The sequence below is a fragment of the Rhipicephalus microplus genome, chromosome X, assembly GCF_043290135.1.
Source record: "Rhipicephalus microplus isolate Deutch F79 chromosome X, USDA_Rmic, whole genome shotgun sequence".
Classification (NCBI taxonomy): Eukaryota; Metazoa; Arthropoda; class Arachnida; order Ixodida; family Ixodidae; genus Rhipicephalus; species Rhipicephalus microplus.
Window position 1 is genome coordinate 189,211,613 of NC_134710.1, and position 272,500 is coordinate 189,484,112.

The 272,500-nt window shown below is 44.8% G+C and overlaps 5 protein-coding genes, 2 long non-coding RNA genes, 3 other non-coding genes and 2 pseudogenes across 28 annotated transcripts in view; 7 read left to right on the plus strand and 5 right to left on the minus strand.

The window, feature by feature from the left end:
- The window catches only part of LOC119177317 (uncharacterized), a 37,511-nt gene extending 16,380 nt beyond the window's left edge, over positions 1-21,131 (plus strand). The window contains exons 2-4 of one of the 2 annotated variants that reach the window (XR_012887137.1): positions 15,563-15,793; positions 17,393-17,705; positions 20,463-21,131. This is a non-coding gene — a long non-coding RNA (uncharacterized LOC119177317). The remainder of the gene's footprint in view (positions 1-15,562; positions 15,794-17,392; positions 17,706-20,462) is intronic. The other variant, XR_012887136.1, reaches the window with a different exon arrangement.
- The window catches only part of LOC119177316 (uncharacterized), a 298,601-nt gene extending 239,540 nt beyond the window's left edge, over positions 1-59,061 (minus strand). For 2 of the 6 annotated variants that reach the window (XM_075878379.1, XM_037428777.2), the window contains exons 1-3: positions 58,881-59,058; positions 30,165-30,353; positions 720-878 (exon numbers count right to left, since the gene is read on the minus strand). In XM_075878379.1, coding sequence (XP_075734494.1) covers positions 720-878; positions 30,165-30,287 — 282 coding nt within the window. In that variant the 5' untranslated portion in view covers positions 30,288-30,353; positions 58,881-59,058. Of the gene's footprint in view, positions 1-719; positions 879-30,164; positions 30,354-58,880 lie in introns of all 6 variants that reach the window. The other 4 variants (XM_075878380.1, XM_037428781.2, XM_037428779.2 and 1 more) reach the window with 4 other exon arrangements.
- Positions 5,256-6,605, minus strand: LOC142775902 (alanine--tRNA ligase, cytoplasmic-like; annotated as a pseudogene).
- Positions 12,358-14,500, plus strand: LOC142776928 (splicing factor 3A subunit 3 pseudogene; annotated as a pseudogene).
- Positions 59,062-62,463: 3,402 nt separating the features above from the next.
- Positions 62,464-62,534, plus strand: TRNAT-UGU (transfer RNA threonine (anticodon UGU)). Its single transcript has one exon. It is a non-coding gene; the product is annotated as a tRNA-Thr (tRNA).
- Positions 62,535-74,380: 11,846 nt separating this feature from the next.
- LOC119177318 (uncharacterized) lies at positions 74,381-113,474 on the minus strand. The gene is made up of 5 exons (XM_037428784.2): positions 113,335-113,474; positions 102,915-103,055; positions 89,758-89,919; positions 80,374-80,517; positions 74,381-76,780 (listed from the first exon to the last, which is right to left on the minus strand). The coding sequence occupies exons 2-5, from the start codon at positions 103,050-103,052 to the stop codon at positions 76,709-76,711; spliced, it is 516 nt and encodes a 171-aa protein (XP_037284681.2). The 5' UTR covers positions 103,053-103,055; positions 113,335-113,474; the 3' UTR covers positions 74,381-76,708.
- Positions 113,370-190,612, plus strand: LOC142775903 (uncharacterized). 7 transcript variants are annotated; one of them, XR_012887138.1, is made up of 5 exons: positions 113,522-113,669; positions 159,148-159,252; positions 165,727-165,891; positions 189,326-189,490; positions 190,467-190,612. XR_012887138.1 is itself a non-coding variant. In XM_075878392.1 (4 exons), exons 1-3 carry the CDS (start codon positions 113,597-113,599, stop codon positions 189,394-189,396), a joined length of 249 nt encoding a protein of 82 aa, XP_075734507.1. In that variant the 5' UTR covers positions 113,522-113,596; the 3' UTR covers positions 189,397-189,441; positions 190,467-190,612. The 7 variants fall into 7 exon arrangements, 3 of the variants coding, with proteins under 3 accessions (XP_075734505.1, XP_075734507.1, XP_075734506.1); XR_012887139.1 differs by lacking the exon at positions 165,727-165,891; XR_012887140.1 differs by lacking the exon at positions 165,727-165,891 and having other exon boundaries at positions 190,470-190,612.
- On the plus strand, positions 115,375-115,447 carry TRNAE-UUC (transfer RNA glutamic acid (anticodon UUC)). Its single transcript has one exon. It is a non-coding gene; the product is annotated as a tRNA-Glu (tRNA).
- On the minus strand, positions 160,438-201,748 carry LOC119177319 (uncharacterized). 3 transcript variants are annotated; one of them, XM_075878387.1, is made up of 9 exons: positions 201,451-201,747; positions 194,796-195,152; positions 191,174-191,524; positions 185,944-186,303; positions 172,416-172,769; positions 170,466-170,692; positions 169,729-169,847; positions 169,279-169,452; positions 160,438-161,035 (listed from the first exon to the last, which is right to left on the minus strand). In XM_075878387.1, coding segments are annotated over exons 2-9 (1,929 nt in total). In that variant the 5' UTR covers positions 195,138-195,152; positions 201,451-201,747; the 3' UTR covers positions 160,438-161,033. The 3 variants fall into 3 exon arrangements, with proteins under 3 accessions (XP_075734502.1, XP_075734503.1, XP_075734504.1); XM_075878388.1 differs by lacking the exon at positions 201,451-201,747 and adding an exon at positions 200,415-200,530; XM_075878389.1 differs by lacking the exon at positions 185,944-186,303 and having other exon boundaries at positions 201,451-201,748.
- An 18,921-nt stretch (positions 201,749-220,669) lies between these two features.
- TRNAK-UUU (transfer RNA lysine (anticodon UUU)) lies at positions 220,670-220,742 on the plus strand. The gene has a single exon. It is a non-coding gene; the product is annotated as a tRNA-Lys (tRNA).
- Positions 220,743-233,230: 12,488 nt separating this feature from the next.
- On the plus strand, positions 233,231-260,703 carry LOC142775904 (uncharacterized). Its single transcript, XR_012887142.1, has 2 exons — positions 233,231-233,398; positions 260,558-260,703. It is a non-coding gene; the product is annotated as an uncharacterized LOC142775904 (long non-coding RNA).
- Positions 233,917-270,311, minus strand: LOC119182890 (serine/threonine-protein kinase tousled-like 2). Of its 5 annotated transcripts, none has more exons than XM_075878382.1 (15): positions 269,987-270,311; positions 263,847-264,203; positions 261,277-261,627; positions 256,173-256,376; positions 255,195-255,305; positions 254,338-254,474; positions 252,656-253,024; positions 251,899-251,980; positions 251,708-251,799; positions 251,493-251,582; positions 249,476-249,708; positions 247,725-247,975; positions 239,675-240,031; positions 234,367-234,485; positions 233,917-234,090 (listed from the first exon to the last, which is right to left on the minus strand). In XM_075878382.1, the coding sequence occupies exons 2-14, from the start codon at positions 264,186-264,188 to the stop codon at positions 234,438-234,440; spliced, it is 2,667 nt and encodes an 888-aa protein (XP_075734497.1). In that variant the 5' UTR covers positions 264,189-264,203; positions 269,987-270,311; the 3' UTR covers positions 233,917-234,090; positions 234,367-234,437. The 5 variants fall into 5 exon arrangements, with proteins under 5 accessions (XP_075734497.1, XP_075734498.1, XP_075734496.1 ...); XM_075878383.1 differs by lacking the exon at positions 269,987-270,311 and adding an exon at positions 268,753-269,194 and having other exon boundaries at positions 252,665-253,024; XM_075878381.1 differs by lacking the exon at positions 269,987-270,311 and adding an exon at positions 268,753-269,194.
- Between the last annotated feature and the right edge of the window lie 2,189 nt (positions 270,312-272,500).

Below are 272,500 nucleotides of genomic sequence, written 5' to 3' on the forward strand. Positions count from 1 at the left end.
GATTATTCAAAGCGCCAAATTAACTTTTGGGAGCTGCAAGCACACTTTGGGTGATATGTTTTGGCAGCACACGTACCAACACTCATGGCTGCAACGTCAGCAGACATTCATAATTTGGCTCAAATCTAGGGGACAAGAATGAGCCAAAAAGGACCCAAGTAGACAATACGTTGTTTTTTTCTGCCGCCTATTGCCTGAAAATGTAGCCCAAATTGGTGCAAATTAGCCAAACAAAGCAACCATGCCTTCGCCTCCCCCCAGGCTCCTTCGAAGTGGAACGTTATTTCAAATTGCGGGAGCAGACGCGCAGGCAATATTACTAGTAGACTCGCCACAGCCAAGCTGCGGAAGACCTCCGATTTGATCGAGTTAGGGCGCAAAAACTAGAAGTGTATTGGTCGTCTTGTTACTGGAGGAAAACAATAAAAGCAAAATTTTGGGAAAGAAAATAAAGATGAGTAAAACCGGAAAACCTGTAGTAAGTTCAAAGGCTTGTGACACGGACTGAGATACGAGTAAATGAGGAGACAACACAAAGCACTGTGTGCCTTTTCTTCCCTGCCTAAAGCGCGAACCCCTATCAACCTAGACGATCTTTTTGTTTTCAGGCTCGTATTGCACTTATCGTCTCTCTATAACGAGCCGTTCAAGTGGATTTCCGTGACGATTAAGCAGTTGTGCGCTGTGCACGATGCTAGAAGATTTACAAATATACTCACTAGTAAAAGGCCTCGTATACGGGCGCCCGTCGCGCAGAATGCGATCGTGGCATGTATGTAGAGACCGGTCATCCACTGCAGAAAGGCCACCGTCACCAGGAACTTGTCCAACTCATTTGCAGAATCCCAGAGCAGCGCATAGATGGCCATCCCAAGGATCTGGGAGAAAACAGAGTGAGCCCACTAAATAATAATAATAATAATAATAATAATAATAATAATAATAATAATCCTTCATTTGCCTGCCAAAGCCTCATTTGGCTTGAAGGGAAGAGCCGACAGACAGCAGACCACAGGAATTGATTTGTTTAAGACTACACAGACGCAGACATTTATTTCTGTCTATATACAAAATGACAACGTGCGTGCACAGCAGTGCATGAGCCCCGCCACTGTGGTCTAGTGAGTACTCAGCTGCTGATCTGCAGGTCGCGGGATCGAATCCCGGCTGCACCGGCTGCACCGGCTGCGTTTTCGATGGAGGCGAAAATGCTGTACACCCGTGTGCTTAAATTTGGGCGCACGTTAAAGAACCCCAGGTGGTCGAAATTACCGCAGCCCTCTACTATGGCGTCTCTCATATTCATATGGTGGTTTCGGTACGTTAAACACCATATATCAATCAGTCTGCAGTGTATGAAGAGATAAAATTCGATGGAGTCTAAAATGCTGTAGGCCCGTGTGCTCTGAATCGGTTGCACGTAAAGAACCCAGGTGTTGGAAATTTTCGGAGTTTTCCACTATGGCGTCCCTCATTATTATATGGTGGTTTTGGCACCTTAAACCCGATATATTATTTAGACATAAAACTGACGCTTATGCGCGTGGCGTCACCTAGTTTTAGATTCACTGATGCATTACACACACACAAGTGCGTTGTTTGTGTCAGTGCATCTCCAGCGCAACTGCTACAGTGGAGACTCTATAACCGCTATAACATCCTTGTTATCGTGGGCAAGGGGGTGTAGGCTAAGCGAGCACGTCTTTAGCTTCTAGATTCATTTTGCACACCGAAGCGTCCTGACCGAATGATCACATGAGTCAGTAGAACACTGAATTAAAACGTACTTCACAGAAGTAGTTTATAGTTTAATGTATACATTTATATCAGAAAGCTTCCACAATTTGTATTGCGTCTTGTCAATTATAGCACAGTCTAAAGCTTCACGGGGCTTCAGGGCGCTTGGAGGCACATCTCCAACCGGACAAAACGTCTGTGGTGAATCAATCAAGACACCTTCGTGAAAGTGGCAGTAGTTACCCGTAGGAGCGTCATGAGAGAAAACAGCCACTGAACGCGGAATTTGAGCTAAAGTCACCATCCCGTGGTAAATATCAGAGTTATTTAACACCCCGGCCAGTCTAGAGGGAAACACAGCGCGCGTCATGTGTCCCCTTCATCTTGACCATGGTTTTGCTCCGAAGCGTGGAACATGGTTGACAAAATTGCCCTTCTATCGAAACGTGCTGACCGGGACGAACGCTTAGCATCGCCGCTTAGCATCGCCGCTTAGCAGCTACTTATCGCGTAGTCCACAGCCCTGATGCATTTCATGACTTTACTGCTCTCAGGCAGCGATACCACTCCGCCGACCTGGAGTACACTCTACCAAGATAGTGCAAGCACGCTGGGAGAGGAAAGTGTGTTATATAAAAGGCATTTAACAAGGGTGTATATGCGGGCTAGTTGGTACTTCCTTGCAATATTGGTTGTAGCGCCGCGTACAAAATTGTAAAAACTGGTTGACAGGAAAGAGGCCTCTTTTCTATTAGCTGCTTCTTTGTACAATTTTGTACGCGGTGCTACACCCAATATTGCAATAAAAGGCACATTAGTAGACCCTCTACAGTGAGTGAACGTGGAATTCGACAGCGTGCCCGGCACCCACTTTTGCAGAGCAAAATTTTGTAAATTTGGCTCCCATTGGCCAGACTTTTTTTTTTTACCGTTTGATCCTGCGCTTATTTGACATCAGTTCCGTGACAAAAACACGTCACTGAAACGTTGATGGACCCCGCTATAAAACACTTTCGTGTTAGAAAATGCAACTCTAAAAATTTCTTCCTTAACGCGGGAGTCTATAGTTAAAATGAGACCTCCTTGTCATGCAATTGGCCTCGAGATCTCGAAACGGCTTCCTCTCGCGCGTGACATCATTTCGCAGACTCCGCTTTCAACCACGCTGCAGCAGCCTTGTGCGCGGATCGTCTCCATCTGGCGAGAACTTTCTCGAACTAACAGCCTCTCAAGGGTCAACTAACACCTACAATGAATGTTTTGGAGTGCAATTATGAATTTGTTTTAGTAGCGGCCCATTTGACAGGGCCAAGAAAGTGACACTATGTGTGAATTTTCTCGCTCGTAATCTGCAGTTTTCGCCGTGCGATACTAATTAGTTGGGTTGTTTCTTTTGAAGTTTCAATAAGCGTGCATTTTTCCAGCATCTACAAGCATGTAGATACAGCTTGCGAAAGCTTGCAGTATCTCATCGACAGCGGGGTGGTGTACGACGCAGACTACGTTGTTGAATGCGTAGTCGAGGTCGTCACTGGAGATCGCATTACCGTCGCGGCTATTGTCCAGCAAACACAAGGACTTGCGAGCCCACAACACAGTGCCTCCGTGGTACAGTACTGCTCTATGCTTCACTGTGCTTCGTCTTCCACTGAAAGGGACGTTGGCTTTCACAACAATCCTTAAGAGGAAGGCACGCCTGCCCTTCTCCTTATAATATGTTTTCTGCAGTGCAACGATAGTGACAGTTAACACGAAGACATGAGTGAAAATCGCTGATTTATGCCATTCTGGCATTAGGAAACACAGCACACCATATTTACTGCATAGCAGCTGTTTAAACTGCTGCTTCAGCAGTCAATCAACGATTCGTGGCATTTATTAAAACTGCAAAGCAGCATCAAATTACCGAATTGGAGACAATCATGCTTGGATTGTAACTATGGGCGTCGGAAGGGCGCAAGCCCGTGTTGTAACGCAGCAAGAAGAGCCTTGAGGGGCAAGTTCTGGTGTGACTTGGAGAGGGGGCAATTTCCGCCTTATTGTACCCCGGCTAATTCAAATAACCCTAGTTTGTCACAATAATGATTGTTCAGCTAGAGCGATGTCACGAAGTAGTTCACATTAATAGGGTACAGAACCGTCGCTTGGGTATCAGAATATAACAAATAATTATCGCTTATAATATATACCGTGCACAGGTACAGAAATTAACGTGGCAAAGGCAAGCTTGGTGAGTTTGTATTCATGCATGTAGCGTAATAAAAAGCTTAAGGAGCCTGACAAAGCGTAAAGGAAAAACGCGTCCAGGACTTTCACCACACCAAGCGCCTCCACTGCCTCCAGCACTTCCACCGCTCTAAGCGCCTCCACTGCGTTCAGCACTTCCACCGCTTCAAGCGCCTCCACTGCCTTCAGGGCTACCGCCGCTCCAAGCGCCTCCACTGCCTAAAGGGCTTCTATGGCTCCGACCACCTCCACTGCCTCCAGGGCTTCTACGACTCCGACCGCCTCCACTGCCTCCAGGATTTTCACCATGCCAAGGGCCTTCAATGTCTTCAGTTCGTCTAGGACGTGCCGCTGCACAGCGCACAGTGCCGCTGTCTGTCTCCTTCTTTCTCTTGTCCCTCGTTATTGGCGCTGTTTTTATGTGAATTAAAGTGTCTGCACTGCCTTAGGTGACAAACTTTAGTGAATGCGCACTAAAGAGTGACAGCAAGTTTTGCTTACAAATTTATGGTAAGCAGTGCGCCAGTAATGCGCTTGCTTTCATCAGTAAACTACGTATATATGTTCGTACACCAACCAAATAAAGCCGTAGTCTCAGATGTCCTGCACTACTCAGCTGCGCTCACGAAGCGTGCTTAGCCGAGGCGATTCGGAGGCCGCGTCGTCGACACCCTGAGGCCTTCGCAGTAGGTTTTGGGACGACACGTCAGTTGGTGTAAGTCGCCGATGCTCGTAGCCTACGTGCAATGAATGGCTGAAGTACTGGCGAGGCGCTCAAACACGGGTGAAAGCTTACCGAAAAGTGGAGCATAGGACGGCTATAGCAAAAGTCGCTGTCAGCGAAGTGCTTGCTAAACACGATCGATGAAGTCGTGGGTCGCTTTCTCTTTCTGAGTTTGACTGCCCACTTCTTCCGCAGCTTCGGATCCTTACGATAGTTGTGAAAGCTAACGCGCTTTTCACAAGTGAGTGATCATATAGAGGCACAGAGCTCTACTCCACCATTGCGCAGTACTCGCCGCGGAGACAAGCGGCCGCAGTTTTGAGAAAAAAAAAGTGCTGTGCTTTTAATAATATAAGCGTTAGGAACGGCCATCCTTGGTTGTTAGAACAACGTCGGTAGTCGTCACACACAAGATACCCAATGAAATTGCGACTTCGTTTTGCACAGAGCATGGTTTGTCACCCCAACGCTGGGTTGTTTTTATTTACGTTGGTCCAATCTTGATTATCATTTTATTGCTTCGGTATGCTTTTCAGCCCAAGATCTACTTTGTTTTCTCCATCTTGGAATGACAACTCAGCTGCTTGCTTGGCCTTCTCAGAACACTCCATATCAACAGCAAGGCCTTTCTCTTCAACCATCAGCTGAGTCAGATCAATGGGAAATTCATATGTGTCATACAACCTCCAAGCCACATCACCTGGCAGAAACTTCTGGTCCCCTACTTTGCCCATGGTCTTCTCAAAAAGGCTCCAGCCAAGAGAAAGTGTCTTGAGAAACTGGCTTTCTTCTTCATTAATTATGTCCATCACACCTTCTGGGTCTTTCTTCAGCTCGGGAAAAGCATCACCTAGAATTTCAACCACCACAGGAACTAGGCTAGCAAATTTTCCAGGAGCAGCATTCATTTTCTCAGTAGCATATCACACAGCTCGCCTCAAAATTCTCCGAAGAACGTATCCACGACCAATGTTGTCAGGTCGTCCATTATCGGAAAGAGCAATGGTCAGAGTGCGTGAATGGTCTGCCAGCACACGATAAGCAATGTCCATACCATCAACATCATCCTTTCCAACTTTTCTACTGTATGGTCTCACGCCTTTAGCCTTCTGAATGGCCTCAAAGATTGGCGCAAAAATGTCAGTGTCATAGTTTGAAGGCTTGTCTTGAATAACAGACACCAATCGTTCAAATCCCATACCAGAGTCCACATGCTGTTTGGGCAGCAGTCTCAATGTGCCATCTACTTCCCTGTTGTACTAAATAAACACTAAGTTCCAGATTTCCAGGACACCAGGAACATCAGCGTTTACGAGATGGGCAACATTGCGACCCCCAATACGGTCATAGTGAATTTCAGAGCATGGTCCACAAGGGCCAGTCTCACCCATTTCTCAGAAGTTATCTTTCATGCTCCCAGGCATAATAAGATCCTCTGGAATACCAAGCTTCTTCCAGATTTCTTTGCATTCCAAGTCTGAATTCAGACCAGCAGCTTCATTTCCACCAAAGTAGGTGACATAGAGGCGATCTGGCTGTAGCTTGAACACATCTGTGAGCAACTCCCATGTCCATGCACATATTTCCTTCTTGAAGAAGTCGCCAAATGACCAGTTGCCAATCATCTCGAAGAATGTATGATGGTAGACATCCTTTCCCACGTCATATAAGTCATTGTGCTTTCCACCAGCACGAATACACTTCTGTGTGTCCACAACCCGTTTGTACCTGCTTCACTGTTGGAGTCAACTGTTCCCCAAAAGACAGGCTTGAACTGATTCATTCCAGCATTAGTGAAAAGCAGTGTAGGATCATCGTGATGAATCACTGACGATGATTTAACATACACATGGTCATATTTCTGGACAAAAAAGTCTATAAACTTTTGACGTATTTCAGCTGCTGAGGTCCTTGCGATAGTTCTGGAGCGACCAGACCGTCCATGTAGATGCGCTCTACAAATAACAAACTGCCACCAGCGGCGGAACACGACGTAATATATATATATATATATATATATATATATATATATATATATATATATATATATATATATATATATATATATATATATATATATATATATATATATATATACATTGTCGCTAGGTGAAAATAACAGAATACAGGACGACGGTGCGACCAGAAAAAACGAGGTCTGTATTAACAGAACAGAAGAGCAGCCGCTTCGACTTCTTCTTCCTCGGAGGAACCGTGGGTGCTGTCCACGCTCATCACTTCATCGTCCTCTGTCTTCTTTCCCGGCGTTTAGCCGTGACATTAGCCTCCCATTCAAGAAAGCATCGTCCCGATGCTTTATAATCAAAGCGGTTTGTACTCGTTGGAAACGCATGAGTTCATTCGGAGAAATAAGGCTTCATGCGTACCACGTGCACAACTTCTGGAGCATACCTTCGACGCCTTGAAGAGTGCGCAGTATCAGGAACAACCTCATAATTAATGTCACTCAGGCGTCGCAGAACTTTATAGGGACCGAAGTACCGTCTTAACAGTTTTTCTGAGAGGCCACGGCGCCGAATAGGTGTCCATATCCAAACTTTCTCTCCTGGCTCGTAGGAGACTGGTCGGTGACGAAGGTTGTACCGTCTTGAATCGTAGTCCTGCTGGCGACTAATACGTAGGCATGCAAGTTGTCGGGCTTCTTCGGCCAGCTGAGTGATATAATCAGCATGCGTTTCAGCGTCTTTGCACTCGTGCGGCAGCATAGCATCCAGCATAGTGGTGACTTCACGACCATGAAAAAGGCGGAATGGCGTTGTTCTTGTTGTTTCTTGATGAGCCGTGTTATAGGCGAACGTGACATACGGCAAGATCTCGTCCCAGTTTTTATGCTCCACATCGACGTATATGCAGAGCATATCCGCTAGTGTCTCGTTGAGACGCTCCGTAAGACCATTCGCTTGCGGATGATACGCCGTTGCTCGCCGGTGGGATGTGCCACTAAGTTTTCAAACTGTCTGTAATAGTTCGGCTGCGAATGCAGTTCCCCTGTCAGTTATTACCACTGATGGAGCACCATGCCTCAGCACCACATTCTCTACGAAAAATCGGGCTGCTTCACTTGCCGTGCCCCTCTCCAAAGCCTTGGTTTCGGCGTAACGAGTGAGGTAGTCGGTGGCTACTAAAATCCATCTGCGACCTGCTGATGAGGTTGGAAATGGGCCCAAAAGATCCATTCCGACATGAGCGAATGGAGTAACAGGCACGTCAATAGGATGGAGGAGGCCTGCTGGTTTTACGGGTGGAACTTTTCTGCGCTGGCAATCAAGGCACGTCCGAACATAGTGTTGAACGGTCGCCGTCAGTCTTGGTCAGTTGTATTTCTGCCTCACTCTGCACAACGTACGCGTGTAACCCAGGTGGCCGGATGTTGGTTCATCGTGGCATGCCTGTAATACTTCGCTCCTTAGAGATGTTGGGACGACGAGTAAGTAGTCGTTTCCGGGTGGCGTGAAGTTCATCTTATACAGGACGTCGTTGCACAAGCAAAATGACGAAAGCCCTCTCGCAAACAGTCTAGGTACAGCTGAAGTGCGACCCTCTAAAAAACGTATTATGGGTTCTAGTTCGGGGTCGTCTCGTTGCAGCTGTGCGACAGTTGCCGTGTTTACAACTCCGACAAAGGCTGTATCGCCATCTTCTGCCGTCGCAGGTTCGTATGGCGCACGAGAAAGGCAATCAGCGTCTGAATGTCGCTTCCCCGATCTGTAGACCACCGTCATGTCAAATTCTTGAAGCTTCAGGCTCCAGCGCGCCAACCATCCTGAAAGGTCTCTTAAATTCGTCAGCCAGCAGAGGGAGTGGTGATCGCTGACAACATTAAAAGGACGACCATACAGGTATGGGCGGAATTTTATAACCGCCCACACCACCGCAAGGCACTCTTTTTCCGTAGTGGAACAATTTTCTTCCGCACGTGAAAGAGTTCTGCTCGCGTAAGCAATTACTCGTTCGGCACCATCCTGCCACTGCACGAGTACAGCTCCTCAGCCGACATTGCTAGCGTCGGTGTGCACTGTTGTCGGTGCGTGATCATCAAAGTGTGCGAGGACTGGTGGCTTCTGAAGGCGTTGCCGCAGCTCGTCGAATGATTTTTGCTGCTCTTCATACCATACGAATGCGACGTCTTCTCTGGTAAGGCGGGTCAACGGCGAGGCAATGCGCGAGAAGTTCTCAATGAAGCGTCGCTAGTAAGCACACAGTCCTAAAAACCGTCTGACCGCCTTTTTGTCAGTTGGCGCTGGAAAATTCGTAACGGCAGCTATTTTCTCAGGGTCAGGCTGCACACCTTCACTACTGACAAGATGCCCCAGGAACAGAAGCTCTTCGAAGCCGAAATGGCATTTTTCCGGCTTAAGTGTTAGTCCGGCGGAACGGATAGCTTCAAATCCTGAGTGCAGTCGCCTGACGTGTTCGTCGAATGTGGCAGAAAATACGATGACGTCATCTAAATACACTAAGCACGTCTGCCACTTGAGGCCTGATAGTACGGTGTCCATTAGCCGCTGAAACGTTGCCAGTGCTGAGCACAAGCCAAATGGAAGTACCTTAAATTCAAAAAGGCCATCAGGTGTCACGAAGCTGTTTTCTCCCGGTCTCTTTCATCGACTTCTATCTGCCAATACCCACTCCTTAGATCCATCGACGAGAAATAATAACGCGCGTGGCGTAGTCGATCGAGTGAATCGTCGATACTTGGAAGTGGGTAGACGTCTTTTTTTGTCACCTGATTCAGCTTGCGGTAATCCACGCAGAAACGTAAGGTGCCGTCTTTTTTCTTCACTAATACAACCGGCGAAGCCCAAGGGCTTTTCGACGGCTGAATAACGTCGTCTTCAAGCATCTGTCGCACCTGTTTTTTGATGGCTTCACGCTCTCGCGGAGCTACCCGGTACGGGGTTTGCCTGATGGGTCTGGTCATGTCGTCCGTTATAATTCGATGTTTCGTCAGCGGCGTTTGACGGACCCTGGAAATCGTAGAGAAACAATCTTCAAACTTGTTAATAAGCTGCATGATACTTTGCTTCTGCGCCGGCAGCAAACTTGGGCCAATATCAACAGATAGAGGTGTGGGGGTCAGATCAGTTGAATTATCTTTTTCAAGAGTTAGGCAGTCTGTCATTTCGGCGAGCTCTTCCACGTACGCGACTGCCATGCCCCTCGTTAGATGTCGGCGTTCACAGCTGAAGTTCGTAACAAGTACGTGCGTGTGTCCACATTTTATGCTTACGACGCCTCTTGCGATAGATAAATCATGGCTGAATAGCAGTGTTGGAATTTGCTCGGCGATGTTTTCAGAATCGCTCGACGTGTCACATGTCACAGCCACGAGTGCACTCGACCGCGGTGGGATGGTCACGTCGTCTTCGAAGACGCGCAAAGGCTGACGTCGCTGGTCTGTACAAGGCACATCCGAAACTTGATCTGGGGCCGTCCAAAACGTAACTGATCTCTCAGGAATGTTGATAATGGCACCGTATTCACGCAAGAAGTCCATGCCCAAGATCAGGTCTTTCCAGCACTCCGGTAAAATTACGAAAGTAGCGACAAAATCTGAACTGCCGATATTAATTCGAGCTGTACATTTGCCCGTCGGCGTCACCAATTGACCTTCTGTGGTTCTTATGTTTGGGCCCGTCCATATTGTTCTTACTTTCTTTAGGCAGTCGGCGAGTTTACGGCTGATAATAGAGAAGTCCGCACCAGTATCTACCAGTGCTGTTATTAGGCGTCCGTCTATACAAATGTCTAGATTGGCGCTTACGATTTCCGTTGATGTCGGTGACGTCGTATTGTCTTTGGTATCGTGCGTCGTACGATCCGCGGTATCATTCGTCGTATCGCGTCGTAGAGAAGATGTTGGGGGTGTGATAGCATCTCGACGGGCGGCAACCTTCCCCCCAAAGGTCGCAGCTGTTAGTTTCCCCGACGAGGATTAGGAGATCTGCCCCGGACCACCTCGGAGTAACAGCGCTGCGGCGGCGAGTTCGGTGCAGGTGAAGGAGAACGGGGTCGACGATACGGCTTTTCGGGTTGCTGTGCTTGCGGGCCTGTACTGCTGTCATGGCGGTTATCGAAATAGGCATGAGGGGAGGTTTGTAGAAAGTTGTGATGTCTACGGTCACGGTACGGGCAATTGCGGAAAATATGGCCGGCTTCTCCGCAATGAAAGCAAAGTGGTCGACGGTCGACGGTGTGCCACAAGTCCGTCTTACGGATGAATGGTCGACTGGTGGGCATACCTTGCGAACAAGATGCAGATGTCAGCGGAGTGTACATCGGCGCCGTTCGCATAGGCACGTTGGACTGTGGATACGGCTGCGGCGGATTGGGAGCTGGGGCCCACGGCTCGTTGTAAGGCCCTTGGCTCACGTCACGATAAGCCAATGGTGACGAGTTGTACGACACGGGAGTGGGTCGACGGACAGCTGATGCGTAGCTGACAGACCGCTGGTCTGAGAGCGATTTGGGCAACGAAAATGCCTGGCGGAGTTCTTGCCGCACAACTTCTGCAACGCAAGCCATGGTATTTTCTTGCGGAGTCACAAGGAGGTTTTGGATCTCCTCCCGAACGACCTCACGAATGAGTTCGCGCAGAGAACACTCCCTACCAGCACTCAAAGCAGAGAGGCTGGGAGATGTTTTGTTTGGTTGGTCATGGTATCGGCGCCGTTGCTGTAGTGCTCGCTCGATTGTTGTAGCCTCTTTGACGAATTCCACTACGCTTGTTGGTGGGTTGCGTAGGAGACCGGCAAACAGCTTTTCTTCGACGCCCCTCATCAGATGTCGGAGTTTTTTACCTTCAGGCATCTCGGGGTCGGCCCGCTGAAATAGGCGGGCCATGTCTTCCGCAAACATGGCGACGCTCTCGTTTGGTTTTTGTATGCATGCCTCGATGAGCTACAGAGCAGAATCACGGCGGTCAATGTTTGCGAATGTCCCGAGAATTTGCTGTCGAAATTCCTCCCACGAAGACAGCGTTGACACGTGGTTCTCGTACCACGTACGAGCGCTGTCTGCCAAAGCAAAGTAGACGCGCGATAGCTTTTGTTCAGTGGGCCAGCGGTTGGCTTTGGCGACTCGCTCATACTGGCCTAACCAGTCCTCGACGTCTTAATAAGCCTCACCGTGGAAGGTCTCAGGAATTAGAGGCTGATCAACAGTAAGCTGTGAAGGCCCTCCGGTAGCCATTTCTCCTGGTACGGTGTGTTGCTGGAGGAGTTCGAGCGGGATCACCTCGGGACTAAGGCCTCGCTGTCGGCGACTGTAGCGGTGGACAGGAGTATCCACTGCAGGAACGGATCGCGGTGGTGGACTCGATGTGCTAGGGCGCGGAGTTGTCCCAAGCATCAGTTGGAGAAGTCCAGCACCTCCACCAATGTCGCTAGGTGAAAATAACAGAATACAGGACGACGGTGCGACCAGAAAAAACGAGGTCTGTATTAACAGAACAAAAGAGCAGCCGCTTAGACTTCTTCTTCCTCGGAGGAACCGTGGGCGCTGTCCACGCTCATCACTTCATCGCCCTCTGTCTTCTTTCCCGGCCTTTAGCCGTGACAATATATATATATATATATATATATATATTGTTACGACCTCAGTAGGCGTCTGGGGGTTTATTGATACACGGTTCGAGGGACGTGCGTGGTAGTCGTGCGTGCGTTGCGTAGTCGTCGTTGTGTTGAACCCTTCCGCGCTGGGTTCGACATGGAGACTATTTTGGAGCAGCAGCGCCGGTATCACGAAGAAAGAGAGCGCCTAATCGATGCCCAGGCAAAGGAAATGCTTCACCGAAAGTCCACCAACAGAGAACAGATAAATTCTGATCATCGTCTAAAGATTCTGCTTGATAGGTATATGGAATGCACGTCGCATTTGAAAGAGCTTTATGAAGATAAAGACGGGCTTCGGAAAGAAGAAATAGCAGCTCTCTCTGGGCCGAATGAGTTCGCCGAATTCTACTCCAGGCTCAGGAATATTAAGGAATTCCACAGAAAACACCCAAATGAGATACAAGTGCCCATGTCAGTGGAATTTGACGAGCTAAACAAGGCTAGGGAAAATCCGTCAGAAGAAATGATGAACCTTGTAGACTTTACAGATGAGGAAGGATATGGCAAGTACCTCGACCTTCATGAGTGCTATGAAAAGTATGTCAATTTGAAAGGCATTGAGAAAGTGGACTATCTCTCATACCTGTCGTCGTTCGACCAATTGTTCGATATTCCCAAGGACAAGAAGAACTCAGAGTACAAAAAGTATCTTGACTGTCTGCTTGATTACTTGCAAGACTATGCACTTCGAGTGAAGCCCCTTCTCGACATTAACCAGGAAATGGAAAATGTGATGAATGACTTTGAGAAGCAGTGGGAAGCAGGGACTTTCCCAGGATGGCAGAAAGAGGCAGGAAGTGCCTTAGCACATGCTGGAGCTCACTTGGACCTTTCTGCGTTCTCTTCTTGGGAGGAGTTGGCTTCCCTTGGTTTGGATCGACTGAAATCTGCGCTAATGGCATTAGGATTGAAATGTGGAGGCACACTGGAGGAGCGTACCCAGCACCTCCACCACTCTGTTACGACCTCAGTAGGCGTCTGGGGGTTTATTGATACACGGTTCGAGGGACGAGCCGTATCGGCCCAGGCAGATGATGATGATCTTCTTCTTCCACACCCCTTGCTTCTTTTTCCTTCTTCGTCCGGCACATACGTGGCGTAACATTATATATATATATATATATATATATATATATATATATATATATATATATATATATATATATATATATATATATATATATATATATATATATATATATATATTCGCGGGTTCGAATCCCGGCTGCGGCGGCTGCATTTCCGATGGAGGCGGAAATGTTGTAGGCCCGTGTGCTCAGATTTGGGTGCACGTTAAAGAACCCCAGGTGGTCTAAATTTCCGGAGCCCTCCACTACGGCGTCTCTCATAATCATATAGTGGTTTTGGGACGTTAAACCCCACATATCAATCAATCAATCAATCATATATATATATATATATATATATATATATATATATATATATATATATATATATATGAAACAATACATTTATTTTGGTTTCTTGAAGCCCTTTGGAAATGCTGGTGAAGTGCACGTGCTATCGCAGCCAGAAAAAAGACTTCAAAATCTTACACTGGTAAAACTAACATAGATGCTTCTAGAACTGTGAGATCTGCTGCATGCCAGTGTGAAACAGGCTTTAGTGGTACATGCAGTCACACTGTTGCAACATTTAAGCGGCTCGTAATGTTTTAAGAAAGCAACTGCAAAAAGTTTCCGTTTGAAGTTACTTGCACAGAGCTTCCACAGCAATGGTGACGTCCCCGGTGCAGCTCGCTTATGCCTCTGCCACTCAACTTTGTGGACTGGAGAAGTTTGTGGCCAGGTGGGCTTTCAGAGCCCATAAGCGCGCGTACATACCACGCAAGACACAATATGCCTTCATTTGAAGACATTGTCTAGAAAACAAAAACTCTTGGTGATGAACTTGTTGAGGTGATGTCGTCAGCTTTTTCAAGTATGCAGCAAAAACCAATATAAAAGTATGTAGGACCAGTGTTGGGCCGACTGCTGTTATAGCCCCCTACAATACCCAAGGTCCCGGGTTCCGCATGGGTATGAATTACTTTTACCCCCAGAAATACCATGTGTATTGGTGGCATCACCAGTGCCATCTCCACCTGAACTGCTCAAAGGGTCACAACCTTGGCTTCATGATCCCCAGAGCTTTGATGCCGGCCAGGCGACCATTCTGAAGGTACATATTCTTGTGGGCATGCTTATACAACCTTGATGTTTGTTTATTTCAGTACCTATCTATAGTAGTCCAAATGTATTACAGTAACCAGGTATGTAACACAAAAAAGCAAGCAAATGCTAAAAGAAAAGAACGTGTGTTGAATCAGCAAAATTCTATAATACAAAAGAGCAGAATACCGGAAGTATAGAAAATGTGTAATAATGTAGTGGATCTGTCCGAAACTAAAGATTGCGTACTACAGAAAAGCCTCTAAGAAAAAATACAGGCTGTTTTTTACAGGGAGCTGATTATGCCGGCAAAGCTTTATGCATTCAAGATACGGTTGCTGAAAGGTGGAAGGGAACACTTTTCACAGACCATGGTAATAACATAACATAGAAGGCGATTTAAATGCTTGACAATAAATAGGAAATAAAAAGAAATGAAAAGACACGTCGGGAGGGTTATTTATTCATCTTATAACTCTCCAACGCTCATGTCGGTCTTGTTTTCTGTTGGTGCCTTTTGTTTCAATTTTATTTTAACAATCTTCTTTGTGTGTACTTTGTTTGTTCATTATTTATGCTTTACATCTTATTTACACCACTTAGAAGATTTCATTTGTATTTCTATGTTGATTAAAATTACCCAAGTAAAACTCAACATGATAGTTTGCATCCGCGATAACTTAGATCTGCTACCATAACTGCAACTTGTAGGGAAAGCATCAGGGAGCACTGAATGCATGCATGGTGGGTTAAGCGGTTAATTCTAAATGTCTATATAGCTGTCACCTGAATTTAATGAATATTTAGAAGTTAGTGGTGTGTGCGCAGGTTTCCTCATTCTTGATCATTTTCTGCACCTTTAAGCTTGCAGATTTTACCTAAAAACTGTGCTTATATTTAGGCTTAAATGCAACATTACTATGGGTTGCACGTGAGAATGTTTGCTAGATAATTCTTGGTGTGTACAAAATAACACGAAACTTGCATATGTACCTAAAAGAAAATGGTTGCGCACGAGATCAATGTCTTGATGCACAAATGATTCACTACTTCAATGTTTATCTGTTCAGGGTTCGGAGGTTTCATGCGATGAAGCCATTGAGCTCGAGAAAATCACAAGGCGAAAGAGTGAGAGTGACACCTGGAAGAAGACCCGCCTTCATCATGTGACGGCTTCCTCATATGGAGTTTTGGTGAAAAGATTCCTGATATGGAGTTGCGGTGAAAATATTTACATGGACTGAGAAAGGCCTGCGCAATCTCTCCACACACAAAGACTTGTCCCGTGTGCGGGCTATTCAGTAAGTGATTATCTTGAGTTTATTCTCGCACATTAGGTAAAGCTTTAATGTGAAATAGAGTACAAATGAAACAACTGCATGAGATGAACATATTTGGCTTTTATGGTAGATAACAACGACCAATGGGCCATTGCTTGAAGTTTCACAGCATCCTGATTTGGGCTAAATGCTTAAAATGCCGACACGTTACACCAGTCGCAGAAGCATAAAATATGAGTAAAATTGCAACACCATGATGTAAAAAAGTTGGGGCGTTCACCGGGTTCTGCATAGCTTGGAATCAATAAAAAGGAAGTACATTGTAATCTGTGGAGGCCGTCGACATAGCATACAAAGTTCAGATAATTTCATCTATATAACGTCACAAAAATAGCGAAAATAAATTTAGAAATTTCTTGCGTTACGCACGGAAGTTTGGGTGCGAAATTTAAAAATGAATATTTATCCTTGATTTTCTCCGCTAACAATGAACTCATGATAGTGAAATATGCGGCATTGAGAGCTCTCTGATTGCAGTTTGTCAATATAAACCATATGTTGGCTTAAATTCTGCAGATCACTCATACTCATTCATGAATTATACTTTACTCTTAGACTAACTCGGACTCAGTCTCAATAAAATTTTTTTGAGCCGTACTCATTAGGACTCAATCACAGGGAAGTTTTCTTCAAACGGGCTCATCCGGAGTCAAACTCAACAAAATAATAATAGATTCATTGCTCAATATGAGCCTGAGTGAGTAGACTCATGAGTTCATAACTCTAAAATTAGCGATTTCTATCATGGTGTCGATGCTATTTAACACCAATATCTCACGTAATCGGTGCTCTTCTTAGCACCTTTTGATATAGTACGTTCAAATACGAGTTATGAGTGCATGGTTGTAAACCAGCAAGGACAATTTTATTGAAAGAGATTGCAACATAAGACACATTTATCAAGAACTTCCTCAGCAGGCTGGTTGAAGGTTAGTAGAAAGCATCCATTTATGTAATTCACGCCTGTAAAAATAAAAGGAATATTCATGAGTAGATGTGAGTATAAATATGAAACCAGGTAAGGCTTTGAGTGCATGGTAAAGAACCCCTGGTGGTCGAAATTTCCGGAGCCCTCCTCTACGGCGTCTCGCCTAATCATACGGTGGTTTTGGAACGTTAAACTCCCCATATCAATCAATCCAGGTAAAGCTCACAGTAATGCTGAAGATGGGTAGAAAGAGGTATAAGTCAGCAAACATAAGTGGAACTCACTCAGACTCACTCAAGAAATATATTATCTTGTGCACAACTGACTGGGAATCAGACTTGCCAAAATTTTCCCCGAGTCAGATTCAGTTTGACTTGCACTCGCTAAAATTTTCTTCCACCAAACTCACTCGGACTCAAACTCACCAAAATATTACTCACCTGAACTCACTCAGACTCACGGATTTATCTGAGTCTGAGCGAGCCCAAGTGAGCCGACTCACGAGTGAGTTCGCCGACCTATGATCTAAACTAAGTCATTGATTCTCTTTTGTGCCCCTTTAAAAAAGTTAGCCAAAAAGTCAGCTGAATATAATTTTTTATTCAGAGCATGGCACTAACTTTTTTGTGCAGGTACACCATCGCTAACGAGCAAGGAGCTGTGCAACGTAACGTCTCAACGTTGCGCGCAAGGGGCCACAACATAAAAGTATTTCGCAATGGCCCATCATCGTGGAGCCCTCATGCCCAAGGCTAGGAGCATCGCCGGATGGTCTAGTTTTTGACCCAGCTGAAACGCCTCCTCACGGCATTGTTGAAGTGAAATGTCCCTACAGTTTAAAGGATAAATTCGTTGATGAAGTGGGGGACCTAGAGTACATGAAAAAAGACAGCCGCAGCATACTCAGGCTCAACCGTAGCCATGACTACTATTACCAGATGTTAGGTAAAATGGCTTTGTCGCAGGTCCAGTGGGTCGATTTTGTCATATTTTCTGAGAGGTTCGTTATCATTGACGGAATTCGGTTTTGTGAAACTGACTGGACTGTTACTAAGGGCAAGCTTGACAGCTTTTTAAAGACGATAGCCTTTCTTGGGAACCTTCGACGCCAAAATTTTGGTTTGTCTGTCTGTCTGTCTGTCTGTCTGTCTGTCTGTCTGTCTGTCTGTCTGTCTGTCTGTCTGTCTGTCTGTCTGTCTGTCTGTCAGTCTGTCTGTCTGTCTGTCTGTCTGTCTGTCTGTCTGTCTGTCTCTCCGTCCGTCCGTCCGTCCGTCCGTCGATTTGTCTGTACCTAAACTGACCAAATGATACCTCAAACGGCAAACCCCATCCGAAGCGCCCACCAATATTGCTCAAGTTTCAGCGTTCATACTTGTGCGATTGTCAATTAAAAAAGCAATTATTGTGTATATTTGAGACACCATAACAACACGTCGATGTTTTGTATATGTGCCTTTATTCTAGAGAAGGCACGCACTAGTTTTTCTACGGACAGTAGCGTGTATCACACTGCGCTGACAGTGCAATACGATGCTCAAAAAGGCAAGTGTTTCCAACGCTTTGCTAAGAGGACAAGGTGGTGGCACCTGCCCGTCACTAGCGTTCTGCTCCCTATCGCCTCCGAGACAGGCATCTTTCTCCGCTGGCGCGCACGCCTTCCTTCGTTTTCGAAGATAACTGCCAGTTGGCACTCGCGTCTAACGTGCCTTGTTGCGCTCACTAACCTTCGCTGCATGGATCAAGACTCTCTAACGCAGCGCTTCGAGAATACAATTCACCATTTTCTCGTGCAGAACATCAAACAAACGTTTCATTCAGTCTCTTCACTCGCAAGATATTCGTCTTTCGGCGAAATTTGCAGTAAAATACCCAGATACGGGGCCATTATTTTTTCACAGCTTTATTGCCATTTAGAAGTGTGGCAGCTTGGGCTAGTTGGTATGGCATGACGATAGTTAAAGCGCGAAAACGAAACGACGACACAGAGACAAGAGAACACGTCTTTCGTGTCCTTCTTGTTGTCTCTGTGTCGTCGTTTTGTTTTCGCACTATAACTATCGTCTATTGCCATATTTGGCTTCGTAGAAAGGTGACATTTAGTGTAATGTACAGTACTCATGGATTGAAACAAGACACTCGGGGCGTGTGGCGGACGATACATGTGCCGCCGCTCGTGGGTGCGCGTAGAACCAATGTGTTGCATTTTAGTATAGAGCGAGGGGAAGAACACCTACGGAGCAGGATTAGTCCTTCAAGTCGCCAATGTATCGGCCTGTAATTCATCATGTGTACACTGCCAGCGTGGCGCAGCAAGGCTCACGCACATTCGCATGTCGACCGCACTAGGTCGCCGCTGCGCACCACTTTATAGAGGCACCAGCAGACAACCCTCTCGTTCTGCGCGCTTAGGCGATGTGGTACGCATACTAGTGGGCAAGAAAGACGCAAGATGGAGTTAGGATATTGTGCCTGGCGTGCGTTCGTATACCTAATAAACATTTGCATAAAACATTGAAAGTTTTCTTCATGCTTTCTGCCTCGACAAGAAAGAAAATGAGTGGCAGGCTTGTCTTCAGTCAACGTGGAAATAATATCATGTATTAGTGTCGCTAGGTCAAACTGTGGTCTATTTGTTGAATAAATACGGCGGAAGCTCACTCGTTACCGGCAGCTTTACAAATAATACCATGCAGAATAGCCGCTATATTGGCTGCACGAGGCGAAACAACTAAATACCAAGTGATTGTTTTAATACTGCGCGTAAACAGGCCCGTGGCTGCTGCTTTTCCCTTTCGTCGCGACAAAAAGCTTGACAAACTGCTTTTGTGCAGCTGTTATAACGTCTACGAGCATATGTCAGGCGCAATATCTTAGCTGTATCCCATATCTTACTTGCGCAGCCTACCTGCCTCATCGTTGAAGGGCGCGGATCGAGAGCGTCGTCTTTTTAAATAGTGCCCACCGTCCCCTCACTTCGAGCTCCATGCTTGCGAAAGCACGCGGACCTTGCACACCCACGCTGACAGTGCGCGCTTCGTGCCAACTCTTTAGCGACCGGAAGGAGTAATCCTGCTCTGTCGGTGCTCTCTCCCTCACTCTATACCACAATGCAACACCCTGGTTCCGTGAACGCCCACGAAGGGCGCCACATGACCTGGAGGCCACGCGCTACGAGTTTTCTGTTTCAATCCGTGAGTACTGTACTTATTTGTGTTAACTATGTTGTGTTATCGGTGATACCCGCTGAAATTGCGGGTATCACCGATAACCAACTGTTCCGTGCTGCCTTAGCCAATATTGTATATGCAGAAATATCTGATGTTTAATCTGTGTTTGTGTGACCACATTGTTGCGATAATACTAATTTGTTTTGTCTTTCCTTTTCCTTTTTATGTACACAACGTTTTTTGTAACCATGCTACCTCATGTTATGCCTTTGTTCTGTACCACTCCCCTCTGTAATGCCTCTGGCCCTGAGGGTGTAATAAAAAAAAACTGGCTGAAACTTCGACTATAGCCAAAAAAAAATAATTTGAGATGTGTGTAGCATAAAATGTTGACGTCTACGTTGCAAAAGTTTTTGTACATGTTTAGTCGCAAATTTAGCATGTCCTAGTTTGCACATTTTCTTTGCAAAAATATTTCGCCGGAAGACTTCTTACTTTAAATGAATAGTCCTGAATTTTTCTGGTTAATTTGCAGATGGTCAAGCACCACGGCGACGCTAGGCATGGAATGACCCATATTTCTTCAGCGAGACTGAATGACCTGAGTGAATAGACTTTACTTCATGATACGGCAGGTTTATGGTCTGTGCTAAAACACGCAGGAAAGTACCAGCAGACCTTGTCTTCATACAGCCTCCTGGCCTGCTGGATAGCCCATTTTTGGTCTTGGACCTCCGAGCTGAGCAGCACTAGTGGCTACCACTCCTGGAGGGCCTCAGGAGAACACGTTGATATTTTGGGTCATTCCCACAATATATGCTTATAAGGCGCTCTGATATGCATAGCTTGCACTTATTGTCGGGTATGAGTGTGGGTAGCTCGTGTTACCGTGCACAGGGTCAGGGTAGGGGTAGGTAGGCGTTTGTCAGAAGCTTTCTGTAATTCAGATGATTGTTGCCTGTCTAGACTCGGATGAGGTGCGGGAAAAGACGTGCCTTGCTTCTGTCGAATTATTTCACAAACACGTGGTGTTATGTATTGAACATCAGCCCTATGTAGGCTCGCGTTTACACTCGTGCTTGCTCGCACTTCAAAACACTAGAGTTCACAGACTAGCTAAATATTTATTGGTCAGAGGTTTGAGTTTTGAAGGGGGTGTGCTATGAGCACTCTGCTCCCTAAACACTTTCATGGAAATTGGTCAATAAAAATATATTCTGTGAGTCGTCTTTCAATAAAATGTTCTAAATTAATAGCAACCACTTACAGCTTGTATCTGAAAAAAACGTGATCAAATGATACTATATAGAGCGCTGAATATGTGAGATATTAAGGTTGAAGAGCATTGACAGATATCATAATAGGAAAAGCAAAATTTTTGGGAGTAAGCACTGTGAAAGACATGGACAGAGACACATAGCCTGTGTGGCTCTTCACTCTGTACTCGAAAAAGTTTGATTATAAACCAACTCACCCAAACTAAACTTCTGCAAAAAGGCTAAGTATGCCTTAGCATGAACATAGATCGACTAACTCGGATCGGGCAGAGTCTAAGTTTGAGTTCATGTCTGTGCGGTCAAGAAAATATTGGCCAGTTCAAGCTCAAGAGAGCTCTAAATGCAGAATCTTTTTGAGCGAGTCTCAGTGAGCCCCACATTTTGTGCTGACCTATGCTTTTGTGCACACCATGTGCAGCGATGAAAATTTATTATTGTGGTCACAGCAGCTTACGCTGTTCGTTGACTGTATGTTTGTGCTAAGCCAAAGAGGTAATTAGGGCCCCTTTAATAAGGCGCACCAAATAGATCAAGAGTTCAACAATAATGCAGGAATTTTAGGTACTTTCATGTCACTTAGGAAAACTCATCACACAATGCTGAGTGCTCAGCTTGAAATGTGAAATTGTTCTCTTGCCTTCAGTCAAAATCTTGAGACAAAAAAACACCTTAACTCAGTTCACTCATCTAGTGGACGCACGATCGGAGAATGGAAGTTGGTCAGCAATGCACACTATACTCACTTCATTGATGATTGGACCCAAAGACAATGGAACGGGTCGGTCAAGTATATGGAAGTTCTTAATTCACTGTATACGCCTCTCGACGTCAACTCGCAGTGATGCAATTTCTTCTGTTTCTCTCGCCTCGTCCTCATTAAATTGGCCTCTTGCAAAGCGTGTTCAGCCTAACGTTGATGTCATTTAGCATATCTTGAATCTTGAATCCCTTATCTGCCATCACATTGTCCCCTTCATCAAACGCAAGTGTCAGGAAATCACTGCAGCCTCACACATTCCTTGTCGGATATGGAGCCTGGAAAAAGATCTGAAACAAGTGTTAGTGTGCCATCAGAAGATATGCCAATCAATTCCTTGAAAGGGTTTGCCGACTTGTAGGTCGAGAATGTTGCAGATTGCAATGCCAGTGAACTAGACACTCTACATTTAATTTACGTGGCATCTAAGACGACTTTCATTGAAGGATACTTTTGTTTGAATGCAGCTGGTATTTCTTCTCGGACCTGTTCTTTTGACATTCATAGTGATGGTTGAGCCAAATGGAGGAATGTGCCATTTGTCCCCGTGATGCATATCTCTGAAAGTGTGGCAATGGTCATGCAAAACCTGTCTGCAAGATCTTTTTCAACAACCCAAGGCGCAATCGAACAAGAAAAACGATCATTTTCTACTGCTAGGCTTCGAGGCCTATCTGCATGGGATGTATCCGTTCGAAGCCCCGTGGGCAGAACTTTCACGTTTTCTCCTTTATCTCCGGGATTCATAAACTTCAACAGGTATTGGAACACTTCATATGATGACAAGCCCGTGTAAACGAGCATTTCCTCGCTGCTGTGCCTAAAGCACTGAACTGAAAAGTGCCCTTCAACTTTCTTCTGCAGCTCTTTTTTTATTTCCTCTTTTGCCAATCAAGTTCTCTTTGTACACGAAGGAGCTCTTGCTTGGCATGATTTAGTTCTTCTATTTGCTGTCTAGCTTGTTCCAGTTCGAGCTCCTTGTACACAAGCTTTCCTTCAGTGGACTCCAGCTTTGTCAATATCTTCCCCAATCATCCTCCTTTTGCCTCGGCTTCTACTTGTTGGTGGCTTTGGCTGCACGTGGGTGATGGCAATTCTACAGCACTGCTCATCTCGATAGTTTGATGTGAACCTTCACTTGTTTCGTCTTGGAAGCGTATATGTAAAGAAGTAGCCACAGTGTCTGCAGCCTGCACTTGACATACTGCGGAAGGTGCACCACATTCCTTGGGTGGCTTTCTTTTTGTTCGTGCTTGCTTAAATAAAAAAGTAAATATACTTGGCACAGTGTCTTGTTTCAGACCCCTTTTCCTAGAAGCGTAGCTGGGTGAAAGTTAGATTTAGTGAAATGCTTCAACATACTTTTGTGTGGGAAGCAACAGTAAAATGTTTGTTTTCATCCCTTCACACAGCAACAATCCACTCCTTTCGCGGCAATGGATCTCGTGGAAACCCCAAAAATTAGACCTGCGAAAAATTGCATGTCATTAGTAAAATGATCATGAGAGGCCACATGGCTCAGTCGGGGACATTACGTGAGGAGTAGGTCTGTAATGCTCAAAATATCTCGTAGCAAATAGATCACAATAACTATTCTGATGGACATAGGCGTGCTCATGGGGAAGAGTGGGGGGGACAACCACCCCTTGGTCACCTAAGAAGAGAGGATGCAAAGGTGGCCTTACTCAATTGCTTAATGCGGGGAGGGCACTGCGAAAAAACGTCGCTCCCCGCCCTCCCAACTCAAGGGGAAGCTTGCGTACGCTTATGCAAATGAACGAGACTAAACGCGCTTCCAAATACGCATATAGGTATGCCACTGATAGAGGTGCTACTTTATTCTGCGTTTCCGCGCGGCACAACCAAAGTGTTGTTTATAAGGTTGTTGCTTACGTGGGCAACAGCTAAAAGTACAGCATACTTCCCATTCATACCTGTCCAGAGAGACTATATCTTAACCATTAAAGAATACACCACGTGGATACTGGAGTAACTACATGCATTGCTCGAAGCCTCGCCACGGTGGTCTAGTGGCTAAGGTACTCGGCTGCTGACCCGCAGGTCGCGGGTTCGAATCCCGGCTGCGGCGGCTGCATTTCCGATGGAGGCGGAAATGTTGTAGGCCCGTGTGCTCAGATTTGGGTGCACGTTAAAGAACCCCAGGTGGTCGAAATTTCCGGAGCCCTTCACTACGGCGTCTCTCATAATCATATAGTGGTTTTGGGACGTTAAACCCCACATATCAATCAATCATGCATTGCTCGAAAGTAAACTTGTAATTCTAAGCTCAAAGTTCAACACGAGGTTCAGATTTCTGCTCCACAGGAGTTCCGAAACATTTTTCGTCCCTCTGCCAGCAAACACAAAAAACTGGCGACACATTTTGTCGCACGGGTGTCACGACTGATCGCGATGAAAACTGATTTAGATCTCACTTTTTGATCATAGTTTAGTCCTTTGCGTAAGCTGCAAAAGGTAGCTAATCGCTTTGCAGAAGTTTCATCCGTATTCGCTCCTCAGAATAAGTAGCGCACAGGCTCAGCATTCGAAGAGGTGACAAATAACAGCACGGCATATTAATCAATACGGACGCAGATACGAGTCCTACCACATGCATCACTACACTGTCCAAAGTAAGCACGAGCTAGTACACGTTTGTGTTTATGACGGTAAGCTCCTAACGCATTTTCACTATTTCATTCACTATTCAAACATTCACTATTTCGTTGCATCAATAGACTTACGCGCGTGTACGAACCTTCTTTCCGTGCTCCTCTCTGACGCGCCGTTGACTGCGGAAGAGAACATGGCAACACGATGGCTTTGCCAAGGCTCGCCTGCTGATCATAATTGTGCATAGAAAACTGAGCAAGAGGGATTGCAGCGAGTCAGAGCATGCTTGCAGCGATAACCGCGTGCTGGTATCAGCATACCGCGCATCATCGTGGGTGAACAAGACATGACAGAAAATTATTATTTTAGTTTTGTTTGATAGGTGGCGCTGAATTTATCAAACGTTATTTTAAAACTTCCTACTATGTACATAAAGATGACGCAAGGATGACAACAACAAATAGTGGCAGCCTTAGTGAACAGATATTAATTTTGAAATTCCTTGGCAGCTGTCAAGGCTGCTTGAAACTCCGTTGCAAACTGCCCTTAGGCGGGCTTGTTGTCGGGAAAGAAATGACATTAATATCAGTAATAAAGTGTTTTAGAACATCAAGGAAACGATCAGGTGTCGCATAATGCAAATTGCGCAAAGAGTAGATCGCGGAACGCCGCAATAGTTTACAAAAGCTCGATCTTGATGACATATTAACAGTGGCGCTTGCCCACTTTGGGGGATTGTGGGGATGACGAAAGCTTCTGCCATAATTATTCATCGTCGTCAAGCACAACACAAAAAAGTTGCACTAAGTTCCTTGCGAGTGTGCAGCATGTACCACGCTTCTCCGAAGAATGCTCATCAGACTTAATTGTTTCATTCTACTTCTACGAACTCGTGCGTTTGTGTGGATCTATGCAGGAAGTTTACCTCGCAGTCCAGTTGGCTACCGCTCGCTTTTCCATAGAATACTTGTACACAGTATCGCGCGAGGTATACTGTATAAGGGTCTACTGAGCATGCTCTTCCCGCCTTCGATGTAGCGTTCATTGGACCCCAATATTTCAGAACACGTTGTGTTGAAACGAGTGAACAAAATGTACAGTGTCAGTTTTTATGAAAGGGAACATGGCGACGCGTGGCCTGCGCGCTCCAGCGGCTGCTGGCAGCGCGTTCAAGCGGGAGCAATAGCAACCACATTCTTTTCTCGCGTCATCTCACGGCGAGCCAAACAAGATGTCAGTGGTGATGTAGAACCGCTGGCAGATTGCAACTCCCTCCTCCTTCAAGGCGATTACCGGCTTTCGTGTAATCGCCGTCAATGGGGAGGGGGTCCAAATCTTGCTGCTGGTTCCATATCAGCAACGAATGGTTGTTTTTCTCGCCGCGAGAGGACGCAAAAGAAACTGTGGTTGCTCTCGTTGCCACTTGAACGCGCTGCCAGCAGCCGCCGGAGCGCACAGGCCACGCGCTCCAGCGTTGCCTTACATAAAAATTGACACTGTACATTCCACCGAATTCAGAAACATTATTTTATAATCTCTATTGTGAAATATTTTCTGTTATCACATGGTTAAAACGAAAAGTTATTTTTGTTCCTTCTGTTAACTGTCGTGAACGTAATGTGCCGGAAAAGACAGAAAATGGCTTTTTTAGCAGCAATGACGCTATTCTGTTTAGGGATGTCCTTCAAAGAGTACTGAAAAAAAGTGTTTCATCCTTAATTCTCACACCATACGTTATCTTCTCTTACAGCATCGCTTGATGAAGTACCATATAACATGTTTTTTCTCATGGGCATGCACAGCTTACGGAAGACGCGTATGCAGAAATGTAATTCAGAACCCACCATCTCTTCAAGCAAACACTTCAATCAAATTGCTATTCACCTCAGGGATATTTATGACGACCTAGACAGTGGAAAGCAACAGAATAACAATGAAGAAGGGTGTAAGGCAGGGGAATACAATCTCCCCAATGCTATTTACCGCGTGCTTACAGTAGGTTTTCGGAGGCCTAGAATAGGTACAGTTCGGGATAAAAGTTAATAGAGAGTACCTTAGTAACCTGCGCTTCGCCGATGACATTGCATTGTTGAGTAACTCAGGGGACGAATTAAAACTCATGATGACGGAGTTATACAAGGAGAGCAGAAAGTTGGGTCTTAAAATTAATCCGCAGAAAACGAAAGTAATGTACAACAAACTCGGAAAAGAGCAGCGCTTCAAGATAGGTAATAGTGCACTTCAAGTTCTGAAAGACTATGTCTACATATGACAGGTAATAACCGCGGAGTCGAACCAAGATATTGAAATAACTAGAATATTAACAATGGGGTGTAGCACATTTGGCAAGCACTCTCAAATTATGACAGGCAAATTGCCACTATCCCTCAAAAAGAAGGTATATATCAGCTGTATTTTGCCAGTACTTAGCTGCGAAGGAAAAACCTGGAGACTTACATAGAGGGTTCAGCTTAAGTTGAGGACGACGCAGCAAGCAATGGAAAAAAAATGGTAGGTGTAACCTTAAGAGACAAGAAGAAAGTAGAGTGGATTAGAAAACAAACGGGGGTTAAGGATATTATAGTTGAAATCAAGAAGAAGAAATGGACATGGGCTGGGCATGTAGCACGTAGACAGGACAACCGCTGGTCATTAAGGGTAACTAACGGGATTCTCAGAGAAGGCAACTAAGTTAGGGGGAGACAGAAAGAAGGTTATGTGGGCAGATGAAATTAAGAAGTTTGCGCGTTTAAATTGGCAGCAGCAAGCAAAGGACCGGGTTAACCGGCGGAAAATGGGAGAGGCCTTTGTCGTGCAGTGGACGTAGTGAGGCTGATGATGATGATGATGATGATGATGATGACAGTGTACTGGTACTCCATCTTGCTGAGTTGCATGGCTTCACCTCTTTTCTTGTAGAACACGATGTGAAAAAACCTCGCTCTTGTACTACAAGCGGTGTTATCGAGTGAGTGTTTCTCAGTAACGCTTGAGCGGTTACTGTCGCCATATGATTGTATTTTTGTTTCATTTATTTTTCTCTGGCGCTTTCTAATGCTTTATAAAATATTGTGAAAAAGAAGCCCGGGTAGCTCAGTCGGTAGAGCGTTAGGCTTTTTAACCTAACGGTCTAAGGTTCGAGCCCCTGTTCGGGCGGTTTTTTGCCATGTTTTATTTTTCCTAGGGCCATGGTATTTATCTATAGTCGGATACAACCTTAGAAGTCTGTGACATTTTCCACTAAAAGGCGGATGCATGCAATGCTTGCGCAAATAGGCACGCACTGCTGACACCTTGCTATTGCCCTTGTTCAGGGACACCAGAATACCGTAGTCGGATACAACTTCAGAAGTCCTGAGGCGCCCCGCTCAGATGACCGACTAAAGCACGGCAGCTGGTCACGTCCACCGCGACAGAAGAAGTCCCACTTAAATTCATTGTATATGCTTCCTCTATACAGGAGCCGTATACAGCATTTCCGGTCCCGGTAATGTAGGCTGCATCCGAAGGTGGAATCACCGGCCGTGCGGCTCGTGACGTTATTCAGGAGTGCCCGTTCATTTGTGAAGGCTTGAGTGCATCCGTCTTTGAGGAGGAAATGCCGTGGACTTCTATAGCTGTTTACCAATATAGCTATATGCCACATTCTTATAAAAGGAAATCATACAAAGATGGCTAACGAAATAAAAAAGACATGCTCGAGCATCGAGCAGGGGCTAGATCCCTATAGACCGTTAGGTTAAAAGCCTAACGCTCTACCGACTGAGCTACCGAGGCTGCAATGATGGGCGTCGTTATACCTCCGGAAATAAAAAATAAGGCAAAAAAGAATGGTTGAGCTTGCGTTTTATTATTATTATTATTATTATTATTATTATTATTATTATTATTATTATTATTATTATTATTATTATTATTATTATTATTATTATTATTATTATTATTATTATTATTATACCCCTCTATGGTGGTCTAGTGGCTAAGGTACTCGGCGGCTGACCCGCAGGTCGCGGGATCGAATGCTGGCTGCGACGGCTGTATTTTCGATGGAGGCCAAAAAGGCTGTAGGTGCGTGTGCTCACATTTGAGTTCACGTCAAAGAACCCCAGGTGGTCGAAAGTTTTGGTGCCCTCCACTACAGTGTCTCTCATAATCATATGGTGGTTCTGGGACGTTAAACCATACATATCAATCAAATTTTCATTATTATTAGTGTTCTTGGTGCTACTGTTGCTGCTGTTATCTTATATACTATTGACTGCATGGTTGTGTCTTTCGTTAACATTTATTTGAAAGTATCAATACATATATTGAAAGAATATTTATATATTGAAAGAATATTTTAAAGAAGAAAATGGCCCGCATTGCAAGATGTGCGTTCCACTTGTGTATTATTTTTATTTACACTACTATTGGCTACAAATTCACTCTCGCAGGCAAAACTTCAAGTATCAAAATTGCAATTAATACTGCACAGTTAAGTCTCGCGTAGCTATAGCTATGCAAAATCTACCTCTCAGCGGAGCCAGCAACAGAGACACAGTAAGTATATTCACTGCTACACAAAACCCACTTAACATTTGCAACAGAGGAAAAAAGCGAAGCCAGGGTCCGCGAATATGCCTAGAGTGGAAGAACACGAAACGAAACAATATCGCTATCATTCGCAACGAACCTGCGAACACTCGTGGTTGGCGTCTTGTCAATATGCCGGTGCGTCCTCTTATTTATAATGCAACTGTGCAGGAGAAAGTGCTGTACTCGTTATCAAAATAGCAAATCCTAGCACGAGCGAGAAACCCGGCACGAAATGCAATTCTAGGTAATATATAGCCCATCACAGAATAAAGAGGCAGTTTGATTATGATATCGTTTGGTTGGTTCGAACATCGCAACAGGTAAATTAACGTTCAATACCGACTAACGAAGTCATTCCATATCGCTCATCACCTTATAAACACGTGCACGTTAGTTTTGGTGATCGACATTTGTTTTCCTTTTTGAAGTAGGACTCAGAACGACAGAGTTAAACATTTGAGGCTGTTGTGTGTAGTTGTATGATAAGTACCAAGGGACTTGCCCAATTCGCCGCCCTGCCCCGCCGCGGTGGTCTAGTGGCTAAGGTACTCGGCTGCTGACCCGCAGGTCGCGGGTTCGATTCCCGGCTGCGGCGGCTGCATTTCCGATGGAGGCGGAAATGTTGTAGGCCCGTGTGCTCAGATTTGGGTGCACGTTAAAGAACCCCAGGTGGTCTAAATTTCCGGAGCCCTCCACTACGGCGTCTCTCATAATCATATAGTGGTTTTGGGACGTTAAACCCCACATATCAATCAATCAATCAATTCGCCGCCCTGCTTTAGAATATTTATTCGGGAACTATTATGACAAGCGCACTTTAACTCTCCTTTCGTGGTAATTACATAACCCTGTCTAGCTTCCTGCTCATCTGCGCCTTGCTTTCTCTCTATAACCTCTTCTAAAACTCTATACAATGTACTATCTACAGCGCGATGGGCCAAGGTCACTGTGAAGCCAGACGATGCACCTTAATCAGATGCTCATGGGATCATTATGTTCCCCGGGAACTCACAATTTCGCAGAGTGCCATGAGTCCGCTGAGCGAGAAGAAGTAGCCGAGGTTGTAAAAGCGGAAGCGCGAACATGGCTTGCGACCTCCGTGAGCCGCGTTGCCGACCACCGGCCGCTCGCTCATGGTGGCCACCACGGCCGCCAATCACGGGCCAGACACAGCTTGCTGGTATACAGGCACTCGACGTGTCTGCGATAGAGAAAGCGATCGAGAAATGGCTTTCAAAATATACAGCACTCTATCTCAGCGTCGCTGCCACAACTACTGCTATCTTAGAGTCCCTGTCAGCTTGACAACGTCAGTGAAGCCTTCACATTTTGACAAGATGAGAGGGAGGGCAAGGAGCCTTTTTATTTTGACACTATTTGCTGAGAAAGAAAAGAGAGAGAAAGAAGTAAGTGAGAAAAGGACAAAGTACGAGGCTAGCTGAGTGCTGGGCACTTCAAGCAAGCGAAAGAAACATGACACACACTTCTTCGCATGCTACGGCTAATGTCCATGTCTATTAGGCACAGGTAAATTTTTACATGCACAATGAGCTCACGGACCTCACATTGTTCAACATTTCTAATCACCTGTAACCGCTCCTCTTGACCTTATTTCAAAACCCAGTCTAGCCTATATTTGACTCACAATTTGTCCTCCGGCGGGGTGCTAGTATTCTCACCCCCCCCCCCTCTCCATGAATTATAGGCACTTACGCTACACTTGTTCCTGTAGTCAGCAATATGAATACAAGCACTGGCTTAAAATAGTGGGAGGATAAGGGGGCTCTGACTCCCTTTGTTTTCAAGCATGAAGGAACCCCCTTTGTTAGTTGCCCCTTGGACTTTATTTTTCAAACATTAAATTTATTTCTTGAATCTTTAAGGGGTACAGACACCACAATTTCTAACTCCACTTAGTCGCGTTCCGCAGGACCCAATGAAATTGCTTTCTATTCCATACGCTTTTCGCTTTTCATTCATTCGCTTTTTTTCACAATGTGTTGAGTTGCGAGGGGGGGGGGCATGTTAGTCGTAACACGACAAATAATTTGCTGCAGTGTGACAGATAATTACAGGCTCTTCATTACCCACCAGCCTCAGTTCCGGTTTGAGAAAGCCCCTACCCTCCAACAACCAGCCTCCGTTTGCAACTATCACCACCTATAGCATATACAGCGCTAGACCGCGTCAGTACACAGAGCTGTGACGCACTTCCACACGGTCTGCATGAAGAATTTATTTCAAACAGGAAAGCAGTGTCGCGGGACATAAAACTTTCAACGCGTGCGCCGTGGGCACAGACTCGCTAGCAGCCGCAGAGAAGTCTGTTGGCGCAAGCGCGGCAAAAGTATTTACGACTATGACGTCATCGTAAGTTATATCGGCTGGAGTGGGGTGACGTGACGGAAGTAGGGAGGTCATCAGCGAGTCGCTTTTGAGGATGTCAATGCTGTGAGGTGCAGCGTACAATTCTCTATCACGCACGCAATCATCAAAATTCATACAAAATACCTTCCAAGCCACATTTTCTGTTGATACATATACGCACGTTCACAGGAATCTATCCCATAGGCTCTTTCACCTGAAACATTTTGTTTTAGCATCCCTAGGATAGCAAACTCTCCGTATAACCAGCCCTGAAATCGGAAGTCCTTGAATGTAGAGTACAGGCTTTATGAAATGCTCATCCTTTTTTCTTGTTTCGTCTTTGTCCAGTGGCACTTTACGTTACATTGAACATATACCATCTCACCAAATTCGCTATCAATTTCAAGTTTTAGATGCTAAGCAGCTTAAGGCAGGGGCATTGTCCATCTCTTTCATGGCGTTCACACTCCCCCTGCACACGCGCGTCCCTTCGACTTCTCTCTTCTCTTTCACGTTCCCTCTCTTTCTCCTCTAAGAATCATCTACTCTACAGAGCAAGGCGCACGACAGGTGGTGCAACAGATGCATGCTCCGCTGGGGCACTGCGGTATATTTTGTGGTGTAAAACGATGGAGCACACCTCATTTTCTCCTGTACAACGCCGCGATGAGTGCCAGCGTCAACTCCGCCCTTTACGATAGGACGCCGAGAGCAGCGGCACTTGTAATCGCACATTATCTCTAAATAAAGACGTAAAAACTACATACATACAAAACATCTTTCCCTGTTCTCTTCAACATCCTCATTACATTTTCATTCGTCCTTTTTATGATGATGTGTAGGGCTTAATGGCGCAAGGGCCAACTGATGGCCAAATAGCGCCATTTCAGTAAACAGGAAATGTGAACAATGATATGGTATGCAGCTGTATAGGGGCCTTAAAATTCCTCGCGCTTACACGGGTAAAAACATAGAAGTATTAAAAGCATGGCAGTGGCGTGAAACATGTACAGTGAAACTTAAAAGAGAATTGTCGTGACAGTAAAACTACGCTGAAGATGTAACCACTGCAGCCGCAACATCAGTAGTGAGGTCGTGCTACGGATCAGCTCAGCATATGGGTTGAAAGCTATGTATAATGTTACGAGGCAGTGGGCATGGCTCCGCCATCGTAGACGCATCGATGAAGAAGAAGCGGATTCGGCGCGTGAGATCCTAGGAGACCTGGGGTGTCACACCTACCTGTAAATATTGCAAATACACTCGTTTCCCTCTTCCGCGTATTTGTGATCCACGTAAAAAATTGGTGGACGTGCAGAGTAACGAAACGCCTTACAACAAAGCTCCGCAGTGGTCGCCAAATCAGAGTTTCCGTGATGGAACACGAGACTGATCTCACGGCCACCTCTCCATCGGCCTCGGCGACGCATGTACCATCCACTGCAACTCCTCCACTGGCCTCACCCCGACCCACGTGCGTGCTGACGCATCCAAACACCCAGGAACGTTCTGCGGTACACACGAAATTGATGTTGACAACTGGATAGCTGACTACGAAAGTACCAGTGCGCTCAACCGGTATGACCCGACTCTCATGCTGGCCAACGTGCTGTTTTACCTGAAAGGCATGGCTAAAGTCTGGTATGAGAACTATGAGGAGAAGTTCGGCAGTTGGGACACATTCAAGAAGAAGCATCACGACTTATTTGGGAAGCCCATCGGTCGAAAGGCAGCTGCAAAGAACGAGTTGTCTATACGTGCTCAGACGTCCACAGAGCCGTATATCTCGTATATACAGGACGTGCTGGCTCTCTGTCTTCAAGTCGACACTCATGTCGGAGTCTGATAAGGTTGGCCACGTCCTCAAGGCAATAGCGGACGATGCGTTCAACCTGCTAATGGTTCGGAACTGCACGACCATCGAGGAAATCATTCAGGAATGCCGGCGTTTTGAACAGGCCAAAAGCAGGCGTATTTCAAGATCATTCACTCGACTGCCGAACACCCCTGCGACGTCCTCCTGCGAAGATGGACTGACCTCTCATCGGCAGTCTTCACCGGTGTCGGAAATTACGCGAATCATCCGGCGGGAAATCGAAGCAATTACACCTGCTCTTCCCACCAACGGCCACGTCGATTCTCAAGTACCTCAGGTTTGCTTGGTACACTCGATTGTGCGGGAAGAACTCAGAAATTTGGGCTTCGATATCTGCGCCGTTGCTCACTCTCGACCAATTGGCTTCCGTTCAAGATCACCACCTCGCCCCAGGTCACCGCCCCTAGGAACGGTCTTTTCCACGCTCTCGCAATCCGGCCGAATGGTGAACGGCGCATGATCGGCCGATCTGCTTTAACTGCCGCCGCATAGGGCACGTCACACCGTATTGCCGCAACAATTCGTCTTCGTCCCGAACACAGTATAACACTGCTCGCCGTGCCGACAGGTACCGCCTTTTCCAGCCTCCTGCGCCGATCCCCTACAGCTACCGCCGCCTTCCACCCTTCGATGTCCCTGATACGCAGCACAGCCGCTCTCCGTCGCCTCGACGTCATCAGTCTCGCTCACCGCCTGGACGTCGCCCGTCGTCCCCTTCTCCTCTACGACGACACACGACCTCCCTGCTCAATTTTCATCAGGGAAACTAAGCGGTGCAACTCTTAGAGGTGAAGCTGCATCCTCGATACCGACCTCAAATCCTCTGCTTGTACTGCCTACACGACGACATTTGATCGACGTAGACGCTGACGGCCTGACTGTTTCCGAACTTATTGAAACCCGGACGTATATTTCTGTGACGAGTGCCCGACTTCGTCGCCGCCTGAAGAAAGTTCTCACACCGGCTGCTTCTGGCATTATTCGTGTCGCCGACGGAAGAAGTCTCGCCATCAGAGGAATGTGCACAGAACGCATCACAATTGCCGATATCCCCCCATATCTGTTCTCTTTGCAGTTATTGAGCAGTACCCCAATGACCTGAATATTGGATTGGATTTCTTGTCCACTCATGCCGCTCTCATCGACTGTGCAACCGGCATTCTCTAACTTGAACTGCCTCGACTTGGGGCTGTGCCACCCTCACCGTCACATCGCTTGTGCGCTGTTGATTATGTTCGGCTGTCACCACAAGCCACCACGTTTGTGGCCTTAACGATATCACCAGCTCCTGACGGTGACTACATAGTGTCTCCATTAGTGGATGTGCTCTTGGCGCGAAGTGTTGCTGTGCCACATGCCATCGTGACTATCGTGGACAACTACGTTCAGCTTCCACTACACAACTTTAGTAATTCGACCCAAGTTCTCCCGCAAGGCATTTCATTAGGCCATGTTTCCCCACTTGATGCATGTAACATCATGGTATTAGACCCTGAAGACTGCTCGGGCCCTATTGCGGCTAGCCGAGCAAACGCTCCTACCAATGAAATTACGATGATGATTGCCCCTGATCTTCTGCCCTGTCAGGCTGCGCAACTTCACCACATTTTGACCACCTACCGACATATTTTCGACATAGATGACCGCCCTTTAGGTCAAACGTCCGTCGTGCATCATCAAATACATACCGGCGATGCTAGTTCTGTTAGACGGCGACCATACCGTGTTTCCCAGTCCGAACGCCAGGTCATACAACGAGAAGTCGAGAAGATGCTCTTCAAAGGAGTTATAGAGGCCTCTTCAAGTCTATGGGCGTCACCTGTTGTTTTAGTCTGTGGTAAAAAAATGCTGCCCTGGAGAGTGTGCGTCATGCTTTGACGTAGAAAATCGGTGTGCGGGGCCGATTTAGTATTTCAGGGTGCGCGGGAATAATCATGATGGTGATAGCGATAAAACTATGAGCTCGCCTATGTGCGTGCTCGTGCGCGTACCACGTGGAAAAGCTCTCGAGCCACGGGGACAGCTCGGCTAACCCCAGAGAGCAAGGACTAGTTCGGGCCACGCCCCGGCTACTCGTTCTGACCCTCCGTGTCCGGGCCTCGTCTCGGCGTTGAAGTCCTCGGGTGCGTCCTGGACTGGGCGTCGCCCCACCTCACCCCCACGTTGGTCTGAAGCAACGTTCGTCACGGCCAGCTGCTGTTCTGGTCTCGGAGCGAGACGCTGTCCCAGGTCTGTTCGCGGCAGTCGGCGATACGCTGTTCTCGGTGGTGTACAGGCAAGCCCAGGCGTTGACCACCGTACTGGGATGCCCCTGGCGGTTATCTTCTAGACCGGGCCCCGCCTCGGTACGAACTCCGCAAGCCCAAGGCACACCGCCTCCTGACTACCAGAGAGCTCAAGGTCAAGCACAACGTTCACGCCCCAAGAGTAGAATGTGAGTGGACGAACAAGAACATTAACTCCCTTTCGCTTAGGACCGTGAACGCGTGTATATATGTGTGAGTTTATGTTGTGTGTATCCCTTTGTCCGTCTTCGTGTATATAAAAGTCTCTCGTTGTCCTCGAACGTCCTCTGTCTTCATCTGGCTAACCTGTGCCCACAGTTGCCCACAAATTTTGGCGAGCCTGCCTACAACTGCCTACCATCCCTAGACCAACTGTTTCACAGAGTGCCTCAACCGAACTCTTACAGACATGCTGTCCATGTACGTCTCTGCTGATCACCGTGACTGGGACGCAATGCTCCCCTATGTTACGTTTGGGTACAATTCATCAAGGCATGACACCGCCGGCTATTCTCCGTTCTTTCTTCTGTACGGCCACAACCCTGCGTTGCCATTCGACACACTCCTTCCTTCTGATACTACCAAACCAACGGTGTGTGCTCAGGACGTCTTCTTGAGCCCGCGTAGCTCGCCAAATCGCGCACCCTAGACTCACTGCTTTTCAGGCCTCACAAAAAGTCCGCTACGATGACTATCACCACTATATTGACTACCCTGCTGACTCTCTCGACCTACTTTGAACGCCGCATCGGCGTGAAGGCGAGTGCGAGAAGCTCCTTCCACGATACACCGGGCCCTACAAAGTTCTCCGCAAGGTCACCGATGTCGACTACCTCATCCCTCCCGTTGAACCACACTCATCTTCTGCCGCACTACCTACTTATGTTGTTCATGTGTCGCGACTTAAACGCTGCTACACTGCCAGTCCTGATTGACTTAGCGGCACCATGGCGGCGCTTCGTCCGCCGGGGGTGATGTTATGAGGCAGTGGGCATGGCTCCGCCATCGTAGACGCATCGATGAAGAAGAAGCGGATTCGGCGCGCGTGATCCTAGTAGCCCTGGGGTGTCACACCTACCTGTAAATCTTGCAAATACACTCGTTTCCCTCTTCCGCGTATTTGTGATCCACGTAACAATATCTTTTAAAAATGCATACAGTAATTAGACTTTAAAAAGCGGATTCCTCCCGATGAGCATGGCCGGATGTAGCGGCAGCTGCTGTTGGTAGGGAAGCAAAAAGTGTTTGTTTCTCAGAGAATCTAGCTTATTGCACTGCACAAGGACGTGGAGAACCGTAAGTTGTTCTCCACATCTCTCAGACAATAGCGGATTGCCACACGACGAAAAGTGTGAATGTGTTGAGTGAGTATGTTCTATTTGTAACCTTGTAAAAGTTACTTGTGTGTAGCGGGATCTGGATACTGTTGGCCAATTTTTAAGTCTTCATTTGATACCGAGCAATTTATTATGCGTTTGCCTATCCCACAGGCGTTACCAGAACGCCCTGAGCTCCCGTCGTAGGAAAGATTTCATGTCCATTGCAGGGACGGCCAGGGATGTATTGGCGGGTGCGTGGTCATGCGCAGACCCAGCCAGCTGGTCCGCCACTACGTTTCCAGCGATCTCGCGGTGCCCTGGCACCCAGCACACCACAACCTGTTGTTTGAGGGCGTAAATTATGCATAAGAGAGAGTAAAGTGATAGAAAGACAAACTTTTTTCAGCATTTTAAAAGCTGTTGCGACACCCAGCGAATCTGTGTTCACAACCGCATGTTTCAGTTGTAGTTCCTTGATATGCTTGATGGCCACAGATATTGCATGGGCTTATGCAGCGAAGGTACTTGTTTGCGGGTGCAGAATACAGTGTTTTGAGAAGCATGGACAAACAGCTGCATTGGGCACATTAGTACGAGACTTTGACGCATCTGTGGAAAATTCCGGGCAAGTGTGTGCGGATGTTTGCAGTAGGTGCATGTTTAGTAACGTCCACGAAAAATACGTCACAGTCAATTATCTGCCACTGCCACGGCGAAGGATATGCTGCGGGAGCCATCAACCGGCGCTCTAGAAGTGGCACGCCTGTTTCCTCAGCGAGCGTCCTGACACGGAGTGAGTAGGGCGGTCTCAGTGAAGGACGGTTGTGGCATAATGTAGAATTAGACAGATCAATAAATGTGGAGTGATTGGGATGTTCCTCCTCTGCGTTCACCCTGAGATAGTATGTAAAAGACGTTTAGCATCTCTGTAGATGGAGCGTCCACTCGTTTGACGCTGCATAGAGGCTATCTATGGGGCTAGTTCGAAAAGCACCCGTAGAAAGGCGGATGTCTAGGTGGTGGACAAGGTCAAGCATCTTTAAAGCTTATGGTGTCACAGACCGGTAAGTCGTAGCACCATAATCTAGGCGCGTGCGCACAAGACTTCTCTACAGATTCTAAAGGAATTTCCTGTCACTACCCCACGTTGTGCGTCACAACACTTTCAAAATATTCATTGTTTTTAAGCAACTTTTCTTTAAATACTTGATATATGGTATGGAGGTTAGTTTTTTGTCTAATATCAGACCTATACGCTTGGCATGGCAGTTCGTATGGGCAGACGCCGTTGTGTGTAAGCCGATCTGCTAGGATGCTTTCAACCCCTTCGGCGCCCATCCAGCTAGAAGTTGTCGTAGGGGTTCCAGGTGGTGGTCGAGTCTGAACGATAGCTTCGTGAGGCAACACTTTTGTTGAATGAGCTCGAACAGCATGGGACGGCGCCACTGTGGCTGTTCTTATAAAGTCAATCTCTCTACTCGGCTATTGTCATCTACACGAGGCCATTACAACATTGCATGTTCGGAAGTGTGGGAAGGTGTCGAAGAAGCCGTTCTCAGGTATCAAGCGTTTGGACTGCCATGTTTGAGAGAGTTCTGGAAGTATGTAGCTGAAAGCAGCAGCCATGGTCCGCTGCTGACGTTTTTGTCAGCGGCCATCTCCCCAGAGGAGCTCAACTTTTCCTCTCCGGACTCTACCTCCTCGCCCTGCGGTGCCTTCAAGGCGTGGGCCGAGTGCGTCATTGTGTGGGGCACTCGTCATGACCATTGAACATTCTCACCCACGTTCTTCTTCTCACAAGTGGCCCAACTTTCGCACCTTTTCTGTTAGGTGGACCACTGAGACATCACGTCACCTGATTCGCGGCTACAGTGGTCACTGCCTTCTTCGGACTGCCGTGTAAAAAATCAACGGGTTATAAAAAGCCGAAGCATTTTGTATATAAGAGCTGCCTCATAGGCTTAACCTCTTTACATAGCATAGTCTTCTCTACAGTTCCCATCTTTCAACTATCGTGTAAATAAATCGTTGTTCTATCTCTCTTACGAACGCATTTCCTCACTGGCGAAGATCGGCTATGTGGACGACGGAGGGGAGCCAGCTACTTTGAAGAAGCCCGCCATGCCATTATCAACCTCTTACCCTTTACAACTGGTGGCAGCGGTGAGATTTAGAGCTTTGTGAGGACGAGAGTGTCGACGTGGTCCTAGAAAAAAAGCCACAGTAGCTAAGCGCCGCGCGGGTGCAATCTCAATGGGGACATCGCCACTCTTTCCCGCGCGTTTGTCGGATCTCCTCCGCCAAACTGTCGTAGACATGCTGAAATCGCGAACGAGGCGTGACTGCGCAGTTCAGCTCGTAGCTCATGCACGTTGTAGTCAGGGGCATTTTCGAAATCTGCCAAGACCACGACCGCCGCGTGTGTGATTGAAGAGCGAGGGTCAGCTGCAAGCTGGAGAGCGGGACACAGGCATTTTCTTGTAAGCATGTTTGTTTGCTCATTTTTGGTTTTAAAGTAACATTCCTATGTGATCTTCACGGCTAGTCTGTTAAGATACAGTTTTTCTCTTCTCGATTTTTGAAGCATTGTAAGAGTTTTTAGTTAAGCTGTTAAGCATTATGTGGTAGCAGTGACCCGCATCGTTCAACCGAATGCGTGAAATTAAGTTTTTTTTAGAGATACGAGCACGTAGGTCGTAATTGAAGATTTAGTACGCCCGCTAGTTTTGAAAGCGTGGTACCGTTGTCGAGCGGAGCCGAAGCTTGAGAGCTTCGTGCCCTTTTGGTGTATCGCAAAGGTTAGATCAGCTTAAGAGAGTAAATGAACACTTTAGATTAAAACTACAGGTGATATTCGCACAGGGTTTTTACCGCAAAACTTACGCAAGTTTTGTTTGGTGCTCATGACGTACACGGCATCTAGCGTTATTTTTCATTGCGTTTTGTTCTTTCTAAACATTTACGTTCAGATGCGTGTTTAGTGGTGCCTAGGTTATAGGGTTATCGCCTATGGTTATGTGCGTATTGGTATGCTAGCGCTCTATGTATGAGAGTATGATGTCTTGCTATAGCGCACAGCAAAGTCCTGTGCGCTCTTTAAAAGCATGGGCTGACATGAGGCTACATTCATCAAATGAGCGTGTTCGTATATGAGGTTTATTACCTTTTGTTATTTCAGTGAATGCTCACGGATCATGTGATCTCTTGAGCTTAGCGTTGCTTTATCGAATGTCGAGGCTTGGGATACATTTGTAGGATTTGCAAGGCGCAGTTCGATCTGTTGCAAGAGTTTGCGTTTGCTTCAGGGTGTCCCACAAGTACGTATAAGTGGCTACGTTCTGAGAGAATAGAGAATGCACAGATACCTTGTGTTGACAGCATTCGTGTGAAAATCGTGTAGTTGGTTGTATTTTATTAAGTTAGTGTTGAGTTATCAGATGTGTTACAAAATAGTAGTGAGGATAGTGGGAGAAAGTTATTTTTGAAAGAGGTTGTTTATGGTTATCTGGGGACAAATTGTAATTTTCTTTGTGTGTTTTTTTGCACGGCAAATTGATCCATTTTTAATAAGCATCTCCACGTCCAAGACTGTTGAAACTTTGGCGGCACGAAATTCTGTCAAAATTTTTGCGTACGGGTTTTTCATTTGTTTGTGATTGTTGAGAAGTCTGGAGGGTTTTAAGCGAGTCCAGTGCACTTGACTGCAGCATGCTATTGAGTTGTGTGGTTTGTTTCGCTGTTGTCAATTGTTGTGAGGTGGTTTGGGAGTTGGTTGCAAGTTCGCAGCTGGAGGCTCCAAGCCAGGCCATCGACTTCGTCACCAGCCATTCTTTTCGTGCTCAGTGGTTGGGAGCGCTGGCCAGCCAAGATTTTCCGGGTGGCGGAAGAGCTGTTATGTTTGGCCAAGAAGTCTTTGCAAGACCCAGAAACTAATGCTCAGAATGTACAGAAAGACGTTCACCATGCAGGTCTATCTCGGGATTGGGATGAACGCCCCTCTTCCGGCAGAACAAGACGCATGTGCTCTTTTGCGCGTTCGGTTTAAAACCATTCTCATCTGCTCATTGAGAAACCTTTTTCAAACCTAATTAATTGATTTGTGGGGTTTAACATCCCAAAACCAGCATATGATTATGAGAGACGCCGTAGTGGAGGGCTCCGGAAATTTTCACCACCTGGGGTTCTTTAACGTGCACCCAAATCTGAGTACACGGGCCTACAACATTTCCGCCTCCATCAGAAATGCAGCCGCTACAGCCGGGATTTGATCCCGCGACCTGCGGGTCAGCAGCCGAGTACCTTCGCCACTAGACCACTGTGGCGGGGCCTTTTTCAAACCTAATTGAACCTGTTGTTCACATATTGAAAGGCTGCATGATTTAAAACCAACCTGTACATTATCAACATATGTGCAGTAAAACATATTGCGAGGGATAGCAAGGCCCAATGAGTTCATTTTACCTAGGAAGAGTGTGCAACTTAATACACATCCTTGTGGCACCCTGTTTCCTGGACAAATGTTCACGACAAAACAGTGCCTAATCGAGCACAGAATGTGCGATTGGTTAAGTAGCTTTCCAATATGTTCAACATTCCACCCCGTACACCAAAGTGTGAGAGGTCTCTCAGTATGCCAAAGCGCCACGTAGTATCATAGGCCTTCTCCTTATCGAGGAATACAAAGAGAAAAAAATTTATTATGAACGAAGGCATCATAAATTAGAGCCTCGATATGGACAAAGTGGTCAGTGGTGGACCTGGCCTCTCGAAACCCACACTGGTATGGGTCAAGTAGGCTATTAGTCTGAAGGAAGTGCATAAGTCACCCTTTTATCATTTTTTCAAAGAGCTTGCAAAGACAACTGGTTAATGCTATTGGCCTGTAGCTGGAAACTAAGGACGGGTCCTTGCCTTGTTTTAAAATAGGAATAACTAAGGCTTCCTTCTAGGTCGAGGGCACCTCGCCGGAAAACCATACAGCATTATACAGGCATAGAAGGGCTTTTTGAGTTTCGATGGACAGGTGTTTCAGCATTTCATATAACACATGGTCACAGCCTGGGGCAGACTTATTGCAGCAATTTAGCGAGGCCTGTAGCTCAGCCAAACAGAAAGGTGCATTGTATGCCTCGTGGGTTGTGGGTTTACACTGTAGTTTTGCTTATTCTATTCTCACTTTGCATCTTTCAAACTCTGCGGCATAGTGCGATGAGCTGGAAGTGTGCGGCGATGGAGTTTACCTGGTCTTCCAAACTGTCACCCTGCGTGTTTACAAAAGGGAGTGAATGTGCTTGTCTTCCTGCTACTACCAACCATGCTTCAAACTTTAGCTTCATCCGTATAGGAATTATTGCCTGTTAAAAATTTTTGCCAGCTCCCCCACCTAGCCTGTCGGAGCACTATTCTACCTTGAGGTTAATCGTTTTGAAACTATCAAGGTTTGCGGCAGTTGGCGAGTTCCGAAGCAACTTCCGTGCTTTGTTTTGTCTTTTACATGCATCTCGACACTCACTATTTCAGCAAGAGACGCGACGTCTTCTGCCAAGTCCTATTTGTGGGATGCATTTTGTCGCAGTATCAATTCGAAAAGTTGTAAGGTAGTCTACAGCTGCATCTACGCTTAAGCCGCACATATCAGACCAACCTAGGTTGCTAGCATTCCGAAACTTTTCCCAATCTGCCTTGTCAATGTGCCATGTGGGAGCCTGTGAAGGACCTGTTTTATCTATTTTTTGTACTCAAAATTAAAGGAAAATGGTCACTTCCGTATGGATTATTTATAACTTTCCATGTGAGTACAGGTGAGAGCGATGGAGAGACAATTCTGAGATCTATCGAAGAGTAGGTGTTGTTAGCGAGGCTATACTATGTTTGATCCTTTCGATTTAGGAGACACGCACCAAAAGAGAAAAGGAACTGTTCATTAGGCGGCCTCGCGCATCGCAACGAGATTCACCCAATAAGCTACTATGAGCATCAAAGTCCCCTAGGAAAAGATATGGTTCTGGAAGTTCATCGATTAGTGACTGTTCATGTCTGTTCAGTTGATGATGTGTAGGTATGTAAATACTGCAAATTGTTACCAGTTCATTGAATATGACAGCTCGAACAGCTACTGCTTCCAGAGAAGTTGGAAGTGGTAAATGTGTGCAGGCTGTTCCTCGACCAGCTATTATGGCAACACCACCAGATGGCAACACCAACATCATCTCGGTCCATACGAAAGATAACGTAATTGCGTAGAAAGTTAGTGTGTTTTGGTTTCAAGTGTGTTTCTTGCACGCACAGCACTTTTGGTGTATGTTCGTATAAGAGCTCCTGGCTATCGTAGAGATTTCTTAGCAGTCCTGTTACGTTCCAATGTAGTATTTGGGTCATTTTAATGTTGCGTGGTACTGTGTGTACAAAAGTGTTGCCTTATATGGCCTTTTGGGGGCCTTGTAACTCGGGTTCTTTCTTTCTTGGCGCGCGTCAAAGAGTTGCGCCTATCCTTCGGCGTCTGAGGCGCCAGAGGAGGCGTACTTGTATCCATCACCTCTTGTGAGATGGTGGATGGTGCCTGCTAGGCAGGCATGGTCACAGAACTTTCGGACCTAACTGTGCTTGCAGTGGTTCGAGGTTCAGCAGACACGGGGGTCTGCCAGCCCTGTTTGTCAGGTGGCGGAGCAGTACAGGCATATCCAGCTGGGGGCGCTTGTGGCACGACCGCGGCCACACACTGCGTGACATTCGCAGGTGCAGAAACATGTGGCGCGGCACCCCGGCACGTTACATCGTCGAAGGAGGGATAAGATGGGTTGTGTAGTGTGAAACGTTGACGTGCTTCTTGGAATGACAGATTCAATTTGACCTTAAGTTCTACTATTTGTTAATCTTTTTTTCCATGTGGGGCATGATCGTGAGTACGCAGCGCGATCTCCTTCACAGTTCGAACAATGAGTTGTTTCTGAGGTGCAGTTGTCGGATACGTGTTGAATGGATGCACACTATGCGCAACTGGCACGCCCTCTGCAACTCTGCGATCCATGACCAAAACGTTGACACATGAAACATCGACGAGGGTCGGGATGTATGGTCTTACACGGAGCTTACAATAGTCGGTTTCAATTGATTCTGGTAGGTCACTTGTTCCGAAGGTAATTATCGCGTATTGTAGGGGTCAGATTGTTGTTGCACCTTACTGTTGTTCGTTGAACTTTGACCACGTTCTGGTCCTGCCATCCTTCGAGCAGCTCACTTTAAGAAAGCTCAGTAAGATCATCATCAGAAATTACGCCACAGACAGTGTTCATAGACCTGTGTGGACCCACCGCAACAGGAGTTTCCCCAAACGCTACAAGTTTAGACAGCTTCTCGTACTGAGCTTTGTCATGAACCTCCAGAAGAAGATCGCCACTTCCTTTTTTTTGTCACTTTATAACCTGGGCCTGTTGGTTTCGTGAAAGTTTTAGACACGAGGAAAGGGGAAATCGCTCGAACTGCCTTCTTTCAGTTCTGGCTGTGGATAACATGGTACTTTGCAAATGTCGGCTTTGGTGTTTTAAGCAGGAAAGTGTCTTCGGTGCGCCACCTTTTCAGGGAGTGATCAGGAAGTGGAGGGGGGGGGGTAGCTTTTGCCATAAAAATACTATAAAATTTGGTGGCGATGGTGGCCACCCACCACCGAGCCCAACATGGGGACGCTACAAGGTTGAAAGCAAACACTTAAAGACGCCAACCATACGTCGCCGCTACCACCTGTTATAATTATCCTAGGTTGGATAGCTACACCAGGTTAACCATCGCCACCGGGAAATTCGGAAGGAAATGAAAGAGAGAAGATGACAGATAAAAAGTGAGAGATAAACACGAAGATTAGGGGGAGAGAGATAGAGAAAGGCGACTGCCGATTTTCCCTGGGTGGGTCAGCCCAGGGGTGTGGTCTACGTGAAGCCGGGGCCAAAGGGGTGTGTTGCCTCTGCCGGGGGGACTTAAAGGTACAATCACCCAGCGTCAGCTCCACCCCCCGGATCCCCCTTTCCCCGGACATGGCTCAGCCACGCACGGCTAGGCGTGCGAGAGGTCGAAACCCCCCGTTAGCTCGGGTCCGTGGTGTCACTGCACACTAAACGCCTGCTTGCATAGACGCCCCTGCTGGGCCCATTCATCCTCTCAATGAATTACCTTATCTCCCGCTCAAGCAAACCATCTCCCCGCTGCTTCGCAATCACACACGGTTTCCTTTAGCGGGAGTTGGTGTAATTTTTTCCCAAACACTACGTGTGATTTCTCACGAACAGCAAATGCTCATTGTGCTATGCCTTGAAATTCAAAGTGAGAAATAAAAAATGCCTTATCATGCACCATTATCTTCGTTCACGAAGCCAATAACAATGGAGCTGAAGTGAAAGAGAAGTCGTACTTTCGAGCGTTATCACACAAAGCTGCTACCATTTTTATTTCGTATTTTAAGCCGAATGGCATAGCTCGAAATATTCTAAAGCTCGTCCACGAGTTGCACGTGAAAACCAACTTCGCCATGCATGTTAACATGCCGCACTCTTGGTATCATTATAGCATTAAAGTGAACTGAAAAAAATAGTAGCCTATACCACGGTCGGGCCGGAAAAGCAGTGTACGCTTCTTTCCTCTATCTCAGCCGTGATTATGCAAACCTCAAAGCATGCTGTAAAGGCGTGTTCTTGGATGACAATTCTTGAACGTTTATAGCAGAATGATCACAACGACTGCACAACAAAACAACAACAATATAATAATAATAATAATAATAATAATAATAATAATAATAATAATAATAATACAATTGAGCATTCATCCGTACCATTCGTAGCTATTGCGCAAAGCAGCGACGACAAATTTGACACAAGGCGTACAAAAAGTCCGGCCTAAATATCGGATTAGAATCACACACACAACGTACTTTCTTCATTTCTCTCAGTCGATTCTCTTTTTTTGCCTGTTTTTCTCTCTCTTTGATCAAACTGATCCTCACTGCCCAGGTATCTCAGTCAGTAGAGCGGTAAGCTTTTGCCGTAACAGTTCAGGGTTTCTGTTTCTGCTCGGCCGTAGCTTTTCTTTTTTCATTTGCCATGAATCTTATTTATTGCGGAAGGTGGTGTGTAGTCGGTGACAGCTTCACAATTGCGCGGCATTTTTTCTTCTAAGACTCACTCACGCCTGCCTGCACCAGTAAGCTCACACTACAGACTGATGTGATGCCTTCACATGCAAAGTGTATACATGAGCGGGACTGAAGTAACTGTATATACAGTTACTCTAAGAGAGACTATTTCTTAAGTAGCGCAGACTATCAGCTGCCTTGCTTTGCTCGGTCTTCTGTGTGTGTGTGGGGGGGGGGGGCGCCTTCGCAATATTTAGGTTGTACCCGACTACGGTATCCTAGTGTCCCTGAATGAGGCCAATAGCAAGTTGTTAGTAGTGCGCACCCGTTGGTGCAGGCTTGTGTGCATCCGCCCCTGAGGAGGTAATGACGTGGTTTTATAAAGCTGTATCCATCCAATAACAATTTATATGCACAAAAGAACAACGAAAAGGAGAGACAGGATTGGCACCAACTAATTTGATGGAAAGAACATTGCACCCCAGGTAACTTCAAACAAAGGGCGCTTCACACTGATGATCACCGTTACACTATGGAAAACGACCTTCAGTTATCACCAGTACTCGTCTAAAAAGTGCAGTTTGTTGCGTTAGAAGTTCAAAGATGCCACGTAACACACTGGGCACCCTTCTTATTTATGAGAAAAGCCTCCGAAAATTATCTCACCACCTGGTTTTGAAAAAAGGGGCGCACATGCCCACGACATGTAGTGCGAAGCCAAGTAAAGTCTACATACCTTAGTAAAAGACCCTTAATCACACCAAGTTCAGAGGCACAATAATTATTTATTTCTCGCCTTCACTACCCTTCCTACAGCGCTATCTCCTCCTCCGATTTTTATTTCTTCAGAAAACACGTGGAATGTCATCACTAAGCATTGAGCCCTTGGGCGTTTTGTGCTCTTCGAATACACGCTGTTATCACGGTTTGCGCAGTTGCGAACGCAGAAAACGAAGGAAAATATGCTTATCGCGTATCATAGTCATGCGAGACAAGGCGGAATGGTCATGCGATTGCATGTTAAAGCAGGGTAGGTGACAATTCACAACAGATAAGTATCTGATAACGTCCAACCCAGAGCTTATTCTATTCTGACGTCACGTGAACAAACAGCTCACAAATTGTGCCGAAAAACTGGAAACGCCATGGAGGAGAGAACAACGCGCTCATTCTTGGTATTTTCAGGGTTTGTTTGGGAGTTCTTTGCCATAATACCTGCGATTTAATGCTCCCGAACCACCATATACTTATGAAGGACACCGTAGTGGGGAACTCCAAAAATTTCGACCATCTGCCATCTGGAGTTCTTTAACGTGCACTGGCATCGCATGTTACACGGGCCGCTTCCTTTCGCCTCCATCGAAACGTGACCGCCGCGGCTGGAACCAAACCCACGACCTTCGGCTCAGCAGTCGAGCACCCTCTAGTCACTGTTCCACCGAGGCTGATGTTTAGGAGAACTGTAAAAGAGACTTCAATATTCCATTACACAGATTTTTAAACATTGACCAGTCTAGCCGATCTATGTCCACTACAGCGGAGGGACGTTTATACAACTTCCCGACTATCTAGATAGACCATACGGTTATACGTGCTGTGTATCACTGGTGGCATTATAATTTTTTTTCTCGGAAACACGGGTGCATAACCGGGAGGGCCTGTTAGGGGCGGTGAATTTCTCGAGAACATCGTGTCTGCTTGGACCTCCTTCAGGTTGTGGGTGACTTTCCACATATAAGGTATAATTTCCGGCATTTTTATGCTGTGTGGGTTCCACCCTTCTGCGCGTCTTTAAATTCCTTGAGCAAACTTTCAAAAACACTACTAATGACTGAGCAACAAAAACCCGCCTATTGGAGACGCGACACCAGGTATTCCCATAACTGTCAACCATCATAAGTTCGCAAGATCTGCTTAACGTCCTATGCAAGCGCATTTCGAAAGCGATGCCTCTCAACATTTTTAGTGTGCAGACTCAATTATACGCAACTATTTATAGCACGTGATCGATATGACCAGCGCTCCGCCATGGTGGTCTAGTGGCCAATGTACTCGGCTGCTGACCTGCTGGTCGCGGGATAGAATCCCAGCTTAAGCAGCTGCAGTTTTGATGGAGGTGATAATGCTATAGGCCCATGTGCTCAGATTTGAGTGCCCATTAAAAAACCCCAGGTGGTCCAAATTTTCGGAGCCCTCCACTGCAGCGTCTCTCATAATCATGTGGTGGTTTTGGGACGTTAGCCTTCACGTACCAATCAATCAATTGACAGGAACAGCACATAAGGCTCGCTTTAAATGTTATTCCACAAAATCTGAAAACTTTTAAAATTTTTTTCGAGACAGTGCTGCAACTCTACTGGTAAACCGTGGTCAAAATCACCAGGAAGTCACCAGCACATACAAATGTATTAGGATCTTTGGAGTCAATAACTTTATTTAAGTCTCAGTCAAAGAACGACAAGGAAACTTCACGCAGCACCGGCACCACACATGAGTCGATGCATATGACCTTCTTCTGAACAGAAAGGTTGTCATTATAAGACACCATGGTACTATTAAAATGAAATTGCAAAAGTGACATGAAATCTTCTACAGAAACTCTGTAATCATAGTGAAATGATAGAACTCCACTCCTCTCAAGGCAACTTCTGACATCAGTTAATGACGTACTTCCTATTATAAAACAGGTCGACTACAATCAACCGAGAAACCATGCCATTTAGGGGAATTTTTCTGAAAAACTTCGACCAATTCCCCAAAAGGAACCCTAATGGGATGCGAGCAGCAGCGTTGCGAACGGGTGGCGTCAAAGGTTGAACGGCGCTAACGTGAGCGTGGCGGTCAGAGCTGGAAGATTCGTTTGAGGCTATGGCTGGCGAAGGTCTTGTAGGTGACACGTAAAGACACGTTTGAGCGCATACGTTAGGCGCGTGCCAGGTTTATTGCGTGTGAACCGCCGAGCAGGTAGTATAGCGAGATGCGGTCGCGGAAGGTGTTGCGGGCGAATGGATGAGGCGGCAGCTGCGGGTGCCGCGACAAGCATGCGGCAGGTGAGGGAGAGAGTGACGTCAGCGCACACTGCGAGGGGAGCGTGACGTCGACGCGCGGCAGTGACTTACTTGGCACATCGCCAACACCTGTGACCTGCGGTGCATTCGTACGGATGACAGCGTTACGCAGGCTAGTCAAAAAGCTGCTTCGCATCTATAAATGTGATTCCATCTAGTGAGTGCTGATCCCATGATCAGCTCCTGATTTCGTTGGCTTGCTCGACTGAGGTATACTTGCCCCACCGTTGTGGTATAGTGGCTAATGTACTCGGCGGCTGCCCCGCAGGTTGCGGGATTGGATCCCGGCTGCGGCGGCTGCATTTTCTATGGAGGTGAATATGCTGTATGCCCGTGTGCTCGGAGTCGAGTGCACGTTAAAGAGGCCCTGGTGGTCGAAATTTTCGGAACCTCCTACTTCAGCGTCTCTCATAGTCATATTCATAGTCAGTTCAGCGACGTTAAACCTCACATATCTATCTAGCTAAGCTATACCTAAATACGTGTAGCAAGAAAAAGCTGCGTTCGCGTTAACTGCGGTTAATGCTGTGAACCACGGTTAAGCATAACCACAGTTAGAGCTATCTGTGTGACACGGGTATTAGACAAGTTTTGATGATAAGTGTAGGTATTTTGCCATTCTATTACGGTGAGTATCAATGTGACTCGCACACTTGAAGTTACCTGGGACTCAATGTTCTTTCCATCAAATTATTTCTTAGTTGGCATCAGTCTTCTCTTTTCTTGTCATCATATCTTTGTGCCTTCAAACTTTCATCAGACAATGCACTGACTAGCCCCAGGAACGCGTTTTACGAAAGTTGTATCCCACTGTGATGAAGAGCGTGATAAACGTGAGAGAAGAAGATGACAGCGTTGCCTTGTTCTAGAAGAAGATGAGAAAGAAGACAGATTTCGAGCCCATGCATCGAAAAAAGAAGCGTTCATGGAGAAGGCTGTAGCGAACAACTCCGAATCCATCTGATTGTATGAGCGTTTGCTCGTTCAGCATTTCCATTCATTATTCATGATTTAATTTTTAGTCGATATTTTGATTGGTTATTTATAGATTCATAGCCCTCTACCTTGAAGATCTTTCCTCGTGGTTCTTACACCCATCTCCCTTTGTGAGTGAGTGCAACAAGAGAGAGAGAGAGAGAAACATCACCATTTTCATAACCATACTCATTATCCAGAACAACAAGATCGGCTGGTTGAAACTATGGTAAGACTAGGCCAGAACACCTACGGCGAACCCGAAACAATACGCAAGAGGTTCACGAGGCCTCGCGCTTGTTTTCTAGCTGTTGAGCTTCTCGGGCCATGGCGTGACGTGACACGGGTTCTTGGGGAACCCTGCTTCGGTCATCTCCGGGACAGCGAGCGTCTTCCAGAAAACCTGAGTCACCAACTGCCACATCCAGCAGGCTGTAGTCGCTTGCTGTTGGTGGCTGCGTCTAGGCCTCGGGGTTCCTACTGCCGCGGGACGCTGACCTGTGCACCCGACTGCACCACAAGCACGCAACGAGCCTGACCTCACGAGGCCCCGGACACTGTCACAGACTGTGACACTACCCATTCGTGTTTTTGTCGTTCTCGGCTGCTGACCCGCAGGTCGCAGGATAGAATCCCAGCTGCGGCAGCTGCATTTCGGATAGAGGCGGAACTGTTGTAGGCCCGGGTGCTCAGATTTAGGTGCTCGTTAAAGAACTCGAGGTAGTCGAAATTTGCAGAGCCCACCACTAAGGCGTCTCTTATAACCATATAGTGGTTTTGGGATGTTAAAGCCCACATATCGATCAATCACTGTTTGGTTCGTTGTTTGTCGCGTGCATGGGCCGTGGTTTTGTGCTTGCTGTAATGTGACGTGTCGTCGTATATAACTGCCTCTTTTGTCCACTCTTGCCGCCATCCACCTCGTGACACGTCGAACATAACAATTCATTGTGAACTTATTTACAGTGCAACGCCAGAAAAACACAGGACAGGGAAGGAGCAAAAGAGATATAAAAGACAGTGCCGTCTTTTATTTCTCTTTTGCTCCTGTCCTGTCCTGTCTTGTGTTTTTCTGGTGTTGTGCTGTAAATAAGGTCACGATGGATCCTAACCAACTGGCACAACTTTCCGTCTTACTGCATAACAAGTACCCCGACGAAAGGCATACACCACGTTTCAAAGAAAACATGAAAGAGCAAATGAAAAAAAAGAATAAAACGCCCGCCCAGGGGCTTGAATGCAGGACCATCATGTTAAAAATCTCACTCTCTAACTACTAAGCAATCCGGGCAGCGAAGAGTGTCGTTATACTATGGTAAATACAAAAATAGAGGGGAAAAGTCACCGCTTTGACGCAAGGGCGAAGCAATGAACGCGATGGCAACAAATTGGAAGGTCACGCGCAAGATAGCAAGCAGATCAAAGTGTGCCCCGCGTTTCTCACGCACAAATGACGAACAAAACGTACTCACAGCTACAGATTAACGCGAATTAAGGTCTAGGTTGTTATTTCACTCTGTCTGAAAATTGTGCTCTTTTCGCAAACGGAGACTGTGCAACGATTGCAGGGACCTTTGTGCGCCCGATAATGACAACAGAATAGTCCGGTAAGAGTCCAAAGCCAGAGAATTCGGACAATCCTCCCCACCACGAGATAAGGACGCGCGAGTGAGTGTAAACGCAGCTCCTCTCCACGGAGCAAAGTAAGCGTGGGATGAGAGCGCACGCCACCGTGTCGTGACGATGTGGCGAAGTGCGCTCATTGCGCCATCTTGCTGGTAATGCCGAAAACATGAAAGTACCCCCCCCCCCCACCAGTCACCAGTGGTTAGCGGTAGATATCATAGTTCAAATCAAGAAGAGGAAATGGACATGGGCCGGGCATGTAGCGCGTAGACAGGATAACCACTGGTCATTAAGGGTAACTAACTCGATTCCCAGAGAAGGCAAGCGGGTTAGGGGGAGACAGAAGGTTAGGGAGGGAGATGAGATTAAGAAGTTTGCGGGTATAAATTGGCAGCAGCAAGCACAGGACCGAGTTAACTGGCGAAACATGGGAGAGGCCTTTGTCCTGCAATGAACGTTGTCAGGCTGCTGCTGCTGCTGCTGCTGCTGCTGCTGCTGCTGCTGCTGCTGCTGCTGCTGCTGCTGCTGCTGCTGATGATGATGATGATGATGATGATGATGATGATGATGATGATGATGATGATGATGATGATGATGATGATGATGATGATGATGATGAATGCCGTTTGAACGTTGAAGGAGAGCTTCTTGGTGGCTCAGTGGTTAACGCCTAGCCCTCACGTCTCAGGGGTCCCGCGTTCCATTCCACGCGCCGGAGTCTTTTTGCATTACTTTTAAAGACGATAGTCTTTTTTGGGGACCTTCGACGCAAAAACTTTGGTCTGTCTGTCTGTCTGTCTGTCTGTCTGTCTGTCTGTCTGTCTGTCTGTTTGTTCGTCCTTAACGGTACCTTAAACAGCACCAAAGCGGCCAAACGATACTCCAAACGGCCGACCCCATCCGCAGCGCCCACCAATATTGCTCAAGATTCAGTGTTCATACTTGTGCGATTGTCAATTAAAAAGAAATTATTGCGCTTATCTGAGGCACCATAACAACGCGTCATTATTCTGTATGTGTCTCTATTACTAGAAAAGGCATACGCAGGTATTATAAGGACCATAGCGTTTATCACGTTGCAATGACCAGGCAGCGCTTGCACGAAAATACAAGTGTTACCAACGCTTTGCTAAGACGACACGGTGGTGGCACCTACCCGTCGCCTCACTTTCTATACGTTATCACCTCCGAGACGGGCGCGCACGGCGTGCGCGCTTCATTTGATGCACTCGTTCGCCTCCACTGCATGCTCGAGGCACTCTAATACAGTGCCTCCAGTATACCATTAAACAATTTTCTTGCGCAAAACATCAAATAAATGTTTTGTTCACTCTCTGCAGGCGCAAGGCTATTGTCTTTCGACGGCATTTGCTGTGTAACACGCAGATACAGGGCCAATTGTTTTCTTGCGTTTTCATATATATAGATACGTATACATTTACTGTCAATGACGACGGTTGCGAAATACAATTGAGAGTGGCCATATGTTGCTATCACAATAAAAGAAAAAAACAAGAGAGAAAAGCACATTGTTGCGCGTGGGTTTCGAGCATGAAACTTAGGCATGACTTTTCATAGGCCTTGTGTCAGTTTGTCGTCGCTGCTTTGCACGATAGCTAGGACTGGTTGATACAAATATTTGAATGGTTGCTGATGTGTTAATGTTATCAGAACTATTACTGTATTTATTATTATTATTATTATTATTATTATTATTATTATTATTATTATTATTATTATTATTATTATTATTATTATTATTATTATTATTATTATTATTATTATTATTATTATTATTATTATTATTATTATTCGCGTACGTAAATGATGGTATGAGGCCGTGATTGGCAAAGCGTCTTATTTGTACAAAGTAACTAGTGGAGTCCTTCAGAAAATGGTATTACGCCTACTCTTATTTTTAATTTACGTCAACAATGTTTATTTTGGGATTCGTTAGTCTCCTCTTTTATTGTATTTCCAACGACATCAAGATATTTAAGGAAAGTCATTCAGCTAACGACTGTCGCTTTCGGCAGTCAGATTTGTGTTCTTTCTCCAAATGGTGTGACTACAATAACCTTTCTCTTAATATACCTCAAAAACCACTTTCGTGAGTATAGCTCGCAAAACATACAGCGTGCCATTTCCATACTTTGTCAATACAATGTCTTTATGTAAGATTTATGAATTTCGTGATCATGGTGTTCCTTTTGATAGCATGCTAAATATTTCCGCTCACACTAAACGTGCTGCCAAGCGTGGCCTTCGTTCTCTGGATGTATGTGCAGAATCTCTCGCGAATTCAGTTGTCCTATAACCTTCCACAAATTGTACACCGCAATTTGTCTTCCTCCACTTGAATATGCATCTGTGATCTGAAATGGCATTGTGAAATCTGGTAGTGACGCCATTTATCGAGTCGAGAAAAAAATTCATAAGCATGTACAACCAACGTTTCACAAGAAATGACTGTGGATTTCGTTCCAACACTGCCAGACTATTATCATTGTCATCACTTCACTGCCGACGAAATCAAGCTGACCTGTTGTTTTTAACAAACTAGTTAACGTTATGATATCCTGCATTTTGCTGATTAGTTGTGTAAATTTTTTGATTCCGCGTAAATTAACCAAAGAAAATCCACCATTTTGTCTACCTGCACACTTTTTTCAACTCTCTACCACTCCCAGAATACAAAATCTATATAACTCAAACTTTCGTGTTCTAAGTGTTTTTCACAGTTCATTTTCATTGTTTCATCTTAGCTTTGCACTGTCTTAAGATATTTTTTTCATAATTTACAGATTCTTCCCTTTTCCGTGTTTCAGGAAGCCTTCCACGTACTCATGCATATTTCCCTTTATTTTTCACTGCTGTTCTATGATTCTCGTCTTGTCTTTTAATTTTTCCATTTTGCATAAGATTTTTTTGGCTGCGTCTATGCTCTCTTTATTTAATTTCTTTATGTATATTTTATTGTGTTGTTTATCTTTATTATTTTATTTTTGTGTGTGCCTGCACAAAGACCTTATGCTATTACTTGGACACGTGGAATAAATCATTGATTGATTAAATTATAATATTTTTTCGGCTGCTAATGATCGTTTCTTTTTTTATATTTTTTGTGGGTTCTCGGCGGCTAACCCACTGGTTGCAGGATTTAATACCGGCCGCGGCAGCCACATTTTCGATGGAGGCGAAAATGCTTGAGACCCATGTACCTATAGACTTAGGTTCATATTAAGGAAACCCAGGTGGTCGAAATTGGCGGAGTCCTCCTCTATGGTGCATGTTATAATCATAGGGTGGTCTTATGACGTTACAACGCATCAATTACATTTCATCTGCGTATGAGTTTTGTTTGTAAATAACTAAAACAAAGCAAATTTATACACAACAAAATAGCCCGAATTGCAATATGTGCATCTCCTTCCCCCAGTCCTTGATGATCTTTTTTAAACTACCGGATAAAAACACATTGTCTATGTGTTTGCTGTAGATGCTTTCCATCTGCTGTGAATCCGTCCCGAGAAGAAGCCAGTTTAGGAGAGTGCACTTAGGAATGTCCGAAGTGACGACTATCAGTGAGGCTTATGCTTGGACAACATACTTTATGAGTCGCATTGAAGCATTGCCAAAAAACTTGCCTCTACGCTTATAGTAACATCGTGTGGTCGTGAAAACGTTGGCGTATATTGACTATGCAGCATGATAACATTATCTGTTGCAGTAGCTTATACCCATGAATACAACGGTAGCGCATTTTCTGTTGCAGGACCATTTTATCAATGACAGAAAGTCTTGCGCTACGTATGCTGCACTGCGCGGCTCGTGTTCACAGTACAGGGGTGCGGCTTTCAACAGCGAAGCCACTGCATATTTTATCCACAGGTTAAGATTTAAAAAAAACAAAAGGGGGAGGGAACACACGGCAAAAGCTCGTGTGTTGTCCCGAGCACAGCTTTGGTGTGATGTGCTGTCGCCACTACACGAGTTTACTGAAACCAATTATTACAGGTTTCAGAACAAGTACCATGTTGAACGCTTTGCACCAGAAGAAAAACGACAACAAGAAAAACTACTGCTGTAAAGACAAATGATCATCTTAGGGTGCTTTGATGTATACCGGTAGCGTTCTATGTCAGAGTGCGGCGAAGTTCGCGCACGTGACCTCGTGCGCTATAGTGCAATCACGTATCCATTTAGTCATCGCGGAGCTTTTATTCAATCAAAAGAAGCTGATGCGCGACAAAGACGCGATGCAATAGCGATCCTTCGGTAGAAAACGTCGGGCGAATGAGCATTTCAAACGCGGCCACTGATCTGCCACTGCACGGTTCACCCACCACCTCTCTTGTCCATGTCCTGAACTTCCACACACTTGAAAAAGCGTTCGTTTGCCGCCGTGGTGGAGAAGTGGTTAAGATGCTCGGCTGCTAAACCATAAGTCGCCGATTCGATCCCGGCCGTGGCGGTCGCATTTCGGTGGAGGCGAAATGGTAAAGGCTCATGTACAGCTGTCAGTGCACGTTATGGAACACCAGTTGATCGAAGTTTTCGGAGCCCTCCACTACGGAGTTTCTTATAGGTATATCGTAATTTTTGGACGTCAAACCCCAGATATTATTAGGAAATGTTCGTTATGTTCGGGTAATACCATACGAACAGAACAAACCCTCTCCCACTCACATAAACATATCTCTTCGCCCTTGAATGCAACAGTAACCATGTTCTTACACGATGGGGCAGACCGTTCTCTGATTCACGACCTGTATAGCCGGACATGATAAGGCTCAACTGCAAGAAATCGGGCCACTCGGAATAAATCTATGGCACACTTATACACCGCATAATTTGGCTGCAGCCATATCACTTTCATAGGCTGTCTGAATCAGTGGTTTCATAACGCAATGCCTCGTGTATGCCTGTACAGCGCCTGAAGAATCCAATCAATAAACTATAGTTCAATAAGAAATGATGGCATAAGTAATTATGACAAGATATGAGTAGATTTCCATAATAACATGCAAAAATATATCAGATCTCAAAGACCCATCGCAATGGTGCGGGATCCCAGCCACGGTGGCTGCATTTTGATGTCGTCGAAACGGTAGAGGCCTATGTGGTGTCATTTCATGTTAAAGAACACCAAATGGTAGAAATTTTGGTAACCCACCACCATGGCGTCTGTCATATTCATATCGTGATTTTGGGACGTAAAAGCGTAGATATCATCATTATAAACAACAGTGCGTGTAGCAAACCGTCAATTCTTTATCTTACTCGCTCTTTACCACGTTCTTATATCGGCGTCACCGAATGTGGGCGTTCACGTCACCAAGATTTCCTACATTTGGGCCACGTATCACGGTTCACCTTAATGAGAGTCACAAATAATCGATTGCATAACACCGCCTGCCACACATCGAAACTACTGGCGGCTTGCTGCTGCGTACGCAGCAATGCATGCAGCGTTGGCACGGGACCAATGGTTTAGCGAAATTTGATCTATGCTAAGGCCAGGATATTGTCTGCATTCGAGCAACCCACCCCCAGTTTTCTTATGATGTTTTTTTTTTCCTGAGCCGTGCTTTTGAACTAGGGCTGCAGAAGTAGAGTCTTTTCCTTTCCTCAACCTCCCCTACTCGTTACAAAAAACGGCCTCGTTGACCATGGGGCTCACTGCGTGTGGACCGTAACGCATAGTTATTGTACGCTTAGAGGGGATAAACTTGCAACAATTCAATTCATCCTCCTCACAAACATTATGTACAACGGATGTCGTCGATACTCGGTATGTACAAGAGAAGACATCAATAGGTGGTGTCAGGCTTATAAAGCATTGTTATGTCTGTGTATATACCATAAACATGACATTGGTAATATCACTACCTCAGCTACCATTAAGAGAGAATAATGTAGTCGAGGAATTTAGCCGACTGCGTAAACCGAGGGGAAGCGTTACGTAACAGGGGGGTTAACAGTACTTTATATATATATATATATATATATATATATATATATATATATATATATATATATATATATATATATATATATATATATATATATATATATATATATATATATATATATATATATATATATACCAGCTGTGAGCAGGCAACCTGCTCACAGCTTGTAATTTTTTCATCCACTTTTCTTTCCGCTTTCTTCTTATTTACATTCCATTGGTTCTAATAACTTCCCCTGTACATTCCTTGGCATTACTGTCTGTTATATCTCATATATATATATATATATATATATATATATATATATATATATATATATATATATATATATATATATATATTCTAGTGTGCGTATGCATACGTGTACATATATGCAAACAAATTCGAAATGCTTCAGAGGGGAGGGGGCGGTGGTTGAACCCCCAATCCTGTTACAATATTATCGCATCCAGGTTAGGTGTATTATCCTTATATCCAAGCGTATACACTTTGATAAAGGGTTCTCCAGTGTTACGGGATTCCAGCCCAATGCACGTGCGTTTTCGCAATCGTATTTATATACTTCGACAAACAGTCGTCGGTACTCATTTCCTGCAAATTCACTAATAATCGGTAAAAAGTCTGTCCCGATGACATACTAAAAAAGCGTCAAGAGTACACACAGATTGTCAAGAATGCTGGAGCACTTAGGCGCACGTAAAATGTTTGCGGGAATATCGATACAATCAGTTTTTTATTGTACAAAACTGCTTGTATATTTATAAAATAAGTTCATATAAATAAAAATAGCAAGTCGTTGGGGTTATAGTTGATTCAATATCTCGCGTTGTGGAGGGCACAAGCGGTTTCCCGAAAAGCGTTTTTCTTGTCCCATGCATCCAAACCACTTGTGAGCTCCCATACCCAAGAAGAAGAAAAGAAAACGAATATAATATATTTGTGCTTTTGTAAAGGAATCTCTCAAAAGGCGCAACTGATTACATTGTGGAATTCAGGACCGATATAGCGTTAACACGTTGCTTGTTTCAATCTGCAAAGCTCGTACATGTATTCATTTACAAATACTAGTATTACATTATGTTTCAACTGCACAAACCTGAAAAAGAGTTCACTCACAATTTTCCACGGCGATGTAGGGACAGCCTATACGGCTATCCACAACGTCGTCGTCTTTCGTCGGTCGTCTAGCGTGGCGTGGATCCGTTCTGTGTTCTTCGCAGTGGCGAACCCGGCACAGACCAACGCAGGCCGCGAGTGTTACCCATCAGGACCGGAGGCGACGCGGTGGTAACTCGACTCGCGCGGCGGCAGAAAGTCGCAGCCTGCACCCGTCCGCGTTGCACGTCGACCGAGCTTTGTTTTTGTTCTCGATTTTTGTTCACTTTAAAGCGCGGAGGCGTTGAGAGCAGCGATATAAACACTTTTTTCATAACATTATCGGAAACAGTTCTCTATCTGCCAGGGGATGAGTTAAACTTGGCCCCAAAGTTCTGCCGCCCGTGTAAGTGTTAGAAATATTGATGTTTTCTTGGTCGCACAGCCAAATATCATTATGGTTTGCAGAAATCATCGCTCAGAGTTATAATGGGTTTTTACAATGATAGTGCTGGTAATTTTGTGATCAAAAAGTTTCTCGAATAAGCGCAGTGTACATTTCATGCATTTGTAACGACTCCACGGTTTCCGTCGGCGCGTTATACGCATTTACCGTCGTCATAAATTGGTCGTTGGTACAGCCGCCGTATACGCTGAGATTGCCATAAAAGGCCGTGGCTCGGGTATAGAAGCATCGTGTCGGCAACAACAGCAACAAGTGCTGGCGCGCCATAACGACTGGAGAGGCAAATCTGCAAACAGAAATTGCGTGCGTGCCAATTTCCAGGGCATTCCCATTCTGACGCAATTCGTTCTGTCGCCAAACAGACAGCTCACCGTTTTTGATGGTGTCAGCTATGATGCATCGTCTGGAGCAGAGGCGTCAACTACTGCTTAATGTTAACATAATTGAGTTGCTATATAGGTTTAAGGTGACATTTATCACCACACTTTTCGCGGACGATGAAATTATGTCAAGTTATAAAATTATAACTTTGGGCGGCAAAGACTTGGTAGAGTTCGCAAGGATAAAATGATATCAGCTTACACAAAATTGGATAAATTTAAATCTTATTAAAGGCATCTGTTCTACGAAGGAACTAGATTATGAGCTGATAAATATAATGACAATGACTTGATTAGAAATGAAATCTACGGTAATAAAGAGGGCACCGTTAGTCTTACTCGCTTTCATTCCTGCAACATGCATGCGCTTTTCTTTGTTCCCTCTTTCGTTACATAAGTAAACGTGCCACTTCTTAAATAAATAATGCCTATCATTTTATTTTGATAAAACTTAAACATATTCGACGCCAAAATCTTTAAAAAATGCGCTGAACTCAAAATACGAAAATACGGCTAACCATACGTAAAGTTATTCAGAAATATGTCTTAATTGGCGTGAAACGACGTGTATGTTTTGATGGACCTATGATGAGTGATACTGACAAGCGTCAACCAACCAATCTAAGCAAAAGAAACAAATCTAACGTACCCACATGACCTCATTTACCAATATACACCGATTGAACAAGTAATTAATTTACATTTATTGAACAGGTAATGTGCATGCACATCGTGAACATGTATTCACATGATCAGATAAATGCATTTACATGGTGCACTGTGGACTTCTATCAGGTTCACTCAGCTCCCCATTGTCAGACCACGCATCTTTCTTTCCTACATGTCGATAGTTTGCGGTTGCAAAGTGTGTATGGTGTTTGCATGAATATGCACATTTTCTTTCTCTCGTGTGCAGAGACAAGGCGGCCCCACTGGCAATACCGTGGCAGAACACTGCAGCAGCTCATGTGGCTGGCATGAAGCAAGCATTGGCAAGACGAAAAAAAAAGCCCCACTTTATCCCAAGCATCGACGGGTGACAGGTGAGGGGACGGCGCCGAATACAAACACCTACCCTCAAACAAATAGACTTCACAGTAGATCTATCGCAAAACACCGTGAAAAATATCCGCGGTGCAACTGGACCTCGACACCAGAACGCATCATTTAGCAGTAGAGCTAGCTTCCGGCAGACGCCGCTGCATAGAGACAGGCTCGTAAGTGGGTTCTGCGAGAGGCAACTCTCCGAAGTGCCCTTGGCGAGCCCATCGGCCACCCTTGACCATGCAGGCTGGGTGGTAGTCAGTGACGGGCTCCACTCGCTCTAACCAGGAAGCCTTATTTTATTATTGTTGTTTCACGCTAGTGGACGCGGAGGTTCATTGCTTACTTACTTTCAGTGCGCGAGAACGTGAACACTCCCAAATGACTAGGAGAAAAAAGGTAGGCAAAAGATACAGGTACGTATAGTTTCAGGTCGTCAAATTGTAATGTGCGTAACAGGTAGTTTTGATAAGGATGTCTTTGTACAAGCGCTACCGGTGGAATTTGGGTTTTACCCGGTGACAAAGTATCCGGAGAATTATTTTAATGGTGATGAAAGGAAGAGCAGGGACGATTATTTCCCTCACAACAGACCACGTGCAAAGCGTCTGAAAGTAATTACGTGACAAGCCGTATACGCAGAAGAACACGTTAGCGCTCGTGATCCTCTTGTTGATCACCTGCAGGACTTGCTCTCTTTATCTTTCCTTGTTTCTTTGTTTTTCGAATCACCCGAAAACACCATATAAGAGACGAAACAGCGCGGCGACGGCCAGCGGTGCGCCTCCGCACACCACGGAGGCGCTGCCCCGCAGCAGGACGCCCCAATGACGCGCCGAGCCTTGATGGCTATTGTGCAAGCGCTTGCAACCTGTCTGCGTCAACGGTGGCCTTCTGTCGCGCCCATCGTCTCTTAACGTAGAATTCCATTTGCACCGGTATGCGGCTGCCGATCTATGTATGCAAGTACAAGCGTACGAGTTTCTGCTTCGAGAAAAAATGTCATACACCTCTTATGTTTGGACGGAATCAGGACGCTTTCCCGTTCACTCACAGCACTCAGTCATCACGTAAATGAGTTTTGTTCAAAGCAGTGAGCAGTTTGGCTACCACGTAGCTCATATATTGGCAGCGCCCAAATGGTTACGACAATGGTGTTTAATACCTGGTGTTTCTGATGAACAGTTCTTTTCCTTTCTTTCCCCCTCTTTCTCTCTTTTCAGAGAAACCGTCACGCTTTGGCCATTGTCGCTCTTCCAGATAGGCGGAGGGGATGACAGACAGGAGAGTGGCCAAAAATTTGTTTCGGGGGAGAAAGGGGTTACCACCCTTTATTTAACTTATTGGGTGCATTTATGCGCATGCGTGTATTACAAAACGTGTGAAATCAAAATAATATGGGGGGGTAGACGTGAAGGGGGGCACAAATGTCACCTTCTAGCTTCGCCGATGGTAGCATACATTGCCATCCGGAAAAAAATGGCTCGAAAAAAATACATCTCGGATCCACTCGCGCGATTGGTGTTTGTTCCTGCCACTTCTAAGTAGCTTTCCACTCGGCCAGCATACTTAACTGCCGCGCGCGAACAGAACTAGCGCTTTATTTTTATTTTTCAAGTGGGGCGGACATATTCTTCTCTCATTGAAGGAACCAATAGAGAGGAAGGGAAACCTGCATGTTTGTTTCCGCACGCAATATTTCATGGCCACCTGCGCCGCTGTAGCTCAGTGGTAGAGCACTGGTCTTGTAAAGCAGGGGCGTGAGTTCAAACCTCACTGGCGGCAAGATGTTTTTTTTTTCTTGAGAATTAGTTTGTTTCTAGAAACGGTCTGTGAGAGAACATTTACCAAAGAGCGAAAACATAACGGTATGCACGTAGCTCAAGTCAAGTTTTACATGGGATGCATCTTGCGTTATCATCGTATAACCTGTACAATAAATTCATTTAAATATGTTACATTTAACTGGCCATTGAATCTTTCACATTTTTTCTGAGGTTATTAGAAACAATATTCAACATTCATTCAAAGGTTTTGGTAAACGTGCCTTACCAATTTATTTTAGATTTAGTACTAAATATGACTTTGTAAATGAAAAGCATGATATCAAGTGTGTTTTCAACAAGAACGCAACGTTGATAAAGTCAGTAAAAATACAAACAAATTACTGCGTATCTCCGGCATCGGTCCACCTGCCCTCAGTGCAAAAAAGAAAAAAAAAATCTGCACGCCGACTTTGAACCCCTTCCTCTCAGCTCTCGTCCTTCAGCTTCTTCCTTTACTTCACATTAGATGTAAAATTGCATTAATAATACAAAATAATGAAGTTGGTGAGCTAACCAGCGAATCCTGCATAGTCGCAAAATGCATGTCAAGGGAGTGAAATATTACAAAGTCCGAAGCTCTGTCCACTCATGATGGTGCACATTTACCACATCATTTGATGTCACTTCAATGCGAGCCCCGTTTTAATAATTTATTCTTCTATCAATTTCAAACTCTATTTTGTAGCACTCAACTTAATTATTTCAGTAGGCATTTATGCCAGGAAGAGCATGACGGGCAATACTTGTTTTGAATTCTACTACAGTATTTATCACATGAATTGAATGAACTATTGTTGACGAAAAGCACCCTTTCTGTTGGTATAGTGCCCGAATCCACAACCTACGAATAACGCAACCGATGCTTTACCGATTGGTCTAGCACGAATCGTCACTATGTAGTGCTGTTATTCTTTATTCGTGCCGGAAGCATCTTAGTGAGACGGGGGCAATGGCTTTGATATTAAACTTTCTTCTTCAATGATGAGACTTCCTTTGCAAGAGGTATAATGTGGTTCAAAGTAGTTAGGGCACTCTGCACCTTAGAGGCCGACTAGCCATAGGCATGAATTGCTAGCACACCAAGGCTTCATGAATTTTCCACAGTGCAATAATCTTGGTACAAAAAAATGAGCGACGTAATTAGCCAATCTTGACGTCTATCGTATAGTCAGGTGTCGTTAATCATTACAATCTTCTAAAACAGCCCTACTGACGAACTCGTAAGATGCGACATCACAAGCGCTGACATCTAACTGGTTTATTTTTCATAGGTGCACAATTTTCAGCACTGACATCACACAGAACACAAATTTACTTCGTGCGCTATTTTTTTGTTTACAGCATAGCTGTTAAGGTCTATGTTGACCGTGTGCCGTGGATAAAAAATGATCATCTTTATGAACTGGCACGCGCTATGTCCGTCTTCCATTTGATCCCCTTCGGCTTCGCTATGACAAGACGTGCGCCGAGCATGATGCACTCATTTCAGAGAACGAGCACCCCGGGGGAGACAAACAGAATAGAATAGCAAGCAAGAAAAATTTTTCATGTCTTTTTAGCCGCTGCGAGGTTCGAACCTCGTGTACACATGATCCGAGGATGAGCATCCTAACCACACAGCTTGCCGCACAGAGCATAGTCTTGTAGTATAGCAAAATGGTGGGAAAGAAAAAGTAGCATAAGGGAAAAAGATTTTAGGGTTACAAGAAGTGAAAGAGGGTCGGGAGAGTGGGTGTGGAGAGACAGAGAAAGATAGAAACGAATAGAAACAAAGAAATGTATGAAGAAAAATTGAGTAACGAGAGAACAAAATAGAAGGCGAGAGATTGACTACAGAAAAGAAGAGATAGAGGCAAATAAAAAAAGGAAAAAATCAGAGAAAAATATAAAAGATAGACAGAAGGAGTTAGATTGACTACAGATAGAGAGAGAGAGAGAGGGGGGGGGAAACAGGCCTAGAAAGATATTGCGGAAAAAAGAAGAGACATAATTGAAATAGAGAAAAAGACCGAAAGACAGAGAAAGAGATGAAAAGCAATAAATGCGAAAAAATAGAAGAAAAAGAAGAAAGCTTGGTCCTGTACATTACAGTATAGAAAGTGTACCTTGCCGTGTGGCATAAGTAAAACTATCATTTTCATGAACGGCACAGGCTCTCATCACCACCTTCCACATAATCCTCTTCTGCTTCACTCCCAGAACACGTGCGCCAATTCGTCAACAATGGGATGCAATAACAACGATTAGTGAGGGATTCTACATTAACATAAAAAATATACCTAATACATGCACTGCACAAGTCTTTCAGCTCTGCAGTGGCGGAAGCCTTGCACGACTTAGTGCAACCTCTGCAAACTTTTTTCTTAAGGTCTTCCATCATTCGTACCAGTGTATTAACATTATCATGCCACCGAAATATCCTTAATCTCTAACTGGCAATAAACACAAGGTCAAAAACAATTTCTGCGAAATAAGCCACTCTCATTGCTTCTTACCGCTCACATTTAACGATGGGAACCGCATAGCTGCCGGCACCCTTGCTGTCTGTGACCATTCGCTTTCCTTCTCTCAACATTTCGATCTGCGCCTTTTCAGCGTGACAAGCCTATCTTATGACCTCATGCATCTCTTCCCCACCCATTTATTGCTACGCGCGTGTTTGGGTTGATACTTACTTTGCGCTTACAATTGTCCGCTAATATTGAACCAAACACACCATATTTTGTTATGTCTTTATTTGCACAATTTGCTTTTATATTGTTTACACTTTTCCCTGCGTTTATAATTTGGTGCTGCCGTTATTATTATGTGTTATTGCACGCTCCACTTTGTTTACTTTTTTATTACTTAACTAATTCATCAAATGCTAAACTACGCAGGGCTTCGGTGATTGAAAGTTTGTCAAGTGAATAAATACACCAACTCCACTTGGTTAAGTACTGTCAACGTTTTGCGATACTAATACTGTACTCGCTAATTCATGTGTAAGCTTACTCAACTTTTAGGTAAAAGAACCTGATCAACCATATATCCGCTGTGGTTAAATAAAAATAATAACGATCAACAAATGTTCGTCGAAAACTGCAGTGTTTCTGTTGGAGCCTTCCTGGAGGCAGGAAAGTGTAAATTCAATGGCTCGTTTTATCTGTGAGAGACAGTATTAAGTTCTCGTTATTATTGCTTCCTGGAGGTGTTATTTACCTAATATCATCAACTGTTATTGGATGGAGGGGTGTTCGCACATGAAATTTGTGAGTGTTATGTCACATCAGGGGTACACATGAGCTTATCATGACATTCATAGGCTTGCGCTTCACGCAGGGGAGGGGGTGAAGGTTCGTCGCAGTGCCTCCCTCTCTAATAGGTCAATACATGAGGCACAGTTTATGCCCCTCTCCCTTCTCAAATGACTAGGAGGGGAGGCCGTCCCCTCGTTCCCGCTACCCTGAGCGTACACCTGTGTTGGCATTATCTTTGAGCAAGGTAGATCGTGAGCTTAATTCTTTTGTACCATGACTGGATGCGCACGATTGGCAAATCTGTCCTACGCCTCAAGTCATTATACTAAAAGCGAGTTCCATCAAATGTGGCCATGTGTCCCCTCCTTTATCTTACGCAATTAGGCCGAAGTAGCGTCCTTTAAAAGGCGCCAACTCACTCGCTCATAGCTCTATCAATGATGTTGCCTTGAATACGTTCAATCACGGCCGCGTTTATATGTGTGTACAAATAAATTGTTCTGGTGGGTGCCAACAGGTCTATGGTCAGTCGCGTTTCTTGATGATCCAAGGAAAATGTGCCTGAGTGAAACTTCATGTTCTAAGTTTATTGATGATTGATATGCGGGGCTTAACGTCCCAAAATCACCATATGATTGTGAAAGAGGCCATAGTGGTTGGCTTCGGAAATTTCGATCTCCTGGAATTGTTTAACGCGTGCACTCAAATGAAAGCACACGCGCCTACAGCATTTTTGCCTACATCAAAAATACAGCCACCGCTTCCAAGATTCGATCCCGCGACCTGCGGGTCATCAGCCTATAGTACCTTAGCCACTAGACCACCACGGCGGAGATCAATTCTAAGTCCCCAAAGACGGTATCCTCTATTTTCGTATGAGCGTCCAGCTCATGGGACGTCTCGAATAAAGTTTTGAATAACAACCAAATAAAAGCCTTATCCAAAATCTCCCTGTTTGTTTGTTCTTTCGCTTACGATCGCAAGTCTCACCAAGTAATTATGCACCACTGTCATGCATTCAAGCGCATTGATTCTTTCACACTTACCCATGCAATGCACTACACGGATTCTCACAGACATCGGTGCTGAGGCAGTTATCGCGATTGTATACGTGTGTCGCGATTTCTACATTCCGACTGAAGCTCTTTCTGCTGCCTTTTTTCTTTGTTCTATAGACATTGCACAATCTACAAGCAGGCTGTAGACGCAAAAAGATTCCATCATTTTCTTCTTATATCACCTTTTTTGTTTTGGCTGCGTGCGCCACCTGTAGGCATTAGCTATAGCTTCTACTACAACGACCGCACGCGACATAACCGCATGTACAGTGTATACTTAGAGCTGTGCTACCGCAGGACCGCTAGCATCTTGGCGCAAATCAGATTGCCAGGATGCTTTTCTGGAGATTATTAAATTTCGCCACATAGTTGAATTCATCACCATGTCAGCCCTGATTTAGCTAGGGTCGCTCTTATTGGCTCGTCACGTATGTATGCTGTGCATAGCTTCAGTGACTTGCTCAAAACGCCAAAACAACGCAACTTGCCAATGAAAAGCGTGCCTCAAAAGATACCTCACGACTTCACTTATTCAGTAGGCTCCGCATGTACTCTTGGTGCATCGAGCACATGACAAAGTTGGCCCTGTATGCATGCGCGCGCGCCGCGTTCTTCATTGCGGCAAGGGGGTGGGGGAAGTATCTCTGCAGAACTCCTTACCTGCTGTAGAGATAATATTTGCTCTCCTCCGCCTCCCATGCAAACAAAAAACGACAATGAAGATATAGAAACATTCTGCTCATGAAGACGCTTTGTACCTCGGCTTTTCACTCATAACGGGCTAAAGTGAACTGTTTTTTGAATGCAGCATCGTGGGTCCTCGGTGGCTGTTATCGTCAGAAACCTGCAGGTCCATGACACTGCAATTTTAACAATGACAAGACAGATGTGGCAAATTTCGCGTCCTCATTATATTAATAAGGGGAAAGGGGCACTGCTCCACCTCTGCCTGTCTTCCCCACTGAGCAAGCCTATGCCTGCATGTGTCAGCATAACTGGCTGTCAAATCTTTATTTCCGCTACGCATACTTTCGTAGATAGAGGACAATAGAAAACAAGCTGTCAATCATCATCATCATCAGCCTGACTACGTCCACTGCAGGACAAAGGCCTCTCCCATGTTCCGCCAGTTAACCCGGTCTTGTGCTTGCTGCTACCAATTTATACCCGCAAACGTCTTAATCTCAGCTGCCCACCTAATCTTCTGTCTCCCCCTAACCCGCTTGTCGTCTCTGGGAATCCAGTTAGTTACCCTTAAGGACCAGGGGTTATTCTGTCTACGCGCTGCATGCCCAGTCCCTGTCCATTTCATCTTCTTGATTTTAACTATGATATCCTTAACCCCCGTTTGTTCCCTAATCCACTCTGCCCTCTTCTTGTCTCTTATGGTTACACCTATCATTTTCTTTCCATTGCTCGCTGCGTCGTCCTCAATTTAAGCTGAATCCTCTTTGTAAGTCTCTAGGTTTCTCCTCCGTAGCTAAGTGCCGGCAAGATACAGCTGTTATAAACCTTCCTCTTGAGGGATAGTGGCAATCTACCTGTCATAATTTGAGAGTGCTTGCCAAATGTGCTCCACCCCATTCTTATTCTTCTAGTTACATCAATCTCGTGGTTCGGCTCCGAGGTTATTACCTGCCCTAAGTAGACGTAGTCTTTTATAACTTGAAGCGCACTATTACCTATCTCGAAGCACTGCTCTCTTCTGAGGTTGTTGTACATTACTTTCGTTTTCTGCAAATAAATTTTAAGACTCACCTTTCTGCTCTCCTTGTCTAACTCCGTAATCATGAGTTGCAATTCGTCCCCTGAGTTACTCAGCAATGCAATGTCATCGGTGAAGCGCAGGTTACTGAGGTACTCTCCATGAACTCTCATCCCTAACTGTTCCCATTCCAGGCCTTTGAAAACTTTCTGTAAGCAGGAGGAAAATAGCATTGGGGAGATTGTGTCCCCCTGCCCTACACCCTTCTTTATTGGTGTTCTGTTGCTTTTTTTATGAAGCACTATGGTAGCAGTTGATCCCCTGTAGTTTTCTTCCAGGATGTTTATATACACTTCATCGACGCCCAGATTCCGCAGTGTCTGCATGACGGCTGATATTTCTACTGAATCAAAGGCCTTCTCGTAATCTCTGAAGGCTATGTATAGTGGTTGGTTATATTCTGAGCATTTCTCTATTACCTGATTGATAGTATGAATGTGGTCGATTGTTGAGTAGCCTGTTCGAAATTCTGCTTGTTCCTTTGGTTGATTGAATTCTAATGTTTTCTTTACTGTGTTAGCAATTACTTTTGTAAATAGCTTGTATACTACAGAAAGCAAGCTAATCGGCGTGTAATTCTTCAAGTCCTTGTCATCTCCTTTCTTATGTATTAAGATGATGTTAGCGTTCTTCCAAGAACCTGGTACTCTTCCCGTCAGGAGACACCTCGAAAACAGGGTGACTAGTTTTTCTAACACAATCTGTCCTCCATCTTTCAGCAGATCTGATGTTACCTGATCCTCACCATCAGCTTTGCCTCTTCTCTTTGCATGCTCTCCAAAGCTTTTCTAACTTCTTCCATTATTACTGCTGGGGTTTCATCTGGGTTACTGCTAGTTCATAAAGTATTACGATCGTGGTTGTCCCGGCTATGGTACAGATCTCTGTAAGAGTCCTCCGCTATTTTAACTATCCTATACATATTGGTAGTTACTTTGCCTTCTTTTTCCCTTAGTGCATACATCCGATTTTTGCCTATCCCAAGTTTCCTCTTCACTGCTTTGACGCTTCGTCTGTTTTTTAGAGCGTGTTCAATGCACTCCATGTTGTACTTTCTTACATCGCATACCTTACGCCTATCAATCAATTTGGCTGTCAATAGGCGGCTTGTATAGTTACCATTAGCACATAATAATCAGCCTGGGGAAAGCAGCAATAAATAACATTCAATAAGCGAAACGAATGAAAACGTGGGACCATTACAGAATTAAAGTAAAACGCAATAGCCTAAAAAAAGATAGAAAGAAGTAAAAACACGATGCCAGGAAAAGTGGAATAAATTTTCTTCTACGATCATAGATTTAACTTTAGCAAAGGAACACGTAAACAGATCAAAATAATAAATTGAACATGGTTTAGCAATGATGGTAAGAAATAATGTTCAAAAGTGTTCCGCACCAGTAATAAAACAATGTGTGACAGCTATCGATTGCTCTGCGTGTGTCATTGCATAGCACTGCTCAGAAGTATCCAGACATGCTACTCTATCCAAGTTGTTTATATTGTTCACGACAAGCTCGTAATTAATGGTACAATGTACACGTGGGACAAGCAGTCGAATGCTCGGGCCAGAATTCGCAGTAATAATGGAACTGCTTCGCGGGATCGGGACTGACAGCAGGCGAGCAATGGAATTAAGCTACTAAACATAAACGCCCGAAGTGTCGTAAACAAGCTTGAAGAATTGGAGTGCGTATCGTTACAGCACGATCCACATTTAATTGCCATAACTGAGACATGGTTAAACGAAGACATTACGAATGACGAAGTATTTCCCAGTTCATACAGCGTAATCCGTAAAGATAGGGCAACGAGAGGGGGTGGTGTGGCATTGCTGATTAAAGGTTCCATCAAGTATGAGCAGTTACCCCTTTTAGATGACCACGAAAGTGTTTGGTGCAAGATATTCCTTGACGAAATAGCTGTAATAATTGGCGTTATTTATGGACCCCCGGGAAGCCCGGTCGAATTCATTAAAAAAATAGATGATCACTTAGCAGCCCTCACTAGTACCAAAAGCCGGATAATTATGGTTGGGGATTTCAACTTGGCTGGAATAGATTGGGAGGCGCGCATTCCTGGGCCCTTAGAGAAGCCTCACGCGGAATGCATATTGGAAACTATGGTAACACACAGTCTTATTCAGGTAGTTGACAGCCCCACGCGAATACAAGGACAGTGCCAGAGTTTGCTGGACCTCGTATTTTTGTCAGAGGAAACGTTTCATTACACAGTCGAAATTGAGGAAGGGATCTCTGACCATAAGATTGTCGTGGCCACAGTTCAAATTGCGAATAAGGGCGTAGTAAAGAATCCGATCGTGAAGGTTTACAATTTCAAACGCGCTGATGACACATCCATTCTTGATCTACTAGAAACTGCTCTTGATAAGATGCCCAGAGGAAATAACGTTCATGAACTTTGGGAATACTTTACACTTACTGTGAGTGAATGCTTATCTCGTTTTGTGCCGAAAAGAAAGAAATGCTTACAAAAAACAAACCCGTGGGTTAATCGACATATAATTCATTTGAAACGACGACTGCGCCGGGCACGACAAAAAAGACCGAGAAACCCCGTTGCAATCGCTACGCTTAGTACCGACGTGCGGAAGGAGTTAAAAACTGCTAAAAAGCATTTTGTTTCAACAACGTTGGCTGATTATTTGAAAAATTCACCTCAGAAGTTCTGGAGATACTTGGTTGGGTCAAAGCCGGCTACAACCAGTGTACTTTTAAATGGAAACATTTGCAGTGATCCAGTTTCAGTTGCTGAAGCTTTTAACAATTTCTTTAACAGTACATATACTAGCCCGACGGATATGGCCTCGATAAGTCAAGAACATGGTAGCCCATAATTGAATTCAGGAACAGCGCAACCTACAAGTAGTTACTTCGTAACTACGGAAGCGAAAAAACAAGGACAGAAAAGAGCGCTGTCCAATTCAATTATGTCCTACCAACTTGCCCAAGCTTCCACGCTTCATAACATGGTAGCCATTGTGAAGATGACATTGTTATCTCTAAGGAAGGTATAATTGAATTGCTTTTAAAATTAGATGTCAAGAAGTCTTCAGGGCCTGATAAAATACCGAACGAGTTTTTAAAGCGCTATTGCGAATTGGTTGCATTATTTTTAGTCAAAATTTTTGCCTCCTCATTGGAAACTGGTGTTGTACCGAGTGATTGGCTGCTAGCAAGGGTTGTGCCTGTGCCCAAAGTTGGAGACAAGCTGATGGTTGAAAACTATCGCCCCATTTCCATTACATGTACAGTGTGTAAACGTTTAGAGCATATAACTGGTAAACATCTTGTTGCGTACTTTGAAAATAACAACCTCTTTTACAACAAACAACATGGTTTTCGCCGACGCCTTTCAACTGTGACACAGTTATTTGAAACCATTCATCACTTTGCTGCAGCTATGAATTCGAAAGAACAAATAGATGTTATTTCATTAGATTTATCAAAGGCTTTCGACAGGGTATGTCATGCGAAACTTCTAAATAAATTACATGGTTACGGTGTTAATTTACAAATAATTAGGTGGATTCAAGCTTACCTGACGAATCGTCAACATTTTGTGGAAATAGCCGGCGAACTTTCATCTTTTTTGCCCATTCCTTCTAGTGTGCCGCAAGGGTCGGTTTTAGGCCCAATTTTGTTTCTGCTGTACATTAATGACATTGCAAGTGGTGTACATCCCAACATTGAAGTGCGATTGTTTGCCGACGATTGACTATTGTTTACACGCGTCAAGACTGTCTCTGACCAAACTTGTTTAAATGATGCCTTAAACATTATTCACAATTGGTGTGCAAAATGGGATATGGAAATCAACCCTAAGAAGTCTGCCTGCATGACAGTCTCAAACAAGAAAACGCCTTTAATGTTTGACTATACAGTGAATACTAACCAAATCAAAAGATCCACCCAAATTAAATATCTTGGTATGACAATTAGAAATACACTAAATTGGAATGCACATATTGACAATATCTGCGGATCAGCGCAGCGGAAACTTGGACTACTGAGACGTAAATTAATAGGTGCCTTCCTGAGGTTAAACTTCAGGCGTACAAAACTATTGTTCGGCCTACCTTAGCATACGCTAGTATGATCTGGGACCCGCATCACCAATATCAAATAGATAAACTGGAGCGTGTTCAGAGGCTAGCAGCACGATTTATTTTTTCCGTTTATGAGAAAAGGCAGTCAATAACAACCCTGCTCACTGAGGTTAAACTTCCTCAACTTGCCATTCGCCGAAAAATCACTCGACTAAAGTTTTTATATCAGCTTTACAACAATAAGCTCAATTGAAACCCTTCTCTCTATTTGCGTCCCCCAGGAAGAGTCTCATCAAGAACCAATCACCCACACGTAATTATGCCCTACACACCGAAAATTGACACATTTAAAAACACTTTTCTTGTCAAAACGATTGTCGACTGGAACTGTCTTGCCGCCGATTTCTTTGAGAATGTAGACACAGTTGAATCTTTTGTTGGTAAATTAGAATTGTCATTGTATGATGTAGTTCCCACTCTGTAACAGCCCGACAGGGCTTACAGTATTGTGAATAAATAAATAAATAAATAAACAAAAAATAAGTAAATAAATAAATAAATAAATAAATAAATAAATAAATAAATTATATCTGACTTTATTCGTAGTACGTAGAGTGATGTGAATGCCTGCCCTTAATAAGGACTCGGAAATAATGTCGATTGTTTTAACAATACTCAAGTGCCACGAAAATTTAATTGTTGTAAACGATAATTGCTACAAACGAGTTGTATGAATAGAAATGGAGTGATGGCAGGCTGCTACGAGAAAACTATTTATCGAATAGGTACGGCAACAGACATCAGTGATGAGAATGACAAAGCCGCGGCTTTTCGAACATGCTTGATAATTTGGGTGCTTTTACGGGACTGCCACAAGCCACATGGAGCCAATGTATGACAACTTCTGAAGTTTAGGACACGGAAACTCTTCCATGTTTTGGTGTGTTGCTCAGTTTGCATGTCGGAAAGTGTATTAACCGAGGCCATCACCATTTCTGCACTTTAGTGAATGTTGAGAGTCAGCTTTGCTGCAGTACCAAACCATTCTGCAGTAAAGCTTACCAAAATTTTGAAAGGAGCCGTGAGACGTCGTGGTTTAAAGCGAGGGTTCAGCAGCTTGAATTTCTCGTTTTATACTTCCTGCTCGAGAATTTCACACTCTATTTCCCCTCGGAGTGATAAAAAGACAGCTATAACTCATCGTTGTAACGTATAATGCGGCGTACGGGCACTGCTGCAGGCGGGTTATTTCACCATAACCATACATTGTTAAAACCGGTATTGTTATAAGTGGGTTCGACTGTAATACAGATGATCTCAGTTGCAGTGTAAGCCTAGAGGGACCCAAGGTGTCGGCCTGCTTCTGCGGACTAGTTGAGTGATCTGCCTAGTTGGAATTAGAAGCACCCTCGAACTACAGTCTTCGTGCATAGCTTCTGGTTGGAGACCAAGGCGGACTTTTTTAAGCAATCAGCCAAAATATAATGTTTAGCGAGAATTTCTGGAGTTAGGCACAACTAACGCGCTCTCCCGTCAAAGCACAGAAGTTGCGAAAAATATTTGATACACTATAGTAACAAAGAAAACAAAGTTTCTATCAGTAAGCTCGTCTCGGCAAAACATGCCAGAGATCAAACGAAGCTTCATCATAAAAGAAGACCTGCAAACAGGATATAGCTTTGTTCTCTTGTTTTATTTTTCGTTTGTCTTGTTTTAACGCAATAGCATTAGAGAACTCGTTTTGCGCAAATTTAGGGGTCACTCCCCTAATGTGACTTATTCGTGGTTCTCGGGTAGGCTTACAGACAAGTACATTCTCTAATCACTTTTCGCTTTAGGTGTCGACGCTTGACGGTGTCTTCTTTTCTCAGTTCATCGCCTGCTGAGGCACTCATTCTTTTTTGCTTGTTTGTTTTTGCGATGGATGACTAAGCGTCACACATTGCTGTAAGTTACGAACTAGCTTGTGCATATATTACTAGCTTCTTAGTATCGGTAGCGAATACATAACTATTAGAACATAGAGTAGCCGTACTTAATAGATTGAATTTCTCAACATAACAACGTAGAAACTAGTCCGATACCAGCTATTGGATGGAAGCTACCATGACCAGTAAGTGTAGCCTAGTGCCGATACGTATACACACGCGCAAACTTTTACATCCATAATCATGCTCCTTTTATTCTATAACAAACGCGGGGATGGAGGCAATATGTAAAGAAAACTGAACAGCCACATTTTATTCATCCTAATTTCTGCAGCGTGTCAATCAGTGGCGAAAATGGTCATTGAGGATACTTTCAATTGGCAACCTCAATTTAATGAGCATATAACAAATTATCGGTTATAACGAATAAAATACAAAATGACAATATCAGTGCGTGAAGGTATTCTTAGAACAATAACTTATAATGAATGGATTTAAGCACTTGATACCACTGCGTTATATAAGGTTTTATGTGAACACCTATGTATTTGAATAAATAAATATAGCCAAAATATGGAATGAAGAGCGATAATTGACTCAACATGCCTAAACTTGTAATTGGACTTAACTCTACATAATGAAATTGACTTAGGATAACTTGGTGATTTCGGAACAAAAACGAATATATGAGAAAAAATAAAGTATTTTCTCTCAGTAATGCATTTTGGGATATTATCGTAAGAAACAGAACGTACTTCACTATTGTAGCTGCTAATGACTCCTTCACACAACAACGCAAGAGTTCACGACACTGGCGTTATGTAATTGATTTGATTAATATGAGAAGTTTACCATCCCAAAACCAACATTATTATCAGAAACCTGCATGGCCACAGCCCTGCAATTTTAACAATGACGATACAAATGGGGCAGACTCCGTAGTAGAGAGACGCTGTAGTGGAGGGCTCCAGAAATTTCGACCACCTGGGGTTCTTTAACGTGCACACAAATCTAAGCACACAGGCCTACATCATTATTCGCCTCCATCAAAAACGCAGCCACTATCATCACCACCGGGATTCGATCCCGCGACTTGCGGGTCAGCAGCTGAGTACCTTAACCATGAGACCATCGCGGCCGGGCGACGTTCTGTAGTGCACGTGGATGCGGCACGACTTCAGCAGACTTAGGTTAGATTTGGTAATGTTTTGTGAGCTTTAAATCTTCATAAACACAATCGACAGCTCTTTCTGATGTTTGGTAGTGAGTCATGAAAATAAGTGAAAGAGTGTTGCATATGTCTAACCAGATTGAGTTGTTCCTTCTTGTGTCTCCCCGGCGTATTATCAAATGAATAGTCAGATGCATAGGAAGAGATAAGGGAATAAATTACTGCTTGAATTAACTCAAGTGAAGTACTATTTTCGAGACGTTACTCTACATGCATGGTGTCGACAATACTGCCAGAATGTACAACTCATCTGGACGGGACGCCAGCTCCATCGGCGTGAGTGACAGCGTCGCGCACAAAAGCCAATGTCAGAGTGGACGATTCACGACATCTATAGGTGGATGCACGACACGCATAAAACCTATCATGCCCTCCGAGACAGGTGGCCACCGCACGAACGCCCATTTTTCAGCCACCAATTCAAAACGGGATTGAGCAGAACCTGAACAACCCGTGTTCCAAGACATGCATCCGCAGGTCACATTATTCAAGAACTAAGACAAAATGGTGAGCTTGTGTTGCATTTACGACCACCACTTGCATCACTAAGAGGGTGATGGTGTAATAATACACTAACTGCGCTGTTCACGTCGGTACGCGTTCATTGGAAAGCCCATTACGTTGCCTCATACAAATAGCCCCCACACAGCTCACCAAACAAATGCTCATCTCTATCGATCAAGCAAGGGGGACTCGTTTACACTCGAGAAACCGATGTCGCCACAGCCACATAGTCCCCACCTTATCAAGGCCTATAAGCACCGCCTGCAAACAAACATTGCCTTATTGTGTTTCGGTGACAAGATATATCAGCGCACTCGGAATTCAGTTCTTCAATCCTTCCTACGAAATCATTTTCTTGATGATTAACGCAGTGTGGAAGAGGTGCGCAGCTCCCGCGATGAGTCCCATTGCCTGCGAAAAAAAAAAGAATGCACGCCAATGAAATATGTTTGACAATGTTGCAAGAATGACCTTTCGCACATGTTGTGCTTTTGCTAAAAAAAATCTAGTTACGAGATATGAGAAAGTGCGATTTGAGATACTCTTTCTCTACTGTCTCTGAGATCAAGTTTCAAAGAAACATTGCAAGCAAAATGACTCGATTGAATGATCGGATTGATATGTGGTGTTTAACGTCCCAAAACCAGTTGCAATTTTGATGGAAGCGAAATTGATGTTGGCCCGTGTGCTCAGATTTGGGTCACGTTTAAGAACCGCAGGTGGTCGAAATTTCCGGTGCTCTCCAATACGTAGTCTCTCATACTCATACGGTGTTTTTTGGACGTTTAACCCCATAAATGATTAATATGATGCATATGTGTATTGAATGTGTGCTGTAAAGCCTGTGTTGTGTATGATTTGAAGTAGCGTCTTCCGGAATATGTTATTTTGTATCTAGTGGTCATATGGCTGTTCGTAACACCTCAACTTAGGTCGATTGCAGTAAGTGACGGGTGCGTTACAATTGTGAACCTTGACAAGTCAAAATTAGCCGACACGCATCTGCTTCTATCACTAGGACTGAACAGAACTTAAGTGCGACCAGTTCCACGTTGAGATGACAGCCGGTGTAAGGGCAACCCGCTCCGAAGCATCTTAAGTACGACTTCCTCTGCGCCAGTAAGGTGCAGTAAGGGGCAGAAAGCTGACGCAGGGTGGGATAAGCACGCGTGTGGTCTGCCGGAGAAAATTTTTCCGAGCTTAGAGTGAGCTGTGGGGTCGAGGTGGTATGTGAATTCATGAATGACTTGGTTAGGACGTCATTGTTCCCACTGATCGGCAGCTATATTGAGGTTTCGCAACATGGCCTTGAGTACCCCGTATACCCTGACGCATGTAGCCATTTTAGAATTAGTTGTGTGTACCGCTTCATATATTTCCATCACCTTGTGAACCCTGTTGAGTTTTTGAATAGCTGCTAACAAATCACAGAAGATGTCAAGTTGTTTTATTGTTGGCAGCTTATACAGGTTCACAGCATCGTTGATGGCATGAAGTTCCTCGGCGACAACAAACATATGAGCCTCGCTTCATTGTGCACCATTGCCTCAGCATTCTACTCTCATGGCCAGCTGCCCATAAACTTCAAGTAAAAGACTCAAGATTCATGTCTCATGCATTTTTAAATATTCGCACGTTTCTGTTATTTTATATAGAGTTCAAACTCAATTTAATGAAGTGATAACCGCGAGGGAATAGATTCTTTAAAGTGAAAAGTTTGTAATATCGAGAAAGGAAACTTCGGATCTTTCGAAATGCCGATACTCGGTGACATTTTATCTGCCACGAACACACGCCTGCGTGAGTGGGAAGTCCATGACGGCAGCCTGGGCATGGAACATTCCACGTGAAGCCTCCCAAGTCCGCGCCATATGGGTGAGGTCGACTGTCATGTCAAGCTACCTGCGATACAGTAGTGGCGCAGGTGGAAATCTTACTCCTTCTCGCATTCTGTCGCGAGAAGCTATGGCAAGCTGTCCATATGCAAGGAAACAGAAAATGAACGCAGTGATTGTGCCAACAGGAAAAGCAAGAAAGTTGCAAGGACACAATCAGTGCCATCTGTCGGATAAACCATTGAATAACGAGAGATGTCACCATGTTCCTGCAGGGGGTTTTCAGATTTACAGGCACGACAAGCCCCCATTGCCCCAGCGCCATTTATGCTACATCTTCACCGCATGCATTCTCGTTAAAGTAAGGCTAAAGGCGTAACTAGAGTGGCTTGATGTTTTAACGCAGTAGCGTTACAGCGCATGCTCAAAGAAAACTTGCTTTTGTGAAGATTAGGAACACATCATTCCATGTTTTACCTATTGATTTCCAGAAAAGCGTCGTTTATTCGGACTCGTCGCCATAAAATATTCGTTAATTCGAGTTGATGAACAACTGAAACTAATTACTATCATCCGGGAAGTATAAATTCATTCGTTATATCTGGGAATTTATGAAATCATGTATCCTTAGATCTACTTTTTACTGTAATTTGTTCCCCCGTGACCAATTCTACCGATTGCAAGGTCGTTTTATCGTGTAGGCCTAGGGCAAAATTAAAAAAAATATTGCAAAATTGAAAGAAATCTAAATGGCGCAAAATACAGGATGATTTGGTTTAAAAAGCAGAAAAGTATCTTTTCTAGCAAACAACCTGAATAGTTGCATGTGAGACGTTTTTGATATTATTTAGAATGACAATTCATTGATATGGTATGTATCTTGCATGAATTGCGCATAGATATTGCTCCATATGAGTTCAGTAGAAGCTGCCGCAGAATATCTTAGAGAAAGTTATAAATGAAGAAGAAAACCACCTCTTCCTTATAGATCATTAGCGAGACTAGCAACGTAGGTATACAGTCTAGCGCAATTTGAAGTTCATCGTGCGAGCATCGACCGGCCTAGCAGCGTACGGGCAAGGTGCAAGAATATATTTTTACACAGTGGCCTAGCGGCACGTTTCGAAAAAGTGAAAAGTTAGATAATGCAATCTCCTCTCCCTCATTGACTTTCCTGTGTTACAACAATCACCCCTGCAACGAACTCTGCATCCTTACTCTCTCGTGTAAGATTTTAATTCGTTGCTATCAAGCGTAGACTTTGTCGGCTTTTATCTACGGAGACGATAAGAAAACTGATGGGAAAGATATGATGAAGCTGGTGCTTGACACTGTTTTGTTTGAATGACTCACTAAGTCGCGCAAAATACATGACATATTGATTTTTCAAAATTGAAAAATGGCATCCCGAGGCAGGGGGGATCGCAGCCTAAGGAACAGCAAAAATAATAAGGGAAGTTTACCTGATACCTGAGATTCTAGGCCACTCTGCTGTTGTAGTTTTTCATTGACGCTCACGCGATAACCTTGAAATCTCACCCTTTTGTATACATAGATGCAAACATCGTGAAAATGCGATGGTGTACAGTGTTTGTTTTTGTTCTCAGAAGCCGGAATGAGAAAAGGGTTATATTTCTGGAAGCAACAAATGTAATACCACTCGTTTCATGGCTGATTCCTCAGGCTGGGTTGCGCCAGGTTAAAAAGGTCAAATAATCAATCAATCGATCAATCATGGGGAATGAATGGGCTTACTAGTAAGTGTCGCTTTTTAAAGTTTAGATATATCAGGATATGAAATAACTATGGCAGCGTTTTCACACTCTTATTGGGTCATTTATTCAGGCAAAGTACTTAAAGCTTGGTGCTCTTACCCTCAACTTCTTTAATCAACTAGGAATGTTAGTAAAATGCATGCAGTGGGCAATACTTATGCTACACATTTTATATATGCGAAGGAAGCCCGCCAGTTGCAAGCGCATAGAAACTAAAGTTTTGTGCATTCCACACCAGGTCCTTTGATAGGAGTGAGAACCGCGGGCTTGCGATCAGTACGACACTAGTGTTTCTGCTTTTCCTATAAGCTCGACGTCCACGTTGCGTCATCTATGTCAAATATAAAAATGAAGTATGGAAACAACACGGTTTAAAACAAAACTTATACTTCACCCCAGCTGCGTTCACTGCGTCAGCGTTGTAAACAGCCTTGACCAAAACCGCTCCCACCATCGCAGCGGAAGAGCTGAAGATGGCCAGGTGGGCGATAGAGATGAAGACGTACAGGACAGATCCAAACGAATGGAATATGAGAAACTGCAAATAACACGTTCGAAACGCCCGAACAACATAATTAAACACATTAACATTCATTCAATGTTTTGTTTTGTTTTTATTACACAACACTTAATAGAGCCATGGCGCAACCCACTGGTCAAGTGGTGTATCATGTATATACCCCTCTCCTAAGTGTCTGTCTCTACTGCATGCAGATCGGTTTTGAGAAAAACCCGAATATATGGATGAATGGATGAATGCTCATGAAGGATAAAGATGGAACAGTATAGTGAGTGCACTGAAAATTCGTTGGTCCTGTGTTTGAATACCGGCCCAGGAAAGACTTCACTTCAGCAGCGTATATTTCTGAGAAGCCTCTACACTGGGTTTAATTGTAGCTTGATGAAGCATACGGGTGGACGGCAATTATTTTACCACTTACACGGTCCTATTGCGTGTTTAAATGCTCTACCTGTACGTGAGATAGTGCCATTTGCCATACACAGGAAAAAAAACATAAAATATGGTATTAATCTAGCTGTCGCACGTGCAGGCCGTGACAATCGTTCCAAGCAGACACGTATACAATGGAATTTCGAACTGACGGGTGCTGTGTTGGTCACCGCAGTTCAATGGTTTTTCAATTCTGCTACTGCCGCGCAGCCCACTGGGAAGGTGTACGCCATATTCTGAAGCATTGCGAGTTGGCGAATTCAACACGGTGCGCACAAATAAACTAAGCTAGGCGTACGCTATTATGCCAGGTTTTGTACAACACATTTCGTCATGAAGAATTCACGTGCAGCGCACTCAAATCATTGAAGTAATACGCAACGCAATCACGTGCAGTGCCAGTACATGTAAAAGTAAATTTTTGTAAATAGCTTGAAAACCAATAAGAAACGCCACTTTCAAGCCACTCGTTGGCCTCACTGGCGGTCATAAACGCATTTAAAATCTGGTTTCAAAACAGCGAAAGTTATTAGCCAGACACAGTATTAATGAGAACTGAAGCACAATGATGCCAAGAAAAGTATAAGTGATGTTACATAAATAATTGTAATGTATGTGGGAAGAAAAAAAGTGAGCGAAAAGATAACATGACACCAGCAGCATGCTAACCTGCGACCATCGAATTAGGAGGTCGATGGAGCTTCACTCAGTATCTAGTAGAGATGAGACCGAAGTTGTAGCAGCACAAACTGAGCTATTGCATCCAGATAACGCACCAAATCACAACGCTCTCAGCAATCAGAATCGCGCCTTCATTTATCAACATGAATTTCATTATCCTATATAAAACAATCATTGTCTGCGTAGCACTTTGTCATGTATACTCTCTGTTTTGTTTATAAATTGAGTGTAATTTTTTTATTACTTGTACATATTTGCATGTTCAGTTTTATATTTCTGTATGTAATTTACATATGCATATTTGTATATTGACTGAAATTATTATTAAGAAACTTGCATTGTACACTTTTCGAATTACAGCCCTGGATCCATGTTCTTTGTACCTGCATATCCAAGTTGCATGGCCACATCCTATGGTCTCGCAAGAAACTTACAGTATTCAAAATATTTAAGTGGATAGATAAATAAATAAACCTCTTTACTTTCCTTATCTGGTCTCCTGCGACTTTTTCCATTTCTTAGGCACAAAGAATTAATTGATCGATATATGTGGAGCTGAACGTTCCAAAATCACCATTTGATTTTGAGAGACGCCGTAACACAGGACTCCGAAAATTTTGACCACCTGGAGTTCTTTAACGCGCACCCAAATCTCAGCACATGGGCCTACAGCACTTTCGCCTCCATCGAAAATGCAGTCGCTGCCCCCAGGATTCAATACCGCAACCTGCAGGTCAGTAACCGAGTAGCTTATCCACTAGACCACCGCGGTGGAGCCCGAGCACAAAGGAAGTGTAAGTCGTTTTGACGGTAAGGATTTCCTCAAGAGGATTGTAACCATGAGTCTGGAAATAAATGGCGGAAGAATAATACCAGCCAAGCATGCGTGTAGGTGCGACGGAGATGGACAGAAAATACGTGTTACACCGAAGAACAATTACTTTAAAGAGTACATCAAAAAGCTTTCAGTTTGGCACATGAACAAACTGTCCGCGCCTCAGCTCGCTGTATTTGAGACAGATCTGCCTTGTATGCACACCTGCGTTGAAGGTTACACATTTAAACTGGTTAGTTGAGTCCGTGTTTGCCTTGAGTATTTCATCCGATGAGATGGCTTCCATGAAGTCGAATTCCGGGAGAGGCTTCGAAAATAACTTATTTTTATGGTATTACATATATACGAATTTTCATGGACGGCCTGACATGCCAATCGACTGCGTGAGTAATAGTTTTCATAGCAAATCAAATGAAGTAATACATGTGTACTTAGTGGATGAAACACTGCTGCACAATTCTGTTCTTCGAGGCAGTTCATTTTATAGGTCGGTGAACTAACTTATTAGTCGACTCACTCGGACTCACTCAAACTCAGAATGACCCGTGAGTCTGAGTCCGAGTGAATCCTGTCGAATAAAAGCTTCGTGAGTGTGAGTCCTAGTGAGTTCGGATCAAGAAAGTTTTAGTGAGTCTGAGTCAGAGTGAGTCCAAAGCGCAAAAAAAATGGCAGCATATCCACGGAGTGAATGATGGAGAGTGGGGCGAAGCATTCGTCCGTCCATGCGTCCGTCTGTGTCACCGTCCATGCGTCTGTTTGTGCGCCCGTCCCTGCGTTCTTTCATGCATCCGCCCCTGCGTCCGTTCATGCGTCCATCCATGCATCTGTTTGTGTGTCCGTTCGTTCATCTATTCAACACTCCAAGTCCCACCATCTCGCATCTTTTTATCATATATTCCCCATATAGAAGCACCGCCATCCAGCGGACATTCCAAGGACTAAACGAGAGGTGGCACACGCACACTTTCTTACGGCCTGCGCTTTGGGTCCACTTCCCACCTTTAACCACCTCGAGTTCATGGTATATTCTAGTTCACTGTATTCATGGCACTGCGACCAAACGCTCGCTAAACCTTTCGAAAACCAAGGAGGTTACGCCCAGCGAGTATAACGTAGCAACCTTTCCCTGTCAGATAGGGCTCAATTTACATGCCAATGGCTGCTAATGAGAAATGAGAGACAGGAGAATTCGGCTTTTACTTTCTTACGGCTTGCGCTCCGTATCTACTTCTCATTTTTAACCACCTTGAGTTCATTCATGGTATATACAAGTTCATTGTATTCATGGCACTGCGGCTCAACGCTCGCTAAACCTTTCTAAAGCTAAGGAGGTTACACCCAGCGAGTATAATGTAGCATCCCTTTCTTGTCCGATAGTGCTCAATGTACATGCCAATGGCTGCTAATGGGGATTGCAGCGTGCGCGTTGACTAAAAGCCGAATGCTCATGTCTCTCATTCCCCATTAGCAGCCATTGGCATGTACATTGAGCACTATTTTTTATTGTTAAACAACGCACAGAAGAAATCTCTCACTGGCACCACCTTGGAGGTCAAGTGTTATACCTATTTCGGGTATGTGCCACTGGTGGTTACATACGAGGGACGCCCAAGCCACGCCATAAGGAGCTTCGCCCCTAAAACATTTCTTCAGTGAGTCTCAGCGAAGTTTCACTTTCTTTTATTGACATATGGTCCCATCATCATATTCAGCATTACTATCAGCCTTACCTCGATTCACGTTTATACGCACGCCTACTCACAAGTATTCCGAAGGACTGTTCTATACACCAGTTATATATTTATAATTAGAGACGTGAATTACTTAGGAGGATGTCTTGAGCTCTCACTACGTAATTATTCATAAAATTTCTTGTTTTTTTATATGTTATACTCTCATCTATTCCAAGAAAAATCACCTTACTGGTTTGGAAGCACTAAGAGTTAGTTTTAGAAGATACTATGTCCAGCATCAGCAAGAAGAGCACTGATTACGTGAGATATTAGCGTTAGGAAGCGTTCACACCACAGTCGAAGAAGCTAATTTTAGGCTTACGGACTTATGAGTCGACTCAGTCGGACTCACGCAGACTCACATCGAGCCGTGAGTCCAAGTCCGCGTTAATAATGGTTTGTTGAGTTTGAGTCCGAGTGAGTCCGCCTGACGAAAATTTTCGTGAGTGTGAGTCTGAGGAAGTCCGGCTCAGGAAGATTTTCGTGAGTCTGAGTCCGAGCGAGTACAAAGCATGAAATATCTTTCATGTGTGAGTTCTAGTGAGCTGCACAAGTTTTTCCGATCTGTGGTTCACTCTGCTCAACCAATGAACACTTTTGTATAGAAAGTGAAAACAAATAATTATGTAGTCAACGGTGGCAGCCCCGCCGCGGTGGTCAAGCGCCTGAAGTACTCGGCTGCTGACCCCAGGTTGCGAGATCCCAGCCTCGACGGCTGCATTTTTAATGAAGGTGAAAATTATGTAGGCCCGTGTGCTCAGATTTGGGAGCACGTTAAACAACCTCAGGTGGTCGAAATTTCCGGAGCCCTCCACTACGGCATTTCTTATAATCATATGGTGGTTTTGGGATGTTAAATCCCTCATATCCATCATCAGTCAAATGCGGCATGTCATGTATGGCTGCGTTTGACTCCAGTAAGTTGTCTTTCAGAAATCGAGACCCATGTGGCTGAAATGAAAACTAAAAATTCAAAATTAGATGACCTGGACAACCTTCTTAAGGTCTACACAAACTCAATGAATTTCCAGGCCCGAAAGCTAACGGATCTTGAAGATCGAGGCAGACGTTCAAACTTGATTGTTTTTGGTATCCCAGAACAGCCGGAAGAAACTGAATCTGATCTTAAAAAGAAAGTCGTCTCTGAAACATTTCACAGCAAGCTCGGCGTTAAATGCACTTCTGTTGCCCGGATTCATAGGCTTGGAAGATCAGGCTCGAATGGGCCGATTATCTTGTATCTTCAAGACTTCACCGAAAAGCTAGCTGTGCTGAAAAAGGCGAGCAACCTAAAGGGAACTAACATCTTTGTTCAGAACGACTACTCAAAGCAGACGTTGGCAAAACGTAAATTACTGTGGGAAAGTGCAAAAGCCGACAAAGAACAAGACAAGAAGGCATTTTTGGTGCATGATAAGTTGCGTGTAGGTGATGATCTGTTTATTTGGAATGACGTAACAAACAAACGTCAGTTAATTGGAAGCCGTCGGTGTGCCACGGCATCGCCTCAGTCTATCGGCAGTGCACCCGATAACGAAAGTACGGGTAGCAAGTGTTGACCAGCCGCGCAGAAGCAAGTTAGACTGATTAATATGAATGCTCGAAGCATTGGAAATAAAACCGAACAACTTGAGGCTGTACTTTTAGCATACAACCCTCATGTTGTTGTAATAACGGAAACGTGGCTCCACAGCGAAATGTGTGACCAAGACTTAGTGCCTCCAGCTTATGAAATGTACCGCAGAGATAGGGCCTCAAGAGGTGGTGGAGTTGCAGTACTTGTTAAAACAGGAATCACTGTCACCCGTTTACCGGACGTTGAAAGTACAGAAAGCATATGCCTGAGGCTTTCACTCTTCAATAAGTCTTTTGTATTGTATGCAGTGTACAGGCCGCCGAATTCGTCGCCGGATTATTTGTTTAACTTGAAAACCCATATGGAAAATTACAGTAATCAAAAGCTAATTGTCATCGGCGACTTCAATCTGCCTAATATTGACTGGAACCAAATGCAGTCGACATCAGATTTGATTAATGCAAATATACTGTTCGATATAATGCTTTCCCACAATCTCGCCCAAATTGTTCAGCAACCAACACGTGTTGGTAATGCTTCGTCCACGTTACTAGATCTTGTGTTCATGCATCGCACTATTCTTGATTGCTGTGTTTGTGTTGAACCCGGCTTATCTGATCACGACATGGTCACAGTTTCTTTTCCCTTGCATTGTAATCGCTCCAATAGCCCACCTAACTCTAAACAGGTCAAAACTTTTTCCCGTGCTAACGATACGAGCATCCAAGATTATCTTGAATGTGAATTGGTGCATTTTGATGGGGACGACGCTTCTGTTCTCTGGGATAAGTTTAAAAAACTATGCTTCCACTGCATTGAACGGTTTGTACCAAACAAAACGAAAAAAACCCCAAAGTTCACACCATGGATCACAAGGCCAATAATACAAATGAAGCGTAAAGCCAAGCGTTATCGGAAAAAAGGTGCTCCCGCTAACATTCTCAGGGAAATTCGTAACTCCCTCTCCGAAGCTATTAAAAGTGCCAAGAATTTTTATTTTACTGTCAAGTTGCAAAACTTCATCAAAGAGGACCCTAAAAAATTCGTGTATTTTATTAGGGACCGTAAAAGCTCTGTAAATCGAATCAAGTTTAACGGCACTATAATTGACAATCCCCAAACTATCGCGAAAAATTTCAACGACTATTTTCATAGTGTTTTTTCAACTTCTACCCTGCCTGTCTCAATTAGCATTGACGCTTCTGATTCAGATCCTAACCTCATTTCTTTCGATGGTGTCCTTAATTTACTGCTGCGATTAAAAGTTAAATCAACCCCTGGACCAGACAACATACCCAATGCATTTCTCCGGCGATATGCCGAAATATTGGCCAAGTACATTGTTGTGATCTTCCGAGCCTCAATAAGTTCAGCAACTTTACCCATCGATTGGAAATTGGCACGTGTTCTGCCCTTTGTGAAAAAGGGGGACCCAGAGTGCATACCAAACTACCGTCCCATTTCTATGACTTCCGCATGTTGCGAAATGCTAGAACATATAATTGCCACTCGTATAAACAGCTTCTTAGATGATAACCACATTTTATCTCCCTTTCAGCATGGATTTAGAAAACGGTTTTCCACAGTCACCCAGTTGGTCTCAGTTATTCATCACATTGCTTCTATTTCAGACAAAGCTGGTCAGGTCGATGTACTGTTTTTAGATTTCAGTAAAGCATTCGACCGTGTTCCCCATAACAAGCTCATCGAGAAATTGCAGACTATAGGGCTTCCAAACTACCTAGTATCCTGGGTGTCTGCTTACCTGAACGGCCGGAAACAGTATGTCGACGTCTGTGGACAGACATCACCTCATCTCCCAGTAGATTCCGGCGTACCGCAGGGTAGTGTTCTAGGTCCGCTGCTGTTTATAATTTATTGCAATGATATTGTTAATGCTATTACTGATCCGGTTAAAATAAGACTTTTAGCAGACGACTGCATTATTTTCACAGATGTACAATCGCCAGATGACCAGGTTGCTCTCGACACTGCCCTGAACAATATTCTTTCGTGGTGTAACAAATGGGGCATGGTGCTCAATTTCGATAAATCTCTTTGCCTTCGAATTACTAACAAGAAAAATCCCCTTCAGTTTTCCTATTCCTCCAAAAGCCAACCCTTAAAAGAAGTCAGTCAATACAAATACCTAGGTATAACGATAACGAATAAGTTGTCCTGGAATGCACACATTGCCGATGTTTCGTCATCGGCTTTCCGTAAACTGTGTCTTTTAAGGCACAAACTCAGAGACGCCCCGTCGCAAGTGAAACTATTAGCTTATAACACTTTAATACGTCCAAAGCTTGAATACGCTTGTATTGTATGGGATCCGCATACTAAGTCTAACATATATTCCCTCGAAAAGATTCAAAGACGAGCAGTGCGTTTTATTTACTCAAAGTATGGTCGTGGTACATCAGTTACGGAACTAATGCGAGATAACGAATTCCAGACGCTACAATCGCGGCGCCAGCTTCTCCGTCTAAAATTCTTGGACTCACTAATTAACAATAAACTTGAGCTAGACCCATCACATTATGTTACCCCAGTTTCGACCAGGCAAACTCGTCATTCTCAAGTCCGATCTTTAACTCCGTATTTTGCGCGGACAGATTTATTTAAGTTTTCCTTTTTTCCGAGAACTGTAACAGAATGGAATAACTTGCCTTCTGATTTCCTCCAAACCTTCGATCTTGATGAACCCAATGTTTAATTCTGTGAATCTTGACCCCCCCCCCCTCCCAATATCGCTTGATTTTTTTTTTTTATGTTTCTCTTCTACTCGCTCTTCTCCTACACAGATGTATTTTAGTCAAGCTGTGTTACTCATGTACTGATCGCGTGCTTTCTTTGTTTTGATGTTTATCTTCTACTCGCTCTCCTCTTACACAGATGTATTTTAGTGAAGCTGTGTCACTCATGTACTGATATTGTGTTTGTGTTTGTGCCCCTCCTGCTTGGGCCTTTTGGCCTGCAGTATTTCACAAATAAAAAAATAAAAATATATAAATCCACCTCGCAACATATCGAACGGCAGTGCCACATATGGCCATATTTACAGCCATATACGACAACGGATAGCAACATGTGCAAGCATATATTCTGATACATGACTGAATAAAATTTACACCCATTGCAAAATACATAAGGTACCTAAGGATCGTCTCAAACAATGTTCGCGCCAAAATGAATTTTAGGCGGTTGGGAATGACGTACATGCTTGTGATGTATTTATTAGTGTTAGCTTCGAAATGAAATTTTCAGTTGCTAGTAAGCGCTTGTCTGTGTCCTCTCTGAGTGTGTGTATTTTTGCGCTTGTTTCTTCATGGGTGAAAAGAAGTTCTAGAAAAAAAATCCCAGATGATTTCTGGATCAGGAGGTTGTTCTCAAAAAAAAAAAACAGAAAGCGAAAGTTGAAGCCCCATTGCCCCCCCCCCCCCCGTCGCTTTCTCTGCTATGCCTCTAATCATCTTGAGAACAGCACAGCAACATAGAGATGAAGGAACATACACCGATACGGTTTTTTTTTCTTTGTCCTCGTATTGCTGCGCTCTTTCAGGATGAATAGCAACAGACTTGCTCGAATCTAAGTTCTGCTATACGTCCCTGATGTCAAACAGACAACCAGATGATCGAAGACGAAAGTTCTTGATGAGGTGCACTCGGAATTCATAGTCAAACAATCTAGCAAGTAGGCAAGTGTGAAAAGTAGCGTAAAGGTGCTGTAGAATGTCTCGCTTGAAAGAGATAAATATGTGATTGAATGATTGTTATGTGGGCTCTAATGTCCGAAAACCAGCATATGATGATGAGAGACGCCGTAGTACAGGGCTCAGGAAATTTCGTCCACCTTGGGCTCTTTAACGTCCGCCCAAATCTGAGCACACATGGGTCTACAACATTTTCGCCTTCATTGAAAATGCAGCTCCAATAGATTAATAAGTGTACAAAGAGCAAAATGGAATGAATCGCTGAAAAGATAATGAAGCAAAACTTACGAAGGTGGTCGTAGGCAGGACAGGCTTCGTCAGCATGCTTTCCGACAGTAGAATGAAAAAACACAGCAGCCAGTAGCAGAAGCTCAATGACATCAGGAGATTCAGAGAGGCAATGCCCACAGCTGAAGAGACCGTCAATGCATAGACGATGATTGACAACACCTGCAGAAGAAAAAAATCAAGATGCCACGCACTCTCACTACCTTAAGATGCTGTGCTAGTTTATGTAGAAAAAAGGCAATGATAACATTGCGCTTCCTGCTGCTATTGGGCATGTTCCAAAAAACCCCAGAGCCTTATCTGGCAGTGCCACGACAACGTGTGAGCATACGTTTGTGGCCAAAATTGTAATTAACAATTTACTACGTAACTGATTTTGCTGAAGAGCATGTTGCCAGACGCTACTTAGACGACAACTGAATACTCATTCCAAAAAAAAGCCCTAAAGAAGCGAAAACATAGTTTCCATTCTTGAAAGTACTTTTAACTATGATGCAAAAATGCCAAACAAATTGAAAAAAGACTTTTAAAAAACGCTCAATTGTTTTCTAAAGCGAAAATATGCTCAAATATCAACAAAATCATGGGGCAACGTTTTAGAATTGTCTCCAGGACAGTCTCCATCCGGTAGATGACACGTTTGCCAATGCTTGATTAATGTTCTTGTTTTATTACGAATTTTCGACTTCAACACTAAACTATAGATGTGCACACGGGGGAGGGGCGTTGGGGGGGGGGCGATATCTGCACCATACATTGACTTAACAGAACGGGGAAGGAGGGGGGGGCTGCGATTAACATTCGCGGGGATGGGAGACTTTGCGTATACCTATGCACTAACTACGCCAAATCAAGCACGCTATTGGGAAGAGTCAACGAGCGCTGGTGAGTGCCATGATCTTTAAGATAGCTATATTTGCTGGGAAAAATGTGAATCAACTCAAAGAGAGGCGACAAGTGACCAGACAGCTCTACAAGCGACTCAGCGAAAAAAGAGGCCCAAATCCGCCTATTACAAGAAGAACTGGCAACTCTGCTAAAGAGCCACATGTGCAGCAAGGCTGGACAAGAACCTAATTCAAAGTGTCTGGTATGAAGCAAAATAGGTTCCGGAATAAAAATCAACACTACAGTTAAAGGGGTCATAAACCATCGAACCTCGAACTTGGCGAAAAAAGAAATCCCGTAGAGAGCAGATACTGCTATGAACAGCTTAGTCAAATTTTTGCAGTCATGCGCGGGAAGCAGAGTTTCGAAGTGGACGTGAAGTTGTCATTTTCTCAGACAACCTCTTGTCACGTACAGTCCTGCGCTCAGTCTCTACAAGCTGCCGGCACCTGCTGCTTGACATCGAAGGACATAATTCAAGCTATTGGCCAACAGCGGAGAAGAGCATCGTTTAGATAAGACGTGCTTCTGGCCATGGAGTGACACGTTCCATAGTCCGCTAAAATTAGACAATAGCCCCACTATGGCGTGCACAGGAATAAAACAGGGTGATCGCGTTTTATCAAGCGTGCACAAGGTCATCACGCGCACTCATGACTTCTTTCTCTCGTGCCATCCCATCATGTGTATATCCAGCACACTCGTCGGGAAGCTCTTTGACGCCGCTCAGTTTTGACGGAATCAAGAATTTTTTACGGCAACCGATTTATGAGATAATTAGTCCTTATACTGTGGGTATTCTATGATGACTTGGAAAAGTTATTCAGGGTTTTGTTTGCAGTCAAATTTCACTTCAAATCTGGTGCTAGAACCAGTCGGGATACCGATATCCAGCACTTGTCACCACCAAGTTTTTTATGAGCAACATATCTTGGCATTCAACTTTGGTTTTTTAAAAGACGATAGTCTGTGTTGGGGACTTTTGACGCAAAAATGTTGGTCGGTGTGTCTGTCTGTCTGAACACGTGTCAGTTGGTACGCCCTAACGGTACCCTAAAAGGCACCAGACGATGCCCCAGACGGCCGACCCCATCCGAAGCACCCAACAATACTGCTAAAGGTTCAGCGTTCATACTTGCGCGAATGTCATTTAAAAAGCAAATATTGCACATGTTTAAGGCACCATAACAACACGTCAATAATCTGTATGTGTATTTTACTGGAAAAGGCATACATAGGTAATTCTAAGAACCATAGCGTTTATCACGCTGCACTGACCATGCAACGCTTGCACGAAATGGCAATTGGTTCCAATGCTTCGCTAAGACGACACGGTGGTGGCACCTACCCGTTGCCATGCGTTCTACGCCTTATCGCCTCCAAGACGGGCGCACACGCCGCGCACTTCGTTTTCCAAGATAACTCCCAGATAGCGGTCATATGTCTCACGTGTGACGTGACTTGATGTGCTCGTTCGACTCCGCTGCACGCTCGAGGAACTCTAATGCAGTGCCTCCAGAATACCATGCACTAATTTTCTTGCGCAGAACATCAAATAAACGTTTTGTTCGCAATCTCCAGACGCAAGACTATCGTCTTTCGACGACATTTGCAGTGTAACATGCACATACGGGGACAATTTTTTTATTTTATTTCATTTCGATAACAATTATACGGACACTTTCGGCTGGATTTCGCTGCCGGCGTCGGCGTCGATGTCATGCATAGTATAAGTACACGTATCTATATTGCCGCATTCCACCAGCAGAGGAGACCTCGCGCAGCCAGAAAGGAAGACGAAGCTCTTGCCCGGTCCTCTTTACGAGCGCCTTTCATTTTAATAAAAGTGAGCTCTTCTATATCGGACTCCTGCTGTGTCTGCGTCGTGACACTGGTCAAGGTGCTGGGTACTTGTCCAGGACACCTTCCAACAGCCCGGGATCTAGTCCACAAAGCCTTCCGCTCGTCAAAACACCCGTTCACCGCGCCAGCCACCGCCTGTTAGGCCTGAGCCTAGAGTTCGGTCCTTAGACGAAAAACATGACCGCGTCCGGAAGCAGTTGCCCCACCATGACTATCCCAAGCACGACACTGGGTGACTGTTTTCACCCCTGAAATTTCTGTGGACTTCCAAGGCAACACATATGAGGATGCAGATGACTGGCTTGAGGAGTTCGAGCGCACAGCCAACGTTAATGGGTGGAACGCCGCACAGAAGTCGGGGTACGTGTATTTCCCTCTTCATGATGGGGCTCACACATGGTTCACGTATCGCGTGTGGTCAACCTGGAATGAGTTCCGGTGGAAGTTCATGGACACCTTCGCAAACACCGAAAGGCGGGAGCATGCACAACGACTCCTCGATTCAGGGATTCAAAAGCCAAACGAATTTGTTGCTATGTTTGTTGAGGACACGGCTTGTCTCTTCAATCGAGCCGATCCCGATATGTCTGAGAGCAGAAAGATTAGCCACTTCTTGCGCGGTGTTAAAGAGCAGCTCTTTGCTGGTCTCGTGCGGAACCCACCTTCTAGCGTCAACGAATTTTCGAAGACGACCGCCATCGAACGCGCACTACAGCTACGCTGCCACCAGTACGACCGCCCAAACGACAGCGGACAAATCAGCGCAACCACCTTGATCACTGGGACACCTGACGAGCGTTCTTTGCGTGAGCTGATACGTGAATATGTGCAAGAAGAGGTGAAGAAGCTCGCCACCACACTGAAAGACTGCGCGATTGCATTGGTCACAGAAGTTGTTCGCCAATAAATAAGGCAAGCGCTTTCACTTCCCGAGCCGAACACTGAAATAGTTAGCCCAACATATGCGGCTATTCTCCGTCGACAGCCTAGATCTAACGTGCCGCCACCTCAAAAGTACCACCAGCAACAGCCGCCGACAGTGCCTTGGTACTACAGGGAAACGTCGACGCCGATACGACCCCCACTCCGCAAAAGCGACATATGGCGTACCCCTGACTACAGGCCCCTGTGCTTCCATTGTGGGGAAGCAGGCCACATCGTGCGGTATTGTCCTCATCGCGTTGCCGGATATCAAGGATTTCCGTCCACTACCCCTCGGCGCTATTTCGACGGACGACGCAACGTTGATACGAGCACGACGATCCCGCGGGACGTTTCTCCTGGGTTCCGGTCACGCTCGCCCTGCCCTTGTCATTTTACCCAATCTAACATAGGTAGCACCACGGACATGGCGAGAAGATCTCCCAGTCCACGCCGGGGAAACTAAAAGCAGCGACCTTAGGGGGGAAGGTTGCGAATTGCCGAAGAGTTCGAAATCCCTCATTACCGCCGCATGAAGTGCCGCACATTTCGAATGAACCGACGAAAGACGAGATTGTCACCGCCGACATTACACTTTCAATTGACGGTCACGACGGGACCGCGCTGGTCGACACTGGTGCGGACTTTTCAATAATGAGTGCGAATCTGGCCGACAAACTCAAGAAGGTAAAAATGGAATGGACGGGGCGGCAAATTAGAGGAGCCGGAGGCCAGCTGCTGACGCCTACCGGAAAGTGCACCGCACGAATCAAGATCGGGGATTCATCATTTGTCGCCACTTTCGTTATTCTTTCTGAGTGTTGTAAACAGGCCATCTTGGGTATAGATTTTTTGCGAGAGTACGGTGCTATCATAAATATACCGGACGGTGTACTGACCTTCTCAGCGGACCATAGCGCAGCGCTGCAGCGCAAGCCCATGCACGTGATTGACGACGTGACCATGCCACCGTTGTCATGCCGCCTCGTCTCTGTCACGTGTAACACGCAGCATACTGGAAAAGGTGTCGCGGAACAAATATCGACGCCTTTACTCTCTCGAGGAATCGCTATTGCCAAAAGTCTCGTCACTGTAGTGTCTGAGCAAGCAGAGTTCCTGTTGACAAACTTCAGCAATGAGCGTCGACACATTACAGAGGGTACCACAGTTGCATACTTCGAAGAAATTGTAGAATTCCACGAGTGCTTCGCAGTACAACAGGCAGAGACGCCGGCTGCTTCAACACCACTGCCTGTCGACGTGAGCACAGATTTATCGCCAGCGCAGAGACAGAGTCTTCTAGATATTCTCGGCCAGTTTGAAGATTGTTTTTCATCGACCTCGACGGTAAATCAAACGCCACTGACAAAGCACCAAATTATAACAGAAGAGACGGCAAGACCAATTCGACAAAACCCATACCGCGTGGCACCGAAAGAACGCGAAGCAATTCAAGAACAAGTCCAGAAAATACTCAATGATGATATCATTCAGCCGTCAAAAAGCCCTTGGGCATCACCGGTAGTGCTAGTTAAGAAGAAAGACGGCAGCTTACGCTTTGTGTGGACAACCGCAAGCTGAACCGCGTGACAAAGAATGACGTATACCCACTACCGCGTATTGACGATTCACTTGACAGGCTGAGGCATTCACGCTTCTTTTCGTCGATGGACCTGAAAAGTGGTTATTGTCAAATCGAGGTCGATGAGCGGGACGGAGAAAAGACTGCTTTTGTTACGCTTGACGGGCTTTACGAGTTTAAAGTCTTGCTCTTCGGATTGTGCTCAGCCCCAGCAACATTTCAGAGACTGATGAATACCGTCCTATCGAATGAACCGACGAAAGACGAAAGTGGCAGACGTGTCTGGTATACCTCGACGACGTCGTTGTTTTCTCACCAACATTCGAGGAACATCTAAGACGGCTGCTATTAGTATTTCGAGCAATACGGTCTACTGGCTTAACGCTGAAACCCGAGAAATGTCATTTCGGTTTCAAGGAACTCCGATTCTTAAGACATGTGGGGAGCCACGAAGGTGTTCGTCCGGACCCCGACAAGATCGACGCCGTCCAAAAATTTCCGGTGCCAACAGACAAGAAGGCCGTAAGACGTTTTCTTGGCATTTGCGCCTACTACCGCAGGTTCATTGCCAATTTCTCTCACATAGCGTCGCCCTTAACACGCATAACGAGAGACGATGTTCCATTTTTATGAGGCGAAGATGAACAAGCAGCATTTGACGGTCTACGACAGCGCCTGCAGACACCACCTGTGCTTGCTCACTTTGACGAGAACGCTCCAACCTTGATCCACACCGATGCCGGCATCGTAGGTTTAGGCGCTGTACTCGCCCAGTGGCAAGACTCAGCCGAGAGAGCGATTGCATATGCAAGTAGGACGCTTTTCCGTGCCGAGTGCCATTATTCCACAACAGAAAAAGAATGTCTAGCTGCAGTATGGGCAGTTCTGAAGTTTCGCCCATACCCCTACGGCTGTCCCTTCCACGTAGTCAGCGACCACCACTCCCTTTGCTGGCGGACCAACTTGAAGGACCCATCCGGTCGGCTAGCGCGCTGGAGCTTACGCCTACAAGAATTCAATATGACGGTCGTCTATAAGTTGGGGCGGCAGCACTTCGATGCTGATTGCTTATTCAGATCGCCTATAAAGCAAGATGATGTCTCAGAAAATGATGACATGGCATTTTTAGGAGTGGTCGACACAGTCACCATTTCGTCTAAGCAGAAAGAAGACAGTGAGTTGCTTCCTCTCATTAATTTTTTTAACGGCCAGTCTACAAGCGTTCCCAAGATATTTGCAAGGGGCCTGACATCATTCTGCTTGCGCGGTGGTGTCCAAGAAGAACTTTGCCCCCAGCGGAAATGCCCACGTACTGGTCGTCCCGACATCCATTCGCAATGAGATCCTCAGCGCTTGCCATGATGAGCCAACCTCCGGCCACCTCGGATACACGCGCACATTGGCCAGAATCCAACAGAAGTACTACTGGCCGAAGCTTCCAGGCACTGTAAAGCATTACGTCCGCACGTGCCTCGATTGTCAACAACGAAAATCACCACCTTTAAAATTAGCCGGATTGTTGCAACCAGTTCAAGTGCCCACCGTGCCTTTTGCACAAATCTGAATGGATCTCCTTGGACCATTTCCGACTTCGCATACTGAAAACAAGTGGGTAATTTTCGCTATGGACTATCTTACTCGCTACGCAGAAACAAAGGCTTTAGCAAGTGGAACCGCAGTAGAAGCGCCACGATTTTTTATTGAAAATATCGTTCTGAGGCAAGGTGCTCCTAGAATTATAATCACGGACAGAAGTACCGCTTTCACGGCCATGCTCCTCAAGTCAGTGCTTGAGTTGAGTGGAACAGCGCATCGAAAAACTACCTCCTACCGCCCACAAACCAACGGCTTAACAGAACGCCTCCACAAGACAATTGCTGATATGCTCAGTATGTACATCGACGTGGATCATAAAAATTGAGACGACGTTCTACTATACGTGGCATTTGCCTATAATACGGTGCAGAAGGAAATTACACGGAGCACGCCATTTATTCTTCTCTATGGCCGTGAAGTGACGACAATGCTTGATGCCATGTTGGTGCACAGGTGCGACGATGCAGACACGGATGTTCAAGCCTTTACACAACGAGCATAAGAGGCGCGACAGCTAGCACGCGTGCGAATCGCCCGACAGCAGAGTTACGACGCACAACGTTATAACCTGCGACACCGATACGTCACTTATCAACCAGGCAAGAAAGTGTGGATCTGGAGCCCTATTCGCCGACACGGCCTCTCTGAAAAGTTACCGAAGAAGTACTTTGGTCGCTACAATGTTGTACGGCGCCTAAGTGACGTGAATTATGAGGTCATCTCTGACAGTTCTTCCCGAGCTCAAAAATCTAAAATCGTACACGTTGTGTGGATGAAGACATAGTGCAGTGAGCCAGTTACGTAATACGTCAAATACATACACCGTGTAATCTATAGCCGAGCATCGGGTCGATGCTCTTCCTGGAGGGAGGCGAATGCCGCATTCAACCTGCAGAGAAGAGCTCGCGCACCCAGAAAGGAAGACGAAGCTCTTGCCCGGTCCTCTTTACGAGCGCCTTTCATTTCAATTAAAGTGAGCTCTTCTATATCGGACTCCTGCTGTGTATGCGTCGTGACAATATTGTCACGTCGCTCCAGGGGGTGTCGGCAAGGTTTATTAACGTCTCAGCAACAGGGCTCTAACCAAGCGCGTCGGTTGGGCTTGTTTGCCAGAGCAGGGGGGGGGGGGGGGGCACGCGCATTTCTCGAACTTGCGTATGAATGGCTTCTCGTTCCTTCGCTGACACACGGTAAGGTTGTTGGTGTACTGGGCGGGCGTCGTCGTAAGTGATGATTCTGTGCCTAGTGATCGAAGTCTGGCGCACCTTAGAGGAAGCAGCGAAGCATGACTTGAATTCAAGCAAGAGTTTTCGCAGTGCTGTCTGGTTTTCTGGTGTGAGGTTAGAATTAATATTGATATGGTTTAGAGACGTATCGGCGGCTTCCACTGCGTCCGACTAGAAGCAGATGGGAATGGTTCCTAATTCATCTGCAAGTGCTAACGAAGTGCCACGGAAAAGGTGTCGGTGTTCGTTGCTAAAATTTGTAACGAGCAGTTGAGATCGGCCATCACGTAGCTGTATGATACTCCTAGCTACACAAACACCTTGAGTCGGCAGGGGTTCAAAATAACTTTCTGCAATCGCTTCACCATTTCACAATCCACAGCATATGATGTCGACAATATCACTGGCTCTTGGAGGAAGCGTTATACTTTCAGCAGAAACGCGAAGAACGTCGGCACGTTGTTGGTCGTCCCGCTTGTCGATTGCTCGGTCGGCTGAGAAGGTGATGCGATTCTCTTGAAGATCAATGACAGCTTCATACTCCTGCAGGAAGTCAACACCAAGAATAACGTCGCGTGAACATTCACGGAGCACAAGGAAACTTCGTACAAAAGTATAACCGCAGACCCGAACTCTACTCGTGCAGGTTACAAGCGGAGAGACGGTGTGGCCACCAGCCGTTCGAATCACGGAGCCATGCCAGGCCGTAATTACCTTCTTTAGTAGTCTGGTCGTTTTCCCGCTTAGTATTGAATAGTCAGCCCCGGTATCAACTAAAGCACCTACTGCATAGCCGTCTATCAGCACTGGTATATCCAGAGAAAGCCGCACATATCGCTCAGTCGAATCTACACCCTTTACTGTTAGCGTCGATCGGAGGTCTTCAGCACGTCGACTGCCAGCGACCTCGCCTCCAAGGGTCGCTTGCGTTAGTTTTCCCGGCGGGGACTGGGGGACCGTGCGCCAGCATGGCGCTGTGGCAAAGATGAAAAGCGCCTCGGCGACGGTGAGCGCGGCTGCCGTCCAGAAGGCGGTGGCATGCGCTGTTGAGCCAGGTAGTCCTCAATGTCCCGGGGTCGCTGGCCATACCGAGGAGGCGCTGAACATACTGAAAAGCCGCGCAGCCCGAGGCGGCGGTATGGACAGTGGTGGTACAAATGGTCCGCTTCACTGCAGTGGAAGCACAAAGGTCGGCGATCAGGAGTGCGCCAAACATCAGATTTCCGAGGCGAAGCACGTCTGCCGTCAACGTAGTGTGCTGGTTGTTCCGCAAGATGCACAGGGCTGGTGTAAACGAGGGGTGGGGGCGTGCGTGTGTTCTCGTAGTACCGTAGAGGCTGTGCCGACTGAAGTGAAACCGTAGGAGGTGCTTGAACAAACAGCGAGGAAGAGGAAGCTGGGCGCTTCAAGGCTTCCGCATAGGTCGCACGGTGGTAGTCAGCCGGGGCGGGTGTGGCGTTATCCAGACTCACAGGGTCACGAAGGGCATGATGCAGCTCGTCCTTGACGATGCTTGCAATGGAACTCACCGTAGGAAGTGGTGGTGTGTCAGCCTTTTGCAGCTCCTCGCGTACAATAGAGCGGATAAGGTCGCGCAGACACTCGGTGTTGCTCCCAAAAGCCGTGAGAAGTTGAGCAGTGGGCGTGTTCACTTGCCGCTCATACTGGGTGGATCGATGCTGAAGCATCTTTTCCATTGTGACGGCTTCGGACAAAAACTCGGCGAACGTGTTCGGAGGGCTCCGTACAAGGCCAGCGAAAAGCTGCTCCTTAACTCCCCGCATCAAGTGACGCACCTTCTTTTCTTCTGTCATACTCGGATCAGCCCGTCGGAAAGGGCGCGTCATATCTTCCACATAGGTCATGACAGTTTCATTGGGCATCTGGATGCGGGCCTGGATCGCTCGCTCCGCTCGTTCGTGGCGATCAGCACTTTTGTAAGTATCCAACAGCTGGCGGCGGAATTCGGGCCACGATGTCATCTGTTCCTCGTGATTCATGTACCAGGTACGTGCACCATCCTCCAAATAGAAATACACACGCCGCAGTTTGGCCACGTCGTTCCAGTCGTTCAAAGCAGCCACGCGTTCGAAGTTGACCAACCAGTCCTCGACGTCTTCGAGCTCGGTGCCATGAAACGATGTCGGAACCTGTGGACTTTCGAGGGTGTACCGAGTCACCGGGGGGTTTTCCGTACCTGTTAAAGTGGTTTGAACGGACGTGCTCATCATACTAGGGTGAACTGTAGGGTCAGCTTCAGGTGACAACCCCCTGATCCTGCGGCTTGTCCGATGAACGGGAGTGTTGACTCGCACTGGGCTTGTTGTGCCGCTTCCAGGAGGGGCCTGAAACATCCGTGAGGGGCTACCCAGCACCTCCACCAATTGTCACGTCGCTCCAGGGGGTGTCGGCAAGGTTTATTGACGTCTCAGCAACAGGGCTCTAACCAAGCGCGTCGGTTGGGCTTGTTTGCCAGAGCCGGGGGGGGGGGGGGGGGGCACGCACACTTTTTTCTTCTCTGTGGTGTGAGCCTTCACCTTGGCATACGACCCACTACTAGAAGTAGGTGGCAATATATATCAAAACGCAAGAAAGAGAAAAAAACAGAAAAAAAGACTCCGGCGCGCTGAATCATATGTGGGACCTCCGCGTCGTGAATGCAAGGCGCTAAAGTTACTGTATATGCTACCTAAAGGTATCATATACAGTAACTCTACGGATGGATGGATGGATGGATATGGCTGTACCCTTTAGATCGGGCGGTGGCTAGCGCCACCAAGCCGTAATACCTAATGAACCAAAAACTATATATTTTTTTTTCCTTAAAAAGTGAGTTTGAGGATTCGTACTTTGCAGTGAAGAGTTTAATTTTCACTCATGCCTTGACTTTAGCCACCAATCAGATAACCTCCTTCTAGTTAAGTCTACCCGCTTAAAGTTTATTTTGCCCTCCCGGTCCCTAAACCCCAGTGCTTTGAAAAACTCTGCGCCATCATCCTGAACTATAGGGTGAAGCCCTTTACAGAACATTATCAAGTGTTCGGCAGTTTCTTCTTCCTCTCCACACGCACTGCATACTGTGTCTACCCCTTCGTATTTGGCCCGATATGTCTTGGTTCGCAGTACTCCCGTCCTGGCCTCAAACAGTAGAGAACTACCCCGAGTATTATCATAGATCCTTTCCTTGGCAATTTCCTGCTTAAAAGTTCGATAGATCTCTAGTGCGGACTTCTTAATCGTGCCCATTCTCCACATGTCAGTCTCCGTTTCCTTCACTTTCTTCTTAACCGATAGTTCTTTTTGGTTTGGCCACCTGCTGTTTTCTAAGTATTTACCAGTCAACTTCCTGGTTCACTTCCTCCATTTTGTATCGACATTCTTCATGTACAAGTAGCTGAAAACCTTCCTAGCCCAACGCTCTTCCCCCATTTCTCTCAATCGCTTCTCAAATTTTATCTTGCTGCTAGCTTCCCTGCCCTCAAATGATGTCCATCCCATATCACCTTGTACTCCCTGATTTGGTGTATTCCCGTGAGCTCCTAAAGCAATCCTACCTATTCCACGTTGCTTAATTTCTAATCTTGCTTGAACTTCTGATCTCATGCACAAGACCGCATTGCCGAACGTCAGCCCAGGAACCATGACCCCTTTCCATATTCCTCTTACAACATCATACCTATTGTAATTCCACAGTGCCCTATTTTTCATGACTGCTGCATTCCTGTTACCTTTAGTCGTCACGTATATTTCGTGTTCCCTCAGATACTCGGTCCCATTGCTTATCCATACGCCCAGATATTTGTATTTATCTGTTATCTCTAGCGTGACCTCCTGTATTCTAAGCTCACTACCTTCGTTGTCATTGAAAATCATGACTGCTGATTTTTCCCTACTGAATCTAAAATCTGACCTATCTCCCTCATTACCGCAGATGTCCATCAATCTCTGCAAATCTTCCTTGTTGTTGGCCATTAGCACTATATCATCTGCGTACATTAATGCTGGTAGTGCCTGATCAATAAGTTTTCCTTGTTTGACTAAAGAGAGGTTGAAGCCCAGTCCACTTCCCTCTAATTTTGCCTCTATTCCTTGTAGGTACATCATGAATAATAAGGGTGACAGGGGGCAACCCTGCCTAAGCCCTCGTTTTACCTCTGCAGGCTTGGATACCTGTTTTTCCCACTTTATAACTACCTTGTTACCTTTATAGACACCCTTTAAAAGATTAGTGACTACATGTTCCACGCCTAGTGTGTCCAGTATTCCCCACAATTCCTCTTGAACCACGCTATCGTACGCTCCCTTGATATCCAAAAATGCTAGCCACAGGGGCCTGTGTTCTTTTTCTGCTATTTCGATGCACTGCGTCAGTGAGAACAGATTGTCTTCCAACCTCCTGTGTTTCCGAAACCCATTCTGCAGTTGCCCCAGCACCCCCTCATCCTCTATCCACGCCTGCAGTCTTTCCTTTATAATCTGCATCTACGAGGCGCTAACTACTGTGCCACCTAGCGGTAGCTCCTTCAACGTTTGAATGACAAGCTATTCGTATCTACCACTTACCACTGTCGGCGCGCGTCTATCCAGTTTTCAGCATGAGCAAAATGATGCAGTGAGCACGCGGCGGCTCTCATTTCTCACGCGTAGTTTGGCCCGCGTAGAGAATAAGGGGGTGTACGCTCGATCGCGCGCCCTTATCTTGCAGTGCGGAGAATCGTACGTTTTAGATAGCCTTTGAGTTCCATCGGAACGATTCTGTTGTAGTTACTGGACCCACAAAAATCACTGCAATCATTGCGTAGATTTTGTTTGCGAAAAAGGCGCTTTTCAGACACAGCGAAGTAACAACTGAGACGCTTATTCGTGTTAATATGTACCTGTGAGTACGTTTCACACGTTCTTTGTGCGTGAGAAACATGGGGCACGTTTCAATCTGCTTGCCATTTTACGCGTGACCTTCCAATTTGTTGCTATCGCGTTCGTAGCTTTGCCATTGCGGCAAAGCTGTGACTTTTTTGTTGGAGACAGCCGTGGTCATAGTGATCTATCTGCTGCTCATTCTTGATCTTAACGAGGCTCACCATTTCGGATACCGTGAGCAGGCCATCCAGGCTTGTAACAAACGACACGTTGAGGTGGAATCGCAAGCCTGGAGATGACGGAGGAACACTAGGCCCAGTAGTGATGGTCACCTGTGTAGGGCTCAGAGCCATGGACATCTTCTGGCAGGGAAAAAAACGAAAAAAAAATATTCAAAGTATGAATTCGTTTACACAGCGGGATTTTATGGGAACAGAATTTTAACCCCAAAATGGTTCATGTCGAGGACTACCAAGATTTTACTAGCATCATTTCTGTCCCGGAAGTCACGCAGGTAAAACGTACTCGAAGTGATGACAAATAAAAACCAAAACAAATAATTTTGTTGATTTGAGGGACCTGAAAATTGAACCCACCACGTCTCGGTCCATGAAGACAGCTTCCCGGTACTCTATCTAATGCACCGCCGAGAAACATTCATGAGATGTTCGTCGGCGGGGTGATGTCACCATCTAAAGTGGCCAAGTACTGCGTCACTGCACTAACGAGTGCAGACAGGTAGCGCTTCGGCAGTTTTAGCGCAACGCTCTCAACACAATATTTTAAAAAATCCTATGCCATTGATTCTCAAATAGGTGTCCATGAATCAATTTTTGTGTGGCAAGCCCATCCTCGAAAAAAAAATAACTTGAACTATTCCCATGATTGAGGCCCCTTTTGGTTTTTTTTATTGCTATTTCACATAACATTTCTGCATCGCGACTGAACTGATGTTTGTTTTTTCAAAGGTTATATTGCAGTTTTCTACGACTTATACCCGCCAGCATGCTTTTTTCCAGGCTTGTATACTTAAAAAGCAAACTTAGTGGAAAATAAGTTGAATGTGACTGCAAACTGCACAATCTTAAGACATACTGTCCAGATCGAATTGGCGTGGCACTTCGGCTTGGTCATTCTATACCAGACAAATATATGAGGCATCTATTTCACTCTGCATGTTGTGTTAAATTATTATTCCCCTTCCTTTCTCTCCCTACAAGAAATTTCTCATCTCTTCCTCTTGATCACAAAGAGTCCGCGAAGCATCCATGGCTGAGAACCCCTGCTCTATACGGTCGGTACAATGTGCCATACGCGATGATTAGGTTTGGTGAGGACGCAGTGCATGCTTTTGTTTTCGTGTCACGTTAGCGTGGTGACTCGTCGACAAACCAGTTAAGCTCCCGCATGCACCAATGGCATTTCTCTACCACCTGCTGCTTCAAGTGCGATAGTACCGCCTAGTAAAACTGCTGCAATAGCGGTGCAGAAAGCCAATGACATTGACGGGCGAATGTTGACCGGTGGGTTCTAAATGTTCGGAGTTCAGCATGCATGGTGCGCTTTTGGCAGAGTCTGCTGAGTTATTCTAATACACGCCTACTACTTCAGAAAAAAAAATTATGCGTGAATCCGACTTGCCATTGTACAATCCTGACATTTCATGGCGGTAGCTTGGATGACGAACAAGTTGCGGCTAACCTGGTTCAACGTGATAACGACGTGGCAGAAAGGCTTCTGTGAGTGAATAACAAAATAACCTGCAATGGATGTTTTCGTAACAATGATTTCACATCGCAAACATTGCCCCCCCCCCCCCTCAGCTGGTGCTCCAACAAGACACTATTGAGGACATCAGTGCAAGTCATTTATGAAAATCCTCTGATGTGTGTTCTCCGTGTGTTTTGAGAGCATTCTTCTCTGTGGTGACGTGGCGCGCTGTAAATATGAAAGCAGGTTTCCCGTCCAAGCGTCCGCTACGCACAGTCAGTTAGGAATCATAATAAAAATCATTAAGAGAAACCAACGAGAAAAAAATATCAAGTTGAGCTGGAATGAAACAGTGGCGTTGAATGCGTGCAGTTTTATCAGCGTAGCTTTTTAAGCTTAAGTTGCACCCGTGCCATGCGACCGCTAAAATTTATCAGCATCACGCAGTGACGAATAGGATAAAGCATGGCATAGCCATGTATAACAAGTGTAGGGTAGCAAGGGGGTGGAAAAGGGACGTGAGGGTGAGGAGTGGAGAGGGTGGAGTGGAGGAGGGAGGCGAGTTGCAGGTTGGAGGCAAGCAGGCGCTCAAGCAGAGAGGAGGTCACTCGTATGCTAACACATGCCTGCCCTCAACCATATTTTTTCATCACTTTGTATAACTATATTTCATGGCAAAGGCTTTTTCTTAGCCCCCCCATACATTGGCTTTTACGACGTTGAACCTTTCAAAGCCACGCATAACTTTTTGCTTGGTGAACGTATTTGTGAGAGACAAAGTATCTCTTACTCAATTTCTCTCGCCTTAGACTCGTTGTTAGGCGATGTCGCCACGGTTCTCATCGCTCTCAGCGAATTAGAATGCGCCATGATAAGTCACCTCCTGTGGTAATGGCCGCTGTATGATCGCGGCTTTTGTGCTTGCCAAGACGGATGTGGTTGCAAGTGTTTACCCACGCAGTGAAGATTGCGCGCTACTTCAGTGAGGGCGAAACCATCCCCTGTGCTCTCGCGGCAGTGCAACCAACGGAAAGTGAAGCCTTCTTTTCGTTGAGATCATTCGAGGCACTTTGGAATACTGTTTGGTGCAGGTGGATTAAAGACAATAGTCTTTCTTGGGGACCTTCGACAGAAAAATTCTGGTCTGTCTGTCTGTCTGTCTGTCTGTCTGTCTGTCTGTCTGTCTGTCTGTCTGTCTGTCTGTCTGTCTGTCTGTCTGTCCGGCCGCCCTAACGATTCCTCAGACGGCACCAAACGGCCAGCCCCATCCGCACTGCCCACCAATATTTCTCAAGGTTTCGCGTTCATTGTTGTGCAATTGTCAATTAAAAAAGCAAATATTGCGCATATCTGAGGTGATATAACAACACGTCTAAATCTTGTAAGTCTGCCTTTATACTAGAAGAGGCACACACAAGTAACTCTAAGGACGCGCTGCGCTGGCAGTGCAACGCGATGCTCAAGAAGGTGTTCCCAACGCTTTGCTACGACGGCACGGTGGTGGCACCTGCCCGTCGCTTTGCATTCTACACCTTATCACCTCCGTGACCGGCACGCATCTTTCTCCACGATCGCGCACGCCTTCGTTTTTGAAAATAAACTGCCCGACGGCGCTCGTGCTTATCGTGCCTAGATGCGCTTGTTCGCCTCCGTTACACGCTCGAAACACTCTAACGCAGCACCTTCAGAATACCATTCACCTATTTTCTTGCGCAGAACATCAAATAAACGTTTTGTTCACTCTCTCCAGATTCAAGACTATCGTCTTTCGACGACATTTGCAGTGTAACATGTAGATTTGGGCCAATTTTTTTTATTCTGCGTTTTTGTTAATAGGGATTCGCTCTGCGAGAGCAGAAGTAGCAACGTCTTGCAGTGAGAGGAGAGGTGGTTGAGCCGAGAATTCAGGGCCACTCAACCTGCCCGTGGAAAGTGGCAGGTTTGGAACCTGTAGGCGTGGTGGAACTTTGGAACCTGTAGGCGTGATGGTTCCGCTCCTCTCCGTTCGCGGAGCCTCTGAGCGAGATAGAAGCCGGTGGTTAGTGAAACGCCTTGCCGCGTTCACGGCTCAAGCTACCAGCTCTTCCTCTCGCGTTCCTGAAGCGCTGTGTGGTAGTGTACGCAGGCGTAGGCTACCCCTTATCTGGGAGCGCACACGTTGCGCTTCGTCTCACCATAATACGACGCTTTTAATTGGTGCATGTCGAGTACCAGTGTTTATTACGCGCTTCTTGATGTCATATTTACGCGGGATTTACATTATGTTGTGTCCGGATTTATGTTAACTATGATCATGAAGCCTGATTTTTTTTCGGGGGGGGGGGGGAGGGAATTCTATTATATTTTGCGCACTGCCAGCGGTAATGCGTTACAACTACTTCAGCTACCACGGAAGATCACAGACATGAGTCGTCGGGATGGAGATGTGCCCCTAGGCGTCAACGAGGGTGCATCTACGTCTAACGGTGCCATAGCTGCCATACAATTAACAATAGATTTCGTGCGGGCTCTCGTAAACTATTGTGCAAGAAATACCCTTACAAAAATGGGTTTGACCATCTTGTCACCCACCAGTCACCTATCAGGCACCCCAGTCACCTTCCTGTAGAGTCGACCTTTCGGTAGACCTAATCTGCAGATTTTCTGCAGACGCCGAGCAGACGACAAGCATACTTTTCTGATAGTGTGCATCCCGAGTGCGTGCATGTATACGCATGTAACATATTTGTATGTATCTACACATCTTCAAAGGTGGCACAATTAATGATAATGACTTGGGTTTCACTTTTCACTCACCTATCAGTCACCCACCATTTACTCCCATACATACCTCTTCTGCAGATTTTCTGCAGATGCCGAACAGAGCGCAAGCAGACTTGTCTGTTAATCTGGGCCCTTCGAGCGTGTGCGTGGATGCATATAGTATATACGTATATATCCATACATTCTGGGTCATGACACAACTGGTAAAACTAACTAAATGAACTTCACCTATCAGTTACCCAGCGGTCACCTCCCTTCCGACCTGGCCTGCAGATTTTCTGCAGACGCCGCACAACCGGCAAGCAGACCTCTCTGTTTATGTGGGCCATGTGAGTTCATGTGTGGATTTATGTAATATGTACAAATATATGCTTTACGGGTCATGCAACATTCCATATCAATAACTTAATGGGCTTCACCTTTCAGTCAACCACCATTCACCCTAGCGACCCTAGTCTGCAGTCTGTCTGAAGAAAGGCTGCAGCTTTTCTGCATTCATGTGACAGCCTGTCAGCTGGTCATTAAATTTCACTCATTAAATGTCAAATTAAAAGAACGTTGCACATTTTACAAGTGTAGACTAAAGATCTGTGTGTTTTATTCTTCCCTAATGGCCGCCTTGATTTTGCACGTATTCTGTGTACATATTTATGTGAAATTTTGAAGCATAGGAATTTTCCTACCGGTGCTGAATGGCCAGTCAAAATACCATGGCTATATATACCGGGTAGTCGATGTTAGGTTGTGAAGTGGGAACAGTTATGCTTCTCGTATTTACTTTGCTGTTGTTGCTTTCATGTGTTGGGCACATGTTTGGTGGGTGTATGGGCGGTATTATACCTTTCGGTGCTGCAGCTTCCTTAAATGTTTGTGCTAATACAAATGGTAGCTATTAATTACTTTTTTTCACCGGTACAAAACACTGCGGATATTCCGTAGAAATGCTGCACAATTTCTGTAGAATTTCTGTAGACTTTCTGTAGATATTCTGCAGGCATGCTGCATCCTGTGCGACTACAAATGCTCTGCAGAATTCATGCAGAAAAGGTGTATTAATTGCCTACTCGGAGGTGACAGGGGGTGACAGAAAGTTTGTCACTTGTCTTCATATATTCCGTATTGAGGGTGACTGTTGGTATGTAGAATTTCTGCAGATAGGAGGCAAGTTTCTTAAAGACGATACTCTTTTTGGGGGACCTTCGACGCAAAAAAATTTTGGTCTGTCTGTCTGTACATTTGTCTGTTTATCTACTCTTAACAGGATCGGGTATTTGAAACGGCCGACCCCATCCGCAGCGCCCACCTATGTTCCTCAAGATTCAGCGTTCATACTTGTGCAATTCTCGATTAAAAAAGCAATTATATCACGTGTATGGGGCACCATAACAACACGTATATATTCTGCATGTGAGCCTTTTACTAGAAAAGGCATACATAAATAATTTTAAGGACCGTAGCGCTTATCAGGCTGCGCTGACCATCCAACGCTTGCACGGAAAGGCGAGTGTTTCCAACGCTTTGCTAAAACGAGACGGTGGTGGCATCTACCCGTCGCCTTGCGTTCTACACCTGATCACCTCTGAGGCAGGCGTGCACACCCGTCTCAGAGCCACGCGCTTTGTTCATGAAAAAAACTGCCATATGGCGGTCGTGTCTCACGTGTGACGTGACTTTATGCGCTCGTTCACTTCCGCTGCACGCTCGAGGCACTCTAACGCAGCGGCCCCAGAATACCATTCACCTATTTTCTCGAGCAGAACATCAAACAAATGTTTTGTTCACTCTCTCTACACGCAAAACTATAGACTTTCGACGACATTTGCAGATTAAATGCAGATACGGGGCCAGTTTTTTGTGAGGGCAGTCAACTCACTCTAGCGAACGCATGGTTTACTTTCGTGATATACCGCTTCTTGTGACAACTGCCATGCTTCCCCCCCCCCTTAATTGACGGTATTGTACATGTAGCGTAATTGTGATTCTTACGCTTGTTCATTCTTGCGGGCCGATATTGGCATTCCCTATTGAGATCGAAATGTGTTCTTTATTAGTAAATCGCCAAATTGATGATAATATACTTTTTCTTTTACTTTTGCGACACATGCTGTAAACAAGTTCTGTACGGAGAGTTAATGATGCATATTCATTCGGAACTAACTGTGAGCTCAAGTAGAACCATACAATAACCTCTTCTACCAGTCAGATAGAAGAGCATCACCAGGTGTGCTTATACTGGCTTTCACTTCTAAAACTCGTAGAACTACAACTTCATTCAAGGCAAAAAGAGAGATCAACCCTGAATAACCAATTTGCTCGTTTGAGAATTTTAATTCAAGATATGTGAAATGGATGGTAGCCACAAATCACTTGGGCGGCTTATAATGGGGGGCACTGGTCCAATTCAAATAAGGGTGGATTGCAAAACCATGTTAGTGTCATGCTTCGAGTGCACGTTACAGAGGCCAAACTTATCATACCTATTTCGGAACTTTTGTCAATGCTGTAATAAATTAGCCGCTCGGCACTTTCGGGACGTTAAATTACATAGCTTGTTTTTAATGGCAGCAACATCCCAGCGTGACATTCAGTAGCATGTTGGAGAATGCACGAGTCACTGAATCAATACGAAGTTTGTCGCCTACCTGGTAACCGCCACGCCGTGCGCAGTTCAATATAGATTGAAGAATCTGCTTCCTTCTAAGAAGGGGCCACCTCATACCACAGTTCAGAGCTATTTATTTCAACAGCACCCTCTCTTCATCATGTCGAATATACTTATGTAGCCACGACATACAATAGACATCAACTTGTACCAGTTCGTGGCCACCAAAACGCTTTGGGTGGGAGAGGTGGTCAGATTTCTCTGTATCTATGTTTGTGCACGTGTGCGCGTATGTTTTAGTACAAGTGTGTGCCTGCGTGAGCGTGTGTGTAGTTTTCGCGTGAGTTTGGCCCTCTCCTCCGGCTGTGCAAAGGACAACACCATCTATAGAGGTTGTGCAGCGCTAAAACCACTCGTCAATTTATACATGTCCAAGCTCCGTTAAAATTCTGTTTTATTTCATGAAGCAGCACACAAATGGAAATAATTACGGACACACAAAATGATCGAAACACAATCCCTGGTGGTACCCAAATATTATGCCTCACAAACTAGCCAATCACTACATATTAAGTAAATATCTATAGCTATGAAACGTTCTCGCAGTCATTAAGTTATTCAGAAAAATAAAGCGAGTGTTTCAGGCAAGTTTAACTTTTCTTTTCATTTTTGTAGTGAAATTGTGAGAGAGAAAATTGGCATCCATTCGATCGTAGTTTGGTGCTACAAACTGGTGAAAGCCTCTTCCTCCTTTCATATTATAAATATTCCTCTGACTTGTGGGATTCTATAGAATTTGCCATGAGAGGAATTTGAATCAATTCAGGAAACTGATTAATTTTAAGTGTAATGATTGATTGATTGATTGATTGATTGATATGTGGGGTTTAACGTCCCAAAACCACCATATGATTATGAGAGACGCCGTAGTGGAGGACTCCGGAAATTTCGACCACCTGGGGTTCTTGCACGTGCACCCAAATCAGAGCACACGGGCCTACAACATTTCCGCCTCCATCGGAAATGCAGCCGCCGCAGCCGGGATTCGAACCCGCGACCTGCGGGTCAGCAGCCGAGTACCTTAACCACTAGATCACCACGGCGGGGCAATTTTAAGTGTAACAAACATCATGTCCGAGAAAACGTACCTTGGAGAAACAGGATATACATTGTATCATAAAAGTAAAGTTAGAGAAACAAAGTAGTGCCATTAATACTTATAATGCGTAGCAAAAAGAAAAGACAAAGTATGCCAAAAATAACGCAATAAGGCGAGCTATGGTCTTATAACGTGTATCACGTGTCTTTTGGATACAAAATGCGCTACATGTTCCTGAGCAAACAATAATAATGGTGCACTTAAGGTTGCATATGAATATTCGATATTAATGAACTTGATGCGGGGGCACAAACATTTATGTTAATAGCAGGCGTGACAGTGCAAGACTGCACATAATATTGTTACGGTAGGAAACTCAGTAGAATAAATTCAAAACTCTGTTTACTTTATAAGAAGCGCAGATATTCTAAATAACAGGGAGACAAAACTATATTATACAACATAGGCAGTTGTCTGTGTTGTAGTTGTTTCTGTCCCTTTATCAGTATTAATTTCCACTCTGCTTGCTACTTCTGATTCGTAATTCCAACATGTTCAGCTTATAACTCCACTGGAACACTGTAAAATAAACATGTAATAGGTAGCGCTACGACTTGCGCTGTATGCTCTGCATAAATGGTTCAAAATCCCCAACAAGGCTATAACAGTGCGACACAAGGTGGCATAACATTAAGGAAGACTTTAAAGGGTAAAGCAGTGTAATCCTTGTCAACCATCATTTCTCGTAAAAAAACATAGCAAGAAGACACCAAAAAGATTAAATGCGTATGACATTTTTTTTAGAACATTGTGGTCCGAATTTGTATGTAGAGCATTTAGTTCGGGCAATTAATGAGTAATAATTTTTAGGCTTTTAAGTCCCAGAACCAGGATATTATTATGAGTGACGCCGTCATCGAGGGCTTCGCACATTTCGGCCATCCGCTGCACTTTACCATGCGTCTAAATCTAAGTACACGAGCCTCGAGCATTTTCGCCTCCATCGCAAATGCGACCGCCGCGGCTGGGATTCGAGCCTGCGGCTTTCCGATCAGCAGTCAAGCCCGACAACTAATAGACATCCGTGGTGGGAGAGCTCATAGTTTGAATATTCGTTCAGGATTAGAAGTGCTGAAGAATAAGTTCATTTTGTTGCTACTGGCGGCGTGCCATCAGCAGATTGCTTTCACTGGCTTGAATACAAATCTTGCCATTAAGGGTGCTTGATTTGTCCCATGACCAATGCCTTCAAATCAGAATCACTGATATGGCCAAATGATTTTTTGCACGTTTTTTTAGTAAATGCGAACATAGCTGCAATAGATGAAACTAAACATTCATGACATATATTTTAAGGCCTCCCGTGTCAACTATCCACCCTTCAGCTAAACGATTAGATCGGTGTACACTACGTCATCAGTATTCATACATAACTTCAACTACTGCACCTGAAAAGCGTTTAGGTACTATAGCTCGTAATTTACAATGTCAAATTTTCGCCACCTTAAAAAAGCGGTTCACATCTGCGGAATAAGAAATGTGTTATTGTATTGCTGTTCCCCATGTGATAAGTCAACGTTCATGACGGTGTCACCATTTTCACTGTTTAACGCGGTTAAACTGGTGATTAGGGGAAGGGTAAGGATACAAAGTAATCGTGACTGCATTACAGCGGCTGGACGCCTCGACTATTCCCATTCAAGAGTAGTCATTCTTCGGCTCACACAGTATCTCAATGCCCTCTTATCGTTCTCGTGCAATATAGTCGATTGTATGTATGTGCTTACGTATCACTTCCTCTGCGTCTATTGCTTTTTTTTCGAACGCGATGGCTCATGTCGATATGATCGCGGCGTTTCCTCCTACAAGAACTTCACCTGTCATTTCTAATATCAAAACGTGACATGAAACAAATAAACCATCGCTTTCTTACGGAGAAATGTAAGAGTGCATTTCCAAAGAAGAAATAAACCATAGCAACCTGACCACATATGAAGGCGCCGTTCCCCCCAAGCAGTTTTCACGCTAGAATCACAGAACGCCCTTTTCTGTCGAGCCCAACTGCGGAACCCTTTGCATAGTTTGTAACGTTACGGTATTTAAAGCAATATTTGCGCGCTTGCTGACGACTTCGCTATTTCTGAACACTGGGCGATTGCTGAAGGTTATATATTTATTCACAGAGCACATCCATCACTTCGCGGCATCAGAGCGCGTCAGCACTGCACGGTCCCAGTTAGCCTAGGGTCAGCATGTCTTCTTATTCTCCACTATACAAAATTATCAGCCAATGCACCCTTAGAACATACGAAGAGCCTTCTCCGCAAGCAGTTTAGTTAGTGCTCGCTCAGTGCTTTCAATTCAAGAAAGAAAGAAGCGCATCGTCTAGATCACACCTTTAAGACAAAAAAAACAGCACATGCTAATGAATGAACGTTGTGAATAAGCAGGATTATTCACGAATTACCTTTGTTTAAGGTAGATACCCCCACGAGTCTACGTTACTGGCAAACTGTTCACAAAGGAGCAGCGTATTGACGAGAGAAAATACGTGCCGCAAGCCTCGCACAAGTAAGATGCCCAATATGCCGATCGAAGGACCGAGAAGATAACGAAGAAGGTTACACTTCGGCACGAGAGATAGTCGCCATGACGACGGATATACATCTAACAAGAGGCGCTTACACCGAGCATGCAGGCATTGAAAATACAAGCAAGGAACAAGGTGGATGTCTGTGCGCAAACGGAAAAGAGCGGGGCGGGGGGAAAACTATGGACGTCACAATCGTTTGCTACTACCAGGTGAGACGTGCTGACATCTAAACGCTGTCACCATTTAGCCAAAATCAGCTTCACGCTGAAGCAATGAGGCACTTCTTGCAATGAACACGGCCACGATGGACGACAAAGTCGCAGTTACATTGAATCCAGACTGCACGTATTCGAGCCTATTGGCCGCCTAACGTAGAGATAAAAAAACGCTGGATTGCGTGGGATATAATCTTCAGGGTTTTCTATTTTGTTTGATGAGGCGTGCGCCTGTCTCATACTGTTTAGTGCATCGAATTTTGGTATAGCTCAAATTCAGATCCAGCCGCCCTTCGTTGTCGACAGGGCATTCGCTATTTCATATCGCTCCTGGGCGCTTAAACACAGATGTTTTTCAAGAGCAGTAGCCATGAAAATCTTGCGCATAAAATTCTTTTATCTAGCACGTTCTTTAACTTCAGACTTGTGCATGATGCGGAAGGAAATTTCGAAAAAAATTGCAATTCGAATGACTTACACGAATATCCCACTGGTTACACTGATCAAATTCACTACCCGAAAGGAATGGCTGAAGATTTGTTATTACTTTTGCGTTACTTTCCTCGAAAGATATAACAAAATCATACAAATACACCAGATAAAACCAGCTAATTATTTCTCGGCTTCCTTTGTGGAACTTCAAAACATTTTTAATACATTCAGTAACATTTGATTCTTCAGTTTTACGTGAGTCGTCCTCTCGTGTTTTATTTCAATAACATGAATTGAACCCATATTAAATTTCACTCAATACGTAGCCATTGAGACAAAATGATAACGCTGTAAGGTGGAAACTGTTTATGAATAAAACTTTTGTGACACTAACCCGATTCTCGAGCATGGGTAAACGCTTGAAAGTTGCTTGGAGGCGACGCCTGTGCTACATAGGGGCAAAGCAAAGCTAAAACAATCTCATCGCGGATCACTCATGCTTTGCTTCAATTATGCTAAACTTAAAAACCATGGTGTAAATGAATAGAAAACTCACAAGGTGGGGTTCACATATTGCAATGATTGTTTTTGTAAGTCCTTTATTTGAACTACATAAAAATAAAAAATTATGCTTTCAACCTTGCCCAACCTTTAATCGTGTAGCATTCATTCATTGAAATAAAATGTAAAGAAATAGAAACTAGCATATGGATGAACAGCCACTATAATAATAATAATAGAAACAAGAACAAGAATAAGAAGAGGAAAAAGAGGAGGACGAAAAAGAGAAAGGAACCCAATCAAATCTGTTTTTGAAAGAAAAGAGTTTATTTCTCTGCACCGTCCAAAGCTATCGCGGAAATCAGCGACGACGAATGGGCGCAAGGTGTCCCAAAAGTACTGCCTAAAGTTCCAACTAAAAGCACACACACAATCATTTTTCTGTTTAGCCCCATTATTATTATTATTATTATTATTATTATTATTATTATTATTATTATTATTATTATTATTATTATTATTATTATTATTATTATTATTATTATTTCCCAGAGCACAATGACACTGATCCTTGCAGCCAGGGTATCTAAATTTGTAAAAGGAGCTCTATGCGATATAACCATTCGGAAACGTGCCCTCATTAGTCGCCGTCTGGCCCTGACATTTTGTCTCTTGATCTGTTGTTTTTTTAGACAACCTATGCTTGTATTCTAAATTGATTACTCTATTCTTTCTTACATATGTTCCATTTGGGCATTCAAAAGAAGCCCGGGTAGCTCAGTCGGTGGAGCGTTAGGCTTTCAACCTAACGGTCCAGGGTTCAAGCCCCTGCTCGGGCGCACCTTTTTGTTTTCTACTTCTCTCTTTTTTTAGGAACGGAGTGTATACCTATAGTCGGGTATAACTGTACAAGTCCGTGTCATTATCATCTCCCAGGCGGATGCAAACTCTGTAAAAAAAAAATTACTCCGAGGTCGAAGTAAAACGTTAGCCCTCTAACGACCCCCCTGTTCGGAGGAAGTTTTGCTCCGGACCTGCGGAGCAAAGTGTTTACTCCGGCTGACCAAAGCTATTGCGTGGTACATCCGAAGCATTTCTCATTGATATTTCACTCCGACAAGCTGGAGTAATTTTTTGGCATTTTTTTACCGGCCTTTCGCTCCGGCTAGTCGGAGTGATTACGTGGAACCCCCGGAGGATTTTTTGCAGATTTTTCACTCCCACTATGCAGAGCTGTTGCGGGGCGCTTCCAGATTATTTTACGAATGTGTTTACTTCGTCTGAACGGAATTTCAGTGAGATGTATCAGAATTTTTTTTTAAGTGTTTGCTCCTCTGTTTATTTATTCTATGCCGATCGTGTCAGCCTCGGTTATATGAAAAAGTTCTCTATTTTGATCTAAGCACTGCAGAGTTACTCTGTATTTTTTTCACAGAGCTTTAGCAAATAAAATTCAAAAAAGCACTTGAGTTCTTATTCTTTGATTTGTTCAAAATAAGCTGCCATTTCTGGTTTATTGTCCATCATTTGGGAAAAGAAGACAAAAAGAAACAAACACGCAAAAAGCCACCAAAAATATAAAAATAAGAAAGATCACATGAAATCAACAGCACTCAAGTTGGAAGCACAGCGCTTCAAAAATGAAGCCCAGAATTCTCTAAAAAGATGCACGACAAACGAAAAAACCATGGCCATCGAGAACAACTGTTAAACATCCCCGAAGGACCATTCATCAGCTTCATTAATAACCTAAGGGTTAAGCTGATTGCTTCCTGCATAATTCATTCAGCAAAAAAATATTTACACATGGGAACTGCAATTAATGTGAGCGCCATGAAATTTGAGGACACCGAAGCCACGGCTACTGGTTAAATTCCTTACAGTCTTCGAGTACACGAGAATAACTAGCCTCGTAAACCGACCACACAAACACAAAAACACAGGAACAGCGTTCAATATCAGGAAGTCGATTCTATGTACCTCGGTATCAGACAGCCGGTACGCCATAAAAAACACACCTCCATGACGCGAACAAAGTTTAAGACAGATGTATTCTTCCCATATATTTCTAAATCGATAGGCCTATTCTAACTAAATGTTCGAAAGCATTTTTTTTTCAGTCAGTGAGAACAAAAATGCTTTCGAACGTTTCGAACAGTGGTACTTGCCGTCCATCAAGTGGAAACGAGGCCCTAGTTGCACATGTATGTATTTTTCTCGTCAGAGCGTAAGCAAACAACGCAACACGCTATTTACTAATTATTAGCTGGCTTTGCCGTAATGCAAGACGTATTGCAGAAAAGCCAACTTTATATTTAAGAAAAGGGTTTATAAGGTTGACAAAAACGACTCAGGAAGCTACATAGCTTTGGCTACACAATAACACATTGTATCAATCAAAAACTCGTCTATCGTCCAATCTAAAACAGGGAGTTGTTTTTGAAATCTCCTCTCTAAGATTTGTAATCGGTGTTTAAAGAAGCCAAAGTGTGTCAAAATTGTGGCCGCTCCCATTGGCTATGCAGAAAGATATTCAGATTGTCTGGGAAAAAAGGCACTACGTGGCACGTTATTGAAACTAGGTCTCAAATGTTCTGGTGTTCGCCTAGTATGAAAAACCGGGAATCGTTTTTAATATCGTGTCTGGTTCATGATATAGGATTTTTTTTTCTTGCGCTTTTCATTCAGTTATGGTGGGGTGACCGACCGCCGCCGAGAGGTGGCATGACATGTTATGTCTAGAATTCCTGGGGATGAAAATGAACGAATTTTGGTACCACCGAAGACAAAATTGGGAGTGCCTCTCCAGATAATTTCCTAATTTGGTGAGATGATACTGTTGATATTACACGCGCATTTTAGTAGGCGCTCATCTTCATACTTCAAGCAAATGACACCCTTACAGCGTGTACGTTTGCGGCCTGTCTTTAAAAAAAGCGTACCTTCACTCTGCTTTGCAAAGTAATCTTCGAGAGAAGTGTGCACTGTTTTTGTTTTCCTTTTTAAAATAGTACTGCCCACTCTGTTTTGCGTACTGTCGTAGTGAACATTTTTCAAGGCATAGTTATTGCATGAGCATGCATTGCTTCAAAACAAGCAACCTCAATGACAAAATAAACCAAAGTTCACCACTACATAACGAAGTAACTTAGCAATAAAAGGTACTAACATCACGCAGCCTATACCAACTGCATTTTCATTATATACTGGCAGAGATGAGGGAAGGTCGACTAGTTAACCCAACTTAAAGGTCCGTGCAAACGTCGGAGGTCATAGAAGGTGACTCATAGAGGTGTCAGGGCGAGATCACCAGGATTCGAGGAGTTCTCTTTTCCCCTGCCCTGTTAACCGGCCAGCGTTTTTGCTTCTGGTATTCGAGCCCTGTTTGTAAGAAAGAGATAAAAGCAAGCATTTGCTTTTTGAGAGTGAAGGTGGACAGGACAGCAAAAATTTTGAGTTTTACCTGTTTGGTCGGGAAAACTTTCTTCCCCCCTCCCGAAAAAACTGCATTCCCGGCCATGCTAGCGGGACTGAAAAGAGCAAAAAACCCTGCAGTGTTGCACTACTTTCTCCCACGATAAACACAGAAAATACGGCTAGCTTGTCGAGATGGAGCCCTCTCTTTTCCCTCTTACTCTCATAACCATGCTCCTTCGTTCTACGTTGAGCTGTGAAGTCAAATGAACTGCAGAAATAAGTCTTTACCCCCCCCCCCTTCCTCTTCAACAGAAATGTCGGCTATCTCGCAACCCTTCTGGACGGTATTTCGCGCAAAATATGGACAAAAAAAAGAGCACAGGCTGTGTCTGTCTTTGCTCTCTTCCTTCTTGTCCTTTTTTTTTGCGTGAAACTTCTTCTGCAATAGAATACAGACTCGCCCAACACTCGGTTTCTCTAAGCTTGACAACCTCTTTTGCCTAGTGACCCGACCATCTCTTCTTCACGCATTACTCATCACTGGTCTCATCAGCTGCTTTCCTCCCTATCTTGTTATGAATGCAGGACGACCCCATAAGGTTAATATTTCAGATAACACGTATACAATAAAAAAATTCACCGAAATGAGTTCTAAAATTCTGCACCAAACCAATTGCCATAGCTCCATTCACTACATTTAAAAAGAATTAAAACTGACTGAAGTTATTCATGTTTTACAAGTACAGCTTACGGGTGCGTCCATCCTCTGTTGTTGTCGTACGTAGCCACCGGGATGCGATATGGGAGATGGCGGTACTTGGAGTGTTTACCAGATGGACGCACGGATGGACGCATGGACGGACAGACGGACAGGCTAACAAGCTTCGCGCCCTCCCCCCCCCCCCCCCAATATAACAGGGCTTTTTAAAGCTATGCTAGCAAATAAATATGTTGCCAATTGAGTATACAATACTAAACCACATATTGGTTGCTTGGCTTAGCAACCAATTGATATAAAAAACAGCCTTGCTGTATGTTTCCGTTTCGGTCCTGAGTTCTTCGGGCAATTGCGCATTGCCATCGTCAACAGGCAGACTTTCAATTCGGTGGCAATGTCCTTGGCCTTTGACTGGAACAATTCTGTTGTAAACACCATGCGCGCAAAAGTCACTGCAATAATTGAAGTCTCGATTTGCAAAAAGCGCACGAATTTCACGCACAGCAAAATAGTTGAGACGCTTATTTGCGTGTATCTAGTCCTGGGAGTAGGTTTCTTGCATCATTTATGAGTGAGAAACGCGGGACACGTTTAGATTTGCTTTCCATTCTGTGCATGACGTTCCAACATCTTGCTATCGCGTTCATTACTTTGCTTTTGCGGCAACGCTGTGACTTTTTTCTCATGAAAAGCTTATATCAACGCCCTCTCATATATATTAAAAGTTTGTCGCGAAACCAGAGGGCGTCCTCACTGTGTAGCTAAACAAGGACACATGTGGCACCATATGTAAATATATGAGAGAATGAAAAAAACTGCCATGATACTTTTGTAGCCATTATTTCTTTTAAAAAGACAATAAATCTGGCCAAATTTAATAAATCAGACACTTAAATTTGTAACATACCAGTTGTCACAAATGAGAAATTTATAATTACCAATTCATGAAAAACGGTTGTCACTATCATAAGAAAAACCTCTACATTTTCATCACAACACCTATACGTCCTTGCGATTCAAGGCCGATCTTGATTATTAGGCTAAGCCGTGCTTCCTGCCCCACCCTGGACCCGACCCACCAACCATTCGTCCATATTTGCAATTGTTTGTCCACTCGTTGTATGGAAACGCATCAAAGAAGGTACCCTGTACTTCTCGATATAGTGTAACTGGCAGAATAAGTTTTTTGATTGATTTTATTGACTGATTTATATGTGGGGTTTAAGGTCCCAAAACAACCATACGATTTTGAGAGATGCCGTATTGGAGGGCTCTGAAAATTTCGATCCCCTGGGGTTCTTTAACGTGCACCGAAATCTGAGCACGCGGGCCTACAACATTTCCGCCTCCATCGGAAATGCAGCAGCCGGGATTCGAACCCGCGACCTGCAGGTCAGCAGCCGAGTATCTTAGCCACTAGACCACCGCGGCGAGGCGGCGTAAGTTTATTAAAGATGGAATTGTTTTTTTTTTTCGCCACGCAAAGCACAATACTTTGCACATAAGATGCGGACGTAAAAGAGGGGGAAATTAGGCAACCCTATAGGGTGGTTTTTACGAGTAAACAAGATAGCGATATTGTATTCCAGTGCGTATACACTTTAAACACTTAGTGCAACAAACCTTTTTTCGGAATTGCTATGCACCCAATACGTGGCCTTAAGGGAATAGGCACAGCGCAGTGTGTGCCTTCTGTAGTGGGTGATTAGCTTCATAAGGCCGAAACCTAGTGCATTGTGTAAACAATGAAACAAAACGCCAGATGATAACAAGTATTATGAATTGAGCATGGACAACCCTTCGCTCAAAAGCTCACGGAATTTCTTAATTATTAGGTGAAACCTAATTAGAATTGGAAGAACTCAATTATCTGCAAATCGTAGGTGTGCGTAATTGTGGTACATGTCAAAACTCCGTAATCTTAATTCAAGAAACGTAAAAAAGTGTTGTACTGCAACTTTGAAACCATTCTCAGTGCATGAGTGTTCTAACGCACTTGAAATACAACGGTCGATAAGAGCTTGGGTTGTATAAACTGTCTAACCATAAAAATTCTGGGTTGAGCAAACAACAATGTTTGCGCAACCCACGGAATCTCCGTAATCGCTAGTACAGCGTTTGACGTCCATTATATTAAGCTTATACCGAGTTTTCTCAGAAAAATTACGCAGGCAAGATGAAAGTTAACACAAGTGCACTTTTAACAAAGATATTGTTGCACACATGCACGAAGACAAAGAAGCGTATATGGAGAACGCACTTGTCACCCGGAGCGAGAAAGGAAGAAGAGGATAAGGAGGATCTCTAACCAGTCGGCCGCTTCTGAGCTGCCCCTCACGACCTAATAAACTGCCCCTTTCAACCTCTACCAGTCTCTTTCAAACGTAACAGAGTGGTGTAGGAGCTGGGTAAGCGCTTCAACTACGGAACGATCACTGCCACAGCTTCGACGAAGCCGTCGACTTGCCGGTCTCCCACCATCTGCCGTAAGTGACTTCGACATGCCCGAAGAAGCAGGAGTTTCCAGGACGGCACCGTCTGGTCCGTTTCCGTACTACCGTGTTCCACCGCCCTTTTGGAGGAAAAGCCGAAGAAGATGTCGACGCCTGGCTCACCAAGTACAAATGTGTGGGTACGTCCAACGGTTGGGATGCAGCCGCTATGCTAGCCAACGTAGTGTTCTCCCTGACCGACACCGCACTGGTATGGTACGAGTACCACGAGGACGCACTCACGACGTGGGATCTTTTTGTTGAAGAGCTCAGGGCGTGTTTCGGCGACTCGGTTGCTAGAAAGAAGCAGGCTGAGCAAACACTGTCGCAACGGGCACAGCTAACAGGTGAGACATGCACCATTTATATAGAAGTGTTAAGGCTGTGCAAGGTGGTCTGTGCTACTATGTCGGAAGAGAACAAAGCTGGGCATCTGCTCAAATGGATTCCTGAGGACGTGTATAATTTTCTAATTGGAAAAGAAAGTTTTAGTTCTGTGTCCAACGTCATTCAGCATTGGCGAACGTTTGAAACGCTCAAGATGCGTCTAATTGCGTCTAAGTTTGGTCAGCTGGCTAACGTTACAACTGTGGCCAGTGTGCACACGAATCCTGCCCTCGACCTCTTTTCTACCATTCGACAGATTGTTCGTGAGGAACTGTCCCACCGAGAAATGTCGTGTTCGACAGCTGACCATCGCGAGTTGTGTCTGCCACGTGAGGCTATGGATGTGCCTCCTTTGACCCCATGCCAACCGACGATGAGCGCGGCAACTGTGGAGTACAGCCCAGCCCCACAGTCAAGGATGACAACCAGATTTCCCGCGTTGCGGTATGACCAACGATCTCTCTGCATGCCTCCTCGACACCCGACGTCTCGGTACGACGTACCCGACCAGTACATCCGTCACACAACAGCAAATGATGACGCTCCATTCATCGACGAGCGACCAACGTTTTGACCTCGGCCGGTGTGCTATTCCTGCGGTGTGCCAGGCCACATATCGCGGTTTTGCAACCGTCGGGTGACTCCTCGGTATCACCAGCCATCCTACTTTTCACGACCCTGTGAACAGTCTCATGGTGTCTGGCGGCCGGCCCACATACCACCTGATGACAACTATTGGCCCAGCAACATCCGCAACCACTCCCCGGTCTCTGACAGGAGTTTAACGCCCCCACCACTACCTCCTGCTCATTGTTCTCCTTCACTGCTGTTTCGCAAAGCGCCTTCTTCGCCACCGGAAAACTAGCCAGCGTGGCCAATAGGGGTGAGGTCGCTGGAAACGTGCTACTGACAGAAATACCTCCTGTGTGTACGTTTAAAAACAAAGTGTGTGTTTTGGTGGATTATGTGCCTGTGATGGCCTTGGTGGACACAGGCACAACGATTTCCGTGATGAGTGCTTCCTTAAAAACGTGTTAGGGCGGAAAGTTGTTTTTACCTGGGATGAAACTTCGACGTTCTGTGGAGTGAGTGGAGAGCCGTTGCGCCCTATTGGTGTGTAGTGCGGAAGTATTTTTGGGAGGCCTTATGATAACGACAGAGTTTCCTATTATTCTTCGGTAGAAACATGACGTCATTCTCGGCATAGACATTTTGCGAGAATGTGGTGGCACTGTAGACTGTCGCACGGGGAAAGTCTTTGTGAGTGGCCAGATGCCGTCAGAACTTCTGGAAACTCCAGCGGATGACCAAACTACGCTGTGTGTCTGTGGCGATAAGCTCACACCTGCGTTGTCTACCGTACGTGTTCCTTTTGTTTGTCGCTGCGCGGATTCTGACAGCATCGATGCGAGCATAGAACCAATGCACATAAACTGCGTGATGAAGAATGTGTTGGTTCCTCATTGTGTGGTGTCGATTGATGGCGGACGAACTGGCCTATGGACTGTAAACTATTCCTCTGAGCCCATGACACTACCCAATTGTTTGAAATTAGCTTCGGTCAGCAAAGAACACGCCCCCTTATCAGTGGTCGAGCTCACAGACCTGCCGGAAGAACGTGACTGAATTGGTTGTCACAATTTGGACGGGGTGCTCATGGCAACGATAAATAAGTCGCTTAGCTCAAGCGAGCGCCGAACTTTAATGAATGTGCTGTTGAAGCACGTTTCGGTATTTGACTTTGCGCAGAAGGGCAAAGTAATCCCTATCCTCCTATCTCGAACGTGCCATACCATCAACACTGGCGCGGTAAGTCCGATTCGCCAAAAACCATATCGTGTTTCCCCGTCATAAAGACAAATTATCAACGACCAAGTGCAGGAAATGATGCAAAAGGAAGTGGTACAAGGGTAAGCCAGTCCGTGGGCAGCACCAGTAATCCTTGTTAAGAAGAAATATGGATCTTGGAGATTTTGCGTTGACTATCGCCAACTGAATGCCGTGACTAAAAAGGACGTATACCCGCTGCCCCGAATAGAGGATGCAATAAACTGCTTACATGCGACCTCTTATTTTTCCTCCGTAGACTTACGATCCGGTTATTGGCAAATTCCGATGTGCCCAGAGGACAAGGAAAAGACTGCCTTGTAACCCCTGATGGGCTATTTGAATTTAACGTGATGCCATTTGGACTGTGCAATGCACCGGCAACGTTCGAGAGGTTTATGGACACCATTGTGCGTGGGTTGAAGTGGAACATCTGCATGTGCTATCTCGACGACGTCGTTATCATTGGCCGCACGTTCAGTGAACACAACTCTCGTCTGGATACTGTTTTGAACTGCATCCAAAACGCTGGCTAGTTTTAAACTCGAAGAAATGCCACTTCGGAGACCACCAGACGCTTATGCTCGGGCATCTCATTGACAAGGATGGCAGCCACCCTGACCCCCAGAAGACAGCAGCAGTTGAGGCGTTCAATGCGCCGCGTTCCGTCAAGGACCTTCGTAGTTTCCTGGGGCTTTGTTCGTACTTCCGCTGCTTTATTCCGAAGTTTGCTGACGTTGCGTATCCTCTCACATGCCTCTTACGAAAGTACAATTCCTTTGAGTGGACTCCAGAGTGCGATTCTTCATTCCGTCTATTGAAGTTTTTGCTGACGTCACGACCCGTCCCTCAGCACTTCAGTCCTTCTGCTCCGACAGAGCTTCATACGAATGTTAGCGGTATAGGTATTGGAGCCATCCTAGTACAACGTTACGGTGACCGCGAACATGTCATCGCATAAGCAAGTCGCTCCCTAAGCAGGCCGAAACAAAACTACACTGTTACGGAACAAGAATGCCTGGCGGTAATATTTGCAATTCAGTGGTTTAGATCTTACCTGTACGGACGCCCATTCACAGTCGTAACCGACCACCACTCGTTGTGTTGGCTTGTCAACCTTCGTGACCCTCGTGGCCGCCTTGCACGCTGGGCACTCCGGCTACAAGAATACAGTTTTACCATCGCTTACAAGAGTGGTCGTTGACATGCTGACGCGGACTGTCTTTCACGTATGCCACTTAGCACAACTAACTGTGAATCCGATGACCTTGTCCAGCTTGTAGCGTCTGTGTCACCTACGTTCCCGGACTACCCCAGTTTTAGAGCAGAACAGCGGAAGGACGCTAAACTAGCACCACTATTCGCCACTGCATCCGCTTCCACTATTGCACGCTGTTTTTGTGTGTGTGATGGACTGTTGTTCAAAAGGAATCTCTCCAGCAGTGGCATGCGTTTCCTTCTAGTGGTCCTGGAGAGCCTGGGAACAGTTATTATGAGTGTCATGCACGACGACCCTACATCTGGACATATATGTTTGGCGCGGATGCTTCACCGGACTAAAGAGCGCTTTTATTGGCCTGGTATGCAGAAGTCCGTTGAGAGTTATGTGGCAAGCTGCATGCAATGTCAGCGTCACAAACGTCCATCAACTGGTCCAGCTGGTCTTCTACAGCCGATGCCTACTCCAAGCGCACCTTTCGAACAAGTGGGGATTGGCTCTGGGCCCCTTTTCAAAATCGGCTAAGGGCAACCGATGGATAATTGTTTGTGCCGACTAGCACACGCGCTACTGCGAGACAGCGGCGGTCCTCTCCGCAACTGCCAGTGAAGTCTCTACGTTTTTGTTACAGTACGTCATCCTCCGACACGGCCCACCTCGCCTTATTATCAGCGATCATGGACGACAATTCACAGCGGATGTCGTGGAGGAGCTACTCTGTTTATGCGAATCCCACCGGCGCCACTCGACACCACACTACCCCCAAACTAATGGGCTGACGGAGCGTACCAACCGCACCATTATCAACATGTTGTCTATGTATGTCTCATGCGACCACAAGAACTGGGATGACGTACTCCCGTTCATTACTTACGCGTTCAACACCGTGAAGCATAAGATTACAGGTTATAGTCCTTTCTTTTTGCTTTATGCACGTTCACCCTGGCCCACAATCGACACAATATTACCTGTCTGTGATCACGACAACGTCACTGTTGCCGAGACTCTCTGCCTCACCGAAGAGGCGCGTCGCATAGCTCGACTACGCACATTGGCATCGCAACACAAAGCGAAGGCACGCTATGACATTCACCATCGGCCAGTGATTCATCGGCGTGGTGATCTGGTGTGGTTGTGGACTCCGATGCGCAAGCGCGGGTTATGCCAAAAGTTTTTGGTCACTTACGATAGACCTTTTGTCATTGTCGACAGACTTACAGAGGTCAACTATGTAATAGCTCATCTCATGGCGAGTGGTCGACGAGCTGCCAAAACTCAAGTGGTTCATGTTGCCCGTCTGAAACTGTACACACCACGACAACTCGACTGACTCGTCCGGTGGCCTTCGTCTGCGCGGAGAGGAATGGTCCGCACATGCACGAAGACAAAGAAGCTTATACGGTGAACGCACTTGTCGCCCGGAGCGAGAAAGGAAGAAGAGGATCAGGAGGATCTCTTACCAGTCGGCCGCATCTGAGCTGCCCCTCAGGACCTAATAAACGGCCCCTTTCAACCTCTACTAGTCTCTTTCAAACGTAACAATATGTATGCTACACAATTCAGATAAACTGGGCCAAAATGCAAACGCTTCCTTAGCATGCCTAGAGCTTTCGAAAGTTCAGTGCACAGTAGTCAGTATGGTGCTCCCAAAGAATAAGTTTGTCAAATATTACATTTTTAATGATTTACCTACAGGAATATTTCAATGACAGAGTGATTTGAGTGCAAGACATAATCAAGATTACGTAGCATACGAATTTCGGGGGAACAATATTTTCAAAACAGGCCGTTATAGTGAGCTTTCAACAGATGGAGCATTCAGTCTATGCAGCATACGATTTCATCGTTTTATGCGATTTTAATCTATTCTTTTCAGAAAGATGCTAATGCCGCCTGCTATTGTTATTTTCAAATTTTTGTGTTTACAAATAATATAAGTAAATACACACGTGCAGGTTCAGATATTGCCTTGGCCAACGTGCTAAGGTTAAAATTATGTTCTGTCCCCATTAAACTGGCAAATAGTACGTATAGTGTAAATGAGGAATCATTCGCACACCATTATCGATAGCGCTCGCTTTCACATGGTGTAATCATATGGTCTTATCAACGACCGACTACGTGAGCACGCTAGCAATAATAGGAAAATGGCTCGTTGGCAATCCACTGCAGAAATTACAGGTTTTAGCAGTTTACAATAATACCTACGACCACAAATGAAAGGACGTGTTGGACAGAAGTGCATCTCCAGATTACAAGACAGGGGCATACACTGATTGTTTGTTACTCCTTTTGTGAAAAAAACATGGCGCGTTTGAGTGGTAGTATAGGGGTGTATTGACATTGCTCGGGACATGCGTAGTGTATTCATGGCATGAGTATAAAAGTTCACAAATTTCGAAATAAAAATGTAAGTCTTTGCATGGTTATGTTGAAATCAAGTCTCCTCTATCTTTGCCTAATTCGCAAAACATGGTGCATTTTATAGCAAAACAAATGAAACCGAATTGCAAACCCAGTGAAATATATTTCTGACCACAGGGGTATTCCTTCTGTTCCTTGCGACCACAACGGGACTGGGCACTACTTTTTGCAACAACATGCATAGCTAGAATTTTTTGTTTGCACAAGGAATGAAAATTCGCCAACAAAAGTAACGCACTCTTTGGTGGGTTCTAGATATAATAGGGACAGGGGAAGAAACTTTAGAAGACGCTAAAGGCAGAAACATTTCGGTGAACCAGTAGCAATTCAGTGAACTCCCGGCTGTTCAAATACACCAAATGACAAATAAATGCAAGATACAAGTTTAATAGGCGCTGCATCAAGCTCCCTACCATGTGCCAAAATTACGCGCCTTGTTCTTACTTCTACCACCACCACAAGGTGAACGTGAACCCACTCGCATTGTTGACTCCACTAGAAAGTCTCTGTGGCGGGTACAACTGCATTGCTCGTTATCTGGATCGCCTGACCACGTCCAGTAAAAGCTCGAAACGTGGTCTGCTAGAAATATCAATATTTGTAGTTTCTCGTCCAAGCACTTCAACAATTCATGCATTATTGCAGACAGTGCGGTATTGTACTGCACAGGACCGTAAGATCACAATACAATAGAGCACCGTCAACAAGTAAGATATTTCAACATGAGGCTTTTTGGCTATGCATCTCACAATGCAAATAAAAGAGAATATAAATATTTTAATGATGTCAATATAGACACATGCGAATTACCATGCCAAAATTCAGCATTATAAGGCTTACAATAACGCTCCTGAAATACTGAATACTGAATCATTTTGAAAAGAAGTATATTTTATAGAAATTAAAACAATTATTGCATTTACGTAAAATTAGAGGTCGAATAAGAATTGCACTTGGCATGACGGTCAGCTCAGGTGCTTGCCAGTGAGGCGTTTCTGATAAACTCTGACGTATGCTGTCGTGGTAACGTATGCGCCGGTCTCCCTGTGTGCGTCGTCCTGGGCCAGAACAGGACTCAGCTCTTAGTTCGGAGGTCGAAACATGGCCTTCTTAGGTTGCCGATTGAGAACCTTTAGTAACCTCCTGCATTTTCCAGCGCCACAGATGAAGTAAAAACAGTCAGTGTACCAAGATCTCTCGAAGGTGTCCCGGTGAGGCTGGAGAAGGTCGTCTGGATGAGATGCTGCTGGTGCTCTCGCTTTGATTGCAGCAGGCGACCAGCGCAATGCCCTTGCCGAGGCGTAACCCTAGGGTCCGTAACTTTTGCCGGCTTGGGCGTGGCGACCTTGCCAGGTGCTAGCGCTCCGGAGGAACACATTACCGTAGTCTTGGTCGGCTTGACCTGCAGTGTGGAAGTCGCACCACCCACCAGACCTACAACAAAGGCGGCATTTTTGTGCCAGGTTCTTGAAACCTGTGGTGACAAAATATGTGTTAATTTAGAGCTCTGAACGAGATGCTGAAATTATGGCAAAATTCGATATACCAGCGAGATTCAGACGGCACCTACGCATCGTAGTATCGTGCGTCGGACGCCACGCACCAAGAACATGAGGCACGGCGCCGAAGCGCCGTGCCCCATGTTCAAGAAGCTTGCAGCATGCAGCATGCGACAAGAAGCATGCAGCAACGAAGCAGAAACCCCCTTTACGTGCACAAGCCTGCTATTATATACCTATGTGACAGACCTTAAGGGCCAGAGAACCGGTTCTAGAACCGGTACCGAAACTCTACCACATTTTTCGTCACGTTAAATCCCCGAAGACGTAACGCCACAGAGGAATATGGGCACCTTTACTGTGGAAATAATTTAAAATTTCTTACTCAATTGTTGAGCGAAACTTGCGCTGAGAAAAACAATGTGACTGCACAAGTTTTTTTATCGAATACGAGGCCTAGGATTGAGTCAAAAGAAAAAGAATTCGTCAAGTCAATGCTCTCACCATCAGGTGGCGTTACCACGGCCAGGAGTAGGTTGCCTGGCTGTTGCGGGCTAGTGGACGTCTGCGAGGGCATGAGGCAGTGACAGCTGCAGTGATGTTGGCGTCGAAGGCGCGTGCATGGTACCCCGACCGGGTTGTCTGGCTGTAGTCCCAGGGACCCGTCATTTCGGAACACAGCCGCTCTCGGTCGTGGCCATATGTTCTCTGTTCTCCCGGAAGACTAGGCATACCAAGTTGTCACTGCTTTCGTAGCCTTAGAGGACCTCTCATCGAAGCTAGCTGGCTTTGGGTGGTCGATTGTACGTGGCTCCTGCGGATACACTGGTCAGACAATCCCAGTGTTCTTGGTCCTGCGCTTCGTGTGCGTAGGCCAATAAAAGCGCACCCCGAGGGCACTGCTTAGGGGACCAACAGGACATCTAGTGGGCCAATGGCGAATTTCCCTGTTGGTTTCTTGGTTCAAATTTATGACAAATACCCATTATGGGAAATTGAGAAAGACTGCCAGTGGTAACCTTCAATGATAACTTCCAAAATACGTTGCGATGAACAAAACCTACGGGACGTCGCCACACTTCGTCATCCTTGTTTTCTTCTTCTTTTGACTGACGACTCTACGCTGCTTGTGTTTGCACATTTTTTTCTTCACTTTACTTCCCATGGTGGCCAACTTATTATGTTGCTCCACTTCTGGCCCGAAGGCCACGGGATCAAATCAAGGCCACGGTGGCCGCACTTCTCCAGGGAGGCAAAATGCTTGAGCCCCGCGTTTTCTGATTTAGGTGCACGTTAATGAACCACAGTTCATCGAAATTTCCAGAGCCCTCGACTTCGGCATCTCTCAGAATCATCATGGTTTTTCAACGTTGAACCCCAGCCGTTATTATAATTATCTTTCATCACTTAGCACACCATTTTAGTTATCCGTATCCCCATTTCGTGGTAAAGCATCTGTAATGATATCTTGGTAATGGCGCACAAGGACATTGCATGAATATTTGTGTAATAGCACTGTTTTTAAATGTCCGAACCACAGGCTTTATTTCAGCTCTGCATAATCATCACCACGGATACACCGACGCTGTCATAGGCTGCTACACCGACAATGAAATCACGATAATATATACAGCTCGGCGCAAAAACAATAATTCACAAACTTTATCGACGAAATGCTCTTAAAGTGAACTTTCTACTAGCGGTATGTTATGGAGACTTTTGTTCTGGCAGCGGTGATAATAGCTGAAATGCCTTGCCTGAATCATCGTGTATTCATACTTTTGTCAGGTTGGTGAAAATTGTTTTGGTGTCTTCCAAGCAGCACTCGCCTGCATGTGTGACTGTAGGGTTTGATTAAAGATCAGGGGGGTCTCAGTTCCCCTTTCGGACCACCTTGCAGGGTCTCATGATCGATTGCATTCTCATTGCTGCCCATTTGGGTCCACTGAATTTTTTTTGATGATTATTGATATGTGGGGTTTAACGTCTTAAAACCACCATACGATTATGAGAGACGCCGTAGTGAAGGGCTCCGGTAATTTCGACCACCTGGGGTTCTTTAAAGTGCACCCATATCTCAGCATACCGGCCTACAACATTTCCGCCTCCATCAAAAATGCGGCCGCCGCAGCCGGGATTCAATCCCGCGACCCACTGCATTTGTTTAAATTTCGATATTGACCTGTCAAGGTGAATTCTTAAAGCGATTGATTGATTGATATGTGGAGTTTAACATCTCAAAACTACCATATGATTATGAGAGACGCTGTAGTGAAGGGCTCCGGAAATTTCGACCACCTGGGGTTCTTTAACGTGCACCTAAATCTGAGCACACGGGCCTACAACATTTACGCCTCCATCGGAAATGCAGCCGCCGCAGCCAGGATTTGAACCCGCGACCTGCGGGTCAGCAGCCGAGTACCTTAGCCACTAGACCACCGCGGCGGGGCAATTCTGAAAGTGACGTTTTAATATTGCTTCTCAAGAAAGTAATGTATGCTTGACCTGCAGCGAATTAATACCTGTTATCGGGTTCGAGTAGTGCACGGAGCGTAATCATTGTTACGACACGTGTAAATGGTGCTACTGGACTGAGGCAATGTTGAAGTCAAGGAAGCCTTCGTTAAAAAAGGCGTGGTAATACCTCCTTGCAGCACAGGAAGGCTACACTGAGGCATCTCTGAAAAATCTAGCCACGAGCTTAACGTGAAACCTCCCTTGCCAGCATTATCACAAAGCTTGAAGGCAGGACATAGTGAACATTCAATCGTCATGGTGTCATCGACGAAATTCTCACAGCTATAAAGCGGCAAGACCTTATCAAAGGCGAGCAGTAGCATAAATTTAAAGAAAAAGCAGTACCACAGATTTTTTGGAGCTTCGTGCGACTGCTGAGAAGCTAAGAAAGCGAGGGAGATGCTTGAATCTTGAATTCATGGTAAACCTACCACAAACAATAAGGAACTAATAAAAAGGAATAGTGAAATCATCAAGGCAAATATTTTACCGGAACTGACCCTTATTCGTTTAAGAGAAGTGCATAGGTTTCCCGTGAAGAATGGCAAGGATGCTAGTATTGTATTGGGTTTCCTAAATCAGTCGGCACGTGTTAAATAACTTAAAAAAGGACACCTACGCATAAATATTATTTTCTGTTCATGGCGAGAACTGGTAACTGGTCGTATACTACCAGGAAACGTCTTTTTGCAATGAAGCAGTGGGCGGAACAAAAATATTTATGACTATACGTCTGGCGTATAAATGGCCAGCTTCTCATCTATGAAACAGATGGGTGTTCTGCTTGTGTGATCAAACAGGTGTATAACCTTACGGCTCCAATGCTGCTACTCGATGATTGGTAAGATCTCCATCCACGTAAGAAATAGCGACATGACTGGCCAACCAAGTGCTCGCGTATTTCTCGTCTTTTGGAACTGTCATGAAGTTTTTTTTTTTTCTTTCCCTGCGTCAGGTTTAACCTGATGGTCCCCGAGTGGGCCTAGCCAGGTGACGCTGAGTTTACTCGCGTCTATTGTGGACCGAATAAAGTTGTTTCACTCACTCACTCTTTCCCTGCATGACTATTATAATTCACTGATGTATATATCTCTTTTGTCTCTAACGTTTGTGCACTTGATTATGCAGTCAACGCAGAACAAATCTACCTGTTTTCTGCTTTTATCAATCAATTAAATACTGAATTTACCGCCATCATGGTGACAGAAACATAGTTTTCAAATTATGTTTGTCATCTGGACGGATAGATTGTTGCCGAGCAGCAAATTATAAATTATTGTCCCTAGTGACGTGTTTTCGCGCCACGATATCCGAGCATAATGATGGAATCTTATGCACCTATTTTAGGTAAAAAACAGCATCTTTTAAACCAGCGAGAGTATAGGCAACGCCTTTCTACCCCAGCGAAGGTAATGTAAACGATGAACGGCTTTTGCGGTGATTGAAAGAGCAACAAAGCACAGCTTTTTTTTATATTTGCCGCAAAGGCGAAGCTTTGAATGCGACAGCAACAAATTGGAAGGTCCCGCGTAGAAATGGCGAGAAGATCGAAGCTTGCCCCGCATTTCTCACGTACAAATGACGCGCGAAACGCCCTCACAGGTGGAGATTATCGCGAATAAGCTTCTGAGCTATTACTTTGCTGTGCCTGAAAAGCGCACCCTTTTTGCAAACGAAGAATTGCAACGATTGTAGTGACTTTTGTACGACCAGTAACTACAACAGAATCGTTTCGGTGAAAGCAAAAGGTTAGCCAAGGCATACGATTGTCCCAACCGCGAGGTAAAGCAAGCGCACGAGTGAGCGTCCACTCTGCCCCCTTTCCATTGTGCAAAGTACGCGCTGGTATGAGAGCGCGCGCCCCTATGTAGTGACAATGTGGCGAGGCATGCTCATTGCGCCATCTTGCTGGTAATGCAGAAAACACGATAGTTCCCCCTGAGATGCGCATTACCAGCAGTAAGTAGTAGATGTATATTGCTTGCCCTTTGAACGTTCAAGTAAATGCTCCTTCGTGGCTAAGTGGCTAGTGCCGCGCATTCACAATTCAGAAGTCCGACGTTCGAGGCCACGTGCTGAGCCTTTCTTAGGATTATTCTTTTCTTTCTTTTGTTTTCATATATATAGATACGTATACACATACGGTAAGTGATGGCGACGCCGGCGGCAAAATCTAGCCGAGAGTGTTCATATCATTGTTATCGCAATAAAAAAGATTCAGCAAAATATGATGAAGCAAAGAAAGCGACAACCGGGTTTTCGTTTTGGCTAGGAGTGCCATAACTACGTAAGAAATAGCGACATCACTGGCAAACCAATATGGCGAGACACGCATGCACACCGCAGCAGGCGTCTTCTCGCTAAATTGCGCGTGGATACCTTTGGCCATAGAGTTACTGTATCTGCTACTTTTATGTAGCAGATTTTTGCGAATGTACGCTAGCTTGAGTTGAAGTGTCTTGCGGGAAAGCCAGTCATCACTCGCGTAGGAGCAGCGCATGGCTTCAGAGTACTTGATAGATTGATATGTGGGGTTCAACGTCCAAAAACCGCTATATGATTATGAGAGACGCCGTAGTGGAGGGCTCCGGAAATTTCGACCACCCGGGGTTCTTTAACGTGCACCCAAATCTGAACACACGGGCCTGCAACATTTCCGCCTCCATCGGAAATGCAGCCGTCGCAGCCGGGATTAGAGACCGCGACCTGCGGGTCAGCAGCCGAGTACCTTAGCCACTAGACCACCGCGGCGGGGCCGCTTCAGAGTACTTGGGTTACTTTATTTGTTGATTCGCTTTTTTCTATTTTAGGAAGATATGAGCCAAACTCAGGTTCTTCGCTCACACCTAGAAGCCTTGACTTTATGGTTACGCTCTTCGTATGTAATAATGAAACAAAGTGCGTCGGCTTGTTGAATCGTTGAGATATAAATTTATAGTTGATCACACATTAGCTTCATGATGATTAATTGAAATTTGGGGTTTAACGTCCAAAAACCGCCATATGGTTATGAGAGACGCCGTAGTGGAGGGCTCCGAAAATTTAGACCACCAGTGGTTTTTTACCGTGCACCCAAATTTGAGCCACGGGCCTACAACATTTCCGCCTCCATCAGAAATGCAGCCGCCGCAGCCTGGATTCTATCCCGCGACCTGTGGGTCAGCAGCCGAGTACCTTAGCCACTAGACCATTGCGGTGGGACACACATTAGCTTCGTCTTTACCGCTGTTGTTCACCTTTACAGATATGAAATTTTTGTTGCACTTTTGATCGTGATCGAACCAGTTTTGATTATTTTTTGTCGCGTTTGACTCATTCGTTAACTGTGTGAGAAAGCGAGCTATAGTTTATCGTCTTCTACTCAAACAAGCCGGATAGCAATCGAGAGTGGCCGTGCGATGACCATGTTACGCACGGCTCTCGTATTACGCTCATATTACAATCTTGACTCACGACAGCTCATATGAATCTTTGTTCAACAACGGTGTTGCATTCAACATTCTTTGCTCTTAAGACTTGAAAGCTGAATTAAGTTCACGTCCTAGGTGCAACACCTTGCCCATTTGGATAACTCTTGTTTGATCTATGCTCTCTTTATTTTTAAGATTTTAACCGTGAGACCAATTTGGACGTATGCAGCCAACCCATGCTGACCAGTTCTGCCTGTATGACGTATTTACTGCATCTGTGGGTAACACAAATTGAGCAAGTTTTGCAGTGCCGTTAATGGATAAAAAGAAGCCAAGCGTCTATTCCTCCTTCATCGAACACTAATCTAAAGCAACACCCGGTGCACCCGCGCCTAATCATGGGGGTTGTACGTAGCACAATTCAACACAGAATGCACTTGATATCATATAGTTGCACTGCCCAAGAAGCGGGCTGAGAATAAAAACAATAGCCGATGTCAACCACGCTTGAGCTGCCCGGAATCTGTGAAGCATATGCGTTGTTTGCGTAAAGTTGGCTTCTCTGCTGTGCAAATGATCTACCTAAGACCATTTGATGGCGCTTGCTGAATAGGGGCACTGAACTCCTGCAGGTGGAGTGAGCGGCGCGCGGGAAACAGTGGTGCAACTCTGCTACCTAAAGGTGGCATATACAGTAACTCTATTCGGATCCCGTGGTCTGCACACTTTTGCTCTCGCCTGTATATCTTTTCGTTTTCGTTTGCGTGCCGTGTCACACGTTAGAGCATTAAATTGATGGTGGACAGACAAGTGCCAGCCTCACTTAAAAGTCTAGTAGTTGAAGTTCTAAATCTCTCTTGATGTTGCTACGTAGCTCTCATATCTGCGATCTGAAGAGGACAACAAAGAAGTGGACAGTCTTTCCCGTCGTGTGTGCTGTGCTCCGTCTTGATAGGTGTTAATACACTCGCCAATAGTCACGCCTCCTTTCAGTTTACTGCATATTTTTGTTGGAGCTGCTGGCTCTTCCCTATACCCATCACGAAGCTCCACATTGGACGTATCGTTACGGGTTCAACCATGTCACAGGTTCAAGGAACATCGTCTTCACCACCCGCCTTTTCTGTGACTCCTACCTACGTTTCCAACCTCCTGCTTGTGACCCTGGCGTATCTTCCGGACAGGGTGGCTTCGATGATGAAAAGTGGCTTAACGTGTATGAACGGATCAGCGCCGGCTATAGATGGAACCCAAAACTCATGCTCGCCAACATGTTTTTTTTATTATGATGGCCCACCGCGGGTGTGGTTCGAGTCGCACGAAGCCGAAATTACCAGCAGGGACACTTTCAAGGAGAAGATCCGAAACCTTTTTTCTACAACACCGCAGCACGGCAGACGACTGTGCGAAATCAGTTGGCTACTAGGGCACAGACGTCTACCGAATTGTACTTGGCTTATATACACGAAGTCATTTCCCTTTGACACCAGGTTGACGAACACATGGCCGAGACTGAAAAGGTATCGCATGTGCTCAAAGGCATTGCAGACGATGCCTTCAAACTACTTGTTTACACTAACGTTGCCACCGTCGATGAAATCATCGAGGAGTGGCGGCGGTTAACACGCCAAGAGCCGCCGTATCACGCAGAGATTCACACGACTGCCCAACACGGCTGCAACTTCGTCGTGTGAAGCCTCTCGCCAGCCGCCACCCATCACCACGTCACCCGAGTCGTTAGTCGGTAACTTGAAGCTACCTGTTGAGCTCCCATTTAACAGCCTGTTTTCGCAACACAAGCCACTCAACCATCTCAGCCATCGGTAGCCTTTATTCAAGCCGTGGTGAGGCAAGAGTTTGCTAATCACAGTCTACCATCAGCGTGTCTCCTGGCTGACCCTGAAGTACGCCCTTGTTCCTCAGGTAACGCGAGCCGATCTCCTCCAACAATGCCTTTCCGGAACCCTACGGAATGGCGAGCCCCTGACGTTCAACCTATCTGCTTTTCCTGTCATCAACCTAGGCATGTTATTGCCATCGCCGCTGGTTCAACCCACCACGCACAAGCTACTCTACTTATATGTGCCCTACCACTTTTCGACGTCCAGCCGCGGCACGGTTCAACTTCTACTCGCCGCCTTCTGATGAGCCTCTCCCCACCCACTCGCCTTCGTCGCCGCTACTCCCGTTCCCCGTCACTCGCCTTCTGGGTGTAGCTCGCACGTGCGACCATGTTCGTCGCCGCCTCTTTTGGCGCGGTCTCGCTAGATCCGTTCGCCGTTACAACTCATCCTGCGATAAATGCCAACGTAGGAAGCGAGCTACTGCGCCCTCAGCTGGACTTCTTCAATCAATCTCTATCCCCACCAAACCTTTCTACCGTGTTGGTATAGATATTCTTGGTCCCTTTTTGTGCCAAGCTCCAACAACAAGTAGGTTGCTGTTGCTGTAGACTATGCGAATAAGTATACCATTATTCGAGCGCTCCCCACCAGCTCCACTGCTGGCGTAGCGGACTTTTAGCTCCACGAAGTCATCCTGCACCATGGAGCTCCTCGCAAATTGCTCACAGATTTTGTCACGAGTAGTCGACGATCTCCTGCGCTCTTTCTCGACGCAGCACAAGTAGACTACTTCGCATGATCCAGAGATAAACGGCCTCACCGAGAGCCTAAATCGCACCCTCACGGACATGCCCGCGATGTATGTGTCCTTCGATCACCATGACTGGGATCTGGCACTAACTCATCAACCTTCGCGAACAATTCTTCGCTTCATGACATTACTGGTTATTCACCCTTTTATTTGCTTTATGGCCGCGATCCGACATTACCATTGAACACCCTACATCTGACCACTACCACTCCGTCAACTAAATATGCACGCGACGTTATTGCACGTGCCGACCACGTACGTCAAATCAAGGCCACCGTGGCCTTGATTAGATCCCGCGACCTTTGGGTCAGAAGTCGACCATCATAACCAGTTGATCACCATGGCAAGCAAAGTAAAGAAAAAAATGTGCAAACAATTCAGTAGTTAGTAAAATGAAGAAGAAAACAAGGACGATGAAGAGTTGCGACGTCATGTATGTTTTGTTCATCAGAACGTATTTTTGAAGTTATCATTGAAGGTTACCACTGGCAGTCTTTCTCAATTTCCCAGAGTCGGCATTTGTCATTAACTTGAACAAAGAAACCAACGGGCAATTTCGCGATTGGCCCACTAGGTGTCCTGTTGGTCCCCTAAGTGGTGCTTTCGTGGTGCGCTTTTATTGGCCTACGGGCACGAAGCGCATGACCAAGAACGCTGGGATTGCCTGACCATGTATACGCAGAAGGCACGTAAAATCGCCCTCCCAAAGCCAGCTAGCACCGATGAGAGGTCCTCTAAGGCTACGGAAGCAGTGACAACGTGGTACGCCCTGCCTTCCGGGAGAACCAAGAACATGTGGTCACGATCGAAGGCGGCTGTGTTCCGAAATGACGGGTCCCTGGAACTACAGCCAGACAACCCCGTCAGGGTACCATGCACGCGCCTTCGACGCCAACATCACTGCAGCTGTCACTGCCTCATGCCGTCGCAGACGTCCACTGGCCCGCAACGGCCAGGCAACATACTCCTGGCCGTGGCAACGCCACCTGATGGTGAGAGCATTGACTTGACGAATTATCTTTCTTTTGACTCAATCGTAGGCCTAGCATTTCAGAAAAACTTGTGCAGTCGCAATGTTTCTCTGCGCAAGCTTCGCTTAATATTTCAGTAAGCAATTTTAAGCTATTTCCACAGTAAATGTGCTCATATCCCTCTGTGGCGTTACGTCTTCGGGGATTTCACGTGACGAGAACTGTGGTAAAGTTTCGGTTCAGGTTGCAGAGCCGGTTCTCTGGCCGCCAGGGGGCGTCACATATGTATATATTACCATGCTTGTGCACGTAAAGGGGTTTTCTGTTTGGTTACCGGCTGCTGCATGCTTCTTGACGACCGGCGCTTCGGTGCCGTGCCCCGTGTTCTAGGTACATCGCATCTGAAAAACGATACTACGACGCGTTGATGTCATCCGTATCCCGCTGGTATATCGCATTTTGCTATGAAATAAGCATCTCGTTCAAAGCTCTAAATCACCGCATTCCTTGTCACCACAGATTTCAAGATGCTGGCACAACTATGCCGCCTTGGTTGTAGGCCTGATGGATGGTGCGACTTACACACTGGAGGTCAAGCCTACCAAGACTACGGTAATGTCTTCCTCCGGAGCGCTAAAACCTGGCAAGGTCTTCACGCCCAAGCCGGCAAAAGCTATGGACCCAAAGGTTGCGCCTCGGCATGGGCATTGCACAGATCGCCTGCCGCAATCAAAGCGAGTGCACCTGCAGGATCCCATCCAGACGACCTTCTCCATCGTAACCGGGACACCTTAGAGATCTTGGTACACTGAGTATTCTTACGTCATCTGTGGCACTGGGAAATGCAGGAGGTTACTAAAGGTTCTCAATCGGAAACCTAAGAAGGCCCCGTTTCGACCTCCGAACCGAGAGCCGAGTCCTGTGCTGGCCCAGGACGACGCACCCGGAGCGACCGGCAGTTACCGTACCATGACAGCATACGTTAAAGTTCATTAGAAACGCCTCACTGGCAAGCGCCTGAGCTGACCGACCTGCCAAGTGCGACGCTTCTTATTCAGCCTCTAGTTTTACGTAAATGCACTAATTGTTTTGATTTGTATGAAATATACCCGCTTTTCAAAATGATTCAGTATTTTCGAGTTTCTAGGAGCGTTATTGTTAGCCTTATAATGCTGAATTTTTGCCACGGTAGTTCGCATGTGTTAATATTTATTTCAGTATAATATTTATGGTCTTCTTTTATTTGCATTGTGAGATGCATAGCCAAAAAGTCTCATGTTGAAATATCTTAATTGTTGACGGTGCTCTACTGTATTGTGATCTTACGGTCCTGGGCAGTACAATAGTTTCACTGCACTGTCTGCATTAAGAAACGCGATGTTGAAGTGCTTGGACGAGAAACTAAATATATTAACATATCTAGCGGAATATTTTTCCAGCTTTCAATGGCCGTGGTCACGCGATCCAGATAACAAGCAATGCAGTTGTACCCACCACAGAGACTCAGTGAGCTCTCGTTCACCTTGTGGTGATGGTAACGGTAAGAACAAGGCACGTAGTTTCTGCACTCGGTAGGGAGCATGGTGACGCGCCTAATGAACCTGTATCTTGCATTTATTTGTCGTTTGGTGTATTTGAAGAGCCGGGAGTTCACTGTATTGCTACGGGTTCACCGGAATGTTTCCGTCTTTATCGTCTTCCAAACTCTCTTTCGCTGTCCTAATTATATCTAGAACCCACCAAACAGTGCCATTACTTTTGTTGGAAAAACTTTATTCCTTGTGCAAACACAATATTCTAGCTATGCATGCTGTTGCAGGAAGTAGTAGCCTGCGCCGTGGTGGTCGCAAGGAACAGAAGGAATATCCCTATGGTCAAAAATATATTTCACAGAGTTTGCATGCAATTTGGGTCCGTTTTTTTTTATATCAAATGCACCATGTTGTGCGAATGAGGCAAAGACAGAGGAGACTTGATTTCAACATAACCGTGCAAAGACTTACATTTTTATTTCGAAATTTTGTGAACTTTTATACTCATGCCATCAATACATTACATATGTCTCGAGCTGTCACATTACACGTCTGCTCTGCCACTCAAACACGCCACCTCTTTCCCAAAAGGAGTACCAAACAAATAGCTTATGCACCTGTCATGTAATCCGCAGATGCACTTCTGTAAAAAACGTCATTTCATTTCTGGTCGTAGGTATTATCGTAAACTGTTAAAACCTGTAATTTCTGCAGTGGATTGCCAACGAGCCATTTTCCTATAATTGCTAGCGTGCTCACGTAGTCCGTCGTTGACACGACCATATGATTACCCCATGTAAAAGCGATCGCATCGCAAATATGGTGTGCAAATGATTGCTCATTTACACTATACGTATTTTTGCTGGGATTCCGCTTATTGTTTGCCCTCTTTTTATGCTTTTTGCATTAATTATTTCGCGCATATTTGCCAGTTTAATGGGGACAGAACATAATTTTAACCTTAGCACGTTGGCCAAGGCAATATCTGAACCTGCACGTGTGTATTTACTTATATTATTTGTAAACACAAAAATTTGAAAATAACAATAGCAGGCGGCATTAGCATCTTTCTGAAAAGAATAGATTATATCGCATAAAACGATGAAATCGTATGCTGCATAGACTGAATGCTCCATCTGTTGAAAGCTCACTATAACGGCCTGTTCCGAAAATATTGTTCCCCCGAAATTCGTATGCTACGTAATCTTGATGATGTCTTGCACTCAAATCACTCTGTCATTGAAATATTCCTGTAGGTAAATCATTAAAAATATAATATTTGACAAACTTATTCTTTGGGAGCACCATACTGACTGCTGTGCACTGAACTTTCGAAAGCTCTAGGCATGCTAAGGAAGCGTTTGCATTTTGGCCCAGTTTATCAGAACCGTGTAGCATACATTGCTTTGTTCAAGGTGCACTTGTGTTAATTTTTATCTCGCATGCGTAATTTTTTTTTTTGAGAAAGCTCAGTATAAGCTTAATATGATGAATGATAAACGCTGTACAAGTGATTGCGAAGATTCCGTGGGTTGCGCAAACATTCTTGGTGGCTCAACTCAGAATTTATATGATTAAACAGTTTGTATAACTCAAGCTATTATCAACCTTTGTATTTCAAGTGCGTTAGAACACGCATACCATGAGAATAATTTCAAAGTTGCAGTACAACACTTTTTTACATTCCTTGAATTAAGCTCACGGAGTTTTAACATGTACCGCAATTGCGCACACCTACGGTTTACAGATAATTGAGTCCCTTCGATTCTAAATAAGTTTCACCTAATAATTAAGAGCTTCCGTGAGCTTTTGAGCAAAGGGTTGTCCATGCTCATTTTGTATTGCTTGTTATCATCTGGCGTTTTCCTTCATTGTTTACACAATGCATGTAGTTTCGGCCTTATGAGGCTAATCACCCACTATAGTAGGCACAAGATGCGCTGTGCTTATTCCATAAGGCCACGTAATGGGTGCATAGCAAGTCCGAAATAGTTTTTTGTACTAAGTGTTTAAAGTGTATACGCACTGGAACACTATATCGCTATCTTGTTTACTCGTAAAAACGACCCTATAGGGTTGCGTAGTTTCCCTCTCTTTTACTTCCGCATCTTACGTGCAATGTATTGTGCTTTGCGTGGTGAAAAAACCAACTTCATCTTTAATAAACTTATGCTGCCAGTTGAACTATACCGAGAAGTACATTGTACCTTCTTTGATGCGTTTCCATACAACGAGTGGACAAACAATTGCACAGATGGACGCATGGTTGGTGAGTTGGGTCCAGGGTGGGGCAGGGAGAATGGCTTAACCTAAAAATCAAAATTGGCTATGAATCGCAAGGAAGTATAGGCGTTGTGATGAAAACGTAGAGGTTTTTCTTATAACCGTAATAACCGTTTTTCTTGGAATGTTAGTTATAAATTTCTCATTTGTGACAACTGATATGTTACAAATTGAAGTGTCGGACTTAATAAATTTTGCCAGAATTATTGTCTTTTTTAAAGGAATAACGGCTACAATAGTATCATGGCAGTTTCTTTCAATCTCTCATACACTTACAGATGGTGCCACATGTGTCCTTGTTTAGCTACACAGTGCCGACGCCCTCTGGTTTCGCGAACAACTTTTCAAATAAATCAGAGGACGTTGTTATTAGCTTTTCATGAGAAAAAAGCCACAGCGTTGCCACAAAGGCAAAGTAATCAACGCGATAGCAACAGGTTGGAACGTCACGCACAGAATAGACAGCAGATCCAAACGTATCCCGTGGTTCTAACTCGCAAATGACGCAAGAAACCTATTCTCAGGACCAGATTCACGCAAATAAGCGTCTCAATTATTTCGCTGTGCGTGAAAATCGCGCGCTTTTCGCAAATGGAGACTTCAATGATTGCAGTAACCTTTGCGCACACGGTATTTACAACAGAACTGTTCCAGGTAAAGCCCGAGCCCATTGAGGATACCATTGGGGTATTCCTTAATTTCCTTGCGACCACCACGGCGCAGGGTACTACTTCCTGCAACAGAATGCATAGCTAGAATATTTTGTTTGCGCAAGAAATGAAATTTTGCCAACAAAAGTAATCGCACTCTTTGGTGGGTTCTAGATATAATTGGGACAGGGAAAGAGGGTTTGGAAGGCGCTAAAGACGGAAACATTCCGGTGAACCCGTAGATATACAGTGAACTCCCGGCTGTTCAAATACACCAAACGACAAATAAATACAAGATACAGGTTCAATAGGCGCTGCGCCATGCTCCCTACCGGGTGCAGAAAGTAGGAGCCTTTTTTTTACCGGTCATCATCATCATTAGACTGACTACGTTCACTGCAGGACAAAGACCTCTCCCATGTTCCGCCATTGAACCCGGTCCTGTGCTTGCTGCTGACAATTTATACCCGCAAACTTCTTAATCTCATCTGCCCACCTAACTTTCTGTCTCCCCGTAACCCGCTTGCCTTCTCTAGGAATCCAGTTAGTTGCCCTTAATGACCAGCGGTTATCCTGTCTACGCGCTACATGCCCGGCCGAAGTCCATTTCCTCTCCTTGATTTCAACTATGATATCCTTAACCACTGTTACGGTTACAACTACCTCCTAAGGTTACCCCTACCTTTCCATTAATCGCTTCGTCGTCCTCAATTTAAGCTGAAACCTCCTTGTAAGTCTTAAGGTTTCTGCTCCGTAGCTAAGTACCGGCAAGATGCTGCTGTTATATACCTTTTTCCTGAGGGATAGTGGCAATCTACCTGTCAAGATTTGAGAGTTCTTTCAAACGTGCCTTACCCCATTCTTATACTTCTAGTTACTTCAATCTCATGGTTCGGCTCCGTGGTTATTACCTGTCCTAAGTAGACATAGTCTTTCACAACTTCAAGTGCACTATTACCAATCTCGAAGCGCTGCTCTCTTCCGAGGTTGTTGTACATTACTTTCGTATTCTGCAGATTAATTTTAAGACCCACTTTTCTGCTCTCCTTGTCTAACTCCGTAATCATGAGTTGCGATTCGTCCCCTGAGTTACTCAGCAATTCAATTCATCGGCGAAGCGCAGGTTACTAAGGTACTCTCCAATCACTCTTATCACTAACTGTTCCCATTCTAGGCTTCTGAAAACCTCCTGTAAGCACGCGGTAGACAGCATTGGGGAGATTGTATCCCCCTGCCTTACACCCTTCTTGATCGGTATTCTGTTGCTTTCTTTATGAAGCACTATGGTAGCAGTGGATCCCCTGTAGATTTCTTGCAGGAAGTTTTTATATACTTCATCGACGCCCTGATTCCGCAGTGTCTGCATGACGGCTGATATTTCTACTGAATCAAACGCCTTCTCGTAATCTATGAAGGCTATGCATAATGGTTGGTTATATTCTGAGCATTTCTATATTACCTGATTGATAGTATTAATGTGGTCGATTGTTGAGTAGCCTGTTCGAAATCCTGCTTGTTTGTTTGGTTGATTGAATTCTAACGTTTTCATTGCTCTGTTAGCAATTATCTTTGTAAATAGCTTGTATACTACAGAGAGCAAGCTTATCGGCCTGTAATTCTTCAACTCCTTGTCATCTCCTTTCTTATGTATTATGATGATATTAGCATTCTTCCGGTCATGAGACACCTCGTAAACAGGGTGGCTAGTTTGTCTAACACAATCTGTCCTCCATCTTTCAGCAGATATGATGTTACCTGATCCTCACCAGCAGCTTTGCTCTTTGCATGCTCTCTAAAGCTTTTCGGACTTCTTCTATCATTACTGGTGGGGTTTCATCTGGGTTACTGCTAGCTCTTATAGTATTAGGGTAGAGGTTGTCCCGGCTACTGTACAGATCTCTGTAAAGCTCTTCCGCTATTTTAACAATCCTACCCATATTGGTAGTTATTTTGCCTTCTTTGTCTCTTAGTGCATACATCCTATTTTTGCCTATACTAAGTTTCCTCTTCACTGTTTTGGCTCTTCCTCCGTTTTTCAGAGCGTGTTCAATTCTCTCCATATTACACCTTCTTACATCGCATACCTTACGCCCATTAATCAACTTCGAAAGCTCTACCAACTCTATTTTGTCTGTTGTACTCAAGGCTTTCATGCTTTGACGCTTCTTAATGAGATTCTTTGTTTCCTGGGACAGCTTTTTGGAGTTCTGTCTAACTACAATACCTTAAACTTCCTCTGCACAGTCCCTTATGATACTCGTCAGATCATCATTCATTGCGTCAACGCTAAGGCTCGTTTTCTCAATAAGAGCCGAGCACCTGTTCTGAAGCGAAACTCTGAATTCCTGTACTTTCCCTCTCAGTGCTAGCTTCTTATGTATCACTATGTATCAGTTTCTGTCGTTCCTTCTTCAAGTCTGGGTGAATTCAGAACTGTTCCACTCTATGGTCGCTTCATCGTACCTTGCCAAGCACTTCCACATCCTGCAAGATGCCAGGGAGTGCACTCAGTATAAAGCCTATTTCGTTCTTCTTTTCGTCATTCAGGCTCCATGTCCATTTACGGTTCCCTCGCTTTAGGTTGAAGGTATTGAAAATTCGCAAATAATTGCGCTCTGTGAATTCTACTAGTAGCTCCCCTCTGGTATTTTTAGTACCAATGCCATAATCTCCTACTGCTTGATCTCCAGCCTGTTTCTTCCCTACTTTTGCATTGAAATTTGTCATGAGTATAGTATACTGTGTTTTTACCTTACTCATTGCCGATATTCTACGTCTTCATAGAAGCTTTCAACTGACACATCATCATAGCTGGACGTAGGCTCATAAGCCTGTGCCACCTTCATCTTGTATCTCCTATTGAGTTTAATTAGGATGACAACCACCCTTTCATTAATGCTATAGAGTGTCTTTATGTTGCCAGCTATGGTTCTGTGGATAAAGAACCCCACTCCCTGTTCTCTTCTGTCAGCCAAGCCCCGATAGCAAATGACGTGCCCATTCTGTAGCACTGTATAGAGCTCATCTGTCCTCCTAACCTCACTGAGCCCTATGACAACCCTTTTAATGCCATCTAGCTCCTAGAATAGTTAGACTTGCCTCACTAGATAATGTTTTAGCGATAAATGATGCCTGGTTCAGGTTCCAATTGCGGGCTTTCCGGATCCAGAGATTTTTAGCACCCTCTGCTGCGTTGCACAGCTCAACGCAGCCATGTTCAGTTGCTTCGCAGCCGCTGGGGACGCAGGGCCGTGAGTTGATTGACGTATGAATGTGGGAGGTACTTGCCACAAACGGCACCAGACTGGTCAATCCTTCTCTGGAGAGGGAGTGCATTACCGGGGGCAGTCACCGGTAAGGCCACACCCCAGGCCTCTTTAATGCAGTTCCGTCACTACGCTGGCTTTTTCTTAATCCGTTTGGGAACAGCACGGCCCCGTGATTCGAGCCACGAACCTCTTGCATACGAGACCTATGTTCTAACCACTACTCTATCGCTACTTCTCTTGTGATTGGGCCTTAACATTTATATGGTATCCCAGCCAGTGTCTCATCGTTTTCGCGAATGGTGGAATTCGACCACTGCGTGCAAGACAAAGCGGCCAAGTCGCAGTAAGTACTCAACGGTGCTGTTGTGCGTTGGTGTGCACTCTATCGTATCTGTGTCTTGTTTGTGCAACAATCACTCACGTTGTTTTACTGAAACACATCGTGAACAGAAGGGCGGAACAGTTAAAGGATTTGTCGAAATTTCCGTGAGCAATCGGTCTCAAGCCCACCTTTTCAAAGAAGCAAACGAGAAGTAATACAAATAATCAGTACTCAGCAATAAACCATCGTAGTACGAAATTGCAAGCACCACCTTCGATAAAATAAAACTTGACGCTTTGACCCGGCTTTGATTACGCCTTTCAAGAGAAAAAACAGCTGACAGCGGCGGCGGCCGCCGTTCAAGCCAAGGCCATTTATTGAGGCGACAATTTCAGTGTTGCGTACGGCGCTGAGCAGCCTAAAAAAAGCGCACTCACAAGTGGCGATACAGTGTTTTGTATATACGCTCCGAGATGGCGTGACGATCTGCTCACTCCCGTTAGGTCGGCCAATGGCGTGTCCAGGTTTAGGAATGCAAGCTTGCAACTCATAAGATCGAATAACTACGAACCAAAAGATTGTAGTGAAGAAGAGGAGCTTCAGCGGCATTTCTCGGCGCCTCAGGGGCATCGCCATCAGCATAAGCTCGTGCTTGCTGCGCTTGGCCGGACGCTGCTGACTGCTTCACTTTCTGCGTTCTGCTCTGCAAATAAACCCCGTTACAAGTGGTGGAGTCTGCTGGGTTTCGATCACCCTAGAGCTTCGGAATCGCATTTTACCATCCATTATGCCTACTGACGCAAGCGCCACTCCAACTCCTCCACCGGCACCGCCTACTGTTCTCTGCGCCGGTTGTCTGCGTCTGCGAGATCCCCCTGTTTTCTCAAGCACAGAAGACAATGACGTTGACGACTGGATTTCAATGTACGAGCGAGTGAGTACTCACAACAAATGGGATGACGCTGCCAAGTTGGCCTACGTCTTCTTCTACCTGTCGGACGTGGCCAAGCTGTGGTTATAAACCACGAAGCGGAACTCCCTACATGGTCGGTCTTCAAAACGAGCCTCACACAAGTTTTCGGACGGCCTGAGGTACGCAAACGCCGTGCCGAACAGTGCTTACATACTCGGTCCCAGCAGCTTGGTGAGAATTTCACAAGCTATATTGAGGACGTTCTAGACCTTTGCAAGCGAGTCAACGAGTCGATGTCCGAAGAGCTTAAGATCAAGCACATCATGAAGGGCATTGAAGACGACGCTTTCCAAATGTTGCTTTCTAAGAGTCCTCGCACTGTCCTAGAACTGACCGAGTTATGCCAGAGTTTTGACGAGTTGCGCAGGCAACGTCTTTCGACCCGACGCCCCTCTGTGCTCGACGACTCTTTGTCCAGCCTTTCCACCCTTGGCATAGGAGAAGACCATGCCCCTCTTCTCTCCAAGATCCAAGAGTTCCTCCGCGCTGAGGTCGCTCGTCAGCTCTCTTTGATGTCCTGCGTACCTGATCAACCACGCAGATTGACGACTACACTCCGCGACTACATTCAAGACCAAGTCGCACAAGTTCTTCCTTCCGCCCGTGAACCGCCCCCAGTCGCCGCACCTCTCACGTACGCCGAGGCAGTTGCTCGACCTCGACAGCCTGCGTTCCAGCCAGCGCCTATGTATTCGCCGCCGCCCTTTTCGCCGCCGACCTATTCACCACCGCCTATGCCGATACCACCTCGGCTGCAGTTTTCTGCCCCCCAGCCGCAAGTCGAAGTCTACTCCGACCAATGGCGGACCTACGACAACCGTCCCATATGTTTTGCTTGTGGCGGTGTTGGCCACGTGGCACGTTATTCTCGTCGTCGCCAGGCTGCTCAGAACATTCGACGAATGCCCTCTTTTGACCCTCAGTTTTCTTCTACGCCTTCAAGCCCTCCTTCCTCTTCCTTTCCTTCTGATCATCCACACGGCCCGACCCGCCGCTCCCCATCTCCACGTCGACGTTCGCTTTGCCCTATGCGTCGCCGTTCCGGACCCACTGACCAGGAAAACTAACGGCCGCAGTTGCCGAGGCACGAATTGCGTCCCCGTCGCCATGCACAAGTCCTCGCCCCTGTCCAGCTAACGTCATTGAAGTGTCAGTCGATGGTATCGTCGTCATGGCGCTTGTCGACACCGGAGCCGCTCCATCCGTCCTTTCCATCAACCTGTGCCGCAAACTCCGCAAAGTTCTGACGCTATTATCTGACCTCTCTCTTAGAATGGCTAACGCACAAAGTGTAACACCTCTCGCAGCCTGTACCACACGAGTCGTCATCGAAGGGATTGTGTATATCGTCGAATTCGTAGTGCTGCCCTCGTGTTCCCCTGACATGATACTCGGCTGGGACTTCCTTGCGAATAATAATGCTGTCATTGACTGCTGTCGCGCTAAACTTGAGCTATCTGCACTTCCTGATGTTGACGCTGTCGAAGCCTCCCTGCCGTGTTATAAACTGTTTGTTTCCGACGACACCACCGTACCACCGCGCTCTTCTCTGCTGGTGACTGTGTCATGTGACGCTATTTCCGACAGTGATGTTTTATTTACGCCCTCTGCACTGTTCACTCAACGCAAATGTTCTCCACTGCCTGTTGCTCTCCTTACTCTCCACCATGGCGTCACGAAGACGCTCGTGTACAATACGCTAGAAGGGCCTTTACTTTTATTCTATGGTGAATGTCTCGGTCACGTGCATCCGATCGACGCCCGTCACATTTTTGACGCTCCATCTAGTTTATTTTCTACGGACCTCAGCGCACTCATTTCTGACTCTGTTGTTGACCAGTCCCTTCTTGACGCTTTCCACCACTCCATCGATGTCGCAACGTCTTCTTCAGAACGAAGTTATAGTTAGTGAACCTGCTGAAAAAGTTCGTACTTCTTTTGACAGCCACGCTTCTGGCCTCAGTTGCACATCGAACATATCTCACAGGATTGACTCAGGAAGCCATATGCCTCTACGGCAGCGCCCCTACCGAGTCTCAGCGTCGGAGCACCGTGTTATTGGCGACCAGGTTGCTGACATGCTCCAGCGGGGTATTGTACAGCCTTCTAACAGTCCCTGGGCGTCACCGGTCGTTCTTGTTAAGAAGAAGGACGGTTCCATTCGGTTCTGTGTGGACTAGACGTTTAAACAAGATCACCCGTAAGGACGTTTACCCGTTACCGCGAATAGACGACGCCCTTGACTGTTTGCAGGGAGCAGAATACTTCTCTTCGCTGGATTTACGGTCTGGATACAGGCAAGTTTCTATGGAAGCATCTGACCGACCGAAAACAGCATTTGTCACACCTGATGGATTATACGAATTTACCGTTATGCCTTTCGGCCTTTGTAACGCTCCAGCCACTTTTGAAAGAATGATGGACACTATTTTACGAGGCCTCAAGTGGAACACATGTTTATGCTACCTCGATGACGTAGTTGTCTTTTCCACCGATTTCGACACCCATTTAAATCGTCTCGAGCACGTCCTCACACGTCTCACCGATGCCGGCCTTCAACTCAACCTCAAGAAGTGTCGTTTTGGTGCCCGGCAGCTCACCATTCTTGGCCACGTCGTATCGCGGGACGGCATACTTCCCGACCCCGCCAAGCTTCGAGCAATCGCCGATTTTTCGAAGCCAAAGAACTTGAAGGAACTTAGAAGTTTTGTCGGTTTGTAGTCATACTTCCGACGCTTTATTAGAAACAATTGCTTCCGTATGTGTGCCCCTTACGGACCTTCTCAGCGGCGACAAGAACCTTTCCACCTGGTCACCTGCATGCGACGCTGCATTCACCAAATTACGCCACCTGCTGACTTCACCACCCATCCTCCGCCACTACGATCCTGCCGCTCCCACGGAGGTTCATACTGATGCCAGCGGTGTTGGACTTGGCGCTGTGCTCGCGCAACGAAAGGCAGGGTTTGATGAATATGTCGTCACCTACGCAAGCCGAACTTTGACGAAAGCCGAGGCTAACTACTCCATGACCGAGAAAGAGTGCTTAGCTATTATTTGGGCCCTTGGAAAATTTCGCCCCTACCTGTATGGTCACGCATTCGACGTCGTCACTGACCACCACGCCCTTTTTTGGCTATCCACACTTAAAGACCCTTCCGGACGACTTGCTCGCTGGGTGCTCTAACTTCAGGAATACGACATCCGCGTTATTTACAGATCCGGTCATAAGCACACGGACGCCGACGCCCTTTCTCGCTCACCCATGTCGGATGAAGGTGTTTGCCTCTCTTCCCTCGAGCCTGCACTTGCGTCATATGCCTTGCGCAACATGACGGTGGAACAACGAAACGATCCCTGGATCAGTGGCCTCATAAGCATTCTTTCTGATCCTCTCACTTCTTCACCGTCTCGCGCTCTCCGCCGCCAGGCTAGCAACTTTTGCCTAAGGGATGATCTTCTTTATCGACACAACTACCTTTCTGACGGTCGCAAGTGTCTCCTTGTGATACCCCGCCATCTTCGAGCTGCTATCTGCGAAGCTTTTCACGCGGACCTACAGTGCTCCCACGCAGGCCTCTTCAAGACACGCTAGGCTTCGACTCAGATTTTATTGGCGTGGCATGTATAACTACGTGCGGAAATTCATTCGCTCGTGTGCTCAGTGCCAACGACAAAAGTTACCTCCAAGGCAAGTCTACCCGCCACAACCTCTTCCTTGTTTTAGTCGACCTTTTGATCGCGTCGGCATTGACATTTACGGACCACTACCATCAACTCTAGCTGGTAATCGCTGGATTATTGTTGCGATAGACCATCTGACACGCTATGCCGAAACAGCCGCGCTGCCGACTGCCACAGCCCGTGACGTTGGAACGTTTCTGTTGCAACGTTTCATTCTGCGTCATGGTGCCCCTCGTGAGCTCTTAAGTGACAGAGGCCGCGCCTTCCTTTCTGACGCCTTGAAGGCATTACTAAACGAATGCCGAATCGTGCACCACACAAGTACAGCGTACCACCCTCAAACGAATGGCATGACAGAGCGCTTCAACCCTACTCTTGGCAATATGCTGTCGATGTACGTCGCCTCTGATTATTCAAATTGGGACCAAGTTCTCCCGTTCGTCACCTACACGTATAATACTGCCGTACAAGCTACTACTGGGTTTTCGCCATACTTTCTTCTGTACGGACGAGAACCTTCAAATACTGTAGGCACTATTCTTCCATATAAACCTTTTGCTGAAGAATGCCGCCAGCTTGCCCGCTCTTTTTCTACCGAGGACCAGTGGCAGCAGCAATCCCGCCAGACTGGGGACCATTCGGCTCCAAACTTTCCACCTGGTTCATTGGTATGGCTTCGGGCACCTGCTACCGCACCTGGCCGCTCCGCAAAACTTCTTCCCAAATACATCGGGCCATACCGCGTTGTAGAGCAAACGTCACTCGTCAACTATATCGTGAAGCCCATCATCCCATCCACAGACTTACGCTACCGCGGCCGCGACACTGTCCACGTCTCTCGTCTCAAGCCATATTATGACCTATTAGTCGTTTCTTCTCCCTAATCCACCAGAATGGCGTCTTTTTTTGTGTGGAGGGCGATTGTAGTGAAGAAGAGGAGCTTCAGCGGCATTTCTCGGCGCCTCAGGGGCATCGCCATCAGCATAAGCTCGTGCTTGCTGCGCTTGGCCGGACGCTGCTGACTGCTTCGCTTTCTGCGTTCTGCTCTGCAAATAAACCCCGTTACAATATGTACTCAGAAACTCTGACCAATAAAACAAGGGTTGGTGAGAGAAATCTGAAAGGCCAAGCGTGAGCGAAGCAATACATGCGGATGTGGCTATCTTAGTTGCAAAAAGTACATATCCAGGGAGTCCTTGTGTTGCCTAGGTTCAACATTATGGGCGTATTCCGCGTATAGGGGGTAATCAACTAAAACAAAGCTTTTATTGATGTCTGAGCGAAAAATAACAGGACAATGGTATTTCTAATTGAACTGTATGATTTGTGACATCTCTATACAAGTGTATTGCTATTGCGGAAGTATTACCTATTAACGCGCATATTTGAATGCCTAACAGTCACAGCACCACATGATACACATCGATGTATCAGAAACAACAACGTTGGTCCTTCGTGTTAATGTTACAGACACTTGTTAATTTCAGTCTTCTTAATTGTAGATCCGACTTCAACTAGCACCGATTTCAAATAATGCTAGGCTGTTGCAGCATAACTTCCTTGAAATGAACGTGCATGCACGTTTTATTTATTTATTTAAATGTTTAGTGATTTATTTATTTTGACATGCTGTCAATTTCATTAGAGGTTATTCCAAAAAGAACGCCAAATAAAAGTATGTGAATTTCAAAAATCAAAGGCAAAATAATGCGGAACAACAAAACACTTTTTTTAATGGCAATGTGAAAGTGAATACGAAATTCATACATGTGAGATATCTATGTATATATATGTACACACAACTATACCACATCATATTGCCACTTGGCCGCTAGTTGCGGCGAGCGCAAGCCACGGCTGCCCGCGAGAATGGAAGACGATGTTCTGGGGCAGCGCGTGCTCTTGCTAGTTGATTATTATTGAAGCAGCCATCTTGCCAGTTTTCGGTGCGTCTCCCCGCCGGCTCAGTTCTTTCTAGTTGAAGACCTTTTGTAGCACGTGACAACTGGTGGAGGTGCTGGATAACCCCCAGCCGATGTTCCGAACGCCTCCAGGTAGCCCTGTACCTGCAGTGACAACACCTGTCCACCGCTCAAGCCGAAGACTCCGAGGACTACCTCCTGAGTGTGGACCTCTTCCCGAGATGACGTCTGTCACACCCCCGAACGCTACGGAAGGCGCTGCAGCCTCCAACGCACAGGAAAGCGCTGCAGCCACGCATCATACGCTGTGGACGCCACGTGTGCTGAAGGTGTTCCACGGTTCCGTCTTGGAGGATGTCGAAGACTGGCTGGCCCAGTTCGAACGGGTTTCGGATTACAATGGTTGGACCGACTTCGACAAAATGAGGAACGTGTATTTCAGCTTGGAGGACGGCACTCGTACTTGGTACGAAAACCGTGAGCCTTTTCCCTCATGGAGCGTCTTTCGTTGATTCTTGCTGGCAAGTTGGGCCAATCCCAATCGCCGTGAACGAGCCGAGCGAGCGATTCAGTCACGCCTCCAAATGCCGAATGAAAGTGTCATGATGTACGTCGAGGACATGACGAGTCTCTTTCATGGAGCCGACCCCGACATGGGGGAAGAAAAGAAGGTCCGTCATTTAAAGCGAGGAGTGAAAGAGCAGCTTTTCGCTGGCCTCGTTCGCTGTCCCCCAAAGACCGTGGCAGAATTTTTGACCGAAGCCACAACCATGGAGCAAGTGCTGCAGCAGCGCTCTACTGTGTACGACCGGCAAGTGAGTGCCGCTTCGTCAATAGGTCAGATCGGCGCTGCGGCATGCAACATCAACATCGAGTCTCTCTGCAATCTCATTCGATCGGTCGTGCGCACGAACTACAAAAGATTCAGTGCCAGTCCCAACCTACTGCAGGGTCTATTTGCAGCCTTGTCATAAACGAAGTACGACAGGCTCTACAAGGGCCACCTTCCAGCTATGTCCCGCTTGTCCCGGCGGAGCCACATCGTGCATCATACGCAGAAGCTGTAAGCCGATATATCCCTGCTTCACCGCGCTTCGTTAATCCTATGCATAAGGATGCACTTCCTTCGTTGCAGCCAATTCAGCACTTGGAAAATCGACAGCCGCTTCCCAGAAAATCCAACGTATGGCGCACACCGTGGGTAGTCGGTAAATACAATAAATACAATACATAGTCAACACCACTTCTATTGTCCATAACACATCTATTTCGTTCTAACGGCGAAAAACCCATACGTTTAGTTGAGGGCAATGTTTTAGAAATGGCCCCAAAAAAACTTTTTGAATAATTGTAGTTTATTACACTACATGATTTTTACAGTATTATTTCTTTCATATGCAATCAGTCAATCACTACTAATAATGCACATAGAACCGTCCCTCCCATGTTTACACAGCAACGATCTGGTTTCATGCACATAAACATTTTCATCAATGATGATGATATATGGTGTTTTTTGGCGCAAGGGCCATTTGATGGCCAAAGAGAGCCAGTTCATGGGACAACGAATGTGGACAATGATTGTGATTAGCGGCTGTATAAGGGCCATAAAATTCCTCGCGGTAAGGCGGGTAAAAACATACAAGTAATAAAATCATGACCATGCCGTGAAATGTGTGTGTGGTGTGAATAGATGACAAAAGTTGGTGATAATGTAAAACGATGGTGGACATGTATGGCATTTAGCACAAGTACCTCACTCGTTCATACCCTTGCGTCCAAGGGCCGTGAGGCAAGTGCTTTCCTGTGTAGCCATCGCAGCAAAAACCACCCTGGAGAGGTCGTGCTACGGGATGCCCGGGTATATGATATGAAAATTATGAATTTTTTTTAAAAACGCTAACAATGATTTATGACTAAAAAGCGGTTCCCAACGAATATTGCAGGGTGTAAAGGTATATGTTGTCGGTAGGGTAATAGAAAATGCTGTTTTCTTAGAGTTTCTAATTGTTTACATTGGATTAAAACGTGAAGGACTGTTCATGCCTCACCACATTTGTCACACAATGGTGGATCGCCACCGGACAAAAGATGTCTGTGTCGTGTATGTGTGTCCTATCCCGAGTCTCGTTAGTATTACCTCTGTATGACACGATTTTGATATTGGCAGCCAATGACCAAGGTGTGGCTTAATAATGTGTAGTTTGTTTTGTGTATGTGTATCCCACTTGCTCTGCCAGTAGTCCCCGAGGTTTCGTTTGAGAGACGGCTTAAGATCAAAGGCCGGGATTAATATGGGTGTAGGGGCAGTGCACTTGTGGACGGATGCAGCGAGCTGATCCGCCCTCACGTTGCCTTGGATCTCACGGTGCCCTGGCACCCAGCACACTACAACATGTTTGAGTGTGTAGAGTGTGCACAAAATGGAGTAAAGTGAGACAAGGACCGGGTTTTTTTCGTTTTTTTAAGACTGTGCAGAGCCGTTACCACACTGAGGGAGTCTGTATAAATTACTGCTATTTGTATTTGTAATTGTTTGATGTGTTTAGCTGCCACAAGTATCGCGTAAGCTTCCGCTGTGAAGATACTTGTGCCTGGATGTAGAGGGCCAGCATCCGAAAAGAATGGGCCGACAGCAGCGTAGAACACAGAGGAGTTAGACTTGGAGGCATCTGTAAAGAACTCGGGACGTGTGTATTTGTGTTGAAGATCCAGGAAGTATGTTCGGATATGGGCTATAGGTGCATGTTTTGTTACTTCTAGGAAAGACACATCGCAGTCTATAGTCTGCCATTGCCACGGTGGCGGGTATGCTACAGGAGCCATTAAACTGTGTTCAAGTGACACTCCAGTTTCTTCAGCTAGACCCTTCAGGCGAACTGAGAGGGGCTGCCTCATCGAAGGCCTGTTTTGAAACCGAATGTAGCTCGACAGATCATTAATAGTAGAGTATGAGGGGTGCTTCTTGTCTGCTTTCACCTTAACAAAATGTACAAAGGACATGTAAGTTGATCGATTTGTGTGGTTTAACGTCCCAAAACCACCATTTGATTATGAGAGACGCCGTAGTGGAGGGCTCCAGAAATTTTGACCACCTGGGGTTCTTTAACGTGCACCCAAATCTGAGTACACGGGCCTACAACATTTCCGCCTCCATCGGAGGGGACATGTAAGTTCCCTGTAGATGAAGCGACCATTCATTTGACTCAACGTAAAGGCTTTCTACAGGGCTGGTGCGAAAAGCACCCGTAGAAAGGCGGATGCCCAAATGGTGCACGAGATCCAGCATCTTCAAAGCACTTTGAGTTGCAGACTGATAAACAACAGCCCCATAACCTAAGCGGGTGCGAATGAGGCTTCGATACAGATTCATGAGGCATTGCCTATCACTACCCCAAGTAGTACGTGACAACACTTTTGTAACATTCATGGCTTTTAAACATTTTGTTTTCAAATACTTCATGTGCGGTACGAAGTTCATCTTGTTGTCCAAGATTAAGCCTAAGAATTTATGCTCCGCTTTGACAGAAAGACGTTGCCCATTCAGTCGAATGTCAGGTTCCGAGTGCATGCCTCTCTTTCGAGAGAACAAGACACACGTGCTTTTTTGTGGGTTAAGTCGAATCCGTTTTTATCTGCCCATTTAGAGACCTTGTTTAAACCCAACTGAACCTGCCGCTCACACATTGCCAAGTTGCATGACTTGAAGCCAAGCCGGACGTCGTCGACATATGTACAATAGAACATATTGCGGGGGATGGACAAGTGCAAGGAATTCATTTTGATGAGAAAAAGTGTGCAACTAAGCACGCCACCTTGTGGCACGCCTGTTTCCTGGACAAATGTTTGAGAGAGCACACTGCCCAGACGGACACGGAATTTCCGGTTTGACAGGCAACTTTCGATTATATGAAACATTCTTCCGCGCACACCAAGGTGGGACAGGTCTCTTAGAATTCCAAAACGCCATGTTGCATCATAAGCTTTTTCAATATCGAGGAACACAGAGAAAATATTGTTTATGGACGAAGGAGTCTCTGATCTGTGCCTCGATACGAACAAGGTGGTCTGTGGTGGATCTACTTTCTCGAAACCCGCACTGAAATGGGTCGAGCAAATTGTTTGTTTCAAGGATATGTACAAGTCGGCAGTTTATCATTTTTTCGAAGACTTTGTAAAGCAGCTTGTAAGTGCAATAGGTCTATAGCTTCAAAGCTAAAGAAGGGTCCTTCCCCTCTTTCAAAATGGGAATAATAATAGCCTCTTTCCAGGAGGTAGGGATAGTGCCAGAAAACCAGATAGCATTGTATAAACAAAGTAAAGTTTTTCGTGTTTCGGCTGGTAGGTTTTTTAACATTTCATACACCACACGGTCAGAACCTGGGGCAGAAGTACTGCAGGAGTTTAGAGATGTTCGAAGCTCAGCTAGACTGAAAGCTTGGTTATACGCCTCGTATCTAGTGGATTTGTGTTCTAGTTTCTGCTTTTCTATTCTTGTTCTGTATTTTTGGAAAGTGTCGGTATAGTGGGACGAGCTGGATATCCGTTCAAAGTGTGCACCGAGGAAGTTTGCCTGATCTTCCAAGGTATCACTCTGAGTGTTTACGAGAGGAAGTGTGTGTACTTGTTTTCCTGCTATCCTACCGACCATGTTCCAGACTTTAGCCTCCTGTGTGTATGAATTGATCCCTGACAAAAACTTCTGCCAGCTTTCTCTGCTGGCCTGCCGACGCATTCTCCTGCCTTGAGACTTTATTTTCCTGAAGGTGTCAAGATTTTCGGCTGTCGGTGAGTTCCGAAGCAACCTTCACACCTTATTCTGCTCCTTTTGCGCATTACGACACTCAGTGTTGCACCATGGGACGTGTCGCTTGCCAGGCTGTCCAGATGTTTGTGGGATGCATTTGGCTGCTGCGTTAATAAGGAGAGCTGTAAAGTACTGCACAGCTTCATCTATGCTTAGCCCACATATGTCAGTCCAACATAACTGAGCATTGTTATGAAACTGTTCCCAGTCGGCTTTGTGTATAAGCCATTTGGGAACTCGTGGAGGACATTCGTATGATGTTTGTGTACTCAAAACAACAGGAAAATGGTCACTTCCGTAGGGATTATTTAGAACTTTCCATTGGAGTAATGGTACAAGTGAAGGAGATGCGATGCTGAGATCTATGGAAGAGTAGATTTTGTTGGCAAGGTTATAATATGTTGCCTCTTTCCTAAACAACAGACAGGCACCGGAGGAAAAAAGGAACTGTTCAATGAGACGACCTCGTGCATCACAGCGAGAATCACCCTATACACTGCTATGAGCATTCAGGTCACCAAGGACCAGATAAGGTTCGGGTAGTTGATCTATTAAAGACTCGAATTCTAGTTTTCCAAGATGGTGGTGTGGGGGTATGTACAGAGAGCAGATGGTGACGAGCTTGTTGAAAAGAACTGCTCGAACAGCCACTGCCTCTAGTGTTGTTTGCAGTGGTAAATGTGTGCATGCTACTTTTTGATTAACAATAATGGCTACACCGCCGGATGATGCCGCAGCATCATCTTTGTCCTTTCGGAAGAAAACATACCAACGCAAAAAATTCGTGTTTTTAGATTTTAAATGAGTTTCCTGTACACACAGCACTTTCGGCAAATGTTTGCAAAAGAGCTCTTGAACATCATAGAGGTTTCTAAGGAGTCCTCTGATGTGCCAATGTATTATTTGTGTTGCCATATTGGAGGTAACGTAGTGCTGTGTGCAAGGAAAAATGGGTGTGTCTGCTTCTTAAGCTAAGCGTTAAGACTCGAAGAACAGGGCCGTCGCTGGGCCCCGTTATTGGCTTTTTATTTCTTTTGGCGCGCTCCAAGGAGCTACGCCGATCTTTCGGCACCAGGGGTACCATGGTGTCCATTGCCTCCTCAGAGGCACTGCATGCCCGCATTTGCGAGCTGATGTTTTGGGCTTGGGACCTCGCCGGGTGAGACCAGGCCTTCATATCGGCCGACCCTGGTGTCTCCTTCACCTCGGGGCGCGAAACCTTCGGTCCTCTTGGGCTAGAGGTCGAAGAAACCTCCTTTGGTGCTGGGATACCCTGGCCGCTGCAAGAGCTTGCAGCAGCCGTGGTTGTCGCCGTGGGGACAAGTGGCAGGGCAGCCTTGGCTGTTCCCGCCGTGGGTGGGGGCATTGGCGACCGCCTGGGCACACTGTGCCTGGCATGGGCAATTACCGCAGGCCGTTTTAGTGCTGCCCCCTGTTGCACTACATCGGCGAATGATGGTTTGTGAAAAGACCAGATACTTGTTGACAGGCTTCTCGGAAAGTAATGTTTTGTGTGATTTTGATTGTAACAATTTCTTTTTCCTTTTTCCATGTTGGACAGGTTCGGGAGTATGCGGGATGGGCACCATCCCAGTTTGCGCAGTGGGCCCCATCCTCCACCTTACACTCGTCCGTAGCGTGTCCTGTGGTGGCACACTTTTCGCAGGTGAGTTGGCCGCGGCAACTATGAGAGCCGTGACCAAAACGCTGGCATTTGAAGCAACGTCCTGGGTTGGGGATGTAGGGTCTCACATTCAACTTCAAGTATCTTGTTTCGAGATGTTCAGGCAGGGTACTGGTGCAAAATGTCACAATTATGTGTTTTGTTGGGATTTCCTTATCACGCCTAATTTTGATTCTTTGTACTTGTGTCACCTGCTGGTCCTTCCAGCCCTCGAGGAGCTCTCCTTCAGTCAGGTCAAGGAAGTCTTGATCAGATACAACGCCTCGGGAAGTGTTGAGTGAGCGGTGTGGTGTAATTGAGATAGGTATGTTTCCAAACGATTCTAGTTTTGAGAGGTTTTCATACTGGCTCAGACTTTTTACCTCGAGGAGTAGATCCCCACTGGCCATTCTTGTAGCCTGGTAACCTGGTCCAAGTGTAGTGGTGAGGCATTTGGAAACAACGAAAGGCGAAATAGTACTGGCGTTCTTTTCAGTGGTTTCACAATGGATTACATGGTAGCAGGGAAAGGTTTCTTTCGGTTTGCTGAAATAATTGCAAAAGTTTTCGGTGCGCCCTCTCTTCGAGAGAGGACGATCGTGCAATGAAGGGAGAGAAGAAAAAGCCATAAACTAAATACGAGTTCGACAACCATGCCAGCCGCCCACCATGGAGCCCAACACGGGGACGTGACAAGTCCTAAATTTATATGAGGCATGTCAACGTCAGCTGTACACAGCCGCTATAACCAAATATATTGTGCCCAAGACAGAGCACATACACAAGGTTAACCCTTGCCGCCAGGAAAAATCGGAAGTAAATGGAAGAGAGAAGAAGACAGGATAGATTTAAAGACGAGAAAAGACTAAGATGTAGAGAGAGAGAGAGAGAAATAGGAAAAGGCGACTACCGATTTTCCCTGGGTGGGTCAGCCCAGGGGTGCCATCTACGTGAAGCCGGGCCAAAGGGGTGTGTTGCCTCTGCCGGGGGGCCTTAAAGGTCCAATCACCCAGCATTGCCTCAACCCCCAGGATCCCCTTTTCCCCAGACACGGCAAAGCCACGCACGGCTAGGCGTGGGAGGGAGCCGAAACTCCCACGTTAGCTCGGGACCGTGGTGTCGCTACACACCAAACGCCTACTTGCGCAGGCGCCCCTGCAGGGAAACATTTTCATCAAAGTGAGGCTGTTTCAACGCTCGAACATATGATTTATACAATTATGAACATATTGGTAAATAACAAATTCACATATCAGTATGGATTAACTTACAAAAAGTTTCTAAGGTACCAAGGCTCATTCACACATCAAATTCGTAAAGATAAACTTGTAAACAGGAGCACCCGAATTCGAATGAAAGAATTAATACGTAACCATACGAATCAAACAAATATCACAACTAATATGCAACTGAATATTACGCAATAAAACATAAACGTCCTGGCCAAACAGGTGCCACTCGGTGTCACTACCACCGTTCACGTCGCAGGCCGGGAACACCGAAGATAGCAGGCGGGCCTTTTCGACTATTCTTCTGTCAAGAAACACGGCGTGACTTTTTTAATACACAGCCAGTCCAACGACGCACAGACCATCTCGAACATCGGTCACTTGGTGCTGGCATCCACTAGTTGCCGCTGGGAGCTGCCCGCGAAACGCCAACTGCGTTTTCGTCAGCGTCAGCACAGCCGCCGTGTCCGTGGTTCGGTTCGCGATGTTGATCTCGATCTCCATAGAGACCATGGCACCACTGGCTGAAGCCCCACCTCGTGAAAACGCAGCGTGCTCTGCGAGAGTTAAAAGAACAAGAATGGAGCAAGGAAATGACAACAGCTTTTGCGCGTCGTCAAATGTGAAGATGATGCCCGACAGAACACATGCACAGGGCGATGGATTGACCGCAGAAAAAAATGGTGAAATATTAGAAAAGCAGCTGCTGCTAAGAGCACAATTCCCACTAAATGAAGCAAATAGATTTTTTTCTTTTTATCACACATTTGTTTTGGGTACGACTTACCAGGTCTTAATTTTTTAAAACAAAAGCCGTCTGCGTGCCAATTACTATTATTGATGATAATATTTGTTCGCCTGTTACGTCACAAAAGCATAATTTCTAGTCAGTATTACCTATGGAGACCCTGTTAAGTGAAAAATATCCTAGACACTTCGTACTCAATACCTTACAGCTCTATCTTATTTTGGTACTGTGCAAACCTATCCCCCAATGAGCGAGTTCATTATACCACTCACTAAGTGTAAGTAAACTATCGTTATAAATACATACATACTAACTGTACTTTCCTGCGACTCACTTTTCCTATGAAAACTGTGGCTACATATACTTATATGCTATGGTCATTTACCATGATAAGTGAGTTTATAGCTAAACTTGTTGGACATTTATACTCTCTCTGGTTCTAAAGGTGGATAACACAAGTTGGGGAATACCAACTTGACGATACCCCCTCTGTCTCTGCACTCCGTCATTCCATCACACTGAAGCAAAAGGGAAAATTCAAAGACTCTGCACCACACACCGAAAACAAGTGTTCAGGATCCAAGCCATGTAATATAAAACATGGATACTAGAACAAGAACACTGCATGGGAAAGCTTACTCCTTCCTCTCACCTGCTCCCCCTTCCCTTAAATATACTGAATTACTAAAGATACGTGGGCCGCTTTTTTTTTTATAGCGCTCCTTTCCTATTTACATCACACCAACTAGATAGCATGTCCGCTTTTAAGCACTTAGAAAGATATAACTCGGAACCTAAATATTTCCAGATGACTCGGCCTTTTTCAAATGTTCGGCAGAGATCAGGGTAGGATAATCCCTGTAATTGAAAATGCAAGAGAGGATTTCACACAACATTAAATCACATTGATAAAGACAGCCGCAAATAGTGGCTAGAAATATGGGGGCAGATTCGGTGTGCACAACCTGTACAGTATAACCAGGGCTAATTGTTTTGTTTAAGTAAAAAAGACCTTAATATCTTTAAAGTACCTTGCTGCAAGAGCATATTTCAATTGATTGAGTTTTTCGTTCTTTTTCTTTTTTTTTTTTTCAATGGTAGCAGCGAGGTTTGTCGTTCCCCGTGTTTGCGGCGAAATGAGGACGAGGTATGGCAAGAAAACATACCCTTGGAGTTGCAAACTAGCCGGCAGATGAAACTACCAGCTCTGATTACTTCAAATTATTCTAAGTTCCTAGCATACCACTTTTTTGTATTTTGTATGTTCCGTTAATTCCAAAACCTGCTTAATTGAAAGATTTCTCACGACCCCAGTGACCTCGAATTGATGAAGTTTCACTATAATGACATAAAACTTGTACGGACTGCGTGGCAGAGAAAGATGGCAACAGCAAGGCTGAGACATTGCACCAGGAGCAGGGTAACCGAGTACGTGTTCATGGAGACGTGTTGTGCGCACTGCCTCCCTGGATAATTTAAGGATAGAATTCGAAAAAAAAAAGTTCAATATGTAGCTTAGGGCAATGAAATATTCAGCTGTAAACAAGGTTTATTGTAATTTCAAAATAAGTAATTTTATAATGAATTGCAGATTTTATTTGTGCCATGACAATGTGTAAAGCATAGTTCGTTTAGGACAAACTTTTTGTGCCACCAAACTTTTAGGGTTCTGCACCATTAATGGCTCATATTGATCTACATTAATGGTAGAATGAAAATAAGTACCAAGAGAGTGAGTATAAGACAGTTTAGTGGAGTAGAAAAAGTCACAGCTTTGCCACAAAGGCGAAGCAATGAACGCGATAGCAACAAATTGGAAGGTCACGCGCAGAATGGCAAGCAAATCGAAACGTTCCCCGTGTTTCTCATGCACAAATGATGCACAACGTACTCACAGGTACAGATGAACGCAAATAAGTGCCTCTGTTGTTACTTTGCTGTGTCTGAAAAGTCCGCCCTTTCCGCAAGCGGAGGCTGTGCAAAGATTGCAGTAACTTTTGTGCGCCCCGTAACTCCAACAATCGTTCCATGCATGCCACACGTAGGCCATGATCCTCCGCATCAGGAGATAAGGGTACACAAGACATCTACTCCCCTCATCTCCACAGGCCAATGTACGCGCTCATTGCACCATCTTGCTGATAATGCTGAAAAACACAATAGTCCCCCCCCCCCCCCCAAAGATGCCAGCCAACGGCTGGTAAATGATAGATACAAATAGCTTGCCACTCAAACATTGAAGGAAGTACCCCTCAGTGGCTTAGTGGTTAACGCCTCGCATTCATGACGTGGAGGTCCCACATTCGATTTCGCACGCCAGAGTATTTTTGCTGGATTCTTATTTTTTGCATTTTCATTTATTAGATACAAATACATATACGGTACATGACATCGACACCGGAGGCGAAATCAAGCGGAGAGTGTCCACATGAATTCTATCGCAATAAAATTGTAATGTGAGAGTTCTTGGAATCCTCAGAACGTACCAATCGCTTGCTTTAGGTTTGTAATAATTATACAGATGATATCAAGTGTTAAATGAGATACTTGCACACTTCACATGTTAAGGAATATGTGGACTATAACTCATCATCATTTGACTATTAGAAGTACCTAAAACATGTCTAAACTCAGGAGTCTAAACTCAGGAAGTTTCCCAAATGTGGATCCAGAGAAAAACTAATTTTCAAGGTATAAGTCAAAGCTCATCAATGCGACAAGAATATGTATTTTAGAATCATTTCTTCCATCGGGAGAGCTTGAAAATCAATTATTTCGAGCATGTGGCCTCAGTGAACTGCTCATGCAAATTGCAATGGCAAGCAACCAGGTGACAATTTTTAGGAGACTAGACAGTGAGCTATTTATAGTTTTTAGTAGCCACCTTACACTCTTAAAAAAAAGTGATTTTAACCCTGTGCGGTCCTCTCAGAGCACGACAACGCAACACGGCTGCAGTCGTGTGCTGTCTGGCACCGCCTGACAAATGTGTTCGTGGTTTATATTTCGTTTTTTTTTTTTTTTTGTTCACTGAAAGTCGCACGTATCTTTATAATACATGAAGAGCCTTCTCTTGAAGAATGAGGGAGCTTACTTTGTTGAGGTTTACTTGTCTTTACACTACGGTGCAGCACAATGTTCAGCACGGAGCCTAGAGCGTACCCACTCAAGCATGGTTCGCCGAGAAGCATGATCACGCTTTTACTGCGTGCAATTTACGGTGGTGCTTTTTGCGAAAGCGAGGACGACTGTATTGAAGGAAAGAATTACGTGCCTCCACCAGACAGTGATGACATTGATTCGACAGAAATGAGTGACGGAAATGACGACGACGGCAGTTGAGAAAACATTTTCGTTCTGCAAAACCTGAAGTAAAAACCCCAGCCAGTAACCAGAGAATGCTGTGAGTGGTATCATAACCAGCCGAAATATCGCCAAAAGAGTTGCCACCTGAATGCAGGAGCGAAAAATATCGGGTCAGTTTTCCTTCCACAGTTCATGTTCCTTTTTTCGATGCCAGAAACTGGCAAAATAGTTTTGGACCGGTAGAGGCGGAAAGTGGGTAAGAGTTTTGGACCGCAAAGGGTTAAACTACTTTCTGTTTCATTACAATTTTCAGTTTTTTTGTTGTGAAACAAGAGAAACCAAACCTACAAAAGCAAATAAAAATGTAAAATATGTAATTTTAAAAAAAAAATTGCGTTAAGACTCGCATCTCCCTTTATCAAGAGATGTGCCACACTTGCATCTTTTTAACATCAGGATAACTCAAACAAAGTAAGTGAAGAATGGCTCTGTCATTAATACAGTGCCACAAATTTAATTTTTTAATGAATTTTCAAATATAATGAAGTATTTTCATGACTGGTGCAATTGTAATACTGAGATTTGAGTGTATTTACGAAAGCAGGTTCTGAGAGCCTATTAAGCCATGCCGAACACAATCATAACTCTTCTTTTCCTTTTCCGGTCACTTTTACTGTATGTATGTATGTATATATGTATGTATGCCTAACAACAACGAGAACTGCCACGACAACCATCCTAATAATAAATGCAATATTATTCCATTAAAGGGCTATTAAAGAAGCTTTTGTAGGGACATCCAAATGAACTATACTTTGTAAAATTCCCATCTGAAATTAGCCACAGTTAAGCATATCCATTACGCTTGTCTATGTAACAAGCACCAGACCACGCAATGAGAAAAGTATTCAGCAATTCCAAGGCAATAGTCTGGAGATTACAATGTCTTCACAAGGCATTGTTAAATATACTTGCAATTGGGCCTCTTAAACAATGAACATGCTGCTTTGTGTTTTAGAGAAATGAACTTGTAAGTGGAAATCTGAATTCTTGGTACCAATTTTACTGCATCATTGCGTAGTCTATTAATGTAGCTCGTTCCCAGAACTTGTGGCCAGCAGATATTCAAGGCAGTCAAGTGATGGCTTGTCAAGTATGGTAGACATGAAACTTTTCGTTTTTATATTTCTGCAAATATCTTTGATGAGTTAAGTGCACAAGACCAGTGGATCGACTCCTTTAGAGGCCTCCGACTCCGTCACTGAAAGAATTTCCAGAGCACCCATTGTGGTTCACACCTCAATGCCAAGGTGCGTTGAGTGGAACCCTGTGCCACACTCACAGCTGCCGTGCCTCAAGGTAATGGGGCTTGCCGAGTGCAACGACCTGCCTCGACAGCAGCTTGCTTTTTATGCTGGTAGAGTGCTCGCTCATTTGTTGTACACTTGGCAGATTTGGTAGGCTTTTGCGATGCACTTACGGTGCGCACTTGAAATGCTTTTATGGTAGCACATCGCAAAAGCCAACACGAACCAAGTAGTACCTTTCATTTGGTAATTGGTCGTAAATTCGAATTCAGTTATTTCAAAATACCATTTATTTCAAAGTATTTTGGCGGTCTCATATTTTGAAATGCAAGTTTGAGCAGATAATTTGAAGCGGTGGTCAGAACAAGTACGGTCAATTCGAAAAATTCTGGTGAAGTGTGCTGATTCCCGATCCCGATTTCGCCACGAATTCGCGAAAACAGCGACCTTATAGAGCCACCAGGCAATGTACTTAAGCATTGCTAATGGGTGGTAGCTGAAGCACCCCTGCCTCGCTACTTCCAGCACAAAAAATAAAATTACTGTCTAGTGATCTTTCTACTGTGACACAATTGGCTGAAACGCTCCATGATTTCAATAAAAACAGCGATGTCCTTCTGCAGACTGATGTAATTTGTGTCGATTTTAGGAAAGCTTTTGATAAAGTCTCTCATCGTAAATTACTTTTCAAGCTTGAAAGATTAGGAATAAGCTAAGAAGTATTAAAATGAATAGAGGCCTATTTATCCGCACGTCAACAGGCTGTAAAAATTGAAAATTACACTTCAAGACCACTGGCCGTGTACTCGGGCATTCCCCAGAGATCTATCTGCTTTAGAACCAATTCTGACCAATTCTTTTTCTGATATTTGTGAATGATCTATGTTCAATAGTTGATGCTCCTATTAAAACGAAACTTTTTGCAGATGAATGCTTGATTTATTCCCCAGTTACTTGCGAAGGCAACCAAATTATTCTGAACAGGCACTTACATGCATTAGATCAGTGGTGTATAATATGGGACATGGAAATAACCTATAGCAAGATGACATTTACGCATATTCACTCTAGTGGGCAGGAATTGTCATTCATGTATCACATCGGAAGTCGCCCTTTAAACAATGCTACTTGTTTCAAATACCTAGGAGTTAGTATAATGCACGTATTGAAATGGCACTCACATATCAATAACATCTGTTCTAAGGCAAACAAAAAACTGTATTTCCTAAAGAAAAAACTGGAACATGCCACACCGGATGTAAAACTAGCTCCTCACAAATCATTCATACGTCCTGTCTTAGAGTGCGCTAGTATTGTGTGGTCGCCTCACCAGAAGGTGTTATGGACAAAAATTGAAAGAATACAAAAATTAGCAGTCCGTTTCATATGCGGTAGATACCGACGCACACACTCAGTCATAGCTTTGTTAAAGTCCTGTGAGCTTGAGTCTTTGGAATATCACAGGCGCAAACATCCCATGTGGAATAGTTTACCCAATGCGGTTGTGCAACAAACAACATCAGTGAATTCGGAAAATGCATTAGACAGTTTTCTTTGTAGTGATGTGTGCTGAATTCTGTTGTGAGCATTTATTCGTTGATTTTTATGTTTATAGTCACTGTTGTTTGTTTCTTATTTTTCTGTAAGTTATTCATCTCGTATTTCTATGTGCTTTTGAATTTTTTTTTTATGCGAACGTTATGTACTTTGTGACACCCTCCCTGTAATGACCCCAAGCACGGGATTGACAGTATCAAATAAACAAAAAAATAAAATAATAATTGTTGGTTTTTATGCCCCAAAACCAACACGATAATGAAAGATGCCATAACGGAGGGTCCCAGAAATTTTCATCATCTCGTGTTCCTTAAAGGGCCCCTGCCACCAAAAATTGAAACCTCAAGACATTTTGTGTTGCAAGATTCACCAGTATACGTGAGCAGAATCTTCTGGCCATTTGTTAGTGGTGAACAATGGCACTTTAATTTGGCTTTAAAGCGAGCGTGAGTGCTCATATGAATTGACAGCACCTCGTGACATCACCGCGTATATGAAGAAGACAAAGGCACAGTGATTGTTTACAAGAAAAAAGTATTGTCAATGTTGCACATGATTCAAGAGGTGCACACAATGATTTGTCGACTGGAACACCCTCAACTTCTGTTGTCGTACTGCTCTCAAGGTAGCTTCCACCGCTTACAGAGAATCGCTGTTCTTTTTCCATAGGGGACATGCCCTTAACAGCTTAACTCGTATCAAAGACCCGCCAACATTTCATTCTTTACTGCGTGCAGGGCCGCCCTTATTTGAGAAGTGCGCTGTCAATGTCATCAGAGCATGAGCACATGTGCTCTTGGGCACTAATGCTTGAGGAAGCAGTAGTTTCTTACACTAGTTCAGCAAGCATTTCAAAGTGATGCTAAGACTGGTCACAATTAACAATCTAGCACTAATGAGTTAGATCGTTTATGATACATTGAAGTATTTACAATTAGATTTGGCATTACTTGACCCGAGGCTATATGTAAATTACAGTAACGAATTTGCAAATAAAACTCGCTGTCAGGGCTCCTTCATGACATGTTTGCATCCGAGTGAATGGGCCACTAGCATTTTGCTTTCATGGAAATGTGGCCATTACAAACGGGATTTGAACCAACAGCCTTCGGGCCAGCAGTTAAACAAAACAACCACCAAACTACTATGGCGTGTTGTCTTTTAGCAGCAAAGCTGTTTAAGCAGGATGTAGCAACTTCGGTGTGCGCAAAAAATCACAAGTGGGTATTTACCACAGGTATTGCACAAGCCCTGCTATTGAGCACTGCAGGTAAAAGCATTAAACAAAAACTTTTGATCAGCAAAGTGGTACACATAAAACACATGAAAGAGAGAGGGAAAAGAAAGAGAAGGAAAGAGAAATTGAGAGAGAGGAAGGGATAGAAAAAAACGGTGAGAAACAGAATAAAGACAAAAATATTGCAAGAAAGAAATACACAGAAAAAGAGAAAGAAACAGACACAAAAAAGAATAAAAAGCATACAAAAAATAAAAAAGTAAAGAGGAAAATGAGAAACAAACAAATAGAAAGAAGCGAATAGAGAAAGCAAGGAAAGAGAGAGCAAGAAAAATAGATGGGAAAGAAATCTAAAGCAACGGGTAAAAAATCATATACAAGAAAGAGCAAAAATAGAACAGATACAAGAAACGATGTGAAGCGAAAAGAAAGAGAACGAACAGGAAAGTCAAGAGAAAGAAAGAAACTCAGCGCAACTTTTTTTCCGAGGCTTGGCACCACTCATGTGAACCTGGCATAAGTTTCTTCTACCAATTACTACTATTTCTCGAGAGACACTGTTTTCCATTACTTCTTTCTTTTTTTCCCATTCCGCACACTAGGAGCTTTCGCATGTTGCATAAATAAGAAAGTGGGTGTGCTCACAAAAGGTGGCCTTGTGAAGACCGCGTCCATTAGGGTCAAATACCATAACCCTGTCCTGAGAAGTATCAGCAATGATTATGTTCCCAGATGCTGTGGCTGTAACGCCGATTGGGAAGGCCAGCTTTGAGTTTTTGTAGGCATCGAATTCAAGTGACAACTTGGCACCGATTGTTCCTGAAATGAGAAAAACCAAGGGGGCATTAGTAGTAGTAGTATAATAGTAGTAGAAGTACATGAGCAAGTAGATGATTAGCTAATAGAAAAAAAAACTCCAATTTAAAAGAATCTGATAGTATCGTATACATGACATCCTGTATTATGATTGAATTTTCAATATACCTGCAGAACAAGGCAATAACAGGGAATAGAGCTATGTAGGAAAAGATGCTGCAGACACAGTAGAAAGAAGAATAAACAAACTTTTGTTCTGGATAACAATGCAATGCTTACCTGAAAAACTAACAGGCTTTTTCTTGCAAGTTGAAAGTGGTGAAACCTTTGCACTCTGCCTTGTGGTTGAGTCAGAAGCAATGGCTGTCACAACGTACGTTGGCTTCAGGAGCTCTCTCCTGAAAGAAAAAAGGCCGGTACAATTTTCGGGTTTTCAAGGGATGGAAGGAGTGTTAGTACCACTCGCAGCATAGACAGCTCACGTCATGCGGGACATGATCGAGAGAATAAGAATGGGGTGGAAAACATTTGGCAAGCACTCTCAAATTATGACAGGTAGATTGCCACTATCCCTCAAGAGAAAGGTATATAACAGTTTTATCTTGCCGGTACTTAGCTACGGAGCAGAAACCTGGAGACTTACAAAGAGGGTTCAGCCCTCGCATACAACTACCTGAAGTTTGCCGGAACGAAATTCTCGCTACAAATCAGTGGAGAGGATTTTGAAAGCTCATGTCTTCGTTTAACACAATGTCAGTGAATACTGGCAGAAATCGAAGCCAAGACCAAGAAAGTACACGAGATGTTAATATATCCAAACCTTATTATAACAAAGTTGCATCTTACATGAAAATAGGTTTGCTATATCAAAAAATCCGTTATAAAGGTCTATTCCTAGCAATATATCTATTCCAACTTTTCTCCTTTTACTTCGTTATAACTGGCTTTTCATTATATCTGAGTCCTCGCGTTTCCTTGCACTAAACACAAGTTGTGATGTTCTCATTCAATCGTACCCGTGGTCACGAAGCTGACAAGTAGAAGGTGCCAGAAACTTGAACTCTCTGGTGCCAACTTGCAGCCCATCGTGCAGGAAGCGGGCAACGACGGCATTCAGGATCGCATCCCGTGACGAGTGCAGGTTGAGTGAGAAGGAGAGTTTGTCCAGGTTGTCGTCCCTGAACGACACTCGTATGGCGAATTCCGCGTTAAACTCACTCAGAATCCTGTTCTCAAAGTGAACCTGCAGCAAAATGCAATTTCAGTAAATAGTCTTACCACAGCACATGTAAAAAGATACCTACGCACAAACTGAAATGCACTCAAACCTTAATGTAACAGACATGAATATAACAAATTATTGGTTATAACACAGTAAACAAAAGATAGTCTTGCAATACAGTGTTAAGATGAACCTTTTTAAGAAATTTTCAGAAACAACAAACTTGTCTTCTTGTAAGATGCAACCTTGTTATGATGAGGTTTGAGTGTACATAATGGGTGCAACGTAAGCACATGTGAAATTGTTCAAAATATATTTTTTGAATTTCTTCTCATCGCTTCCACAGGCAGTGTTAATGACAGCACAACTCCACCCAGGCCGCCTGCTGTAAGAGAAGGAGGAGGAATAAATAAGGAAGGACAGGCCGCCTGCTGTAGGAAAATTTGCTTTTACAAAGGACCTGCGAATGGCACAACAGCTTCTGCATACAAATAATGCTTAGTGTCCCTATAGAGAACAGTGGCACATTTCGAAACGGAAAGTCGGACTAATGCATTCGAGTTGAAACAGCAATTTTACTACATGCATTTCATACAAGGTGTGCCACCACAATCAGGCGCTGTGCTGGCATGATCGTGCATGGCAAGTACAAGCTGACCGACCGCGCTTGCGCATATACCCCAGGGGGCTATTGAAGAATGGTGACAGCCGAAGAGGTGGAAGTTCACCCCTCAGCTCCGCAGGTCACACACTTTCAAAGAATGAATTTGTCTTATGTTTTTTTCCAACTGCTGCTTATTACAGCAGCAAGACAAAAAAGAAAATCCTCTTTTAAGCTTAGATTTATTCCGCCACGCACCAGCAGTAAACATGTGCCTGCAAAGCGTAAGAAAAGGCGGGCTCACAGCTCCGAAAGTGCATAGCCTTCCATCAACATGTGTTAAAATAGCATGCTGTAATACCATTCAAAGGCTTCCTACATGCAGCTGAGCTGTTTCATCCATCCATGTAAGTTGTCAAAACATACTGAGACTGCTTTACACCGAAGGAATCCATTTCTGAAGTTGGTTAATGAGCATTTCAAATTTTTACAAATCACATGCGTTCATGCACAATGTGTAGTGGCAGTGCTTGCAATGGACATCTTCGAAGGGGCTACCCACAAAGCACAATGACACTTACCTTACTAGTTAACAGCGTGCTCTAGCAGTGAAGCAGCATTCTATACCAATACGCCATAGGTAGCCAGAGCTCACGCCTTGCATGCCTTGCTTGCACTTTGTTAAAATCATGTACACTCAAAACTCAATATAACACAAACATAACAAAATATATGCTATAATGAAGTAAATGAAAAATAGCCTAGAAATAGATACAGTGTAAGATTAACCTTTTTTCAAATTTTCAGATATAACAAACTTATTTTCTTACAAGATGCAACTTTGTTATAATGAGGATTGAGTGTATTCAGAAAAAAATACCACATTTCGTCGCATAAAACCCGCACAAAATATACGGAAAAGTCAAAGCCAAAGTAACGTGGCGAGCTTGTTTCATGCTGCTACTTCATGGTAATACAAGAAAATCTACGTCACTGTAATAAACTAAAGCTATTTTCCCTATATTAATTTTTTTTGTGTATGGTTGTCAGGGGTGTGCATAACAGGTAGGGACGTGTCATGTGTGAGAAAATACAGTACCACTACAGTCCCTACTTTTGATTTTAAAAACTCTCTTCGCATACCTGCGGAGGACGAAAAATGAGCCGGCCAGGCGTGACAAACACGCTCCGCACGAGGCACGTGCCACGGGCCAGCTGCGGCGGCTTCTCGTCCTTAAACAGGCTGCAGGCCACGTAGAAGGCGGGCCCAAACATCACGACGTTGCCCGCGTCAATGCTGGACACAATGTGGCTCAGCGCCCGCTCGACGACCAATGACTCCTTCGATCGTTTCTTGATGTCCCGCATAAGCTTCTCAAATGTGGTCCTCGACATAAGCGCCATCTGATCGAGAACGTCAAATGTGATGTGCAGGGCTGCCTTCAATGCATAGGCACAGGGAAACGGCAAAGTCCTCTCCATTTCCTCGCAGCGTGCCTGGGAAGTTTGCGCAGAGAATCGCGTTGCGTACACAGCCTCCCCTGAACAGGCACGCCAAGAGTGACAGGTCTATGACAGCACATTGCAATGTCATCAGATGCTACCGGCATTTACCATATCTCTCAAACAAATATCAGAAACAGGGTATTGATTACGGCAACAACGATAAAAAAATGTTTCACGATTTTTCTTACATTTTAACTTCTCTGAACATAACTATCAGTTCCTTCTACAACGCATTCATTTCGCTACATAATGTAATTAGTTCTTTTAAACACTGGTACAATAAATTTTTGTAGTAATTAAAAATGTTAAAAGCCAGCAGGCTTAAACATGCTCAAACCTCGATATAATGAATTCGAATAGAACGAATTATTGATTATAACAAAATGACTAACAGCTTTGCCATAGATAGTGCTACAAATATTCATTTATAATGAACTTTTAAATGTAACAATGTTTTTGTGTCAGATGAGTGTATATGATTCAACAAAATTTTTTCAGCACAGTTAATTATCTCTTTTTGCATCTTTAAAGTATGTTTACCAGTACTTCTGACATTTGTTTGGTATGCTAGTCAAAATATCTCTTGATTACTATGAAAGTATGTAGACAAGAATATTATGTCAACACTGCCTTGTGTACGGGTGCTCAAGCTGCATTTTCCCCACTTTTCGACAGGGGTGACCTCTAATAGCTACCGCACCTGGCCACAGCAGATGCAACTTTCATACTGTATTTACTCACATAGAACCCACCCCCCACCTTGGTCCTTGAAAAAAAGAAAAAAAAAACTTCTTCGATCTATATGATCATTTTATTTTGGTATGATAGCCAGTGCGGTTAATTATTGAAACAATGTTAAATCAAACCATTATATGACAAAATAACTGCACAATAGAAATCAAAACAGATTTGCAACCATGCCAAACAGTTCGGAGCGTTGACGATGCAAGTCGAAATTTGACAATCGCGCCTTTTACAGCAAAGCGCCATCTGTCGAATGCTGGAGAAACCTCTTTGCTGAAAACACCACGAAAGCACAGTGGCACAAAAACAAAGAGCGTGGCCTCCAAAATAGCCCACACACGGTGTAGAAACGCGCCGCGCACTTGATATTGGCCGCGAGATCGAGCAGAGTCACCGCCTGGTGGCAACTGGGCGAAATGGTGAAGTGTGGATTGCTCCTTGCATCGTCTGCTAGCCACGTCGTATTTCTGTGTGTGCGTACGTCATGCAAGTTCTCAAAGTGTGGTTTGTTCGGTCATGTCAGCGTGAGTGTAACTGTTTGTACGTATGCCCGAAAGGACGTAGGAAAGCATTTGATCTTGCTCAGCTGCTGATGCATTGTAACAAGATCGACAAGTGCAACTTTCTAAAGTGTTGTTTATTGTCGTCGGTACTCTCCATTCACCAGAAAAACTTCAGAGTGAATGCCGCTTTCTGTTACAAGCACATCGCAAAATGCTCTTTAAATCCTCCCACACATGATTATTAAATGCTTTGTGAATGCAGCGTTTTATGGTGACTCGGTTGTAAAAAAAAAAAGCTCTAGGTCATGCACTTGAGCGCCATTTGTTGGTAGGTGTACAACTATGGCATGGCACTGTAGTTTATGAATCATGCGAGGAGCCTTAGTTGTGTTTATCTGGCCGTGGTATCATTACATAGAAATATTACTATAATTCTATGTAGATATTACTCTCACATAATCTGTGAGACTTCGTTACTCACACTCTAATTAAGACAGAGTTACCGTGCGCAACTGTGTGCATAGATTTAAAAATGCTTTGAAAAGCCCAGACGTTAAAAATTAATTCAGACGGCATGCTTTATATATAATGTGTCATTTCACTGATATTTCATCTTTTGTACATTATTGACAGCATTTGTGTAGCATTGTTTGTGACCGACGAAAGGCAGCCGTAACTTTTTGTCAGAATAAAAACATGCTTGCCCATTATCCAGGCCTTTGTTGTAGCACCGTCATGCACGTAATCCGTCGATGAAACCTTTCTGCTGAGCTCTTATATAAGATTTTTACTAGTGCAAGAACATGTGCGTACACGTTGTAAACGCAGTGTAGCGTGAAGCACCGTCAGCCACTAAGCTTTCCTTACTAGACTTATCGACTGTCACACAATTCATTGTGAACAGAATGAGAGAAAAAAAATATACGCGTATAAGGTGCAAACAGTGGTACTGAATGAATCGCAGTTTCAGTCACGCTATAGCAGTGCATAGCAGGCAGAACGCAAGCTAAACACGTACAAACAACACAGCAAAGGCATGATTTAGTGAGAAAGCGGGAAGAGTCACCCAGGGCGAGCATCCCTATGAACGACAGAATACGATTTACTTGCGGGTAATGTTAAAGTTGCTTATGCATCACACACCAATTCTATAGAGAAGAGCGTAGATATTAACAGTAAACTGCAGTCAACACATTTTATCTGCCGAGAATCTTCTCAGACCGCACGCAACAAAGCGCTGATGCGTGTATTTGTATACGCGCCGCCGACCGCCTATCCACACTTGGGACGGTGCTGCCATTTATAGCCAGAATCTCGCAGCGAATCTCGCACCTATGCAAAGCACAACCACACCCACCACATCGACCGCTTATTGTGCAGCCGCAATGGCTACCTCAATGTTTGTGCACCGCCGTCCGACACTGTGTTTTTGTTGTTTGTCATTGTGAACTTATTTGGGACACCTTCCACTTGGGGTGCAATCGGCAGGTACGCTAGCTACACACGGCTGATTACTAAAAGCATGCGCTGGAGTGATGGACCAAGCGGCTGAATGACACTTCGGCATCGACCCATGCGTTTTCATTACGAGAGAAAACAAAAAGAGCTTTGGGCTACAAAAAAAATTCGTCACACATTTCACGGGCCAAAACAAGCAAAGCCGTCATGCGAAACTTTCGCTGTTGTAATTTTCGTGACTTTTTCTCCAGCGTAATGAACCCTCCCCTCTAATTGGCGTGAACTTGTCTTAAAGAAAGAATGTGGGTTCATTACGCGAGTAAATACGGTATATTGCTCGACCTCTAATAAACGAGTGCCAACACTTGTACTGGCAGTAACTTAAAAGCAAACTGAGCAGTGAGAATGCACCACACAGAAAGTCATCAGCCTTCATTGAGAGTTCATACTTGTCTATATTGATGAGCAGCATGAATGTGCTCGTGGCCAAAATATCTAAGGTGTCTCGCCGCGGAGCGAAGGATCGGTGGTTTAATTTTATAGTCACGTGTTTCAGGAGTCTTTTCTGAAGAACCATTTTTCTCAATATAAGATTGTTAGGGTTTCAAGCACCAAAACCACGGTATGGTTACAAGGAAGGCCATAGTGGAAGGCTCCATAAATTTTGACCACCTGGTGTTCAACTTCTTAACCACTTTGGATGAATGTCACTCGTCCCCCCCCCCCCCCCTCCCCACAGAGCGTTTTCAAAGAGACTTGTTTCCAAGCTACTTCGCCAGTCCCTTCACAGATGACAGCGCTAGCTTGGCAAGTTTTTATCTTGACCACCATTTCCCATTTTATAGTGACCTGCATTTAGAAAATGTCCGACGAGCTGCCAAAAAAAAGGAGGGGGGGGGGGGGGCCTTTTGTCATCATTAGAGACAGGATTACAGGCAAATGCCTACTGTGTTCCTTGGATTTCTATCGTGCCATCTTGATATATGAGCATGAATTAGAGGTTAAGAAGGGCTTTTATGATATTTTTATAGTGCCTATAAATGCCTAATTTGGGTGTTCACGCCTAAACGCCTATAAATGCCTATTTTCCAAATTAGCACCTATATGAGCGCTATTCAAGCTCAAATTTTGTTTTCCAGCGTGATGTGAAGCCGTTATTCATGTAAAAAAGGCAACATTGATATTTCCAAACACAATAAGGTTCAACAAAGAAAAAGCTGACATGCTGTGAGTGATTAGAAGAGGAGCATGAGGAGTGCGAAAGACGCTATTTCTGCAGCCCTAAGTGCAAGCATGTCTCGGCGTCTGCTGGAAAAGGAGGAGGGAGAATTAAAGATATGGTAAGAAAATAAAAGTAACATCTATGGCTGTGGGTGCGGCAACCGCATTCTACAGACAGCTGTCCAGTGCCCTGAAGGAACTGAAGAACCACCCCGAAAACCTGGTATTGCGGTGGGAAAGGAAGAGCAGATTTTTCTGGGCAGCCGCGGGTAGCTGGAGAACGAATAAAAAACCATGAAGGACCGGCCACTCGTGGAATGCTCTTGTTAATTCAGTGGTGGCGAAGGTCGCCAAATCATTATACATTATACAGAGAAGCCCGAGACAGGCGCGGGGATGTTTACTCAATGGTGTATTTAGCATACATTCACCGGATGCTTTAATACGGTTGTTCCGTATGAGTTCCTTTGTCATATGATTTTAAGTGACAAACATGACAAAATACAGAACACAGCTTCTAGGTTTGTCCTAAGCCATTACTCAAAATGATAGCTGTAACAATAAGAAAAATGAACAAGGTTGAGAATTATCATTATCGCGTCGAATTAAACTGTGGTTAAAGCTCCCATGTCAAGCATTCCATGGTAAAACTCGCATTCGATAATGAATGTACCTAAACAGTCCTCTTCGCGCAATGGTAATGAAGACTGTAGAATGTGGTATCAGATATAATATTTGTATTAATTCGTTTTTTGTTTGTTCCATGACAGAACCAAATGGCTTATAAAGAGAGCAAAGTGTGTTGTGCCAATGAAGGAGTGTTTTCTTTAGCAATGTAACCCATCTGCTGCAGTGCCTTCAGGAAAAAAATGTGATGTGCACGTCTTTTTATTCTTTGTAATTTATTTTTTAAGCACCCCTCTCTAGGTGACATAATAAGATCTAGTTAGAAACACATTCTATTATGGTGATTTTTCAAATTGGTTCGCTACGAGCCACCAAAGCACGATGCGAAGAAGAGAGCTTGAATCCCTAGCCTCTCGTCCCATGTAGTCATCGTGAGCCTTATTCCTTCCCTGTTTTATTCGGTATCGGGGCTGGAGAATCATATGACGCATATGCACCAAGAACAACACGCGTAAGCAAGGTCACGCACGCATGACGTGCCCCAGCCGACTTGTGCACATACGCCATCGATGTTGTGTTGTTTCGGTGTTCTCTGTTGTGTATTACATGTTTCTGTGGGATGTATCAGTCAGTGCATGACTTTGCATGACTTAAGGAGAGGCTGGCAAGGATCATGTATTGTGACAGCGATACACCACGTCACTCCGCTGAAACTGCAGTCAGAGACGACGCACCATGATTGATTGATTTGTGGGTTTTAACGTCCCAAAACCACCATTTGATTATGAGAGACGCCGTAGTGGAGGGCTCCGGAAATTTGGCCACCTGGGGTTCTTTAACGTGCACCCAAATCTGAGTACACGGGCCTGCAACATTTCCGCCTCCATCGGAAATGCAGCCGCCGCAGCCGGGAATCGAACCCGCGACCTGCGGGTCAGCAGCCGAGTAACCTTAGCCACTAGACCACCGCGGCGGGGCAAGAGAGACGACGCACCATTCACAAGCTAAGCGTTGCCAGGGTTGGCGAAGGAACAGACTTGAAAAACAGTTAACATGATCGCGCTTGTTCAGTACTAGCGTGGCTAAAGGGTTTCATAGTTCGAGTGTAACCCTTTTTAAAGGCACTGTCTACCGTCCTTTGTCGCTCTCCTGTTTTGTGTTGCAATAAAAAGCGTACCATGCGAAGTGTAACCTTGCACCGGTTTCTCTGGAAAGTGCGTACAAATTTTTAAAACAGAATTTTTCTGTCCCCGTTATGTCTCCTTCCATCAGTGGGATGAATGCCCGCAACACTGGTCGGTACTGGTGAAAGTCGAAAGCTGAAACTGCGTGTGGTTTTTGCAGGCTTCAAGTTTGTTTATTAAAAAACCAAACATCTTAGTGGTCATTTTAGGCACACATACTTTTTTCTTGCTTTCATGAGTGGCAGCGGATGCCGTGATCGCGTTTCTCCACCGTTCGCAGGCAGGCATGAAGGCAAGCAAACATACTGCTGGCAGCGCCATCCGGCATCCCTCTGAGCACGCGAGAAAAAAAAAGCTACATTTGGTCTCTGGTGTAACTTAAAGCTGCCTCAAGTGCATAAAATACAATTTCAAGTTCAACGTAAGTTTTTAAGCAAAATAAGTTTACTTGCGAGGATTTCTTGTCCTACCCATAGATTGTCAAGATTGACCACATTTACTGTTGGGTGATGCTAGTGGTCACTTTTTATTGGCTTTCAACACCAAGTAAAAATTATATTTCCTTGTTTCTGGCCTGAAAGTATTGTCACGAGGTTGTGATACACGCAGCACTTGAGAGGAAGCACGCAGGAGTCAGGGCGGTGTCAGGCGAACTGTTTATTGGGCGAACTTGTGCCCAGCAAAACAGGGCCAAACACAACTCACAGCAACAGCGGCGTGAACAGTCGTCGGCCGACGGAAAAAAAAAAAGACCCCCAGTGGCGCACTGCGCCGGCTTTTTATACACGCGTCGTAACGCGTTCCAAAGTGGCATGCAAGATAAACGCGGCCTGCGTTGCGCTTAACAGAAAGTGATAGCGTCTTCCTTCGCAAACGAAAAGAACCGAACGTGTCAGTTTTTTATACACGCGTCGTAACGCGTTCCAGAGTGGCATACAAGATAAACGCGGCCTGCGTTGCGCTCAACAGAAAGTGATAGCGTCTTCCTTCGTAAACCAAAAGAACCGCACGTGTCACTACCCCCCTCTGAAAAAGCATCGTCCCGATGCTAAAGACAGAACATAAGAGAGAGTACATGCAATAAATTACATTAACAATGCGTCACAGCTAATCAGCGCGCGTAATAAGGTTTAAGTCGCACCACGTGTACGACTTCGGGTCGTGCACGGCGTCGTTGGGATGACGTTAAGCCATCGGGCACGACCTCATAGTCCAGTTCACCACGACGTCGGACTACCTTGTAGGGTCCAAAGTAGCGTCGCAGGAGCTTCTCAGACAATCCCCGTCGTCGTATCGGCGTCCAGACCCAGACAAGGTCACCTGGTTGGTATTCGGTGTGGTGTCGTCGAAGGTTGTAGTGGCGCCTGTCGACCGTCTGTTGGCTCTTGATACGCAGGCGGGCTAGCTGTCGAGCTTCTTCAGCGCGATCCAGGTAGCTGGCGACGTCGAGGTCTTCTTCGTCGGTGCCGACCGGTAGCATGGCGTCAAGCGTCGTTGTTGGGCTCCGTCCGTAGACGAGCTTGTATGGAGCAAACTGCGTCGTTTCCTGCACGGCCGTGTTGTACGCGAAAGTTACATACGGGAGTATGGCGTCCCACGTCTTGTGCTCGACGTCCACGTACATGGCCAGCATGTCGGCGATGGTCTTATTTAGACGCTCGGTGAGGCCATTCGTCTGTGGGTGGTACGCGGTGGTTCGGCGGTGGCTTGTCTGACTGTACCTCAAGATCGCTTGCGTTAGGTCAGCCGTAAAGGCCGTACCTCTGTCGGTGATGAGGACCTCGGGGGCTCCGTGGCGGAGGACGATGTTCTCAATGAAGAACATGGCGACCTCGGCGGCAGTGCCCTTGGGCAAGGCCCTTGTTTCGGCATAGCGGGTGAGGTAGTCAGTCGCTACGACAATCCATTTGTTGCCAGAAGTTGACGTCGGGAACGGCCCCAGTAAGTCCATGCCGATTTGTTGGAATGGCCGTTGAGGTGGTTCGACGGGTTGCAGAAGTCCGGCTGGCCTAGTTGTCGGCGTCTTGCGTCGCTGACAGTCTCTGCATGTTTTTACGTAGTGGGCGACGTCGGCAGCGAGGTGAGGCCAATAGTACTTCTCTTGTATTCGTGACAGTGTGCGGGAAACACCAAGATGTCCGGCTGTCGGGTCGTCGTGTAATGCTTCCAGAACCTCTGGACGTAACGCTGAAGGTACCACGAGGAGGTGGTCGGCGCGGAGCGGCGAGAAGTTTTTCTTCAGGAGGACGTTGTTTCGCAGGAAAAACGAAGCCAGTCCTCGGCGGAATACTTTCGGCACGTCGGCGGTCTTGCCTTGCAGGTAGTCCATGAGGATCTTGAGCTCCGGGTCAGCTCGTTGGCGTTCCGCGTAGTCGTCGGTACTTATGGGTCCCAGGAAAGAGTCGTCGTCCTGGTCATCCTGGGGCGGCGGATCGACAGGGGCGCGAGACAAGCAGTCGGCGTCGGAGTGCTTTCGTCCGCTCTTGTAGACGACGGTGATATCAAATTCTTGTAGTCTGAGACTCCACCGTGCGAGGCGCCCTGATGGATCCTTCAAGTTAGCTAGCCAACACAAGGCGTGGTGGTCACTCACGACTTTGAAAGGCCTGCCGTACAGGTAGGGGCGGAACTTTGATGTAGCCCAGATGATGGCAAGGCATTCCTTTTCTGTCGTGGAATAATTGGCTTCTGCCTTCGAAAGTGACCGGCTAGCGTAACTGATGACCCTTTCAAGTCCGTCGGTCCTCTGCACGATCACGGCGCCGAGCCCTGTGCTGCTTGCGTCCGTGTGAATTTCGGTGTCAGCTTCTTCGTCGAAGTGCGCCAGTATTGGCGGCGTTTGCAGGCGTCGCTTTAATTCTTGAAATGCCTCGACTTGCGGCGTTAACCATTTGAAGTCGACGTCGGCCTTCGTGAGGTACGTCAGTGGCTCGGCGATCCGCGAAAAGTTCTTCACGAAGCGCCTGTAATAAGCGCAGAGGCCAAGAAATCGGCGTACTGCTTTCTTGTCGGTGGGTGCAGGAAAGTCGGCGATCGCAGCTGTTTTCTGTGGATCAGGGAGCACTCCCGACTTGCTGATAACGTGGCCAAGGAACAATAGTTCCTCGTAGGCGAAGCGGCACTTTTCTGGCTTCAGGGTAAGTCCCGAGGCTTTGATTACCCGAAGAACAGCTTCAAGGCGCCGGAGGTGCTCGTCGAAGTTGGAAGAAAATACGACTACGTCGTCCAAGTAGACGAGGCAAGTCTGCCACTTCAAGCCTGCGAGTACTGTGTCCATAACCCGTTGGAACGTCGCAGGCGCCGAGCAAAGACCAAAGGGCATGACCTTAAACTCGAATAGGCCGTCTGGTGTTATGAAGGCAGTCTTCTCTCGGTCTCTCTCGTCTACTTCGATTTGCCAGTAGCCGGTTTTGAGATCCATCGACGAAAAATACTTGGCGTTGTAGAGTCTGTCCAGAGCATCGTCTATCCGTGGGAGGGGATACACGTCTTTCTTCGTGATGTTGTTCAGGCGACGATAATCGACGCAAAAACGTAGGGTTCCGTCCTTCTTCTTCACCAACACCACGGGTGATGCCCACGGACTCGTAGACGGCTGAATGATGTCGTCACGCAGCATTTCGTCGACTTGTTGCTTGATGGCCTCGCGTTCCCGTGCAGAAACTCGGTAGGGGCTCTGACGGAGCGGACGGGCATATTCGTCAGTTATGACGCGATGTTTCGCGAGAGGGGTCTGACGAAGCCTCGACGACGACGAGAAGCAGTCCTTGTATTGGTGGAGTAAGGCTTTGAGCTCCTTTTGTTGCTGCCTGGAAAGGCTTTGATTGACGTCGAAGGTGGGCGCGGACACTGCTGTCGACGTTGCGGCTCCCTGAGAATCAGTGAGGGCGAAGGCATTGCTCGCTTCCACAAATTCGCTTAGATGTGCTACCGTCGTGCCCCTATTTAAGTGCCTATATTCGTTGCTGAAGTTCGTCACCATTACCTTGGCTTCGCCGTTATGAAGCTTGGCTATGCCTCTTGCGACGCACATCTGACGGTTTAGGAGTAGGTGCTGGTCGCCTTCGATGACACCTTGTAAGTTGGTAGACGCTTTGGTGCCGACGGAAATGATGACGCTCGACAGTGGCGGGATGGTTACCTGCTCTTCTGTCACATTCAAGGCATTGTCAGTGACGTTGCAGTCTGATGCCGTTGCATTATCCGTGGACAGCGTGATTGACCTGGATCTTAGGTCGATTACTGCGCCTTGCTGGTCCAGGAAATCCATGCCTAAAATGACGTCTCGCGAGCATTGCTGCAGGACCACAAAATTCACAGAATACGTCTGGCTGTGAATCGTGACTCTTGCCGTGCAGGTTCCAGTCGGTGTTATAAGGTGGCCCCCTGCTGTTCGGATATCCGGTCCTTCCCATGCAGTCTTTACCTTCTTGAGCTTAGCGGCGAAGAGACCACTGATGATAGAGTAGTCGGCGCCGGTATCGACTAGGGCGGTGATGCTGTGGCCGTCGATGATCACGTCGAGGTCAGTGGTTCGTCGTCTGGCGTTCTGGTTAGGTCGGGGCGTCGGATCACGGCTGCGTCGGCTTGGTCCGGTGCTGCTATGTCGCGTCGGCGGCGAGGCTTTGTCGTAAAGACTCTGCTCAGGCGGTGTACTGCGACTACGTCGGGAAAGTTCGTGCGTCGTGGTCGTCGTCATCGGCAGCGGCGGCGGCGGCGGAGGAGGATCTTCGGCATTGCGTCGTGCAGCAACCGCACCTCCATCGGTTGCTGCCTTTAGTTTCCCGGGTAGGGGCTTGGGGATCGGCCCCGGTTAGGGCCGGTGTACTGGCGGCGATCCGGGGAGACGTGGCGGCCAGGCGAAGGTGAACGGGATGGTCGTCGTTGTTGCCACTGCGATCCGGCGATGTAGTCGGCGATGTCGCGAGGTCACTCACCTGGGCGCGGACGCGGCGCGTTCACGTCGAAGCCACGCAGTCCGATCTCACGGTACTGGCAGTAGCGGTAGGTGTGCCCGGCTTCGCCGCAGTGGTAGCATAGTGGGCGGTGGCTCGGGGTGCGCCAAACGTCAGTTTTCCTCGGCGAGCGCTGAAGTACTGGCGAGCGGGAAGGCGTCGGGGGTGGCGGCGGTGGCTGGCGACGAAACTGCGGAGACGTTGGGTCCTGGTGTTGGCGAGGAGCGGCGACAGGTCGTCGTGCAGTATCGGCGTAGGTCATCGCCTCCGGTTGGGGCTGTGGCCGTTCAGGAACGCTCAGTGAGCGCTGTAGTTCCTCGCGGACTACGTCTTCGAGAGAGGCGACTAGGGGCTGAGACGATGGCAACATGCGGCGCAGTTCTTCACGAACAATAGCGCGTATGGTCTCGCGCAGGTCGTCGGGGCAGAGTCCTCGGACTTCTGCGACGTCTGGCGACATGCGCCGATCGTATTGGCTGGTCCGCATTTCAAGAGTCTTCTCGATGGTGGTAGCCTCGGAGAGGAACTCTTGTACCGTCTTTGGCGGGGTTCCGATCAGTCCGGCGAAGAGCTCCTGCTTCACTCCTCGCATAAGCAGGCGAACCTTCTTGTCCTCAGACATGTCGGCGTCGGCGTGGCGGAAAAGTCGCGTCATCTCCTCCGTGAAGATCGTTACGTTTTCGTTGGGGAGCTGCACCCGAGTTTCAAGCAGTGATGCGGCTCTTTCCTTCCGCACGACGCTTGCAAAGGTGCGCAGGAAAGCAACGCGGAAGTCGTCCCAGGTTCGAAGCGTTGACTCGCGGTTCTCGAACCAAGTCCTTGCGGCGTCTTCCAGGTAAAAATACACATGACGCAGCTTGTCGTCCGGGTCCCACTTATTGAGGGCTGCGACGCGGTCGTAAATGTCAAGCCAGCTTTCCGGGTCTTCGTAGGTCGATCCGCGGAAGGTAGGCGGCTCTTTGGGCTGGTTGACGACCACGGCTGCCGAAGACCTTGCTTCCGTCATCGTGGATGCCGGCTTCGTAGCAGCCTTTGTTTTCTTGTCCTTGTCGGGGAGCGGCAGGTATTCGGGCGGTAGTCCTTGTTGTCTTCGGCTCACTCGAACGACCGGGTCGGCGTCGTCCTCTTGGCGGCTTGGGCTTGGCTCACGGCTGGACGGGGGCGTACGGTACATGGACAGAGAAGCACCTCCACCAGATGTCACGAGGTTGTGATACACGCAGCACTTGAGAGGAAGCACGCAGGAGTCAGGGCGGTGTCAGGCGAACTGTTTATTGGGCGAACTTGTGCCCAGCAAAACAGGGCCAAACACAACTCACAGCAACAGCGGCGTGAACAGTCGTCGGCCGACGGAAAAAAAAAAAAGACCCCCAGTGGCGCACTGCGCCGGCTTTTTATACACGCGTCGTAACGCGTTCCAGAGTGGCATACAAGATAAACGCGGCCTGCGTTGCGCTCAACAGAAAGTGATAGCGTCTTCCTTCGTAAACCAAAAGAACCGCACGTGTCAGTATGCTCGTTGCCACCGATGTGATGAATAAACTTTTCATTTGCGCCACAATCAAAAAATTTTTCCGAGCGGTAGACAGTCCCCATAAAGTGGCTTTGCAACACTTTTCGAAGCAAACGTCGAATGGCTTCACTACCAGAGCTTATTGCCCCGTGAATCAACTGCGACAAAAATTTTTTAGAATCTATGAACTACGAGTGAAGTTACAGGAATTTGGCGTACCCTTCAAAGCGCTTTCTTCTTTTGCACCAGCGAATACGCTGAAAGCTACACGTGGAGAGGGTTAATTTTATAAACATTTACACATGTACTCCAATGATGTGGCCATCAGGTCAGGTTAACAGTAATTGTGGTCAAGCACCATCCACTAAAGTTGATTTATGTAGCAGTGTCTAGGCCTACAATCCTCACTAGCACCAGCGCTTTATATCAGCTTTCTACCTCTGGTGTTGCTAATGTAGACTATGTTAATGTTGACATCGTTAAGAAACTGTAAATAACTGGTTACATAAAACAGACGGTTGCTTAACGTGCGTGTGTGTATGTACACTTGTGCATATCTTTAGCGCAACTTCATAATATTTCGCACTATAAAAAATTATAACGGTCACCTTTTATCGCCTACTTCATAACATCGATTCCTAAGGCACATGGGTTCTGCCAAATTTTCTATTTTTGGGCACGCTCCTGAATATCACTGTGCAGCCACAGTACGTATGCAGCCCACGACTCTCATATCGGCCAATTGTCTTCAGGTTTATGACGAGCTCATCCGAGTTTGTAGCACCATTTCAGAAAAAAGAGGGAACAATATCCAACCAAGTTTGAGAATCTCAAATTCCAGGATATACGTTCCACACTTGCAAGTTTTGTTTTCTGGAGCCACGACTACTTATCGCGCTTTCTCATCATGCTGAACAAGTGTTGAAGAGCCCCTGTAAAAGAAATGCAGAGCATCCCTACCAAAACCTCGACGGTCCAACGGCCCACCACGACATCTGGACAGTAGGTCCGGACGGGGGCGTAGCAAAACAGGGTACCCTGGGTGCAACGCTGTGAGAGCCGGCCAATCATGCGCCTCGCGAGGGAGTGATCTGTCAAGACCAGCTTGAGGAAGAGACCTCCACAGAGTGAAGCCATGCGCACGGTATCGCCGATGCAGTCGCAGCCAATGGCAAGGTGGCGCTCCCAGCGCAGTGGCGTGGCAGCCGCTGCGCTGCCGGGCCGCGAAAGATTGTCCATGATCACTTGGCCCATAACCATCGCTGGGGTCTTGAGGTGCAGGTAGATCTCAACGTGGCGATTCCTGTCATTTATCATCACCTGCGGCACACCAAACATGGCATTACTACAGGACCCAAGCAAGGGCCCTCCTACCTTATTCGTGGGATTTGAAATATACATCAGTGACTGACTGAGCAAATGCCCCCCCCCCCCCCCAACCCTCTATTGATTTTAACTTTACATTTGCCGTTTTTACGCACCCTACAAACTATCTCGCTCGAAGCACAAGTTCACATCCTTTATATTCTTGACAGTTCTCCCCCGCCATATAAAATTTTCACCCGCAACTGAGCAAGAGCCCACAACTGAGCAAGAGCCCGCCCTCCGAACCCTGTCAGATTTTTTTTTAACCGTAGACGAACGATTTCACAATACAATAGAACTTGCTCGCGATTTCACAGTAGCTTCTTCAAGAGTGTTTGCAAGCTACTTTATCAATTCGGTTCACCATCTGTGGGCAATGTCTCAACGTTGTAGGACATACCAGTCATCGAGAAAAATGGAGCACACTATTCTCAAGTAGAAAAGTGACGCTAATGACCAACCGAAAAAATTCTCGACTGAAGTAGATGTACAAGGCTTTCCCCGACATTTCACTAAATGTCGCTAAACCACAGAGGTCCGAGAGATGCATGGTTGCTGCCCAGTGCCTCAGGTGACGGCAGCTATGGTGATGACCACTTCAACCTGCTTATACAAATCAGTAAAAGCTCATTTATCCTAATCTCGTTAACTCGAACACGTGGTGCGGTCCCGGCAAAACTGTATATTTTAATGATGTCAAATGCTCGTTAAATCAGAGATTTCGACGTGCACCAGTTAACTCAGTTATTACAGAGAAGGCTATCGGGGCTTCGTGTTTTCGGTAACTGAATCCGGTTACTGAAGGCATGAAGTCCCAGCTCCGTCGCCGTAACCGGCGGCGGAACCGAAGTTTTGGAGAAACTGAAACCATGTGAACAGCAGCAGATAGTGAATGAGGGGGAAAGTGGCCAGGCGGCGCTAGTCACCACCTGGCAGGAGCGCTTGGGCCGTCGGTGCATCCAGTGTCTGCGAAATGCACTGCACATGACGCCGTATGGGACAGTTTGCGCAGCCACCGCTACCCCAGCTGCTTGCGACGCCTACGCTTCTGGTTTCTTTGCACTACGTAGTGACTTCGCACATAGTGTTTGCAGCTCGGGCACATCAAAAGAGTTGACTGTTGGGCGAGTTGGCGCTTTGACATAGAAACCGTCGTTACGTTTTCGGGCTGTGTTTGTGAGTAATGATGATAGTGTCGCTGTTGCTGGTTTGCCGACTGATGATGACATATTATCGCAAGTGCTTGAAGAGGATCGTAATCACTGTTCTGAAGATGACATTAAAGATGAGCCGACGCGACATCACACCGTGAGAGGCCGCTAAAGCTCTTGCTGTCCTGACCTCTTGGAGTTCTGCATCAGTTCTCCGGACAGCGAGCGTGCCCACCACCACCACCACCACATGGAGTTGAATATTATAATATCGTTCTAGCACTAATTCCAATGACGAAGCCGACTAAGTTGACGCAGCTTTTCATGAAGTAAAGGTTTGTCTCTGCAGAGTACGTTTTTCTTTTGTTTTGATGGTTCAATCAATGCGGAATTCAGTTAACTCAGACATTTTCATCGGTCCCGTGAGAACCGGGTTAACGAGCTTTTACGGTAACAGTTAAACCTGTTCAAATCGAACTGTTTCTTTTTAATCCTGCTTACCTCGAAGTATTTCCACGGTCCCTTATTTGAAAATGCAAGTCTGGGCAGATTATTTAAAGCTCCTTCTCTTGAAGAATGAGGGAGCTTACTTTGTTGAGGTTTACTTGTCTTTACACTAGGGTGCAGCACAATGTTCAGCACGCAGCCTAGAGCGTACCCACTCAAGCGTGGTTCACCCAGAAGCATGGTCACGCTTTTACTGCGTGCAATTTACGGTGGTGCTTTTTGCGAAAGCGAGGACGATGTATTGAGGGAAAGAATTACGTGCCTCTAACAGACAGTGATGACAGTGATTCGACAGAAATGAGTGACGGAGACGACGACGACGGCAGTAGGAAAACATTCTCGTTCTGCAAAACCTGAAGTAATAACCCAGCCGGTACCCAGAAAATCCTGTGAGTGGTATCATACGCTGCCCAAATATCGCCAAAGGAGTTGCCACCTGAATGCAGAAGCGAAAAATATCGGGTCAGTTTTTCTTACACAGTTCATGTTACTCTTTTTGATGCCAGAAACTGGTGAAATAGTTTTGGACCGGTAGAAGCGGAAAGTGTGTAAGAGTTTTGGACTGCAAAGGGTTAACCTACTTTCAGTTTCATTACAATTTTCGTTTTTTTTGTTGTGAAATTAGAAAAACCAAACTTACAAAAGCAAATAAATATGAAAAATATGTAATTTTGAAAAAAACTTGTGTTAAGACACGCATCTCCCCTTAACAAGATATGTGCCACACTTGCATCTTTTTAACATCAGGATAACTCAAACCTCGATATAACGAACCCAGATATAATGAATTATTGGTTATAAGAAAGTAAAGAATGGCTCTGTCATTGATACAGTGCCACAGATATAATTTTTTAATGAATTTTCAGATATAATGAAGTATTTTCATGGCTGGTGTGATTGTTATATTGAGGTTTGAGTGTATTCCCGAAAGCAGATTCGGAGAGCCTATAAAGCCATGCCGAACAGAATCATCACTCTTCTTTTTCTTTTTCGGTCGTATTTAATATATGTATGTCTGTATGCATGTATATGTGTATGTATGTATGTATGTATGTATGCATGTATGTATGTATGTATGTATGCATGTATGTGTGTATGCATGTATATGTGTATGCATGTATGTATGTATGCATGTATGCATGTATGTATGCATGTATGCATGTATGTATGCCTAACAAAAATGAGAACTGCCACGACCACCATCCTAATGATAAATGCAATATTAATGCCATAAAAGGGCTATTAGGGAAGCTATTGTAGGGACATCCAAATGAATTGACATGAAAGACATGAAACTTTTCGTTTTTATATTTCTGCAGATATCTTTGATGAGTTAAGTGCACAAGACCAGTGGATCGACTCCTTTAGAGGCCTCCGACTCCGTCACTGAAAGAATTTCCAGAGCACCCATTGTGGTTCACACCTCAATGCCAAGGTGCGTTGAGTGGAACCCTGTGCCACACTCACAGCTGCCGTGCCTCAAGGTAATGGTGCTTGCCGAGTGCACAGACCTGCCTGGACAGCAGCTTACTTTTATGCTGGTAGCATGCACGCTTACTTGTTGTACTCTTGGCAGATTTGGTAGGCTCTTGCGATGCCCTTACGGTGCGCACTTGAAATGCTCTTACGATAGCACATCGCAAAAGCCAACTTGAACCAAATAGTACCTTTCATTCGGTAATTGGTCGTTAATTCTAATTTGGTTATTTCAAAATCCCACTTAATTATAAGTATTTCGGCGGTGTCATATTTTTCAATCCAAGTTTGAGCGGACAATATGAAGCAGTGGTCCGCACAAGTACGGTCAATTCTAAAAATTTGGGTGCAGTGTGCTCATTCCCGATTCCAATTTCGCCACAAATTCAATAAAACGGCGGCCTTCAAGAGCCACCAGGCAATGTACTTAAGCAATGCTAATGGGTGGTAGCTGAAGCACCCCTGCCTTGCTACTTCCAGCACAAAAAATAATATTACTGTCTCGTGATCAGCTAGAATATGCCCCTGTGGAAAACAAAACGCGCTTCATTGCAATACAGATGCGACGTGCGGCCAGCATGTCGCATGCTTCTCGCAACGATCGCAACATCAGCGCGTCAAGATTTATCCATTTATCCAGGACAGTCTGGAGAAATCCGCGATGTATGCGAACCTCCGAGTGCCAGTTGCTCCAATCATTCGCGCACTTGCACAGCTGGCAGAGGTTTTGCCTGCAACGCCTACTTCGAAAACTCTGGTGGAAAGTTTCAATGACGTTTTCCAGCGAAAACACATCGTAAATTTCTTCACACTGTCGGTTATTAAATTCTTCATTTTACAAGAAAGAATAGGAGAATGGTCGCATTATGACGTGCATGCTGACACAGCTTGGAGCAAGCGACATGCTGCCAGGGCGTCACTACTACTGTGTTGCACGCATTTTAGTTGATCACTTTTTTTTTGTTTTGTTTTTTTTTCTGACAGCAGTTAGGCCCGGAATTCCCCCTTGTTTGCAGCAAAGCTGTGACCAGGCGGTGTTGAAAAACATAACCCTTGGAGCCACAAACTAGCCGGCGCAACAAACGACCAGCCCTGATTAATTTGAATAAATTTATGTTCCTTGCATTGCACTTTTTGTATGTTCGGTTACTTCACAAAACCCGCTTAATTTGTTCCTCACTGTTCCAGTGACTTTGAATTAACAAGGTTTTACTGTACTTTGCCGTATGCAGCAACGTGATCTGTGCATCATTTTGTTGTGCAATGCTTCAAGCTGTCTTATGGTATGCATTACATGTGCCTTGCAAGTGCCCTTAGGGCAATGTTTTGGGTACCTTAATTCTTTAAATTTCAGTCACATAAGATACTGTTTCAACAAGCACACTTCGAAACTTAAGGTAATTATAATATGCTGCACTTCTTTCCAAGCCAAGATGTCATGTTTAAAGAGAACAACACAAGATAACTTGCCAACATGGAAAAGTGATACAGTGATGCTGGCAAAAAATTTATTCTGAATTCACTTCTTCGTTCCTGATATCTTGTATCATTTGTATGCATTATGTATATTTATATCCTACTCCACCTAATTCACCATGCATTTCAGCATCGTATCTAGATAAAACAAGCAGGCCGGAGTAACTCGCAGCCTAATGCGTAACAGTGCAATGCCACTGGGAGTGTGTACACACCTTTGTGATGTCTAGGTATGGGACGATAAACCGGTACTCGGCGATCAGCCCTGCACAGGCCTCGCGATGGTTGAGGTGCAGATCGACATGCAGCACGTGCTGATCATGATGGAATGTCGCGTTGATCCAGTAGTCGCTGTGGTCGTCGATGATGGACGACGAGGACAGCTTGTGCTGCACGAACACACCCAACTGCACCAGCGTGCCAAACGAGATCGACGACAGCTTCACATCTCGGTCAAACGGGTGCGAGGCCAACTGGAAGGCCTCCAGGGGACTGGGGACCAGCCACTGAAAAAGAGCCTTCTCGCGGGCCTTGTCGCGACTGGCACTGCACCACGCATGACCAAGCTGGAAAGAAAAAAGGCCGGTACATTTTTCGGGTTTTGAAAGGCTGGACAGCAGGCCAGAATGCAAATTTAAATCCTGGTGGGAATGGAAAGACCGTGAATAACAGCGGCAGATTCGGGCGTTCTTTTCACGATCCATGTAGAATATATATCCTCAAATCCAGTTTAAAGGTCGCAAAAAGCCCACATGTCGCGCAGCTTAGCGGAAAAGCCTTGAAGCTGGATTACAGAGTCATTCACATTGCTTTAGTTAGTCCGATACTTTTGAGCACACCACAGTTAGTGCTCAAAATTATTGTATACTATTATCCATCCTTGCTTCATTCCGAGCTCCTTACAAGGCAGAACACACTCCGAACTGGCGCTGCCTTCATGGTAACTAGAGGAACAGGTCGAGCTACGGCTCGTGTGCAGAGTACACACATGTGCAGCAAATTACTGCACAAAAATACAAACTTATCCATCTTAGCTTCCATAATTTCCTGCATCTGTTGTGCGAATATAATTTAGAGTCGCCACAGATTAAAACTTGATTCTAATTGTTTCGTGCAGTTTTTCACGTTACCACTCCATGACTGAAAACTCCGCCTGGCAAGCATTCCGTGGCGCGAAAGAAACAGGTGTCACAAAAACTTGCTTTTGGTCTCTTTTAATGTTGGGATATCGAGTTTTTTTTTATAATGTGCCCCCCGAATTGAAAGATATGATGCAGACCTTTGCGCAACTAGAAACACTCTTCTACCAAGCACCGATTATCTAAATTGATTGATTTGTGGGGTTTAACGTCCCAAAACCACCATTTGATTATGAGAGACGCCGCAGTGGAGGGCTCCGGAAATTTTGACCACCTGGGGTTCTTTAACGTGCACCCAAATCTGAGTACACGGGCCTACAACATTTCCGCCTCCATCGGAAATGCAGCCACCGCAGCCGGGAATCGAACCCGCGACCTGCGGGTCTGCAGCCGAGTACCTTAGCCACTAGACCACCGCGGCGGGGCGACCGATTATCTAAAAGCATTACTGTATCACCTATTTACTATTCAAACTTCCCAAAGACAAATGGAGTCATTGTCCAACTGAAACTTAACCCTTCGAACCTTTATTATGCTTCACCTCATTACATTCTCATATTGCGGCAAAACTGCCTTTAGCCTGAGCTACGGTTGAACTTTTCCAAGACCAATAAAGCCGTCCAATCATTGAAAGGAGCCCTTTCAGATTTTTAGACGATTCAACTCATCCGAACCACATTGCAGCGAAGCTGCCTTTTAGGCTTGGTGACAGTCGCAAATGTATTGACTCAAAAAAAACGCCGTTTCCAACATGGGGATGATAGATATGGCAGTGGTGAGGGGGGGGGGGGGGGGGCTCAATTCTGCTTTGGACCTGAAGTTTGGGCAGGAAGTCTGAAAAATCGAATGCCAAAGATTTTCAGCCTCCAAAAATTCAAATGTTCATGTATGACGATGAGGCAGATTCGAAACTTCTAACTTGAAGGAAGCAACTCTTCGTCTGCCATATCAGCTGAGTTTTTACTGAAGTTGAAAGAGGAGGAGAGGATGAGGAAGTAGCATCTCTGCCTTTCAGTTCTAAAGTGTTCTCGGTGACACTTTGGTTGCACAAAATCATCCACACAAATACAATTCAGCCTCTGCATTGCCTCATTCTTGATAAGACAACTATGGATACCACCCCACCAGCGCTTCATCAACTTGGCGAAAAGAAACACTTTCATGTTGCTATATACCATAAGCAAGTACTTAGGCATCCTTTGTAATTTTCTTTCCTCAAAAATCCGATTCAAACTACTCGAAAAAGATTCGAGAAATATTCAAATTAGGAAACCTTTCCAATTTTCCCCTGCAATTTCACATTAAACTATCCAAAAAAGATTTCAGAAATATACAAGAAATATTTTTAAAACATTCCATTCCATTTGCACTCACACTTCAACATTCGAATTCGCTTTGCACCCAAAATTTGGTGTTCACATAGCTCTAGTGTAATGTTGTCATTGTGATACAGATGTGAAGGGAATGAAAAGACAACTTGCCGCTGGCGGGAATCAAACCTGCAACGTACGAATTATGCGCTCGATGCTCTTGCCAAATGAGCTACAATGGTAGTGGTCCCTTCATCCAATTTGTGGGGTATTTTATGTGCATGAAAGGAGTGTTAGTACCACTCGCAGCATAGACAGCTCACGTCATGCGGACATGATCGAGTAAGCCCTCGCATACAACTACCTGAAGTTTGCCGGAACAAGATTCTCGCTACAAATGATTGGAGAGGATTTTGAAAGCTCATGTCTTTGTTTAACACAATGTTAGTGAATAGCTAACGTGGTTGCTTGGGCGAGTTGGTACGACATGATTCACATAAAAAACAGCGCCAATAACGAGAGACTAGAAAAAGAAGGAGACAGACAAGGAGAGACAGAAAAAGAAGAAGGGCAGTGCATGTGTCAGCAGGCCTTCGATTGCGCTATCATTAAAAGAAATAGATTTCCTTCGGCACGTTAGCACACGTGCTGCTCATGGTGCGTTGTGAGGATGACTAAGTGGTTGTTAGGTGGATTCTGTTTTGTTTGTTTTGTGTTTTCTTTTTTTGTTAGATACTGACCAAGTATATATTGTGCGGTTCTGGCAAATAAATCTTGTTGTAAGTTCAGTGCCGCTGTCTGTCTCCTCCTTTTTCTAGTCTCTCGTTATTGGCGCTGTTTTTTATGTGAGTTAGTGAATACTGGCAGAAATCGAAGCCAAGACCAAGAAAATACACGAGATGTTAATACATCCAAACCTTATGATAACAAAGTTTCCTCTCACATGAAGATAGGTTTGCTATATCAAAAAATCCGTTATAAAGGTCTATTCTTAGCACTATACCTATTCCAGCTTTTCTTTTACTTCGTTATAACTGGCTTTTCATTATATCTGGGTTCGTTATATCGATATTTAAGTGTTGTACTGTTTAAACTCTTTCAGCAAACTGATTCAGAAAAAAATACCACATTTCGTCGCATAAAACCCGCACAAAATATACGGAAAAGTCAAAGCCAAAGTAAGGTGGCGAGTTTGTTTCATGCTGCTACTTCATGGTAATGCAAGAAAATCTACGTCACTGTAATACACTAAAGCTATTTTCCCTATATTAATTTTTTTTGTGTATGGTTGTCAGGGGTGTGCATAACAGGTAGGGACGTGTCATGTGTGAGAAAATACAGTACCACTACAGTCCCTACTTTCGATTTTAAAAACTCTCTTCGCATACCTGCGGAGGACGAAAAATGAGCCGGCCAGGCGTGACAAACACGCTCCGCACGAGGCACGTGCCACGGGCCAGCTGCGGCGGCTTCTCGTCCTTAAACAGGCTGCAGGCCACGTAGAAGGCGGGCCCAAACATCACAACGTTGCCCGCGTCAATGCTGGACACAATGTGGCTCAGCGCCCGCTCGACGACCAACGGCTCCTCCTTCGATCGTTTCTTGATGCCCCGCATAAGCTTCTCAAATGTGGTCCTCGACATAAGCGCCATCTGATCGAGAACGTCAAATGTGATGTGCAGGGCCACCTTGAATGCATAGGCACAGGGAAACGGCAAAGTCCTCTCCATTTCCTCGCAGCGTGCCTGGGAAGTTTGCGCAGAGAATCACGTTGCGTACACAGCCTCCCCTGAACAGGCACGCCAAGAGTGACAGGTCTATGACAGCACATTGCAATGTCATCAGATGCTACCGGCATTTACCATATCTCCCAAAAAAATATCAGAAACAGGGTATTGATTATGGCAACAACGGTAAAAAAATGTTTCACGATTTTTCTTACGTTTTAACTTCTCTAAACATAACTATCAGTTCCTACTATAATGCATTTATTTCGCTACATAATGTAATTAGTTCTATAAACACTGGTACAATAAATTTTTGTAGTAATTAAGAATGTTAAAAGCCAGCACGCTTAAACATGCTCAAACCTCGATATAATGAATTCGAATAGAACGAATTATCGATTATAACAAAATGACCAACAGCTTTGCCATAGATAGTGTTACAAATATTCATTTATAATGAACTTTTAAATATAATGTTTTTGTGTCAGATTAGTGTATTATGACCTTTGAGTGTATATGATTCAACATAATTTTTTCAGCAGTTACTTATCTCTTTTTGCATCTTTAAAGTATGTTTACCAGTAGTTCTGACATTTGTTTGTTATGCTAGTTAAAATATCTCTTGATTACTATGAAAGTATGTAGACAAGAATGTTATGTCAACACTGCCTTGTGTACGGGTGCTCAAGCTGCATTTTCCCCACTTTGCGCCAGGGGCGACCTCTAATAACTACCGCAACTGGCCACAGCAGATTCAACTTTCATACCGTATTTACTCGCATAGAAACCACCCCCCACCTTGGTCCTTGAAAAAAAGAAAAAAAACTTCTTTGATCTATATGGTCATCTTATTTTGGTATGATAGCCAGTGCCGTTAATTATTGAAACAATGTTAAATCAAACCATTATATGACAAAATAACTGCACAATAGAAGTCAAAACAGATTTGCAACCATGCCAAACAGTTGCGAGCGTTGACGATGCAAGTCAAAGTTTGAAAATCGCGCCTTTTACAGCAAAGCGCCATCTGTCGAATGCTGGAGAAACCTCTTTGCTGAAAGAGCCACGAAAGCACAGTGGCACAAAAACAAAGAGCGTGGCCTCCAAAATAGCCCACACACGGTGTAAAAACGCGCCGCGCACTTGATATTGGCCGCGAGATCGAGCAGAGTCACCGCCTGGTGGCAACTGGGCGAAATGGTGAAGTGTGGATTGCTCCTTGCATCGTCTGCTAGCCACGTCGTATTTCTGTGTGTGCGTACGTCACGCACGTTCTCAAAGTGTGGTTTGTTCGGTCATGTCAGCGTGAGTGTAACTGTTTCTACGTATGCCTGAAAGGACGTACGAAAGCATTTGATCTTGCTCAGCTGCTGATGCATTGTAATAAGATCGACAAATGCAACTTTCTTAAGTGTTGTTTATTGTCGTCGTACTCTCCATTCACCAGAAAAACTTCAGAGTGAATGCCGCTTTCTGTTACAAGCACATCGCAAAATGCTCTTTAAATCCTCCCACACGATTATTAAATGCTTTGTGAATGCAGCGTTTTATGATGACTCGGTTGTAAAAAAAAAGCTCTAGGTCATGCACTTGAGCACCATTTGTTGGGAGGTGTACAACTATGGCATGGCACTGTAGTTTATGAATCATGCGAGGAGCCTTAGTTGTGTTTATCTGGCCGTGGTACCACTACATAAAAATAATACTGTATTTCTATGTAGATATTACTCTCACATAATCTGCGAGACTTCGTTACTTACACTCTAATTAAGACAGAGTTAGCGTGCGCAACTGTGTGCATAGATTTAAAAACGCTTTGAAGAGCCCAGACGCTAAAAATTAATTCAGACGGCATGCTTTATATATAATTTGTCTTTCACAGATATTTCATCTTTTGTACATTATTGACAGCATCTGTGTAGCATTGTTAGTGACCGACGAAAGGCAGCCGTAACTTTTTGTCAGAAAAAAAACATGCTTGTCCCATTATCCAGGCCTTTGTTGTAGCACCGTCATGCACGTAATCCGTCGATGAAACCTTTCTGCTGAGCTCTTATATAAGATTTTTACTGGTGCAAGAACATGTGCGTACGCGTGGTAAACGCAGTGTAGCGTGAAGCACCGTCGGCCACTAAGCTTTCCTTACTAGACTTTTCGACTGTCACACAATTTATGGTGAACAGAATGAGAGAAAAAAAATATATGCGTATAAGGTGCGAACAGTGAGAATGAATTATTCACAGTTTCAGTCACACTACAGCAGTGCATAGCAGGCATAACGCAAGCTAACCACGTACAAACAACACAGCAAAGGAATGATTTAGTGAGAAAGCGTGCAAAGTCACGAGGAATACAAAGCAACATTTCAAGAGAGCGACATTCATGAAAGCTGGTCTCTAAGCTGTCATCATTTACTGGTTTCGATGAAATCACATTAGGTTTCTGAAGAACACCAAATTCATTTCTGCGGCATATCTAACGCTGTTGTTTACCATGTCACTGTCACCTGGAAACCTACCAAAAGAGTGGAAAAAGGCCAAGGTCATTCCCAGTCTACAAATCGGGCAACAAGAGTTCACCCCTAAACTACCGCCCCATTTTCATCACATAAGTGCCTTGTACGATCACGGAGCATGTCACATACACTCTTATAATTTGCTTCCTTGATTATAAACATTTTTTTCGCCATTCTCAGCATGGGCTCCACAAGAGACTGCCTTATAAAACGCAATGATTGCCTTTCTCTATGACCTCCACCTAAATCTAGATGCCAACAATCAAACTGATGCAATTTTTCTTAATTTTGCGAAATCATTCCACAAAGTTGCTCATTAACGCTTACTACTAAAACTCTCCCGACTAAATCTCTGCAGCACTCTAAAGCACTCTGCAGCATGTCAAATCAATAGCTTAAAAACACTAATACAGCCCAAATGCATCAGCCACTTGGAATCCTTGCCAGATATTCCTCACAAACGCCCTTAAGGCCTTTAAGAATAGTGCCATTAGTTTCATTCGTTTTGCCTCTTCATACAATTTCAGCTTAACATCTTTGAAAGCGGAATCTGGCTTACTAACATTTCATCATCGACGCTTCATTACTAGTTTATCTTTATTTCATAATTTCTACCACACCACGCTACATCAAGCACCGTATATTTCATCACCATCACACATATCCTATCACAATGGTCACCCTTTAAATGTTGCCTGTCCTTATGCTCGCATAGTCACCTTCGCCTCTTCATTTTTTCCTCGAGCAGCGAAGGACTGGAACGACCTTGCACAAGACATTGCCAACTCAAGCCCTACTGCTTTCATTGAAGCGATCCCATCACAATATACAATGTGATAGTGTGTTCAAACTCGTCCATATCAAAACCCACCCCTTATGTAACACCCCCTAGTGGGGTCTCATGTATCAATGTTAATTTAGGAACAGGTCACAATAATATCAGAAATTTTGCATCCCAAAACCATGATACCATTATGAGAGAAGCTGTAGTGGGGAACTCCAAAAACTTCGACCCTCTAGTATTCGTTAACAAGGACTGACCTTTCACTTCCATCGAAACATGACCACAACAGTTGAGATTGAAGTATACGACCTACGAGTAACCAACCAAACACCACAGGAACCGTTCCACCACGAAAGACTTTTGGAACAGCTGTTATAAAATATAAAGGTGCTGTAATGAATAGATGCCAGCTAAAATATTTGGGCAAAATTGTTCTAAAAATAAGTATTTTGCATACTGGTGAATCCGTTTTTACAAAACCCAAAGGGCTGGCAAAATTTACTAACTTTTTTTAATTAACAGCTACTAAATGGATTTGAATGGCCATACATCTGGTAGTCACTGGGATGACAGTTTCAAGGGTATATCTGCAGAATTCACCCCCCCCTCCCCTCTTGAAGATGCAAGAGAGGAGGGGGGCAGTCAGTAGTGGTATCTTTTCCTTCAATGCAGTGGCATGACCGACAATAGTAGAAGGAATGGATTCAGCCACTCATTTCAGGGGGCAAGTTGAAGTAACACCGGGTAGGTGGCATGGTAGTTAAATTTTTATTAGCACAAAATCTCAGTCATAGCATAAATACCGTTAATGTGTGGTCAAAGTTGTCCCGCTCATTTGTCTTGATTAGTGACAGCAGGTGAACGGCAAGCACTAAAGAGAGGGGGAGGGGGTGCCAAGAGGCTTCGGAGAAGGGCTATAGCCCCTACTGCCCGCCCTCTGGATCCCCCAGCGAATAGTAGTGAATAGTGTGTTACATGCGAAATTGGCTGCAATCCTGAAAGCTGCGACTCGAGTGTGCCAATCAAAGCTGCGTAGCCCCCCCCCCCCCCCCACTTGTATCACTCTCCTAACGCCTATGGGTGAAACAAATCTCAGACCACAAGTTTTGTCCTAACACTGTTGGCGCCAGACCATTGGCGTGATCAGGGCCGGGTTAGACCACCTGAAAATTCTGCCTGTGACACACAACCTTGCACTATCATGCTGGAGATGCAAGGCATGCTTTTAACATATTCCCGGTTTTGCACAGTTTCCAGCAAAAAGTAGCGATGCAATGCAATGGCAAAGCCAGATTTTTTTTTTTTCCGAGGAGGAAGGGCTCAGTACTTTTTTATGTTCGTGCGTGCGTTTGTATAGTAATACAAAAATATAGTGGGAGGGGGTATTTTCATGCTTCTAGGCATTAAATACGAACCCATTTTTTCGTTTGAAGCCTGCACTGTTTCGTGAGGCAACACATGCAATGTCTCGCACCAGTTTTGTACATTCAGGTCTTTACACCTACTGAAAATTTAACTCGTTTCAAGCAGGCTAGCTTGCAGATATTACCCCTAATAGGGCTACGGTAACACAGAATCGACTCATGTCATTTCTTTCTAAAATGACTCAACCGCGTTATGGCATCACACACTGATAGACCGCTCGTGCACAGATACACAACTTGTTGAGTTACCGAGTATGCATACGTGCTGCTTTTCATTTTCTCTGCTACCTGCATTAGCACAGTTACACCATTACGCAATAAACGTCAACCGACTAGCCCGACTTGGCGCTGTTCTGCCATACTTCATGCTTCACAGCGAACCACCGCAGCCGCTTGTAAGTTTCCACAGCGTAAATACACCTGTCACAGCCGAAGCGCTGCATACGGCCAAGGACGGAGCATCGAGTTTCGCAGAACCGCGCCGCATGACGTTGCAGCACATGGCACCAACGCCATCGAGGCAACAACGCGGCTAACGTAAGGCACAGAACACCTACCAGTTTTGCGCCAGAAAGCACCTATGTCATGTAGGAAGCATTTTTCCTTCCTCCATGAACTATGCCTATGTGACGCCGACGGCCCGTGGCGACGTCGCTTTGAAATGCCCCGCGCGGTTGAAGTGCGAACAAAAACACACACGCACGCACACGAAGTGTTTTCACTCGGGAGATGACGCTAGTTGTTTTCACGCCCAGACGCGGGTTTTTAATGGCCTTCGAGATGGTAAGCGCAAACAAGCCGTGCCATAAAGCTTCTTACCATACAACACTAAAAAACTCTTATACAATATTATTGTATGAACTATTATACAATACTATTGAATAAAATTTTATGTGCCTTGCATTCCTTGTCATCTCAAAGCCTCAAAGGGCTTAGTGTCTTTGAAGCCTCAGAGATAACAAACGCAGCGTGTTTTTCTGGTTTTTTTGCGCTCCCCAACAAAATGATCGAGTGTAGTATCACTACAGTGCACTAGATACAGTGCACTAGATATTAGGATGTTGAAATAAATCTAAAGTTAGGAAAGAGCGGTAATTAAGTAAACTGGGAGTCAGCAGTAATTTTTCTAGTGTTATCGAATTTTAACCAATTAACAGGCGCATCCAAAACCTCAGCACCGTTGTCACGTGCAACCGACCAACTCCAGGAGACGTATCCCCAATTAACAGGTCATAAGAACGATTGCAGTGGCGTTAGTTATGCATAATATTTATCATTTTCCGTTGGCGACGTGTGTTGTCATGGTGTGACGCAGGTTCTTGTTGCAAATTTGTTTCTCCTGTCCTTAGCCTCGGAGATTTCTACTGATAAGGACAAAGCCGTTCGTTCCACAAACAAAACCTAAACCTTTACTGCAGAACTAAAGCAAAAACTTAACAGAAACTACAAAAATGAGTATCTGGCTAAAAGCTGGCTTCACAAGGAAAACAAACGTCTAAAGTCCCGAAAATGTCGGCTGAAAGTCACAGCTACATGTTACAGTTCTGACGCGGTGATTCGGCGGAGCAGGTAAGACAGCAAGTTCGATCTCACCAGAACGTTGCTGCTGAAATGGTGGCGATGGCGTGTACCGATGCTTCAGCTCCCAGCAGCAGCCTTTCTCTAGCCTGGTTAGCCTCGAACTGCTAACTCTCTTGCCCTTCGGGATTGGCTTGCCCTGGGGCACACTTGTCTCGTCCTAATTGGCCCTTAAAAACTTCGTGGTGACCAGCCATTGGCCCTTGTTTCTTTTATGACTTGGATACATGCGCTCCGCGCTCTCACGCGCACCGGTCCTCGACGTCGTCGTTGTTGTTCAGGTGACGCGGCACGTGCACTCGGTCATCTTTTGATTGCGCGCACTTTTCAAGCATTCAAAATAACGCGCACCAGTCGCATCACCATCGCATCACACATAGCAAGCGCAACTTATATGGAAAATCTATGGGGCGCACCTCCACTCCAGAAGACAGGTGGCGCTACCTATAACCTGTTCGTCTGCTACTTTATCGCTGTTTTGACGGCGCTTAAGTAAGAATGCATTCTGTGATGAACCGCCGGCATATAGAAAGCTGATCGAGTAATCTGTTCAGTTTGGTCAAGTGTTTATTGCACACTGGTTGACCAACATGGGAATCCATACACGTATGTGATGTCGGCCTATGTGGTGTCGCCTCCGTTGAATTGCAAACCATTTCTTAATATCTTTCAATATGTTTATTTCAAAATTAATTTGATTTGTTCACATTAATCTCTCACTATGAGTGTTTTGTTGGTCGAAGTATGAACACAAACATTGAAAGTGGCTTCAGCGAACAGGTCTTGACTAGTTTCCCAATGACTAGTGCACGGCCGGGCTAGACTACACCTTTCGGTTTGGTTGCGCTGATGGCGCAACAAGCTTCCGCTAGCAGACAAAAATGCGCAGTCGCCGTGGCAAGACGTCGTGGCGGCCGTTCTGAAAGAGCTTTGCACACAATATATTATAGGGATTTCTTGTTGTGCTGCCGCAGAAACTTGATACTGCCTAATATTTTAGCGGTGTAAAGCAAGTACAGCATAATTACGGCTTTCTGAGCTTCCCACGATAAACGACGCTTGATAGCATAACATACGAGTCTGTCCGTTAGTTGCTCGTTGGTGTACGTTCACAATTAATTTTTAGGGGCAAAAAAACACAATGTCTTGTATCTTCGCTTGTGACTGTGTTTTTCGTGCATTGAAATAAATTACAACCATGTGGTGCAATCCTGTGGCTTTTTTCTGGTTCTGTAGTCAGTTTTTTTTTTCATGTCAATTACATTCTTTAGCAACTTAGGCCATCTAAAAACTGCACGTGTGGCGCTTTTCTTAAGCATGTCTTCCCTCTGCTTCTTCTTGAGTTCCTCTAATGAAACCTGTTAACACAGCTGAAGCCAAAGCTTCAAGCAGGGACCGCACTTTGGGGTATCGGTAAGCACTTCGTATTCATTACTCACGAGACTTTCTGCTGACGCATTGGGACACCATGAACAGAAGTTCGGCCAATTGGGCGATACCTGCATTGCCAGGCGACATGGTTAAGCGATGGTGACGGCTTCTAATGGTGACTGTCATTTCTTCTGTGACGGCTACACATTTCTCCACAAATAGCGCTCTTTTTTCTTTTTTGAGCACTATAAACACCCCAAGACGTCTTTTCTCGCCATTCTCAACTACTTTCCGCCAACATGCAGCAGGCAAACAAACGTTTGCTGTGTACAAAGCGAAATTATGACATCGCTCGTTGACAGCACGTCGGAATTTATTTCACCGCCTTCAAGCTCAGGGCTCGGAGATAATTCTTTTTCGCCGATCATATTCTGCAAAGTACCCCACTCCTATTGGGCAGCTTTCGCTTTTTTCTCGCGGGTTTCTAAAGGTAATAGGGCAAATTTGCGACATCCGTGGAACGCATATCTTCCAATAAGGTCCCCCTTTCCTCTGGTGATTTGTACCTTCTTATTATCGATGACGTGAGTGAAAGTCTTCGGCATGTCCTCGTCATGAACGTGCATATCACGCACACGTGATGAGCTAGGCAGTTTTTTATCAGCACGAGGAATAGCGTGGTTCCATACATCTCGCCGCTCAGGTACACACGGGGCACAAAAATGCCGTGGTGTCTCTCATTTCCTCTAGCCACCCGTACAGCTGGGAAAGCAACATGTGGGCATGATGAAAACACGCAACACATACAAAGCAGAACAGGGCACGCTGAAGCACAAAACTGTTCACGCAGAAAGAAGACTCCACGGAAAAAGAACGCACTGCAACATGCAGAGCCGACGGAGGTTACGGGAGTGACATGAGCGAGCATGCAGACAGTGAATTCGGATGCGACAGCAGCGCCACATTTGCCTCTGGAAGCGGCGGTACCGCGCAACATCGCTCAGTTTTGCAACTTACCTAGTTCTAGAAACGTAACTTTATACGGCCTTCGCATCGGGTAGTACATGCCTCTCGCCGCTGCTCCAAGGAAAACGCTACGACCCTGACCTTCCTTAAGCAAGTTTAGAAATTAAGCAACGTAAGCTTGCTTTAGGAGGTTACGGGAATACACCAAATTAGGGAGTACAAGGTGATATGGGATACACATCATTCGAGGGCAGGGAAACTAACAGCAAGATAAAATTTGAGAAGGGATTGAGACAAATGGGAGAGGAGCATTGGGCTAGGAAGATGTTCAGCTACTTGTACATGAGGAATGCTGATACAAAATGGAGGTAGCGAACCAAAAAAAAAAAAATGACGGGCAAATATTTAAAAAGAAGGGGGCCGAACCAATAACCACTATCGGTTAAGAGGAGGGTGAAGGAAACGTGGACCGACATGGGGAGAATTTGCATGATTAAGAAGTCCGCACTAGATCTAGATCTATCGAATTGTTAAGCAGGAAATTGCCAAGGAAAGTATCTATGATACTTCTCGGGGTATTTGCTCTACTGTTTGAGGCCAGGACGGGAGTATTGCAAACCAAGACCTATCGGGCCAAATACGAAGGGGTAGACATGGTATGCAGTGCGTGTGGAGAGGAGGAGGAAGCTGCTGAACACTTCATAGTGTCCTGTAAAGAGCGGGACGGGAGTATTGCAAACCATGACTAATCAGGCCAAATACGAAGGGGTAGACATGGTATGCAGTGCGTGTGGAGAGGAGAAGGAAACAGTCGAACACTTGATAATGTTTTGCAAAGGGCCCTTTACCCCCTTTAGGATGATGGCGCAGAGCTTTTCAAAGCACTGGCGTTTAGGGACAGGGAGGGCAAAATAGACTAGTGCGGGTCAACTTAACAAGAAGGAGGTTATCTGATTGGTGGCTAACATCAAGGCACGAGTGAAAATCCTTCACTGCAAAGTAGTACCACTCCTCAACTTCACTATTTAAAAGAAAAAAAATCTAGTTGTGGGTTCACTGTGTATTACGGCTAAGGGGCGTTAACCACCGCCCGATCTAAAGTGTACAGCCATATCAATTAATCCATCCTCCGCCGCTCCATGCAGCGCGCTCAACGCCAGCACATGAGTTAGGGCGCGCTTGTCCACTCACCACGAGTTGAAAAATAATTTGCTTAATCGTTGAGGACGCACAAATGGTTTGTAGCATTTGTTACGACCGGCCCTAGGGAACCAAGCAAGAGGAGTTGCGGGGAGAACCGGTTCTTGACCGAATGTGTCGTCGACCCCCACCTCCCCATTCAGGCTCCTCCTCTCACCGGGAGAATTACGGAATCTGCTGTGCGTTCGTGACCATGTTTGGGCATTTTTTAGGGCGCCGTGACCATATATGGACATCGTGTTAGGTTGTGCCACTCCATGTGTTGTGAGGTGTGTTTCCCCCTCCCTCGTGGCCGAGGTGCCGGGGACACCGTATTGGCTGACGATGCGGACAACGCGCCCAGTGTCGGCCACGCGGCGCTATAAAATGCCGAAGACGTTTTGTATCACTCACTCTTCTCTCTTTGGATCAGTTGATCACTTCTCCACATGTAAATAAATCTCTGTCGTTCGTTCGGGCGCTTCTTCTCGCTGAATTGTTGGACGATGGATCCTGCGACGGGGCCAGCTACCGAAATCGAGACCGGCAGGACCCTGAGTCCCAACAACTGGATGGCAGCGGCGGGATGCCGATAACCCCGAAAGCGACCACTGGACGGAGTGAGCCCGAAGTCCAACAACGGGACGACAAGAGAAGGATGACACGAGCCCATCGACTTCCAGAGGGAATCGAACGGCACTTCTGAGAGAGGCACGACGCCGGAGACATGACTGCGAACTGGGTGAGTGCCGGCTTTCTCTGTTGAATTTTACCAGGCATTTACTCTATGTGTTAAGTAAAAGCTGGTAGAGAGGGGCTGTCTTGGTCATTGGGTTAACAGGTAACTTGCGTCAGGCAGAAATTGTGTGATAGCTTGGTTAAGCTCTTTCTGTCAGTGGCGTCAAGGTTAACAGTGGCAGGGCAGGATTCCGTATAAGAGCTTTTGAAGCTTTATTTGTAGACTAAGTTAACGGAAAACTTGAGGCAAGGCAGGAACCTAGAGCTGTCGTTGCCGTCAAGGTTAATTAGTTGCAGGACAGAAATCTTTGTGGAACAGAGACAGCGGTACTGGAGGCAGCCATGAATCTGAAATCCATCGAAAGTCCATGTTGTTGCTACTTGCAAGGGAGTTGAATCTAGAGGTGTCGGACTCTCAAAGAAAGCCAGAGCTGATAGAGGCGATTCTCGCATTGGGGGCGGAGGACGACGAGTTTTCAGAATGTGTCGAGGAGATTCAGGAGAGGCAAGCGGCAGAGGCCGAAAGAAAGGCGGCCGCGGCCGAGGCCGAAGGAAAGGCGGCGGAGGCCGAAAGGAAAGCGGCAGAAGCCGAGGCAGATAAGATGCGAAAGCACGAGCTTGAAATGAAGCGCCTCGAGCTAGAGATTAGCCATAATAGTAGAGCAGGAGGCAGCGAGGCATCCGGTACCGCAGAGCGGGGCAGGTTCAAAATGACGGACCTAATGAGATCGTACAAGCTAGGGGAGGACATTGGGCTGTTCCTCGTCAACTTTGAGAGAACTTGTGAAAGGCAAGGTTTCAGCCAGGATACATGGCCTCAACGCTTGTTGTCCTCCTTACTTCCGGGGGAGGCCTCAGAAGTAATCGCGCACCTCACGAAACAGGAGGCTGACGAGTACAGTGAGGTAAAGTCGAGCCTTCTCAAGAAATACAGGTGGTCAGCGGAAGGTTTCAGACAAAAATTTCGCAACGCCGTAAAAGAGAGCAATGATTCATACCCGGAGTTTGCTTACAAGTTAATGGCCAACATGGGGGAGTGGCTGAAAAAGGCAAAGGCGTATGGGAATCATGACAAGGTGCTCGAGTGTATCGGTCTGGAACAATTCTATCAAAGGTTACCACAAAAGGTGAGGTTCTGGGTGCAGGATAGACCAGACGTGAACACCGTAACAAAAGCCGCAGAGCTCGCTGAAGAATTCGTTACGCGCCGCGCCCTCGGGGCAAGCAGCGAGCCAAAAGGGGAAAAATTCCTAAGACCGAATAAGGCGCCGTTTAGAAAACAACCGACAAGTCTCGCACAAAAGGGTGAGGAAAACAAGGCATCTAACCATGAGGCGTCGGCAGAGGCAAGCAAAAGGAAATTTGAGGCAAAAAAACCGGCGGCTTGTTTCAATTGCCACGAAACAGGGCACTTCGCGAAACAATGCCCGAAAGAAAAGGTGGCCTTTTTATCTATAAATGAAGCCGACGAGAACATGAAGTTGTTAGAGCCCTATATGTACGACCTTACCGTGAACGGCAAGCAGTGTCGGGTTCTTAGAAACTCCGCAGCCACTATGGACGTAGTTCATCCGTCCTTTGTTCAGTCCGGACAGTATTCAAGAGACTGTGCCTGGATTAGACAAGCCGTAGAAGCAAACAGTCAGTGCCTTCCCGTAGCTAAAGTTGTCCATAAAGGCGAATTTTGGTACGTTGGAAACGGAAGCCGCGGTATCGCCATATCTACCCCCTCAGTATCCTTACTTATTTTCAAATAAGTCAGATCAAATGCTGAAGGAGAAAGGTCTAACGTTGGGAGAAGGCATAGTGCAGGCACTGACTAGATCGAAGGCACGTGCGCTGGCTGCGAGAGCAACATTCACTGAGGCAAACAAGCCTCAAATCGACAACGGGCCTGGTTGCGAGTTGCACACCACGGTAACAAATCGACTTGTGCGAGAACAGGCTGCAGAAGCTGTAGTCGCGGAGGCAACCATTCCTAAAGGCGACGATGAACCTCCTCCCGAATTGGAAGGGGTCAATTACGCCTCGTTGACCGAGCAAATAGAAAATGCCGTTGCTCCCAAGCTGATTCCTTGTAGTACAGAGGATAGCACAGAGGGTGACACATTCCAGGTACTAGGAACTACAAAAGGGTTGTGTGTCATGCCAACTTCGGATAATTTCAGTCGGCTGCTGCAGGTGAGCCCCGCTTCATTAATAACCGAACAAAAGGGGGACCCGACGCTTAAGCGATTCCAGGACAGCTCGAAAGAGGGAATCACCAAACGAAATGTGAGATTCCAAGAGAGGAGTGGCATACTGTATCGAAAATATCTAGATAGGCGAGGAGTAGAGTTTGACCAGGTAGTCGTACCTCAGGCGTATCGTCAGGATTTGCTTAGTTTGGTGCATGGAGGATCATGGTCAGGCCACTTAGGCGTAAAGAAGACGAAAAATCGTCTTTTACAGGAATACTACTGGCCTGGATGCTTTAAAGATGTAGAGAGGTTTGTAAAATCTTGCGATGTGTGTCAGCGAGTGGGTAAGCCGGGAGATAAGGCGAAATTTCCAATGAAGCTGGTACCCGTAATCACGGAGCCCTTTCGTCGGTTGGTAATTGACACAGGAGGTCCTTTGCCCAAGACAACTTCAGGCTACCGTCACATCCTGACCTTAATCTGCCCAGCTACTAAATTTCCAGAGGCGGTCCCGCTAAAAGAGCTAAGTTCCGTCGAAGTAGTGAACGCACTTCTGTCCGTGTTTGCACGGGTAGGCTTTCCTGCCGAGATACAATCAGACCAGGGCACCATTTTCACGAGTGCCTTAACGACAACCTTTCTAGAGCGGTGTGGCGTGAAATTATTGCATAGTTCAGTCTACCATCCGCAGTCGAACTCGATAGAAAAGCTTCAATCCGTGATGAAGCGAGTGTTAAGAGCCTTATGTTTTGAACGAAAAACTGACTGGGAAATGTGCTTACCTGCAACGATGTTTGCACTAAGAACTGCACCACATGAGACAACAGGGTTTACGCCAGCGGAACGTGTTTACGGCCGCAGACTGCGGTCTCCTCTTCGTATGCTGAGAGAGTCGTGGGAAGGTCAGGGTGATGATCCTGTAGTAGTGGAATATGTCCTCACCTTATTGGATCGTCTAACAAAAGCCCAAGAACTGACCGAGAGGGCGATGACCAAAGCACAGCAGAAGGCTAAGCTTCACTACGATCGGACAGCTAAAGCGCGACACTTTGCTGTAGGAGAGAGGGTCATGTTGTTGAGGCCCTCCCAAAAGAATAAGCTTGAAGTGCAATGGGTCGGCCCGGCCGAAATTACTCGAAAATTGTCTGACACCAACTATATGGTAAAGTTACTAGGGAGTCGTAAGGTACACCAGGTGTATCATAGGAACTTACTCAAAATCTATAAAGAGAGGGAAGCCATCGTGAACATGACTTTAAATGTTCCGGAAGAGGTTCTGGCAGAAATTCCTGAATTAGCTCTTGAATCGGACGAAGTCCCGATCGAGAAAAGAGTTTAGGATTCAGTATCAAAGTCACAGCTGACAATGAAGCAGAAGCAGGAATTGCGTGGTCTTTTGACCGAGTTTCAGGACAGATTTGTAAGCGAGCCAGGCCGGACATCCGTCCTCACTCATGACATAGAGCTTACCTCGTCGGAACCGGTAAGATCTAAGACGTATCGGGTGTCACCTCGCCGGCTTGAGCTAATAAAAGCAGAGGTTACAGGATGCTGAAATTGGGCGTGATTGAGCCGTGTGAAGGTGATTACACTTCCCCGTTAATTCTTGTGGAGGTACCCGGCAAAGATCCGCGTCCTTGCGTAGACTATCGTAAGTTAAACCTCATCACCAAGGATCAGACACACCCAATTCCCCACATTGAGGAACGCGTCGAGAGGGTAAACAGCGCGGAATTTATGTCAACGCTAGACCTAGTGAGAGGTTACTGGCAGGTGCCACTCACCGAGAGGGCGAGCCGGTATGCTGCATTTATTTCACCATTGGGGACATTCCGCCCTAAAGTGTTGAGTTTCGGCCTAAAGAACGCGCCTTACTGTTTTTCAAACTTAATGGATAAGGTTTTGCGGGGTCAAGAGGACTTCGCATTGTCTTATTTGGACGACGTCGCCGTGTTTTCCTCGTCCTGGCCAGAACACTTGGCGCATTTGAGAGCAGTACTGACACGCCTACGCGAAGCAGGTTTAACGGTAAAGGCGCCCAAGTGTCAGCTAGCACAAGCAGAGGTACTCTATCTCGGGCATGTTATCGGTCGAGGGCATCGCCGTCCCTCTGAAATGAAAGTGGCAGCTATCCGAGACTTTCCCCAGCCCCGAACGAAAACCGATATTCGGGCTTTTCTTGGAATAGCTGGTTACTATCGTAAGTACATCCCTAGATATTCCGACATTGCCAGCACTCTTACTGACGCGTTGCGCAAGACCGAGCCCCAAATGGTCGAATGGGATGAGGAGAAAGAAAAGGCTTTCCGCGTTTTGAAAGCGGCCTTGTCGAGCCAACCTTTGCTTAGTTCACCAGACTACTCGAGGCCTTTCATAGTCCAATGCGACGCTAGTGATAGAGGCATGGGGGCAGTTCTTAGTCAAAGGGATGAGGGGGATGAAGAGCATCCCGTCCTCTATGTTAGCCGGAAACTCACCCTTCGCGAGCAGGTTTACAGCGCTAGCGAAAAGGAATGTGCGTGCTTGGTTTGGGCAGTCCAGAAACTGGCTTGTTATATTGCCGGAAGCAAGTTCATTGTGAAAGTGGACCATTGTCCTCTCACCTGGCTACAGACCATGTCCTCTAAGAACGGCCGCCTGCTGCGTTGGAGCCTCGTTTTGCAACAATATACGTTTGAAATACGCTACAAAAAGGGTGTACTCCATGGCAACGCTGATGGCTTAAGTCGATGCCCCTGACGCGAGAGGATGTCTCGAGAACTCTGGCATTTTTTTTCCTGACCTAGACAAGGGCTATTGATTGTTTTTTTTTTTACTCTTTTAGGTGTACTTGTTTGAAAACGTTGAAGACACGGCTATCCAGGGTTTCGGGTTCGGTGTGCTTCCAGTGTTGTTGTTTTGTGTCACCTTAACGTATGAGTAACATTTTGAATAAATTGCGTATTTCCTTTAATATCAGTTAAATGGGAAAATTGCCTGGTGGAGTTTGGCGGAATTGTCCGGCGCTCACCGGCTGAGTAGTTGTGTTTTCATGTGCGTATGTGATGTCTGTTGAGCCCACAATGAAGCAGGTGGTGCACTCTACTTCATCAAAGACGGTCGTCACCAAACCGACTGCCGGCGCTGATCTCTCCGTACAGTGGCTGCAAACCTCAGCCCATCGAGATCTTTACCCCCCCGCGCGAGAGACTGTTACGACCGGCCCTAGGGAACCAAGCAAGAGGAGTTGCGGGGAGAACCGGTTCTTGAGCGAATGTGTCGTCGACCCCCACCTCCCCATTCAGGCTCCTCTTCTCACCGGGAGAATTACGGAATCTGCTGTGCGTTCGTGACCATGTTTGGGCATTTTTAGGGCGCCGTGACCATATATGGACATCGTGTTAGGTTGTGCCACTCCATGTGTTGTGAGGTGTGTTTCCCCCTCCCTCGTGGCCGAGGTGCCGGGGACACCGTATTGGCTGACGATGCGGACAACGCGCCCAGTGTCGGCCACGCGGCGCTATAAAATGCCGAAGACGTTTTGTATCACTCACTCTTCTCTCTTTGGATCAGTTGATCACTTCTCCACATGTAAATAAATCTCTGTCGTTCGTTCGGGCGCTTCTTCTCGCTAAATTGTTGGACGATGGATCCTGCGACGGGGCCAGCTACCGAAAACGAGACCGGCAGAACCCGGAGTCCCAACACATTGCTCATAACTGATGATGCTGGGCTTGGACCTATATAACTCTGAAGAGAGCACTTTGCTGGCAGTGTCACAAGCCCCGAAGTGCGCGCATGATCGTAGCCTTTTTGTGACAGAAAGCGCCATATCACACAACTCTTACAAGTTCGTCTGGGTACGCTGAACGCTTTCTTCAGTATCATTCTATTTGATGCAAAAGAAACACGGCCATTTTCTTTCCTTTCTGTGCGTCTGTTCCGATTTTCTTAACACACACGTGGTTTTTGCTTTCGCGATAATATTGGGACGCCTTTTTCGCTCCTTGTTCAGTGAAAGCGTCATGTGAAGTTGAAACATCTAGATCTGTTTCATTGGTCTCCACTTTTCGCTTCCTTGATGTTTGACGTAGGGGCCAACCTCGTGCAGCAGGATCTTTGCGAGTCTTCTTTGCACTTGGAATCATGTAGGAAGGATAGTCCTCGAAAAGAGTTGGCGTAGAGTCAGGGATACGTTATCTGATGTGGAACGCAGGCACATAGTCTTCATCGCGCAAGTGTCTGCTGCATACAACTGTTTATGCAGACTCTTCATTGACCATGAGGTTGCCTCTCACAAGATTCTTTTGTCACTTGGCGCAGAGCTGAGTATTGCTTGAGATTCAGTCAAAAGAAACACCGGGGCGTCTTCCCCGAACGAAACTTGTAATACGAAACCACGGAGATCGAGTGGCCGGGACGGAACGCAGCAATACACCTTCACACACCTTTTATCAATGTGCGTAATGCGCGCACTGAAGGCTGCACGACTGTCTTCTCGACTCGAGAAATCACTGTACACTGAACACTGACAAATCACCGAATAAAATGTATGTGATGTTTCGGTTCCAGCTTCATGGTTGCCAGGTTTACTTTTATCTAAAGCATTTTGCCCTCAGGGGGCACGGGGGCACTACCCTGTGTATATATTATATTAGGAGATATCAATGCGCACATAGAAGATATAGATGGAAAACTGACCCAACAGGCAAAATACTAATGGATATGTGGGAAAGGCATGATTTAGTCATTTGCAACAGCACCGAAAAATGCGAAGGGCAGATGACATGGGACGTGGGAAGGCTGCAGTCGACCATAAATTACGCAATAATGTCACATAGTATGTATGATCGGCTAAGGGTGATTAACATAGATAAATATGGGTCCAGAAGCTTAGGTAGTGATCACAAACGTATCAAGCCGAGTTTTGGAAGAAAAATAAAAATAAAACGCGGCATTACGAGCAACCACACGGTAATAGTTATTCAAAAAGGCAAATAGAAATTGCAACTAAAGAGATTGACTGAACAATCACTGAGGATACAAAAACAGAGTGGACGTACACAAATTTAACTCGATTTTTTGAGTGTGAGCTTGCTAACGTACGAGTCAAATCAACCGAGAAAAACAGACACAAACCCAAGAGCTGGTGGGATCAGGAAGTTAAGGGAGAAATGGTATGACGTCAAGAAGCCTCGAGGGAACACAGATACGCTAAATTGAGGGGTGAACCGGAAGATGATATCAAAAGAAAATGGGATAACTTTTTGAGGTGCAGAAGGGAAGCGCCCGATTTGACCAGTAACAAGATTAGAAGAAAGGGGACCCACTGGATGGCGGAAGTAAAAAAAAAAAGGGATAGAAAGGCCGTTGCATGGTTTTGGAACTTTCTCAATTCTCTTCGTAATATTACAAGCATGAGGCAGAGGTTCAAGGGGCCAGACTAGAAGTGGATGAGGCAATGGAATATACAAAAACAATGATGAACGGAAAACTTAAACACCAAGAAACCGCTGCATGCTCCGTACCAGATCAGGATGTACCAATTAGCTCAGTGGCTCCACTGCGACAGCGAGAGATGAGAAAGGGCAGAGGAAAGAGTTCCTAATAGCACATCAACAGGCCCTGACGGCATCCCAATCATGCTAATAAAGAAACTAGGACCAAACTCTAAACAACCATTAAGAGAGGCAGCGAGCAAATCAATAATGAAGGGTGAAGATCCCAATGGGTGGAAACTAATCATGATGAGCATGATCTATAAAGAAAAAGGGGACAAAGCCGATATAAACAACTAGTGTCCTATAACAGTGACACCAATAGTTAATGGCTGGTGATGCAGATAGTAAAGGAAGGACTATAGACATGGAAGGAAAATTAGGGGGTGCTGGGAGAACTACAAAATGGGTTCTATAAACGAAGGAGGTTGGAGGACAATCTGTTCTCGTTGATGCTGTGTGTTGAAATGGCGAGAAAAGAACACAGACCCCTGTGACTGGCGTTTCTAGATATCTAGGGCCTGCCGTCGTTGAGGTCTAGATAGACAGGAGGGTGCTGAACTCTGCGTGGTGCTCTCACCCTTCCCACACAGGATTGCCCAAAAAAGTCTATTTCTCTCGCTCTCTTTTCTAGATATCAAGGGAGCTTCAATAGTGTGATTCTAGAAGACTTGTGGAGAATACTGGACATACTAGATGTGGAAGATGGAATAACTAATCTTCTAAAGAATATCTATAAAAATAACAAGGTAGTTATCAAATGGGAAGACCCGGTATTTGAACCTTTAGAGATACAATGCGGGTTTCGACAGGGATGTCCCTTGTCATCTTTGTTATTTATGCTGTATCTCCAGAGATTAGAAGCCAAATTGGAGGGGAGTCGACTCGGCTTCAGCCTCTCTTTTGCCAAGCAAGGAAAACACATAGAACAGATATTAGCAGCACTGGTGTATGCAGATGATATAGTATTAATAGCCGACAACAAGGAAGATAAACAGGCAATGATAGACATCTGTGGTAACGAGGCAGATAGGTTAAATTTGAAGTTCAGCAGAGAGAAGTCGGCAATCATGATTTTTAACGATAACAGAGGCAGTGAGCATAAGATACAGGAAGTCCTGCTACAAATAGTGGATAAATAGAAATATTTGGGCGATATGGATAAATAACGGGGCTGAGTATCTGTGCTAGCACGAAAGTACGTAATGACCAAGGGCACCAGGAATGCAGCAGTATTGAAAAATAGGGTTCTGTGGAACTACAGTAGGTATGTCATTGTGAGAGAGATTCGGAAAGGTGTCATGGTCTCGGGTTTGACGTTCGGCAATGTGGTCTTGTGCATAAAATCAGAAGTTTGAGCAAGATTGTAAATTAAACAACCTGGCATAGGTAGACTTGCTTTCTGAGCACACGGAAATACCCCAAATCAGGGGGTACAGGGAGACATGGGATGGACATCGTTTGAGTTCAATGAAACTAGCAGCAAGATAGAATTTAAGGAGCGATTGAGAAAAATGGGAGAGAAGCGTTGGGCAAGGAAAGTTTTCAGTTACTTGTAGATGAAGGATGTCGATACTAAATGGAGGAAACGAACTCGAAAATTTTCAAGCAAGTATTTAGACAACAGCAGAATACCAAGCCGAAAGGAAACTTTCAGTCTCCCCTTCGTGCGTTCGCTTTCTCTGGGAATCCAGTCAGTTACCCTTAATGACCAGCAGTTATTCTGCCTATGTGCTACGTGCCCAGCACATGTCTATATTCTCTTCTTGATTTGAACTATATCCTTAATAACGGCTTGGTACCTGATCTACTATGCTCTCATTCTTCTCTTAAAATTGCAACTAGCCTTTTCTTTTCCATCACCCGCTGCGTAGTCTTCTAGATAAGCTGAACCCTGTTTCTATGCCTCCAGGTTTCTGCTCCGTAGGTAAGTACTGGAAAGATGCAGATGTTATATACTTTTCTGTTGAGGGTTAGTGGCAGATTATCATTCATGATTACTGAGTGCAGATTATCATTCATGATTACTGAGTGCTTGCCGAATTTGATCCACCGCATTCTTATTCATCTAGTTATTTCAATTTCATGGTTCGGCTCTGCGCTTACTACCTATCCTAAAGAGACGTACTCCTTTACAAATTCCAGCGTCTTTCCACCTATCGCAAAGTGTTGTTTTCTGCGGAGAGTGTTGCACATTACTTTAGCTTTGTGTATATTAACTTTTAGACCTACTTTACTGCTTTCGTGCCCAGTTCAGTTATCATGAGGTGTAATTCGTCCCCTAAGTTACTAATCAAGGCAATGTCATCAGTGAATCGCAGGTTCCTAATATACTCTCCAATAACTTTTATCCATAACTCTTCCCAATCCAGGGGCCTGAAAACATCTTGTAAACACGCGGTGAATAGCATTGTAGAGATTGTGTCTGCCTGCCTTACACCCTTATATATTGATATCCTGTCGCTTTCTTTAGAAGAACTACGGTGGCTGTGGATCCACTGTGTATTTATTCCAGTACGTTCATGTAGGGCTCTTAAATGACCTGATTTTGTAGTGCCTGCATTACTGCTGATGTCTCAACTGAGTGAAACGCCTTCTCATAAACTATGAGAGCTATGTAACGGGGTTGGTTGTATTCAGCGCATTTTTCTATAACCTCATTGATAGTATGAATATGTTCTATTTTGGTGTAGCCTGTACAAAATTCTATTTGTTTCTTTAGTTGATTGAACTCCTTTGTGAGCTATAATTACGTTAGCTACAATTATTTTAAATAGCTTGTAGAAAACGGATAGTAAGCTGATCGGCCAGTATTTTTTTGAACTCCCTTACATCTTCTCTCTTATGAATTAAGGTGACGTTGGCATTCTTCCAATACTCTGTAACCCTTCCTTCAATAGACGCTTCGTATATATATATGGTGGTTAATTTTTCTAACACAATTTATCCGCCACATTTATGGAGGTATGTTGTTACCTTATCCTCCCCAGCGGCTTTGCTTCTTTGCATTTCTTATAGGAATTTCCTTACTTCTTCGATCGTTACTGGTATAATTTACAATACCTCTGAACTATTATTGTTTTCCAGGATATAACCTTGTTTTTTTTTGGCTTTTGTAAAACTCCCTGTAGAATTTTTCCACCATCCCGTCTATCCTGTCCATATTGGTTATGACATTGCCTTTCTTGTTCGTCAATGCATACATCTGATTTTTACCTACGCACAAGTGTGCCTTCGGAGCTTTTAGGCTTCGGCCGCTTTTTACAGCGTGCTAAATTTTTTCTTTTTTATACTTCCTGATGTCGGCTATTTTACGCCTATTGATTACTTTGGAAAGGTCCACTAGCTCTATTTTGTCGGTTGCAGTTGAGGTTTTGATAGTTTGTCTTCTTTTAATAAGGTTTTTTTTGTCCCCTGAATTAGTTTGCCAGTTTTATGGCCAGAGACTGTACTTCCGACTTGTGTAATTATGCGGATTCGCTTAAATTAGGAAAAAATTGGGGCACCCTTATGCTTCACTTTCAAGAGTTGAATGCGATTGCAAAAACCAGCCCCTAGTGCACTCTTCAAACTCTAAGTGTATACTTAGTAATAAGTTTTTTTTTACACACGCACGCCCCGCCGCGTTGGTATAGTGGCTAAGGTACTCGGCTGCTGACTTGAAGGACGCGGGATCGAATCCCGGCCGCGGCGGCTTAATTTCCGATGGAAGTGGAAAAATTGTCGGTCCGTGTGCTCAGATTTGAGTGCACGTTAAAGAAAACAGGTGGTGGAAATTTCCGGAGCCCTCCACTACGGGGTCTTTTATAATCGTATAGCGAGTTTGCTACGTAAACCACCCACACATATCAATATATTACATACTTACGCACGCAAACACACGCGCACAGTAGATTTACAAGCACGCGCGCTTGAATGGTACATAGAGGTTTTTTATCAAACGCAAGAGTCTCATGGCCTCCACGATACACGTCGCTCGCTAGCCATATCGGAGGCCATAAAAAGTGTCACAATGCCTCACAGATAGCAGCATATTATCTAGGGTTTGATGTTTGCTTGATCAATGCTTTTGAAAACGTATGATATGTTTTCATCTAGATGGACATAGTTGTCTATTTTAAGAGCTGTTTGAAAGTACTGTGTGCTTTAGCGGCGATGGCTGCACTATCCCGGCGTTTTTCGACGTAGTTTGAGGCTTCCAAATGTGCCTAAAGATCGCCCGATGGGCTCGTGTTTGTCGTGAAACCTGTCGAAGAAAATGCGTTTAAGAGGCCCTGAAACACTTGTAACAACGGGATGAATTTAGTAGAAGAGCTTATTGGCTCACGAAATCAACGCCACAAAAATTTTAGGAATCCGTCCAGCGTGAGTGGAGTTACAAATTCTTGTCGCATGCTGCATTTGCATTCTCTCTTATCTCGTCCCGAGGAAAGCGCTGAGAGCTAATCATGGGAGGGATGGCATCTCAACAAAAAACTATGTCACCCATGCCTCGTGACCTTGAGCACTTTTTTTTCGAATGCGCGGCTCTTTCAGTGTGATCGCGCGCACACACGTGGACAGGTAGCGGCCTCCCGCGGTGATCTTTGTAACGAGCTTTTTCACTCGTGGACAGTTTTTCGCTGACAAGCAACCGGGCCGAGACAGCCGGCGGAATTTCATTTCTGCGGCACGAGCTCCATAACGCTCTCGCGTTAATAAAATATCGGCCATTCCATGTACCTACTAAATCCTTCAACACACTTCCCTTCACAGAATACAAAGTCCATATTATGTAACCTTTCATGCTATGGATGTTTTTCACAGTCTACTGCCGTTGTTTTTTATCTCAGCTTTGCACTGTTTTAAGATAGTTTTTTCCCAATATACGTATTCTTCCCTTCTTTGTTTTTAAGCAAGCCTACTACATAGTTGTGTATATTCTCCTTTATTTTTCTCTGTCATTTCATGATTGTCGTCTTGTCTTTTATGTTTCCAATTTTTAGCAGATTTTCCGTCCCTGTGTTCTCTCTCTTCTCATTCTTTTTTTTTTTCAGATAGTAATATATTGTTTATTTTTATTGTTTTATTTTTGGTTGGACCTGCACGAAGACCTCATGTTTCTTCCAACGCACGGTAAATAATTGATTAAGTGATCGATTATTGGGATGACGGCTAAAGAGAGAACTTAAGATAAGGATGAAAAAAGTGTCCAGCTTGTTTCTCTTTTGTAAGACAAGCCACGCAATACATGTGCTTAGTCACACACCACATCATGATATCGAAAACATCTGGACATTGAATTCGAAAGTTGGCTGCCGGAAGAATATAGTTTTCTTTTGCTATTTATTGCTTCATTGTGCTCTACACATGGTTTTATTTGCATTTCTCTTTGAAATTCACATGATATGTAGATCAATAAAAGCGAATATTTAACTCACCACGGTAGTCTAGTGGTCATGATGCTTCACTGCTGAACCGCAAGTCGTGTAATCGAATCGCAGCCGTGGTAACCACGTTATCGATGGAGGCGCAAACGCTTGAGGCACGTGTGCTTAAATTCAAGTGCACGTAAAACAACCCCAGGAGGTCGAAAGTGCCGGAGACTTGAGCAACGCGGTTTCTAATAATCGTATGTTTTTGAGACGCGGAACTCCAGTTATTATGGAAATACAATTAACTTAGAAGGGGCAGGGCATCTTTCTTCGTTCTTCTTGTGATATCGCGCAATTTGTTCATTTTATTCGCTTCTCAAGTAAGAACGAAAATACAAAGTGTTTGCTGTAGTTATGTTTTAGTGCAAACTTCCGAGACAAGGTAGACAGAAGCCAAGCTATTACAAACTGCTTTTTGGCACGCTTCGGTGGAGGCAAAATGGTCGAAGCCGTGTACTGTTTTATGTCAAAGCACCGAAATTAACACCAGATGGTAAAAATTCCCCGAGGTGTCCCCTACGGCGTCTCTCAGAATCATATCGTAGTTTGGGGTCGTGAAACCCCAGATACTTTATTATTATTAGTATTGCACAAAGAAAAAAAAACAGATGTAATCCTCATAGGCACGGGTGTGATTGGGGCAGGCGGAGGCCGCCCCCCCTGGTCACCTAAGAATGGGGAGGGGTGGAAAGAGTGCCCCATACATTGACTTAACAGGGAAGGAAGCACTGCGACGAGTCGTCGCCCTTCCTGAAAGGAGAGCCTGCGCCCACCTATGCTAATCCTAGGTTCACGCAAGTTGAACCACACACAAAAAAAAAAAAAAATGAGAGAAGGCTAGTAAAGTGTTCGAAAAAGAATTCCCAGGCAACTCAAAAACACAGATTCACTGGAAATGCTCATTATGCTGAGATTTAAAATGTGAAGTAAATATAGAATCTCCAATTACTCACCGGTATTTGCGTAGAAGTCAATCTCAATGGTGCATTTCCGATGGAGGCGGAATTGTAGGCCCGTGTACTCAGATTTGGGTGCACGTTAGAGAACCCCAGGTGGTCGAAATTTCCCGAGCCCTACACTACGGCATCCTTCATAATCATATGGTGGTTTTGGGACGTTACACTACACAAATCAGTGAATCAATCAAACTCAATGGACAGGGGCGGCGCCAGGATGTTTTTACTGGGGGGGCAACGACGAAAAGCGAGTTCCTCCGGGGGGGGGGCAAGCCGTCGGTTGCTAGCTCTGCTCCTACTAGGTTTTCAATATATGCTTCCGGGCACTTGGGTGGGCATAGGGGGGGCAGGCGAGAATTTTGGGGGAGCTCCAGCCCACCCTTGCCCCCCCCTGGCGCCGCCCCTGTCAATGGAGCTGAAGGCAAAGCGAGGCTGCAGTGTGTAAAAAACGATATTTGAGCACGAAACGGCAGTTTGATTCCTGCTGAATTCGAAAAGCGACATGAGATTTCGTGAAATAAAATGCAAATATGTTTTAGCGAAAAACAGACTGTGTTTGCAGGGCTTCTTAAGATGCTGAGCGAACGTGGTGACGTCATCCTTGGTATGCAGCGCTGCTGAGGTGTGGCCTCCTCGCTTAGAGGTGTGCGGCACGGTCATTGTATTTGTAAGCCCAAAGATTGTTATCATGTCCTTTATAAGAATTAACGAGCGTTGATTATCAAGACAATAAAAAGCAACAGCAACAGCCATTCAAACTTTCCTCTGCACAATTCGTAGCTTTCTTGTGAAGCAGCAATGACCAATTCACACAAGGCAACCGAGAAGCACAGCCGAATTTTTGTACTGCAAACGCATCGACACATGCACGCCCAATTTTCTTTTGCAAACAGGCTTTCTCTCATTTTTATTTGGTTTGCCACGGTGTAACGACGCAATTTTAATTTTTCGTGGCCCGGGTAGCTCAGTAGGTAGAGCGTTAGGCTTTTAACTTAGCGGTCCAGGGTTCGAGCCCTTGCTTGGGCGTCAATTTTTTCTGACTGGTATTAGTTGGTTATCTCTTTGCTTGTCTTTATAGCATGGTTTATACCTATAGCTGGCTACCTATATACCTATATTCAGTCCCATAGGGCCAGTGGCTGCCACGTCGAGGAAGTGGGTGGGCTCTTACTATGACAGTGCGGACACTGTTGTCCACCCACTGTGCCACCTGATGAAGATTTTGAACTTGTACTAAGCTGAAAAGCGAAGATACGTAACCCCAGGGTCTCTTCATCATCGATGGCATCGAATGAAAGAGCGTATAGCGAAGGCGCGAGGGCAACGTAATCGCTGTCGTTCCTACTGTCTGCAACGGCAACGTGAATCACCTCAACAGGCAATCTATCTCGGTGCAGCTCGAGGAACTGGTGCCAGGTGAAATCATCGACATAAGAATGGAGCCCCGTAGAACATCCCATGTTTCCGCACTGCACACACTACGCAACGTAACAGAGCGCGATCTGACCACCGTCCGCTCCTACCTCTAAGCAGTTACTGCAACATCGTCGCTGGCGTCATCTACGATGTTGACAAATATCCACTCCAAGCTCCGGTTTGTGCGGCCTTGTCAAGCTGGGTAATGAAGCTAACGTCATCGGTGCTTACACGTAGATTTTAAAGGCAATCAGCTTTCCGCCTTCATGCATGTGTAAAACCAGGCCAATTCCTTCACCTTGTAAGATTTTTAGTGTCAATACTACAGCAATAAAACAATGGCATAGTATATGATCTCGGTATGATGAAACAATTTATTTATTTATTTATTTATTTGAAGATACTGCTAGCCTCACATCTGAGGCTGTTGCAGGAAAAGGAATATCTTCAAGTAGGTGTGTGCGTTGGTAAGGTTGAATCAGACAATGCATATGTTCTCTACATTAACTATAGAAGGGCTGCTAAATGGTGGCAGTAATAAACAGCATATTAGAATGGAGATACATATTCAAAAGTACACAGTTTAAGTAGGCCCTAATATAAGTTAGGTTCGACTAGACAGTGCATATGCACTAGGCAAAAAATTATACAATTGCTACAAAAATGACAATATGACATCCAACACACTCAGTGTAAGGCCTGACAAGTACCGCATAATTCATGGGTAGCGCAATTTCCCGGCAGTAAAAGAAGACACTGAGAAGTGAAACATATTATTATTGTGTAACGCAGAAATCTTGCTTGGAGATGATAACTATAAAGCATCCCCTGTTATCTTGGAGATAAAAGCTTCAGTGATGTACACTTGATAGCATCGTTTGTTAGCCCATCCCAATCTCAAATTGCTTGCAGGAAAAAAGTATACCTGAAAATGTCGTTGTGAAACCTGTATTAAGCTAAGGGCTTGGTATGTTTAGTTCGGGAACTAGTTGTATCCGAGTGTAGTAAGTACGGTAGTTGTTCGCATTGATCTTCATGCTGCCATTAAGAAGAAAGAAAAGGAACTTAAGGCGAAGCAGTTTGGCTCGATCTTGTATAGTGGGTAAAGTGGCTTGCTTTAATAGTTCAGTCGGAGAGTCGTGACTCACGATACTGTTTAAAGATAAACCTAAGTGCCTTTCTTTGTACACCCTCCAACTATACTCTGTAATGTTTATGGAAGGGAAACCAACATATTAATGCACATTGCAGTGTTGATCGAACGAGTGACAAGTATGCTTGGCGTTTAGTATCTACGGATGCGCATCTAAGCGAACGTTTCAATGAGTACAAAACGGTCGGTGCTTTGTTAACAACGTATGTTACTTGCTTGTCCCATTTGAAATCTGACGAAATTATGACACCTAAATATTTATATTGTTCTACTTTCCTTAACATCTGTCCTAAATAATAGTGGAAGTTCATGGGCGTTCTTTTTTTTGTCACTGTCATACAAACTGTTATATCTACGTTAGGCATCATCTACCAAGTCTGACACCACTATGTTATATGTTCAAGGGCTCTGTTTAGAATCATCTGATCTTTGTGGCAAGTGATTTGTTTATAGATTATGTAGTCATCTGCAAACATTCTCACTGTTGCGTTACAATTGATGTGAAAATCGTTAATAAAAAGAAGAAAAAGCATAGGAGCTAGAAGGGCACCTTGTGGAACACCAGACAGCACATAGCCGTAATCCGAAGAGTGGTCTTTGTTGTGAACATACTGGCGTCTTCCAGTAAGATAACTTTTTATCCACTTGGTGATGATGTTATCTCCGAAGTAATGCGCAAGTTTCTGAAGCAACTTAGGATGGGAAAGAAGTCAAATGCTTTGGATAGATCTAAAAAAATTATATCCGTTTGGCCACCTTTGTCCATTATAAGTGCTAGGTCGTGGATTGTTTAAACCAGTTGAGTAGTTGTAGACACTCCTTTCCGAAAGCCATGCTGATTCGTGACAATTAGGTTGTTTTTTTCTACGAATGATACAACGTGTTTCAGTATTAGATGTTCAAGAATTTTTCCGGCCGTACAAGAAAGCGAGATTGGTCGGTAGTTTGATGTGTTCATAAGGTCACCGGATTTGTGGATAGGAATAACCTTGGCTATTTTCCATTTCTCCGGGATTACACAAGTTTTTAATGTTTTGTTATATATGATCAGCAAGAACTTTGACATCCATTCTGTGTAGCGTATCAAAAATGCATCTGGTATGTTGTCGAGGCCACGGGATTTTTTAGGGTCTATTTCGAGTAAGAGGCAAAAAATGCCCGATTCAGTTAGCATTAAGTCGTCTAGTTTGGCAGTGTTACATGGAAGATAACTGAGGTCGGGGTTCTTACCGTTGTCACGTGTATATAGTAAAACAAAGTAATCATTAAACTGTGTAGCCTTCAGCTGGGGTTGGGTTCCTGATCTGATGTGGCTTCGAATTAAGGTATCGCCAAAACTAAGAAGGGGATTCTTTGATAAATTTACTTGAGGTTACATTCATATATTCATCCTTTGCCATTTTTAAAGCAGCTTTTACTGCAAGAGAATGCTCACTTATTTTAGCCGTGCAGCCTGGTAACAATACTTTGTCATTTTCTTTAATCTGGCAAGCTTTCGTTTTAGTTGTATAATTTTTTTTGTTATCCCAGGGTTTGTCTTACGGACTGGTTTGATCTTTGTGGGAACATATTTTGATAAGCAGTGCTGAACGATTCTTTCAAAAGTTGTCCATAACTCATCTACTGAATCTGTATCATCCTGCGAGAATGAGCTAAAGGTGGAATAGGATTCATCTAGGTAGTCAAGAAGGCTTTCGTCATCGGCATTCACCCAGTCGAAAATTCGTGTACTTCCTTTATGCTTAGTCCGCGCTGTGCCCAACAGCAAGAAGCATTTAGTTGCTTTGTGGTCCGATATGCCACTTACAACTTCCCATGAAATCCTGTCTTCTGCTATGCATTCGTTCACAAATATCAAGTCAAGTACATTACTGCTTTTTGTTGTAACACGTGTTGGTTTTCAAATAAGTTGTCTAAGGCTAAAGTTAAAACAAAGATCAAGCAGCTCATCTGGATTATCAGTGTCAGCAGTATGATGAAGGGAATCCCATGTTACACCAGCGAAGTTGAAATCCTCCGTAAGGATTATCTTTGTAGACTGCGTGAAATGAGCTTCCATATAATTTGCTAGTACATGTAATACACCACAAGAAGCAATTGGGCACTTGACTATTATAGGCAGTCGAATATTTAGGCGGAAATATCCAGGCTCTGAACATCGCGCCATCATAAGACATTCGGTTTTCAAACGCATTCTACTGACAACGTACAGTTTCTTACTATTCTTGGGAATTATGAGCGGTGTTTTACAACATAAAAGTTAAACGCTTTAAACAGTGTGATGTAAAACGATCGCAGACAAACACTGCATGACACCGAACGATTTAGTAGAAACATTTCCTCATAACGACTTCATCCTCTAACTTTAGTTTATTAGTGAAGCAAAGTAAAAACGTCTCTAACAGATTGGCTATAGAATGTCCAAGTTTCTTCACTAGTTCACCATTTGGATGTCAGTGCGTGACGTTCCAGGATATCACGCAATGAGGTCACGTCGGGTGGATGTGGAAGAAGCCGCCTAGGTGCTGACGCCATCAAGCCATGCGGCTCAAGTAGTCGACCCGAGATAGAAGACGAAGTGCAAAGCGATGTCTGGCGCAGTCGAGAATATGCAAAACGCGAAAAATGTGCCCTGCGTGACAAATCTTACGCGGGCATGAAAGGAGTTGCAGCTTAGCTTTAGCCGATACTTCGATCGTGATGGCGGCATGATCTCGCTCATGGCTGCCACCACCAGGAATGTCCTGACGGCTGCAAACCATTCCGGTGTCGACTCTGCTGTATTCATGCTCTCCTCGGTGTTTCGGAGGCCCATGGCGGCTTGCAGATAGCCCCGCCTTCCGTCACTTTCTTAAGCAGGCAGAAAGCCTGCTCAAAATACTTCTCAGACGCCGAAGCCAACTTAATTGATAGCAGGACACACAAAACAATGATGATCATCATGACCCCGCAGGTATGGCGCTTACCCACAAAGGGGGATGTACCAACAGCCGAATGGCAGAATATTTAAAGTAATGAACTGTGCACAAAATGGAAAGCAGGCGCATTCTGCCTTCTTCGTTGCCTTTTTATTTTTCTGCTTACAAACACCAGCGCCCATAAAATATCTCATTATTTCTTCTTTTATTTCGTTGCTCCCTCAAATGTATACTTTTGAATCATCACAAACATTCTGTTTCTCAGAGAATATGTTTGTGATTGATGTTAGAATGGCCACACTTCCTAATTAGTTTCAAATGGATTGCTTTTTTCCCTTGATTGGTCAGAAAGGTGGCAGTTATGTGCGTATAATCCATAGATACATATTTATTTATACCCAGAATATGTACTCAGGAACGCTGACCAAGACGACAAAGGTGGGATAAAGAAATCTGAAGGACCAAGCGTAAGCCAAACATTACATGCGGACGACACTATTTCAGCCACAAAAAGCACGTATTACCCGAGAGTCCTTGTGTTGTATGAGAATATAAGGTGTAATCTGCGTATAGGGGAAAATCAACTAAAACAAAGCGTTTAGTGATCTCTCAGCGAAAAATAACAAAATGTTATTGTTAATGCAACAGTATAAAACTGGTATCTCTATACAAGTGTATTGCAATTACGGAAGTATAATGTAATAACGCACAAATTTCGATGCCTAATGGTCACAGCACCACACGATACACTTTCATGCATTAGAAACAACAGCACTGGTCCTTCGTGTTAATGTTACAGATCATTTGTTATTACCAGTCTTCTTAGATGTAGAATCGAGTGCAACTAGCACTGAATGATTGATTTTATTTGTGTGGTTGAACGTCCCAAAACCACCATACGATTATGAGAGGCGCCGGAGTGGAGGGTCCTGGAAATTTCGACCGCCTGGGGTTCTTCAACGTGCACTCAAATCTGAGTACACGGGCCTACAACATTTCCACCTCCATCAGAAATGCAGCCGCCACAGTCGGGACTCGATCCCGCTACATGCCGGTCAGCAGCAGACTACCTCAGCCACTAGACCACCGTGGCAGCGGGGCACTCAACTAGCACAGATTCCAATTAATGCTAGGACATACGTGCATGCACATTTCATTTATCTATTTATACCTTTGGTGATTTATTTATTTTTCATATATTGCCAATTATATAAAAAATATTTCAAAAAGTACACCAAATAAATGTATGGCAATCCCAAAAATCAAAGGAAAAATCTAGTGAAAGAAGAAAACAGTTTCTTTAATGGCAATGTTAAAGTGAAAACAAAAATCCATATAGCACATAAGAACATAATTGCCAAAAATGAAAAAAAAGGCATGCAATAATATTGTAGGTGGGGGAATGAACTGAAATAAAAAAAGAAGTAGCAGCTGGGATAAATACAAATTGTAATATACATTAATTGGGAGAGTGGGAAAGGTTCGAAGTGGTATGTTTGTGCATTATGTCATTTTCAAGTAGGGGTACAATTGCACTTATTCACGTGGTGTTGGTAATAGTGAAAGTCAAAGCGTTATCTTGCCTAATGGCTAGAGGGAAGAAAGGGTACCTAAAACAATTACTACGTAAACGGTATGAGTGCTTTAGTCAAGATATATTGCATATGTACAGTGGGCCAAATCTTTAGCTATCTTGCAGGAGTGGAAGTTTTAAAGAGGATAGTCTTTCTTGGGGACCTTCTACACAAAAACTTTGGTCCGTCTATCTGTACTTTTGTCTATTTGTCCACTCTTAACTGTTTTGGGCTCTCGGAAGCAGCAGCAGCAGATTCCCCCAAACGGCCAACCCCATCCCCAGCGCCCACCAATGTTGCTCAAGATATAGCATTCATACTTGTGCAGTTATAATTAAAAAGCAAATATTGCGCATATCTAAAACACCATAACCACATGTACATATTCTGTATGTGCATCTTTTACGACAAAAGGCATACATAAGTAATTCTTGATACCATAGCATTGATTACGCTGCGCTGACCATGCAGGGCGTGCATGAAAAGGAGAGTACTATTAATGCTTTCCTAGGACACAGTGGTGGCACCTACCAGTCGCCTTGCGTTCTACACCTTATAACCTCCGAGATGGGTGTGCGCCACACGCTTCGCTTTCCAAGAAAACTGCCAGATAGCACTCGTGATGCGCTCGTTTGCCTCCACTGTACGCTCAAAGCACTCCAACACAGCGCCTCCAGAATACCATTTACCAATTTTTTGCGCAGAACATTGTTGTTCTATGCTTGTAATTAACTTGTCAATGGAAACCAAGCCGTAGGAGCATACTCCATATACTTATCGAACGAATGTAATGTAATCTAGTAATTTAGTCTGAAGAAGTGCTTGATGATGGCGTGCAACTTTTTTTTAACATTAAGGGTCATTTGCAAGTTAGCACATATAGTTGATTAGAAAAACACATTGTGGAGTATACAGTCATTTGCAAAAAGTGTTGTTCACCAGGGGAGTCTGTATATGCAATTCGTGGCGAATACCACCTCTATTGTCCGTAACACATCTATATTTTATTTCAATCTAACGGCGAGAAACCCATACATTTAGTCAAGTGCAAAATTTTAGAGCCGGAAGGCTTCTTGATTTTATACATGTTTTATTTTTACAGTCTTCATTCTTTGAAATGCAATTAGTCGATTATTACTAATATTGCACATAAAATCGTCCCTTTCACGTTTAGACAGCTCTGATCTTTTCTCATGCAAATAAACAATTTTATCAAAATGAGGCTGTTTCTATGCTCGAATATATGATTTATTAATACATGGTATTTATTAATACATGGTATTAATACAATGGTAAAGAACAAATTCAGAGAGCAGTATGGATTAACTTACAAAAAGTTTCTAAGGTACCGAGGCACATTCACACATCGAATGGGTAAGAATAAACATATAAACAGGAGCACCTAAATTCGAATACAAGAAACAATACGTCACCATACGAATCAAACAAATAGCATAGCTAACAAAAAACAATATTTCGCAATAAAACAAATTTCCTGGTCATACAGGCCGGGAACACTGAAAATAGCAGGTGGGCCTTTTCAGATATTCTTCGTCGAGCCGATGACACTACCTCGTGAAAACGCAGCGTGCCCTGCGAGAGTTAAAAAAAAAACAAGAATGGAGCAAGAAAATGACAACAGCTTTTGCGCGTCGTCAAATTTGAAGATGCTGCCCGACAGAACACATGCACAGGGCGATGGATTGACCGCAGAAAAGGATGGTGAAATATTAGAAAAGCAGCTGCTGCTAAGAGCACAATTCCCACTAAATGAAGCTAAAAAATTTCTTTTAATCACACATTTGTTTTAGGTACGACTTACCAGGTCTTAATTTTTTAAAACAAAAGCCGTCTGCGTGCCAATTACTATTATTGATGATAATATTTGTTCACCTGTTAGGTCACAAAAGCATAATTTTTAGTCAGTATTACCTATGGAGAGCCTGTTAAGTGAAAAATATCCTAGACACTTCGTACTCAATACCTTACAGCTTTATCTGATTTTGGTACTGTGCAAACCTGCAAAACAGCGAGTTGATTATACCACTCACTAAGTGTAAGTAAACTATCGTTATAAATACATACATACTAACTGTACTTTCCTGCAAATAACTTCGACTCACTTTTCCTATGAAAACTATGGCTACTTATACTTATATGCTATGGTAATTTATCATGATAAGTGAACTTAGTGCTAAACTTACTGGACATTTGTACTCTCTCTGGTTCTAAAGGTGGATAACACAAGTTGGGAAATGCCGACTAGACGATACCCACTCTGTCTCTGCACTCTGTCATTCCATCACATTGAAGCAAAAGGGAACATACAAAGACCCTGCACCACATACCGTAAAGAAGTGTTCAGGATCCAAGCCATGTAATATAAAACATAGATACTAGGACAGGAACACTGCATGAGATAGCTTACTCCTTCCTCTCACCTGCTCCCCCTTCCCTTCAATATACTGAAGTACTAAAGATACGTGGGCCGCTTTTTTTTTTATAGTGCACCTTTCCTATTTACATCACACCAACTGGATAGCATGTCCACTTTCAAGAACTTCGAAAGATATGACTCGGAACCTAAATTTTTCCGGATGACTCATTGATTGATTGATATGTGGGGTTTAACGTCCCAAAACCACTATATGATTATGAGAGACGCCGTAGTGGGGGGCTCCGGAAATTTAGACCACCTGGGGTTCTTTAACGTGCACCCTCCAGATGACTCAGCCTTTTTCAAATGTTCAGGAGAGATCAGATAATCCCTGTAATTGAAAATGCGAGAGATAGGATTTCACATGACATTAAATTACATTGATAAAGACAGCCGCAAATAATGGCTAAAAGTATGCGAGCAGATTCGGTGTGCACAACCTGTACAGTATAACCAGGGCTAATTGTTTTGTTTACGAAAAAAATACCTTAATATCTTTTAAGTATCTTGCCACAAGAGCATATTTCAATTGATTGAGTTTTTTGTTCTTTCTCTTTCTTTTTTTTTTTTCAATGATAGCAGCGAGGTTTGTCGTTCCCTCGTGTTTGCGGCGAAATGAGGACGAGGTATGGCAGGAAAACATACCCTTGGAGCTGCAAACTAGCCGGCAGATGAAATGACCAGCCCTGATTAGTTATTTCAAGTTCCTAGCATACCGCTTTTTTGTATATTCTGTTAATTCCAAAACCTGCTTAATTGACAGATTTCTCATGACCCCAGTGACCTCGAAATAACGAGTTTTACTGTATTGACATAAAACTTGTACGGACTGGGTGGCAGAGAAAGATGGTAACAGCAAGGCTGAGACATTTCGCCACAGTTGACGTTGAGCTTCATCATTAGAGGCACCAGGAGCAGGGTAAGTGAGTGCGTGTTCACGGAGACGTGTTGTGTGCGCTGCCTCCCTGGCAAACTTAGGGATAGAATTAAAAAAAAAATTCAATATGTAGCTTAGGACAACAAAATATTCAGCTGTAAACAAGGTTTATTATAATTTCAAAATAAGTAATTTTATAATAAATGGCACAGAATTTATTCGTGTCATGACATTGTGTAAAGCATAGTTCGTTTAGGACAAACTTTTTGTGCCACCAAACTTTTAGGGTTCTGCACCATTAATGGCTCACATTGATCTACATTAATGGTAGAATGAAAATAAGTATCAAGAGAGTGAGTATAAGAGAGTTTAGTGGAGTAGAAAAAGTCACAGCTTTGCCGCAAAGGCGAAGCAATGAACGCCATAGCAACAAATTGGAAGGTCACGCGCAGAATGGCAAGCAAATGGAAACGTTCCCCGTGTTTCTCACGCACAACTTATGCACAAAACGTACTCACAGGTACAGATGAACGCGAACAAGTGTCTCAGTTGTTACTCTGCTGTGTCTGAAAAGTGCGCCCTTTCCGCAAGCGGAGGCTGTGCAAGGATTGCAGTAACCTTTGTGCACCCCGTAACTCCAACAATCCTTCCATGCATGCCACACGTAGGCCAAGACGTATGATCCTCCTTATCGGGAGATAAGGGCGTGCAAGACATCGTCTACTCCCTTCATCTCCACAGGCCAATGTACGCACTCATTGCACCATCTTGCTGATAATGCTGAAAACACAAACCCCCCGGGATGCCAGCCAACAGCGGTAAATGATAGATATAAATAGCTTGCCACTTAAACATTGAAGGAAGTACCCCTCGGTGTCTCAGTGGTTAACGCCTCGCATTCACGGCGTGGAGGTCCCACATTCGATTTCGCACGCCAGAGTATTTTTTTGCTGAATTTCTTTTTTGCATTTTCATTTATTGAATACGTATACATATACAGTACATGACATCGACGCCGACGGGGAAATCAAGCGGAGAGTGTCCACATGATTTCTATCGCAATAAAATTGTAATGTGAGAGCTCTTAGAATCCTCAGAACGTACCAATCGCTTGCTTGAGGTTCCTAATAATAATACAGATGATATCAAGTGTTAAATGAGGTACTTGCACCCTTCACATGTTAAGGAATATGTGGACTATATCTCATCGTCATTTCACTATCAGAAGTACCAAAAACATGTCTAAACTCAGGAAGTTTCCCAAATGTGGATCCAGAGAAAAACTAATTTTCAAGGTATAAGTCAAAGCTCATCTATGCGGCAAAAATATGTATTTTAGAATGATTCCTTCCATCGTGAGAGCTTGAAAATCAATTATTTTGAGCATGTGGCCTCAGTGAACTGCTCATGCAAATTGCAATGGCAAGCTGCCAGGTGACAATCTTTAGGAGACTAGACAGTGAGCTATTTATAGTTTTTAGTAGCCACCTTATACTCTTTAAAAAAAGTGATTTTTACCCTTTGCGGTCCTCTCAGTTAGCGCACGACAACACAACACAGCCTCAGTGGTATGCTGTCCGGCACCGCCTGACAAATGTGTGCTAGTTTATATTCCGTGTTTTTCTTTTCCCTGAAAGTCGCGCGTATCTTTATAATACATGAAGAGCTTTCTCTTGAGGAATGAGGGAGCTTACTTTGTGGAGGTTTACTTGTCTTTACACAAGGGTGCAGCACAATGTTCAGCACGGAGCCTAGAGCGTACCCACTCAAGCATTGTTCGCCAAAAAGCATGGTCACGCTTTTACTGCGTGCAATTTACGGTGGTGCTTTTTGCGAAAGCGAGGACGACTATTGAAGGAAAGAATTACGTGCCAACACCAGACATTGATGACACTGATTCGACAGAAATGACTGACGGAGACGACGACGACGGCAGTTGAGAAAACATTTTCGTTCTGCAAAACCTGAAGTAAAAACCCCAGCCGGTACCCAGAGAATGCTGTGAGTGGTATCATAAGCTGCCCAAATATCGCCAAACGAGTTGCCACCTGAATGCACGACCAAAAAATATCGGGTCAGTTTTCCTTCCACAGTTCATGTTACTTTTTCCGACGCCAGAAACTGGCGAAATAGTTTTGGACCGATAGAGGTGGAAAGTGGGTAACAGTTTTGGACCGCAAAGGGTTAAACTACTTTCAGTTTCATTACAATTTTCAGTTTTTTTGTTGTGAAGCTACAGAAACCAAACTTACAAAAGCAAATAGAAATGAAAAGTATGTTTTTTGAAAAAAAAATTGCGTTAAGATTCGCATCTCCCTTTAACAAGAGATGTGCCACACTTGCATCTTTTTAACATCAGGATAACTCAAACCTCGATATAACGAACCCAGATATAATGAATTTTTGGTTATAACAAAGTAAGTGAAGAATGGCTCTGTCATTGATACAGTGCCACAAATTTAATTTTTAATGATATTTCAAATATAATGAAGTATTTTCATGATTGGTGCAATTGTAATATTGAGGTTTGAGTGTATTTACGAAAGCAGGTTCTGAGAGCCTATTAAGCCATGCCGAACACAATCATAACTATTCTTTTCCTTTTCCGGTCATTTTTAATGTATGTATGTATGTATGTATATATGTATGCCTAATAAACACGAGAACTGCCACGACAACCATCCTAATAATAAATGCAATATTATTCCATTAAAGGGCTATTAGGGAAGCTTTTGTAGGGACATCCAAATGAACTATACTTTGTAAAATTCCCATCTGAAATTAAGCACAGCTAAGCATATCCATTACGCTTGTCTATGTAACAAGCACCAGCCCACGCAATGAGAAAAGTATTCAGCAATTCCAAGGCAATAGTCTGGAGATTAGAATGTCTTCACAAGGCATTGTTAAGTATACTTGCAATTGGGCCTCTTAAGCAATGAACATGCTGTTTTGTGTTTTAGAAAAATAAACTTGTAAGTGGAAATCTGAATTCTTGGTACCAATTTTACTGCATCATTGCGTAGTCTCTTAATGTAGCTCGTTCCCAGAACAACTTGTGGCCAGCAAATATTCAAGGCAGCCAAGTGATCGCTTGTCAAGTATGGTAGACATGAAACTTTTCATTTTTACATTTCTGCAGACATCTTTGATGAGTTAAGTGCACAAGACCAGTGGATCGACTCCTTTAGAGGCCTTCGACTCCGTTATTGAAAGAATTTCCAGAGCACCCATTGTGGTTCACACCTCAATGCCAAGGTGCGTTGAGTGGAACCCTGTGCCACACTCACAGCTGCCGTGCCTCAAGGTAATGGGGCTTGCCGAGTGCAACGACCTGCCTCGACAGCAGCTTGCTTTTTATGCTGGTAGAGTGCTCGCTCATTTGTTGTACACTTGGCAGATTTGGTAGGCTTTTGCGATGCACTTACGGTGCGCACTTGAAATGCTTTTATGGTAGCACATCGCAAAAGCCAACACGAACCAAGTAGTACCTTTCATTTGGTAATTGGTCGTAAATTCGAATTCAGTTATTTCAAAATACCATTTATTTCAAAGTATTTTGGCGGTCTCATATTTTGAAATGCAAGTTTGAGCGGATAATTTGAAGCGTTGGTCAGAACAAGTACAGTCAATTCGATAAATTCTGGTGAAGTGTGCTAATTCCCGATCCAGATTTCGCCACGAATTCGCGAAAACAGCGGCCTTATAGAGCCACCAGGCAATGTACTTAAGCATTGCTAATGGGTGGTAGCTGAAGCACCCCTGCCTCGCTACTTCCAGCACAAAAAATAAAATTACTGTCTAGAAGAAAGTGGGTGTGCTCACAAAAGGTGGCCTTGTGAAGACCGCGTCCATTAGGGTCAAATACCATAACCCTGTCCCGAGAAGTATCAGCAATGATTATGTTCCCAGATGCTGTGGCTGTAACGCCGATTGGGAAGGCCAACTTTGAGTTTTTGTAGGCATCGAATTCAAGTGACAACTTGGCACTGATTGTTCCTGAAATGAGAAAAACCAAGGGGGCATTAGTAGTAGTAGTATAATAGTAGTAGAAGTACATGAGCAAGTAGATGATTAGCTAATAGAAAAAAAAACTCCAATTTAAAAGAATCTGATAGTATCGTATACTTGACATCCTGTATTACGATTGGATTTTCAATATACCTGCAGAACAAGGATATAACAGGGAACTGAGCTATGCAGGAAAAAGTGCTGCAGACACAGTAGAAAGAAGAATAAACAAACTTTTATTCTGGATAACAATGCAATGCTTACCTGAAAAACTAACAGGCTTTTTCTTGCAAGTTGAAAGTGGTGAAACCTTTGCACTCTGCCTTGTGGTTGAGTCAGGAGCAATGGCTGTCACAACGTACGTTGGCTTCAGGAGCTCTCTCCTGAAAGAAAAAAGGCCGGTACAATTTTCGGGTTTTCAAGGGATAGTGGGAGTGTTAGTACCACTCGCAGCATAGACAGCTCACGTCATGCGGGACATGATCGAGAGAATATGAATGGGGTGGAGCACATTTGGCAAGCACTCTCAAATTATGACAGGTAGATTGCCACTATTCCTCAAGAGAAAGGTATATAACAGCTGTATCTTGCCGGTACTTAGCTAAGGAGCAGAAACCTGGAGACTTACAAAGAGGGTTCAGCCCTCGACTACAACACCTGAAGTTTGGCGGAACAACATTCTAGCTACAAATCAGTGGAGAGGATTTCGAAAGCTCATGTGTTCGTTTAACACAATGTTAGAGAATACTAGAAGAAATCGAAGCCAAGACCAAGAAAGTACACGAGATAATATATCCAAACCTCATTATAACAAAGTTCAATCTTACATGAAAATAAGTTTGCTATATCAAAAAATCTGTTATGAAGGTCTATTCCTAGCACTATATCTATTCCAACTTTTCTTCCTTTACTTCGTTATAACTGGCTTTTCATTATATCTGGGTTTGTTATATCGATATTTAAGTGTTGTACTGTTTAAACTCTTTCAGTGAACTGATTCAGAAAAAAATACCACATTTCATCGCATAAAACCCGCACAAAATATACGGAAAAGTCAAAGCCAAAGTAAGGACTGCATATTTACCGTCGCGTGCCGCTGACCACTCTGTCACCTGTTCCGCTGATGCGTGCGCATCTCAGCTGTTACTGAAAGCCTGTGGTTCCCGCCTACAACGCGAGGTGTCTCTGCAGTCAACGCCGGATCCTTCATAAATTGCTCTTCGAGCCAACGGCCACCACTTTTGGGCGAGCGATCCACCACTGCGGACCGCTCTGACCGGCCACTAATCGGAATCATCTTTTGACCCAGGTAATACAGTGCGAATTATTTTCTTGAACTTCTAATTGGTACCGCAGTGTGGATCGCTCGCCCCAACCATGAAACCCACTGTCGCGTCACTTTCTGAAGAGTTCGAACAATATAAGGTTGCTATTGATGCAAAATTGGAGAAATTTTCTGCATCACTGGACGTGCTGAAACTCTCATTGGTAGACAGCAAGTCTGCTGAAATTAAGGATCTACAGCGTGAACTAAACGAGATGAAACTTTCCATGGATTTCATGAATAAGACGTTTGAGGCTGTCAAGGCGGAAAATGCCACCCTTGTTGCCAGTAACAAGTCACAGGCTGAGTGCAGCCATCACCTTTCCAAAAAAGTGGCTCAAGTCGAGCAATACTCACGTTTAAATAACATTGAAATTAGGGGAGTTCCTGTAACTCAAAACGAAAACTGCTCAGAGATCCTGGAACTAATCGGAAAGAAAGTCGGTTGCCCAGTGACTCCTGATGATTTTGATACTGTGCATCCGGTCCCCACACATGTAAAAAATCAACTAAACATCATTGCCAGGTTTCGGTCACGAGACAAACGTTCCAGTTTCCTTTCTGAAGCCCGCAAAGCCCGTCTTGCAACCTCATCCCTCAATTTCAATGATCGCGAGGATTCACTTATTTTTATCAATGAACACTTTACCCCGGAAAACAAGAGATTGCTCGGAAAGGCGCGCGCGCTAAAGAAAGACAAAAACTGGATGTTCGTGTGGACCGAGAACTGTGTTATTAAGGCGCGTAAAACAATCAACAGTCGTGTATTTCGGGTACTGACTGACCACGACTTTGCAATTTTTGAAGAGTAAGCTACTTTCTTTGGCTTTGTAGCTTTCTTCTTCTGTAATGAATTGTGCTTCACCAGCACAGGTGGCTAAATGTTTAGGTAACGCGAATGTTTTCAGCGCATTACATTTCAATGCTCGAAGCCTTAAAAAGAACTGTAACAAGATTTCCACACTACTTCATACTTTGAACCATCCTTTCTCCATCATCTGCTTCTCCGAAACCTGGCTTACTTGTGAAGATCGCGATATGTATGGCTTTGTCGACTATGGTTGCGAATACGATCATCGTAGTGGTAGCCCTTACGGGGGCTCTGCCATTTTCGTTTCAAACCAGCTCTCGTATTGTCGACGCAAAGATCTAAGCATAAATGTTCCCAAATGCGAATCTGTCTGGGTTGAACTCGATCCAATTGATTCTTCAAATGTTAATAGGACAGTCTTTGGCTCCGTTTACCGCTCTCCTTCATCTAATGCAGCTGATTTCTGCGATGCACTTTTTCTTGTGCTTGATAAGTTGTCTTTCCAAAACAAAAATGTGTTCATCATGGGTGACTTTAACATCAATCTTCTTGATTCTGCGAATCCTATCACTTCGATCTACACTAGTGCCTTTTGTAGCTACAGTTATGAGTCACTGATAAATACGCCTACACGTGTTGTAGATCATTCTTCCCATACCCTCCTTGACCATATTTTTTCTAATCATGATTCCCCAATAGAAGCTGGCACTATCGACTGCGATATTACCGATCACTTCCCCGTGTTTTTTTACTTGCACAAGCAGGAAAAAAACAAAACTGAAACCTTCAAGCATTCTATATTTGATCGTGAAAAATTTTTAAACCTTGTATCAGAAATGAACTGGTCCAGCATATTTAATGTCTCGAATCCTGATATCGCTATACAGCAATTTTCTGATGCAATGATCAATGCTGTCGGTGACTGTACAATAATAACTTCCAATAGGCGTTACACTGCCCCTCGGTGCCCTTGGCTTTCAAATTCCCTTCTTCTTGCCTTGCGTAAAAAAGATAATCTATACAAAAAGATGAAGCGCAAACCTTTAAATTCTAATCTCCGAGCACGTTATAAACGCTACTCTCAAGTTCTGTGCTCGCTCCTTAAAGCCGCCAAGCGCCGCTACTACGACAATGAATTCAATAGGTGCGATAACAATATAAAGAAAAAATGGAAGTTAGTTAAGGAATTCCTGAATAATGCTACTCAGCACAAGCCCATCAAATCCATTGTTCAGGGTGACTCATCATTTACTGAACCTGCAGATATTGCTAATGCATTTAGCAATCATTTTTCGGGTGTATTCTCGCAACTTCCCTCGTGCCCTTATTCTTCTGACCTTTTGCGTTGCCCCCAATCGTTTTTTCTATTTCCTACTTGTTCCGACGAAATCGAAGCTACCATTGCAGGATTAAAGACTACCGGGCCTGGCTTAGATGGTATTCATGGGTTCCATTTGAAACTTGTACGTCGACTTGTTGCGCCACTACTTTGCTATATATTCAACTTAATTTTTAAAACCGGATTATTTCCACAGTCCTTGAAAATAGCAAAAATTGTTCCTGTACTCAAAAAAGGTGACGCGCGCTTTATGGATAATTATCGACCCATTTCTATTCTTTCCTTCTTAGATAAGGTTCTAGAAAAACTTATTGAGACCCGTCTTTCCCGCTACCTTAAAAAATTCAACTTACTCACCCCCTCTCAGTTTGGTTTTTGTGCTGCCCTATCAACTAATATTGCGACTGCATGTCTAACAGATAAAATTAAGCCTTTCATTGATCACGGCGACGTTGCTGCTGCTGTTTTCATAGATTTTTCAAAAGCATTTGACACCATTGACCATGACATTCTTTTCACTAAACTGGAACGTTATGGCATTACGGGTCCTGCTCTAACTTTGTTACGCAGCTTTCTTTTAAACAGGCAACAAATAGTTTGTTTCCACAGCAACATCACCCCCGGTCACAGTTAACAGAGGCGTTCCACAAGGCTCAATCTTGGGCCCACTTCTTTTTTTAATTTACATTAATGACCTTCCTCAGTGTTTATCCTCTTCACAATGCGTACTATATGCTGACGACACTACCATCTTTAGGTACACATGTTTCGGTGGGAGTTAAACGCAAATGTTCAGAGCTAACCTATTTTCCCTCGAGCGATGGTGTCTCTTCAACAAGTTATCTATTAACGTTCTTAAAACTTGCTTTCTGATTTTTAGTTCCCCGCAAAAAAAAATTTCCGAGTTCCCTTCCCTGTATATTTCCGGTATTAAAATTGAACTTCGTCGTAGCCCTAATTTTCTTGGCGTAATAGTCGATTCTCACCTTAAATTTCATGAGCACGTAATCTTCATTTCAAAGAAAGTTATGTTCGGCATAAGAGTTTTGATTAGAGCTAGACCATACTTCAACTTGCAAACTCTCCTAACTTTGTATTACGCTTTTGTCCACAGTCACCTAAATTACTGCATTTCTTCCTGGGGTGGTACGTATCATACCCACATCGCCCCATTCTTCAACACTGCAGAAACAAGCGTTACATATCATTACATTTTCCCATCGACAAGCAGAATCTTCCCCGCTGTTCTATCAGCTCCGTGTTTTGCCCCTTCATCATCTGTTTAAGTACAGCATTGGTATTTTATTTTTTAACGTTTTGCACGATCACCTTGTCTTAGATATTCTCCCTCATTGCATCACTAATAATCTCAATTCAACGCGCTTTGCCTCACGCCAGAATCTCTTACTTCCGTATATACACACTAACTGCGGCAAACAAATGATTTTATTCTCGGCCATTTCGCTCTGGAATTCACTTACCTCTGATATTAAATCTTCTAAATCACTTTGCGTTTTTAAATCCAAACTAAAGACTTTCTTGTTAGGCCCTTCTGTTTCATTGAATTGTAACTGTATTATCATGTCTTTTTTTTGTTGTGGTATTCATATCCACAATTTTTTTTATATATATATTGACGATGTATTCCTTGTTTTTTAGTGTTCCTGCTTATTACTCTAATGTTTTTTTCGTTTTCTTTTGTTTTTTTCATCTTTCTCTTTTTTATGCTGTGTTTATTTGCTGAATATGTATTTCAGTGTTGCTTGATGATTACCTTTTTTTTTTTTCATCATGGGAGGTCCCGCCTGCGGTTCTTACCTTGGGACCTCCCAGTGAATCTGTACCCATGCACTTTTTCATGTTCACGCTTGATGAATCAAATTCAAAAAAAAGGTGGCGAGTTTGTTTCATGCTGCTACTTCATGATAATGCAAGAAAATCTACGTCACTGTAATACACTAAAGCTATTTTCCCTATATTAATTTTTTTTGTGTATGGTTGTCAGGGGTGTGCATAACAGGTAGGGACGTGTCATATGTGAGAAAATACAGTACCACTACAGTCCCTACTTTTGATTTTAAAAACTCTCTTGGCATACCTGCGGAGGACGAAAAATGAGCCGGCCAGGCGTGACAAACACGCTCCGCACGAGGCACGTGCCACGGGCCAGCTGCGGCGGCTTCTCGTCCTTAAACAGGCTGCAGGCCACGTAGAAGGCGGGCCCAAACATCACGACGTTGCCCGCGTCAATGCTGGACACAATGTGGCTCAGCGCCCGCTCGACGATCAATGGCTCCTCCTTCGATCGTTTCTTGATGTCCCGCATAAGCTTCTCAAATGTGGTCCTCGACATAAGCGCCATCTGATCGAGAACGTCAAATGTGATGTGCAGGGCCGCCTTGAATGCATAGGCACAGGGAAACGGCAAAGTCCTCTCCATTTCCTCGCAGCGTGCCTGGGAAGTTTGCGCAGAGAATCACGTTGCGTACACAGCCTCCCCTGAACAGGCACGCCAAGAGTGACAGGTCTATGACAGCACATTGCAATGTCATCAGATGCTACCGGCATTTACCATATCTCCCAAAAAAATATCAGAAACAGGGTATTGATTATGACAACAACGGTAAAAAAATGTTTCACGATTTTTCTTACGTTTTAACTTCTCTAAACTTAACTATCAGTTCCTACTACAACGCATTTATTTCGCTACATAATGTAATTAGTTCTTTTAAACAATGGTGCAATAAATTTTTGCAGTTTTAAAAATGTTAAAAGCCAGCAGGCTTAAACATGCTCAAACCTCGATATAATGAATTCGAATAGAACGAATCATCAATTATAACAAAATGACCAACAGCTTTGCCATAGATAGTGTTACAAATATTCATTTATAATGAACTTTTAAATATAATGTTTTTGTGTCAGATGAGTGTATTATGACTATTGGGTGTATATGATTCAACATAATTTTTTCAGCACAGTTACTTATCTCTTTTTGCATCTTTAAAGTATGTTTACCAGTAGTTCTGACATTTGTTTGTTATGCTAGTCAAAATATTTCTTCATTACTATGAAAGTATGTAGACAAGAATGTTATGTCAACACTGTCTTGTGTACGGGTGCTCAAGCTGCATTTTCCCCACTTTGCGCCAGGGGCGACCTCTAATAACTACCCCACCTGGCCACAGCAGATGCAACTTTCATACCGTATTTACTCGCATAGAACCCACCCCCCACCTTGGTGCTTGAAAAAAAGAAAAAAAACTTCTTTGATCTATATGGTCATTTTATTTTGGTATGATAGCCAGTGCGGTTAATTATTGAAACAATGTTAAATCAAACCATTATATGACAAAATAACTGCACAATAGAAATCAAAACAGATTTGCAACCATGCCAAACAGTTCGGAGCGTTGACGATGCAAGTCGAAATTTGACAATCGCGCCTTTTACAGCAAAGCGCCATCTGTTAAATGCTGGAGAAACCTCTTTGCTGAAAGCGCCACGAAAGCACAGTGGCACAAAAACAAAGAGCGTGGCCTCCAAAATGGCCCACGCACAGTGTAGAAACGCGCCGCGCACTTGATATTGGCCGCGAGATCGAGCAGAGTCACCGCCTGGTGGCAACTGGGCGAAATGGTAAAGTGTGGATTGCTCCTTGCATCGCCTGCTAGCCACGTCGTGTTTCTGTGTGTGCGTACATCATGCACGTTCTATAGTGTGGTTTGTTCGGTCATGTCAGCGCGAGTGTAACTGTTTCTACGTATGCCTGAAAGGACGTACGAAAGCATTTGATCTTGCTCAGCTGCTGATTCATTGTAATAAGATCGACAAGTGCAACTTTCTAAAGTGTTGTTTATTGTCGTCGCACTCTCCATTCACTAGAAGAACTTCAGAGTGAATGCCGCTTTCTGTTACAAGCACATCGCAAAATGCTCTTTAAATCCTCCCACACATGATTATTAAATGCTTTGTGAATGCAGCGTTTTATGGTGACTCGGTTGTAAAAAAAAAGCTCTGGGTCATGCACTTGAGCGCCATTTGTTGGTAGGTGTACAACTATGGCATGGCACTGTAGTTTATGAATCATGCGAGGAGCCTTAGTTGTGTTTATTTGGCCGTGGTACCACTACATAGAAATATTACTATATTTCTATGTAGATATTACTCTCACATAATCTGTGAGACTTCGTTACTTACATTCTAATTACGACAGAGTTAGCGTGCACAACTGTGTGCATAGATTTAAAAATGCTTTGAAGAGCCCAGACGTTAAAAATTAATTCAGACGGCATGCTTTATATATAATGTGTCATTTCACTGATATTTCATCTTTTGTACATTATTGACAGCATTTGTGTAGCATTGTTAGTGACCGACGAAAGGCAGCCGTAACTTTTTGTCAGAAAAAAAACATGCTTGTCCCATTATCCAGGCCTTTGTTGTAGCACCGTCATGCACGTAATCCGTCGATGAAACCTTTCTGCTGAGCTCTTATATAGGATTTTTACTGGTGCAAGAACATGTGCGTACACGTGGTAAACGCAGTGTAGCGTGAAGCACCGTCGGCCACTAAGCTTTCCTTACTAGACTTATCGACTGTCACACAATTCATGGTGAACAGAATGAGAGAAAAAAAATATATGCGTATAAGGTGCGAACAGTGATACTGAATGAATCGCAGTTTCAGTCACGCTACAGCAGTGCATAGCAGGCAGAACGCAAGCTAACCACGTACAAACAACACAGCAAAGGCATGATTTTGTGAGAAAGCGTGAAAAGTCACCCAGGGCGAGCATCCCTATGAACGAAAGAATGCAATTTACTTGCGGGTAATGTTAAAGTTGCTTACGCATCACACACCAATTCAATAGAGAAGAGCGTAGATATTAACAGTAAACTGCAGTCAACGCATTTTATCTGCCGAGAATCTGCTCAGACTGCACGCAACAAAGCGCTGATGCGTGTATTTGTATATGCGCCGCCGACCGCCTATCCACACTTGGGACGGGCTATAAGTGGCAGCACCTGAGACGGTGCTGCCACTTATAGCCAGAATCTCGCACCTATGCAAAGCACAACCACACCCACCATATCGACCGCGCATTGTGCAGCCGCAATGTCTACCTCAATGTTTGTGCACCGCCGTCCGACAGTGTGTTTTTGTTGTTTGTCATTGTGAACTTGGTTGGGACACCTTCCACTTGGGGTGCGTTCGGCAGGTACGCTAGCTACACACAGCTGTTTACTAAAAGCATGCGCTGGAGCGACGGACCAAGCGGCTGGATGACACTTCGGCATCGACCCATGCGTTTTCGTTATCAGAGAAAACAAAAAGAGCTTTGGGCTACAAAAAATATTCGTCACACATTTCACGGGCCAAAACAAGCAAAGCTGCCATGCGAAACTTTCGCTGTTATAATTTTCGCGGCTTTTTTCTCCAGCGTAATGAACCCTCCCCTGTAATTGGCGTGAACTTGTCTTAAAGAAAGAATGTGGGTTCATTATGCGAGTAAATACGGTATATTGCTCGTCCTCTAATAAACTAGTGCCAACGCTTGTACTGGCAGTAACTTAAGTCTTAATTATGCCCTGTTGACTACAGCTCTTACCTACAGCTGTCTTTCATCAAACTATTGATGAAAAATAAACATTATTATTATTATTATTATTATTATTATTTATTATTGTATCTGCAAGAATTTGGAAAACAAAATGCACTGGAGTTGTTTTGAAAATGCAGAGCATGACATAAAGCTGATAATGCATGTTGAAGGCACGAACTGCTAAACGTGTTACTAAAGTAGTAACACTACACAGTTGAGGAAACAGTTTTTTCCTTGCTGAAAGGTTACACATGCATAGAAATGAGTGCAGACAATGACCTACTTCACCGCCTCATGTAGCTACCCAAGGAAACACAGCCTATGTAGACCTCACTGTTCATTACAGTGCAAGTGTGTCTCTAGTAGCTTGTGTTTTTTATACCCACAGGCATAACAGCAAGATAATGCAGTAAAGATCTGATGCTCGACACAATTGTGTTTATCCATCATGTTTAATATGGTACCCTCCAAAAGATCTCGCAATGTGAAACCGAATAAGCGTTTGGCACATCCTGCATTATATACTGCAACCCTTATGTAATATGGCACCCTCCAAATGATCTCACAATGTAAAACCGAATAAGCGTTTGGCACATCCTGCATTATATACTGCAACCCTTATGTATTACGAGCTGAAACAAATGTCACTTGAAATCATAGTCACTGTACCATTGGTAATGCAAAGAATGTTTACACAGTGAAATTTTGATTAAACGACTTTCAGGTAACTACAGAAACATCGTACAATTCGGGCTTTATAATCGAGAAACTAAGATTATAGGCAGCGACACTCAGCCTTGGCCAAAAAAGTGTACAGACCACGTAAATAAAGCACACGGCATGACCCTGCACTTCAACAAAGGTGGACTAAATTATTCTTGAGAAAGACAGCTGTGCATTCAACTGAAAGAGGTGCGAGTGAATTTATATTCTCAACTTATGGCCAGTATACACGTACATTGAACCTTTTATTTCAAGGAGGCATACCATATCTGCCTCACTATTTTAGGGGCATGTCAATTTTTATTTTGCACCTGCGAATGTTGAGTTGGCGTTAGATTGAAGTAAAAAAGGCCATTTTTTTTCTCAGACAGTGAGAGTCATTGCACAATGCGGAATTGGCAGGAAATTGCATCACATAACTGAAGCTTACAAAACAATATTCCTGTGGGCCGTTTAGCTGGAACTGAGCCGATTTATCGTAAAATGTGGGCTGTTGCAAAACTGCAGAACGTATAACTGAGGCTCTGCTGTAACTTTACTTGGAAGCATGTGCATACCTGCCAACCTCGCAGCATCAAAATTCGGGAGACCGCACCGCGGGGGGGGGTTGTTGCATAGCGGAAGTTACTGAGACTGGAGACTTACATCAGAGAGGGGTATAAATGTTTGACCTGCTGCTTCAACCAAACTTCTTTACTTGTGAAGGCACCTGGCAGTTGCGGACTTCGCAAGCCTCAAAAAGTTGTCAGAATACACCTGCTCAAAACAACGTCTAGTTTGGTGACTGGACGTTGGTGACTGGATTTGCTGTTACATGACGAGGTCACCTAGAGTCTAGTTTGAAAGCGATGCCAAAAGGTCCCTTAGGAACTGCATCAAGAGGGACTAGAGCAGATGAATTTGAGGTGCCTGTGACTGAAGTTGGGCGTTGACTTTGTCAAACACAGGGATGACACTCTTCAAGAAAAGTCGATAAGCGAAGTTTACATCAGAGGTCAGGAAGTACAAAAGCCGTTCCTCACGGGTCAAACTGGCACATCTGATACTTTCACATGAAAGCTTCACTTTCTTTGCCGGGGATGCATCAATCTTGCCTCTTGGCTCCTTCCGTTTTTGGCGATCTTGCTGGACTTCGTCGCGCACATCTGCCGAAGCTGCAGCTGTCTTGGGGATCTGGTACGACCCCAGAAAGCTTGGGCGCTGCTGGCTTTTCGGCTTCGTCTAATTCAAAAAGAAGCTCACCAAGGGCAGCCACTGCTCCAGCAATCTGGTGAGACACCTTCCAAGCGATAGCCACTGCGTTGGCACAGGTTTCAAAATTTTCCGCAACTCCGTGTTGTGCATTCCTTGAAATTCAACAAGCCTGTCTTTCCGCTTGGCGCTCTTCTCAAGGTAGTAGAAGATGTCCACGAGTACCTCGTCAAATTTTGCAGGTAAGCATGCGGCTCCTTTCTCGGCCGCAAGATTTATGAGGTGGCACGAGCAGCCAACGACTATCAAATTATATTTGGCTTCTTTTAGCACAGCTGCCACGCTGTTTTTTTTGCCGATCATCACATTGGCATTGTCGGCAGAAAATGCGATGCAGTTCTCAATCGGCATACCACGCGATTTGAGCGCGTCCAAAACGAGGTTTCTAATCTTTCGTCCGGTGGCCTCTCCATGGAGTTCCAGCAAACAAAGCAGTCGGCTTTCCACGTTTAGAGATTCCTCGACGTAGTACGTTGCCACCATTGGGTACATTTGAGACCCGCTGTCGTTGATTCCGTCCACTGTGATTGCGAAAGCACGGCGTTTCAGAGCCTCCACCATTGTGTTTCCGGTATGTGCAGCCATTTCTCAGACGATGGCAGTGGTTTTCGTACGTCCGCACCCGTACCGCTTCACGTCCTCGCACTTAGGGAACATTTTCCGAAACAACGGCCCTGCGTGATCACTAACGCTCAGCGGCAAGTTGTGTTCCACCAGGAATCCCGTGAATAGGCATTCTGCGCGGATCGCACAGTCTTCGCAGCTCTTTTGGAAAAAGCTACCGATGTTGCCTTGCCCTTTCGCAGCACGAACGTAGTTCTGATGCTTCTGTGAAGCGATATGCTCCTTTATATCGGCCTTCCCGCCATGCGACACGCTCACATCACAGGCGCACGTGGTACAGAATCCGTACTTGTCACCTTTCCGCGAAGTCACAAAGCACGGAAACTCAGCTGTGTATGAGTCCAGAAACACTTGCAAGTACTTCTTTGATTTTGACGCCGCCATCGACCTTCTAACTGAACTCTGGAAACACGCAACCCCCACAACCACAGCAGACGGCGTAGGCGTAGCGTACAAAATGCAGGGGCCAAGACGGAGAAGTTCTGGCTAGGCACAACAGAAGCAAGTGAACTGAACGGTGGCCAGAGCGACAAGGATGCGACACGTGGCGCTGTCGGCGCCGTTTCTCCGAAGCACGCCGATATGGAGAGTGCAAAGCACATTGGGGTCCGCCTACCGCGGGTCTACCGGCCACCCCTCCTTTGGAAAATGGAGTGATTGATTTGATTGATTTGTGGGGTTTAACGTCCCAAAACCACCATATGATTATGAGAGACGCCGTAGTGGAGGGCTCCGGAAATTTCGACCACCTGGGGTTCTTTAACGTGCACCCAAATTTGAGCACATGGGCCTACAACATTTCCGCCTCCATCGGAAATGCAGCCGCCGCAGCCGGGAATCGAACCCGCGACCTGCGGGTCAGCAGCCGAGTACCTTAGCCACTAGACCACCGCGGTGGGGCTGGAAAATGGAGTGTGCTCGACAGTCTCGCCGTTTCGTTATCGGAGCACTTGTGAACATACAGCGCCGCAATCTTTTTCCTTTGAGACTACCTTTTCCCTCGCCTTCTTTCGGTACGGCGGCGAGCGCTTCTCGCGGCCAGCCTTCGTCAAGATGCGCAGTGCTGAGAATGTACTCAGCGGTACTCTACAATATGGTTACAATGAAATAGAAGTGTTGTGCCGAGTGCTCTTCCGCAGCACTGCCACTGCCGCAGCAGAAAAGGCTGACGTACGCGCATGATCTTAAAAAGAGAACAAAAAAAAAGAGCTTCTGCTGTGGTGGCCACTTTTCGGGAGATTCGGGATGACATTCGTACAATCGGGAGATTAGGTCCAAATTCGGGAGTCTCCCGGAAAATTCGGGAGAGTTGGCAGGTATGTATGTGGCTTGTTATTTTTCTCATGACAAGCTGCTAGCCTCTATCGCTTACGTTGAAGGTATGGTTAAATGAGAATTAGTTTCATTGTATGGTGAAAACATGACTGACATGACATCTTTTTTTAGCCCCACTCCTTTTGGCCTAATTGTTTATCGAACATGATAGTGCGACTGGCCTTAGCTTTTTTCCTAAGGCTGCTTTTGACCCAAGCACACCAGAAAAATGGTGTCAGCCACCAGGATCATGGTAGTTGCATGACAAACCTGTTTGCAATATGAACATGATGAATTGGACAATATAAGATTTCCCCCCGAGTTTGTATGCTACACCATATGAAAGCTTTACAGCACATTTTCAGAAGAGGAGGGGAGTAGTGTCATTTATCAAACACTTCATGGTGAAACTAGATGCCGTGAATTGAAGGTGCCACCACGACTATGAGGTACAACATTGGGCCCATTGATACGGGTGATAAAAGTTCGAGCAGCAATGAGCTTAATCATAGGTGTGCATTTTGAGACTATCACCTAGTTTGGAATCGTGCCAACCATGCTGAGATTCTGGGTCAGAAACATTGTTCATAGACCTAGAAAGAACACATTATGGGAGCAGGGAGCACCAACCTTCTTGCCATAGAGGCACTGATAGAAGATGACACCGACATTCCAGACATCAACCTTGGACGAGATCTTGGGTGGCGTCTTGCCCACTACAAAACACTCAGGTGGCAAGTACCAATAGGTGCCAGCACCCTGCGATGTTATGTCCATCCCGTACTCTGGGCTGTAGTTGTCATCATCCATTATCTTGCCGAGACCAAAGTCTGTGATCTTGATCTCTCCACTTAGACTGCCACTTCCCAGGAGGATGTTACCTGCACATACATTATTAAAGATGCAATGACCAGACAAAAGAAAATCACCATTACAAATAAAAGAAGAAATCAACAAACTCTTGTGCTCATAAGTGGCTTCACAGACACCAATTGCGTGTCCTATACAGAATGACTGGGTACGGCATTCTAGCACAATAAATACTGAACATAACACCCAAATGCTAAATTCTTGTAATAGGAACACTACTGTAATGCCAGAACCACAAATGTTTGCTCAAAGCATTGAGCGATTTGTTCTTTGTAACACCGCAAAAAATGCTACCCATAAGAATACGATCGCAGCAACGTCCGGAAAAATTATTCGGCATGCCAGAGATAGCTGTGGCGTGTTGTTTTTGGCATGTGACCATGAGTAACGGGGAAAAAGAAGAAAAAGAAAAGAGATCACCAGTTGCATGTGCAGAGCTTCAACATTCACTTTGTCTCTATCCAAGCTTCAGCATGCTCCTTCACGGCACCATGCAATCGGCGTACTCCAATTAGTCTGGTTATCGCATCTTCTCATGTATAACCGCCACCGCAGACTACGAACCGTGGGAGACAGAAGAACACATACCAGGGTCGCATAGCTTCTTTCCTTGCACTACCATGAAGGCATGCCATGAAGCCACCTTGCACTTCAATATTTGTGTACAGCCTACACCCCTGATTTTAGCTCCAAATTTTCTCTATATTTTGCGCACGTTATACACGAGAAAGTGTGTTCTCATGGTGTGTGGCCAAGCACATCTGCACTAGCGGCAGGTCAATGCAAAAGATAACGCATGCACTTGCAGATACCCAAGAACAAGTCATAATAAAATCTTCCAAACTTTTGTGGTCTATACATGAAATTTCACAACCAAATTCCGCGACAATCAACATTTTCGTGCGTGCCGCCATAAGTAGCGGTATTTGACTGCAAGTATGGCTGCCGACGTCTAAAAGCTCAACAGGTAATAATTCAGAGCTGCTCATGACATTGCTGTGGCCCTGAGGAGCAGCAAATGATAATAAATGATAATATATGCTAGCTTTCTTTTTGATGCATGCTAAACTTTCCCTATTTCCAAATTATGGATCATACAAACATCGGGTGAACCCACGACATTGGCACCACCGAGGCTTTACAGTGTGCAGTCATTCATCCCGCACCACTAAATGACCAAGAATTGCATGAGCAATCGCTAAACAGCATGCCCGTATTTTAGCATGTACACTCAAACCTCGACATAACAAACACAGTTATAACAAATTATTCGTTATAACAAGTATTTGGATATAATAAAGTATTTTCACAACACATGCGAGTTTGTTATAATGAGACTTAAGTGTATTCTAATCTCTCATGGAGCCTCAGGGCCATTTCGAGGCGAATACTACGTACACTATTCACAGGAGTACGTTTGAAGCTACGCAACAGTAAGAAGATCCGCTTACAAGTCAGATGCCACATAAGACTGCCCCGACAAGTCGTGCAAGGGCTCGACAATCACTAACCCGGCTTGAGGTCGTGGTGTATGATGGGTGGCTTGATTTCATTGAGGTACTTGAGGGCGTGCACCACCTGCATGACGATGCAGCGTGCTTCTCGCTCGGGGATGCACTTGTGCTGCTTGAGGTAGAAGTCCAGGTCGTGCCCGTCACAGTACTCCAGCACCGTGCAAAAGCTGCTCAAACGACACAAAGCAGAGGACACAATGCGAGAGGCCCCACGTGCAAGAGACGCTAATCTGTAGAAAGAGAATATGCACACACACACAGAGTGAAATGCAAACTGCCTAAAAAGGCATTTAACTGGAATGAATAGAGTGGCGAGATCAAACGACACTGGTAACACCAGAAAAAGGGCCCACACATTTCCCTCAGTTACTTCCATGATGTACCAGAGGCCCAAGTTTATAATGACTAAGTGCTCAAGCACTTTAACGTAACTTATAGTCGCCACGCTCTCTTGTCTTTTCAAAAGAGGTAAATCAACAGCACTGCTGTTAAGGGCTGAAAGTGCACTGCCTAACAAAAGGTTTAGCAGACGAACATTAGTGCCATAATGTTCCTGATGTCTCCCGATTTCGTATTAAAACTCACGTTTACATCAGCGACCCTCGGGCACAAAACGGACACAACTTGCATTTACAAGCACATCGTACATTCTTCAATTAAAGGCCGTTCCTTACATTTGGGATATTGTTCTGGCTTGAGCAATACAACAACGAGTTATTTATGATGAAAAGAAGCATAAATTTAGGGATTGTTTTCTTCGGTAGACACAAAATTAACGAGAACTAACAGATAACGATGCTAAGAAAAGTATAGGAGTTGATATTAGTAGAAATTGTAATCTAAATGTGAAGAACCAAAAATAGACGAATAGGAAATTTTCCGTCTGCGGAGACTGTACCTGCGACCTTCGTATAACGCACCCCCGATGCTCTACCAACTGAGCTACGGCGGTGGTCATCCCTCTTTTCACTCATAGGGTACATATATGTGCATTCAAACTTGGGAGTGTCAGTCAGTGCCCTCAGTAGCCATTTTGGCAGAAGAGGAGGACTTTTATTTTTTCACATTAACATAACAATTAAATAACATTCCCTACACTTTCCTTGGTATCATCGTCTGTTCTCATAAAACAAGTTATCTACGTCATAAAATGTTCTAATTAAGAAGCAGGCACCCCTTATGCATAAAAGCTCATCGCTAATTTCCTACGCTTCATGTGACAGGGCGTTTAGTCTTTCTTTGCTCAACTGTAGCTCATTCACCAATAAGCAATGTTTCCCTACAAGTACTGGGACAAGTTGCACTGTATGAAAGAATACAAAAATGAATTTCGCGCACTCTACGGCAAAGCTCAAAATTATTTTCAAAAAGGCTTACACAAAACATTGCGCCTACGTTTTTTCGCAAGAAAAAATGTGCTCTCAGACTAACAAATGAAACTAAAAACAAAACAACCCTTTCACGCGACCTAGAAATATGATGATGCACGATGCAAAATCTTGTTAGTGCCTTTCTTTAGCCACGACCTGCAAAAGGTAGCAAACGCAGCGCAACGATAGTCCTTGATGCCCAATTACTCCGGTCGAAGCCCTTGAGTGTCACTGAAATGCCCCTTTGCTGAAGCATAAAGTAAGGGATTGGAGTGGCTACTTTGCTAAAGCCAAAGGTCACAGCAAAGTTATACTGTGACCATAGTAACTACTGTAATTTTCTCCAGTCTCAAAATGATTTCTATAACAGTATCATAATAAAAGAGGAAAATTAAAAAGCATAACACGGTTGTGTCGCGCATAGCTGACAGCTGTAGCAGTCAATACCTTAGCGTTACTTTTGAGAATGCCATGATAGATTTCAAACAAAATTCGAGTGCACATAATGACAGCTTACCCCCCACAAAACGAAAACCTGAATAGTAGAAACGAAGAGAAAACAGAAGGCACAAATCGCTACCTGTAACATCTTTCACACATACATATGTAATCATGAGGCCACTTAAGTTGTGAATGGTACTTACGAATTAGGATCTATTTCGAAGACATCGTAAAGCTTTACAACCCTCGGATGGTCTAAGGACTTGTGAATGTTGTACTCCCTTAATGCGTGCCTAGAAAAGAAGCAAGCACATAAAAATGACTTTTCTACCGCCTCTAAGCGTATCTCGTAAGTGCAGAAAAACTACCACTTTTTATCTGAAGGACTGGCACCCTAGCCAACTCACAATACACTTACTTGATGTAGTTTGCTTTCTTGTCATCCTTCCAGTCTTTGTTAAGCGGGTGTATTTTACACGCAACGTACCTCTGTTCCTTAAGGTCGGACGCCTGCAAATGAGCATTACAGTGCATTGAATTCAGTAAGAAAAAAGAGAAAAAAAACTGCAAGTGCAAAGAAGAAAAACCAGGTGTCAAAAATGTGCGTACCTTGTGTACTTCACTGAAGCCACCTTTGCCTAACAAAATTAGTAGTAGATACCTCTCATTTAGGACTGGATGGTTGTTAAACCTGGAAGATTGCACTCAAGATTAGGATAAAGTAACTTACACACTTAATCATGTCAAAGAGAATGAAACAGCGACTAAAAACATCACAATCTGTTCACTGCTTGTGGGGTTCGAGAAAAAAACAGTCGTTTCATATGATAATACTCTGCAGTGCTTAATGTTTTTTATATTACAAATGATACATTACAGGTATAAAGCTAAAGGCCCAGCATTAAGGTATGCCAATACAAGAGGCACTGATACAACAGACACCGGGGTGCGTAAAGTAAAATACTGGTTGACAATAAAATGTTTATGAGGTACCCTGTTTATAAGAGACATTCTCATATAAAAGACAGGAATTGCTGCCTGGAGCATGCCTCTTATAAAGAGGTTTAAAAAACCAATCAGTCTCTTCATATGCATCTATGAGTATCTACTCATTTCATTTTACATTCATAAATACCTTAAAGGGCAAATATCTGACAACAGTTTTGGTGAAAGCAACTACACCATCCTATGCTTATTCTTGTGATCCTAACCAGAGTATTTCCGGCTTAACAAACAGCACCCTGTTAGCCCACCTCTGAAATGCAGCACTTACTGCACGAAAATGTCACCATTCACAAAATGTCAACAATATTAGAAGCAATTTTAACAACAACCTGCGTTAGAAACGCAAGCCTAACAGGCTCACCGTCTGTACCTGGACTGGTCCTCATTGTGGATGCGCTTGAGCTCCCTAATATGCAGGTTTCGCTCCCGCTCCAGTTTCTCCAGCTCGACCTGCAGGTCGGTGTCCTTTTTCAGCGACACCTGCCGCAATTTCAGGATTTCTTCTTGCTCGTAGTACTCGTACCAGGACAACCGCAGGAGCGCCAGATCCTTGGGAGACTCCGGCTTGACAAACTCCCCATTGGCCAGCCCACTAGAGGCTGCACCGGTCCTGTTGTTAGACCCCACTGCCCCCTTGCCTTTGGGCTGTCCCGTCGTGGGCTTTTTCTTGCACAGCAGCTTTCGTTGGCGTTCGATTTCTTCCCGCTCTGACGTGATCTGCTCCTGCTTCCTGTAAGAAGTGGGCCCCAAGACAACAGCTCGCACTCTTTTACTGAAAGTATTGAAGACACAAAGAATGCATAATGTGTAGGCAACACCCCAAAACACATTGTCACAAACGACTATAATTTTCACCTCGCTCCCCTGCCCCATCGTCCAAGGAATGATGCTTTTGTGTTGGGAGGACGCCATCAGGTGACTAACGACGCAGCAGGGGCGCCGCTGCGTCTTCCCTACACCTGTACTGAAGGGGACACACATGTGTTCGGAGAAAAGGAAATCATCTCCAGAGGGTAAGGGAGCACGCGTACGCCCGAGAAAGTTTTGACTTTTTCGGGATGGCAGTTGATGTGCAGCCAGCAAGGAGTGTGGTCGTCGGTGTCACGAGGCTTGCGTAGGCGAAGAGCATGGAGTGACCTGCGCAACGTATTGATACGGCTGCAATACCAGGCACCCTTGTCGTCTACTAAGCTGGCGAGTTCTTCAGCAGTGCCCGTTAACTCCCCTACGTGTACCAAGAGCTGGCCTGGTCCATATAGAACATTTTATTGTGATTTTTTTTTCAACTTTTATTTCATTTTCACCAGCTTTTCAATTATTGCAGTTGTGTGCGCTGCGTCGCACGTAGAAATTCTGAAGTGCGAGCATGATGCTTTTGTAATTATTTCTTTGTATCTTATTTCCATCATGTTGTTACTTTATTAGCATTCCACGTGTGTGTGTTTTGTTTGTACTAGTTGTAATGTTTTTGGGGCATATTTTGTTATAACTGTTCTTTCCATCACGCATATTAGTGTTGTTTCCTCTCCGTTATATTTTATATTCTCCTTGCCATTGCCTTTGTTTTAATTTATTACTTGTTTGTGTTAAATCAAATGTCCGTGTCTGCTCTACGAGTGCGTCAGTCAGGCCCACACATCACCACACGTGCAACCCCGCACGGGTCGACCAACCTGCAAATAAATTTGAAATGTGCCACTTCGAGGCCTTTCAGGCGTCACAGCCTGAAGCGTAAAGTGGAAGCCTGCGAGTATGCCACACGTCGATGTTGGATCAGCGGGACCTCACCCGAAGTGCGTGACACACATGACAATCTTCATGTTTGTCTGACGACTCACATACATCAAACATACCCTAAGTCAAAGACCTAATTCAAGACTGAATTTCTCCAGCCATTTCACTAACTCGCACGACTTCGACAGAGAAGCCAATTCGGAAGGTAAAGTATTCATCCTAGATTTTCTAATCCAGTGCCCGAGTTAAACAATTTGGAAAAGAAATATTAACAGTACATTCAGTAAAATATAGATAAACAATACATACCTCAAAAGATCGTTGAAAGCGTAGCCGCCTACCCAGTTTTCAACAAACGACGCCCCTTGCCGTTGTGTCACAAATTGACCTAGCCTTAGCCTGTTCTGCATGCATTTCTGCCGAGACTGCTTCTTTTCTATTGCCAACTGCAAAAGAAACAAGAGGTTATTTTTTTCCCTCTTGTTGTACAAGTCACAAAGGCAAACAATGACTTCTGTTAAAATGTTACATGTGCAGGAAAACAAGAATTTCATACATGCGTAGGGCAGCACTCAATATGAGCTTCAATGCAGTATCTGTAATTGCGACAGCCTTAATACTTCCCAACAGAACCAATTACCAAAAATTGGCAAGAAAAGCACTGTGCTGATATTTGTATTTTGTAAGCTCATTTAGCATTCACTGCTTGTGAAGCTCTTCACTATCAACAGCAAATATAGCTTGGAAGGTATTTTACAGCAATTATGAAGTGCGAATATTGAAGGTACCGACACCATCTAAAGGGACCCTTTGAGGACCCCCTCACTTCTCTCACATCACCACGCTGCAGTCTTAACAAAACAAGTTATGATGACCTCATAGCCACCATTTTTCTTTTGCTACGTTTGTTCCAGCATTCTGTACTTCTCGGAAACATGACTTTGCTAATGTCAAAGTTCTATGCATTCACAGTGGTTGAGCCTCACAGCCAAGGTTGCTGCATGAACACAACTATTAATTGTGAATGCCAAGTGAACAAAGCATGCTCAAGCAAAATATAGTGGATGAGCAATTAGAACTATATTAGAACTGAATTAGGTAAGCAATGACTACATCAAACAGTTAAAAGAAAGAAAAAGAGCGAGAGCAGGAGAGGGAAAGCTCACCTTTTCTATAAGAAGTTGCTTTGTAACATCTATACACTTGAGGAGTTGCTCCTCTTGTTTTTGTATTTGTTTCTGCTGTCCCTGAATTTGCCGCCGCAGTTCTTCGCTACCCTGCAAAGCATACGGGTGCAATAATTACGTGACCATACCAAAGACACCGCAAGTCTTCATGTGCAGTTGAGGAATAGGAAGGAGTCTCTACTTCTTGTGGTTTGGACAAGCCCAATTTGAAGCCCAAAATGCTTCTGGTGCAGAATTCATGTGCAACAGTAAGAGAAAGCACTAAAAGTCCAACAGTGCAACTTCACAGCATAATACCATATTGACATTAATGCGGAATCAATCTTCCTAGGTTAACAGAAATATGTACTTCTCCAAAGGAATTAGTAGGCTGTAACAAAACTCATGCCAAGGTAAAGAAGTCACCAAATGACGTCCACACATGGCAATTGTTTATAGCACACCAGTAGTGCAGTAGCCTGTGAAATGGAGCAAAGTTGAAGGGAAGACTGTGTGCAACATCATCCTGGAGAATGGCAATTTTTTTTTTTAGCGATGTGGAAACATTTATTTTTGGGCAATAAGCATAAAAGAAAATATTCCTTTTGGAACAAGTGAATAACACAACTAAATGATTGAGCAGTTATAGACTCCTTGGTATAAATGAGCAAAATATATCGGTGCGGGAACTTTCGTCCTTTAAAGGTGCAGTAATGAAGCATCATCACAAAAATTGAGATAAAACTCACAAGGCCTCTCTGGGCCCTCACTGTTTGTAAAAACTGTTTGTTACGGGCCAACTTTAATTAGTAAGAAAATGTTTAATGCCATAGTTGGGCAAAACCTCCTTTTGTAAACAGCTTTGTCAAGTACATATGAACTGTGTGCTTTCTGGATGGTTCACCTATATGCAATGTGAAAAGCTGATCGATTGAGTTTCGAAGAAACGAAAAATCCCACAGTGCTGCATAAACTCACCCTTTGGAGTTCATCTATCCGGCTGTCCCTCATTTCCAGGTCCATGGCCGATTTGCTCTCCAGCTCTTTGATCTTGTTGATTGTGAGATCTGTCTGGACCTGCCGCATCATCACGTGTGCAGGCCTCTGAGGTGGTGCCATAAGCCCTGAATAATCTACACTATTCAGTGCAGATGTTAACGGGGACACTAGTGGATTGCCACCCTGGAAAAAAAAATGGTGCAGTGAGCGTGCCGAGACCTCCCGAAAAAGGGGCAGCTAAAATTAACTGGCAACAGAAATGACAGCTTCCGAGATAGGCATGAGTCCGCAAGTGGGGAAATCGCATGCAGTCGGAGCACATACAAGAAAGACCATGCACAGTCATGAATGCTTATTGCAATAGGCATACCAGTCATCGAGAAAAATGGAGCACACTATTCTCAAGTAGAAAAGTGTCGCTAATGACCAACCGAAAAAATTCTCGACTGTGAAGTAGATGTACAAGGCTTTCCCCGACATTTCACTAAATGTCGCTACATCACAGAGGTCTGCGAGATGCATGGTTGCTGCCCAGTGCCTCAGGTGACGGCAGCTATGGTGATGACCACATCAACCTGCTTATACAAATCAGTAAAAGCTCATTTATCCTAATCTCGTTAACTCGAACACATGGTGCGGTCCCGGCAAAACTGTGTATTTCAATGGTGTCAAATGCTCGTTAATACAAAGGGATTTCGACGTGCACCAGTTAACTCGGTTATTACAGAGAAGGCTATCGGGGCTTCGTGTTTTCGGTAACTGATTCCGGTTACTAGAAGCATAAAGTCCCGGCTCCGTCTCCGTAACCGACGGCGGAACCGAAGTTTTGGAGAAACTGAAACCGTGTGAACAGCAGCAGATAGTGAATGAGGGGGAAAGTGGCCAGGCGGCGCTAGTCACCACCTGGCGGGAGCGCTTCGGCCGCCGGTGCATCCAGTGTCTGCGAAATGCACTGCACATGACGCTGTATGGGACAGTTTGCGCAGCCACCGCTACCCCAGCTGCTCGTGGCGCCTACGCTTCTGGTTTCTTTGCACTACGTAGTGACTTCGCACATAGCGTTTGCAGCTCGGGCACATCAAAAGAGTTGACTGTTGCGCGAGTTGGCGCTTTGACATAGAAACCGTCGTTACGTTTTCGGGCTGTGTTTGTGAGCAATGATGATAGTGTCGCTGTTGCTGGTTTGCCGACTAATGATGACATATTATCGCAAGTGCTTGAAGAGGATCGTAATCACTGTTCTAATAATGACATTCAAGATGAGCCGACGCGACATCACACCGTGATAGGCCGCTAAAGCTCTTGCTGTCCTGTCCTCTTGGAGTTCTGCATCAGTTCTCCCGACAGCGAGCGTGCCCACCACCACCACCACATAGAGTTGAATAATATAATATCGTTCTAGCACTAATTCCAATGACGAGGCCGACTAAGTTGACGCAGCTTTTCATGAAGTAAAGGTTCGTCTCTACAGAGTACGTTTTTCTTTTGTTTTGATGGTTCAATCAATCCGGATTTCAGTTAACTCAGACATTTTCATCGGTCCCGTGAGAACCGGGTTAACGAGCTTTTACGGTAACAGTTAAACCTGTTCAAATCGAACTGTTTCTTTTTAATCCTGCTTAACTCCAAGTATTTCCACGGTCCCTTATTTGAAAATGCAAGTCTGGGCAGATTATTTGAAGCTCCTTCTCTTGAAGAATGAGGGAGCTTACTTTGTTGAGGTTTACTTGTCTTTACACTAGGGTGCAGCACAATGTTCGGTACGGAGCCTAGAGCGTACCCACTCAAGCGTGGTTCGCCGAGAAGCATGGTCACGCTTTTACTGCGTGCAATTTACGATGGTGCTTTTTGCGAAAGCGAGGACGATGTATTGAGGGAAAGAATTACGTGCCTCCAACAGACAGTGATGACAGTGATTCGACAGAAATGAGTGACGGAGACGACGACGACGGCAGTGGGAAAACATTTTCGTTCTGCAAAACCTGAAATAATAACCCAGCCGGTACCCAGAGAATCCTGTGAGTGGTATCATACGCTGCCCAAATATCGCCAAAGGAGTTGCCACCTGAATGCAGAAGCCAAAAATAGCGGGTCAGTTTTTCTTACACAGTTCATGTTACTCTTTTTGATGCCAGAAACTGGTGAAACAGTTTTGGACCGGTAGAAGCGGAAAGTGTGTAAGAGTTTTGGACCGCAAAGGGTTAACCTACTTTCAGTTTCATTACAATTTTCGTTTTTTTTGGTGTGAAACTAGAGAAACCAAACTTACAAAAGCAAATAAATATGAAAAATATGTAATTTTGAAAAAAACTTGTGTTAAGACACGCATCTCCCCTTAACAAGATATGTGCCACACTTGCATCTTTTTAACATAAGGATAACTCAAACCTCGACATAACGAACCCAGATATAATGAATTATTGGTTATAACAAAGTAAGTGAAGAATGGCTCTGTCATTGATACAGTGCCACAGATATAATTTTTTTATGAATTTTCAGATACAATGAAGTATTTTCATGGTCGGTGTGATTGTTATATTGAGGTTTGAGTATTTCCGAAAGCAGGTTCGGAGAGCCTACTAAGCCATGCCGAACAGAATCACTCTTTTTCTTTTCCGGTCATTTTTAATATATGTATGTATGTATGTATGCATACATGCATGCATGTATGTATGCATACATGCATGCATGTATGTATGCATACATGCATGTATGCATGCATGTATGCCTAACAACAATGAGAACTGCCACGACCACCATCTTTAATGATAAATGCAATATTAATGCCATAAAAGGGCTATTAGGAAAGCTATTGTAGGGACATCCAAATGAATTTTCCTTTTTAAAATTCCCATCTGAAATTAAGCACAGTTAAGCATATCCATAACGCTTGTCTATGTAACAAGCACTAGCTCACGCAATGAGGAAAGTGTTCAGCAATTACAAGGCAATAGTAGTCTGGAGATGACAATGTCTTCACATGGCATTGTTAAAAATACTTGCGATTGGGCCTCTTAAACATTGAACATTATGTTTTGCGTTTTAGAGAAATGAACTTGTAAGCAGAAATCTGAATTCTTGGTCCCGATTTTACTACGCATCATTGCGTAGTATGAGTGTAGCTCGTTCTCAGAACAACTTGTGGCCAGCAGATATTCAAGGCAGTCAAGTGGTGGCTTGTCATGTATGGTAGACATGAAACTTTTCGTTTTTACATTTCTGCAGATATCTGTGATGAGTTAAGTGGACAAGACCAGTGGATCGACTCGTTTAGAGGCCTTCGACTCCGTCACTGAGAGAATTGCCAGAGCAACCATTGCGGTTCACACCTCGACGCCAAGGTGCGTTGAGTGCAACCCTGTGTCACACTCACAGCTGCCGTGCCTCAACGTAATGGTGCTTGCCGAGTGCAAAGACCTGCCTTGACAGCAGCTTACTTTTTTTGCTGGTAGCATGCACGCTTATTTGTTGTACACTTGGCAGATTTGGTAGGTTTTTGCGATGCACTTATGATGCGCACTTGAAATGCTCTTACGGTAGCACATCGCAAAAGCCAACTTGAACCAAATAGTACCTTTCATTCTGTAATTGGTCGTTAATTCTTATGTGGTTATTTCAAAATCCCACTCAATTCTAAGTATTTCGGCGGTGTCATATTTTGCAATCCAAGTTTGAGCGGACAATATGAAGCGGTGGTCTGCACAAGTACGGTCAATTCTAAAAATTTGGGTGCAGTGTGCTAATTCCCGATTCCGATTTCGCCACAAATTCAATAAAACGGCGGCCTTCAAGAGCCACCAGGCAATGTACTTAAGCAATGCTAATGGGTGGTAGCTCAAGCACCCCTGCCTTGCTACTTCCAGCACAAAAAATAATATTACTGTCTCGTGATCAGCTAGAATATGCGCCTGTGGAAAACAAAACGTGCTTCACTGCAATACAGATGCGACGTGCGGCCAGCATGTCGCATGCTTCTCGCAACGATCGCAACGTCAGCGCGTCACGATTTATCCATTTATCCAGGACAGTCCGGAGAAATCCGCGATGCATGCGAACCTCCGAGTGCCAGTTGCTCCAATCATTCGCGCACTTGCACAGTTGGCAGAGGTTTTGCCTGCAACGCCTACTTCAAAAACTCTGGTGGAAAGTTTCAATGATGTTTTCCAGCGAAAACACATTATAAATTGCTTCACACTGTCCGTTAGTAACTTCTCCATTTTACGAGAAAGAATAGGAGAATGGTCGCATTATGACGTGCATGCTGACACAGCTAGGAGCAAGCGACATGCTGCCCGGGCGTCACTACTACTGGGTTGCACGCATTTTAGTTGATCACTTTTTTTGTTTTTTTTTTTTTCTGACAGCAGTTAGACCCGGGATTCCCCCTTGTTTGCAGCAAAGCTGTGACCAGGTAGTGCTGAAAAACATAACCCTTGGAGCCACAAACTAGCCGGCGCAACAAACGACCAGCCCTGATTAATTTGAATAAATTTATGTTCCTTGCATTGCACTTTTTGTATGTTCGGTTACTTCACAAAACCCGCTTAATTTGTTCCTCACAGTTCCAGTGACTTTGAATTAACAAGGTTTTACTGTACTTTGCTGTATGCAGCAACGTGATCTGTGCATCATTTTGTTGTGCAATGCTTCAAGCTGTCTTATGGTATGCATTACATGTGGATTGCAAGGCACATGTAATGCATACTTAAAGCAATGTTTTGGTAAACTTAATTCTTTAAATTTCAGTCACATAAGATACTGTTTCAACAAGCACACCTCGAAACTTAAAGTAATTATATTATTCTGCACTTCTTTCCAAGCCAACATGTCATGTTTAAAGAGAACAACACAAGATAACTTGCCAACATGGAAAAGTGATACAGTGATGCTTGCAAAAAATTTATTCCGAATTCACTTCCTCGTTTCTGATATCTTGTATCATTTGTATGCATTATGTATATTTATATCCTACTCCACCTAATTCACCGTGCATTTCAGCATCGTATCTAGATAAAACAAGCAGGCCGGAGTAATTTGCGGCCTAATGCGTAGCAGTGCAATGCCACTGGGAGTGTGTACACACCTTTGTGATGTTTAGGTATGGGACGATAAACCGGTACTCGGCGATCAGCCCTGCACAGGCCTCGCGGTGGTTGAGGTGCAGATCGACATGCAGCACGCGCTGGTCATGACGGAATGTCGCGTTGATCCAGTAGTCGCGGTGGTCGTCGATGATGGACGAGGAGGACAGCTTGTGCTGCACGAACACGCCCAACTGCACCAGCGTGCCAAACGAGATTGACGACAGCTTCACATCTCGGTCAAACGGGTGCGAGGCCAACTGGAAGGCCTCCAGGGGACTGGGGACCAGCCACTGAAAAAGAGCCTTCTCGCGGGCCTTGTCGCAACTGGCACTGCACCACGCATGACCAAGCTGGAAAGAAAAAAGGCCGGTACATTTTTCGGGTTTTGAAAGGCTGCACAGCAGGCCAGAATGCGAATTTAAATCCTGGTGGGAATGGAAAGACCGTGAATAACAGCGGCAGATTCGGGCGTTCTTTTCACGATCCATGTAGAATATATATCCTCAAATCCAGTTTAAAGGTCGCAAAAAGCCCACAAAAGTTTCTAGTGATTAATTAATAGTGCTTGTTATTGGATTCAAACTGGAATTTTTACTATTCAAACTTCCCAAAGACAAATGGAGTCATTGTCCGACTAAAACTTAACCCTTCGAACTTTTATTATGCTTCACCTCATTACATTCTCATATTGCGGCAAAACTTCCTTTAGCCTGAGCTACGGTTGAACTTTTCCAAGACCAATACAGCCGTCCCATTGAAAGGAGCCCTTGCAGATTTTTAGACGATTCACCTCATCCGAACCGCATTGCAGCGAAGCTGCCTTTTAAGCTTGGTGACAGTTGTAAATGTATTGACTCTAGAAAACGCCGTTTCCAACATGGGGATGATAGATATGGCAGAGGTGAGGGGAGGGGGGGGGGTGGCTCAATTCTGCTTTGGACCTGAAATTTGGGCAGGAAGTCTGAAAAATCGAATGCCAAAGATTCTCAGCCTCCAAAAATTCAAATGTTCATGTATGACGATGAGGCAGATTCGGAACTTCTAACTTGAAGGAAGCAACTCTTCCTCTGCCATATCAGCTGAGTTTTTACTGAAGTTGAAAGAGGAGGAGAGGATGAGGAAGTAGCATCTCTGCCTTTCAGTTCTAAAGTGTTCTTGGTGACACTTTGGTTGCACAGAATCATCCGCACAAATACAATTCAGCCTCTGCATTGCCTCATTTTTGATAAGAAAACTATGCATACCAGCCCACCAGCGCTTCATCAACCTAGCGAAAAGAAACACTTTCATGTTGCTATATACCATAAGCAAGTACTTAGGCATCCTTTTTAATTTTCTTTCCTCGAAAATCCGATTCAAACTACTCGAAAAAGATTCGAGAAATATTCAAATTAGGAAACCTTTCCGATTTTCCCCTGCAATTTCACATTAAACTATCTAAAAGAGATTTTAGAAATATACAAGAAATATTTTTAAAACAGTCCATTCCATTTGCACTCACACTTCAACATTCGAATTTGCTTCGCACCCAAAATTTGGTGTTCACATAGCTCTAGTGTAATGTTGTCATTGTGATACAGATGTGAAGAGAATGAAAAGACGACTTGCGCTGGCGGGAATCAAACCTGCAACGTACGAATTATGCGCTCGATGCTCTTGCCAAATGAGCTACAATGGTAGTGGTCCCTTCATGCAATTTGTGGGGTATTTTATGTGCATGAAAGGAGTGTTAGTACCACTCGCAGCATAGACAGCTCACGTCATGCGGACATGATCGAGAGAATATGAATGGGGTGGAGCACATTTGGCAAGCACTCTCAAATTATGACAGGTAGATTGCCACTATCCCTCAAGAGAAAGGTATATAACAGCTGTTTTTTGCCAGTACTTAGCTAACGAGCAGAAACCTGGAGACTTACAAAGAGGGTTCAGCCCTCGACTACAACACCTGAAGTTTGGCGGAACAAGATTCTCGCTACAAATGGTTGGAGAGGATTTTGAAAGCTCATGTCTTTGTTTAACACAATGTAAGTGAATACTGGCAGAAATCGAAGCCAACACCAAGAAAGTACACGAGATGTTAATACATCCAAACCTTATTATAAAAAAGTTGCATCTCACATGAAAATAGGTTTGCTATATCAAAAAATCTGTTATAAAGGTCTATTCTTAGCACTATACCTATTCCAACTTTTCTTCTTTTACTTCGTTATAACTGGCTTTTCATTATATCTGGTTTCGTTATATTGACATTTAAGTGTTGTACTGTTTAAACTCTTTCAGCGAACTGATTCAGAAAAAAATACCACATTTCGTCGCATAAAATCCGCACAAAATATACAGAAATGTCAAAGCCAAAGTAAGGTGGCGAGTTTGTTTCATGCTGCTACTTCATGGTAATGCAAGAAAATCTACGTCACTGTAATACACTAAACTATTTTCCCTATAGTAATTTTTTTTTGTGTATGGTTGTCAGGGGTGTGCATAACAAGTAGGGACGTGTCATATGTGAGAAAATACAGTACCACAACAGTCCCTACTTTTGATTTTAAAAACTCTCTTGGCATACCTGCGGAGGACGAAAAATGAGTCGGCCAGGCGTGACAAACACGCTCCGCACGAGGCGTGTGCCACGGGCCAGCTGCGGCGGCTTCTCGTCCTTAAACAGGCTGCAGGCCACGTAGAATGCGGGCCCAAACATCACGACATTGCCCGCGTCAATGCTGGACACAATGTGGCTCAGCGCCCGCTCGACGACCAACGGCTCCTCCTTCGATCGTTTCTTGATGTCCCGCATAAGCTTCTCAAATGTGATCCTCGACATAAGTGCCATCCGATCGAGAACGTCAAATGTGATGTGCAGGGCCGCCTTGAATGCATAGGCACAGGGAAATGGCAAAGTCCTCTCCATTTCCTCGCAGCGTGCCTGGGAAGTTTGCGCAGAAAATCACGTTGCGTACACAGCCTCCCCTGAACAGGCACGCCAAGAGTGACAGGTCTATGACAGCACATTGCAACGTGATCAGATGCTACCGGCATTTACCGTATCTCCCAAAAAAATATCAGAAACAGGGTATTGATTATGGCAACAACGGTAAAAAAATGTTTCACGATTTTTCTTACGTTTTAACTTCTCTAAACGTAACTATCAGTTCCTACTACAACGCATTTATTTCACTACATAATGTAATTAGTTCTTTTAAACACTCGTGCAATAAATTTTTGTAGTAATTAAAAATGTTAAAAGCCAGCAGGCTTAAACATGCTCAAACCTCGATATAATGAATTCGAATAGAACGAATTATCGATTATAACAAAATGATTAACAGCTTTGCCATAGATAGTGTTACAAATATTCATTTATAATGAACTTTTAAATATAATGTTTTTGTGTCACATGAGTGTATTATGACTATTGGGTGTATATGATTCAACATAATTTTTTCAGCACAGTTACTTATCTCTTTTTGCATCTTTAAAGTATGTTTACCAGTAGTTCTGACATTTGTTTGTTATGCTAGTCAAAATATTTCTTCATTACTATGAAAGTATGTAGACAAGAATGTTATGTCAACACTGCCTTGCTCAAGCTGCATTTTCCCCACTTTGCGCCAGGGGCGACCTCTAATAACTACCCCACCTGGCCACAGCAGATGCAACTTTCATACCGTATTTACTCGCATAGAACCCACCCCCCACCTTGGTCCTTGAAAAAAAGAAAAAAAAACTTTGATCTATATGGTCATTTTATTTTGGTATGATAGCCAGTGCGGTTAATTATTGAAACAATGTTAAATCAAACCATTATATGACAAAATAACTGCACAATAGAAGCCAAACAGATTAGCAACCATGCCAAACAGTTGCGAGCGTTGACGATGCAAGTCGAAATTTGATAATTGCGCCTTTTACAGCAAAGCGCCATCTGTCGAATGCTGGAGAAACCTCTTTGCTGAAAGCGCCACGAAAGCACAGTTGCACAAAAACAAAGAGCGTGGCCTCCAAAATGGCCCACGCACGGTGTAGAAACGCGCCGCGCACTTGATATTGGCCGCGAGATCGAGCAGAGTCACCGCCTGGTGGCAACTGGGCGAAATGGTGAAGTGTGGATTGCTCCTTGCATCGTCTGCTAGCCATGTCGTGTTTCTGTGTGTGCGTACATCATGCACGTTCTCAAAGTGTGGTTTGTTCGGTCATGTCAGCGCGAGTGTAACTGTTTCTACATATGCCTGAAAGGACGTACGAAAGCATTTGATCTTGCTCAGCTGCTGATGCATTGTAATAAGATCGACAAGTGCAACTTTCTAAAGTGTTGTTTATTGTCGTCGTACTCTCCATTCACCAGAAAAACTTCAGAGTGAATGCCGCTTTCTGTTACAAGCACAGTGCATAGCAGGCAGAACGCAAGCTAACCACGTACAAACAACACAGCAAAGGCATGATTTAGTGAGAAAGCGTGAAAAGTCACGAGGAATACGAAGCAACATTTCAAGATAGCGACATTCATGAAAGCTGGTCTCTAAGCTGTCATCATTTACTGGTTTCGATGAAATCACTTTAAGTTTCTGAAGAACACCAAATTCATTTCTGCGGCATATCTAACGCTGTTGTTTACCATGTCACTGTCACCTGGAAACCTACCAAAAGAGTGGAAAAAGGCCAAGGTCGTTCCCAGTCTACAAATCGGGCAACAAGAGTTCACCCCTAAACTACCGCCCCATTTCCATCACATAAGTGCCTTGTACGATCACGGAGCATGTCACATACGCTCTTATAATTCTTCCTTGATTATAAACATTTTTTTCGCCATTCTCAGCATGGGCTCCACAAGGGACTGCCTTACAAAACGCAATGATTGCCTTTCTCTATGACCTCCACCTAAATCTAGACGCCAACAATCAAACTGATGATATTTCTCTTAATTTTGCGAAATCATTCCACAAAGTTGCTCATTAACGCTTACTACTAAATCTCTCCCGACTAAATCTCTGCAGCACTCTAAAGCACTCTTCAGCATGTCAAATCAATAGCTTAAAAACAGTAATACAGCCCAAATGCATCAGCCACTTGGAATCCTTGCCAGATATTCCTCACAAACGCCCTTAAGGCCTTTCAGAATAGTGCCATTAGTTTCATTCATTTCGCCTCTTCATAATATTTCAGCGAACATCTTTGAAAGCGGAATCTGGCTTACTAACATTTCATCATCGACGCTTCATTACTAGTTTATCTTTATTTCATAATTTCTATGACAGCGCGCTTCATCAAGCACCGTATATTTCATCACCATCACACACATCCTATCACATTGGTCACCCCTTAAATGTTGCCTGTCCTTATGCTCGCATAGTCACCTTCGCCTCTTCATTTTTTCCTCGAGCAGCGAAGGACTGGAACGACCTTGCACAAGACATTGCCAACTCAAGCCCTACTGCTTTCATTGAAGCGATCACATCACAATATACCATGTGATAGTGTGTTCAAACTGTTGTCTATATCGAAACCCACCCCTTATGTAACACCCCCTAGTGGGGTCTCATGTATCAATGTTACTTTAGGAACAGGTCACAATAATATCAGAGATTTTGCATCCCAAAACCATGATACGATTATGAGAGAAGCTGTAGTGGGGAACTCCAAAAACTTCGACCCTCTAGTATTTGTTAACATGGACTGACCTTTCACCTCCATCGAAACATGACCACAACAGTTGAGATTGAAGTATACGACCTACGAGTAACCAACCAAACACCATAAGCACCGTTCCACCACGACAGACTTTTGGAACAGCTGTTATAAAATATAAATGGCTGTAATGAATAGATGCCAGCTAAACTATTTTGGCTAAATTGTTCTAAAAACAAGTATTTTGCATACTGGTGAATCCGTTTTTACAAAACCCAAAGGGCTGGCAAAATTTACTAACTTTTTTTAATTAACAGCTACTAAATGAATTTGAACGGCCATACATCTGGTAGTCACTGGGATGACAGTTCCAAGGGTATATCTGCAGAATTCCCCCCCCCCCCCACTCTCCTATTGCAGATGCAAGAGAGGAGGGGGGCAGTCAGTACTGGTATCTTTTCTTTCAATGCAGTGGCATGACCAACAATAGTAGAAGGGATGGATTCAGCGACTCATTTCAGGGGGCGGGTTGAAGTAACACAGGATAGGGGGCATGGTAGTTAACTTTTTACGAGCACAAAATCTCAGTCATAGCATAAATACCGTTAATGTGTGGTCAAAGTTGTCCCGCTCATTTGTCCTGATTAGTGACAGCAGGTGAACGGCAAGCACTAAAGAGAGGGGGAGGCGGTGCCAAGAGGCTTCGGAGAAGGGCTATAGCCCCTACCGCCCGCCCTCTGGATCCCCCAGCGAATAGTAGTGAATAGTTTGTTACATGCGAAATTGGCTGCAATCCTGAAAGCTGCGACCCGAGTGTGCCAATCAAAGCTGCGTAGCTTATTGCGAAATTGCAGCCCCCCCCCCCCCCCACTTGTATCACTCTCCTAACGCCTATGGGTGAAACAAATCTCAGACCACAAGTTTTGTCATAACACTGTTGGCGCCAGACCATTGGCGTGATCAGGGCCGGGTTAGACCACCTGAAAATTCTGCCTGTGACACACAACCTTGCACTATCATGCTGGAGATGAAGGCATGCTTTTAACATATTCCCGGTTTTGCACAGTTTCCAGCAAAAAGTAGCGATGCAATGCAATGGCAAAGCCAGATTTTTTTTTTTTTCCGAGGAGGAAGGGCTCAGTACTTTTTTATGTTCGTGCGTGCGTTTGTATAGTAATACAAAAATATAGTGGGAGGGGGTATTTTCATGCTTCTAGGCATTAAATACGAACCCATTTTTTCGTTTGAAGCCTGCACTGTTTCGTGAGGCAACACATGCAATGTCTCGCACCAGTTTTGTACATTCAGGTCTTTACACCTACTGAAGATTTAACTCGTTTTAAGCAGGCTAGCTTGCAGATATTACCCCTAATAGGGCTACGGTAACAGAATCGACTCGTGTCATTTCGTTCTAAAATAACCGCGTTATGGCATCACACACTGATAGACCGCTCGTGCACAGACACACAACTTGTTGAGTTACCGAGTATGCATACGTGCTGCTTTTCATTTTCTCTGCTACCTGCATTAGCACAGTTACACCATTACGCAATAAACGTCAACCGACTAGCCCAACTTGGCGCTGTTCTGCCATATTTCATGCTTCACAGCGAACCACCGCGGCATCTTGTAAGTTTCCACAGCGTAGATACACCCGTCACAGCCGAAGCGCTGCATACTCCCAAGGACGGAGCGTCATGCGTGGTGCCATGCCACGCTCTGCACCCCACCGGTCACTTTGAGCGGGGAAAAAAAAAAAAGAAACACCCCCGCCCGTACGACGTCCAGCGGATGCAAGAACGAGCAGAGCACCGAAAGTAGGGCAGCCGTGAAAAGAAACTAGAGAATACCTGTTGCCATCCCGGACCATATTGCCGCGCTGTCACTCCGCGCGGCCGCAACGTGAAGGGCCAGAAATATATTCTACGTTGAAGTTGCTGTCAACGTTCAAAAGCTCGTCCGCCGGTGCATCGAGTTTCGCAGAACCGCGCCGCATGACGTTGCAGCACATGGCGCCAACGCCATCGAGGCAACAACGCGGCTAACGTAAGGCACAGAACACCTGCCAGTTTTGCGCCAGAAAGCACCTATGTCATGTAGGAAGCATTTTTCCTTCCTCCATGAACTATGCCTATGTGACGCCGACGGCCCGTGGCGACGTCGCTTTGAAATGCCCCGCGCGGCGGAAATGCGAACAAAAACACACACGCACGCACACGAAGTGTTTTCACTCGGGAGATGACGCTAGTTGTTTTCACGCCCAGACGCGGGTTTTTAATGGCCTTCGAGATGGTAAGCGCAAACACGCCGTGCCATAATGCTTCTTACCATACAACACTAAAAAACTGTTATACAATATTATTGTATAAACTTTTATACAATACTATAGAATAAAATTTTATGTGCCTTGCGTTCCTTGTCATCTCAAAGCCTCAAAGGGCATATTGTCTTTAAAGCCTCAGAGATAACAAACGCAGCGTGTTTTTTTTTCTCATGCTCCCCAACAAAATTATCGAGTATATTATCAATACAGTGCACTAGATATTAGGATGTTGAAGTAAATCTAAAGTTAGGAAAGAGCGGTAATTAAGTAAACTGGGAGTCAGCAGTAATTTTTCTAGTGTTATCGAATTTTAACTAATTAACAGGCGCATCCAAAACCTCAGCACCGTTGTCACGTGCAACCGACCAACTCCAGGAGACGTACCCCAAGTTAACCGGCCATAAGAATGATTGCAGTGGCGTTAGTTATGCATAATATTTATCAATTTCCGTTGGCGACGTGTGTTGTCATGGTGTGACGCAGGTTCTTGTTGCAAATTTGTTTCTCCTGTCCTTAGCCTTGGAGATTTCTACTGATAAGGACAAAGCCGTTCGTTCCACAAACAAAACCTAAACATTTATTGCAGAGCTAAAGCAAGAACTTGACAAAAACTACAAAAAGAAGTATCTGGCTAAAAGCTGGCTCCACAAGGAAAATAAACGTCTAAAGTCCCGAAAATGTCGGCTGAAAGTCACAGCTACATGTTACAGTTATGACGCGTTGATTCGGCGGAGCAGGGAAGACAGCAAGTTCGATCTCACCAGAACGTTGCTGCTGGATTGGTGGCGATGGCGTGTACCGATGCTTATGCTCCGAGCTGCAGCCTTCCTCTTGCCTGGTTCGCCTCCAACTGCTAACTCTCTTGCCCTTCGGGATTGGCTTGCTCTGGGGCACACTTGTCTCGTCCTAATTGGCCCTTAAAAACTTCGTGGTGACCAGCCATTGGCCCTTGTTTCTTTTATGACTTGGATACACGCGCTCCGCGCTCTCACGCGCACCGGTCCTCGACGTCGTCGTTGTTGTTCAGGTGACGCGGCACGTGCACTCGGTCATATTTTGATTGCGCGCACTTTTCAAGCATTCAAAATAACACGCACCAGTCGCATCACCATCACATCACACATAGCAAGCGCAACTTATATGGAAAATCTATGGGGCGCAACTCAACTCCAGAAGACAGGTGGCGCTACCTATAACCTGTTCGTTCGGGCTGTCAAGGTGGATGGACGTGTTTTTTGAGCGCTCCGGATCGACTGCGCAGATAAGTGTTTTTGCATGTTTTGAGCTTGTTTTTATAATTATAAGGCAGCGGTTGAAATCTTCGTAACACTTATTTTATGGTACGGCTTTTTCGAGGGCCAGTCACCAGGTATTTATTAGTTAGTGCGGGTGTGTGTGTTTGAATTTTTTGTTGTTTTTTTTCTTTTGCCACCCCGTGGGGGAGGTGCGCGTACATTGAACACGCAAATTTTTGTGGTAGAGCTTAGATTTTTTTTTCTCGTAGCACAGGGCTCGAGTTTAGTAATTATCGAGTATAGGGACAATTGGTGTCAGAAAGGCATGGTTAAAAAGACTGTAAAGTGTTCAGGATGTGGAGTGGGTTTGAAAGTGGACCCAAGCGTAGAAGCGGATGGAGAAGAGGCTGACGCGAAGTGTAGGCAATGTGAGGTCGAGGAAAAAATGGAGAAAATAATGGTTGCCCAGAGTGAACTGCTGATGAGAATCGCCAAGCTCGAGACTGAGTGGGCGACAGAGCAAGAGAAAACGAGGGCAATGGGAGAAAGACTGAAGTCCGCCGAGGAAGCGCTAGCGAAGCTGAACAAAGAAGCGACCTACCAAGAGAACAGTAGGGAACCGGCAACCAGAACGGTGGAGAAGGAAAAGCAAGCAAGTTTGGAAAAAACAGGTTTAGCCGGTTCAACTGTCGCAAGGCCCAGCTTCAGCGAGGTAGTGGTGGGGCAGGGAGGGAACAAAGCAGCCGGCGTCACAGGTGCAAGTAGCCCCCAGGTGCAGAACGCTCCAGCTGAAAAGTCGCAGCATGTGATAATCGCCGGGGACTCAAATTTAAATCGATGCACAGAAGCCATCAAAGAGAGGGTAAGAGGTGACAAGAGGGTGGCAGTAGGGGCGTTCCCAGGACACAAGCTGGAAGCAGTCATGAGGCAAGCGAGCGCAAAGCTCAAAACGACAGCTGATAGACGAAACCTAGTGATAATTTCAGGTGGTTTAAACGATGTCCTAAATGGAGATGCAGCAGGACTAGCAGCCACACTGGTGAAAGGCGTCGATGACATGCGCGCCACTTCTCCTAAGGTACAGGTAGTGATATGCACGATACTGGAGGTACCGGTGCGTGATAGCAACCTGCAAAGAGCGGTGGTCAACGCAAACCAAGAGATATGGCGGATGAGTCGAGAGAAAGGCTTTGAGGTGGTGGAAATAAACAGAGAGGTGCATAGGTGGGGGGGTTTTCAACGAGACAGAATTCACTTCGATGGGCGGCTAGGTCATGAGGTGGGTTGGCGACTTGCAGGACACGCAGTAGCTTTTTTGGGGGGCAAGCGAGCCCTTCGGGGTGCAGGATAGCTAGTAACGAGGAAAACAAAGAGGGAGACTCTTCGACAGGTGGTATGGACAGATACGATTCCAAAGTGGCACCAATATCTAAGATAGGTAGAGTCCGGGGCATAAATAGACGTAGCCACGAGCGCCGAGCCAATTCAGACATAGGGTATATTAATATGCAGGGTGGTAGGAACAGGCTGAAGTGGGAAGAGATAGAAGAACAGCTAAGGGAAAAGAGGCCGATGGTATACGGTTTTGTAGAAACACATCTCAGGGACATGGAACAACCTCCGAACAATCCGGACTACGCGTGGGAATATTGTAATAGAACAGAAGGCAGCAGAAAGGGGGGTGGTATTGGGGCATTCATTCATAAAAGTACAGACTGGCAAAGGGTCAAGCAGAAGTGCAAGGAACATTTATGGCTAAAAGGGAAAGTGGCAGGTCAAATGACACTTCTTGGTTTTGTGTACTTGTGGATGGGAGCAAAGGCCAGAGAGGAAAACCAGACAATGGTAGAGTGTATATCAAAGGACATTCAGGAGTTAGGAAGAGAGTGCGAGATAATTATACTAGGAGACATGAATGCGCACATAGAAGATATATATGGGTATACCGACCCGACAGGCAAAATGATCATGGATATGTGTGAAAGGCTTGATTTGATCATTTGCAACAGTACCGAGAAGTGTGAAAGGCAAATAACATGG

Coding starts and splice junctions, on each gene's coding strand:
- LOC119177318 (XM_037428784.2), bottom strand. CDS start 103,052: ATGTCCATGGCTCTGAGCCCTACACAGGTGACCATCACTACTGGGCCT. Junction 89,920..102,914: donor TGCTCACGGTATCCGAAATG/GTGAGCCTCGTT, acceptor TTTCTTCTGCAG/GTGTTGTCAATCATCGTCTA. Junction 80,518..89,757: donor TCCTGCCTACGACCACCTTC/GTAAGTTTTGCT, acceptor TGTTATTTGCAG/TTTCTCATATTCCATTCGTT.
- LOC142775903 (XM_075878390.1), top strand. CDS start 113,517: ATGACGACGGATATACATCTAACAAGAGGCGCTTACACCGAGCATGCA. Junction 113,670..138,663: donor CAATCGTTTGCTACTACCAG/GTGAGACGTGCT, acceptor TTGTCACCACAG/ATTTCAAGATGCTGGCACAA.
- LOC119177319 (XM_075878387.1), bottom strand. CDS start 195,137: ATGGAGAGGACTTTGCCGTTTCCCTGTGCCTATGCATTCAAGGTGGCC. Junction 191,525..194,795: donor TCATTTTTCGTCCTCCGCAG/GTATGCGAAGAG, acceptor TTTTCTTTCCAG/CTTGGTCATGCGTGGTGCAG. Junction 169,848..170,465: donor TGTCAGCTTCGTGACCACGG/GTACGATTGAAT, acceptor TTTTTCTTTCAG/GAGAGAGCTCCTGAAGCCAA.
- LOC119182890 (XM_075878382.1), bottom strand. CDS start 264,188: ATGGAGAGGACTTTGCCATTTCCCTGTGCCTATGCATTCAAGGCGGCC. Junction 255,306..256,172: donor GGATAGATGAACTCCAAAGG/GTGAGTTTATGC, acceptor TATGCTTTGCAG/GGTAGCGAAGAACTGCGGCG. Junction 251,800..251,898: donor GCTTCAGTGAAGTACACAAG/GTACGCACATTT, acceptor GCTCATTTGCAG/GCGTCCGACCTTAAGGAACA.